Source organism: Pleurodeles waltl, chromosome 3_2 (genome assembly GCF_031143425.1).
Source record: "Pleurodeles waltl isolate 20211129_DDA chromosome 3_2, aPleWal1.hap1.20221129, whole genome shotgun sequence".
Lineage (NCBI taxonomy): Eukaryota > Metazoa > Chordata > Amphibia > Caudata > Salamandridae > Pleurodeles > Pleurodeles waltl.
Genome location: NC_090441.1, coordinates 143,194,888 through 143,483,245, shown reverse-complemented (window position 1 = coordinate 143,483,245; position 288,358 = coordinate 143,194,888).

Sequence of the window (288,358 nt, the reverse complement as noted above, 5' to 3'; positions counted from 1 at the left end):
AATTGCCCGAGTGGGAAGCTGGTTTACCAACATTTGGAATGGGGTACTTGCAAAAAATATGATGGGATTATTAATTGTTCTGTTTTGTTTATTGGGATTTTGGGGAATATGCAAAATTTATGACAAAGTGAAAAGAAATTGGACTAAAAGAACAGAAAGAAATGAAGAAAGTGAAAGAGAGAAAATGTTCAATGAAATATGGGAAAGCTCACATAAAGGGCAGGATGTTGAAATGCGTATTATGCGCAAGGTGAAAAATTAAGATCAAAAGATTGTGTGATGACGAGCGTCATCAGAGGAGGGACTGAGAGAGCGTAGTTTAAATATTACATATTATAGACGTGAAATGCTTATGTCTAACAATGCTTTATTTATAAAATATTCATTGAAGCGTATTCATAAATATGGAGAATTGTTCATATGTATAAACTAATGTCAACTGTAAGAAATAATTGTTTATAGTTTGCCTAACTGAGCACATTAACACGTATAAAACTGAATTAATTGGAACCATATATCCTAAGTTAGCGTGAGTCGAGAACTAGCTGTGTAACTCTCATATTAAAGCATATTTTTCTGTTTCTCCAGTGTGCTGACTTGCAAAAGACCATGACCCAGCGATTGTTCTTTTCCCTTATTAGTTTGCAACATCACCCAACTCTCCCATCCGCATGCTAGTAGCTTTCATATAGAACTATGCGCTTTGAAACATTATTGGACACTTCCAAGGACGATGGAGCGAGGAGAAGAGAACTTTTGACCTGACGAGTGCCAAGGAGATGAAGTAACCCCGGAGATGCCACCTACGAAATACGTCAATTAGAACATAATAAAGTATCCAAAATGACAAAATGCATTACTTAATGTATAATTTGATAGGTTGACAATGGTAGGGTGTTTTGACTGACCAATAGAATTTTGGGGGAATGAAATACGAAAAAGGGATAAAAACCCATGACACAGGAAATAGAGCAGCATTAGGTAGGGAATGATATCGATTGCATCTCGAAACTCTGTCACTCTATTTGGTGACCTGAGACTTAGAGAAAACCATCTTTGCCCATTAGACTGCCCCTACACTTTTCTCCTTATGAGAAGAGTGTCTTTGTCTTTTAAACTTAGATAGACTGACGGCGATCTAACTGATGTCCTGAAGACGAAGACTAATCCTGAATGCTGACCTAATCAGAGGAGGGTAATTATATGTTGCTAATGAAAAATTCTTTATTTGCCTTTTCTTTCTAGGTACCAACTGCTGTATGTTTTTGATTAGAGACCTTAGTTAGATGTTACCAAATTGGTGTTCAAAATTGTTTTGCATGACGCCCAACATGCTAATGCTAATTAGAGGTTAGACAAGATATTCATTTTGACTGACAAACTGACGTGACTGACATGATGCTATGCTGAACTTGTATCTTAGAACATTCAATGTATTGTGATCTGGTTATACTCATCTGATTATCTATGCTTCTGATTTCTGCACTATCGAAAGCTTACTGTGGCTGTCATCTTGTAATTGTGCTTATATGCTTCTTGACTTTGAGATTGATGCCTTTGCTACTAGATTGTAATCAATAGGGAATAAAACTCATAAAACTTCATTAAGGTGTGGTTATTCATGACTGAAAGGTCATGGTTGCGCCGAATGTTTATTAATGTCTAAAACAAGATATATTTTGGTGTTAAATATTGACAATGTTATTGATATATTGATTGGTGTTTTGATCAGTTATCTCGTCCTACGGTGTCTCACCACTGGGTCCAAAGATTCATTGGCCTAAAACGAGTCCTGATGTGTATAGATTAACATAGACGGACGCGTTAGCAGTTCTTTGGTGAAGGACCCCTGATCAGGATTTGCTGCAAAGTCATGCCAACCGGTAATGCACCTTTGGAGGACAGGCAAGCAGGTTGGTCCCGATCTCCTCTCCCTTCTCAGAGCAGTTTTCAGGCAAAGTCTTGGTTTTTAGCCATCTGAGCACATTTAACCCCGCCCCCAAGGGTCCGGAACTATATGGGCACTAGTTGGGAGAGTTATAACTCACTCAGGTTGGGTCCAGGTGTGGGTTCCAGATGGGTTGAGCCTTTTGTGTCACTGACAATCCAATCAGGAGGCTATCCAACTAGCCCTTGTAGCCACTCTGTTAGTCCTGAACTGAAGCAGTGGAACAGGGTTCAAACATCAGGGCAGGTATCTGACGGTTCAAGGCAGCAAAGTGGCCACCCAGGTACAGCAAACAGTCTTATGGAGTACACAGGAGGCCACAGCAGCAGGGAGTCCTCTGAGAGTGGTACTGCAGGTCCAGAAAGCAAACACAAGAGTGGGTCTGATGGTCCTATTGTTCTACCTGATGCCCTCTTTGAAGAAGAAGTTTCTAGAGAATTTCCTCCTTTGAAGTGCTTGAAGTTCCCTGCTTCCCCTGCCCTGGCTCCTGGCTACCTGCGTTATCAGTGCAGGGGGGGACACGTTATTTGCGTGAAGACAGGGCACAACCTTTTCAGCTGCAAGTGGAATTGTGCACAGCCCCCATGCCACCTCATCCTGCTGGCAATGGCAAAAACCAGGCACACCTAATCTCTCTTTTATGTCACTGACTGGGAGGAATAAACAAAGTGCAACAGACAGCTACACCAAGTCAGGTGAACCAGGAAGAAGCTGCTGGCACAAAATAACTAGAGCAGGAAAATGCCAACTTAATAAAGGTGCCATTTTCAAAATTGTAACTTAACATCTGACTTTTCCATCAAAAAGAGTTTTAAATTACAATTTCTCCAACACCAAACACAAAATGTTCAACTGTTCCAATCAAAAGTTAGCACATATTAAATGTAATAAGGTCACCAATTGTTATCTTATGGCAAAAGTAGGCCTTGGGGCTACCTAGGGCCTACCTTAAGAGTGACTTACATGTAATAAAAGGAAAGTTTAAGGCTAGGCAAGGGAGCTATATTGCCAAATCGGATTTAAAACTGCTCTGAAGCTGCAATGGAAGACCTGTTTTAAGGGGCTGCTTAAGTTGGTGGCGAAATAAGTGCTGCAGGCCCACTAGTACAGGCCTTGAGCATATGGCACACCACTTTATTTGGGATTTATAGGTAAATTATATATATCAACCAGGTGTAAGACCCATTTTAGGGAGTGAGCACAAACACTTTAGTTCTGGTTAGCAGAAGTAAAGTTCACAGAGACCTAAGGCTAATGTTTATTTAAAAAAACTGAAATTCACATGTTATAATTTACTGTATTAACTATAAATTGAATCCCTTTGAGGCGATGCTTATGAGCTCACACAGCACATCACATAAGACATCTCAAATTACCTCATTGATGACATTGCTGATGTCACCTAGAAGCTGTCATTGAGTACATCACTGGCGACATCAGGCAGCATGTTATAGGAAATCAGGCAGCATGTTGTAGATATTAGCCAGGCCCTCAGACCAACTCTCTGCATAAGGCCAAGCCCCCACTGCTAATGTTAAATATATTCCTACTATATAATACATTTATAGTGTATGAATAAAAACTATACATGATTCATGCATTTTTTTTAATTGACCAATAAACTTTCTTTAGCAAAAATCTATTCAAATTTTAAACTTTCTCAAAATTATTAAAATTTAAAATATGCTATGATAATTAATTATTGAGCTTTTATCAAAGATTACTAGATACTCAATAAAAATGGATGAGTATTTTTTTAAATAATGTGTCATCATTTTATTACTTCATAAATATATACATGGACTAGTTAATGAGGTGTTAACCTTTAATTTATAATTTTCAATGTAATAATGTAATGAATTTACCTTATATTATACATTGTTATTAATTTAAAGTATGATACACATTTGTTTTGTTTTTTAAGAATGATATATTTAGTAATTTTCCCTATACTTTCCCACCTACAGTAACTTTACACTTTTAAATTTTATTGTAGCAGAATTCGCCCCATAGTTTGAAGAGGTAGAGACAAATAGGTCTACACCTAGGTATAATCTCCTTTTGGATACAGGAGTAAATGTATACATGCATAAGTATACTGTAGAGGTGCATATGTTCCGCTGTGTAACAGGCACTAGAACGTCTGCAAGAAACCTGCACTCCTGAGATGTTGCAGATATCTTAAGGAAAAACATGGTGAAATGTGTGCAGTAGAGATGATAGGGGAAAGACTTGTAAATATAATGCAAAAAAACAATTTCTGTGGTTATTTCTTGTTCAGACCATTGAAACTGAGAATACAAAAGGAAAGAGCACCGTAGAGATGAAGGGCCTGATTTATGAAAAGTGTGCGCCGCCTTAGCGTAATTTTTTGTTGCAAAAGCAGCGCAAACGTACAAAATATAATTAGATTTTGTAAATTTGCACCACTTTTGCGTCAAAAAATTAGGCAAAGGCTGCGCAAACTTTTCATAAATCATGCCCTTAATGCTTGTAATTCTTTCCGACAGATTCGATTAAAAACTTGTATTGTTTCAAATATTCATTGGCGATTTAAGTAAGCAATCAAATGTATTAAATCTCACCCAAAATCTAAATGGTTGGCACAGCAGAAAAAACGAAGGGTCTGATTTATGAAAAGTATGCGCCACTTTTGCGTCATTTTTTTATGCAAAAGCAGCGAAAACCTACAAAATACGATTATATTTTGTACATTTGCACCGCTTTTGCGTAAAAAAATTATGCAAAGGCTACACAAACTTTTCATAAATCAAGCCCGAAGTTTTCTACCAAGGAGCCAGAGGCAATTTATAGCACTTGATTTATGCATCTCATATGCAAACAATTATTAGTTGAAAGCAAAGCATGTTTAGACTGGCGGAAATAGTAATGTAACAATATATATAGTTCTAACCGGTCAGTTGGCTGCTCTTGCTAGACCTTACACTGCATGGCGTCTATAGACAGTGCCAGGTAACTTCCTTTGATCCGAGAGCAGGAAGTGGAGTGGGAGAGAATGTGGTGTAACTGCCAGGGCTGTCAGCTTTGGAGCTGGGGAACCAGGTTCAGTCTCAGCATGGGGTCAACTTCCTGTGATTCTGGACAAATCACTTAGGGCCACATGTACAAAGCATTTTTCTAGTCACAAACAGGCCAATTTGCAGAATCAGCCCATTTGTGACTAGAAAAATGCTTTTTGTGATGTACAAAGAAAGCACAAACTGCGATTTTGTACCTTCTAACTGAATTGCAATTTGGGTTTTGCGATTCGGTATTAGGAAGGAGGATGCTGGGGGCATCCCTTCCTAATACCGAATCGGAAAGGCATGTACAAATATTTTGTGACCAAAATGCGGTCGCTAAACATTCGCAGTTTACCGTGAACAGAAAGTTGGTGGCAACCCATTCGCAAATGGGAAGGGGTCCCTAAGCAACCCCTGCCCTTTGAGAATGGCCGGAAAAATATTTTTGAAGAGCAGGCAGTGGTCTCACAGACCCACTGCCTGCTCTTAAAAAGTGAAACTTAAACATTTCATTTTTTTCCTTTTTAAATGCATTCCGTGTCCTTAAATAAAAGTTAGCCTTATTTAAACACAATCACAGACATGGTGGTCTGCAGAGCCCAGCAGGCCACCATCCCTGTGGTGGCTGCAATTCCTAATGGGTCGCAAATTGCGACCTACTTCATTAATACTCCTGAGGTAGGTCTATTTGCGGCCCACCACTAATCGTAAATTAAACTCTAAAGTGTTTCATACATTGGAAATCGACATTAGGAAATCACAAATTCAAATGCACGTACATGTGGCCCTTAATTTCCCTGTGCCTACCGAAAATGAATGTGTCCTTGTGTAAGCGAACTGCTGCTCATGTAAAACTCTCCCATAACTTCGGGCCGATTACGCACTGTATAAAGCAGCTAAGAAAGAGTATCAATTGATGGAGAACATAACAAAACCTGATCTGTGCTATTTGCTGATTCCTAGAATGAAGCAATGGCACATCAACAATTAGCCCTGCTAAAAAAAACATTTAATGAAAAGGCTTATATACTTTTTGTTTGGCAAATTCCCAGGCTGCTTGCCAAACTTGCCTAGCTCAAAATTCATCTTTTCAGTGGATGTGCATGTAAATGGGGGAACAAAATGAGTGTAAGGAAAGAAAGTTTAAATCTCTCCTTGCTTTTGAAAAGGGATGATAAGGAGTTTGTGGTCCTTTCTTTGTGAATATAATATTAGAGGAATAAGGGTGCGAACTAAAGAGAGCCTCTGTCAATACCTCTAGGGGAAACAGCTACTGATTTATTGAACTCCAAGCCATCTCAGAGGCTCCCATGTGCCTTTACACAACACAGCCTGCTATTATGACTGCACTGCAAATGCACTGAAATCTGGAGGGATTTCCTTAAGTGCTGACAGGGATGTGAATCAGGGTTATAAGTGAAAGGTAGCACAAAAGTGTCATTAAAAGGAAATTGTAAGCATATGCTGCCAGCCTGCCATAAGTAAGTCCTGAATGTGGATTTTGCGGATTTCTTTGTTATTTGTATTGACATCATGAAATGAAGTTGGACACCAATTACACCCCATGCTCCACTGACCACGGTCTCAAGCAAAGCCAATCAATACTGGTTCACTCTACCAGTTGTTTTATTGAGTATTAAACACACAACAAACAATACGTTCCCCTCAGACAATTCAGCAGCAGAATCTTGTACAATGAGCAATTACATGATATTAGTTCTCATGCAAAGGTCTTACATGCTAGCGTTTCGTTATCATGCTGGGTGAGCCATGGGTGTAGTGCAGCATCCCATCAGTACTCACCCCCGCAGTGAGCCTCTCACAACAAGAAACCTGTTCAACCAAAAGTGCACACATTTCTCCTTTTGGTGGTAAAGCAGCTAGGTCCACCATATGCATGCACAATGTAGGTGTCAACCGTGTTGATGTTAGTAGCAGGTCTGTCCCCCAAGTAAGATTAGGAGGGACCCAGATATCTTTTGGTCATGTTTTGACCACCATAAAGTTCCAATACTCTCCCAGCAGTTCCTTACAATAATATATGTCTATTAGCCAGCATTTCACCTGTAGATAGTCCTAGTGCCTCAGTGCATAGCATCTCGTCTCTTGGTCAAAGTACAGTAAGCTTGAGCATGCTAGCCAAGAGCTGCTTGACATAATGCTGCAGTGCCGGTAGCTAAACCCTAAGCAACATGTTCCCCATTACTTCTTCAACACTCTCAAAACCTGGGACCCAAAAGCAGGTGACCTCAGGGAAATGCTAAGCCAGGTGGAAAAAGTCTGTTTTATCCACACCACATCAGGGACAGTAGAAGCCTTGCTGCAAACACATTTTAAACAGTTGGAGAGGCGCAGGGTACAGTCTATGCAGAACATTAATGTGTATCTTGTGTAATCTATAGTTAGGTGGTAGCATTTTTGTGGTGTCACAGCAATAACTCCACTGGTCACCCGTAACCTCGATTTCAATTGAAGCTGGCCACTCATTCCTAGCTTTAGGCTCAATCACTTGGATTGTATCCTGCCTAGCTGAGTACAGTCTTGTGAACAACTGTTTAGAGGAAGCCATGTCAATGGCACAGTCCAGCTCTTGCAAGCTCATGTGTAACTGAGAGAAAGTGCTGTGTTTGTTTTATACATGTGCCATGTAGCCTATTATAAAGGAGCATGTTTAAAGGTGTGCACACCACAGCAGCCTGGAAATCATGTAGAGAAGCAAAGCTGTGATCAGGTTATAGCTCTCCAATTGCCATCAACTTCATATATTTCAAATGGCCTTGGACCCGCGCATCCTTAGTAAGGGGTAAAGCTGCATTCTGCTCCAGCTACAGAACAGGCAAGTACAAATACTCCCTCCAGCCCCTGTGGCACATGCAGTCCAATACACACAGTGTCAATGTCATGCTGCTCGTGTCCTGCTTGACTGCCTCGGTGAGTGGTGACAGAATTCTGTCAGCATAGGCGTGCCAGCGCTTCTCTCCCCTAACTTTAACTTGCAATTGGTTCACTGGTACGCACCTTGGTGGTGGTGTCCTAGGGTTTGGGGAGAGTAGGTAGACCACATGGGGCCATCTTGCCTGCTGGTCTTCAGCCCAATCCAAGATGACCACCAGCATTTTTGTTCCAAAGTTTTCTCAAAAAAAGAGTTTTTTGTGATTCTGTTTCCTCTTCTGATTCAGGGTCTATTTATGGGAGGATTTTCCAGACATCCTTTGCACCACACCACTTCATATGTCCTAGTTTGTGCTCTTTTGCCCCTGGATTCATCCTTGCAGCAGTTCTAGCTCCTGTCTTTATACTCTCAGCCCTTCTTCCACTTCAGTTCTTGCGCCAGTCTCTGTTGTCCTCAGGTTTGCAGCCCTTCTCCACATCTGTGCTAAGTATTTAAGCCGTACACAAACAGCAACACAGCCAAGGCACAACACAATAAAACCCCAAACCAATCTAGAAGAATAGAGAACATTTTAATAAATTATTCAACATCAAAACCATCAAAAGCCAATTAGTAGAAGCAGAGTTCTGATGTATTTTAAAGGTTGAAGGTTTAAGGTTCAAAATAGCAAGTCCTCAGTTTTAGAAAATGGCCACCTGGGCACCTTTAGCACCACAACCAAAGTTCCAGAAGTGGATGGAGAACTTCCCGTTACACCCAGTCATGTGTCCTAAGGCAGGATATAGGCACAGAGGGCTAAGGGCAGGAAAATGGCAACTTTCTAAAAGTGGCATTTTCTAAACTTGTGAAAAGAAATCTAAATTTACCATTAAAGAGGGTTTATTAGAGGAAGTTCATAGATACCAAACATGACATATCTACTGCCTCTGGTTTAGGAATTACAACTTATTAATTTTAATAAGGACTCCCCAATGTTACTCTACGGGAGTAGGCCTCTCAGTAGTGAGAAAACAAATTTAGGAGTTTTTCACTACTAGGACATGTAAAACTACAACGTATATGTCCTACCTTTTAATTACACAGCTCTCTGCCTTATGGGCTACCTAGAGTCTACCTTAAGGTTGGCTTTAATGTAACAAAAGGGGATTATAACGCTTGGCAAGGAGTTTTACATGCCAAGTCGACAGAGCAGTGGAACACTAGTTCAGGCTGCAATAGAAGGCCTGGGACAAGTTTTAAGGTGCTACTTATGTGGGTGGCACAATAAGTGCTGCAGGCCCACAGGTAGAATTTAGTTTACAAGCCCTGGGTATATGGCATACAACTATACAAGGGGCTTACATGTAATTTAGATATGCCAATCAGTTATATTCTGATCAAACCATGTTTAGGGGAGTGAACATATGCACTTTTGCACTGGTTAGAAGTGGTAAAGTGCACCAAGTCCTAAAGCCAATAAGCAAAACCCAACAAAAAGTAGGAGGAGGCAGGCACAATGTTTGGGGGTTGACCCTGTAGAAGGGCCATTTCCAACAGCACTCTCTACTGTTGGTGGCAACGTGGCTACCTGAAGGAGTCACCCTTATCTCTAGCAGACTAAGACTTGGACAACGAGACACTGAAACCGCCTGGAGCAGCTCGCCAGGTGTTATAGTCATGACGTCTGTGCTGGCTCAAAGCAGATCATTGTGGCCAGAGGGCTGTGGCTTGAGAAGTGAGGTTGATACAACATTAGGTGGAACCATTGATGAACATACTGTTCTTGCACCTACTAGTAATATAGTTCCAGGTTTGATGTGCAAATCCCACCCTGTCAGAAGGGCAAGGTCAGCACTTCTCATGCCATCCTCAACTGCTTCACTACCCATGTCAACCTGGTCATAAGACAGTAAAAAAATGATTTCATCAATGAGCCGGGGTTATTCACAAAGAGATAAAGTAACTTAGGCAAAACTACCATTTTAGTGCTCAGAATACTTTCCACCATGGATAGGGGAAGATTAATCCACTTTGAGACCCTCTCTTGGAGCCATGAAACAGCTCTCCCATACTTCTCCCAACAGATCACCTCAATACTTCTGCTAAACCAGATCCCCGAGTATTTAACCTCATCTCCCACCAGCTTCAGAGGAAATTGTTTATCAAAACTGAGTGTAGCAGAAGTGAGAGGAAAGATCATTGCCTTGGACCAGTTTGCAGTGATGCAATTTAGGCCACCAAATTCTATGAATTCTTGCAAGGCAGGCATGAGGATAGACCTAGGTTTTTTAATATAGACAGTCACGTCATCTTCATATATCAGCACCACAATTCTCCGTGCCATGTAATTTAGCTCTCACTAGTGCAAGTGGTTCTATAGATAGGGCACAGAAAATTTGGGACAACAGACGGGCCTGTCCGAGGTCTCAGCTGATCAAGAATGAGGGTGTGACAGTGCCGTTCACCCATATTCTCATAGTAGGGGGTGCACAGAGCAGTCTGATCCACGGGATAAAGCTATGACTGAAGCAGATCCTGCCAGGTATGTCTATTCAAGTGAATCAAATGTCTTTGTACTGTTCATGTACACTGTCACAGTTCATAGTTCCAGATCAATTGAATGAATCTGGGTGAATAGAGTTTGTAGATTATGGGCAGTATATCATCTCAGCATGAACCCAAACTGGTTAGCTCAAACAACAGGAAAAGAGAGGGTGAAATCTACATGCCACCAATTTGGCCAGTATTTTATTGTTAATATCAATAATAGAGAATGACCTGTACAAATCACATGAGGTAGCAAGTTTATCAAGTTTTCATATTACTAAAACCAGCTCCAGTAATTCTAGCCTTGCAATATATCACTAGCAGATGGGGAGGACGCTCCTCCATGTATTCCTTGTGAAACTGGGCTGTCAACCCGTCTATGCCAGGGGTCTTATCTCCATGAATAACATCCTCCTTATCAAATGGGCATCCAGATACTGTCTATGCACAACCTTCCGTCACAGCACCTTTATTAAATCAACATATTCCAAAATTATGGCCAGATCCACACAAGATGTTGACTGATCTAGGTCCGAATAGCACTGAAGCATCTTCTCTGGGATATCCTTAGTAGCATAACAAGCCTTACTTAACTTTGAGACCAGGGTCTTGCCAGCTCTGTTACTCTCCCTTACTGCCTGGCTGTGGCTTCTTTGTGCAAATAATGCATTTCCTTGTTGGTAGTATCTTCATATTCTAAGAGTTTGACACAGAACAGATACACACCCTGCATGCCACAGGACCCAAAGTACTGGCTCACAAGTGCATGTAACTCTTTCACAATCTGAGTTAAAGCTTGTGTCTAGGGACTGAAGTACTCCTAGCTGTTCCGACCTACCTTTTTTGTGTGGACCTGGAAGGTCTCCCAAAACATGCAGGAGGATTAGTCATAGCAGTTATTGAGTTAAAAACATTCTACAAAATCGGATTTTGTTTTGATTTTAAAAATGAGATCCCTGAGGGCATTTGAAAGGGAGCCTCCAAATAAACAGCTGTCTTTCTTCACCAGTGAGTACCAGCATCAGCACCTCTGCCATGTGATCTGAGAGCATCTGGACAGATGCTCTACATGCTTATTCCCCATTCAGATGTCACTGGTAACCAACTAGTAAGCCATTTGTGACCATGCATTACACAAAGAGGTGAACACGTACCAAGAGCTGTCTATCATGCCAGATATTCCTCAGTTCATTATCTGTCATAATGGACTGCAGCTAGGAAGCTGGGAAGGGTGAATACAACTTATCAACATTTGAATTTAATGCAACATTGTTTTGCTCATGATATTTCAAAGTAAGGTGACTTATCCCCATCCACATCACATATGAACTCAAGTGTATGCCACTGTACCCCATTTCTTATCACAATAGAAGCTCCTCTTGCATAGGTGTAGAATGTAGAAACATGTGCCTTCCCATTCCTACCCACAAGTAACCACCTGTTAGTGCATTCTGTGAAATACAACTCTTGCAACCGAAAAAAAAAAACTTTTTTGTTTTAAAATTGGTGAAAATCTGTCTCATTTAAAACTATAATATTCCAAGTCATCAAGGTCACCTCCAACATCTTCAAGTTCACCTCAGTGCACTTACTTTTCTTTCCCCAGACGAGAATGTGTCATAGCAAAGCAAGCATAATCAATATGGATCTCAGCTTTTAATCAAGGAGAAATGCACACTGTGGGAGGGTGGTTTTGACTATTTGATTCTCCCAGATTGTTTGTTTTCAGATCACCTGTTTTTTAACTTTTACTGTGAGGGAGACTCATAGTTTGGGACTCCTCCACAGTAAACTCATGTTAAAATGGACTGCACATGGTTACTGCCTGTGCAGCCTTGTTACGCTATGGCTGCTGCAACGCTGCCAGGGTAGGAAGCCCAGGGCTGGTTTACCGTGCAGTAGGTTGCAAAAGCACATCCGTACAGCCTATGGGTCATCCAGGAATGTCATCTTTCTCTGACTCATCTCAGGATCAGGGTCCACACCTATGTGATCCTGCTGGGCTGGATTTATTTCTGTTCTCTCCAGCTGCGGGAACAGGGCCCTGCATCAATCAGCCATCTGTCACCCCATGACAGGAACCGGGCCTGCCCTAGGCCCCTTAGCGAGGAGGGGCTTCTTGGAGGAATTGCTGGGAGAGGCCCTGGCAAAAAGGTAATGGAGGAGGAGAGCTGAGACCCTCAGAGCACATGTGGCAACTGACTCCTGGGTGATGTCATTTTGAGCTATCCCAGAAGACCGTGCAGGAGGGCTGGAACAGGGGCAGAGAGGTGATGTGGCACATCAGAATAGGCTAGAGGCAAAGACCTGATGGATCCGTCTGCCAACACTTAAAAAGCTTTGCACAGGAGAAAGAGCTCTGTTGGATGTGCTTTTGTGCGGAGCACTGGTACTGAAGATGGGTATCATGGACAACTGGAAAGAAGAACACCCAGCTTGGCCCATGGGGTCCCAAGATATCCCTGAGGGAAGGGACATGACCATTGACCCACAGGGACGACAGTGACAAAGCGCGTGGGGCTCTGCCGCCAATTTCATTGCTGCTCCAGGGTGGACCATGACCTGGGGGCTGCCCTCAAGAGGCTGTGATGCCTCTCGGTGACAATGGCCAATGAGAGGAAGCACCATTGATCCTCCTTGATTCTGGAGGGGAGGGTCCCAGGACCCCATTCCTGGGCCCCAAACTAGCAGAAATAAATTTGGGGAGTGTCGTCATGCTCCCCATGAAGATGTTGGAGGGGCCAACAGCTGAAGTGAATGTCAGAGAGTGCTGTTGCACTCCCCGTGAAGACTGACAGTGCTAGGGACCCAGGACCCCAACCCTGCACCCCACCAAGATACCCAGGGTGGGGGAGCACCATTGCGTTCCCCCCTGCTGAAGGAGAAAGGGCCAAGGACCCCATTCCTGGGCCCGAGCAGGACGACCAGTATCCAAGAAGGTGTCTGTCTACAAGAGCAGGCAGACAGAAGCTGAGTGCCAACTTCCACTGTAGCATTCAAGTGTCCTGGCCTGGTGGGCTGCCAGCGGGAGTGGAAGGGGGTGAGCTTTCTGCACTGCTCCCCAACAAAACCTACTGCAAGTGGTGTGTCCAGATGGGACTGGACATCACGAAGAGAGAATCCAGCCTGGCACAGGGCCACCAGTGAAGGGGGAAACACATCAGCTCTCCCTGGCACAGCAGGAGAGCCATTCATTGTTTATACATGAAAGACAGATAAAAAAAAAAAAATTGCTCATTTTTGTCGCTGTGTTAACCCCAGAAGAGCGGAGTCAGCACCAAATTGATTCCAAGGTGCAGGGGGGCACTTCAGAAGGAGCGCAGCCTCCCCCCAGGAAAGTTTCAAATCTCACCACCCTCAATTTCACAGGACTTCAAAAGGATCACCCCTCAAGGGTCCCAATGTGTTTTCAAGTTTAGTCCCAGCTGGAACATTTGCTTATTGTGGTGTAACTGCACCCTCTAGGGGTGAAGATCATGGCTGCAGTCCTTGTGGCCTCCATGTGAATACTAATAGATTTTAATAATCGTAAACACCCTCTAGTGGTGAAAGGCCGTGATTACATGTGTTTTTACAGAAATTGAGTCCTATAGGGACTGTGGTTGAAGTGAAGCATGTTATGCTTAATGCGATTAAAAATGTATGGCTGCAGCATTGTGGCCAGTGATGAGACATGTATGGTCATATGAAAAGGCTCCCTCCTGGGGTGAAAGATGGTATTGCGTGACAGAGATCAACCAAGTGATAACCTTTAGGGACTTGGTCAATGGTACATCAATTTTATGTTGAATGTTTCAATGTGGAATATGAGGAAACTTTGCCAGCACCCTTTAGGGCTGTGGTTAGACTGCGTAGCTCATGCTGACAGTAATCGTAACAGCACAAATGATTCCAACGTGCATATACATGTTCCTGTTAATGCTTTATTTGAGTAATGAGACTGACAGTCACTAGTGATCAAAATAGATGCACTTTATTGCCAGCATAAGGTGCTTTCACTCCAAGTTACAGTCAGAAATTGCATTGGAATACAAGTGAATGTTTTGCCATGTGGTTTGTTGGTTTACATCTCCCTTTGTGAGGGATAAGAATGATTATGCAATGTCACCCAAAAGTAATTCCATCAGCTTGTCTATATTTGTAAACTGTTGCATAGTAATGAGTACTGTGTGTGTGTAATACATGTACTTTTTGTTATCAAAACAAAAAGCACAGATTGGACAATCATTTATTCTTGTGTGCTGGTGAATGGTGATTACTAGCCCACGCCACCTCCCTTGAGTAAGCCTTGGACTGCTCTGCAATGCTTCTCTATGAGAGTCATGGGCTACAATGGGGTGTTTGGTTCACAGTGGTGATCGAGTGAGGGCCCATTACTTGTGCAGGCCACACAACTAATGAACCACCCTGCAACCCATACAAAGTAAACAATCCCTCACTTTAATATCCCCAACCTGTTGAAGAAACGTCTCCCTCATACCCTAACCAGCACGGTCAGATTTTTCAGAACCATGGGCCAATCAAAAGCCAAGTGGGAGCAAACCCTAGGTGGCACAGACAGCCAGGCCTATACCTCATCCAGCTAAAGGATAGACGGTCAGACCTCTGATTACATACAGTTATTATATATCATCCCAAAGGACTGACTCCAAGTAAATGACATTCAATGCAATATCAATTCTGTACTATTGACACACATGCAATTATGGCATGTTCTTCTTATGAGAACTAGCTGAAAAAGATACCAGTGTTCTGACAGTTAATAAACCGTAATGGACTTCTGGAGTCTCTATCAGCCTTAGGCCTTTCTTCAGTGGCCTTTTGTGCAGATTTATGCAAGAGTCTGATGGCTAGTCTGCAATCAGTAAAAAGATTAACTCTGCCCGAACAGTGACTCACAGCTTAGTCGGGTAAATTAGAGTGTATGGTATTGGAGCCTTTATCAATTGTTGTTTGACAGGAACACGTTTCCTACAAGCAGCCACAACCATAGTGGAATCCAGATATATGGAAATGTTGTTCCCTTAATAGTGCACAGCTCCCTTCTCTTTGGCATGTTGAAGTATGTGATCCCAATATCTGATTGCAGTAAGCAAGCTAGGATAGGTTGAACAATTTTGGGCACAGTCACCAGTGCACATGTTAAACTGAGAAACATGTTTGTCAAGAAATCACCAAAAAGTGATTTGAGTAAGTCTTTCACACTATTCTATGGGGAAGATTTAAGAGCCCCCAGCACATCCTTGCGCTACATTAGCGTAATTTTGTTTTTATGATCATGTGGTCCAACGGGCCCAAAACGCAACACCAAATTTACAAAGTGGCGCAATAAATGTATTGCACAATTTTACAACCCTTTGTGCTACATTATTCCTGTGCCATGCATAATGTATGTAAAGGGGACAATCCCCCATTGAGGGGGTGAAAAAACTGGAGCAAAGAAATCTAAGTGATTTCTTTGCATAATATTTTTCAACACTTTTAACACCTGCTCAGAGTAGGTACACCATTGTTTGCAATGGGCCTCAATGGGCTTTGCAGGATTAGGGTACAAAAAAATTACGCTAATCCTGCAAAGCTCCGAACTAGCATCCAAAATTCTGATGCTAATTCCCTAACTACCACCATGGTGCGTCATATCTTAGCTGTGGCGCACACATGGTGAAATTAGGGGTGTTCTACAGGGTGCAAGAAAAGTGGAGCAGCACCACCACTTTTCTCAAATCTGACCCTCTTCATCATTACGACCTCGGCTGTCTTTCTAAAAGACCGCCAAAGCCGTGGGCGCCACTATACCGCCAGTGCTGGCAGTATTGGTGGCTCCCTATTATGACTTTTCCGCTGCGCAGTGGACGGAAACATCGTTTCTGTCTGCTGGCCCAGCTGAAAAGTCACATCAACATTGCAGCCGGCTCATAATAGGGCTGGCAGCAATGTTGAAGCGCAGCAGGTGCAGCAGTACCCGTCGTGCAGTTTCACTGCCCAAAATTTGGGCGGTGAAATGCGCGATGGGGCTGTGCCTGGGGCCCCTGCACTACCCATGCCAAGTGCATGGACAGTGCAGGGCCCCCCTAGGGCACCCTGAGTCCCCCTTACCACCAGCGTTTCCATGGCGGTAAACACAGGCTGGCGGTTAGGGATTATGACCGCTTAGCGGAAACCTGGCAGTCAAGTGGAGGGGCCGGCAGTATGGCCGTGGCTACTGCGCCACGGTCATAATACCCTGGTGTAACACTGCCAGCCTGTTGGCGGTGTTACCGCTAGTGTACCGCCGGCCGCCAGGGTCATAATGAGGACCACTATGTCTTATGCATGGAGGTGGACTCAGGTAGACCCAGGTTCTGAGATTGCTTCTCTTAGAGTGTGCCTTCAGATCCTCATGTTTGTCCTTGACAATATCAAGAACCCTCTCATTTCTCAAGAGCTGCTAAGCATGTGATGTGGCACCATCCTCAAAGTCAGAGTCCTGCTTTCTTGTTGGTGCAGCCACTCGTCAGTTTTATTAAGTTTATCACCCATATGATCCAGATAGGTAGAAAAAGTGTCAATCTTTGAATCAATGAGTTGCAGATTGTGCCTCATTTCTGTGAGGGTTTTTTTATGTCAAAGGCAGCACTGTTTTTGCCCAGATCTCTATTTGAAGAATGCACCCTGCTGGAATCTGCACTGGCCAGCTGCGGGAGTCTTTTCCTTCCAAAGGTCTGAGAGCACTTGTGCTTCCCGATTTCAGGAGGAGGGCCTGGGATTCTGTGAATCAATGTTCTTCACCTGCTCAGCTATCAATATTATCTTCCGCAGCAGATGAATGGGTCCCACCTCGGCCGGAGGCCAATGAGTGGGTCATGAGCAGACCCAGACCGGCCTAGCTCCACAAACAATCTGTTTGTCCACAGGCTTCTCTGATCCCAGTCAACTCAACAAAGATAGATATCTTATAAGGCAGATAATGTAGGGCACCTTCATCAGACAGCGCCAGCACCACAGTAAGAGATGGAACTATATGGTTTAGCAACTAGGAGGAAAGAAACAAGGAAGGCAGAATCTCATTGTAGAAGAAAATGTTTGACTACAGCCAACCCACTCTTATTCCATACCACTTCTCACCACACAGCCATCTGTGGATCTCCTAGGGGGTCACAGAGCTCCTATTACACAGAGGTATGCCACCTGGACAGTCAGAGTGCTCCAGGGCCAAAGTATCTCTCCAGTTGTAGCTGGTATTCCTTCTTCCAGACTTCTGTGGCACCAATTCAGTCACCTGTCCTGCTGCCATGGCAGCCTTTCCCAGTCTCACTGCTGCAAACCAGCCCATCACACTCACTAATCCCAACTCCGCTCCAGCGGTAGCTCCCCCAGGCCCCTCCACAGATGCAGCAGGTCACTATACCTAGGCTGGCTGCACTGTAGCTTGGTAAATGTTGATTCACTCAATTAGGTATATATTTGTTTGCTTTAAGGTGGATTTTATAAATGAAATACATCCTTGTGAACTGTCCTGAGGAGGCCCAGAGTAAGGAGGCCAAAAAGCATTGACCAATTTAAACAGGTTAAGTTAAAAAAATTGCGAATACATTTAATGCTTGTGGATTGTTTACAGAGGTCCAAAGGACAATATATATGCCCATAAACTGTCAAGTGGGGCAAGATTGACCTTTTGGGAACTACCATAAAATGGACTCTGTTTGATAAATTGAAATCAATCACATAAATGAAACACAGGGATCACAAGATTTAAATAAGCACTGTATTTATGTTTGTGTTGTCAATATTTATGTACAATGTGTAATATTTGACTAATATTTGTTTATAGTGCAGCAATTCGGTATTAAAGCAAGGCAAATTCAAGTTCCATGAACGCATGAAAAGTCCAATAGGTAATTATGTCTCTATTGAATATTTGAGAATGAGAGCATGATTAATCCCTATAGGGAACCATTTTCTCCTAGAACATTGAAATTATGCTGACCCATATTTAGGGCCTCATTTACAAGAATGTGACGCATCGGCTCCGATGCGTCAGATTTCTTGTGCTGCCCTGTGCCCCCTAATGACGCCATGGGTGTGCTGTATTTATAATACCAAACTCCATGCTTCACGTTTTCACAGATGCGTCAGAAATTCTGACGCATCTGTGGCACTAAAGTCACTCATTGCTGGATGAGCATCGAAAAAATTATGCTTCTCTAGCAGTGCATGGAAGGCTCCCTTTCTAAAAAGCTTTGCTTCAGTTTAGAGCAGAGGTCTTCAAACTTTTTGATGCTGGTACCCCCCTCTTAAATTGTTTTAGGTGTACGGACCCCCTCTGACAAAATGTTCTACAACCTGGTACTCCTCATCATTGACAATCATAAACATCTCCAATTCCCACAGCAAATCATTTTTACGGAGAGGAAATATTAAGCAGTGGTTAGCAAACCAAAGGTCAGTAGTGTGGGGGCGTGGTTAAAGGTGTGGCTAAAAACCAAGGTGCGAATATATGAGGAATTGGCGTAGGGCAGTGGCGCAAGTCTTCTTGCTACACTGCCCTACGGCAATATAAAAGGGCAGGAATGGACCATATTTATGAAATACAGCGCATTCCTGTCCTTTCCGCCTGTGCTGGTGCACATATTGCTGCTTTCCTGCACAAAAATAATCCCAAGAGGCATTTTCCTCTTTCTATATGTGCGGTAGATAGCAACACAGATGGAAAGAGGAAAAAACAAGGAGAAATTAAAACATTTACCCTCATTACGCCTGCTCTGGGGAGGCGTGCGTTTTTGGCACTGATCCAGGTTACGTGATTTTGTAAATCTAGGGCAGCATCAAAAGCCATGGTGTTGCGTGGGAACACCCACCACACTGCCCATGGATTGCCTCCTTGATGCAAATTAAGGCGACACAGTGGCTTGCACTGCTTTACCTTACTCCATATCTGTGACGCCATGCAAAGCCGTGCAGAGTTTTTGTGTCGCCTCATAGGTATGAATGAGAGGCTTGTGCCGCTGGAGCGTCAAATATGTGATGCTCTGGCTATGCAAGCCTCTCATAAATAAGCCCCAAAATATTCTGTATGTATTTTTAAAGTCTTTCACCTTCAGGTAGCTACATACTGTATAAAATAACAGTCAGTTTAAATGTAGTGCCTTATGAAACCTCTCTTAGTTTGTTCACTGCAGATGTCTGTATATAAAGGAAAACCAAAAGAATTAAATCTTGGTTGGCGCAGTGAAGAAAAGTGACGTGAGTAATATTAGTGCCACGAGGTCACAGCCTGTGACAGAAAGTACTGTGAATATGTGAGGCATTATTTTATACTTGCATTTCACACAGTATAAGATAGGCCACTACAAAAAGGTTTAAAATAAAACAGTGGTTCCAAAATGTAGATTTAAGTAATATCAGAGCCATATTTAATAGCTGTCCCTTCAACACCTCCAGGTGAATGAAGTAAGTGCTATGTAAATAAAATTAGAATTAAAATCACACACTTCACAGTACAGTTAACTCTGTACTAATACTCATAAAGAATAAATGTTTGTCAAAATAAAGCTTTGAGTGACTCGATCATTCAAAGCCAAGAACCGGCTCCCAAGCATCCTTTATAGTTGCAGATTATCCTTTACATTTGCAGAGCAACTTGTAGGGCATATTTGCATTTCATTAAGAAAACAAGCACCCTGGCATGAAAGCGTTTTTAGCTGTCTGTGTGGCATTATTTCCCAGCACAGGAGACTCAGTAAATCAAAGTTCAGCTAAGGCATTTTAATGATGGGAGAAGTGAGGCTGGGGGAATGCAGACCCCCTGCCCATGTCTCAATGGCCCCCCTGGGGGTCGCGACCTCCAGATTGAAGACTCTGAGCAGGCATCACATTTTTGACACAGTGAAGGTACAGAATGATGCATTGAAATCTTGTAATTTTCACTGTACCAGTTCTATGTGGCTCTTAATGGGGGAACATAGAAATGCAGAGATGTGCCATATTTATGAAAATACAGCGCACCCATGCGTTTCCCCTACACTGGTGCTAACATTAGCTGCCTAGCGCCAAAGCATCCACCCTTGTACAAAAGTGCAATGGTGGTTCCATTGCAGGGAATAATTGTTTATGTCCTGGAAAATGTCTCTTCCTGCACATAAACAATCAATAATGGCGATTTGTTACTTCGTTGTGTGCTGCAGAAAGCAAAAATGTGGAAAAAAAAAGTATTTCTCCTTTTTGCACCATGCTAACGCCACCCCTTGTGGGCATATTCATACTCTGTTTGCGCTGAAATAGTGTTTTCTTGTGTTACGCTATTTCAGCGCAAACTTAACTCCATATTTATATTTTGACGCTAGACCCGTCTAGCATCAAAATATTAGAGTTAAAGTCATTTTTTGCCTGCGGAAAACTACCTTGCGTCAATGAGATGCAAGGTAGGCCTTCCTGGACAAAAAATGACTATAAGACCTGTGCGCCTTATTTATCCTCCTGTGCAAAAATTGTTCACAGGGGAGGCGGGCCTAAATAATGGCGCTAGGCTTGTTTAGCGCCATTATTTAACACCTGGGTCAAGGCAGGCATAAGGGGACCTGTAGGATCCTTTCCATGGTGGAACACCATGGAATTAGTCCACAGGTGCCCTCCCCAGGCCCCAGGGACAACCCCACCCACACCAGAGGGACAGCGGAGGATGGGGGACCCCATCCCAGGTAAGTAGGTAGTATTTACCTGTTTTTAAAAAATGCCATAGGGGGCTCAGCAATGGGCCCCCATACATGGCACAGGGTGCAATGGCCATGCCAAGGGGACCCTTGTCCCCTGTGCTGGCCATTGTGGTGGGGGGCATGACTCCTGCCTTTTCTAAGTCATGCAGACATTTGGCTCTTCTCCGTATATGAATGGTCCAGTTGCTTGTTGTGCTCATAGGAGTCTCTTTATTTGGTATACATTCAGGACAGGGTAAAGAACACTTTTGTAGTCATGAACAAGACAACAAGTGTGATGACTCCCTTAGGATGCTGCTTGGGAGTAATGAAGATGCTGAATAGCACCAATTTGTAAGTTAGTGCTGAGTAAACCACAGTCCTATACCAGACTGCTTCTGTGGTCAGCCCCAGGTGTCTTTTTTGGAGTTGTCTCTTCCTTCTATTGGTTTCTCCATCCCAGATAATACACTGCTCCGCGTATCTGAGGCGCACATGAATTGGTAAAGATCTGCTATTGTTTAGCCAAAATCCATGACTGCAGTGTAAGTCACTGTTTCATAGGTCACATCATGGATGTTGATTAACCAAAATGCCACTGAACTAGAAGTTACATCACATAACCTTTGACACCAAAGACGACATAGGAAGTCACATCATATGATCTTTCAGGGAAATGTGTCTAAGATGTGATGTCACCTGAAAATTGAACTCTGAAGGCATCACAGGAGGTGCACAGTAGTTATAATAGCAGCTAAATTAATCATTTTACTTACATTTAAATTTTGACTATGATTCCATCATAATATGTCAGGGGGACAGGTGCCACCATAGCAATCCCACAGATATCATATGCAAATACAGCCTAAAATACAACTATTGGGTGCTCATCTGTTCATCAACATAACTCTCTTCTCCATCTCAATGTATTCTTTCATCCTCTTCAGCTGTGTAACTCACATCTCTCCTGACCTGTCCTCATTCTTTTCTTTCTTGGTGACCTCTCATCTCACTCCTCTGTCTTCTCTTGCTAGTTTTTTCACCCATCCTGTCCGTCTCCTCCATCTAGTCATCTTTTATCTTTTTCTTCCCTACCCTTGCTATATCAACTGTGTCTGTGTCACCTGTCTCCATCTTTCCCTGTCTATCTGGTATCCCTTTCTCCCAGTCTCTCAATCTGTCATCTTTATCACATCTCATTTCTATTTCTCTCGCAATTTCTCTCTTGGTTCTCGCTAGTTTTTTTCACATATGTTAGACCTGACAGCCTTAGGGTGGTTATCCCCCAACTTTTTGCCTGCCTCCCTCCACTTTTCTGACACTGTTTTGCTGGGTTTAGCACTCTGCGCACTTTACCACTGCTAACCAGTGCTAAAGTGCATATGCTCTCTTCCTTAAATATGGTAACATTGGTTCTTCGCCAATTGGCATATTTGATTTACTAGTAAAGTGCACTACATGTGCCCAGGGCCTGTAAATTCAATGCTACTAGTGGGTCTGCAGCACTGATTGTGCCACCCAAAAAAGTAGCCTCTTAACCATGTCTGGATGTGCAGCTTCACTGCCACTTCAACATGGCATTAAAAAGTACTCGCCAAGCCTTAGAGTCCCCTTTTTCTACTTATGTCACCCCTAAGGTAGGCACTAGGTATCCCACAGAGCAGGGTGCAATGTAGTTAAAAGGCAGGACATGTACATATGTGTTTTATATGTCACGGTAGTGAAAAACTCCTAAATTCTTTCTCCACTACTGTGAGGCCTGCTCCTTTCATAGACTAGCATTAGGACCGCCCTAATATACTTTTTAAGTGGTAGATTCTGATCAGAAAGGGGTAACCAGGTCATATTTAGTATGGCCAGAATGGTAATAGAAAATCCTGCTTATTGGTGAGGTTGGATTTTTTATTAGTATTTTAGAAATGCCACCTTTAGAAAGGGAGCATTTCTATTCACTTAAAAACCATCTGTGCCTTACAGCCTGTCTCCAAACAACGTATGGGCTGGGCTGGTTGACAGCTCCCTTGTGCATTCCACCCAGACAACCACAAACACAGTACACTCAGTCACACCTGCACTCATCTGCATACTGAATGGATCTTCCTGGGCTGGAAGGGCGGTGGGCCTGACACTTACATTTCAAAGGCTAAAGGCCTGCCCTCACACAATGGACTGCCAAACCCCCTACTGGGACCCTGGCAGACACGACTGTATTGAAAGGTGAACTTGTACACTTCAAAACCACTCTTTGAAGTCTCCCCGACTTCAAAGGCATTTTTGGGTTTATATAAACTGTGTCTCTGATCTTACCAAATCAGACACTTCTAGACCAGCAACGTTTCACGAGGAACTGCCTGGCTGTCCAAACGACTCACCTGGACTGCCTTGCTGAGAAGGACTGCTGCCCGGCTGGCCTTTGACTTTGCTGAGAAGGACTCTGCCTTCCCCAAAAGTGCGGGCCAAAAAGACTTCTTCTCTTCAGGAAACTCCTTGTGTGTTGAAAATCGACGCACCGCCTGCTGGAGTCAAAGCAATGCCTGCATTGCAACTGAGAAGTCACTGTACAGCTGACTGGAATGACGCAGCCCGACTTCCCGAGTGTAAATTTGTTGCAGCGCCTTCCTTACTACGGAAAATTCTGCGCTTCGCCTACTGGAACGATGCAGCACCCATGTCTTCTTCCAACGCGTCAAGGCTTTTTCCCTGCATCGTCCCTGGGTGTCAAAAAATACCCCGCATCACAGTGAGGAAGCAAGACCGTGTGCCGAAAAATGACACAAACCACTTGCAGCGTGGAAAAGAATGACGCATCGTCTCTGCCGCGCTGGAAAATCCGAAGCACTCCTTATTTTTCCACGCATCTCCTCCTCTGCAACCTCTGTGCGTTGTTATATTTTACATATACCAGGTCCTGTGTGTAACAAAGAGCCAACTGTTGACTTCTAAGGATTAAGATTCTTTTAAAGCTTGCAAAAGTGATATTGCAACTTGTGCTTATTGAACCTTTGTCGCTTTGACCTTATTTTATTCAGATAAATACTATCTGTTTTCCTAATCCTGTGTGGTGTATTTTTGTGGTGTTTTCACTGTGTTCCTGTATGATTTATTGCACAAATACCTTACACATTGCCTCCTAAGTCAAGCCTGGCTGCTCAGTGCCAAGTTACCAGAGGGTGGGCACAGGATAATTTGGACTGTATGTGACTTACCCTGACTAGGACTGTGGTCTCTACTTGGACAAAGGTGTATAACTCTGCCAACTAGAGACCCCATTTCCAACAACACATAGCTCTTTGTTAATTTTTCCTTGAAATACAACATGGAGGCATGGCTAATACACTTGTAGAACACGTATAATTGTATGAGAGGTCATGTACATACTATTATCCATAAACAGCTGCCCATTGTTTTAGTGTATCACATAGGCCCACAAGATATGCAGCTGGCATTCTTTCCACATTGTAGACAAACAAGACTAATTATAACACCTACCACAAGGCCACCATTAGGTCAGATCAATGTGCATGATTAGTTCTCCCTATGTTGTTACAACTCATATTTCTTTCCCACAATCTCATCCTCTGTTTCTAATCTTTTATTACCACTCTCTTACCTGCCTTTTTCCTCTGTCAGTTCCTCATTAGGCTCGTTTTCACATCTTTCATCCTTTTTTATCATCCCTCAATCTCCTTCCCACTTCCACGTCTTTACTAGATTTCACTTTTTACCTTCCTCTTCAGCATCATTATTTTATCTTTCTTTCTCTCTCTCTTAGCTGTACCTTTCTCATGTATCTCTCCTTTTACCAACTTTCTCAACTCTGCCTCAACCATCTTTTTATCAGTCCTCTCATATGTCCCCTTACTTTACAGTCTTTTTCACTAATCTTGGTTGCAGTCCTCTCTCTCATGTATTTCACTTGTGCCTCATTGTCATCCATCACTTTCTCATCAGTCTTTGCTTCTATGTGAGTTGTTTTTCTATCAAATGCACACTGTTCTTTCTTTCTAATTTGTCTATCTCTTTATTACTTCCTCATCTACCATTATCACACATGCTTTTACAATGGGGCCGTTACAATGCAGGTACTATCACCATGCATACCCTTTAGCACACAGGATTTTACGACGACTATGCCTTTACCACGCATGCCTTTACAATTAACGTCATTGTAAAAAGTTGAATGGTAAAGGCATATGCATGATAAAGATTTTGTAAGTAAATGTAAGTATTTTACAGGTAAGTATAAATAAACCTTCTTTATGTATAAATAAAGTGTTTATATTTTCTTGTAAAATACATTTTCGTGGTAAAGGCATGCATAGCAAAGGCATATGCTTGGTAAAAATGTACAGGTAGCTGCAAACACTTTATATTTAAAGACATGTGCTTCCCTCTCCCCTCACACAAGAACCTTCAGAGACATTCAGACATATTTTTGCAGAGGTCTTCTTCACCACCATCAACAATAGAGTATTCATGTTTCCTACTTTGAGTTTTAAGGTACCTAGTGAACCTGCTGTGGATTGTTTTAGAAGATCTTACACGGCCATGCTTCAAGGGCAGCTAAAGTGTACCTTGGAACACAGCCAGTAGGTCATGAATGGTGCCATTGAAAGGTTGAAAGGTCCCAATATTTGATGCCCATTTTATTGCTTTTTCACTGACGAGTTGATCATTTTAGGAAACAGCAACATGTCCTTCTTCCCTGCAGTCTACGGAAACTAATAAAAGGGTTCAGGAAAGCCCTGTTTAGTCTTTCTTCCTGGTTGCACCTTTGTGACTTCTTCGGTCAGGTTAATGTAAAGGACACCAAGAGGCAAGCCAGGGGTAGCAGAGCCTTACCTCCCCTGTGGACTCCAAATTATATTTGGAATGCAATGATATTGTGTTTTAACTTATTGAAAGGCTTTCGACAAGGCTGGTGGGAGAAACATAATTGGCCTCTGTCCCTGCTCTCACACTGGAAGTCTTCAAACATATCTCTCGCTCCTTGTGACCAAATGAGGAAAGTTGAGACCTCACTATAGCGCTCCCCATCTAAACTTAAATTGACTAGGACTCACATTTGGCCAGAGTATAAAGGCCCTTACTGCTCGGAAGGCACCTGACAACTTTTAGAGAACGAGTAATGCCAGGTTAATCTGGTTGCTCTCTAACAACAAGGGCAAGCTAGCTCCTGAAAGTCTGCATGCAGGACAACCATGCATGTACTCGGAGGGCCTAAGTGGAAATGGTACAAGTGTGAAGCAAAAGCTCCGAGGTTATGTGCTGTGATATCTTGTTCACTTGTGCCATGGCTTCTGCTCCAGTGGAAACTAAGAAAGACTAGTGAGCTGCATCAGTGGCAGTCAACAGTTTGCGAAGTTCATGAAGAGGAACCTGAAAGGTCGACATCCTGCCATGAAGAGTAACCTGGAAACAACCTTGATGGAAGAAGGAGACTGCTGAAGGCATCCTTGCATGTAAGAAAGGCTGCCTAGGAGCTGAGAACCATGGGAAGATGTACAGGACTGAATAAAGTTGACCTGCTGCAGCCCAGAAAATAAAGTACTTTACCAGGTCTTATCACTATGTGACGAGCCCTGTAGAAAGGTGGCTTAATCCCTGAATCTTTGCTTGTACTGAGGACTTGAGTTTGGATGACTTGAGGGAAAAGAGCTGGTGAGGGCACCACAACAATGGGCATATTTACAAGCCCCAATCGCTTTCCTGTGTAACATTAGCGTCTTTAATTTTTTACACCAATGTGGGGTGAGGAAGGTTTTTTTTGCCACGCCGTATTTACAAAGTGGCGCAATGCTCGCATTGTGCCAGTTTGCACTCCCTTTAGCTACATTATGCCTGTGCCAGACATAATGAATGCAATGTTGACATTCTGGCGCTAAGAGGCCCGCAAAACTGACACAGTGAAATCTACAAGATTTCACTGCACCATTTTTGGCAGAATTGTTTAATGCCTGCTCAGATCAGGCGTTACAATGATGCACCCATAGAAACCTATGGGTCTCCTTCCACTTTGCTGCAAAGCGCAAAAATAGCATAAACAATTCTGACGGTATTGTCCTAATGACTGCCATGGTGCCCTGTATTGTAAACCCATGGTGTTGTTAGGTGGGGCAGGGGTGATGCAAGAAAACTGGCATATCAGCACTGATGTGCCACTTTCTTGTAAATATACCACCAAGACTGAAGAATTGCATTAAGAATCAAAACTGCATCCAGTGATTTTCACCTAAACAAAATCAATGCTGTGGCCTGAAGTCGGCTGTCTATTTTTTTGGGTGCTGGGCTATTTGAACTCCAGGAAGTTGCAAGGGAGAAGATCTCCCTCCCTCTAGCAGGCATGAATGCAGCCTCTGTTCACCTGTGCCCACTCTACCCTTCCTTTTTTTATTCAAGATGCATGAATGCTCAACCAAATTACCAGTTGTTGTTGCCAGTTAGGCCAGGGCAGATTCAAGCACTGCCCCTCCCCAGAGAACCTGTGCAAGCATGTACTTGAGTGGTACCACACCAGTTGACAATGCATTGACTAAGCATTGCCCTTAAACATATAGGGCCTCATTAACAAGGCCTTTGTGCCACTGTTGTGTAATGTTTTTTGATACACCGGTGGTGCTTTACACTGCTCCAGATTTACAAACTGACGCATTGGGCCCAATGTATCAGCTTGTAAAGTCTTGCATCACAACATGCCTGCGTCAGATATAATATATGCAAGGTAGGCGTTCCCGGGCAAAAAAAACACAGAACTGACGCAGTGAAATTTAAATTTCACTGTGTCAAAATGTTAATGCCTGCTCAGGCATTAAAATGACACAGAGCTTTTGTCTGTGGGAGCCCTCCTTGCATTCCTGGAGTAGCATCATTTTTTGTGACTCTAGTCCAGCAATGCTTCAGTTTAGCACAACAGATGCATCAGAATTTCTGAACATTATCCACAGCATGAGAGCAGCATCTGGATTGGTGTGGAAGTAACTCTTTCCCCTCTTTGTGAGCACCACCAGTGATGGCATTACCCACAGAGAGGGAGTTTTAGAAACTACAGTAAGTCCTCTCCTTGCTCGCATTGAATCTCCTAAAGAAAGGTAGCACTCAGACTGGAATTGGTTTAAAGAAGAAGAGGTAGTGAGTTGTAGGCAGTGCTCTTTGCTTCTATCCATTATGCCAATAAGCGTTATGCCTGGTATATTTTTCTCCGTTCAGAGGGTCCTATTCACAACGTCCTCAATTAAATATTAACATATGGGGCCTGATTTAAGAAAAGTGGTGCTGCACCTAGTGCAGTGCCACTTTTCTTGAACCCCTTAGCATTCCCCTAACGCAACCATGTGTGTGCCATATCTAAGATATGGCACACCATAGCGGTAGTTAGGGAACTAGCGTCAACAATTTTGAAGCTAGTTCAGAGCTTTGCAGGATTATAGTTACAAATGTTGACGCCAATCCTGCAAAGCCCATTGCGGCCCATTGTAAACAATGGTGTACCTTCTTTTAAAGCCTGCTCTGAGCAGGCTTTAAAAGTGCTGAAAGAAATGCTGCAAAGAAATCTCTTTTATTTCTTTGCTCTATTTTTTGGCACCCCTAATGGGGGAATTCACCCTTTGCATACATTGTGCCTGGTGCAGGCATAATGGAGCACAAAGTGATACAAAGTTGTGCAATGCAATACTGTGCCACTTTGTACATTTGTTGTGGCGATTTTGGCCTCGTTGGGTCACATTAGCATAACAAATGTTGCTAATGTGGCACAAGTAGGCGCTAGAGGCTATTAAATCTGCCCCATGATCTTGAGGGGATACTCCTATGTTTACAGTAGACTTAAAACCGTTTGAGAACTCGAGCACTTATAGGAAAACCCAAGAAATCCTCCCCAGGGTGTGCTGCCTTCCGTAAGTGTGGTGACCTGTGCTTGTGCCCGCTCTCCAATGTTGATGTATACACAACAGCAGAGGTTCAATGGTTAAACAGAGGAGCAGTTGTCTCATTGATTTTTGTTGCCTGATTCCCCAATTCTTGGACTCTTGGACTCTTGATTGGACTCTTGATTCTCGAGCTCAGGCCTAATGTTTCCAGAATGTTCATGCACAAGCTGTGCCGAGGGGCTGATGTACAAGCCACTGCCAAAGAAAGTTGTGAACATGTGCTCTTCTTCGAGGTGCACAGTGCCCACTCTTTTTTTCAAAATGTTCTTGAGGGAAGAACCCCTCAAACCACCCTTATGATGGTCAGGCTTTCATCCACAACTTTTAAGCGCCACCACTTTCAAATGTCACCATCACCACTGCGGAGCTCTGAGCTTATACCAGCCATAACAAGCACAAAACTACCCAATGGAGCTATCAACATTCCAATATTCTAATTTATTTTAAGTTTAAGAAGGCTTGCGGCTCAAATGATTGCCTACAATGTTCACCCACTAACCTTAAGGTCACATATTCAGAAGGTCTGAGTGACTTTTCCAAAAGGAGGGGGAAAACCTGGGAGGATTGAGAGTTTTATTTCCCATTCGGGGTGACATTATTAGAAAATCCTTTCTAAAATGCGCTTGCAAAAAGTGAAATGACTGTAATCCTGTAGAGACCATGTTTAATGTAGGGACGGAGGTAAAATTGTCACTACGGAGGAAAATGTAGCAAAGCGCAATATAGCTCCAGTGCATTGGTTTGGTTGCTTAATATTGCTGCTGCAGATATCTATGTGCACTTTCCCTGCTAATTCCTCTAAAATAGCATCATGAGATAGGAACTCAGCTTCAGAGACCTTTCTATATGTAATCGACCCACAATCACAGCTCTCAGTTTCTCCTAGGTCACTCATTAATAGCCCTGCTTCCCTTCTAAAACTTTCAGCCATGTTCCACCTGCCACAATTCTTTGTGAACCACTTGTGCTGTTTGGCAAACTGTGCAACGCAGAATCTTAAGGTTGTTAGAGGTCTGTCACAACTAATTGTCCGAGACTTCTAAAAGAAGATTTGAGTTTGACAGTTACACACGGTAAGTAGGGTTGAGTGATGGAAAAACACATATCTAGGTAGGGTTTCGCAGTAATGGAATTTCGCACCTCTCAAAAATGTATAAAGTTTCCCAGTTTCACCCTGGTTCTTTCTTGCCGGACCCCATTGACTCAGCCTGATGTGTCACTCAATATGGACGGGTCATCATACAGCGAGGAGTGTGCCCCCATTCTACGGCGACTTGGGCTGGGACAGCTTTGAAACCCGAGAGTCACTACTCTGCACAGTCACCTTCTTTCCCTTCTGCTGGACATCGTGTCCTTGGTCATCTGCCAGCGGAAAAAGAAAAGGGGTGCACTGCTGTTCAATACAACCGCAAATGGCTGCTAATTGGTACTCCCGCGATGCTTCGTGGTGGGATGCAGGCACCTGCTGCCAAACAGGGTGCGTTTTAGACCCTTTGTTTAGAACCTAACAGCGTTGTGATTCACAGTGCTGACATATATCATAAATAAAATTTGCAAAGGTGTGAGATCCTGGGCTTGGGAACTTTGCTCCTCCTCCTCCCCAACACCTATGTTTTACAGCACGGAAACTTCTTAGAAGCGGGCAATTCTGGTGTAACTCTTTAGAAATGCCGTTGAAGAAATATGGCATAAAAATGCAAAGAAGAAACAATTTGTAATTTGCTAATAGGGACTCTCCTGATCTCACTCCATTTCACCTACCCAAATCGCACTGTTTTGGACACTTTTGTGTAGTTATAATAAAACCTAAGTACTCTCTTCTATAAATAAATGTATTTCCAAAGCTCTCTTAGCGCTTTGCTTCATGTGTAAAATGGCGCCGAAGCGGTCCCTCGTCCTGGAACGCTCATAAAAATTTACAAAAATGCAGATTATGCTTCTAGGCTCTTTTTAGTGCAGACTAAGGCTGCACCATGACCCATGTATTGGTCCTTTAACAATAGACAGCAAATACATTTTCATCAACATCAGACCTCCATTCAGTGCTAAAGTGTGACTCTTTCATCTGGAACTTTCTAGAAACAGGAACGGAGAAATAAAAATAGCATCAAGGCTTAAAGAGGTATTGCTTTCATGAAGATAAATGAAAATAAATTAGAGGGTCTTCCTGTGATCTCCAATTTATGCAAGACCCTAATTAAGTATATTTGAATATGTAGCATCACGATAGTATGATAAAAAAACATTATCTTGACGAGTTTGGTGCGCCACTAGTACAAAGTACACGAACATTTACATCACAAAGAGAGATCATACAACACCCATGAATGTTTAATTAATAAGAAGCAGAATAGGTTTTTGTAATGCAGATGGCAGATGAGCAGTGAGTTGAACGAACGCATAATGCAGAAAGGTGACCTTCACGAAATCCATTGTCACATTGACTTCTTGTGATAAGAGACCTCAAACTTCCATTCTTGCATCAGATACTTGATGTCTTTGGATGTTTCCAAGAAAAGAGAGAATAAAGACAAACAAACTCCATTTAGAGGTTGCCACAAAGAGTTATAAAAATGAATGCCAAATTTTGCACATTGATTCCAGTGCTTCATTTGTAAATAAAAACGTTCCTGGGCCGAAAGCCCTCCTCTTAAACAAGCAGCCGCTGCAATTTAATGTGTGAACAAGGAAGACTGAGGCAGCGTAATCCTGAAGCCACCTCGGGCCTCTTCAATTCATTTACAGCCAGCCCCTTCCCCTTTAGCTCACTCTTGCAGCTTTCTGGCTTCTCCCATTGTGATGCTTTTCGTTTTTCTCTTCCTTCGTCATTCCCATATGTGTCGTTTTCTCGCAGTAAATGCTTGAGGCAAAAAAAAAGAAGTGGCAGCCCACAAAAAATAAGTGCCAGCCCACAAAAAATAAGTGCCGGCCCTCAAAAAATAAGTGCTGGTGCCCCACACTGGAAACAACTACAAATAAGCCATGGTTGCTCCTTTTCTGACACTTGCCAGATAAGCACAAACTATGGTTGCTCTTTTTTTTAAATTATTGACAGCTAGTTTCAGGTCCTGAGCTCGCCCCCCACGACCGCAGCACCAACCTGCTGCCTTCTGCCTCTGTCCCACGAGCACGCTGCCGTTTGCGTGTTCGAGGCCCTCCTCCACCCGCAGGCATCCTCCTGCGCCTCATCCCTGGTGGCTAGTGGGCTCACTTGACCCGTGTGCCGCTTCCGCCGTCCTGTAAGTGTTTTTTGGCTTTTTCGTTTTTTCAGCGCCTCGCCGCCAGCGCTTCTGCCCCCTGTGCCCCCCTGATTGCTGTCTCCCCGATCGTGTATTGTGCCATTATTGTATTTCTGATTGTATTTCTGATTGTATTTTCTCATTGTAACTGCTTGTAGTTTTGCTCGTTTTCAGTGTTTTTTGCCCCTTGTGCGCTCCCCGTTCCCTGCCGCTGCCTCCCTGCGGCCCCGCCCCCCTCGCGCCCTCATTTGCCGCTCCCTCCCGCCTCCCAGCTGCTCCTCCCTCCCCCCTCCCTTCTTAATGGCTGGCGCTGCGCGTCGCGAGTGAGCGAACTCTGACCTGTTTCAGGTCCTGAGCTCGCCCCCCACGACCGCAGCACCAACCTGCTGCCTTCTGCCTCTGTCCCACGAGCACGCTGCCGTTTGCGTGTTCGAGGCCCTCCTCCACCCGCAGGCATCCTCCTGCGCCTCATCCCTGGTGGCTAGTGGGCTCACTTGACCCGTGTGCCGCTTCCGCCGTCCTGTAAGTGTTTTTTGGCTTTTTCGTTTTTTCAGCACCTCGCCGCCGGCGCTTCTGCCCCCTGTGCCCCCCTGATTGCTGTCTCCCCGATCGTGTATTGTGCCATTATTGTATTTCTGATTGTATTTCTGATTGTATTTTCTCATTGTAACTGCTTGTAGTTTTGCTCGTTTTCAGTGTTTTTTGCCCCTTGTGCGCTCCCCGTTCCCTGCCGCTGCCTCCCTGCGGCCCGCCCCCCTCGTGCCCCCATTTGCCGCTCCCTCCCGCCTCCCGCCTCCCAGCTGCTCCTCCCTCCCCCCTACCTTCTTAATGGCTGGCGCTGCGCGTCGCGAGTGAGCGAACTCTGACCTGTTCAGGTCCTGAGCTCGCCCCCCACGACCGCAGCACAAACCTGCTGCCTTCTGCCTCTGTCCCACGAGCACGCTGCCGTTTGCGTGTTCGAGGCCCTCCTCCACCCGCAGGCATCCTCCTGCGCCTCATCCCTGGTGGCTAGTGGGCTCACTTGACCCGTGTGCCGCTTCCGCCGTCCTGTAAGTGTTTTTTGGCTTTTTCGTTTTTTCAGCGCCTCGCCGCCGGCGCTTCTGCCCCCTGTGCCCCCCTGATTGCTGTCTCCCCGATTGTGTATTGTGCCATTATTGTATTTCTGATTGTATTTCTGATTGTATTTTCTCATTGTAACTGCTTGTAGTTTTGCTCGTTTTCAGTGTTTTTTGCCCCTTGTGCGCTCCCCGTTCCCTGCCGCTGCCTCCCTGCGGCCCCGCCCCCCTCGCGCCCCCATTTGCCGCTCCCTCCCGCCTCCCAGCTGCTCCTCCCTCCCCCCTCCCTTCTTAATGGCTGGCGCTGCGCGTCCGCGCCGCTGGCGCACCAGAGGCGCGCCAGAGGCAAGCCCGTCTGCGCCCGTCCGCGCCTGGACCGCGCCCAGCGCCACACCCCCTGGCCCCCCGCATCCGCTACTCGATCAACGAACTCCGCGCCTTCAACCCCGGCCCCTCCACTGAATGCTGCCGGGCATCCCCGAAGCACACTAAAGGACCTTTTTCCTGCCGTACCTGCAACTTCTCCTGCATCAGAACGACCAATCCAACTACTGAAACATTCAACCCCAACCACCTGAACTGCATCCTCATCAACACCCGCTCCGCACGAAAACACGCCATCGAGCTCTGGGATTTGCTCGACACCACTGCTCCTGACGTGGCTTTCCTGACCGAAACCTGGTGGAACGACTCCTCGTCTCCGGACATCGCCATCGCCATACCGGACGGCTACAAAATCACCAGAAGAGATCGAACCAACGGAATCGGCGGCGGAATAGCCATCGCTCACAAAGCTACCCTCAAAATCCACACCCACTCGGACGACACCCTCAGGACAGCCGAACACCTCCACTTCCAGATCCACACGGACCCCAACACGACCCTCAGAGGAACCCTCATATACCGCCCTCCAGGACCAAGAGCCCCCTTCAGCGACACCATCGCCGACCTTGCAAGCACCCACGCCCTCGCTTCCCCGGATTACATCCTCCTGGGAGATCTGAACTACCATCTGGAAAATGCCAACGACGTCAACACCGCATCACTGACCTCCAACCTCCTCAACCTCGGACTCCGCCAGCTAGTCAACACGCCCACCCACATCGCCGGACACACCCTTGACCCCCCCTTCACCTCAAGCAACCACATTTCCTTCAGCCACACCTCCGAACTCCACTGGACCGACCATCATTGCGTCCATTTCACCTATAAGAAAACCACAGAGCAACACCGCATCCAGCTACCTCCCCACCGCCGCTGGGGCAAAGTCACCCAAGACCAACTGACCAGCACCCTCATCAACAACCTTCCACCCGACGCAACCGACCCAAGCACAGCCGCCATCAACCTCCATCAATGGATCCTCGACTGCGCCAACACCCTTGCCCCTCTCAAGAAACCCACCGCCATCCAAGGAAAGAAAAAACCAGCCTGGTTCACAGACGATCTAACCACCTCCAAAAGCATCTGCCAGAAGCTCAAAAAAGAAATGGATCCAAGAACGCACACCCGACAACCTCGCCGCCCTCAAAAACGCCAACCGCGAACACCACCAACGGAGCCGCATCGCCAAGCGCGCCCACTTCACCGAACGCATCAACAACAACGCCCACGACTGCAAAGAACTCTTCGGCATCGTGAAGGAACTCTCCAATCCAAAAGCCAACTCCAACGACATCCCGCCCTCCCAGAAACTCTGCGACGACCTCTCCACCTTCTTCCACCAGAAAATCGCCACCATCCACAACAGCTTCAACACCGGTCCACCGCCAGACCCCACCCCCGACGTCTCCTCCCGCGACTGCCGCCTCACCGCCTGGACCCACGTGGACGAGGCAGAAACCATAACAACCATGAACACCATCCACTCAGGCTCCCCCACGGACCCCTGCCCCCATCATGTTTTCAACTCAGCCAACGCCACCATCGCCCCCGAACTCCGCAAGATCATCAACCTCTCCTTCACTTCTGCCACCTTCCCGGACAGCTGGAAACACGCAGAAATCCAACCCCTCCTCAAAAAACCCAAGGCCGACCCCAACGATCTCAAAAACTTCCGTCCGATCTCTCTCCTCCCTTTTCCAGCGAAAGTCATCGAGAAGATCGTCAACACTCAGCTCACCCACTTCCTCGAAGACAATTCCATCCTGGACCCCTCACAATCCGGATTCAGACGAAACCACAGCACTGAGACTGCTCTCCTCGCCGCCACAGATGACATCAGACATCAAATGGACAACGGCGAAACCTCAGCCCTCATCCTCCTCGACCTATCAGCCGCCTTTGACACCGTCTGCCACCGCACCCTACTGACCCGCCTCCAGGAAGCCGGCATCCAAGATAAAGCCCTCCACTGGATCTCATCCTTCCTCTCCGACAGAACGCAGAGAGTCCGTCTCTCCCCTTTCCGCTCCAAAGCCACCAACCTCATCTGCGGCGTCCCCCAAGGATCCTCCCTCAGCCCTACGTTGTTCAACGTCTACATGGCCCCCCTCGCTCAACTGGCCCGCCAACATCATCTCAGCATCATCTCCTACGCCGACGACACCCAGCTCGTCCTCTCCCTGACCAAAGACCCGCTCACCGCCAAAACAAACCTCCACGAGGGACTAAAATCCATCGCCGATTGGATGAACAACAGTCGCCTGAAACTCAACTCCGACAAGACGGAAGTCCTCATCCTCGGGCGCACTCCCTCGGCCTGGAACGACTCATGGTGGCCCTCCGTCCTCGGACCCCCGCCCACCCCTGCCAGCCACGCAAGAAACCTCGGCTTCATCCTGGACTCCGCCCTCACCATGTCCAAACAGGTCAGCGCCGTCTCCTCCTCCTGTTTCAACACCCTTCGAATGCTCCGCAGAATCTTCAAGTGGATTCCAACAGAAACCAGAAAGACGGTGACCCAGGCCCTCGTCAGCAGCAGACTTGACTACGGCAACGCACTCTACACAGGCATCCCAACCAAAGACATCAAACGACTCCAACGTATCCAAAATGCCTCCGCCCGACTGATCCTCGACATACCCCGCCGAAGTCACATCTCCCCTCACCTAAAGGAACTCCACTGGCTCCCGGTAGACAAGAGGATCACCTTTAAACTCCTGACCCACGCTCACAAGGCACTTCACAACACCGGACCGTCCTACCTCAACTCCAGACTTAACTTCTACACTCCAACACGTCAACTCCGATCCGCCAACCTCGCCCTCGCCATCGTACCCCGAATCCAGCGCAAGACATCCGGCGGCAGATCCTTCTCCTTCCTCGCCGCCAAGACCTGGAACTCTCTCCCCACATCTCTTCGCCAGACCCAGGACCTCCTCGCATTCAGAAGGCTCCTCAAGACCTGGCTCTTCGACCGCTAAATCAGCAGCGCTCCCCCCCACCCCCCCTCAGCGCCTCGAAACCCTGACGGGTACATAACGCGCTTTATAAATACTATGATTGATTGGTTTTAGACCATTGCCATTACAAATATCCCATCAGTCCCTGTGGTGCGGGGGGCCCCTGTGCTCCAGGGGGCCCCCTCACTACAGTACACTGAGCATGGGGGGCAGACCCTTACTGGGTTCGGTGGAGGCCCTCGAGGAACTTTGCAGGAGGGCCCTCCTCAAGTTTAGTTACACCACTGCCCTAGACTCCCTGCAACATTTGTCAATGCAGGTGGCTGTGGCAGGTCACCACAGCTTGCTTTGAGAAAGTTGCTGCTCGAGTAGGAAATCTACTCGAGTAGCAGAAAGAAGCAGCACCCTCCGGAACCCTGTATGGTGCAGTTCACACTGATTTTATAACGTGGGAGAGCTCCCGGCTCGAAATATCTGTGCAAGCAGTGTGACCAATCAGCATTCCACCACTTGCAGAACTCCGCGGAATCTTGCAAAGTTTTTAGGTGACTTGGAGTAAAACTCCACGAGCTCCACTCACCCTTATTGCCAACATCTATAGGGTGGCAGTTAAACAATGCGCACAATGGTTGCGATAACAAATGCTTTGATTGGTTCCTCTTTTTCATTTGGAACCTTAATTGTGGTGCTAAATCCCAGTGCAAATCTGTAGCAAACGCTAATAAGGTGGAAATAGTTTTCCAGTTAATTTATTGAAATATTGACCGATACAATTATAGACTATACCGCAAAAGTATTTTGCAATGGCATTGCAAGTTCTAAATGAATTAATCAAGTAAACTTATAAGAGGCATCACGTCATTTCCACTAAAAGTTAATAAAACTTGAAAATGACTTGCAGGAGCCTCTCTTTTGATATGGTAATGAGAAATATATTTCTTATTATACATAGTCACAAAACACTAGCAGTCTCCTTCATAACTTTAGTCCAGATTTACTAATATTTTGTGTTTGGTTTACATTACTTTGTCAGCACAGACCTGACTCCAAATCTTAGCTTGTATTTAGAACCACCACAAATGTCAATTTGTATTGGTTTGTGACCAAAAGCAACGCAACACAGACCAATGCTTTGTCTTGCTTTATTTTGCACCAAGGAGGCATTCTATAGGTGTTGCATGGGTGTTCCCATGCATCCCCTCCTTGGATTTTAGAGCAAATCCATATAAAAAAAGACTTGAGAACATGGATTTGCTCCAAATTCTTGTGCCTCCCTGAGGCTGCCATAGGAGAAATATTTTTCTAATATACAAGATTTCACAAATCCTATATTAAAAGTCTCTCACTAATTTCTTTATAATCAGTAAGTTCTGACACATCCACTCACTGACAATAAATAAATTACATCACAACTTAACTTTAATAACTTATCACATTTGAGTTATGATGTCACAATACCCGCTAACAGAATCAGCAGCCGAGAGGCGAACGCAGGTCACGCAGTGCCTAATGCAGTGGTCTCCAAACTTTTTGATGCCGCGCCCCCTCCGATTGAAAAATAAAAAACATTGCCCCCCTCCCCAATTTCCTCACAATTATTTTATGAAGATGGCAATGTTTAAATATTTCTAGACCTATTTAAACATTGAGTTAAGTACTGTTACCTTTTTAAAAATACAATAACATGCTTCTACTTAAAACAAAGGCCTGTTATCTGTATAATGCTTCTTTGAGTCTGGCACCCCCCCTGGGATCAAATGAGGCCCCCCTTAAGGGGGCCCAACCCCCAGTTTGAAGACCTCTGCCCTAATGTGTAAAAGAAAGAGTGACAGGGAGAGCTGCTCAGAAGCTTGATACCGAAGCAATTAAACTGTGGTGGCCCAATACTAAAGCTGGTACTATCAAATCTATGTGCGGCCTCTCTAATCCACTACCAGATGCTCATGACCCTTTATCTCACTTTTGCAACTCAGGGGCATATTTATACTTCAATTGCTCTGAATTTGTGTCATTTTTTTACGCAAATTCGGTGCAAATCTACCTCCATATTTATATTCTGACCTTAGACACGTCTAGCATCAAAATATAGGAGTTTCCACCATTTTTTGTATGCGTTCACATACCTTGCGTCACTGAGATGCAGGGTAGGCGTTCCCATCTAAAAAATGGTGTTATTCCCAGAGCCCCATATTTATCTCTGTGCTAAAATGATACACAGGTGGAAGGAGGTGAAAAGCTTGCTTTGCACCTTTATTTAATGCTCAGGTCAGACCAGGCGTTAGGGGACCTGTGGACCCATTTCCATGGTTGTACACCATGGAATGGGTCCAAAGGTACCTTCCCCAAGCCCCAGGAACACTCCCACCCACACCAGAGGGGCACCAGAGCAAGGTGAGTAAGGTAAGTATAGGTAAGTATGTTTTAAATTCTTTTTACAGTGCCATCGGTTTCCCTAACTTGGGGACCCCTGCATGGCACAGGGTGCGATGGCCATGCCCATAGGACACTTGTCCCCTGTGCTGACCATTGGAGTGGTGGCCATTACCACTGTCTTTCCTAAGAAAGGAGTCATGTTTTTTGGTGGTTGTGCGCCAGGAAATGGCACTAGTCTGGTTAGAGGCATTTTTGTTTGGTTCTAACCAGGCTAGTGTCATTTTTTGACACACAACCCCCTCCTTTCATACCGCCACCCCCACCTGGCTAGCGTCTTTTTTTTAAGAAGCTAACCCAAGTTTAGCATCGGCTTGTGCCATTCCTTTAATATGCTGCGCATCTGGCACTGTGGAATGACACAAGCTGGGGCTACACTTTTTGCCACAAAACTGCATTTGCGCAGTTTTGCAGCAAAAAGTATAAATTTGGGCCTCAGTGCATTCTACTTTTGAGACAGTTGTGCCTTCATTCTCAACCTTTCCCTTCCATATCTGTGCATTTTTCCCAGGTTCTGAAAAATAAATGCTGGTTCCCAAAAATAAGTGCCAGTGTCCCCCACCAACAGCCAATTGCTCAGATTAAGCACTGAGGTTAGATCACAGAGAATTATTAAAGCCTCTGTTTAAAGCAAGGAAGTCAAAGCATTGGTTTTATTTCTTCTGTTCTGTTTTTCTACCTGTATCATGACAAGCACAAAGGAGACATTTTACATCCTTTTTTACACTCCAAAGGTAGGTATAGAAAAATTAGAGTCTTTACATTTTTACTTTGCCTTTTAAAAAAAAAAAAAAAAAACCTGACTTGTATTATTCTGATTCTATTATCTATTTTCCAACAAAATATCTAAGCAATTTTTTGATGTGCTTCATTTTTGCATGAGAAGTTCAGTTTTTATTCTTCATGTTTACTCTTTCATAGCTGTACACCGAGGAAGGGATTAGTAAGTGATTTATAAGTGATTTGTGGGTAAGGTGGTGGTGTAACCATATCTTATAAGGAATAAAGAACAGATAAGGATATTGCAAGCTACCTCACTGTTTCATAACATTATAAAGGATTAAGTAATGGTTTTACTCTGTGGCTTTCAATATCATTATAATGTATGGCGGGGGTATTTTCTCATACTATATATCTGTATGTATGTATGTGTACATATATATACACACATACACACAATAGTGTGTGGGTGTCTGCGTTGGTGGCGCATGGCTACACTAAGCATGTCAGTGCAGAGAGAAAGCAGAACTGTGCCACTTCTTTTTAGATACAACTCTGTTCTTCTTTCTCTAGGTGGCTGAACAACAGTGCAGCAACTTGCTTGCTGCTATGCATTGCATCAGAGCGTTGTAATTCTGGGTCTTGGTTTCTTTCTTCTAATGCAACTGATCACTTGCAATAATTCCCCCACGGTGCACTTCTGAAAAATAAATGTATCTTTACTCTTACGATGCTCTTATTACTCTGGTGCATTCTTCTTAATGTAGTTTACTCTAGTCCTGGTTTGGATCCTGCCCGGAAAAAGATGCCAACAGATAAGCAGCAATTCCACTGAAGCACATCATGAGGCCAATGTAACTGTTTAGGATAATTTTAGCCAGTGAACAGACACTCAGTACTCCCTTGCAGACTTTCCCTAGAGGATAGCATAATGTCCCTCACCAATTGAAAATTTACAGACCTTTTCTGACATTAGGAATTTCATCTCCCTGCATCTTGATTACTTCCAGTTAGCATGAAGAAGGTGATACATCATAAGTGTGCTTCCATGATTCCTGGAGTCAGCACTTGTCTTGTGTTGCCGCGACAGATCAGGCAAAGCATGAGGCCGAATCCTCTGCACCTGGGCTCATAGATGGCTTTGGCTGAATAACATAATTTGTCACTGTGAAAAATCCATCTCAAGCAACAACTACAATCCTTGTTAGGGTGTACCAAAAAGTCAAGAAGCTAACCTGTGCTTAACCCTTTGGTAATTTAGTGCAAAACGCAGTCAGGCATAATTTACAGGCAATGTGTAAAGTATTTATGCAGCACTTAAACAGTAATAAAATACAAACATACCACAGGAAAACCCCATACCAATTTAGGATCAGAGTAACATTAAATTGTATGACTCTAAAATGACAAAGATCTTATAATTAGAATCAGAATTATGACATTCTAAAGTTTTTAGTAAAAACTAGTGCCTAAAAGATCAGAGCACCATCTGCAGACATCTTGTCGTACGAGACCAAGACAAAGTTGAAAGTCATGGCCAACCACTACAGAGCACAGTTCGGATACACAAACTGGACTTTATTATTATTATTATTATTATTATTATTATTATTATTATTATTATTATTTATTACAAATTTACAAGAAACATTTCTGAGAAGGTGAAGGTCAGCAGGGCAAGGCAGCCAGTGATGTCCAAGAACGAGGCATTGTCATTGGGTAGCTGCTTGATGAAGTTGCGGTGAAGATTTCTACGTTTGGACTTTGTCACTTTTTTGGAAGTCAAAATCTCCAGCGGGATGAAGGACTTATAGCAGATGAGGGCTCCACAAGGCTGGTTATGCCTTCTGCATGGAGTCACAGAACATGATTTGCTGCTGTGGAGAAGAATGCAGTAGAAGACACTGCAAAGTCAGGCTGACTAGCGATGCACCTTGGGTGGATCACCAAGCAGATAGATCCCGGTCTCCTCTTGATTCTCAGAGCACTTTTTGGCTAAAAATGTTTGGTTTTAGGCTGTTTGGGCACTACTTACCACTCCTAAGGGTTCAGAACTGGATGGGCACCACTTGGAGGTTAGGGCTCACTTCTGGCAGGGTCGAGTTGTTTTGTGTCATTGTAGCTTAAAATAGGAGGGCATCCATCTAGCATTTGAAGTCACTCTGGTAGGCCTGGGTTCAATCAGCGAGGCAGTCTTCCAGCAGCAGGGCAGTCCTCTTACAGTTCAAGGTAGGCTTTGAGCAGATGGGCAGTCCTCTGAGAGCAGCAAAGCAGTCCTTTGAGGTACAATGCAAGCCTCAAGCAGCAGGGCAGTGCTCTGAAGTACAAGGCAGTCCTTCTTAGTGTCCTCCACAGGTCCAGGAATGAAGTGAAGAGTGGGTCTGAAGGTCCTATTTTAATACCTGTTGTGATGTTTGAAGTGAACGAAACTTCTGGAACCCCCCTCGCCAACAGATGGTTCTGGGAATGTCCTCCTCCATATCCAGGATCCAGATGTCAAAGGCCAACTGTCATGTGACCCAGACACAGGCAACAGGAAGCAGCCATCAAATGGTTAGGACAAGAAAAATGCCACATTCTAAAGGTTATACGGCTTCTGCAATTGTAGTTCTCATAAAATGTATTCTAGCTTTTTTCTTTCTTTTTTTTTATCAAGCTGTGGGGGTCATAAACGTTTTTACATCATTCCTGGAGATGACTAATCAATGCATGCCCTGGAATTTGACATCACTTTGGAATTATCACACAAGACTGAGGTTCACAAAAATGCTCATTAGGTGTTTAATTTTCAGAAGATTTCTTATATTATTTTTTGATTTTTCTATTTATGGTTTGTTAAGTTTACTAACTTTTCCCCATTCTATTTACTAGCCTCACCATTATACTGTTTTTGCTAGAGGAGCAGCACCATGGTAACATCTTTTGAACTGTCTTGTTAACTACACTAACTAGTGGACCTAGACCACATTTTTTGATGGTGATTTGTTTCTTGTGTTTCATAGGAATCATCACCTGATGAAGGGCAATTTATGCCCAGAATGCATTGGGGATAATTTACACTTGTCACAATATGGAATGGACATATCCAATAAAATATTACGGTGTAACAAATAACAAAGAAGTTGTATCATCATTATTGTTTGGATCAATCCTAAAAAATAATCATGATAAAAAGTATATTTTGAGGAGACCATTGTATACCCAATACAGCAGTGCTGTAGGAGTAAACACAATCCTAGGGCAGGAGAGTGATGAAATACCAAACTTTTTAAATATAGTATTTTCAGAATTGTGACTTAAAATCGGACTTCTCATTAAAGAGGATTTTAAATTAGAATTCTTTAGAGACTAAACATGACATTTCTATCTGGTCCCAAACAAAAGTTATCACTTATTAAATGTAATAAGATAACTCAATGTTATCCTGTAGGAGAGGTAGGCCTCCCAGTATCGAAAACACATTTTGGGTGTTTTTCACCACCAGGACATGAAAAACTCTAAGGCACATGTCCATTTTTAAAAAATACACTGCACCTTGCTCCTTGGGTTGTTTTGAGCCTACCTTAGGGGTAACATTCTGGCCCAATTGAAGTTGGACACCTATAGTTTGTGAAAAACAGAAAGACCAATCAAATATGACATTACTCCCTGTTTTACAGTTCCTGTCTCCAGAGTACATATAATTAGTTCAATCATTATGCCTGCAGTCATTGCATTGCAACACAGTCGTTGTACTTTTGCAAGGCTCATTACCCCAAGAAGTTCTTTCCTGTTTATTTCTTTTTCTTCTGTAATTAGCCTAAACCTTTAGTTCCTCTGAAGTCCTCCTTGTAGGCTGTTTTCAGTTCTGGCTAACAATGTTAGCCACCTTGCCTTGGAGACTGTATTTCTGCCACACATTCAGCCACCTGAGGTTTTTAAGCTGTTAAGCTTTTTTCTTCCACTATTTGTACCTTTTCACTGAGACACTTACTTTTCACATGTATTCTCAACTTCTGAGGATAGTGTGGCTAGTGGAAGGATTTTCCTAGACCTTGGATTAGCCAGAGACAATCCAAAGAAGAGTTGACAGCATCTGGCCTCTGACAGTACAGGTATAAAGTAGCGGACTCAGTACTGATCCTTGAGAGACTCAATCAGATTGGGGTGTGGGCCACCAGGCAACATTTTAAGAGTTATTATACAGGTGAGAAGTTAATTACTTTTGGGTGGTACTAGCAATGCTTTAGGCCAGATTTATACTTTTTGACGCAAAACTGCGCTAATGCAGATTTGCGTCAAAAGGTTTAATGCTATCTAGCGCCATTTCTTAACGCCACCCGTGGATCATATTTATACTATAACCCTGGGTGGCGCTAAGAATAGGTTAGAGTCATTTTTCATGACACTAACCATTGAGCCTTGTCGTAAGCAAAATGACGTTAACGCAGGAAGAATTACTCTAATCTGGTTTACGACATGTAAACATGTCGCAAAACGGAAATGCGCCATTTTTGCCCACAATAAATGACACAAACAGAGCAAACAGTGCAAAGGAGAGGCAAGATGGATCCACAAAGCCAGGAGAGACCCCCAGGGAGACCCCAGACAACCAGGAACCAGTCAGGAGGACATTGACAAGACCCAGGGGAGAGACAAGAAAAAGAGGAAGTGTTGCTTTAGTGCATTGGAGCATGAATGTTAGAAATTGGGTTTTTGGTTGGCAGTCAGGTTACCCCCTGTCCAAGCAAGAACCCTCACTCTATTCAGGGTAAGTCACACACAATCCAAATTATCCTGGGCCCACCCTCTGGTAGCTTGGCACTGAGCAGTCAGGCTTAACTTAGAAGGCAATGTGTAAAGTATTTGTGCAATAAATCATACAATAACACAATATAGCACCACAAAAATACACCACACAGTGTTTAGAAAAATATAAAATATTTATCTGGATATTTTCAGGTCAAAACGATAAAAGATGCAATATGAATTTGTAAAGATATCACTGAAAAGTGATATAAAGTGGTTTAAGTCTTTAAAAAGCAAACAAAGTCTCTTTCAAGCACAAAGTACCTGGTTTGGAGTGGAAAAATCTCTGCAGAGGGCCGCAGAGGACTTCAGAGGAGGAGATGCGTGGAAAAATGGTGTGTGCGTCGGTTACGCCCCTTCACACACGGACTTGCGTCGTTATTTTTCACGCAGGGAGACGTGCGTCGTTCTACGGGAAGAAAAATGGTGTGTGCATTGGTTTCGCCCCTTCACACACAGTCTTGCGTCGTTATTTTTCACTCGGGGAAGACGTGCGTCGTTTTTCAGCACGCGGACCGTCTCCTTCTGTGGGTCACGGGATTACCAGATGTCCCAGGGTCTGTGCGTGGAATCCTAGGCTTGTTACCCGGCTGTGTATCGTTCCAGTGGGCTGTGCGTGGAATTTTCTTCCTCACGGCAGGCGTCGCGTCGATTTCCTCTCTGGACGTCGGGCGGCGTTGTCCAGGCGGGCCGTGCGCCGAAGTTCCGGTCGCACCGCAGGCGTCGCATTGAGCGGCGTCTTTCCGGATCGGCGTGCAGTGAATTTTTCACCGCGGAGCAAGCTGTGCGTCAAATTTTTCGGTGCACAAGGAGTTCAGTTGAAAAAGAGAAGTCTTTTTGGCCCTGAGACTTCAGGGAACAGGAGGCAAGCTCTATCCAAGCCCTTGGAGAGCACTTTTGCAGCCAGACAAGAGTTCAGCAAGGCAGCAGGCAAACAGCAAGGCAGCAGTCAGTCCTTTGTAGAAAGCAGTCAGGTGAGTCCTTTGAGCAGCCAGGCAGTTCTTCTTGGCAGGATGTAGGTTCTGGTTCAGGTTTCTTCTCCAGCAAGTGTCTGAGGTGGTAGGGCAGAGGCCATGTTTTATACTAAAATGTGCCTTTGACGTGGGGGAGACTACAAAGAGTGGCTAAGAAGTGCACCAGGTCCCCTTGCAGTTCAATCCTGTCTGCCAGGGTCCCAGTAGGGGGTGTGACAGTCCTTTGTGTGAGGGCAGGCCCTCCACCCTCCCAGCCCAGGAAGACCCATTCACAATGCAGATGTATGCAAGTGAGGCTGAGTACCCTGTGTTTGGGGTGTGTCTGAGTGAATGCACAAGGAGCTGTCAACTAAACCTAGCCAGACGTGGATTGTAAGGCACAGAAAGATTTAAGTGCAGAGAAATGCTCACTTTCTAAAAGTGGCATTTCTAAAATAGTAATATTAAATCCAACTTCACCAGTCAGCAGGATTTTGTATTACCATTCTAGTCATACTAAATATGACCTTCCTACTCCTTTCAGATCAGCAGCTACCACTTCAACAATGTATGAGGGCAGCCCCAATGTTAGCCTATGAAGGGAGCAGGCCTCACAGTAGAGTAAAAACTAATTTAGGAGTTTTACACTACCAGGACATATAAACTACACAGGTACATGTCCTGCCTTTTACCCACACAGCACCCTGCTCTAGGGGTTACCTAGGGCACACATTAGGGGTGACATATGTAGAAAAAGAGGAGTTTTAGGCTTGGCAAGTACTTTTAAATGCCAAGTCGAAGTGGCAGTGAAACTGCACACACAGGCCTTGCAATGGCAGGCCTGAGACAAGGATGAGGGGCTACTTAAGTGGGTGGCACAACCAGTGCTGCAGGCCCACTAGTAGCATTTAATCTACAGGCCCTAGGCACATATAGTGCACTCTACTAGGGTCTTACAAGTAAATCAAATAGCCAATCATGGATAAACCAATCAACAGTACAATTTACACAGAGAGCATATGCACTTTAGCACTGGTTAGCAGTGGTAAAGTGCCCAGAGTTCAAAAGCCAACCACAACAGGTCAGAAAAAATAGGAGGAAGGAGGCAAAAAGCTTGGGGATGACCCTGTAAAAAGGCCAGGTCCAACAATGAAGTACTGGTGAGAGAGGTGACGGAGCACCAGCATCAACTCTTCATCACCTCTAAATTGCCAATTAGAAGGAGAGAGGCAATTTGGCAGCAGATTGTGGACAAGATTAATAGCGTGGCAGAGGTCAGGAGAACCGTCACTGAGTGCAAGAAAGGCTGGCATGACTGCAAATGGAGGACAAAGGAGAAAATAGCAAGGAACAGGAAGGCAGCACTGCAGACTGGAGGTGGAAGTCCAGCACCACAAGAGGACCTGGACGAGATGGAGGAGATGGTTGCAGCCATCATCCCGGAGGAAATCGTCACTGGTATTGCAGGACAGGTCAGAGCAAACTACCAGAAACAACACATATGTGAACACATATGTAAACAACACGTAAGTTGCATGGGGGATAAAAATGCCAAAATGTCAAGTGCAACACAATGCATGTTAGCCCTGCAAATCAGGCAGTGGAAAGCGCAAAAAGGCAAGGCATCGGACCCCCTGCACTGCCCATGTCTGCCCATGTCAGGTGCATGGGCTGTGCAGGGGCATCCAGGGGCACAGCACAACAAAATTCCAACAAGGCTGGTGGAAATGCTGAAGCAGACCAGGAGGGTGGGGTAGAACGTAAAACTGGTCTGGTGTCACAGGACAGCTGGAATTGTCAGAATGTAAACTATAGGAAAATGCCCAGTCTCAGGCCATTGGCTCAAGCGGCATTCCCCATTGACAACAGCTGCCACAACTACCTGTGCTGTTTGCACTGGTCAATTAGGAAATGGCAGTTAGGTGCCCAGGGAACAAACACACTCAAAATGAGGTTTCAGTATGACTACGTGATCAGTTCCCATCAATCCCTATCCAAGTGCAACTCCTGTCAACTGGTCATGTCCATAGACTCAATAACCATCAGGCACTGTCACATACATAATGATGTACACAGCAGTAATCTCATACCCATGCTGGCCATCCCTGGGTTTATCCCTGTGCCTGTGTCACAATAGCTGCAATGCCACCATGCAATATCTCAGGTATCATAGTGCAAAACAACTGCATTGATGGGGAGGACATATGTGTGTAGGAAGGCGAACACACCCACACAGTCACAAGAGGAAACTGAACTCTGCCAGGTCCATCAGTGCAATGCAATGTAGCACCCATATGGAAACATCAACATGAGAAACTACCAATGGTAGCACGTGCATTGTCTCATGGAGATGCCACGCATGGTGTGGTGCCAGGTCTCTGCACCGCATAGGTGTTTATGAAAAATGAAAGACTGGGACAGGGCCATATTGTCATGTGTGGTGCTGTGGCATGAGCACACCAACATTCATTGCAAGGCCTCACCACGCAAATGGAAGCAGAGGGAGAGTTGATGAGGACAAGAAGGTGGCAATCCACAATTTAGACAGAACCCACACCTAGAAGAAGTGACGCAGGCAATAGCACAAATTGCCCTTCACTACATGTGAGATGCAGGTGGGGCACAGGGCTGACAGACTGCAAACATTAATGATAGGAACAATGCATGGGAACCAAGATGACAATGTATCACCAGTAGGAAGTCAGTGACATCACATCACAAATGGCATAACACAGACACACTAATTGTACAATATCTCATTGCAGAGGGCGATGGCTCTCCTGTGGATGTGTCTGTCCTGCACTAGCCTGATGACCTGGATGACCAGCTGACAGCCATCAGCCAGGAAACCCACCAAGATGTCCTGGGAACCCTCCAGCACCACCTCCAGTCGCAAGGAGGAGCATTCATGTAGCAGCCATCTCAGAGGACCCACCCACCACCCCAATAGTGCAACCTGCCAGCTCAAACACAGCTGAGGACTCTGTTGACACAGGGTCCACCTTTGAGAGGAAAGTAGTGGGAGTCCAGTGGGAGCTGGCCAAGGAGGTGCAGGTGGGGATGCAAACTATGGCAGCCAGCCTTGAGGGTATGCACATGTGCATGATAACGCCCACTGAACAGACAGCAGCCAAACAAGGCACACAATCCCCACTGCATGGAGTCCAACAGTGTGTGAGGGACCTAGCCACTGCCGTGAGGGAGTTGCCACAACACCTGCCATCCCAATCTTGCTGCTGCATGCATGACAACAAGCAGGACTCCATGCACCAGGAACTGGCCTCCCTCAGGGCAGACATGGCTGCCTACCACAGGGATGTTGCTGCCATCCTCAATAATCAGCAGCTCCTCCTTGCTGCAGTGATGCCATATGTAGTTCCACAGATGTCAGCTGCCAGGAATTTGGTGTCCACTTCTCCAACCACGGAGTGTGTGTGGCCCCCTCAAACCCACCACCACTACCATCAAGGGCAGAGGAGACAACACACATACCAGAGGATGAAGATGTGGAACAGATCATCTTCACCCGTAGGAGTACCCGATAGCACCTGCCCATGCCACATGGGCAGTGATTTCCCTTTGTCCTGTGCTTGACAACATGCCAGTGTTGCTACAGTTGGTGACATGCACTCTTCACTGACACACTGTTAACCTCTCCACTATGGACTGCAATTGTCTCTCACTATTCCATTGGCAATTCATGTTCCCCTGCACTGAAGGACCCTTCACCTCAGCATGTCCAATGGCATGTCCCTCAACCTTTCACTTGTGTTGTGTCACAATAGAATGGTTTACACTAATGGGGTTACAGACCTGGACAATGTAAATATTGTACTACAGCACTTTAAAATAAACAGCACCTACACAGCCACTTTGTCTCTGTGTAATGTGACATAACTACTTTGCTGGAGATTTGTGATGTGTGTATCATGTCTATGGTCACAGAGTGTCAGTACAAGAGTGCAGAAATAATGTGGGCAGATATCTACACAGAAGGTATCTACATGATGAACAACAATGCTGGCCACATCCCCTAAAAGCAAGTCACTGTGTATGTGATATTTGTTTTAAAACGTACATGCCTCACCCACTACATGCAGCAGGAATGGCTGTGTAAGAGTGCTCAGTCAATAATGTCAGTTGGGATTACAAGTGAAACACATTGGTGTGAACTTTTTATACTTGACCTCATCTGAAATTGGCACTACTCAGTTTAGCAGTGTTGACATGAACTTCAGGCAGCAGGCAGATGTCCCACAATGCCCAACATCCCGACGCAGGATCGAAACAATTACAGCTTAAAAAGCACACCTACCTGTCCAATACACGGGAACCATAGTCACCTTGAGGGGTGGGTACAATGGATGGCAGATGCATTGAGAATTAGATTTGTTGTAGCTGCCAATGTGACAGCACAGTTGGAAGTGGGAATTAACATGTCAAGAGAGGGATGTGGATGCAGGACGGAATCCCCAGGCCAACAGACAATTGGCACTGTACACTCATGCAAAGACCCTGAGCTCCAAGTATATGACACATGCAGTAAGGGAGTATTCACATTTCTATTATCCATGTATGGAACTGAACTTAAAACTATGTAAAACACCTATACTAACATAATCTATTCTAACTATACATTACCCACAACTGGCCCTAACTACCCTATGCTAAGCTTACTTAACACATTTAACAACACACTCTAAACCTTGGCCCCCCCACCCCTCTTATATGACGAGACACATGCAGGACAACATATGATAACCTAAACATATACTACCTAATCCTAAACAAATATATATTTGTTAATTTTCTTTTATTTTTTTATTTTTTATATACACAAAAGTCCCAACATTAACCCCCACCCACCCACAAACTAACATGTAATATATGAAAAACCACCCCGCAAACCTACTTATCCGATCCAAACAACTATCCTACTCCAACCTATCACTAACCCCCTTAAACCCACTACAAAACATGATGAGGAATGAGGAGGGAGGGGACTGAACTAGGGGTGTGGAGGGGCTGGCCCTCCTGAGTGTCCTCTTGATAGCCTTCAGTCTCTTTGTATTCCAGTCAACATCCTTCTGCAGGATGTCCAGCTGTTTTAGGACCTGTTTCATGTCCCTCTGGAGCTCCCTTATTGCTGACATGTCCATTGCAGCAGGCATGGTGGGCTGTGGTGCTGATGATGATGGTGCAGCAGGTAGGGCAGATATGAGGGTGGGAGCTGGGGTCCCCTGTGTCAGAGTGGTTCTGGGTCCACTCTTTGTGTCCAATGCGGGTCCCCCTTGGCTGAATGCCCACCATTCCCCTGTGGCTCACTCTTTTCTATAGCATCGTGCCATATTGCAGTACTCAGACTCAACATCCAATATGTGGCGATTTTGCACTGCCCGCTTTTGGAATGCCCTGGGTTCTGCAACATCCATGTTGGCAGCTGTAAAAATGAGACAGGCAACCATCAGTGTCATCAATGTAAGATGCATGTACAGATGATAATCTAACACTCTGCCTCGATTTGCACATGCAGTCCGAATCACAGTCCAGATAATACAATGTCCCTGATTAATGTAATGGCAACGCTGCCTACCCAGCATGTCATTTACACCAAAGCAAAGCACAACAAGAGTTGGACCAAATAAAGTGATCTGTGTATTGATTTAGTGTGATGTCTCACAATGCAAAGGCAGCAGCTACTTCCCATGGGCCAGGCCCACTAACCTTTATCATCTGAGTCAACTTCAAAGCACACAAGACCAGTGACTAGTAGATGTAATTGGCAGTATAGCATGCAGTTGCTAATCATAAGGGGTCACAGTGTGTAACATTTTACGTAAGTGAGCTGGTGATCCTGCATGAAGACAGTACAACAGACATACCACTGCAAACTCACATTGACACTGCCACTCCGGTGAGTGATAGCCTCACATCTGCACACATGCACTGGGCCTAACAATCATGTGGTGCTAAACCCTACAGCAACCATATGTGGCTAATCCATTTCAGATGGTACTCCATGGCATGATTTGTATTTGGGTGAAAATTTCCATGGCACTTCTCTGGTGCACTGCAATACAAGTGACTCAGGTATTGTGGCTTGTGCTTCAAGGGACACTGAGTTACTGTGTGACGAACATGTGGCTAAATTTTCAGTCTGCAATTATCATGCCTTCAGTGGTCCGTGACAGATGTGGCACAGTTGTATGTAGGTAACAAATGCTCCATTGGCAGCGTCCCCTAAGCCGGGTATGCCCCCTTTGCCAACATGATGTCATGGATCATGTGTGTGTAATGATGACAATGTAGCGCTAAACAGGGATTGTCACTTTGCTATGCGGATCCATTGAAATGTGATATGCTGACAGTGCCTTACCTGATCATCATTGACAGAATGCATGGGCACAGGTGTTGCCATAGCACCTGAAATGTGTGACTAAGGGCCACATGTACAAAGATCAGGCTTTGTGAGTCGCAAAATGCGAGACTTAGCAACTCGCAATTTGCGATTAGGAAAATCTGATGTACAACACTGTCAATTACACTGTTTGCAATTCACAAATGGGGTAGCAAATGACCTAACTCATGAATATTCATGAGGTAGGTCTCAATTTGCAAACCCATTGGGAATGGTGGCACTCACAAGGATGGTGGCCTGCTGGGCTCAGTAGACCACCATGTCTGTGACTGCTTTTAAATAAAACTGTATTTTCTTTTTTGAAATGCAGCCTGTTTTTATTAAGGTTAAACAGAATGCATGTCAAAATTAAAAATTACAACTTAAATTTTAATTTTTTTAAAGAAGGCAGTGGTCCGTGAGACCACTGCCTGCTCCGAAACAATGTTTTTGAATGCATTCACAAAGGGGAAGGGGTCCCATAGGAACCCCTTCCCTTTAGCAAATGGGTTAGCACCAACTTGAAACTGGTGGTATCTGCAATTGTTTTGTGACGGCATTCATGTTCACAAAACAATCATACATCGGACTGCAACTCGCAAATAGGAAGGGAATGCCCCTTCCTAAATGTGACTAGCAAACCCTGTTTTGTGATTAGGCAATGTGATTGCGGAATGGCAAAATTGGGTTTGTGTATTGGAAAAAGCATTTTTTCTCAATACAAACTCACCAATTCAGCAAAATGGGCCGGTTGCAACGATAAAAAAGAGCTTCATACATGTGGCCCTGAATTAGAGTTGTACATGACTCAATAAACCTCAGGCCTGCATTGTTAACATGTATAGAAATGTGGACTCCATCTCAATACAGGGACACTAACACTTTGTCCTGCTTGCATTCAACCTGGCCACAAACATTGCATGCAGCATGTCAACACATCTGCTACTGTCACTCAGGAGCATTCTACTGTACACATTTGTCAATGTGATACTCATCAACAGGGCCACCGATCACCACAACCAGGTGGTCCAGCAGATCCTGCTCTCTGGTCACCAGGTCAGGCCAGTGATGCTTTACCTGGTGCTCATTCTGGCTGGGATGGTACACCCTCTTCAGGTGGTAGATCACCTTGCCCCACTGCAGCCGCCTCGCTTCTGTGTGATACTCCTGTATCACCCACCTACCCGTCTCGAGCATCATGGGTAGGAAGTGGCCCCCTAGCCACACAAAGCCCCCAAGCTCCTCCTTCCCCATGCGTGTCAGCCTCACCCTTCCTGACATGTCCCTCAACCACAAATTCGAACACTAAATGTTGAAAAAAAGAGGAAAATAAATGAAAATAAAGGAAACTTACAGCTCAAACCTAAGAACCGCAACTAACCCAGCTAATCTAAACCCAGACAGACACCCGACAGTACAAATACAATATGAAAGACACGAAACTACACAAAATCACATACACTGGTACAAGAAACAAACAGATTTCACGACAGACACAACAAGAGAGACACCACAAGATACAATAAACGCAATCAACACACCAGCAACACCGAGACACAGCCACACAGTCAACAAATTGCACAGACTGTAAAGTGAAAGTACACCCACTGTACCATGCCTGTAAACAGGATTTCCTATTACATCACTTCCTGTCCCCTTGCAGCAGGTTTTTTTGATGGATACGATGTTTGCGTGAATATTTTCAATGCATCACCTACATGTGTGGCAAAATACGACGCATTACATGTATACTTCAGTTTCAATGCATATACGCATGAGTGTGGTGCGCGGGTGGAATACACGCTAAAGACCCATATATGGTTAGTTTGCGTTTGAGGGAGTTTTCAACGCATTTGCATCAACATTTTTTACTCTATCTGTGATTGCGTGATTTTCTAATATTTAACATGGATGCACCCTGTATCAACATGAGGATACAATAGTATGGCCTGCAGTGTATAATATAGTGTATGGCTACATGTGGTAGAGCATGCTACTTTGTGATTTGGGTGTGATTGATCTGTAACAACGATGTGTGTGTTTCTTAAGGAATGGCATGCAATACTTTGGACGTCATGCAAATGCATGAATGTGTGCCAAATATGTATCTACATCTGATGGCAATCAGTGATCTACAACAGTCATGGTATGTGTTTTTAACATGTGTTGACTAATGTGATGTGAGTAGTTGTTTGACTTAGGGGACATCACATTTCAGACGACAAACAAAACTCAGGTATCATTGAGGATGGCTGATGAGTGCTATGCAGTATATGTTACCCCCTCATATGTCATTAATTGTTGGTTACGAGTTCATGGTGACTTGTGTGTGGACTACACAAATGTCTGACATGTGTACATGTTTGGTACATACTGTGTTTGAGACACTGGTGGTCATTCTGACCCTGGCGGTCTTTGACCGCCAGGGCGGAGGACCGCGGGAGCACCGCCGACAGGCCGGCGGTGCTCCAATGGGGATTCCGACCGCGGCGGTAAAGCCGCGGTCGGACCGGCACCACTGGCGGGGTCCCGCCAGTGTACCGCGGCCCCATTGAATCCTCCGCGGCGGCGCAGCTTGCTGCACCGCCGCGGGGATTCCGACCCCCCCTACCGCCATCCAGATCCCGGCGGTCGGACCGCCGAGATCCGGATGGCGGTAGGGGGGGTCGCGGGGCCCCTGGGGGCCCCTGCAGTGCCCATGCCACTGGCATGGGCATTGCAGGGGCCCCCGTAAGAGGGCCCCTAAATGTATTTCACTGTCTTCTGCGCAGACAGTGAAATACGCGACGGGTGCAACTGCACCCGTCGCACAGCTTCCACTCCGCCGGCTCGATTCCGAGCCGGCTTCATCGTGGAAGCCTCTTTCCCGCTGGGCTGGCTGGCGGTCTGAAGGCGACCGCCCGCCAGCCCAGCGGGAAAGTCAGAATTACCGCCGCGGTCTTTCGACCGCGGAACGGTAACCTGACGGTGGGACTTTGGCGGTCGGCCTCCGCCGCCCGCCAAGGTCAGAATGAGGGCCACTGTGCCTAAATTCCACCCATAAAATGTTTGGTATACGTCAGTTTTACTCTTTACAATTACCTATGTTACATGTGTTGCTGTAGTGGACCTGCTGCCCTGGCTGCATGTGTTCACATTTTTTCAGATGTGCATTCCACAGAAGTGTCCAGTTCAAGTGTGTGGGCATGTGTACCCTGTTTCAGGATTGGGCTCCATGGTGTCACGGTTTCAGACGGATCTAGTCAGGACTCTGGTGGGGGCACCCCTTCAGTTATGTTATGTTATGTTAAGTTATAATACTTATATAGAGCATGGCTACCCGAAGGGCTCCCAGCGCTCGAGTACAACTCGAGTTCACAGAGTATCTCGCAAGGAGGTAGTGTACCGAAGCAGGAGAGCAGCTTAAGGCATACAAGGGGAAAGAACAGCTATGGTAAGGCAGAGAAAACAGGAAAGTGAAGGCAGAGCTACCTTAGTGTGAACAAACATAGAACAGATCAGTAATGGACAAACACACTGGTGTTATCACTAAGGTTGTGCACAGAGTAGGGCTCAGACCTTCCCACAGCAACAGGGAACGTCAATGCCTCTGTGCAGATTACTCTTACAGATAGTCACCACGCAAGCACCATAGAAAGGAGGCAGCAGATGTGATTCTGTCTCTGGACCCTTAGGGCACAAACAAGGATTGTACTTACATACACAAGACTAGCCCTTGTGGGTCCAGCTGGAGACACAGTGGCAATTCCTGGAAAACAGCAATAGCACAATGTCACTGTTAGGCACTAAAGACTACATGCAACACTAGACAAAGGATGGGGGCTGGAATTGCCTCCTGGAAACCAGGGGCCAACCTAAGAAAAAACACTTATACACAGGTGAGGACTGATAGTACACTTACCAGACACGATAACCCAAGAGGAAACAGAAACAGAAGGAACAAACTAGGAGGCAAAGCCAGGAACAGGGAACAGGCTTACTGCTGATGCAAAGGCAGGAACAGGTCTGGGAAAACAGAGAGCAGATTCAGGCTGAAGCAGGACTGGAACACAATCCAACAAGGGGTCTGGAACACAAAGGAATTGAGCTCCAATGAACGAGGAGGAGCTTTAGGGAATGGCAGCTTATAAGCAGTTCCAGGCAGGAGCAGGGGGGCATGGTTGGGCTGCACAAGAGAGGTCACAGGTGTGTGTAGCTTCAGTCTCTCACAAGTCCTGGAAGAGAGAATCTAGTATAAATGAACAACCAGACTTTTCCAATAGGAAGCAATGGAAAGAAGATTACAGGTCTTACTGATTACCAGGCAGTGCATTATGGGACCTAAAGTCCATGGGAGCTAATGTAGTTCTTCTATAGCATGCCATATCGAAAATGGAAGCAAACAGGAGTCAGAAAGTGACTCTGGGTGAGTGTGAATGATGATTTGCGGGCTGCAGATAGTCCGTTTACAACGCCCCCTAGAGATGGTATGGCAGAGACAGGACTGATTTCCAGGGATGGACTGCGTAGGGCATTTGTTGTGAACATTGCTTGTCATACCTGGGACAATCATGCTATCCATTATCACAAATGATGCCGCCCCCCCTTGTCACACAAGATCCTTGCAGACATTGCAAGTGTCACACTAGTAATGTCAGGGGTCTGTTCATACATTCCTGTCCTTCTGATATTTCACACCCACTTCTTCATGTATGGGGCCCTTACTTTCCTTATGATTGTGAATGTCATGGTTGTGTGTTATGTGCTAGAGTAGACCATGTTGGCAACATGGATGTGACTCACATGTTGTGGTCTATTGACTGTGTCCTTCAAATGTGACATTCAAGAGATGAGTATTTTTTATGTGTGTGATGTTTGCTCTACAATCATACAGATCACATGTGATGTTGCATCAGAAGTAGTCAGGTTTGTATTTTTAACATGCTCCCTGAGGTAATACTCACATTCCTAAGAATGGAGAATGAAGACACCAGAGCAGGATTGTGTGATCAAGTAAGGTGTTTATTTACATATCTTAACAAGGTGTGTAGAGTGAGTATTAAGTGAAAAGGTTGTGCATAATTTGTTTTCTGTGGCGCATTCCTGCAGCTGTGCTCTGCTGTTCCCCCTCATTTCCCCTGCCACCATCCTCCTCCTCCTTAGGCAGTTCTTGGTCCAGCTCATATAATGGGATGTTGATCCTCACACAAATGTTGTGCAGGATAGCACAGGTCAGTATTATTTTACACACAATGTGTGGGGCACACAGAAGGCTGCCTCCTGTGATGTCCAGGCACCTGTGTCTGGACTTCAAGATGCCAAAAGTCCTTTCCACAATGGTGCGTGTTCTCCAATGTGCCTCATTATAGGCACGCTCTGCTGCTGTGCTTGAGTTGGGGAATGGGGTCATGATCCATGGCTGGATCCCGTGACCCTGATCCGCTGCAAAAGATAATAGGAGTGAGTATTTTGTTTGTGCTTGCAATAGGAATGTCATGTAGCATGGCAGTTGATATCTTGTGTCGTCTGTGACTCATCTGTGTTTTGTACTGTGTGAAATCCTGGGCGTCTGTGAGGTTTTCTCTGCACTGGGTTGTTTGACATGATAACTTGTGTTTGGCTCATTGACCTGGGATCTATGATTTGGTTTCCGAACTGTTAGTTAGTATGCATGTACCTTGCGTTGTGTAGTGTCCCACATGTTTTAGTGTACTTTCACTGGAGGGGACATTATACATCCACACACACAATGGATTCAGATGTGGTGGTAACATTGTTGCACTACATGGCCTAGACATCCCATCCATTTAGACATATGTCATTGCAGATGAAATGCGACACTGAGGCCCTTTGAATTGGCTAGGTGACAATGTACAACATGTCTCCATAAGTTAGCAGCACTGAGCTGTTCAGTATTGACAATGCACAATTGTCCCATGTATGACTTGTTTCTAGGCAAGCCTTTGTTGATCCCTCTGCCAGTAGCTCTGTGCAACCGTGTACCTACACTACCAAATGTGTTCCAGGGAACCTGGCTAACTGCCTTTTGTAGGTGGATGTATCTGTGCAAGAATGGCCATCTCCATGTACATATGCTATTTTGATGGACAATTGGCTTTTTCAGTGTGTGCAGCAGTGTGCAGTGTGTATTAGTGGCACATCAATATGTGTTCATAGCACAGTCCACTTCCTTATTGCAACCTGAAAACAGCACAGCAGGAGTGATCTATTGTCGCTTAGGCTCTCATTATTCTAATGAGACTATTGGATTTGAGTGGCAGACTTGCCTGCTGTTTGGGAGACTGAGTCTGAACCAACTACAGGTGACACCTGTCGCCCTACTCCAGGTCTTTCTCTGGCTAACTAGCAGTGCCTCATCTCTACCCAAGGTTAAGGATGATTGGGCGGCCGAGCGCATGACATAATTGACTCCTCAAGGAAATCGTGGTTACTCAGGTCTCATCCGTTTCTCTCAGTTTCATTGGTCTCACATACACAATGACAAACAGAGGCAGTATATGTTTCAATAAAGTTTTAATGAAGCGACTACATCTTAGATAACAAAGCGTGTGCCGCAATAACCAGGACGACACAACATGACAGAATTAGAATTGTGACAAGGAGAGTGAAGCACAGAAATAACGCTACCATATTTTCACTAAAGTCAGTGGACTAATTCCTACCTCGGCTATAATAGAGCACAGAATCTTAAGCTCTAGTTCTGCCCTTCAGGTTCCCCTGGGAAGACATCATCCCCCATACCTGAGCAAAGGCCTGAAAGTCTGTACAAGCAGCTGTAGCGAAGCATTCAGGAATCAGCATACAGTCATGGTCCTATGGCAGGAATCTCCCTCTAATGTGTAAGGGACAAGGAAGTGTTTTTATAATAAAACAGCTGATGTTCTGAGAAAAAGTCTGTTAGAAATGAGGTCTTTGGTTGGCAGTCAGGTTACCCCCTGTCCAAGCAAGGACCCTCACTCTGGTCAGGGTAAAAGAGAATCACCCTCAGCTAACCCCTGCTTACCCCCTTGGTAACTTGGCACGAGCAGTAGGCTTAACTTCAGAGTGCTAGGTGTAAAGTATTTGTACCAACACACACAGTAACTTAATGAAAATACTACAAAATGACTCAACACAGGTTTAGAAAAATAGAGAATATTTTTCTAAACAAAACAAGACCAAAACAACAAAAATCCACAATACACAAGTCAAGTTATCAATTAAAAAGCAAAAAGAGTCTTTATGTAGTTTAAAACACACACTAACACTGTTAGCGTGAAAATGTACCTTGGGTGCATCAAAAATAACCCCACCTCCGTCAGCGATGCTGAGCGTCATTTCTCCAGCTCCGTGCATCACTTCTTCTGTCGTGTTACAGGCGAACGTCGATCTTCAGCCGTGAAGCCGTTGGCGCATCGATTTTTCAGCCGCAGATCGGAGTCGCATCGATCTTTTCCCCTCACGGCGCTCTGTGCGTAGATTTCTCACTCTTAGGCTGCCAGCTTCTCCTTTCAGGGTCCCAAGAACTGGATGGGCACCACAGGACAGAGTAGGAGTCTCTCCAGAGATTCCAGGTGCTGGCAGAGAGAAGTCTTTGCTGTCCCTGAGACTTCAAACAGCAGGAGGCAAGCTCTAAATCAAGCCCTTGGAGAGTTCTTCTCAAGATGGAAGGCACACAAAGTCCAGTCTTTGCCCTCTTACTCTGGCAGCAGCAGCAACTGCCGGATAGCTCCACACAGCACAGGCAGGGCAGCTTTTCTTCCTCAGCTCTTCAGCTCTTCTCCAGGCAGAAGTTCCTCTTGGTTTCCAGAAGTGTTCTAAAGTCTGTGGTTTTGGGTGCCCTTCTTATACCCAATTTCTCCTCTGAAGTAGGCCTACTTCAAAGTAAAGTCTCTCTTGATTGTGAAATCCTGCCTTGCCCAGGCCAGGCCCCAGACACTCACCAGGGGGTTGGAGACTGCATTGTGTGAGGGCAGGCACAGCCCTTTCAGGTGTGAATGACCACTCCTCCCGTCCCTCCGAGCACAGATGGCTCATCCGGAAATGCAGACTACATCCCAGCTCCCTTTATGTCACTGTCTAGTGTGAGGTGCAACCAGCCCAACTGTCAAACTGACCCAGACAGTGAATCCACAAACAGGCAGAGTCATAGAAATGGTATAAGCAAGAAAATGCTCACTTTCTAAAAGTGCCATTTTCAAACACACAATCTTAAAATCAACTTTACTAAAAGATGCATTTTTAAATGGTGAGCTCAGAGACCCCAAACACCACATGTCTCTCCCCTCCCAAATGGAATCTACACTTTAATCATATATAAAGTTGGCCCACGTTAACCTATGAGACGCACAGGCCTTGCAACAGTGAAAAACTAATGTAGCAATATTTCACTGTCAGGACATATAAAACACATTACCATATGTCCTACCTTAACCATACAGTGCACCCTGCCCTTGGGGCTACTTAGGGTCTACCTTAGGGGTGTCTTACATGTAAGAAAAGGGACGGTTTAGGCCTGGCAAGTGAGTACCCTTGCCAAGTTGAATTTACAGTTAAAACCGCACACACAGACACTGCAGTGGCAGGTCTGAGACATGATTACAGAGCTACAAATGTGGGTGGCACAACTAGTGCTGCAGGCCCACTAGTGGCATTTGATTTACAGGCCCTGGCACCTCTAGTGCACTTTACTAGGGACTTATTAGTAAATCAAATATGCCAATCATGGATAAACAAATCAACAATACAGTTTACACGGAGAGCATATGCACTTTAGCACTGGTTAGCAGTGGTAAAGTGCTCTGAGTTCAAAAGCCAACAGCAACAGGTCAAAAAAATAGGAGGCAAAAAGACTGGCGATGACCCTGCAAAAAGAGCCAAGCCCAAAAAGTACTGAATGGGAGGAAGTGATTACATAGTTTGCAGTAAGGGTAAGGAAGGCGTTTATCAGAAACTTGCAGTGGCATAATAAAACTTGAGGGGGCCCCCTGCCACCTGAACCCAGTCAGAAGCTTGCCGCCCTTGCACAGAGTACTGTGCTGAGGAGGTTTTCAAGAGCTCTCCCACACAGCACAGGGGCTGCAGGGCCCTTCTTACTGGGAGCCCACGTTGCTATCTGGTATCTGGTAGTCAGTGAGGTAACAGTGAGATGGTAATTCATTGCATATGTAGCCAGAAAGAATGTGATTCAGTCATTGGTTTAAACTAACTTTTGAGGTAAGGTGAGAGCACTTGAGGGCAGACGAAAGGGAGCTGAAGAAGACTGTAAAAACGGATAATACATATTATGAGTGAAGATGTTATTTATTGAAGGCAATTGGCAAATACTACTTTTTATCATGCAAGACAGGGAATTTGGAAGATAGGAAATAAATAAAGCGTCCCCTGGGAAGATACACTGAAAGCGAAAGGAGCTTGTTGTGAATTCCAAAATGGAAATCAATAAAATATGGCACTGAATATTTAGTGAAAGATTTAAGTGTGGTTGAAAAGTGGAATACTTTGAACTTATATACATTGTCACCAAAATGATAATTTTTAGATTCATTTCGGGGCCAAAATCCGAGCTTCACGTTTAATTTTCAGTGGTATTTAGAACCTGCACCCAGAGGGCTGAATAGGTGTTCCCCACTTTTCAGTCTTAAAAGTTCAGTACATTCACTCATGCAAAAAATACACTTTGCTGTAATAAGAGAAAACGTATTGTTCATTTAAAATATAGTGGGATTAAAAGCATTTCTAATACTGCAGTTACCACGGAACTTTTTAAAACCCGAATAAAAAGGAATGTAAAATTATCTGCACACAGACCAGACGAGGATTTATTATTTGGGTTGCATCTATATAATATGTACACTACAAATGTTTTTGGGCACGAAAAGTATTGTGTTCATGCGTATGTCTCAATGTTCCTTACAAATATTAATTGCAGATTATTTGATGCATTTTGGAGTTATGCCTTTATTAGACTCAATGAGCCCTGAGCTGGCATAAACTTCTCAATATGCAAAATCGAGGCTATGTTGCATAAACTATTGGAATGTCTATACTTTAAGAAAGTCAAGGCTGCATCTTTGGGTAAATATATGAAATTACGAGCTTCTGAACTGAATAATGAAATGGTGACAAAGCTATTAGTTGTTTTTTCAAGATGTGATTTAAGAAACGTATAATATTTGGTATGATTTTAATTGCTATTAGAATTAATCTTTGATTTGTGTAAATTAGAATGCCATTCACGCCTGCCTTATGTTGATATGGTTTTATTAATCCTACATATACATTATCGATTAAATGATTAGAGAGGGAGGTAAGAGAGCTATGGGGCGAGTAAAGAGAGGTGAATGTAGAGGTAACATGGGGGGGGGCAGAGGTGGGGGGGATGAAAGTAGAAATGGAGGAGTGGAGGATATTGAGATGCAGGTGAGGCTGGGTATAACTGAAGTAGGGTGAGAGGATTAAATATGAAGCAAGAGAGCAGTGGTTAATTTGAGCCAGTGGTTTCCACTTCAGTTATTTTTAGGACGGCACTTATTTTTCTGCTTTAAGCATTTACTGCGAGCAAAAGACTCATATGGAAAAGACAAAGCAAGGGTAAAATGAAAAAGCCTCACAAAGGGAAAAAGCAAAAAGCTGCACGAGTGAGCTAAAGGGACAAGGAGTGGCTGTAAATGGATGAAAGAGGCCCAAGGTGGCTTCAGGAGTATGCTTCCTCAGAATTCTTTGCTTGCATATTTAATTGCAACAACCGCATGTTTCAGAAGAGAGCTTTTGGCACCGGCACGGTTTTATTTACAAATTTAGCACTGCAAGGGAGTATTAGGGCAGTATTGATAGGGTCTAGGAAGTTTAAGAAGGAGGAAGGGGGAGAGGGGTAATAAGGGGACCGAGATGTAGTGATGATGATGGGACTAGAGGAACCCAGTTAATATATTAACAACGTATGAGCAATATAATTAACCTTAATTTGTTTGAGCTAAGTTAAATGAAGTCTGGGCCCAATTTATAGGGCAATGGTCGTATTATTTGCAAATAAATGAGGAGATATGCCCACGTTCTCCCATTGTGACCAATAAAAGCAGCAACATGTGAATGAGATTACCCATTGTTTTACAAGGTTCACTAACAGAAGGGTTCAATACCATTCATTAAAGTTCAGAATCTTCATGGCCTCATACTTATTTGGACATCCAACCACCTGCTGGTGATGCCTGGTAGAAATTCCAACAAGTAACAAATTCGTAGGGAGAACATAAAGGAAATGTTTTCAATGATTATTCACATTTTATATCAAAATTAACTAAAACTTTAAGGTCCATGAAGAATACTTTGCCCTATATTAAGAAACATTCATCTATTATTCTGACACTGTAAAAACACAATATCATTGTTAGTAGATACTGAATATGACTAGTTTCAAGCATATGGATAATAACATTCACACATTTTAATCCAAAAGATTCCTGCCAACGTGTTTCGCGGCCAGTACTGCCACTTCTATCAGGCTGAAAATACAAAAAATACAACATAATATTGGAAAACAGTTCAACCACAAAGATATACCATGATACAACATAATGTTAGAAAACAGAAAACAGTTCACCCATATTGAATTGATTTACAAACAAAAACCTGTCCTCATCTTATAAATAGAAAGGTATTCTAACACTTTTCATTTCCCCAGGAACATCTACAGTTAGGTTGATTCAATTATCTAGTTCTTTACAAAGCATGTCTCCAGTGCCACAGAAATATAACTTGCTACATGTTAACATCCCCAACTCCAATTTCTCCAAGTTGCTTTGCTACATTATTAATACTCAGTCCCTTAACCGTGCGTGTATCAAATTAATTATGGCGGCCCACCTTTCGACACTACATGTACATTTTTCAAGTTTAAACTTTATTGCACAATTAATGAAATAAAAAAAGCCTACAGGTACCACCCCATACTCCAATCTTTGAGCATCGTCACTTTTCTAATCACCATTCCATGAGTATCGTCGAAGAAAGTCGTGTTGCGCTCTCACATATTCAATGTCAAGTATCGCCCCTACATTTTACATTAAAGGTACCTGAGCAGTCCAAATTCACCTGTAAGAGGTGGGGTGAGCTAGAATCTCAGAACTCAACAAGCACAAAACGTCAACAATTCATAGTTCAGCAAATGTTTCATCTTTGAAAAAGTACTTACTTCCCTTTTCAGCCCTCTTAAATACTGGTATTAATTAAGACCCGTCCACCAATACCAACCTGATTGGCCGAATTCAAACCAAACTGGTATCTCCAAAATCCCGAAACTGAATCGCATTAACATTAAGGTCTGCTTCAAGAACCCTCCGCATCCTTTAAACTTAAGCCTACAATAATGACACCCTCCAAAGAAATATCCTCCGATTGAAAATAAACACATACGAATTTGTTACTTGTTTGTACTTATCGACTTGGGTGGGCACCAGTCCAGTACGTGAGCCTGCGGGGAGCTGCAGTTATCCTTGCCCAGGATTTGTGGTAGAACATTTAAGTGATGAATGAAAAAAGGTTTCTATGAAAATCACCTGTAAAATTATAGAAGAGTAGACGTGCATCTTGCAATTGGGTTGTAATAGTGTCTATTGTGTCAGCCCACATTTTGATTGATTTATTATTATTTTCATATTTTTCCATTGGGTATTTGTGGCCCAAATAGGTCAGCAATGCGTTTGAGTCTGAGAGCATTTGGCAAGCACAAGATGAGGTTTGCCAAATAGAATCACACCCTTTTAGCTGGTATGTAATAATCATGTCAACAGCGAGGAGACAAACATAACAGAAATACATATAAAGGAATAGTGCCCCAAATCACATCCACCAAAACACCTTTCAGTAGACACCAAAAATTGCACACGTTAGCCATGCATCCTTTCTATAGGATAGAACTAAAATATGTTCCTTTGCCATTAGTCATTTTCCTGGTCAATAAATTATTGACTTCTAGAATACAAGACCTCACATGTAAATAATTCCATCCTACACATAATTTACTGCATTTCTCAACACCTAATGTGATGGAAAAGTGACCACAACCAAAACCTTGACATTCGCCAATACCTCAACCTCTGTATCGCTTATCTTGCAGTGGCTTAGGCCATGACTAATGACACATATGAACGTAATTCTAAATCGGCCAACATTCCTTCTTTCAAGGTTAGGGCCATGCACACCCACTAGTCGGAAAGGCACATTACTAAACCAGTTAATTTAGTAGCAATTCCATACACCACCACGACAAATTTGCAAACTCCATTGCGCCTGTCTTCTTAAAGTAATGAAACTCACACTGGTAACCCCCCACAGTTAATTAATTCAAGCTATAGGCAGGATACAGGCACAGTATTGCTTCTGACAGCCCCTCCACATTGAAGAAACAGTGGAGGATCTGACAAAAAAACAAACTTCATAACTCTAGGGTGTATTTTTACTAATATGTCTCACATTGCAGTGCAGCAGCCAATCTTTCTGTGTTGGCTTTGTGAAAGGGAGAGAGCAGAAAAGTGCCATATCTTCTGATATAGAACTTTCCTATTCTCTCCTCTGTGCTACACACAATCAGGTTGCCAGCGCCACACACTATAATGCAAAGATGTCTGCATCAAGTATCCCATAGGTTTTGTACTGCAAGTGTACCATTCCAGTTTACATTATGGGGGTCATTACGACTGTGGTGGACGGTGGTATTTTGAGGAAAAGTACTGCCAACAGGCTGGCGGTACCTTCCCCCAAAATATCACATTGGCGGTTTGGCTCAAGCCAAACCGCCAATGTACTACTCCATCCGCCAGGGCGGTAACAGCCACCGGGCTGGAGACTTCGGTCTCCAGCCAGGAGGCCGTCACAATCCCGACCTCGGGATCATGACTCCGCCTACCACCATGGTTTTCATGGCAATATTACCACCATGAAACCCATGGCAGAATTCTTTCCCTGGCACTGATAGGGGTCTCCGGAGTCCCTCCCCCCCTCGCCAGAGTCTTCTCCCGCCCTCTACCTCCCCCTCCCAACCCCCCATTCACACACCTACACGTGCAAACATACACACTCATTCACACATGCATACCCACATCCACCCACCCACGCATGCATACATACATACACACACACCGCAACATACACTACCATACATTATAGCACACATGCATCCACAAGACACAACATACATGAACACTCACACCCATTCATTCACACATGCCTCACACCCGCATGCACACATACAAAAACAGACGCACACACCCCCCCACACACACACAACACCCCACCCCTCCTCTGTTGGAGAACTCAACTTACCTTCTTGCAGGGGGTCCTCCAGCAGAAGTCAGGACGCGGCGCTGCTGCCAGCAGCAGCGTCCTCCAGCGGAACACCGCCAGGGCGTATCATGTGTCATGATACGGTTGGCGGCGTTCTCCTGGTGTGGCGCTGCTGCTGGAAGAAGCTCCACCTTACCGCCGTCCGCCGCCATGACCATAGGGGGGAATTCCACCAGCCTTCTGGCGGTATTCCGGCTACAGTCATATTATGGTGGACGGTAGGTAGTCACGGCGACGGTCTTTTGGAGTCCGTCGCCATGGCGGTAGGCGGAATTTTCCACCAATGTTAAACTGAGGGCCTATATCTTTAAACCAACTTTTAAAATGTCTCAGTTTGGCTGTGAGTAATACATTGCCCACACAACCAAAGTCTGCAATGATTGGGGAAATAAAATCATTTATATTCAATAACACCAATGTCAAAACAACAATATTGTATGATGCAAAACCCTGTATACATTACTATAGAGTGAAAATTGGCATGCCCCCAAAAATGGATGTGAGAAACTTTAGATTGTAAAGTCCCACACCATTAAAAGTTATTGGTCCCCAAGTATGAATGATTTCTTTAACTTCTAGTGTCTGTGGCCTCTTTATACAATCAACGACTACCTTTTAACATTTTACAATAAAGGTAGCTAAGCAGAGCAGTCCAAATCCAATTTAAAGAGGTGGAGTGGGCTAGAAACTCAGAACTTAACAAGCACAAAATAACACTCAACAATTCACAGTTCAGAAAATGTTTTATCTTTGAAAAAGTACTTTAATGCACACAGCTAAATCCTTTGCAAACAATTGCACATATCTTCAAGATTGCAGCAACAATTACAAATTGCAGCCCTATCTAAAGAGATGTTACAGCATAACCTATGGCAGATCACATGCACTACAGAAATGCCACAGCAGCAACTAAACTCCTGTGTTAATGTCCATTGGATGTAATTCACTTGTAATAAGACAGACCGGGCATGTGTTGTTTATGATGGATCTTGCCATCCACTAAATCAAGCCCTCACAGTGTTCTCATTATCTCGAAGTGTTAGACTTTTTCATCCTTGGCGTGGTCTCCCTTAACTTTTTGCCTCTGTTCCCCAGGTTGTTGATCTGTGCTGGACTCTGAGTTTGTTGGTTTGGTTACTCTGGGCACTTTACCACTGCTAACCAGTGCTAAAGTGCACGTGCTCCTTTACAAAATGTGCATGTAATTGGTTTATCCATGATTGGCATATTTTATTTTCTAGTAAGTCCCTAGTAAAGTGTACTAGAGCTGCCAGGGCCTGTAAACCAAATGCTACTAGTGGGAATGCAGCACTGGGTGTGCGACCCACATAAGTAGCTCTGTAATCATGTCTCAGACCTGCCACTGCAGTGTCTGTGTGTGCAGTTTTTAACTGTAAATTCGACTTGGCAAGTGTACCGATTGGCAGGCCTAAATCTTCCCTTTTCTTACATGTAAGACGCCCCTAAGGTAGGCCCTAGGTAGCCCCAAGGACAGGGTGCAGTGTATGGTTAAGGTAGGACATATAGGCGATCATTCTGACCGCAGCGGTCGGCGGTCACCGCCCGCCAAGCGGTTCCCGCCGAAAGATCGCACTGCGGTCAAAAGACCGCGGCGGTCATTCCGGCTTTCCCGCTGGGCCGGCGGGCGACCGCCAGAAGACCGCCAGCCGGCCCAGCGGGACAGCCCCTTCAACGATGAAGCCGGCTCGGAATGGAGCCGGCGGAGTTGAAGGGGTGCGACGGGTGCAGTGGCACCCGTCGCGATTTTCACTGTCTGCTAAGCAGACAGTGAAAATCTTTGTGGGGCCCTGTTAGGGGGCCCCTGCACTGCCCATGCCAGTGGCATGGGGAGTGCAGGGGCCCCCAGGGTCCCCACGGCACCCGTTCCCGCCATCCTGGTTCCGGCGGTGGACACCGCCAGAAACAGGCTGGCGGTAAGGGGGTCGGAATCCCCATGGCGGTGCTGCAAGCAGCGCCGCCATGGCGGGTTCCACGGGCCAGCGGGAAACCGGCGGGAAACTGCCGGTTCCCCTTTTCCGACCACGGCTTTACCGCCGCGGTCAGAATCGCCCAGGAAGCACCGCCAGCCTGTTGGCGGTGCTTCCGCCGCACTCCGCCATGGCGGTCATGGACCGCCAAGGTCAGAATGACCCCCATAGTAATGTGTTTTATATGTCCTGACAGTGAAATATTGCTAAATTCGTTTTTCACTTTTGCTAGGCCTGACCCTCTGATAGGTTAACATGGGGGCTGCCTTTAAATCTGATTAAAGTGTAGATTCCCCTTGGGAGTGGATGGACATGTGGAGTTTGGGGTCTCTGAGCTCACAATTTGAAAATACATCTTTTAGTAAAGTTGGTTTCAAGATTGTGTGTTTGAAAATGGCACTTTTAGAAAGTGAGCATTTTCTTGCTTATACCATTTCTGTGACTCTGTCTGTTTGTGGATTCCCTGTCTGGGTCAGTTTGACAGTTTGGCTGGTTGCACCGCACACTAGACAGTGACACAAAGGGAGCTGGGGTGTAGTCTGCATTTCCTGAAGAGCCATCTGTGCTCGGAGGGAGGGGAGGAGTGGTCACTTACACCTGAAAGGGCTGTGTCTGTCCTCACACAATGCAGTCTCTGACCCCCTGGTGAGTGTCTGGGGCCTGGCCTGGGCAAGGCAGGATTTCAGATTCAAAAGAGACTTTACTTTGAAGAAGGCCACCTTCAAAGGAGAAATTGGGTATAAGAAGGGCACCCAAAATCACAGACTTTAGAACACTTCTGGAAACAAGAGGAACCTCTGCCTGGAGAAGAGCTGAAGAGCTGAGGAAGAAAAGCTGCTCTGCCTGTGACTGTGCTTTGTGGAGCTATCCTGCAATTGCTGCTTCTGCCAGAGTAAGAGGGCAAAGACTGGACTTTGGGTGCCTTCCATCTTGTTAAGAAATCTCCAAGGGCTTGATTTAGAGCTTACCTCCTGTTGTTTGAAGTCTCAGGGACAACAAAGACTTCTCTCTGCCAGCACCTGGAATCTCTGGAGAGACTCCTGCTCTGACAAGTGGCGCCCTATCCAGTCCCTGGGACCTTGAAAGTAAAACTGGTGGAAATTCAAGGAAATCAACTTTGGGCGACTCCGGACCGACGCCGCTGCTGAATCTAGTGACGCTGCCTGCAACTGACTCTGTGATCTTCGCTGGAACGTGATGACCTTCGCAGGCCCGACATCACTGTAGCCCCGCCGAAGTTCGTGACCCTGTGGAAGTCGCTGCACCATGTTGTGACTGACGGCGCTCGAAGTGCGCGGATTCAATGTTTCATACAGACGCCACGATCCCCGACTTCGCGCATCGGCATGTTTTCACTCTTCACCAAAGGTACTGTACCTGGGGCTCTACGCGACTTCGTGTCTGATGCCGCTGGTGTCGGATTGTTGGGAATGACTCCGTTACAACACCGTGCTAACACCTCATCAAAGCATTTTGTGTTTCTAAGCGCTATTTTTGAGTTTAATCTTTACAAATTCATAACTTGACTTGTGTATGTCAGAGTTTTGTCATTTTGGTCTTGTTTTGTTTAGATAAATATTTCCTAGTGTTCTAAACTGGTGTTGTGTAATTTTGTAGTGTTTTCATTAAGTTACTGTGTGTGTTGGTACAAATACTTTACACCTAGCACTTTGAAGTTAAGCCTACTGCTCTGCCAAGCTACCAAGGGTGTAAGCAGGGGTTAGCTGAGGGTGATTCTCTTTTACCCTGACTAGAGTGGGGGTCCTTGCTTGAACAGGGAGTAACCTGACTGTCAATCAAAGTCCACATTTCTAACACTAAGGTAATAAAGGGCATATTTATACTTGTTTTGAGCCGAATTTGCATCATTTGTTTTTACGCAAATTCGGTGCAAAACTAACTCCATATATATACTTTGGCACTAGACCTGTCTAACGCCAAAGTTATGGAGTTAAATTCATTTAATTTACGTGGAAATCTACCTCGCGTCAATGAAATGCAAGGTAGGCGTTCCTGTGCAAAAAATGACTCTGTCGCCTTAGCGCCATATTTATCCCCGTTCTAAAATCACGCATGTGGGGGAGGAGGGGTCAAATAATGGTGCAAAGCTTGCTTTGCACCATTATTTAATGTCTGGGTTTGGGGACCTGTGGGACTATTTCCATGGTGGAACATCATGGAATAAGCCCACAGGTGCCCTCCCCAGGTCCCAGGGACACTCCCACCCACACCAGAGGCATCGCGAGGATGGGTAATTATAAGTAAGTACGGTATTTTCTTTTGAACTGCCAGGGCACACTGTCATGGTGGGCCCTGAAATGGGCCCCCCTACATGGTACTGGGTGCAGACCCTCGTCTCCTGTGGTGGCCATTGGGTGGTTGGACATGACTCTTGTCATTTGCAAGACAGGAGTCATGTGTTATGACGCTAGGCTGGTTAGAGTCACTTTTTTTTACTTTAACTTGCCTAGCATCATTTTTTGGTGCAAAAGCCCCTTCTGCCATACTGCCATCCCCACCCGACTAACATCACTTTTTTTACACTAGCCTACCCTTTGCACCGGCTTGCACCACTCCATAAATATGGTACCTGGCTGGTGCTCAGAAAGGGTGCAAGCCAGTGCTAAACTTTATGGTGCAAAAAGTATAAATATTCCCCTCAGTAAACATTTGCACAGTAGCAGGCCTTACCCTGAGAGCAGAATAATTCCTAAATGTGCCGATTCCTGAAAGCAAATATGGATTTATCACTCTATTACACTATCCATATTCCAGGATTATAAATACCTTGTCAATACATGTTTAATCCATAACAGCAAGCTTTTTGGCTGCAGCATGACATGAACAATATTCACTTTTCACCATATATATATATCAAACCAATTTGGGTTAACATCAGCATTTTAATGTATACAAATAATATGTACAGCTGTTGACATGAACATTGTTTTTTTCATATCAGTAAACCTATCACCACTTCCAAACATGCCTCTGTGACTACCAACATTTATCTTATAGCAGATCTGGTACTGATTCTTTCCCTCCATGGGATCATTTCTGGGTGTGCTGGTGCACCAGGAAGCTTAAGCAAATTTCTAATGCTGTTTAGTTGCCAAGAAGCTTAAGAGCATCCTATGGAAAAAATAAAATCCATCCATCCCAGCACTGGGGGCCTGTGAGGTGTGCTCCTGCTACTGCAATCTCCCTTGTCTGTTTTTTCCCTTTCTGTCTTTGTCTTGCCCCTGCAGAAGGTACATTGTCTTATCAATGTGACACCCTTCATTTGGCTCCACCTCTTTTCATGTGACATGCCCTCCTTCATATGGGTAGGGAAACAACAACATTCACCCTTCCCATCCACTTATTATTTCTCCTTTCACTAACATGGGTGGCTGGGTGTCACAGGGGGAGAGATGATCTTGTAGCGGTATGCCACAGTCAGAGCAGAGAGGTCTGCTCAGAGTCTGCTCTGAGTTAAATCATATGCCATGGCTTCTCCTTCCTAACACAAGGCAGCATTGTCCTCTAGGCCATTTTCCCTGCAGCAAGAGGAAAATGGAAACACAGCCTCACACTTGGTCCCAAAGGGGAACAAAATTCCTGACCCAAGTTTGGAAGTGAGTGATGTAAAGCAAATTATAGCACCACAGTCCCCTTCCAGAGGGTTATTCTTTCATACTATCCTCATGCACATTTTTAGGCAAGGTTCATATAGAAATCTATCTATCTATCTATCTATCTATCTATCTATCTATCTATCTATCTATCTATCTATCTATCTATCTATCTATCTAGCTAGAATGGGCTTCTTGTTTTACTGTGGTGTGAGCCCTGGTCAAGAACAACCACAATCCCTTGCAGAAAAAGCAATCAGGCATAACATAGAGGCAATGTGCAATACATAAACAATAATAAAGTTAAAACACAATACAAGAAAAATCCTAAAATAGTTTAGAAAACTAGAGTACATTTTAATAAATTATTTGACACAAAACAACAAAAATCCAACCATGAGAACCAGAGTTATGATTTTTCACCTAAAAGATCAGATTCTCAACCGCGGACAGCTAGTTGTGCAAGACGGGGCCAAAGTTGAAGAATATGGCCGACTACTATTAAGCGTGGTTTGGATGCACGAAGTGGAGTTGGCCTGCTCAGCACTTACCTTTGGAGCTAGAAGAACTGTGAGGAAAGTGTCTGAGAAGGTAAAATTCAGCAGGTAAGGTTGTAAGCGTTGTCCGAGAAAGGAGATTCATCATCAGATAGCAGTAAGTCAAAGCCAAGGTAAAGAATTCTACGTTCGGGCTCAGGGCCTAATTATGACTGTGGCAGTCTGACTGTCGGTTTGCCACTACAACGGCTGAGAGGCCATCGCAAAGCCTGCAGCTGCTTGACCACTGTATTGTGTGTTGTCCCCCAGGCTTCCCCGAGAAAGCCGAAGCCAATGGCGCCACATTGTGGGTGCCAGCAGCACACTCGGAATGCACACTGTCTGCCATGGTAGATAGCATGCATTTTAAGTGTGCTGACTGGGCGGACCCTGCATTGCCCACGACATGGTCATAGGCAGTGAAGGGCCTCCCAGTGGCCCCATTCCAGCCTTTCTGCCAGCTTTTTCATGTCCATGACTATGCCATTAAAAAGCTGGTGGAAAGGCAACTTGTGATCAGCTCGGTTGTACTAACATCGGCACCTTTGTGCTTGACCATGACTTGCACTGCCGCCAACCCATTGGAATCCAAGATGCTGATGGTGGTGGAGGTCTCCTGACTGTCTGACCACCAGGATCATAATCTGATGTCCGATCTGCCAAGATTTCGGAAATCGGACAACCACCACTAGTGCGGTCTTATTACTGTCAGACTCATGACGAGGCCCTTATTCAATTAAATAGAAGTTCAAAAATCTCCAGCAACAAGAGGCAGAGGGCTGTAGCTGAAGACAGTTCCACGAGGCTAGATACCTCTTTGATAAAGCACTGCTGAAATGGATTTGTTGCTGCAAACAAGAACATATTGGGAGAAAGTGTGAAGACAATCTGGCCAGCGATGCACCTCAGGCAGGTAGGGGAGCAGGTTCGTCCCAGTCTCCTCCTGGTTCTCAGATCATTTTTTGTGATCTGGTCATCTGGCCACTTTAGTACTGCAATCAAGGATCCAGGACTAGTGGGGCACCTCTTGGGGGTTCAGTACTTACTCAGGCTGGGTCAAGGTGAGGGTTCAAGATGGTGGGGGCCTCTTGTGTCCCTGTGTCTCTGAGCAGGAGGCCAGTAAACTAGTCCTTGGAGTCACCCTGGTAGCCCTGAGTGCTGGTGAAGATGTAGGGCTCAACATCAGAGCTGGCCTTCCACATACAGCAGCAGTCTCGCAGAGTGCACAGCAGGTGACAACTGAAAGCAGTCCACTGAAAATCCTTCTGTAAGCCCATTAGTGAACTGAAGAATAGGTCAGAAGGTTATATATTTTTTTAACCCTGGTGCCCTACTTCTTGAGGGTGGGGTAATAATCTGGAAAGTTTCTTTGAAGTCCATGGAATTTCCTTACTTCCCTGGCTCCAAGCTGGCAGCAGTGACAATGTGGAGTCATTAGGCCCTTTGTGTGAAGGCAGAGCACAGGCTATTCAGTTAGAAGTAGGGCTATGCTCAGCTCCGCCCCATGATCCTGCCAGCAGAAGGCCTAATGAGGCACACCTAAACCTCGATTGTGTGACTGTCTGGGAGGAGTCTAATTGTCAGCTTCACCCAGTCATGTAACCCAAGACAGGCTGAAGGCACAAATGCCCAGGTGCAGGAAAATGCCACCTTTCTAAATGTGTCACTTTCAAAATTGTAATGAAAAATCAGACTTTACCATTAAAGAGGGTTTATCATTAACATTAAAGAGGGCTTATCTTACTAGCTTTTAAGAAAGCCATGAAAACTGGGCTTTTTAAGGTGTCCATGGATCTAGCTCGCCCCTAGGCTTCTCTGTTACACAAGACCTCTCTGAACTCTCTCAGCCAGCACCTAGACACCCTTGTATATTACCAGAGCTCTACAAAAACTCTTACCATAACATAACATTACAATTTCAGAGATACCAAACATGACCTAGCTATTTGCCACCAATTATAAAATACAGCTTATTAAATGTAATAAGGAATCCCCATTGTTATCCTATGGGAAGGCTAGGCTTTACAGAAGTGAAAAACACATTTAGGAGTTTTTCACTACCAGGGCAAGTACAACTTTAAAGTACATGTCCAACCTTTTAATTACAAAGCACCCTTCCCTACAAGCTGCCTAGGGCCTAACATAGGGTTATGTATATGTAATAAAAGGGAAGTTTAAGGCTTGGCTAGGAGGTTTTCATGCAAAGGCAACATGGCAATTTAGAACTGAATTCAGGCTGCAAGGGCAGGCCTGGGATACATTTTAAAAGGCTACCTAAGAGGGCAATAAGTGCTGCAGGCCCACTGGTAGCATTTAGTTTACAGGTCCTGAGTATGTGGTATACCACTCTGGAAGAGGCTTACATGTAAATGAAATATGCTAATTACATGTATTCCAATCAAACCATGTTCATGGGAGTGAGCACAGGCACTTTAGCACTGGTTAGCAGTATTAAAGTCGAAAGAGTCTTAAGGCCAACAAAATCAGATTTCTGGAACAATTAGAGGTCAGTAGGCAAGAATAAAAAAATATATTAATCATGTTTCCTCAAACCAAAACACTTAACTAATAACAAATGCTCTTGAATATCTATCTATCTATCTATCTATCTATCTATCTATCTATCTATCTATCTATCTATCTATCTATCTATCTATCTATCTATCTATCTAGCTAGCCATCTAACCAAAGCTCACCCACTTGTCCATCTGTCTGTCTGTCTGTCAGTCTCTCTCAGTCAATCTAAACGTTTTCACTGAAAAAATGTTAGAAAGTTAGAAATGAGCTATGGTCCTCCAGTAGACTTCCAGGGCTCTCTACAAATGTAACTTAAACTTGTGAGTAAGTTGCATGTGTACGTTTCCTTTCACATTTTCAAGTAACTTTACTACTTTTGGCTATTCATCATGTAATAGTGTAAAGTTACTAGGCCTTGGCGGAGCTCACAGAGTTTCACTCTGGCAAAATCCGGAGTTACCAAAAACTCCACCAAATTCCACGGAGTTCCGTGAGTGGGCAGAGTAATTTTATATGGATGGCTCCTGTGCATTTGTCCTCAAACAGGAGTTGCTGTTGTCAATGTTTGCAGCTTGTTTTTCCCTCTGAACCCCAGGAGTTTCAGTGGTGGGTACGGGAGTAACATGTTAGCCTCTACCGGGCTATTTAACAGGACTCACCTTATTCCAGTGCACGGCCAAGGTGCGTCGTCTGTCCATCAGTTGCCTCGTGGGATGGTGCTGTATCCTTTGCTCTGCAGCTGCGTATACTTTATACCAGTAGCCTGTGAACCGTTGCTGGGTTGCTTGGTAGGAGGACTTTTGAACGTTTCTAGATCTCCCGGGTGTGCAACAGCTGAGAGACATAGCCTGAGAGCGGACATAGCATACATTCCTCCATGTGTATCTGTGCACACAGCAAAGAACATCCCTTCCACTCACTGACCCTTTCCTCAATAAACGTCTGCATTACAATCATAATAATTTTAAACCAAGCATCTCACCCATTAACAAATATTGTCCCCAAACAGCTCAAAGTCACAGCTTAGTTCCTGCTCATTCTGACCCGGAGTGAAAACAAGTACAGCCAGTGTACCAGCATCTCAGGAAACCAGCCCATGAACATGGTTATCCAAACACTTGAAGCATGTCCTTCAAGAATAAACATACAGACAACACTGGAATGCAGTGCTGACATTCACTTTTCTTCACTGTGCAGTACACAATATACTGCTGTATTTATCTCTCTTCATAATCATAGCCCAGTGCCAAGTTTACCCAGCACTATGCTCCTACTTACTCTGCACATGTGTGTTGTGCACAAAAAACTTATTTTTTAAAATATATACTGTAGGAATCACGCGGTAATCCAAGTTCGTTTTCTTCGTCTTTATTCCGATGTTGATGGTACAACAGCATACATAACCCCCACCAACGGATCAAGCCTCCATCTCTGCTCAGCTCCTTACTCCTTCTCCCACACACCACTTCTGGAATCCCCAGATCCTAAGATTCCACCTTCTCAACATTCCCTCACTATGAGGCATGAGCCTACACATACCTTTGATCCTTTTCTGGGGGCACTCTGACCAGACTCAGGATATCACTGCCCTTCCCAGAACGAGGCTTGAATGAAGGGCCCAGCATGAAGGTGAGGTTTGAGATGCAGGTGCTCCTCTAATACTGTGTCTACCAGAGCGAGGCATCACTTTGGAACAGAGGCCAACCGTGGACACATGGGGAGGAGACCATGAAGCCCTTCAGCGAGGTTCACCAGATTTCACACATCCAACAATAGGTGCAATTAAATCCCAGAGCATGTGCTCCTCCACTCGTGACCTGCTGCGGAACGCATGCACCTCACCTTTCACCCGGCTGCGAGAGCATTCACTTTTCACAGGAGGATTAGCCAGAGCAGGACGGGGTCTGAGCTGTGGTGAGAAAGGCTCTGACACTCATGCAGAAATAGGAGGAGGGCCTTGAGCACCCTCCCTATAACACTGTTTTTCACCTCACCAGAACAAAAACATCCGTATGTGCAGCACGTTGTGTGCCTTGGACTGAGTAGTGAGTACCAGTGCTGCACAGGTACAACATGCCCCACTACAGGCATACATTTATTTACACATTTAACTGTAGCAGCACACCCAACCTGTAAACTGTACTGCTGGTGGTTGGCAGTGTTTTTTGCTGACTTCTGCTCTCAAAGCGGAGTGCGGCCACGAAGTGGAGTTTACCACCCACCCCTAAAAGTTACTAGAAAGTGTAGACTTAAATGCCTGCATCACCTGAAACAGGAAGCAGAGCCAAATTGATGAGTGTAAGTTACTAACGTCAGAAAGGAGCTTTAATACATCCAGCACCATACATGGACATCCACTGATACTGTATCACTCTCCCATATAAAATATAGGGCTGGGTGGTGAGCTCTGCTCTGCTGGCGAAGGCACTCCTTGCTCCGCTTGCCCGGCAGCAGAGCTTAGCTCACCGGCATGCGCACTGTAGCCCAGTTATGGGCCACACACCGCAAGTGCAGACAGTCTGCACTTGCACTGTGTGGCATGTAACTGGCCTGCACTTTACACTCAGCCCAAAATGAAGACATCGGCAGCGTTGCACTGCAGCAAGCTGCTGCTGAGGGGCTGCACCAGCTCCTGATCCAGGCCTCCCTCATTTCACTGTCCTCGGCAACCTAGCAGCAGGGGGCAGAGGGAGGCAGAGAGCCAGGTCTCTGGCAACAGGGACCCTCCTGTACCCAGGTCAGACCATTGTTATGCTTTTTCTTCGATGTGCATACGGGGACCGGCACTGGGTATGGACAAGATTTGCATATGAGGAGGGTCTGTGCTTTGAAAAAAGGAAACTTGCTTTCAGAGCACGACTTGAAAAGAACCTCTGTCTCCCCAGAGTCCCTAGGAAAGGAAGTGGTGTTATAGGGTATGGTGCTGAGGCCAGCAGGGAGAGCTGGAAACCAGAGGATCATCAGCTGCTGAGTGGTAGTCTGCAGCTCCCGCCAGATATGTGTGGCCTGAGAGAGTGCCTTAGAGCCCAGTGGCAAGCAAGGCTAGGCACTTTGTGAAAATACCAGGCTGCTGGTGGTGAGCTGGTTTGCTGCTGCTAGTGCTGGACCCTAAAGAAAAGTTAGTCTGAAGCTGTGTGAATGTGCAGAGGAAACGATTGCAAGACTGGTGCAAGAGAAGGGGTGTGCTTGGTCCTCTGTAGCAAGTTTGTGAAGGAGGGCAGTTGGTGAAGGGAAGTGTGCAGGTGTGGAGAGCAACAGGCTCCAGGCCGGTGGGCTGACTCTGCACAAGAAGCCTGAAACTGCAGCTTTCGCTGCCTACAGCATACCACCCTGGCCTGAATGCACCCAATCTCAGAAGCGATAAGAAGGGTCAGGCCTGGTTAGTACTACTACTACTAACAAACCTGACCCTGCTTAGCGCGTCAGAGATTGGATGCATTCAGGCCAGGGTTGTGGTAAGGCAGGAGGCACTCCGCTGTATGTGGAACTCTGCAGAACTCCTCAGAGTTTTTAGCCAACTCCACGGAATTCTACAGAGTAGAACTCTGTAAGCTCCGCCCACCCTTAATAAAATAAGATTGTAATTATTTTTTTCAATTTTAAATATCTATAACATTAATTTCATGTTAAACAATTTAAAAAAAATATTGTATACTAGAAACAAATGAATAACATTTTTTAATTTAAGAAAGAAATGTAAGTTTAGGTTCTTAAAAAATCATTAAATGATTTTAACTTCCTTTTATAGATTTTATTTGTAATGTTTAATATACATTAAATACATGTAATCATTTTACTTTAGGTGGGATTTTTTAAATAAATCTTTAAAGAAATTGTGATTATTTAATTTAATATATTTAAATTGATGGAATATTTAATTCAAAATTAAGTTAATAGTGATGTAGCATTTTATTTTGTTCTACATTTAAAATAAATATATACCATTAATTCACATTGATATTTAACGTAAACATATTTTACTTTTTTATGCTATATAAATGTTTTCCCCTATATTTTACCATGGGAGGATCTCCTCCCCAATGGTGGAGGTTTTCGAATTGTATTTTGTAGTGGAATCATGGCGCTTACATGATTGCAGAGCCAGAAATTCCATTACCCTTCCAGTAGCCCTTGAACTCCTGGTTTTGGGTGCCGCTCCCCCTGCTGCTGCTGCCTCAGCCACCTAGCTTATTGAGACTGTGCTGCACTCACAGCCCTCAAGGCCCTCCTTTTCGGATGACCTCCTGATTGCTTGGTACTCTGATACATTGGAAATTGCATATTGTTCACTGCTACACTGGTATTGGTCCAATTTATTGCTATTTTGGTTCAATTTGTTATTTGCATCTTGTTTTAGTTTGCATCTATGTTTTTGGAAGTTGTGCTATTGTCCCTGTTTTGGCTTGTAGCCCCGCCCTAGACTGCTCCCACCATTTTCCCTCTGCTGCAGCTTCCTGTTCCCCGCCCTCCCTTTCCCCTGCCAGTCCTTCCCACCTCCCAGGACTACTTCTTGAGGCCGCTGCATGGCCACGCAGTAGACGCACTCAGTCAGCACACTGCTGGCACACCAAAGGCAAGCCTGTCTGTGCCCATCTGCGCCCAGTGCCAGGAACCCTGGTTCTCCTGCCATTTACTGCTACTTTAGAACAGAACTGACCACCCTCAATGCCAGACTGCTCAATAAGAACTGCTACCCCTCCTCTCCTACTCCACAGTTGATTCCTTCACCTGCTGCCAGTGCCTGTTAACCTGCAACACTGACCCTCCAGCGCACCCTACCATTGCCAAACCACTGACAACCAATACTCCCGCCATCTCGACTGCATCCTGCTCAATGTTTGCTCCCTCTACAAGCATATGACAGAGATATGGGACACCACCCACGCTCCAACATTGTCTTCCTTGCAAACACCTAGCTCAATGCCAACTCTGCACCTTACATCTCGGCAGCCATGCCTGATGGATACAAGATTGTCCACCATGACCACATCGACAAACTAGGAGGTGGAATCCTATAATCTACAAGGAACCCATCCATTGCACCACCACAATGGACAATTACACACCGATCAGGGAACGCCTCAACTTCCAGTTCAAGACAGATGGCAGAACCATCATCAAAAGCATCCTTGCCTGCAGAACCTCAGGACCCTACCCCAGCTCTTGCGAAGTCATCCCAGAAGTCATCACCGCCGCAAGCCATCAACACCAAACACTACATCTTCCTCTGGCCAGCAACAGAGACAAATTCAGCCACACCACCAAGCTCACCAGGCCAGACCACACCATCATCCACGTCACCTGCACTACCCCACCCAGCCAGACATAAAGCCTAGGATGCTTTTCCACTATCACCAGTGGGTCAACACAAGGGTTCTTCAAAGTGTCCAGGCAGGGCAATGCAGGTGGCTTCTGGCATTCTTTCTCTTGAACAATCTCTCTATTCCTAAGCCATTGGTTGAGAAACATCCATGATGCCACTCAGACTACATAGAGCTTCCAGCCTAAACTTTCAGACACAGTCCTTCCAATCTCATTTTCACAATCTCAATGGTGCACTAACATTGACATTTCAGTTCAAGGTGTGTACAATGCCAATGCACACTTCCCTGGCAGTCCCAGACTTCCAGGGGAGGACATAGATAACGTCAAAGGTGATACACTGTGCCATGCAAGCATGTGCCCCATACAAGTCTCCTGACCCATGTCTCTGTGACAGCACAGGCAACACCTCCAGTGCAGAACTAACCGAACCAGTTACAGTCTTTGGGTTCTCTCCTGTCAAAGCAGGTAACCCCTAATCCACTGGTCCTTCCACTGAAGGTGGCACCTGCCTCCAACACCTTACTTGTTTCTTGTGTATCTGTACCCTAAAGTCAGGGATCTTACCCTCAGACCTGTGGCAATGTTGGGGTTTTCAAACACTGGTAACCATTTTCACCAGTGGATCCAATCTATGGAAAGATAGGGACACAGTCACCTCCAGCCTAATCCACTACCACTCTAAGCAGACCATGGCAATAGGACAGTTAACACCCTACCCTATGGGCATTTCTTACCTCACAATGTTTACTTGCAGATGTTGTTTGTGTGACCCATCTGTTTTATCACCAGAGTCAGGCTGGCATTGGTATAAAGCATGCCACTAATAATAGACCCTGTTTATTTTGACCCTCTGAAAGTACATCCAACTAAAGGTCATTAGGGCATGCTCTACCCTCTCCTTCCACCTGGGATGCCACCCCACCCTAGCACTACACTAGCAACTGCTGCACATTGCCCACTTCTTGGGACATGAGAAAAATCCTTTTTTGTACACTGACTGATGACAGTCAAAGTACCTACCTCCCTCAAATGTCTTCTTCCTGCCATGCTCCCACCTTCCTGACTCCCTGAATTGTGTTGATTCTCTTTACCTGGTCAGAAATATTGGGCTTTAAGTAATTCTTATTTACAACATTCTCCTGGGCACCTGACCCACCCTGTTTGTGGACACTTCTCGGTACCATCTCAGACATTCTAGTGATAAGCAAGAGGTCATTATTTCTAACCTCGAAATTTACATAATTAGCTTTCACGTTATTCAGGGAAATTTCAACAAACTTGCACAAAATGCAAATCAATCATTTAACACTGTATTTTAGCATGTGATACTATCTTGCATTATATTTTTTCTTCACACAAGAATACATTTTGCATTAAAAAATTACAAGAAACAAAAGCACCGCAAACAACAGCAGCTCACATTCTGTTTTACTTTTGGATTACATGTTTGCTGTAAATTGTTACTGCAAAAAGTATATAATTATGCAATTATGCAAAGTAGGGTAGTTTCAGGAATTTTGTAAAAGAGGTATATAATGAAATTACCAACATTTCGCAAATTACTCCGGCTTAATTTAAATTGTGCTCCCTCCTTTTGGAGGTGGTACCTACTCTGACACATTAGGTGTCAGGAATGTTGACCCAATGATAAAGCATGCCACTAGTGAATGCTAGTTGGTGAGGGACTTCAACTTCACGCTGGTTTGTCTGGGTTTCACTGGACTGTGATTAGCGGTCTTGTTCTCTTCTGCAGCTAAGAGAAGCTTTCTTCTTCTCAGCAGCAACAACATTTATTCTTTAGCATGTAGGACCCCTTTTTGTCATCTGTGGCATAAGTGGTCAATTTCAATTTCAAGCCACTCTCAGCCTTTTTTGTCTGCCAGCTCCAGCTTGCGAACCTCCAACTCTGTTGGAGTCAAACTACAAGAAGATACTACTCCAAACCCTGCTGCTCTGGGGAAATCCTCTCCTTTCACTGATGTGTCCTTAATTTCATTCTCATGGTCCGCAATAATTGACGTGGCTTCTCCATGATACCAAGGTTTTTCATGTACTCCCACTTCCTGGCATTTGGACCCACACTCATCTTCCTTGTTCTGCACATGGCTTTCATCTGCACTACGGTAAGGCCAAACAGCGTACATAGATTCACATCTACAGAGTATGGGTCATTGGAGGAAGGACATTACGCCACTTTGCCTGTTGTACACTGTCATTCTCTTCTGTCCATCACTGCCAGGAACAACCTGGTGGTGAGGGACAGAAAAAAATAAAAATGACCATCGCTAACAGAAAAACAATTGGAAAAACTCCATGGGTGCATGGCTTGTTAGTCCCACTTTGGGAGGTTATTTTTGAAAAACAAAAAATAAATTATTCTTAACAGAGGTATCAACAATCGGTTCCTGCAAAGTTACAGAGATGCCAGCAATAATATCTAAACTTGGCAGACTGTAGTTCATCAGGGTGGCAGACATAGGGCCTGATTCTAACTTTGGAGGACGGTGTTAAACCGTCCCAAAAGTGGCGGATATACCACCTACCGTATTACGAGTTCCATAGGATATAATGGACTCGTAATACAGTAGGTGGTATATCCGCCACTTTTGGGACGGTTTAACACCGTCCTCCAAAGTTAGAATCAGGGCCATAGTATTCTCCAACTCTCCGATGGACTAAACAGCACCCATCAAACTTTATTACTGGCCCTTAATCAAACTGAATCAACAATGTTCTTTCCAATTAAAAATCAAAAACAGATTTTTGCCTCTTGAACTAGAATGATATTATTAATCAAACCTTAACCTTTAAAACAGAGTAACTGGTGACCAATGTCTGTCCTAACCACTGAACATCAATGTGAGGATTGGGGTTTTTAATTTAGGGGGAATATCCTACCAACTCAATACGACCAATTTGGTCAGGTCAAGACCGAATTCTTAGAAGATCTCTGCTTAAAAACTATTAGCTAAATCAAAAGCAGCAGATAATCCTCAGAGATATTCGTGTTACCTTCATGCAGTACCAGCAATTTCAAACAAGATAGCAGAATACAATTCACCATCCAATTCCAAAACGACACACAGCTAATGAGCAAAAATACACCAAGAATATTAAACTAGGTTTGGATGAACTGGAGATATGAATTTAAAAAAAGTTAGAATTAGTGAAGTGGCAACAAAAAATAGCACTTGACTAGGACTAGATGTAATTTCAGGAAACTGCTATAAGGTGAATGTTGGATACACTAAGTGGGCCATCTCAGTGAAAGCTTTTCAACTTTGGACTTAGTTTTTCAAATGGGCAAGTTCGAAGGTTGTGGCTGATGACGTCACTCAAAGTCAAATACACCATTGTAGAGCTCTAAACAGACCAAACCTGGATTTCATAGCCACTGAAGACACTTTGTAGGTTGGTTAGATTTACTTGCTTGCCCCAGTCCGCAGTTTTACCTTCCAACTTACCCACATTTTTGGAAGTCAGAATCCTTCAGTAGGGCAGTTTCGAAACAAAAGCCTGGGAAGGCTGCGTGAGGCCAGATACGTTGCTCTTAAGTTTTACTAAAACAGTTTTCAGGGCAGGAAAACTCTCTAAAAGGAACAAACCTAGAAACTATTTTCTTGAAGACCCACACCTCCTTTTACTTCACTTCCTCTTTGACCTACTGTTAAACTGGCCATAAACCTCTGTTTAAAGATGACAGAATACAGCTGACTCCAAGGAGGCCTGTCTTCAGCTCCGTAGTGACTCTCCTGTTTATGTGAGCTCTCCTCACATCTCGCAGTGTCAAAACTGGTTCACTTTTGTACTGTGTCTGGAACCTGGCTGTCTTGAAGAGTCCTAGGAATGAATAGGAGAAGCTATCCCTCTCCAAGTTAGAGGAGGTAGTGCTAAAACTACCTTTTGTTGTAATAATTGTTACCATCCGCTCCTAGACAAGTAATCCCTTCTAAGTGGTCAGCAGTTAATGTCAATTTGTACCCCTGCCATGCACAGTCTTGTCACCAATGAAGATATTTCAGATGTTACAATCATGTTATCAATGATGTTATTCAACATGTCATGAGTGATGTAATATGTGAGGTCATAAGCAGTGCATGGCGAGAGTGTGAGTTATGGTTACTTCAGTGCTCAAGATATAGTTACTTGAAATAACTATAGCTGGCGAATGTAAGTGGTTTTATTAGTTTTAAAACTGTAGGTGTGAACTGACATTTTCACCTAACTATAACTTCCTTTTAATCTTAGGATTTTTCAGTGAATTTCTAAGGTATTTCATAAACATAGATATCTTCTAGTCCCTTTGTCTGCCTTGTGATAAACATAAATATGTACTTCAGTTTGCTTCAGGGGCATAGATCCTGAAAATGTCAGCCAGCTAATAGGTCACTAGGCAACGCACATCTTCATCTGGATGCTTAAGGAAAATATCAGATGCAAAGCAAGATTTAGTGAGAGCTCCTTTCCATGAATGTTTTACCAACCATCTTCAATCGTCATACCATCTTTTCTTTTGAAATTTGATCTGAGATCTATTAGACTCCCAGTTGTTAAGCGATTCTTCTATCATTGTTTTTTTAAATTTTGAATAGAAGATGATTGCAGTGTATGTGGTTCAATCTGTTCCTGTAGCGACACCTGGAGGAGGTGCATGCCCTGGATTTGGGTTGCAGAAGCAATAGAGCCTCCCTGCAGATGGGAGATGCTTAAATTGGCCTAAGCCCTGCTTACACAATGGGCACTCTGCAGCTCGATTGGATATGTATGTATCTCAAACCTCCAGTCCGTTTGCCACTGTGTAGTTATATGATCTGACTTAAAATTAGATGGATGGGTGTTTACTCTGTCAGGGTGATGGAGTAAACTAATCTGTCACCCTTGTGGAACCCCCGTCTGCCAAATCTTGAGATGTCTGCTAACCTAGTGGACATCTCTAGCATTTGCAGGGACTTCCATCACTGCGATTACTGTCAATGCATTGTATGTTTGATGGACAGCTTCATCAACATGATAGAGCTGCGCTCCAAACATACCATTTTTTTTTATTTTCCAAAATAAATTGGATTTTGATTTGGAAAATTAAAATTTAAATTAAAAAAACAATGGCTCCTTTGCCAAAGGGGTATTCTCGCATGAAGAGGGGGCATTTTTCAGTTTTCACTGCCCTTCATCCCCAGGAAAACTGGCATTGATGGACAGTGGAAGCTTGCCATGTGTTCAGCCACTCTAATGCATGGTTCCAATCAATTGTGACGTCAGAGGTTTATGTCGTTGATGGAGAAGGAGTCATCTCGGCAGTCGACCTAATGATCTGTAAATCAGGTGGGCAGACCTTCAGTTTGATGAAGTGGGTATTCCATGGCCAGTGTGGCACTGTGCCCTCTATGTCAAACTCTAAATCAGCCACATAGTTAGGTCTCTGTTTCCAAATAGATTTTTAGGTTTGCTTTTAACTTTGCCATTATTTGTTGAATCTTAACAAATTTTTCTGAAAAAAGCATTGTCCACTTGAGCTCCTTCCTAGAAATAGTTGGAGTGATCCGCCAAGTGGGAACTGAGGAAAAGGAGGGTCCCAAAACACGTTTTCCTGATTCAAATTTCCCACTGAAAAATTTAACAATGAAACAGAAAAGAGAGCCGAAAGGAAGTGCACCAAATTTGGTTGATAGCTACATCTTGGTACATCAGGTTTGCTTTTTTGTCATTTTGTGTAAATCCACATAGCAGTTTTTGAGAAATTAATGTTCAAATTTATGTACATATAGATCTAAAGATAAGATCTGTCTGGCTGCTACTGCATCTACAATCCCATTAAATAGGATTTCACACTCTGAGTATCTACATGTGTAGCATATCTATTTATCACATGCATTTATAACATGATGTTTTGTCTTGTGCACTAGTAATAAGCAATGGTACAAAAACATATCCAGAGCAGAGGGTTTACATTCATTTGGTAATTTAGAATCACAAATACTAATCATTGTGTCTATGGCATTGTAAGAAAGTTATTTATTAATTGGGGTGGATGGTAGTACACACCAAGCAATATAGAGCCTGATGTATGAATTTATCAATTGCAAAAAGTTGTCAAAAAGTTCACAGAAACTTTTGGCAAATTCAAACAAAATTCGTGAACCTAACTATCTACTAGTGGATCAGTTCATAAAATTCTGACTCGTAGTGGATTACAACCTAGCTACGAAAGAGGCAGGTCGCAAATTGCGTACCACTACTATGAGTTAGATTCACAGGCATGGAAGCCTGCTGGGGTAAGCAGGCCACAATGTCTGTGATTGCTTTTAAATAAATCAATATTTTTTAATTAATGCAGCCCTTTGTCTTAAGGGGGAAACAAGCTGTATTTAAAAGAAAAAAAGTTAACCTAACCTTTTTTTAGGAGATGGCAGTCATAATACTACTCTTTTTACATCTTTATTGCGTTTTAACAAATCAGTGGCATTGCAGGTGCTTACCCACACCAAGAACAACATTGGCATAGCTGTATATTAACTTTTATATCCAAACAGTGAGACTGGTTTTATCCATGGACCTTTACAAACATGGACTCGATTTAGGAGAGCCTAGCGCCTCCTTATCTCTTCCTTAGCATAATGTTTTTGATGCTAAGGCGGCACAAAGTTGGTCTTTTCCCTGTGTCAAATTTACAAAGTGGTGCAATGCATGCATTGTGCCACTTTGTAACCCTTTGAGCTACATCATGCATGCGCCATGCACTATGTATGCAAAGGGAGCGCTCCTCCGTTAGGGGGGATGAAAGAATTGCACAAAGAAATCTAAGAGATTTACTTGTGTCCTTTTTTTGGCACTTTTAGTGCCTGCTCAGAGCAGACATTAGAAGGAGGCACACCATTATTCAAAATGGGCCTCAATGGGCTTTGCAGGATTAGATTCAAAAAAATGTACGCTAATCCTGCCAAACTCCGAACTAGCGTCAGTAATTTTGATGCTAGTTCCCTAACTACCATGGTCCACCGCATATTACATACGGTGCACACATGGTCATGTTAGGGGGGCACTAAGGGGTGCCACTTTTCTGAAATCTGGCCCATGGATTTTAAACTTTGTATGAATGTGGAACCTTTTGTTGTTTAGACACACTAAAGGCCTCATTATGAGGCTGGCAGTCTTGAGACCACCAGCCTTGCGGTGGCGGTGGGGCCGATGCACTTTTGGCAGTCTGACCGCCACATTACGACGCTGACAGTCACACCACAGGAGGACTGCTGTTCCCACCAGGAACATGGTCACTCATTGGTTGATGGCGGTCAGACTCGTGGTCAGCCACGGCGGTGCTGAGTTCAGAACCTCTGTACTGATCATGAGTCCCCTTTCTGCAAGCATTTTCATGGCAATTTAACTGCCAAGATAAGTCTAGTGGAAAGAAAGTGCTGGGGGGGGCACTGCACTGCCCAAGAACATGTCATGGACGGTGCAGGGGCCCTCCTGCCCATCAACCTCGGAATGCGCACTGTCTGCTTTGCAGATTCTGAGGTTGCTGTTGTGCTACGGTATTAGCCTCGTCTCCGTTAAGAAAGCTGAGACCAACAACATAGCACTGGTCCCACCGGGCTGACTGGTGGGAATGCCATAATATGATGTTCCCGTCGGTCACCCTGGTGGGAACATCGCAATGCGACAGGGGGTGAGGCCACCAGGTTGACGGCAGTTTCATCCCCAAGAGTCGATCGTAATCAGTCCCTTACTATTGCCGGGGTATTCCATCCTGTTCCAAGTGATGCAAGCTACATTGAAACATGAGGTAAATACAAATGTAGTTTTGTGCAACAATATATTCATCGTCTCTAGTAGTGTGTCGTCCCTCAGGTGAAGGTGAAGTAATGCCTTTGCTGTTGCAGGTTGTTTTTGCCAACATTCTCAAAGGGGAATGGGTTCTCTGAGAATCCCTTCCTGTTTGAGAATTGGTTTACAATCAGTTTTAAATTGGTGGTAAAACATTTATATTTTGCAACTGGATTTCAATTAAAAAACATTAATACATACTTTAAGGAATCAGTATTTGGAAGTGACGTCCTTAACAAGCCCCATCGAGGTAGTCATTCCTTAATGTTTACTTAACACATTTAATAATTGGGAGCACCTATTGTTATCATTAATTGGGTTTATCACATTACAGAAAGTGATGTAGCCTCACCAAACATGCAGTGCATTATAGTTTGCAGTGGTTTTGTGCAAAGGTTGTTTACTAATTTAAGTGTTTTTTTTCTTTTCAATTCACTGGCAGAACTTAACAAGTGAATTTCAATGGGTTTTTAAACACAAATTAAGATGATATCAGCAAAGCAGAGCTAGCCATAGGTTTAATATAACCTGTGTGTTTGCATGTGTGTATGTGCATATATTTATGTGTTTATATGTGTGTGTCTATGTGTGCGTATATGTACAAAATATTATCTGTAATGGCATCCCATAGGTGTTTGGACAAAATATTGTCATACCAAAATATTGTGTCAAGAATATAGGGATGTTTAAAATATCATGGGCAGGAATATTGAAGTTAAGAAAATTGGGCCTCATTAGGAAGCTGGTGGTCTTAAGACTGCCAGCCTCATGGTGGCGATCAGGACAGGAAGACCCTGGTGGTGATCCCAATGGGTTGACGGCGGGTGGGGTGCAGATCGGAATCAGCCAGGTCCGCGCTGCATACAGCGCCGCCGTGCTGATTATGACCTGGTTCTCCTCCAGCATTTTCATGGCGGTATCACCGCCATGAAAAGGCTGGCAGAGAACAGGTACAGGGGCCTCAAGGGGTCCCCTGCACTGCCCATGCAGATGTGCACATTGTTAGGGTGCTGGTGCACCCTGAAGGTGACAACATTGCTGCTGGCTCGATTACGAGCCGGAGTCAATGTTGCCACCACTTTTCAGCTAGGCTGACTAGTGGAAACCTTCCCCCAAAAAACTTTAGATGGGGATGGAATTGTAATTGTCACCCCTTTGTGTACAACCTCTTCCCCAAAATGGTTAAGATTGAAGTGGCAATAGTAAATGTCACCCCTCTAGTGTCCAACGACATCTTGTTCAAATTGTTTAATATCAGAGTTGAAATCATAAATGTCACCCATTTAGGCCCTCATTATGAGTTTAGTGGTTGGACCGCCAGACCGACATGTTGGCGGTCCTCAAAGACCACTATGTTGGCGGTCTTGCAGATCGCCCTATTACAAGTCAAACAGGCAGACCACTAACCAAAAAAGACAGACCGGAAGTGGTGTGGAGGTCCGGAAATAGGCGGTCCGACCTCCTGCTCCAACAGCACTGTGACCAACTACTAACCATATTACAAACCCAAAGTCACAGTGGGGGACACGAATATCGGTCAGCCAATGGCGATCAGAACCACAGCAGTTCACGTAACATACAGCGACACATTGGATGGATTTGAAAACAACACATTGACACAGTGGACACACCTGCAAAGGATACCTCTTCATACACCACAATTCTCTGCATTACCAATGCAACACACAGAAGCCAGAGCGATTTCTTACCACAGCAGCACAGATGCTAGGCACCACTTTTTCTCACACCCAGCACACACTTTTCTCCAGTCACACTCTTTTGCACTTTCCCTCATTAGTAAGTCACTGTCACATTAGTATTCTTTCTCTTCTCCCCCATGTCACGTTCTAAAAATCTATGTTTTTCTGAGGATGAGTTGAGAGTCATGGTGGAAGAAATCATAAAGGTAGAGTCACAGTTGTTTGGAGCACAATTACAGCAGACTACTCTCAGTAGGAAAATAGAAAGGTGGGATGAGATAGTGAATGATGTATGCACCAACCTGTACACAAAGGAGGACATCAGGAAAAAAACGACCTCCGGGGCTAGGTCTGTTCCCTGGTCTGCAGGTACCACCTGTAGGCCAAGAAGACTGGTGGTGGCCCTTCCAGTGCCCCATTACATATTTTTCCCTGGGAGTAGAAGGTAATGGCCATCCTGCATCCTGAGGGCTTAACAGAACTACCTGGGGGATTGGAGCCAGGTAAGTCACAACACAAAAAATATCACCAAAATGCAGTCATGCATGTTCACTGCTCCCCTTTGGCCACTTTAATTGTCACTCCACTTACCAGCCCAGCGTTCATTTGTCCAAAGACACCTGTTTTGCAACTCACAATTGAATTGTACTCACCTGAAGCGATAACATTTCTCAAGTGTGTAGTACAGGGACTGACATGACTACAACTCCTATCTGGCACTGTTACTGTTACTCAAACAATCAGCCCAGTGTTTCCTTCTCCAAATACCCTTGTTTGGTAACTCCCAATTGAAGTGTACTCACCTGGGAGGATATAATTTTTCAAGTGTGTGTAATACAGACATGCTTACAACTCCCAGGATCCAGGCACTGTTATAATGACCACAACCACCAACACAGTGTCCTCACATCCAAATACCCGTGTTTGTGAACTTCCAATTGGAGTGTATTCACCTGGCAGGATATCATGGGCTAACTTTTGGGAAGTAGAGGGAGTGACATGATTGTAAACTCCTATAGCTTCTATATCTGTAAAACCAAACACCAGCCCAGTATTCACTTGCCTAAATACACCTGTTAGTGAACTCTCAAATTAAGTTTACTCACCTGGAATTATACCATTCATCAAGTGTGTGTAGTAGAGAGAGTGACATGACTGCAAAACCCACAAAGGTCTGTTTCCAATTAACTCCAAACACCAGCATAGTGTTATCTTCTCCAAATACCCCTGTTTGTCAACTCACAAATGAATTTACTCTCCTGGGGCGATAGTATTTTTCAAGTATTGAGAAGTAGTGAGAGTGACAGAACTGCAAATCCCAGGAGGCCCTGTTTCTATAACTCCAAACATCAGCACAGTGTCCCCTTGTCCAAGACCCCTGTTTGTCAACTCAAAAATGATGTTTACTCTCCTGGGGGATACATGTTCTCAGATTTTGGGGAGTAGTGAGAGTTACCTGATTGCAACTCCCAGGAGGTACTGTTTCTCTAACTCCAAACACCAGGTCAGTGTTCTCTCCTTCAAGGACCCCTGTGTCTTAACTCTCTATTATAGCGTACTCACCTGGAAGTATGACATTTGTATAGTGTGTGTAGTGCAGGAAGTCTGATAAGGCCAGGAGGCACTGTTTCACTAACTCAAAACACCAGTCCAGTTTTCAGTTCTCCAAATACCCTTTTTTCTAAAATCACAAATGAAGTGTACTTCCCTGTGGGGATGACATTATCAAGTGGATGAAGTAGATGGAATGTGGGATGCGTGCAAAACCATAAAAGTCAATCTTCATATGAGATATATCCTGACGTCAGGGAAACTGGATGTAGCTATCCAGGTGTTTCAACATTGCTAAGAGGAAATCCTTAAACACGAGACTCAACATAGGTTGGGAAATGCCAGCTGATAGGGCCACTGTATGTTGGAAGGACCCTGCGGCTAGGAAGTGCAATACTGACATGACTTGTACAATGTGTGGTATGCTAGTTGGATAACTAATAGCTGGCATCATATCTGGTTCCAAATGATGACGTAAGTCCACTATTGTTTGCCTATCCAAACTTTGCAGAAGGTTGATGTGTTGTTCTTTCATGGTCTGAAGGTCTTACAGTGGACGGTAGACAAGAGGTTGTCACATCCTCCCTCTCCCTGGCGACCTATGTATGACAAGACAGGATTTCTAATAGTAGTCAGTGTGTCCACAGCAACATATATGATGAATTACTGAATGGATAGACATGGCAACCAGTACACATCACAGCTACAAAGAACACAAGGGTCACATGGGACTCCCATGGTTTTCCACACATGTGTTCACAATATGTATATCTACCAAACTCATAGATGTGCAACACAATAGCTCCTCGAAATGTGACTGGATATCCCTACCGCCAAAATGACCGTCAGTGGGGGTGGACTGTGCCCCACGGCTAAATGCTATCTGTGCCCTGCCACATACTACAATGGTGGTTTAGTAGTAGGACCTACATGACAAGACATGATAAGCATCTCGCTGAGGTTTAAAATACATTTTTGGAGGTGTGACACACTTTATAAAGCTCAATACAGCATTTAAGGCAGCCGAGTGACCTACTTCACTGGAAATTAGGAACCACCTAGGACCTGCCAGCAGGACCTCCACGACCTGAGTTGCTGTGTATCACCTCTGGGAGCAATCATGCCACGTCCAGTAGGTGATAGGGCCCCTGCCTTCTCTCCAGAGGAGCTAGAGAGCCTTGTGACTGAGGTTCTACCCCTGTATGAACAGCTCTATGGTTCACCAGAGGAGCAGGTTAGTACATCATGTGCACAATTTTCTCAGTACTGCACCACCCTTTTCCTCCTCACAGGCTAGAATGTGCCCATGTGTTCCAGTTTGACTACTCATGTGCCTGTTGTTGCAGTCTGTGTGTGATCAATGGGAGGGACAATGTGCAGGTATTGGTGGCCAATGCCATATGTTAAGTTCAGTCACATTGTGTTGGGTGAGGTTTTTGGGGTCCTAGATCCTATTTGTGTTAGATGCACATAACTAGGTAAGGAGACTTAACTGCCATTCACTGACATCTCTATCCTCATGCGTGTGGTAAATGTCAGACAACATGTATGTGCATGACAGCATGAGCTGAGTATGCATCTACTATGAGTCAGTTGAGAGTAATTGAGTGTCATGTAGGTTCTGTGAGGCAGCCTGCAGTGACCAGGACTGTCAAATGTATTTCCCAGTATGGGATCAAGGGCCAGATGTAAGTAGATTCTGAATTGCGACTCGCAAATTGTGAGTCAGAGAGACTCGCAATTTGCGAGTCGCAATTCAGAATGTAGGATGGTGTCCCTGACACCATCTGTGACTAGCAAGGGGGACGCAAAGGCCCACCTCATTAATATTAATGAGGTGGGTCATGATTTGCAGCCCCCTTGAGACTCGCTGCACTCACAGGGATGGTGGCCTGCTGGAGACATCAGACCACCATGTCTGTGACTGCTTTTAAATAAAGCAATTTTTTTTTTGTAATGCAGCCCGTTTTCCTTAAAGGAAAATGAGATGCATTACAAAACAAAAAAATGAAACGTTTTTGTTTCATTTTTTCAGAGCAGGAAAAATTGAAAAATGTTTTTAATGCCATTCACAAATGAAAATTGAAATGGGTGCTAACAGCGATTGTTTTGCGACCGTGTTCCCGGTCACAAAACAATACAACATCACACTGTGACTCGCAATTAGGAAGGGGAACACCCCTTCCTAATTGTGACTCGCAGTACCATTTTGCGAATCGGTAACCAGGTTACCGAATCGCAAAACGGGGATTGGGCATTGCGATGTGCTTTTTGCACGTCGCAAACAGCAAAATTTGCTGTTTGCGTCGTGCAAAACGTTTTGTACATCTGCCACCTAGTGTAGGTTGTGGGAGAGTCACTGTGGCTATGCAACTGAGGCATTGTGCCCATCCCTGTACCCAAGAACATTCTGTCATGTGGCCAATATGAGGATGTGGTGGCAAGTCGTTAATCTAAGCCATATGTGCATTTAGCATCATTGTCAATGTGTGTGACTCATGACAGGTCCCTTACTCCCACAGCTTTGATGTCACCTTTCCACAGGTCAAATTTGTCCTGTACAGGCTTATTGCACAAATGATATTCCCACAGTGCATGCAGTGAGTTGATTCCTGGAAGGCCATGATATGCAAGTCAGTAGCTTGGTCACATAGCAGAAACTGTACAACACATGCCTTTGTTTGTTGGATGCTGTAGGAAGTTGGCTCTGTATGTGCTATTTCAAAGTAAGGAATAGCATGCACAGAGTCCAAGGGTTCCCCTTAGAGGTAAAATAGTGGTAAAAAGAGATAATACTAATGCTCTATTTTGTGGTAGTGTGGTCGAGCAGTAGGCTTATCCAAGGAGTAGTGTTAAGCATTTGTTGTACATACACATAGACAATAAATGAGGTACACACACTCAGAGACAAATCCAGCCAATAGGTTTTGTTATAGAACAATATCTTTTCTTAGTTTATTTTAAGAACCACAGGTTCAAATTTAACATGTAATATCTTGTTCGAAAGGTATTGCAGGTAAGTACATTAGGAACTTTGAATCATGTCAATTGCATGTATACTTTTCAAGTTATTCACAAATAGCTATTTTAAAAGTGGACACAGTGCAATTTTCACAGTTCCTGGGGGAGGTAAGTTGTTGTTAGTTTTACCAGGTAAGTAAGACACTTACAGGGTTCAGTTCTTGGTCCAAGGTAGCCCACCGCTGGGGGTTCAGAGCAACCCCAAAGTTACCACACCAGCAGCTCAGGGCCGGTCAGGTGCAGAGTTCAAAGTGGTGCCCAAAACGCATAGGCTTCAATGGAGAGAAGGGGGTGCCCCGGTTCCAGTCTGCCAGCAGGTAAGTACCCGCGTCTTCGGGGGGCAGACCAGGGGGGTTTTGTAGGGCACCGGGGGGGACACAAGCCCACACAGAAATTTCACCCTCAGCGGCGCGGGGGCGGCCGGGTGCAGTGTTAGAACAAGCGTCGGGTTCGCAATGGAAGTCAATGAGAGATCAAGGGATCTCTTCAGCGCTGCAGGCAGGCAAGGGGGGGCTTCCTCTGGGAAACCTCCACTTGGGCAAGGGAGAGGGACTCCTGGGGGTCACTTCTGCAGTGAAAGTCCGGTCCTTCAGGTCCTGGGAGCTGCGGGTGCAGGGTCTTTTCCAGGCGTCGGGACTTAGGTTTCAGAGAGTCGCGGTCAGGGGAAGCCTCGGGATTCCCTCTGCAGGCGGCGCTGTGGAGGCTCAGGGGGGACAGGTTTTGGTACTCACAGTCGTAGAGTAGTCCGGGGGTCCTCCCTGAGGTGTTGGTTCTCCACCAGCCGAGTCGGGGTCGCCGGGTGCAGTGTTGGAAGTCTCACGCTTCTTGCGGGAGATTGCAGGGTTCTTTAAAGCTGCTCCTTTGGATAAAGTTGCAGTCTTTTTGGAGCAGGTCCGCTGTCCTCGGGAGTTTCTTGTCGTCGTCGAAGCAGGGCAGTCCTCAGAGGATTCAGAGGTCGCTGGTCCCTTTGGAAGGCGTCGCTGGAGCAGAGTTCTTTGGAAGGCAGGAGACAGGCCGGTGAGTTTCTGGAGCCAAGGCAGTTGTTGTCTTCTGGTCTTCCTCTGCAGGGGTTTTCAGCTAGGCAGTCCTTCTTCTTGTAGTTGCAGGAATCTAAAATCTTAGGTTCAGGGAAGCCCTTAAGTACTAAATTTAAGGGCGTGTTTAGGTCTGGGGGGTTAGTAGCCAATGGCTACTAGCCCTGAGGGTGGGTACACCCTCTTTGTGCCTCCTCCCAAGGGGAGGGGGTCACATCCCTAATCCTATTGGGGGAATCCTCCATCTGCAAGATGGAGGATTTCTAAAAGTTAGAGTCACCTCAGCTCAGGACACCTTAGGGGCTGTCCTGACTGGCCAGTGACTCCTCCTTGTTATTCTCATTATTTCTCCTGGACTTGCCGCCAAAAGTGGGGGCTGGGTCCAGGAGGCGGGCATCTCCACTAGCTGGAGTGCCCTGGGGCATTGTAACACGAAGCTTGAGCATTTGAAGCTCACTGCTAGGTGTTACAGTTCCTGCAGGGGGGAGGTGTGAAGCACCTCCACCCAGGGCAGGCTTTGTTTCTATCCTCAGAGAGCACAAAGGCTCTCACCGCATGAGGTCAGACACTCGTCTCTCAGCAGCAGGCTGGCACAGACCAGTCAGTCCTGCACTGAACAATTGGGTAAAATACAGGGGGTATCTCTAAGATGCCCTCTGTGTGCATTTTTTAATAAATCCAACACTGGCATCAGTGTGGGTTTATTATTCTGAGAAGTTTGATACTAAACTTCCCAGTATTCAGTGTAGCCATTATGGAGCTGTGGAGTTCGTTTTTGACAGACTCCCAGCCCATATACTCTTATGGCTACCCTGCACTTACAATGTCTAAGGTTTTGCTTAGACACTGTAGGGGCATAGTGCTCATGCACATATGCCCTCACCTGTGGTATAGTGCACCCTGCCTTAGGGCTGTAAGGCCTACTAGAGGGGTGACTTACCTATGCCACAGGCAGTGGGAGGTTGGCATGGCACCCTGAGGGGAGTGCCATGTCGACTTAGTCATTTTCTCCCCATCAGCACACACAAGCTGGCAAGCAGTGTGTCTGTGCTGAGTGAGGGGTCCCTAGGGTGGCATAAGACATGCTGCAGCCCTTAGAGACCTTCCCTGGCATCAGGGCCCTTGGTACCAGGGGTACCAGTTACAAGGGACTTACCTAGGTGCCAGGGTTGTGCCAATTGTGGAAACAATGGTACATTTTAGGTGAAAGAACACTGGGGCTGGGGCCTGGTTAGCAGGGTCCCAGCACACTTCTCAGTCAAGTCAGCATCAGTATCAGGCAAAAAGTGGGGGGTAATTGCAACAGGGAGACATTTCTTTACAGATGCCATCTCTGTAGGATGGACACATATGTCCAAAGGAATGTTCTGTGGTACAGGTATAAAGCACGGGACCCCACTCCCTGAAGTGGCATGAGTCTGCATTTGTTATTGCCCACATGGGCAGCGAAGACACGTTTTGTACCCACCATGCCAGTCCATTCATTGGTACTCATGTGTAATGTTGGAGTTTGTACTCTAGCAGTTGCCTGTTGGAACTGTATGCAGTGAGTCATTCTCACAGAGTGTGAATGTGCTGGCCCATTCATGCCTAAGGAATTTACCATTCAGAAGCCACATATGTGTGTAGTGTATCATAATGGCTCACATCACAGTACAGTTTGCTAGAGCATTGTCTACATGATGTCAGTAAGCTTGCTTAGTGATTGTAGGCCATAAGCTGGATTGTGGATTAGTCTGCAGATGGAAATGTATATGTGTGTAGTCATGTGCTTGTACCTATTGGCTTGTATGTGTCACAGTTGGGGAGTATTGACAAATAGAAAAGCCCTAGCTTAATGTTACTGACATGTATGTGACTCAACCATGTGTGATGGAACTTAGGACTTTTCTTCTACATCCATGCAGGACAATGGCCATCAAAAGAAGGGACTATGGAGATCCATCAACTCGAAGATGCAGACCCTGCGGGTCCACAGCCGGCAGAGCGCACACTGCAGGAAAAGGTGGGAGGACCTGAGACACTGGGCCGGGAAGGTCCCTGAGGTCTAGCTGGGGATGTCCTCCCAACATGAGATGTGGGGCCCGTCAGATCATGACCCTCCAATAGCCCGCATTCTGGTGCTGGCTTATCAGAGCTTGATGGGCGTTTGAGGGCAGCATAGCAGCCACAAGGGGGTGATTACAGGGCATATTCCTGCCCGTCAAATTGTCAAGTGAAAGTGTTTGGTTCTGACGGCTACCCCTGACAATTAGGGATGAGCCATGTGTCATAAAGAAGATGAGTGATTGATTTTGTAGACCTGTCATGTGTTATATACTGATTTGCCCTAAATAGTGGCCCAGGGACCTAGGACACAACTGTGTACAAGCCACAAACCACTTGCTCTCCAAGGGAAACATAAGGCTGTGTACAGTGATCAATCAGGTACTATTTGTTGTTGTAGTGTGTAAGTTATACTCCTCAATGTTACAGGCCAAAGGTAAGGAAGTGATGGATCAGTGTCCTCAGCCATGTGTCTAGGTAAATGAGTATATTGTCATCTGTCACACAGAGGCTAGTTGTCTTCAGCCTATGATGGGTGCCGGTGCCTCACTGTAATGTGAAAATGGTCATCACACATGTGACAGAGCCTACATTGTACTTTGGGTGCAACAATAGATCAATATTTTCCATTGGTAAGTGGGGAATGTCCATTGATATAATTTATGTGCCATCACTGTTTCCAACATTTCTTGTGCCTACATGTTAGCATGTGTCCCTTTCTCTTTTTGTAAGCTTCTGTTTCATGCCTTATCTACCTATTTTGAAGGGATGATGTCTGTATTCCCACACATATGTGTGCATGACAAACTGTGTGTGAAATGGGACATTTACAATGGTAGTACAATTCATGTTGTGCCACAGACAACAGTGTCTCACCATTGTTTATTGGCTAACACATTCCCTCATGCGTCATAGCATGTCATTTGACATGTACACTGCAATATCAATGAGGGACATGGCAGGTAAGCCTAGAGTTTTGAGCCACAATGTGAAAATCTATGCCCTTGAAGTGGTATCATGTGGAAATGTGAACTGCACATGTGTAATGGGTAAGGTTTGTGACCTGACTGTTGGCCAGCATCATGGAGTGACTTCCAGTTATGTTGGAATCACATGTGTTTAGGTACAGGCATTCATCGACAGACCTGAGTCTGCATGACCGTAATGGAGGCAATGATGTAGCTTCCAAAAGGCAACATGTTGAGGGCCTTCACCAAGTACTTGAAAATCTCAGGGCCTCTCCAGCATCCAAGGGAGTAATGGTGCCTACTGATGCACTCAAAGTATGTCATTGTAAGGGGTGCCAGACATTAGTGGTGATTATCCTGGGTCTTGCTGATTCATTGTGATGTGGATTTTGGGGACATTCCTCTCCGACATATTACACATTGGGGGTCATTCTGACCCTGACGGGCGGCGGAGGCCGCCCGCCAGAGTTCCCCCCTCCAGAACACCGCTCCGCGGTCATAAGACCGCTGCGGTGATTCTGGCTTTTGCACTGGGCTGGCGGGCGGCCGCCAAAAGGCCGCCCGCCAGCCCAGTGCAAAAGAGCCTTCCCACGAGGACGCCGGCTCAGAATTGAGCCGTCGGAGTGGGAAGGTGCGACGGGTGCAGTGGCACCCGTCGCGTATTTCAGTGTCTGCAATGCAGACACTGAAATACAATGTGGGGCCCTCTTACAGGGGCCCCACGACAACCCATACCGCCATCCTGTTCCTGGCGGGAGATCCGCCAGGAACAGGATGGTGGTATGGGCTGTCAGAATCCCCCATGGCGGCGCAGCAAGCTGCGCCGCCATGGGGGATCCCCAGGGCAGCGGAAAACCGGCGGGAGACCGCCGGTTTTCCCTTTCTGACCGCGGCCAAACCGCCGCGGTCAGAATGCCCTGCGGGGCACCGCCAGCCTGTTGGCGGTGCTCCCGCCGACCCTGGCCCCGGCGGTAGTGAACCGCCGGGGTCAGAATCACCCCCATAATGTCTTCAGTGTCTATTTCCATGACACATGTGTGGCCTATCTGAATAACATTGATACTACCTCCATGACTCTATTGAGACAAATATCACTTGGTGAAGTTTGCATAGTAGAACTGGTTCCAGTGTGACAAGAGTATTTCCATGTCACCTTCTCTGGGCTATTGTACTTTTGTCAGCAACATGGCAGGATTTTAGAGCATAATTTCTTATTGTTGGGTCATAATGTATGTGACAATTAGATGTGAGCATGACCTTTTGTGGGATCTGTGGGAATGCATTTGGCATTGGCCTACTTTTTTATTACAACAGAAAACTGAGGTCTGCTCCATGGGGCAGGGCTTTAAGGATGAAGGGGGCTCCTACTTGATGAATGGTGATTGTGATTTCACAACTTCAGACACACAATTATAGTTGTCTGAGATCCTAACTTTCCTGTGGGCAACTGTTGAAAGTTCAGATGACATGCGTTCATATGGTATGGCACATGTATGGGTGACTTAGGTGGAGTTTGTTGCTGGGGCCTACCTGATATCATGGTAATGTTTGCTAATCAGAGCTGTTCAAGTGTGATGATGGGCATGTGATTACCCTATTTTTCTCTTTGTATTTGCAGCATCAGCACTGACTAGCAAGGAGATGGGGCACAACTGAGTGGGGAAGCATCTGGCCATGGAGCCTCAGGTCAAGACACCACCGACACAGAGAGACCCAGTGGCCTAGAGGGGGGTGCCACAGTTGAGACCAGAACATCCTCTTCATCATTGGATTCTTCCTCCAGTGGAAAATCACTAGTGGTGGTGGACCCATCGGGCACCCCGTACCATCTTTGTTAGCCACCCCTGTTCTGTCACCACCCTCCATGTTGCTCCCCACCCAGATGGATGTGCCTGCTCACCCAAGAGGGTGAGAGTCTCGTTTGCTGCTGGCACCTCCGCTCTGGCTCCTGTTACCCTTGCTGCCCTCAGTGAGAAGGCTACTGACCTCCTGAAAAGTACCTCTGTGGGTCTGTCAGCCATTGTGAATGCCATCTAGGGATTGGCAACCCAACTCCAAGAAACAAATGCATTCCTGTTGGGCATTCATGGTGCGATGGCTGGCCTATAGAGATCTTTTCAGGCTCTGGCCTCCTCACTGATGACAGTCACCTCCCACCTTCCGTCCCCCATACACCTCCCTCTTCCCAATCCAAATCCCCCCTTTCCCCACCTACCCAAAGCACACAGACCAATCTACACACATCCAACTCAATACACAACAGCAGTGGACACAGACACAAGCACCACAAAACATAGTGGCATGCAAGCAAACAACGGACACTCACAGACAGAACACCAGTCACCACTTTCACAGACACCCTTATCACCCTCAGCCTTACACACACAACATCAAGCATATCTGCAAGCACCACCACAACAGACATCTACCGCATCCAGCATACCCACAGTCACCACCCCAACAGACACACATCCACTACTCCATCCCCCAGCACCTCCAACTCCCATGCCCCCAGACACACAAACGCACTCACTCACTAACCCAACAGACACCAGCCAAACACAAGCATACCTTCCAGAAGCACATACCCATAACATCCACACCAACATAGCAGACAACCACTCTCTCAACCTCCAAATCCCCAACCCCTTCTGCTGACTGTCCCCATGTCCCTAAGAATGTTTTTTGTTTGACTTTGACTATTCCCCTGTTCCCTTCACCCTTGTCCCAAGCCTAAGAGGCCATCACCCTCCTCCCAGTCCCTTCTTTCCACCTCCAAGACCTCCCCTGCAAGCACCCATACCTCTCCCCCTCAAGAAGAAGCACATCCCTCCCAAAAAGCAGACCACCCACATCCCTCCCAAATCCGAATCCCCAAAGATGATCGGTGAGGAGACTTCCTGCCTACTTGATGCCCCTTCCTGTTGAGGTTCCCTGGCAGTTAGGAGTCAAGTGTTAGGACAGTGATGTGCATTTCTTATTGAGTATGGACTGGCCTATGGCCGTGGATGTTTTGGCTTAGAAGTTACTTTTTTGGGGTACACATTTGTCCTGCAATTCCTTTTCAACCTTTATGTTGTTCCTGAGTAACTTGTGTTGTCTGCCTACAGTTGTGTGTTTCAGCTGCCTGCTGATCCATTTGCTGCTGTTTGCAGTATCTGACTTTTTGGGCAGTGCTGGTGTCCCTCAAGACAAGAGTATATGTTGAGTGTATTGATATGTGGGTGTGAATGCAAAGGTGGTGTCATAGCATTGTGTAGTGTATGGTGAGTATTTCATATCGTGTTGTCCAATGCAAGCATGTGTGGTTTTAGAATTATCCCCCTGATAAGTGGACATGTGTTTTTGTGTAGTTTACTGAATGACCTGCCCAAAGGGGGCATATTGTGACTGCTAATGTGTCCTTATTTGTGTCTGATTCTGACCCGGGACTTAATGACAAGGGTGTTTTATGTCCGTAGGATGACGCCCATATGATGTGGATGACGGCGGTACAATCTTTTGTTGAAGGTAATGACACAGGTAGGTGTGTGTACTTAAAATTGTTTGAGCCCACAGCAGCATGGATTTTGTGCACCTTCCATGATCAGCAGTATGAGCAGGTTGAGTGCAATGGGCTCCAAAGCGGCACCCAACATGTAATGTATCTCCCATTTTAGTCACTGTTTCCGCCTGCTGGTATGTGGTTGCTGGACCACCACGGTCACATTGGCAGTGTGCAACCTCACATTGTGTCCAGAGGAAACACAGGCTCCACCTGCCTATTTGTGAAGCCTCTTGATGATGACAGTCTGTACTGCTTACCGATGTCGGCAGGACCACTGCGGTCTATGCTCCATATGCCAGCATGACTTGTAATCTGGCGCTCCAACCGCCAACTTGATGTTGTTCCGATGATTGCCACCACCATGGCAGGCCATGGGCAATTAAACTCATAATGAGGCCCTTAGGGCCAGATTTACAAGGCCCTATCGCCACTGGAGCATCACTTTTTGTTATGCTCCGGTGGCGCTAACCACTGCTCCATATTGACAAAGAGGTGTAACGCCACTTTCTGTGGCTTTACGCCTCCTTGTAAATATGGGCCCCTGCAATACAGTTCTCTACGGCAGAGGAACGTGCAATGGGTGTTGCAGTGGATGTTCCATCACAACACCCATTGCTTTTGATGCTGCCCCAGATTTACGAGAAATCGCAAATCTGTGGCAGCGCCAAAAACTAATGCCACTCCAGGGATGGCATTAGCATGCATTCTGCAGCACACGTAGAAGAAGCAAAATACCAGGAATGATTGTTTATGTTAAGGAAGGTGTCCCTTCCTGCACAGAAATAATCACTCCCCTCAACGCAGACACCATTGCACTATGGTGCAAGAATGACTGCGTTGGTGCAGACAGCTAAATTTAGCACCGGCGCAGGGGGAAACGCAGGGCTGCGCTGTATTCTTGTGAGCTTCAAAACTGGCGCAAGGTGGCGCTGCTGATTTTGGCGCAGCACTGCACTGCACCAGTTTCTTGTAAATCTGTCCCTTAGTGTACGACTCTTTCTCCAAAATGATTTATGTTGTAGTGGGAATATTTAATTTAACCCTTTTAGTGTTAAATGTATTTGGTTAAATGTATTACTATGTAATAGAAGTAGTTTATGTCATTTAATTAGAGCGGTTGATATTTATTTAGAAAGATAATTGACTTAGTAGCTGTATATTTTTGTAATAACAACATCATTATTTGCATATGTTCATTGAATAAAGATACTTAACACATTTTTCAACTTTTCTTTATTTTTCCCAATATCAATCAATGAATATTTTCCATTTTTTAACAAATGCAGTTCTAGTTACAAAAAAAAGCATTTAAATATTGATAAGTACAAAAATGATACATGTATTATTCAATAAAGAATGCAAATCATATTAAAAAGCAATATATGCTGTACATTTTTTCGGGTTTATTTCCTTTTGTTTATTATTTCTTAACATTAATTCAGTTGTTTCACATATCTATCTTTCTATCTGTCTATATATATATATATATATATATATATATATATATTTATATATCTGTTTAACAATTTGTACATATTTTGTTCATTTTATATTAAACAATTGTACATTTTTATACTATTATTTAATTTACAATGTACATTTTTTTACATATTTTAACAAGTACTTTTCATCACCTTTTACATATATATTTCTTTCACAGACCGTTTTTAAGCATGTGTAACTTATATTTCCATTTCTTTCTATGGGGAGATTGTCTTTTTTTAGTTTCATTTAGCAGCCATTTTTTTTATTTACTGCTTCCTTCTACTTTAAGGGCCTTAATGTGAGTTTGGAGGCCGGCTCGTCAACCGAGCGGCCTCACCCTCAATCGTATTATAATGTTCCCACTGGGCTGACCGACGGGAACATCGTATTACTACATTCCCGCCGGTCAACCAGGTGGGAAAAGTGCTACGGTATTGTTCTCAGCGCCATTAAAAGGCTGGTGGAAAGGAGGTGCTGGGGGCCACAGGGAAGCCCCTGCACTGCCCCTGACCATGTCATGGCACTGCAATGCCCCCCTTGCCAAGCACCCTCAGAATGTGAATGTTTGCTTTGCTGGGAGTGCACATTCCGAGGGTGCTGCTATGCTACGGTACTGGCCTCGGCTCCCTTAAGGTAGCCCAGACCAATACCTCAGCACTGTCCCTGTCAGGCTGACTGGAGGGAACATCGTAATCCAATGTTCTTGCCGGTCAGCCCGGTGGAACATAGTAATATGACTGGGAGTGAAGCCTCCAGATTGATGGCAGCCTCATCCCTGCAAGTTTTCAGTCGGCTCGTTCGACTGACAAACTAGTAATTTGGTCCTAAATCCAAATGTTCGTAGGACAAATTCATAAAGAAAAACCAGCAAAGTAAAACAGAATACTCACCCATAAAAAAAGCAGTACAATCAAAAATGGCATATGCATTACACATAGTCATAAAAAGCAACAAACAAAGCCCAACATAACATATTGATACATTATTAAAACACTGTATGAAAACCTTCACCAACACACTAGCGAAAAAACTACAGTTACTACAAATAAATGCACTAACAACCCACACTGGTCTGACCAGTGGAAACGTCTAATACATGGTCCCGCCAGTCAGCCCGGCCCTGCCTAAGGGCCTTATTACGATGCTGGCAGTCTTGAGACCACCGGCCTTGCGGGAGCTGCTCCCTCTCTGTGAGAACAATTTTTTCCTCTGTTTTTCAGCCTGACTCTCCATAGACAGGGAGAGAGGAAACCTTTGCTCGCAGCGAGGAAGAGCTGTTTAACAGCCCTCCCTCACTGCGAGCAGAATGTCTGCTGTGACTTGGCAGCAGCTGTCAAAGCTACCACCAAGCCACAGCAAACAGACACCCAGGGGCATGGCAGATGCTGGTCCTGGGGAGTGGCGGTCCCCAGGGCCAACCGTGTCTCCAGCGAGCATGGCTTCAAGGAGGTTGTGGTCCTTGGGACTCAGGGGTCTGAAACAGACCCTCTTTACTCTTCTATTTCAGCTGCGGAGAGGTGGCGGTCTCTGGGGCTAGGGAGTGGGCCCTCATATATTACAACTAAAGCCCCAGAGCGGTGGCAGTCTCTGGGGATTTGGCGGGGGCTGGGTGGCCCCGCATCCAAAGGCCCTGGGTAGGTAGCAGTCCCCGGGACAGCAGGAAGACTCCGGCGGCCTCCCCTGCATTCAGATTGTAATTAGCCCCAAGAGGTGGCGGTCCCTGGGGCTGCAGGGTGGCCGGGTGATCCCCCCCGTATCCATTAAATCTAAAACCCCGGGATGGCGATGGTCCCCCGAACAGTGGGCGGGGCCGGGCTCCCTCCCACATTTAGACTGTGTTTATCCCCAGGGAGGTGATGGTCCCTGGGTGTGTGGGGAGCCAGGTGGCCCTCCTGCATCCATTAAAACTAAAGCCTTGGGGAGCTTGCAATTTTTTTTTTTTTACTTTTTGCCTGATCCACTGCAAACCATTGGTGGAGGGGGTCCCTCTGGGACCCCAGTACCAGTGCTAAGGGGTCAGGGTGAATCTAACCTGGTCCTTTTTATTATTTTGTTTACTTTTTTCCTGGGAATCGGCTGCAGCCGAACCCCCTGATGGCTGCAAACACTTCCTTGTTGAAGTGTTGGCAGCCAGTCAGATCTCAGCACAAGATCAGGAGGGTTTGCAGAGCCTTTGGGTCCCTATATATACAGATTTACATCAAGTAATAAAAAGGTCACTCTCTGGACCAAAAACTACCTTTCTTCCGAATTTGGTGTAAATCTGTCCAGTGTTTCAGGGTGCTCTTGCTGTTCAAAACCCATATGGAAAAATTAATGGGGAAAAAGCGTTTTGGGACCCCCCTTTTTCTCAGCCCCATCTTGATGGATCACCCTTAAACTTTCCAGACAGACGCTGAAGTGAACTTCATATTTTAATGGAATCTTTATTGAAGGTTCATCAAATGGTGCCAAAGTTATTAGAAAAACAAAACACACATTTTCTATAAAAACTAGATCCTAACTATAACTACCCAGTAAGAAATAGAATTAAAACATTCATAGAAATTCACTTAAAAAAACTAAAGGTTACAGGGACTTTATAGTAGGCTCACAATTTAAATGTACAATTTAAATGTACAAGACCATAGAAATTCACCTGTTATAGTTATCTCAAGTAACTCAGCTTTCATTGTAACAGGGTCTAGGACAAAAACCTTTAGGCTATAGGTGACTCCCTACTGTGATGCTTAAAGACATACCTGCGACAGTGAAGCCATGCATGTAATTAGAAAGGAATGTGAATGTTCCATCACTAGGAAGGTTTACCAGTCAAAACACTAGTAAATAAGCCATGCATGTGATTGGAAAAAAGAAATGTGAATGTTCCATCACTAGTAATGTTTAACAGTCAAAACACTAGTAAATAAACAAACACACTGCCAAGTGATACTAGGATTTGAACCTTAAGCCTACTGAGTGAGAGCACAAGACCCTGACCATTAGGCCAGAAGTGACTTGGTGGTTTGACTTTGTAAAGTCATTGCATTAAGAGATGGAAGAAAGGGAGAGAGAGAGACAGTTTTGGGGGAAGCCTCAAAGCTCCCAGCCTGTGTGAGCAATGTTTTTGACTATTTCCCTGCACGCATATTTGGGTGCAGGGAAACAGATGAAAACTCAGATTTGCAAGATGTTTGACAGCTGCCGCTGACATAAAGCAGACTTTGCTTGCTTTTGCTTGATGGGAGCCGTTAGCTCCCACCAAGCAAAATCAAACAGCTATGTCCAGAGGGTGGGCACCCTGGGACATAGCAGGAGCCGTCCCTGGGGCATGGCAGTCTCCAGGCCATCAATGGCTCCTTGAGGGGGGCTGCAATCTAGTCCTCAGGAGGTGGTAGTCCCTGGGGCTTGGGGGTCTGCAACAGACCATCCTTCATTCTTTTTTTGTAGCCCTGCACTGTATTTCTTTAAAGCCCCGGGGAGATGGCAGTCCTTGGGCCCGCCCGCATTAAATTTAATTATAGTCTCGGGAGGTGGAAGTTCCCTGGGCTGTGGGGAGGGCAAGCGTCCCTCTGGCATTCAGAATATCAATGCCCCCAGGACCTGGCCCACCCGGGGACTTCTTAAAACCAGCACAGCATACCATACTTTTTCAAAATGTATCCTCTGAATTTGTGGCAATTTTTTTATTTAAAAAAGTGTTTTTTAGCCTGAGAGGGCTCCTGCACCAGAGCTAAGGGGTCAGGGAGCTTCTACTCTGGTCCCTTGTCTTATTTTGTAATCTTTTTTTTCTGGGACTCGGCTGAAGCCGAGTCCCAAGTTGGCTTCCAACACTTCCTAGTTAAAGTGTTGGAAGCCAATCAGAGCTGTACATTTCCCTGCACAAGTTTGTCATTATTCTCAAAGTCTAAGCTGCCACACATATACAAATTTGGATTTCCTCAAATTTCTCGAAAACTACTGACCGGATTTACACTAAATAACCAAAAGCGTAAACTGCATAACGAAAACTAGCTTCTATCGAAATTAACATGGAAAACACATGTTTTTTTTACCCCACCCCCCCTTTCTCGGACCCTGCTTGATGGATCACCCTGAAACTTTATGTGGGCAACAAGAATTACCTTGGTACTTTATTGGGAAATTTTGTGAAGATTAATCAAACAGTGCTAAAGATGTAGGAAGTCAAAAAATGACTTTTCTATGGAAACATGGTTCTAACTATGAGTACCTACTGGCAACTACAGGGCAAGGGGCTGCAACCACGAACTGCTGCGGTATGGGTCCTTGTAGCCTCAAAAATTGCAAATGGAGTGAGGCTCGGCAGAAAATAAAAAATAATGATATTATTAAGTTATCAAACCGCAAGAGAATTACACCACCGGCTGTAGGGGTGCAGTGTATGTTTAAGGTAGGACATATACTAATGTGTTTTATATGTCCTGACAGTGAAATACTGCAAAATTTGTTTTTCACTGTTGCAAGACATATCTCTCTCAAAGGTTGACACTGCTGAGTCCTATCTCTCTCATAGGTTAACACTGTTGCAAGGCCTATCTCTCTCATAGGTTAACATGGGGGCTGCCTTTAAATATGATTAAAGCATAGATTCCCTTTGAGAGCAGATAGACATTTAGAGTTTGGGGTGTCTGAGCTCACAATTTAAAAAAAACTGATTTTAGTAAAGTTGATTTTAAGATTGTGTGTTTGGAAATGCCACTTTTAGTAAGAGGGCATTTTCTTACTTAAACCATTCTGTGACTCTGCCTGTTTGTGGATTCCCTGTCTGGGTTAGTTTGACAGTTAGGCTGTATGCACCTCTCTCTAGACAGTGACACAAAGGGAGCTGGGGTGTAGCCTTGATATCCTGATGAGCAATTTGTGCTTGGAGGGAGAGGAGGAGTGGTCACTTACACCTGAAAGGGCTGTGCCTGCCCTCACACAATGCAGTCTCCAACCCCCTGGTGTGTGTCTGGGGCCTGGCCTGGGCAAGGCAGGATTTCAAAAACAAGAGAGACTTTCCTTTGAAGTAGGCCTACTTCAAAGGCAGAACTGGGTAAAAGAAGAGCACCAAAACCCCTGAAAATTAGATCACTTCTGGACATCAAGAGGAACCTCTGCCAGGAGAAGAGCTGAGAAGTGCTGCCCTGCCTGTGCTTTGTGAAGCTATCCTGCAGCTGCTGCTTCTGCCTGTGCAAGGGGACAAACACTGGACTTTGTTGTGCATTCCTGCTTGTGAAGAAATCTCCAAGAGTTTGTCCTGAGCTTGCTTCCTGTTGTTGAAGTCTCAGGGCCATCAAAGACTTCTCCTGCCAGCACCTGGACACTCTGCTGAGACCCCTGCCCTGCAAAGTGATGCCCTATTCAGTTAATGGGGCCTTGGAAGGTGAAGTTGGCAAACTAAGACTGAAAATCCACACACAGACCCCCGTGCAGGGAAAATTTAGATGCACCTTCCGAGACGTGGCTGAAAAACGATGCACCGCCGGCTTCGTGACTGAAATCGATGCTCCACCTGTATCGCAGCTGGAAAATCGACGCACGCAGCTGGAGAAACAACGCAAAACACCCACTCACGGAGGCTGATAGTGTTGCAACCCACACAGCATGGTTTTCTTGATACCATGCGGATGGATTTTCTACACAATATCGCTGGGTGAGGAAAAACGGCGCATCGCTCTACTGCAGAGAGAAGAAACAACGCATGCCAACGTGACCGGAGGAGGAGAAACAACGCTCGGTCTCATTTGTGGGTGAGCAATTGACGCATTGCTAGCCTTTTCCGATGCACATTCACCTGTGCATGTTATTTTGACGCTACCCAGGTACTTTTCAACGCTAACAGTGTTTTTACTGTTTTCTCAAGAATTTAAGACTCTTTTTGCTTATTTCCTAACTTGACTTGTGTATGTTGCATTTTTGTTGTTCTGGTCTTGTTTTGTTCAGATAAATATTACCTATTTTTTGTAAACTTGTTTTGTGTCATTTTGTAGTGTTTTCACTTAGTTACTGTGTGTGTTGGTACAAATACTTTACAGACTCTGAAGTTAAGCCTTCCTGCTTGCGCCAAGCTACCAAGGGGTGAGAGGGGGTTAACAGAGGGTGATTCTCCTTTACCCTGACTAGAGTGAGGGTGCTTGCTTGGATAGGGGTAACCCGACTGCCAATCAAAGACCATGTTTCTAACAGTCTCTATTTAGAGTTTGATTGCTATTAGTATCACCTGTGACCAAGGTTGCTTATACCGAAATACATCAAGACTGCTGATGAAATATACTGCATACTCGTGAGTGTGTCTCTTTCCTCTTTGTGAGGAGAAGTTAGAGATATTTAGTGGCTTAGTCCTGTTGCACAACACGCATCACCAGTGAAGAGCACCGTAATAGCCCACATGGGCCACTTTGGAGGTAGCATGAAAAACTATCAGGGCAAGGGGCTGCTGCCGCGGACTGTTGTGGTATGTGTCCATGCAGCCTCAAAAATAGGACTGCAAATGAGGCGAGACTTTGCAGAAGATGAAAACTTATAATATTATTAAGCTATCAAACAGAAAGAGAATGGCACTCCCACTGGAGGACTGTAATGAACTATGTGGCAAACTGCAAATTCCAGCATGCATTGAAGAACCCACTTGGGTCTCCACTAGAGGGTTACTATAAATTGTTGCAGTTGCATTGTGGTCGCCATTAGAGCTGGATTGCCATTAGTACCAACTGTGATCAAGGTTGATTAGAAGAAAATGCACCAGGACTGCTGATGCTGTGGAGAAAAGAGATATACTGTATACATATATATATATAGGTTAATATTTTTTTAACTCAAGTTGTTATGCATAGCAGTGGTTCCCAATTGTTTGACTTCTGTAGACCCCACATTATCATTATTGAAGTTTGGGCTCCCACTTAATCATTATTGGAATTTGGGGACCCCCCCACTGAGCCTTTACTGAATGCTGGGGACCTAATATTAAATATTATTTTCATTTCGAAGCAGTAGCGGACCTCCTCAGGAGGCTTCGTGGACTCCCACGTACCATTGATTTATAGAGTTATATTTTTATTTGGTGTAATTTACATTTATTGTGGTGACATTTTATATATATATATATATATATATATATATATATAGTTTACAAATTAACTATTGTTATGGTTATTAATGATGATGCAATTATTTTGACAACATTATAGTAGTAGATATTGTGTGAGCTGATATGTTTGATTATTTATATTTGTATTTAAAGTTAGCAATATTTTTGGTTCCCATATTTTTCTTTTTGAGATTAGTAAAAAACAATATTTTCAACAGCAATTTTGTGTTCTCGATATTGTTGGTTATATTAGTTAAGTAAAGAAAGGCACTATTTCTGTTGAAGGTGTTTCATTTCCAATATTTTTGTATATCGATGCTGTGTGCATCAATATTGTGTCATTGAACCATCACATATGATTTAGGGGGTCATTCTGACCCTGGCGGTCCAAGACCGGCAGGGCCACGAATGACGGAAGCGCCGCCAACAGGCTGGCGGTGCTTCAATCCACATTCCGACAGCGGTGGTAAAGCCGCGGTCGGATTGCCGGGGCCGGCGGTCATCTGCCGTTTTTGCCCCGGCTTGGGAATCCGCCAGGGCAGCGCTGCCCTGGGGATTCTGACCCCCGTACCGCCAGCCTGTTTCTGGCGGTTTTCACCGCCAGGAAGAGGCTGGCGGTAAGGGGTGTCCTGGGGCCCCTGGGGGCCCCTGCACTGCCCATGCCACTGGCATGGGCAGTGCAGGGGCCCCCTAACAGGGCCCCATGAAGCGTTTCACTGTCTGCCTAGCAGACAGTGAAAAGCGCGACGGGTGCAACTGCACCCGTCGCACCGCCGCAACACCGCCGGCTCCATTCGGAGCCGGCTCCTGTGTTGCGGCCCCCATTCCCGCTGGGCCGGCGGGCGCTAACATGGTTCGCGACCCACCGGCCCAGCGGGAATGTTGGAATGGGGGCAGCGGTATTTTGTCCGCATGGCGGCCAAATGCCGGTTCCCAACTGGCGGGCGGCGGTGTTGTCCAATCTGACTATAATAAAAATGATCTGCAAAAGTGTATCTCAGTAGCAGTGCAGCAATTATCCTTCAATATAGTTCTCTCTATGTTGTAGACTAGATGTAGTGGGGTGGCACAGTTCTGCAAGTGTATGTTAAAGTGAAGGTACCCTTTAGAGTTGTTTTAGATTAAGGGACATCTTTGCATCAATGTGATAGAAATCTGTGTGCAGTCAGTGTTCTGAAAGGTGATGGTGGAGTGACAAATGTAGAATTTCTGAAGTGTATTTGCTGTGTTATCCGAGGGACAATCCCATCACAAGCCAATGGGGTTTCACCACAGATGGATCTTGCCATTGAGCTTTTCATAAAGGGTTGTGATATGATAACTGTAATAGAGAAAATCAAATCATGAATATCGATGGGACAGAATATTGTTACCTTATCAGGGGACAAAATATTGAAAATTAAATGCACAGAGGGAGGTAAGGATTTACTATTCTAAACTCTATAACTACTTACCTTGAAGTTAAATAAATATACAAACCATCTAGGGAGGTATAGGTTGAGTTAGTTATAAATAAATGTACAGAAAGTTTCCTTTCGATATTTTGGGCATCATTACAAGGCTGGCAGTTGGACTGCCATACTCCAGGTGGTCCGACCACCACATTACCAACCTGGCAGCTGGACTGACAGGAGACATGGTGGTTGCATTGCCATGAAGAGGCTGGTGGAAAGCCAGTGCTTGTGGCCACGGGGGGGCCCTGTACTGCATGCGATCATGTTGTGGGCAGTGCAGGGGCCCCCCTGCCCAACAGCCTTGGAATGCTCATTGTCTGCTTTGCAGGAAGTGTGAATTCCGAGGGCGCTGTTTTGCTTTGATATTGGCCTTGGCTCTCTCAAGGGAGTCGAGACCTACACCATAGGACTGTTCCCGCCAGGTTGACCGATGGGAACATTGTAATACAATGTTCCCACCGGTCAGCCCGGTGGGAACATTGTAACATGATGGGGGGTGAGGCCGCCAGGTTAACAACGGTCTCATTCCATGGACGACCTCCAAACTCGTAATCTGAGCCTTTGTCTTTTGATATTCAATATTCCCAGTTTACAACCGATATGACAATGGTGTATATGGTGATTATCTGAAAGGACAAAGTGGGTTGGCATTATACAGGGAGTGCAGAATTATTAGGCAAGTTGTATTTTTGAGGATTAATTTTATTATTGAACAACAACCATGTTCTCAATGAACCCAAAAAACTCATTAATATCAAAGCTGAATATTTTTGGAAGTAGTTTTTAGTTTGTTTTTAGTTTTAGCTATGTTAGGGGGATATCTGTGTGTGCAGGTGACTATTACTGTGCATAATTATTAGGCAACTTAACAAAAAAATATATATACCCATTTCAATTATTTATTATTACCAGTGAAACCAATATAACATCTCAACATTCACAAATATACATTTCTGACATTCAAAAACAAAACAAAAACAAATCAGTGACCAATATAGCCACCTTTCTTTGCAAGGACACTCAAAAGCCTGCCATCCATGGATTCTGTCAGTGTTTTGATCTGTTCACCATCAACATTGCGTGCAGCAGCAACCACAGCCTCCCAGACACTGTTCAGAGAGGTGTACTGTTTTCCCTCCTTGTAAATCTCACATTTGATGATGGACCACAGGTTCTCAATGGGGTTCAGATCAGGTGAACAAGGAGGCCATGTCATTAGATTTCCTTCTTTTATACCCTTTCTTGCCAGCCACGCTGTGGAGTACTTGGACGCGTGTGATGGAGCATTGTCCTGCATGAAAATCATGTTTTTCTTGAAGGATGCAGACTTCTTCCTGTACCACTGCTTGAAGAAGGTGTCTTCCAGGAACTGGCAGTAGGACTGGGAGTTGAGCTTGACTCCATCCTCAACCCGAAAAGGCCCCACAAGCTCATCTTTGATGATACCAGCCCAAACCAGTACTCCACCTCCACCTTGCTGGCGTCTGAGTCGGACTGGAGCTCTCTGCCCTTTACCAATCCAGCCACGGGCCCATCCATCTGGCCCATCAAGACTCACTCTCATTTCATCAGTCCATAAAACCTTAGAAAAATCAGTCTTGAGATATTTCTTGGCCCAGTCTTGAAGTTTCAGCTTGTGTGTCTTGTTCAGTGGTGGTCGTCTTTCAGCCTTTCTTACCTTGGCCATGTCTCTGAGTATTGCACACCTTGTGCGTTTGGGCACTCCAGTGATGTTGCAGCTCTGAAATATGGCCAAACTGGTGGCAAGTGGCATTGTGGCAGCTGCACGCTTGACTTTTCTCAGTTCATGGGCAGTTATTTTGCGCCTTGGTTTTTCCACACGCTTCTTGCGACCCTGTTGACTATTTTGAATGAAACGCTTGATTGTTCGATGATCACGCTTCAGAAGCTTTGCAATTTTAAGAGTGCTGCATCCCTCTGCAAGATATCTCACTATTTTTGACTTTTCTGAGCCTGTCAAGTCCTTCTTTTGACCCATTTTGCCAAAGGAAAGGAAGTTGCCTAATAATTATGCACACCTGATATAGGGTGTTGATGTCATTAGACCACACCCCTTCTCATTACAGAGATGCACATCACCTAATATGCTTAATTGGTAGTAGGCTTTCGAGCCTATACAGCTTGGAGTAAGACAACATGCATAAAGAGGATGATGTGGTCAAAATACTCATTTGCCTAATAATTCTGCACTCCCTGTATGATCACAGCAGCTTTCTTCCTGCTGATATAGTAATAGTTATTTGCGGGTGCTGATGAGAAAGTTCTTGTATTCCTACAAAACTTTCTTCCATATTGGGATCTCCACTTAGACCAGAGCCCTCACAAGATCATGTAACGCAATAGGAGCTGCACATACCAGAGATTTGCTATATTTGCATGTTCTCAGAAAAGGCATTGCTGATTGCATTCTGCTTTAATTAGTGTTTGGGAGGCATTCGGTCTTGATGGTTTCTTGTACTTGTTTAGGATAGGCTTGTGTTTTACTAGGTGAGAGCTGCAATGTCTCTCAATAGGCACTAATTTTGACGTGAAGGCGTGTTCATTTACTGGTGTGCACTCCCTCAATTTACACTCTTCCCTGCCTCTTCTATAGTACGCTATACCTTTCATTGCTTTTAGCATGTTTCTATGTGTATTATCTGTTTAAGAGTGCTTATTCTTTATTCAGGGTGGCTTAGTTAGCAATTCAAGCTTCTGGTGCAGTTTTTTCTTTTAAAGACAGATGCCTCTGGTTAAGTGCCCTATTTTTATTACTTTATTGTAACCTTTTGCTTCAGTTGCCACTCACTTCAGCTTCTGTCTTGAAAGTTTTGGGGACAGTTTTTCTATCAATGAGTTCTCTCTTGCATTGACCATTATGTATAGGGCATAATATTTTGGAATTACATTTGGTGCTCTGAAAAAGAACATAAAGTGCCACTGTATGTGGTAGAAACCATTAGCAACTGATCAAATGTAATTTCCACCAGGAGCGGCAGACGGCAAGATAATTTCACTAAAGTCTGGTTTAAAATACAGTATGACACGTGGCAAATCATATTCTGCTCTGCCATCTAGGCCCTGCTTTACATTTCTTTTTACTCCTTCACAAACGGCATCTGCCTTATTCCAGGTGCATTATATATCCTATTAATCTTGAAGTAAAGCGGGCTTCTTATCTGTCAGGTTTGCAACGAAGTAGCTCGCCCCCGAAACTCTTCAGGCCCTGGATTTTTGCAATATTTCTGGAGCCCATACCCCATGTGATGCTGGGCCTGGCCCGGCAACAGGCCCAGCATCACTCGTTGGTCACGTACACGATTGTCTTTGGCATCAGAGAAAGCATTTTTCGATTGCTTAAACTCGTGATAACGTGCTCCACATACGAAGCCACTCACCTTCCTCAGAAAACATTTTACGACCATTTATGATGGTAATGTATATTTTAGTAATGTTGCAGGATGCAGAATTTTGCGTTTAATAACGTAGGCAACCATGTTCAAAAGTTTAAGGCGCCCAAGGAGGGAGCTAGGGAATGATGCAGTTTCCTCTTCACATAAAAGACAGCCTGACATGCTGTCGGGGGATACGTGACCGACATATCAGTTTTTGAGTCACCCGGCTTCGAACATAATTGGAAATACAAGCTGGAGCGCTTTTCCTTGGCACTGAGTGCTGGTGACAGGGGAGCCTTATTAAACGATAAGAGTTCCATGTCTTGTATGCACATGTCAGATGGCATGAAACACAAAATCGACTAATAAGCACCCAGGGACTTTTTTTTGCTAGAAACTAGAAAGAGGGATGTTGATTTTGCAACGCGGCGTTTAGTGCAGATGTATTAATGGTTTCTCGAAGCATACCCTCTGGATTGGCTGTTTTCACTCTTTTGTCTCGATGCTTTTGAGTTGTTGAATTGTCAGACTTTCGCTAAACTTCCAAACAACATGGGATATTCATTTTACGTGCTCGGTTTCAGATTTACCTGACTAGAAATCGTGAGTGCTCCATGGACGTTTGGCCTGAATTCCATTAATTAAAAAGACATTCATTCCTGATATTTTCACCTTCATTGGCAATACTTTGACAGTAGTTGTCTAAAGACCTTGGGCCATTCTGACAGTCTGCAGTAAAGCATTGTTTTAATAGAATTAAAACTCTGGAAAATGTTTCTCGGGGATCTGGGTGACCGGAAACATGCACAAATTAAGCACAGGTAGAAACTAAGAGGAGGGGGGCGTTGGCAGAAGACAGGAGCTTGGCTATCTATGTATGATATAAATCCAGTGGAATTGTAAACTAGTTGAAACGCAAAAACAAGTGCAAAAATTGAAACTCTTGGGTCACGTGTAATCTCATTAGAGAGTGAGCTGCAAAACCCATGATTGTAGGAAACTGATTTTGACTGACATCTGTTAGATTATACACAGAAAAGTCCGTGTCCACATGTAATGAATTTTCAGGTACAAAGGCACTCATTTACTATTGAATTGTGTCATTTGCCTTTCCCTACAGCCTCCTTCACTTCCTGTTTAGGAACAACGTACCTCGTTTTTGCCTGCCATGATGTCCGTTAACAAGAAGGATGGGATTATTGGAAGGGATTGCTCTTGGACAATCACGACTTGACTCTTAATGATAGGTTAAGGCCACTCTTGTTTGAATAAAGATTGGCTAAGCCAATATGTTGAGCTCCACCTTGGTTATTTCCAAAAAAGCTTTCTTCCCCAGGTGCAGAACACGGGTAGATCCAGTACAGGGAGGCGCGGTTTTTGTGCTGGCTTTGGGTAATGTGTAACCTATGGCATATAATTTATTGCACCAAAGTCTTGGTACTTTTAAGCAAAGAGCAAGCAAAGGATGATAATGTTTAAAAACCTAATTGAAAGCGTTTGATCCCCCAGTCCTAATAGAGAGAGCAGGATGAGATCAGGGCTGAGGAACCAAATGAACCCTGGCTTAAATGTTCAAGACAAACCTCCTTTCCTTCCCTTGCTCTGTCTCGTCATCCATCCATCCTCTCTAACTAATCCCACTTTCTCTCTCCATCCCTCTATCCCCCGCTTTTTCTCTCTCCCTTAAGGCCGCCAGCAATTAATCTAGGGAAAGTAACAAAGGCACCAGCAGAACCCTGGCCCCCAGAGGTTGGATGTCACCAGGGAAATGCTCGGTGGAATAAAAGGACAGTATGACCCTTGTGAATCTCAACAATTCATCAATCATGTGATTTTTGCAAGGTTGTCCTCTTTTTCTCAGCCATCTCTTTTGTGAAGGACGTTTGAAAACAATGTTCCATTCACTTGTTGTAAATGTGACAATTTAGGGGCCTATTCATTAGTCCCTAGCACCACCTTGTGCCACATTTGTGGCATTTATTTTGACGCAAATGTGGCGATAAGGTGGCATTTCCCACACGTCATATTTACAAAGTGGTGCAATGCTTGCATTGCGCCACTTTGTAAACCCTTGTGCAACATTATGCCTGTGGCAGGCATAATGTATGCAAGGGGGGGGGTTCCCCCGTTAGGGGTGCTGAAGAAATGGCGCAAGAAAATCTAAGAGATTTCCTTGAGCCATTTTTCTTGTCACTTTTAACGCCTGCTCAGAGCAGGCATTAAAAGGGGGCATACCATTATTTATGATGGGCCACTGTGTACTCCAGCAGAAGTAGCACCAACATTTTAGTGCTACTCCTGTAGAGTACATCAATAGCGTCACAAAAAATGACACTATTGCCCCCTACCCTGAACCATGGAGAGCCGTATTTTAAATATGGTGGTAGGGGGGCGCTAAGGGGTGCAAGGATAGTGGCCCTGCACCACAGGGTGCAGGGCCACTTTCCTTAAATCTGCCCCTTTATGTCTGAAACAGTTATTCTTTTCTATTTTCCATCTTGTCTATTGCCTCACTACGTGTCTTTTTTTCAATTTAATCTGTAACAAGAACTGAAACAGAGATGTTCGAGTAATCCAAATTAATAGGGAACAGGATGTTTCATTGTAGTATAGCTCAATTTTGTGACCAGAAATGACAATCAGCAGACCAAGCTTCTCTTGAAATATTTTGGATTTCTTAAAAAAATGTAATCTATATTTTTACACTCATTAAATTATTTTTCATCTTTTTTTAGAAATCTTGCCTCTTTTTGAGTTTCATTTTTAGCCAACTAAGGGACTGATTTAGATTTTGGCAGACGGGTTACTCCGTCACAATGAAGTAGCCGAAAGGCAGACAATTATGCACTGTACATGGAAAAAGTGAAGCATAAAGTCAACAAATAAAAGGAGTGGTAGGTGGTGGCATACTGTTTATTAAAAATATGAGTCTTCAACCTTTTCCTAAACTCAAGCTGAGTTGTAATGATCCTACTGCATACAGGAATGTTGTTCCTGATCTTGGGAGCTGAAAAGGCCTGCAATCTTATATTTTTTCTTTTTTTCACTTCTTAGGCCCTCATTCTGACCCTGGCGGTCGGCGGAGAGACGGCGGTCGGACCGCGAACAGACCGGCGGTATTAAAAATGGCATTCTGACCGCGGCGGTCCCCGCCGCGACCGACCGCTACTTCTCCACTCCGACCGCCGCGGCGGTCATGACCGCGGGGCTGGAGTTTGCGCACTCCGGCCCGGCGGTCGTCCCAAGACCGCCAAGGGTATTATGACCCTGCCTACCGCCGCGGTTTCTTGCGGGCGGGAACCGCCGTGCGAACCATGGCGGTAAGCACTATCGGGGCCAGGGAATTCCTTCCCTGGCACTGATAGGGGTCTCCCCCACCCCCCACTACCCACCCGAGTCCTCCCCCCACACCCTCCACCCCCCTGCCACCCCCCAGAGGTGGTACGAACCCCCTCCCCACCCCCACCCCGACATGCACATACATGTACCCCGACATGCACACACCCCCAACATGCACATATACACACCCCCTACACACACATACACAACGGGGACACATACCCGCACACATACATGCCGACATGCGCACCTGCCGAACAGCACACATTACCCATAGACACAGCAGCACCCCCCGCCCGCATACACGCACTCACACACCCACTCTACACACTCACACGCACACCCCCATGCACGCCCACATCACACAACACCCCCCCACCCCCTCCCCTCACGGACGATCAACTTACCTTGTGCGTTGGTCCTCCGGGAGGCGACGGGAGCCATAGGGACGTGACCGCCAACAGAAGACCGCCACACAGAAATGTGGGTCGTAATTCTGTGGGCGGTGTTCTGCTGGCGTGGCGGTGGAGGTTGACCAGTCTCCACTTTCCCGCCGACCGCCAGTGTGGCTGCTGGCGGTTTTCCGGCGGAACGCTCCCAGCGGTCAGAATGCGCACAGCGGCACACCGCCGCGGTCGGCGGTCTTCACCGCGGCGGTAACTCAGCGGTCTTGCGAAAAGACCGCCAAGGTCAGAATGAGGGCCTTAGTCTGCAGTCTGATGGGGTCCTGGCTGCAGGTGTGCCGAGAGCCACCAGAGATAATGAGCTTGTCTACAAGGTAAGCTGGGGGATTGTGATCATGTCTGCAGGATAAACAAGGGTGTCGATCATGAATAATGACTTTGTTAATAAGGTTTTGAAGATGGAGTGTGCAGCCCAGGGGAGGGAATGGAGTTGATCAAAATGAGAGTGATATGATGATATTCCTTCAGGCCTTGGATGAGAAATGCTGAAGCTTGTAGGATGCTCCAAAGCGATGCCAGTTGCGAATCTGGGAGTCCATGAATCAGTGTATTACTGCTACCCTTATGCAAGAGTGTGAGGGCTTGCCGCTTCGCTTTCTTTAGAATAGGGAGATGGTATCAGGCCGTCTTTGTATTTTTAACAATGTTTTTCTTGAGGGTAAGGCTGGTGTTCAAGGTGAGTCCAAGGGGCATATTTAAGAGCCCCTGGAGCCTCAATGTGCCACATTAGCATAATGTTTTACACTAATGTGGCCCAATAAAGCCAAAATCACCATGCCATATTTACAAAGTGGCACAATGTATGCATTGTGCTATTTTTTAACCCTTTGCAGCACATGATACCTGCACCAGGCTTAATGTATGCAAGGGTGGCATTCCCCAGCTAGGGGGTCTGAAAAAATGGCACAAAGAAAACTAAGAGATTTGTTTGCACCCTTCTTTCGGCATTTTAAATGCCTGCACAGCGCAGCCTTTAAAATGAGGCTCCCATTGTTTTCAATGGGCCTTAAGGTGCTTTGGAGAATTGGCGTCAACATTTTTGATGCTAATCCGGCAAAGCACCAAACTAGTGTTGGAATGTAATTTTTAGAATTAACATTAATATGAAAAGCTTTCAATATAATGTCTAATGAAACCGCATATTAATGTAATACTAATGCACGCGTTTGAAATGTGCCCACAGGGAGTGGCCACCAATGTATACGAGGATTAATGAAACTGACTAATAATGAATTAACTGTGTACTAATGTATGATTTTGTATTAGCATTAAGAGTTATGTATTAGGGTTATGTTCAATTACTCGCTAGGCCTTAGTTAGCAATGGTCTGGGCCTAGCTGCCTGGTCTCATATTGACTGTGTTTTTCTAACGTGCAATGTGCTGCCTTCCTGAAGAACACGAAGCTGTACTTTTCCAGAAGCTAGAGATATGTGTGTAGCTGTGGTAAATTATTTTCTCATGAGACCCGACTTGCTCAAGGAGACATTCTTTCCGAAAGCAACAGTGTAATTCGCAACAGGTGCAAGGTTGCCTGGACTAAGATAAGACGATGGAACTACTGACTGGAGCAACAAGTGTAACTTTTCTTACCTGACATTCCACCCGTTGAAGACTTCAATCACAGGAACCAATAGACTGCATGAGAACTGTTTTAAGTGAAGATTCTAGTAAGGTGTGTGATGGATTATTGGATAGAGATAACGATGCACCAAATATTGCCCAATGAGAAATTAGAGACTTGTTCGACAACTTTGCTATAACGGCGTGACCCGAGGCAAAATCAGGCATTACGGAGCTATTCTTCGCCATTCTTCATCACCCTTTGCCATTCTGAGATACTTTGTCTTTAGCTATCTTACACTTTAAACCATCCTCATCTCACCTCTTGCCTGATATGTACTTCTCCTCCTTATGAGGGAAGAGTTTTCTTGCTATGCCCTACTGAGAATTACCTGCCTGCCCTGGCTGATGGTGAATCGACCAATGTCCTGAGGACGAAGACTGATCCTGCATGCTGACTCATTCGGAGAGGTAACTATCTGATGATAAACTGTAATTGTCTGTTTGCCTTTTCTTTCTAGGTACCAACTGCACTTTTGATAGAGGCCATAGTTAGATGTTTTCCAAATTCATGTTGCTAAATTGTTTTGCAAGAAGCCCAACATGCTGATGCAGGTTAGTTAAGGAGTTCACTAATATCGGATGCAAATAGACAAATTACCGACTTATTGCTTTGTTGAATAATGTACTAATGATACTCTGCTAAAGTTGACTCATGTTAACGTCGTGCTTTGCTCTAATGTTCATGACCTATTCTTTGATAAAGTCTTATTCGAGTTGCCAAGTTATAGTGGTATTGATGTGCTTATTGACATTGCGACTAATGAATATGATACTAGAGTGTAACTAATAGGGAATAAATATCCTAACTCTTACTAGATTTTGTGTGGTTATTCATGGCTGAATGGTCATGGTGTGTTTATCCTTGTTAAATGTAATTGATTAGTTTGGTTGATTAGCTATTGTGAATATTGATGAGGTTATTGATCTATTGATTGAAATGCTGAACGGATATCTCGTTCTGGGAAGTCCCCAAACGTGGTCAAAAGATTCATTGGCCTAAAACAAGTCCCCTTGTAAGTTAATTAACAAGGTTTGGACGCGTTAGCACTAGCGTCAAAAAGTTTGATGCTACTTCCCTAACTACCACCATTGTGCACCCTATGTTAAACATGGTGCGCATATGGTGGCATTGGGGGGGCGCTACGGTTGCAAGGAAAGTGGCGCTGCACTGGGTGCAGCACCACTTTTCTTAAATATGCCCCTAAGTGTCTTGGCACTCAGTGAGAATTGGAATTCACAGCCCTCAAAGTTCATGTATTTTAGCCAGGTTTTGGATTTGGTTGGGTTGAGCTTCAGGTATGTGCTGAACATCCAGTTCTGAGTGATGAGTGGGTAATGTTTGAGGCAGTGGAGGTCAGAAGCAGAGGAACATTCAGATAGCAATGTGTATTTTCATCATACTGTTGAATCGTGATGCTTTTATCTGAGAGGAGAGCACTAAACAGCTCCGTGTGGAGGCCGAAGATGACAGAAGACGGAATAGCAGCTTGAGGAACTGGAGATATCCATTTAAACAAAGTGGTAACAGTTGGTAAGGGAGGAGAAGAATTCTTGAAGGACAATGAGATTGAATCCTATTTGAGACTACAGGGTACATATGAGGGTGGAATAGTTTAATGTGCCAAAATCAGCTTAGAGGTACAGAAACATGAGGAGGTAAGGATCATATTAATTTGTGATAAGGGAGGAGGATCCATGCTGCAACAGGATTTGAACAAAGACTGATAGTCGTACAGGAGAAGGTTAATGTTAACGTGATCTTAGAGTTGAAAAGGCTGGGTTTTTTCAAGGTTTTGCCAATGAATAGTGGGTACGTGATGGAGCGGTTATTGGCAAGGTCATTAGGGACCTTGTAGATTTCTGTAGGAATGGGAATAACTCTTTTTGTCTGTGCATTTTAGGAAATAGTGAGTGGGCTACATTGTCCTCTATTTGCAATTTACAGCTAGTAGTAGTCAAAGTGCCTCCCCGTACTTGAACCTCTGTGCCGAGCACTTGTCCAGATTTGAGCAAGGAAAGCACTTGTCCACAGGAACCTGTAGACTGAGAAGATGTCGGGCTCCAGGAGTCACAGGAGTACCGATCAAAGGAAACCTGCACAGCGAGGTTTGGTTAATTAGAGACAGTTGAGAAGATTTGCTAGAGAATTGGGTTCTAATAAATTGCCCTTGTACCTTTTACATTTTGTGAATCAATGACAACATTTTCTTTGAGATGAGGATGCATTATAATCACCTGTACTGCACCTTTAGGATATTTCTTTTGAGTCGTAAAAGGTTTTCTTATAAAGCTGTTCCAGCAGCCTTGACACCTTTCATACAACAAATTGATATTTCCACATTGATTCCCAGTCACAGTGAACAACTTAACTAACATCTAGATTTGAAATGACCTTGACAAGTGGCACACCCTCATTTGACTCAAAAGACTCATCACTTTATCTCATTCCTGATGAGTTGCCTGACTTCTCGAGCATGAAACTTAAGATGCAACTGTTTTCAATTCTAGGTCACTGCCAATTCAGTGACATACATCCTTGTCTGGTCTCATACTTTGGTTTGTTACTTTGATTACAGTTCAAATTGGAAAATACCACAGAACAAAACCCCAGGGGATTGTGTTCTATCTGAGAATTTTACTGACTTGCACCTATTCATGGACCATTACTGGCCCGTCAGGTTTTATTGAAGTTTTCACTTTGTTTTATTTTTATAATTTTAAATCCCTTTGGAAACTGTGTAATCTCATACATGTATTTTTGTCTTTTCAAACTTTTGCATGTTATGGAGATGTATGTACTTAATTTCTTAATAGTATTTTTATTTAATTAGGGCTGTATACATAGTACCGCATGCGTTTTTTTTTTTGTTGTCATGATGCTCTGGCTTAGCTTATAAAACTAAGCAAAAGACCCCTTAATCCAACACCTTATAATTTTTTTAATGTAGGATGGTATATACTCCAACAGGCTGTTTTTTCACAACATGTACATAATTTAACTTTTTGATTATATAACTCACAGGACAGAGTTTAAATTGCTTTTCTTTCATGATCTACAGTAGTTATTCAAAATTGTTTGCACAGGTCAAGAGCTGATTCCAAGTATGAACTAGAATGACTTTTATTCTTTATCCAGGTATTGTCAAAGAACCAACCAACTGTGACATATCAGAGTTCAGCACAAAAAACAAGAAACACCAATAAAAAAGTGAAAGTAACTAACACAGTGAAAAGGCAAACATGACAGTCATGAGAGACAGGGAGGGAGTTAAATAGAGGAGAGCTGAACATGAAAACATGAGGTCAGATGAACTAAGCATTTTAACTATCTCATGTGCTTCAATTCAGAACAGTTTTCTAGTCTCCTCAAAGCAAATTTCAAATGGATACAAATTTGATATCTGTAAGGGACATGTTGTAGGCATCCCTTTCAAATAATGAATCAGTAATCATGTCAGTGTTTTGTGACCTAAATCGAGTTGCGAAACATTAAAATCTTACTGACACCGCAAAGGAAGTGGGGACCTTTTCCCATTTAGGAATGTAAGAAAATTGCTGAAGACTAGGCAGTGCCACAAGTCACCACTGCCAACTCTTAAAATAAAAAATAAATAAAGCTTCTTAAAATGCAGCACCGTTTCCTTAACATAAAAATGGGATGCATTTAAAAGAAAAACAAAAAGCGTGATTTATTTGAAAGCAATTGACCTCAGCAGGCCACCATATCTATGTTGGCCTCCAATAGTAGTGAGTCACAATTTGTCACCATCCTCTTTAATATTCACGGATTAGGTTAAATTATGACAGAGTATGATTCAGCAACTTAAGAATCGATCTATTAGTTCTTAACTCAGCTCTTAAAATGTTGTACTGCTCACAAAAATACTGGTCATAAATTATGATAGTAGTCCTGGCCTTGGTTGGTAAGACCAAATGGAGAACTAATTGGATGCCATAGAAAAGTAGAGAATAAACAAGTGCATTGTCAGGATCTTTCTGAGAGTCATGAACGAGGTGAAGAGTCAAATCTTTTCTTGGAAGCAAGAATGCATTTCTAGGGACAGCAAAGGTTTATGTGAATGCTTTTTATGGGTATCTCAAGGTTATTAGCTCATTTTAAGACAACTAACCTGCCCACTGTTCAGGTATAGCTTATTGACAAACATAAATAGGGCTACATTCCAAGCGTGAATAGGTAATTTTGCACATGATATTGCACATGCTGTTTGCTGCTGTAATTAGAATTACTGCAAATATTTCAAATTTTCTCCCATGTACCTCCATGAAGGTTTTATGCTGGTAAAATAATTGACAAGTGATCAACTTGAAATCTGGTTTTCCAACAGAAATAGTAATTCTAATTCAAACAGAAACAGCTGATACCAGCAAAATTAGGTTTACCTCCTTATTCATATCTGACACATAAAGATAACACAAATCCAAGGTGTTGCTTATTATGGCTTTTCAAACAGATCCTAGTGCTGTTTAAGGTCTGGTTACGGGTAGCCTTAGCCGTGTACCAGAGCTCAGGTCCTCAATATACAGAGAGAGGGCCTTTGGGTCAGACCCCTTCAGCAATTTATTTTATCTTTTCAGCCATGGCTTAAACAATGTGCCAACCAAACTTCGGATAAGGCTAGAGTAGTATTTCTGACTCATCTTTACGATGTTTAAATTTAAGGGTATTAACCCAACCGCTAGAGAGTGCTTCCATTGCAATGCATGACATGCTTTGTTCACATTCTGAGGAGCAGTAGCTGCCAGAAAGAAAAAATTACTTGAATACAGATGCCATCTTTTACCTCCAGAAACTGTCCACCATTGCAGTGGCGTTAAAGTGGCACAACGGGGAGAAACAACATTATTTCTCCCCATTTGTTCCTCTTTCTATGTGTGTTACACTTAGCAGCACACATAGAAAGAGGAAACGCCATAAATTATTGTTTATGTGCAGGAAGGTGTCCCTTCCTGCATGTAAACAATCAACCCTGCAATACAGGGACCCTTGTTCAATGGAGCAAGGATGCCTGCATTGTCACTAGTCAGCATTTTGTGCGCAGTGCTACATTGTATTTCTGTAAATACAATGCATCCCTGCAATTTCAAAAAAAGGCAGTGCTTTCAGTGCCACGCTATGTCATTTCCTCGTAAATGAGGCCCACGGTGTTTATGAATCTTCGATTGTGCAGTGCATGTCATACAAGGATATTTTAACACAGATCTTTTACAACTACACATTATTATACAAAGTCATTCGTTTAGGCTAGTGCATACTTGTGGTAGAGGGTTCTAGAATTTCCTTTGACTTTGTCCATTAAGTCATGCATTGGTACATAATCCGTATTTTAAGAGGGGTACAACGTTGTCATTCACAATTTGCCAAAAGGGCATTCATAGTAATTTGGAGCAAATGTAAAATTACTAATTAAACATGCACAGGCCATGGTTTGATTCAGTTTTTTTTGTGACAGTAGTTTTTACACTTGGGGCCTTTTGTACATTCGTGAGCTGCCTGATTCATAGAATCGGGCTATTTGTGAACGCCAAAAGGCAGTTTTAAATGTACAAAGGCCAAACCTGTTCCCAAATCACAATTTGGGCTGTGATTCGGTATTAGTGGTCCAGCAGATCAATGCCTACTTTACATTTTTTTAAAGAAAACAGTTTTTCTAAACACATCCCATTGTCCTTTAATGAAAACGGGCTGCATTTGTTTTTTTTAAGATTGCTTTATTTAAAAGCCATCACAGACATAGTGGTCTGCTGAACCCAAGCAGGCCACCATCCCTGCGATTTTTGCAATTCCCAATGGATCATAAACCAAGACCTACCTCATTAACATTCATGAGGTAGGTCTATTTGCGACCCATTGGGAATCACAAAATGTGGTCAAAGAAACATTTCTAAATTGGTGTTAGTGATTACCAAATAGCGAATTGCAAAAATTTGCTGTTTGATAATTGCAGAAGATTACCAACATGCATCTGGCCCTTGGTTTTATATGTACACTGGTTAAATTGATTTAATTGTTTGTAAATTGTTAGAATTCTTGACATAGCAGTGCTCAGCCTGTTTTTATGTGTGCACTCACATAATATTGTTCATTCTTGCCATCCCCACAATAATAATACTAACGTGCCTGAATTTGAAAAAATGTTTTAAATTGACTATTCATCTATGCACTCACTCACACATTCATCCTGTAATGCACCCAACTATTCATCCAGTCACACATCCATATGCTCACTAGTTCAACAATTCATTTTTGCACTCACCCATGAATCCATCCTCCGATACATTAGCTCATCCATTTATTTACCCACTGAGGTAATTACTTATTCATCCATCAGTGAACTAATTTATCTGTTCAACCATTGACTTATTCCCACACTCACCATCAACGTAACTACATTCCCAAATTTGCCAATTAACGAAGGCGCATTTTCGCAAACACAGTAGATAATGCTTTTTTTAATAGAATATTCCGCAGGAAAATTCAAACAGTGTTGCTCGGACAAGATTTCAGCTTCATATGAACTATTTCTCGATTTGTATAATAATCATTCGTAAAGGGTCTTGTGTTATCACCTCCATGTATTCTAAAGAAAACTCGCATACATTGTCATTTATGTTAACCTTCAATACAGCATCTATTCAGCACACTGCTATTGAACAGTAAGGACATTTGTAATAGGCACGGCTGAAAATATCTTATTGTTCCCAATATATTCTGCACTCTTCCTGCACTGAAAGGGCCGGTTGACACGCCTGGAGATGCTGTTGGGAGTCTTTTGATTGAACTATCTGTTTTTGATGAGCTTCCCTTTGAACATAATTGGAAATGGAAGCTATGTGCATTTCCTGGGCACTGGTGTGCTGCTGGCACGAGATGCTCTTCTAAATGTCCGGAGTTCACTGTCTTGTGGGGATAAGTCAAATGACAGAAAACAGAAAATCAATTAATAGGTAGCCAGGGATTTATTCTAGACCGGGAGGGACGAGGTTTATCAAGAACGACTTTTAGTGAAGTGTTGATAGGATTAGATTTGCTCAAAGCATACCCTGGGGATGCTGCTTATGCCTCACTTATTCTCTTTTTTTTTTTTATAAGTTATGCTTTCCTCGAATGCATCTAACTTCAAGACCTCTCCAAAGTCACTTTCAACAAAAGCCAAAGAAATGCAGCTCCTCAGAAACTTTGCACTCCGTGCTTGTCAAGGAGCTGCCACTGCTGTTCGGGATGCATTCAATAAAGTGCTTACTGACCCATATTTCAGTATGTCTACATATGAAATTCTTCGCATTTCTGCAGATTCCGAACTAATTGAGTATGTGTTTCTGCCATCATATGTTTCTTACATTTCCACATTTACTTTTCTTTATTTTGTATTCATTTTTTATTAGACTTCTATATGTTTCAACCATCTTACATTGTATTGTTTGTGCACAGTTATGTGAGGCTGTTTGTAAAAGAAGCAATCAAAAGGTCTAACTAAAATTAAATCTAGTAGCATATTTACAAGAAAGTGGTGCATCATAGAAAATGTGTTCACCATATTTACAATACTGCACACCATGGCACACGTTAGGCCAACAGCATCAAAAAAAGTATGATGCTAATCAACCAAAGATAATCAATCAATAAATCAATCAACCAGTGCTTGTAAAGTGCAACTAATCACTCCTTAGGGTCTCAAGGCGCTGGCGGGGGAGTGTAGCATATACCAGTGAGGTGGTTCTTAAAAAAATCCATGTCTTCAGTTCCTCCAGGAAGCTGAGGAGGGAGGTGGTTTGTCTGATGTGGAGAGGAAGGGCGTTCCAGGCGGTGGCTGTGAGGTAGGAGAAGGAGCGTCCTCTTGTTCTGGTTTTCCTGATGCAGGGTACTTCTGCGAGAGAGAGCTGGGCTGAGCATAGGGTCCTGTGGGGTACGTGGAAGCTGAGTCGATGGTTCAGGTAGGCTGGTCCGGTATTGTGCAGGGCTTTGTGTGCATAGGTAAGGATCTTGAAAGTGATTTTTTTCTCTATGGGAAATCAGTACAGTGTAAGCAGGTGTTGCAAGATGTGGCAGTGTTGAGGTAGGTCGAGGACCAGTATGGCTGGGGAGTTCTGGATGTTTTGTAGTTTGCGGGTGAGTTTCTTGTTGATTCCGGCATAGAGTGTGATGCCGTAGTCCAGTCTGCCGGTGGTGAGTGCATGTGTGGCGGTCTTTCTATGTTTGAGGGGGATCCACTTGAAGGACTTGCGTAGGAGGCAGAGGGTGCAAAAGCAGGTGGAGGTGACTCAGTTAATTTGATGGTTCATGCTGAGGTCGGAGTCCAGGATGATTCTGAGGTTGCAGGCTTGGCTGGAGGGGGTGGGCGGATTTCCGAGGGTGGGTGGCCACCAGGAGTCGTTCCATGCATTGGGTTGAGGGCCCATGATAAGTACTTCTGTCTTGTTTCCGTTGAGTTGAAGGCAGCTGTTTCTCTTCCAGTTGTCGACTGCTTCCATGCCTTTGTAGAAGTTGCATCTGGCTTTGTTGGGTTCATTTCAGAGGGAGAGGATGAGTTGGGTGTTGTCGGTGTAGGAGATGATGTTTATTCCGTAGCTTCTGACGAGGGTGACTAGCAGGTCCATGTAGACGTTAAACAACTTGGGGCTGAGGGAGGATCCCTGGGGCACTCTGCAGGTGGTAGATGTGGGGTCTGCGAGGAAGGGGGAGAGTTTCACTCGTTGAGTTTTGCCCGAGAGGTAGGATTGTATCCAGTCGAGTACTTTGTCTCTGATGCCGGCTTTGTGGAGTTTCTTATCAGGGTGTGATGGGAGACTGTGTCGAAAGCCGCTGAGAGGTCTAATAGGATGAGCGCCGCCATCTCTCCCTTGTCCAGCAGGGAGCGGAAGTTGTCTGTTGCGGCCAGGAGAGCTGTTTCGGTGCTATGGTTTTTCCTGAATCAAGATTGGGAGATGTCGGGGATATTGTTGTCTCCAATAAACATGGCGAGTTGGCTGTTGACTTCTTTTTCAATGACATTCGCAGGAAATGGAAGTAGGGAGATCTGCCTGAAGTTTTTGAGGTCGGTGGGGTCTGCCGAGGGTTCCTTGAGGAGGGGGTTGATGTTGGCGTGTTTCCAGTCGTCGGAGAAGGTGGCGGCAGCCAGTGAGCGGTTGATGGTGAGGCTGAGCTTAGGGGGGATGATGTCTGCAGCTCTGTTGAAAATGTGGTAGGGGCATGGGTCCGTGGGGGTCCCAGAGTATATGGACTTCATTGTTCTCAATGTATTTTCAGAGGTGAGAGGGGTCCAGGTGGTGATTGTTGGCTTGTTGGTGTCAGAATTTGGTAGAGGGGGTTCTGCGCGTAGGTTGTACTTGCTGAAACTGTCGTAGATGGTCTCGATTTTGTGGTGGAAGTAGGTGTTGAGTCTGTCACAGAGGTCCTGTGAGGATGGGATGTCCGTTGTTAAGGGATGCCCATTGAATGCAATGGGAGCATCAATTTAATGCCTGCCTAAGATAGGTGTTAAAAATGATGCAAAAAATGTCACAGTGAAATCTTCTAGATTTCACTGCACTGTTTTATGGGCCTCCTAACAGGGGAACACCCCCCTTGCATACATTATGCCTGGAGCAGGCATAATGTGGCGCAAGGGGTTGCAGAGTGGCACAATGCTTGCATTGTACCACTTTGTAAATATGGCACAGGGGAATGGCCACCTTAACATCACATTGGTGTAAAAAAAATGTTTCTAAATTGGCGCAAGAAGGCGCTAGGGGCTTGTAAATATGCCCCTTATTGTGGTGTCACAATAGGGTTTTTATAACATGTATTCCATATGAAGGTGCATGAGTACAGAAGAGATAAATCTTCTGGCACGGGTTTGCAGTGGAGAGGAACAATGGAAAGGGTAGGGTCAGTCAGGAGAGTGAAAGAAATGCAGGTGGTAGAGGGAGTGGCATGGGAAAGAGTGTGAATTAGAACTCATCTCACATGGTCTGACAAATGGATAATTACTGTTTGAGAAATAGTTGATTGAAGAGAGGGGGTTTCATTTCCTTGTTTAGGCTAATTGAAACGTTACTTGGAGAAAGTTTCATCTGCAGAAGATTGGTTTGAGTGACAAATGTTTTGTGGGAATGTTAAAAAAATTATCTACTGCAGTTGAGAGACACTTCCTGCTTGAACCATTCTCAAGCTGCTATTCTTTATCACATGGCCGCTGTGATGGAGCAAACCATCCACTGAGTTCTAAATCAGGCCTTAGGCCTCCAAAAGTAAATCACACCCCACTATAGAGACAAACTGAGACAAAATTTACAGATAGAAGGGTAAAATGATGAAATGTTATCACACCTAGGCTTCTACTACCCAAAAATAACAATTATTCAAAATCTCACATGGGCCTGTCTGCACCCTCCCTAACTTAAACTCTAGGACATTAAAAGCAAAAAAAAACAAAAAAAAAAACACTAAAGTTGCAAAAACAGTAAAGCGTGCCAACATAAACATTTTGGAAAACATGCACTCGACTTACTTGAATGTCTAAAAAAATAGAGATTCCAAATTCCAAGGGTGGGTAATGCATCAGAGAGTTCAGTAAAAAAAAATAGTGATGATTTCCCTCCAAGATCCAAATCCAAAATGACAAGAGGGCTAGACAAAACACAGAAAGGGGTATTCAGGACACAAAGAGGAAGTTCATATTGTCTACACAGTATGCGTACTATCTATGGTACTTCCCCTCTGTAATCCAAGTATCAATAATAGCATTTTGTACGGAGAATTTACCTGAATGGTCCGCTAAGGTATTAATGATAACATAAAAGGCTTTTTCAAATTGTTTTATTAATCCCTGTTTCTCATTTATGTGAGGTGGTGTAATGATGTAGGTTTGTGCATTACATATAATGTTCACAACATGAAATGCCCAAGATAATGCCAAACTACGTTGGTATAATGAAAAATATGTCCAGGTTGAGCTACTTTGGAGCTGCTTTCCAGAGGTCAACATGTTTTGTGCTGAAAAGTAAATCCCATTGTCAACACTTTTGTGATGCAAACCCTTCACACAGTTTTGATAAACTTGTCCCTTGGTTTACACGTGGTTGTATTATTGTTATGATGATGACTTCCATTGCAAAGACAGGAATGGCCAAGCCCATCTTCCTTATTTGTGTTTTGCCTGCAGGTGGGTAAAACTGAGATTGATGAAGCGAAGTCTGTGAACTAGCCGGCACTGGAGTCAAAAGAGCTCTAAGCTAACTGCTCATGCTGTTGGACAACAAGAAGTGAAGAAGATGGCACCCAAGAAAGAGGCTCTTGCAAAGAAAGCGGTCAGTGAGAAGTCTACTGCCACTGCTGGCATCAAGCCCTCATCATTTTTCGACCAAGGTGTGCAATGCCGCAGTAAGAAATTGACGGAAGGCTCAACCTTGGATAAACAATGGTATGATCACCACCAATAGAAAAGCAGATGTTTTGCAGTGATGCAGTAATACAGTAACTGCAATCATGACTGAGACCAGGGAATTTGAAATTTGTAGTGCTGAAATTGAATTTTCACAGCATATTGAATCTTCCCAAAAAACTCAACAGCTGCAAGAATGTGTGACACTTGATATTCTATTTTGGTTAACACTTCCTTTGAAGTGTTGGTAAAATTGCAATGCTTTGTAACCAGATGTATGTCACCAAACTTTGATACGTACCTTATCAAATTGCTATTTATAAGGGATGGCCTAATCATGCCCCCTTCCAAATAAAAATTTGTTATAAGTTTCTAAATCCTTTTTGTGATGTGAATCAGAAAATGCGATTAGTGCATAACAAAAAGCCATTTTGTGGTTGCAACCCTGTGATTTTGCAAATTGCAGGCTTTGCGACTGCAAAATGACTTTGTACATCAGGCCCTTAGTCTCTTTCAAAGATGTTAAGCAAATGTTAGCTGCCAGTGCTACCATTGCTGATGCTTTTAAAGCATTTGTTGGCATTTAGGAGTTGCAATACTCTCCACAGAAAATGACACACAGCTGCCAGCATCTTGTAAGGTTTAATACCAAAGTCTATGAATTGCTTCAACTGCTTATAACAATGGTATTAATATTTATAAAGCCAGGACTTATGGATGATCCTTCAGAGGGTTTTGGCTCATTGTCTTAACCTAATTACACAGTAGTCCACAACATACTGGTCACCTGTCACAGGATTTGCACACATTTCAGCTATTCCTTAAACGTTTGTGAATGACATTGGGGTGTTTTTTTACATTTTTGGTGTCTGTGGAGGTCCGATTATACAAATGCAGATTTTGTTGACATCTGGAGTGGACAGAGACAGGGTGATGGGCCTCATGTGCTTGCTGTCTCCCTGAATTATAAAATCAGGGCTTGGTGAATAACATCTGAACAAACACCAAAAGTGCCCATCTAAACATGGCTGTTTCTCCAGTGAATATGTTAATGTGTGGGACTTTATGTTTGTAAACAGATGGCCCCTGTGTCCCGATGAGACCTGCTGATGATGCATTCCCCTAATGTCTAAAAATTGACAGTACGACATTACGCTATTTAAAACTGTTCTGCCCAAATAATATAACATGTAATGGTTTCAAAATTAATGTTATTGTGCAACCTTATGTTCCGCCACGATGTATCTTCTATAGGTGGATATATTGTATGTATCACAGAGCACTGTGCAATTTGTAATTCATTTCCAAGACATTTGAAATACTGGAATGTCAATACAATGTGAGTTGATTGTCAAACACCAATGTGTTCCCTAAAACATTTTTCTTTTCCTTAAATTATTTTCTTTTAAATGGCCATGAGGACAGCTGTGGAGTTTTTTGAAACAGTATCCACTAAACAAACCCTTCAAACCATTAGTTCTGAACCCAGGTGTGGCTGGAAATAATAGTCTGTCCTAGTTAGAGTACAAATACAGTAATGTGAGCCTTAATTTTTTATCACCCCAACTGCTCTAATTCTGCTCTAATTTTCTATAATTGTGACTCCTTAAGAAATCAATTTAATGATTGAAATTAATCCAGAACCTTGCAGCAAGAGTATTGATTGGTTTGCTCCCACAGAGATTTAACTTGTCCAAGCTTAAAACCCTACACTGGCTGCCCATACAGCAGCAACTGATCTGCTAAACTCTATGGGCCTCATTATGAGGTTGGCAGTCTATGGATGCCATGGTGGTGTCGTTGGTCCGACTGTCATTCGGCTGGCAGTTGGAGCGCAGTATTATGAGTCATGTTGGCCTATGAAGCAAAAACCGCCATGGTCCAGCCGGCACCCCCAGGCAGCACAGACCACCACGGTCATGAGGCTGCAGAAACAGGTCATCAGAGCCTGTGTTTCCACCGGACATATTATGAGGCTGCACACTGCAAATGTGACCTTGCGGTCCAACCACCATGTCTCAGCAGGCAGAAAGGGAGAGTATAAAGGAAGACCCTCACCTGTAGGTAGTCTCACACATCCTGTCCCACCATGGAGCCTATCACACATGTCCTGCTGGTGTTTTTGATCAGCGATGGAGCACAAACTCCTCGCCGGTGTGGGTGCAACTGACCATAAGTACACACATACCTGTATTATTAACCGTAACAACAGACTGTCGTGCATTCAGCCACATCCTATGGGGACCACACTACAGACGGCAAGTACACTTTTCATTGTGTAAACAGTCGGAATCAGACACAAAGAAGGACAAATGCACAGTCACAATAGGCGCTCTTTAGGCAGGTCACTCACTCTGCACTGCAACATTACACAAAAACACACTTCTGCTCACCTCAGGCACATGGACAGTAAAGTGCATACAACATTGTCTCACACAACACCAGCAACACACCCACATCACCTCTACAAATACAACTCATACACTCACATTCCTCACATTCCATGGGCTGTCTTCATATTCAACACACATATTTTTGCACGGGAACTAGTCCTTCAGGTATATCTGGGACAAACAATACTATACCCAAATGACATGCCTATCTGCACAATGTGGAAGTGCAAGTCAGCAAAGCATATACAACTCCAACTGCATGGGCGATACCTCTACATGAAGTAGCCACATGGTACACACATGTAAAGGGACACATGCACAGTCAAATGCAAAGGAAGCTAGCACAAATTAACACCCTCCATGTCTGCACAAACAAAACACAAGCTGCCACATAATAGATTAATCCACAATCCATATTGGGTGGCAAGTCTAACACCATACATGCTCACATTAGACAACACAAGATTAAATACATACCATACCAAACAGTATAGAATGCCATGACACCACCATTGTATTTACACTCACACATCAACACAGTCAACATATACCCTTGTCTTGGGGGACACCAGCACTGCCCACAAAGTCAGATACTACAAACAACAGCAAACAGATCAGCAAGCAGGTTTAAACACACACAACTGTAGGCAGGTAGCACAAGTCAATCAGGAACAACATAAAAGTAGAAAAGGAATTGCAAGACAAATGTATACCCAAAAAAAACAACTGTTTGGGTTTCTGAACTGTAAATTTTATAAAGTTCATGGCCATTGGCTAGTCCATATGCTTTGGCACAGGCACATCATGGTGCCATCACTTGACTATTAATTGCCAGGGAACCTCCAAAGGAAGGGGCATCAAGTAGGCAGGCAGGCACCTCAGGGATCATCTTTGGAGGTGGGGGAGTGGGATTTGAGAGGGGTGTGATTGGGAGGGACGGACTGTTTCTTGTGAGGGATGGGATTCTTCTTGGGGGGGTGTATGGGTACTTGCAGAGGGCAGGGGAGGACTTGGAGTTGGAAGGGAGGGGTTGGGAGGTGGGTCGGTGCATCTTGGGTTTGGGACGGGGTGGAGAGAACAGGGAAAGGTCAAGGTCAAACACAAAAACTTTGTTATGGACACTGGGACAGTCAGCAGAAGGGGTGGGTATTTGGCGGTCGAGCTAGTGGTTGTCTGCTGTGTCAGTGTGATTGTCATGGGTGCCTGCATGTGGAGGGTGTGCTTGTGTTTGGGTGGTGTCTGTTGTGGGGTGAGTGAGTGCATTTGTGTGTCTTTGAGGCTGGGAGGTGGAGGTGCTAGGTGATTGACTGGTGGATGTGTGTGTGTCTGTTGGGCTGGTGTCTGTGGCATGCCAACAGCAACACCTGTTTTACACCCCTTCCACGCAAAGGGCTGAGTTGAACTGTATTTACAAGGTGGCTTTAACCTTGTAAATACAGCACAGGACATTGCACGAACAGAGCATCGCTAAAAGTGATGGTATGGTGGTGCTAGGGCCTCTTAAATATGCCTCTTATTATTTATTTTTTGCCGCAGAAGCTCCTACTTTTATTTTTGCTTTTAGCAAGAGTTTGAGGAGCCCCTAATTCCCACAGCTCTATCTCCGCACCCTTTCAAGTGCCTGAAAAACATATGACCCAATCAGGTTCATCCTAAAGGAAATTCAGTGGCTTATACTGACGTCGCACATGTTCTTCTAAACCAACCGCACATGTACAAAGACACAAAACGACAGATTTAGGAAAAGTGGCGCTGCTCCTAGTGCAGCTCCACTTTGCTTGAGCCCCTTAGCGCCCCCCATTGCCACCATGGTAGAGCCATATTTAAAAATATGGCACACCATGGCAGTAGTTAGGGTGACCGCATCATTATGTTTTAGTCTGGCGCTTTGCAGGATTAGGGTAAACAATTATGATGCTAATCCTGCAAAGCTCCCAGAAGCCCACTGTAATCAATGGGAGCCTCTGTTTAACATCTGTATTTAGCAGGTGTTAAAAAAAGCTGATAAAAATTGACGCAATGGAATCTCATGTATTCCTTTGTGCCATTTATACATCCCCTCCCCCTAGTGCCAGAATGCCACCCTTGCATACATTATGCCTGGCGCAGGCATAATGTGGCGCAAGGGGTTACAAATTGGCGCAATGCAAGCATTGCGCCACTTTGTAAATATGGCACAGCATTTTTCCCATTCCAACGCCACATTAGCATAAAAAAAATGCTTCTATTCTGGCGTTGGAATGGTGCAAGACCAGCATAAATCTGGCCCAAAGAACGGCACCCCATGTATCTGAATAATAAGCTAAACACCTCCACTGCACAGCCAGAGCATCGTCATGCTGCAGATGAGAAAAAGCAGAAGAGGAGAAAAAAGGCAACAAAACTTCTCCAGTTACTCACCCGGATATAGCTCAACTTCCCTGTATCCCAGAGGATCACCCAAACCTTGCCCTAGTGACTGAAAAAGCTGAAGATCAATCTCTCTTTTTAAATAGAAATTTGTATTACTTTTCACATAGAGCAGCACACCAAACCATGGTATGGGGAAATAATTAAACTTTCAGAAGTTCACAAGATAAGACAATAAAACCTCTCCTGTTTCCTTCCACAGTGATGTATGGAGATGAGTTAAAACTATAGCAATGGCTTTGTTTGTTTTCACCCCCACCCGCTCACACATTTCAGGAATAATGCATAAGGAATCTATTCTCACAGTTGCTTCAGCAAAACCCTTAAAATGGCACTGCATTCAGATTTTGCCATCTAGGTATGTCTTAAAAGAACATTACATCATAGAGAAGTAAGAACCCCACTTCCGTTTGCAGAGACCAGCTACTTTTCCAAGAAGTAGCTGACGGTATCCTTGCTGTTGACCCTGTGCAGTGCTCTGCCGCCATTCGGGTACCTTTGCACTACACTAACGCAGCATACATGCATAGATTCATGCATACAACTAGAGACACTCAAAGTGCAGTTTTATTCTCTTCCATGTATTATCTAGGCGAGCCATGCGAGGTGAGGAGGCTAATGGTCTCCCATCCCTATTCTTAAGGGGATAGGCCCATTAACCTACTCAGATTAACACCCGACTGGTTGCAGCTGTTTAGTTATGATTGTGGTGTTTATGGACACCGAGGGGAGGGAGTTACAATTCTTTCCACGTAAACAGTGGTTCAGTGGCATTGGCCAATGGGGACCTTGTCATGTTTTTAATGTTTGCAGATATTGCACAGAGCCATCACTGGCAAAACCTTTCCTAAGTACAGGTATGATGAAGTAACTTTAAGTGCTTAGAGAACATGATTGTGCACCTTTGTTTAGGATTATCATAACGATAATAATTACTGTAGGGATAACAATGACATAGGATGAGTACATCATGCAGAGGATAATTCCATCTTCCACTTCTTCTCTCTGCTCGCCTTTTGTTTTGGCTCCAATGGCTGGAATACACACAGCTTCTAGCTAGAGGAGTTCCTAGTAAAGCATCTGCAAGTAGGCAAAAGCTATTCCTTTCCCAAACTCCTCTCTGAGGATGGGACATTTGACACAAAGAGACTTGCTGGAGGTTTACAAATGTAATGATCAACTGGACCACCCAGCTACCAATGCTTTGTATATAAACTTTGAGCTGCAGCTCAAGAATCATCTTTTGACCCTGAACCGGTGTTTTTATTGTGGCTTGTAGGTGTCTGCAGGCATGCTGTTAACTTCTTCCTAGCCAGGACTGATACTGGGGTCTTCCTGCACCTCACCTTGCTTGCCTGGCTGCTAACCTTCCCCTTCATGGAAACCCCCAGCCAGCCCAATGAATTGTTGAAGAGAACCTGTGACTGCTGTAGCCCTCACCGTGGGAAGGAAGTGGCTTGCTGATGAAGTGTCCCCAGCCACAACTGATGTTTGTGAACATCTTCTGAGCGCCTTGAACCCTGGACAACAGGGACAGGCTGTCTCGCTGAACGTGCTGAACGTGCAGATGAACCATCATATCTTTTTGGTGTTCAAAACTGGACAAACCAAATCTAGGCGCACTTTGCTTAGGCAACTATTGCTACTGTTAATTGCCATCGTGATTTCATTTGTTTTTATTGTTTTAAATGTTTGCAAATAATGAAGGGTCGTAGACCTAAACAATTACCAGAGAGGCAAGTGATTAATTTATGCATGAAGATTGAGATCGTCCACCATCAGCAGTGTCCATTTTAGACTTTGTAAACAGTGACTGTTTGAAAACCATGTTGTTTCTGTACCTTTACTGTGTTCGGAGCTACTCGTTCATTTGACACACGACAACCTATATCAAACATTGTATCGAGGGATCTGGTTACATAACTCAATACTGCTTTTACAACTGCTTTAAAACATGAGATATTATAAGCGTGTTTTGAACACATTACCTTGGCTTGGAGCTATCCTTTATTGTTACTTAGACAGCTGCACTCTGAATAGATTCACCCAAAACCCTTCTCTTGAGTGAAGCCAAGTCCACACAGAAAGTTAAGGATAATTAACTGATCCCCACTTTCTGTTCCAGACTGAGGGGCACATTTAAAAGAAAGTGGCACATCAGTCCCAGTGCATCACTTTTCTTGAATGCCCTCACCACCAGCTAACCACATCAAGGTTGCTTCATATTTACAATATGGCACACCATGGCCATGCTGCAAAGCCGAGAGAGACCCACTAAAAACAATGGGAGCGTCATCTTAACTCCCGCTTTCAGCAGGCGTTAAAAATGATGCTAAAAGTGGCACAGTGAATGCTTGTAAAATTCAGGCCCATATTTATACTTTTTGACGCTAAACTGCGCTAACGCAGTTTAGCGTCAAAAAGTTTTGCGCCGTCTAACGCCATTCTGAAGCGCCATGCGGGCGCCGTATTTATGGAATGGCGTTAGACGGCGCAATCAGACCGGCGCTGCCTGGTTTGCGTGGGAAGAAACCACGTAGACCAGACAGCGCCGGCGTAGGGGGAAAATGGCGCATGGGCGTCTTAAAATGGGGCAAGTCAGGTTACGTCGAAAAAATCGTCTTAACCCGACTTGCGCCATTTTTTAACGACGCCCATCCCCCATCAACATGACTCCTATCATTGTAAAGATAGGAGTCATGCCCCCTTGCCCAATGGCCATGCCCAGGGGACTTCTGTCCCCTGGGCATGGTCATTGGGCATAGTGGCATGTAGGGGGGCACAAATAAGGCCCCCCTATGCCACCAAAATAAAATATAAAAAATAAAAAATAAAGGGCCATATTTATACTCCGTTTGCGCCGAAATTGCGTCGTTTTTTTTGACGCAATTTCGACGCAAAACTAACGCCAACTAACGCCATATTTATACTATGGCGTTAGAGGCGAATAGCGCCAAAGTTCCCGGAATGTGCGTCATTTTTTAGCGTGAACCCCTTCCTTGCGTTAATGATATGCAAGGGAGGCGTTCCCGTCTAAAAAATGACTCCCAGGCCTTTACGTGGTATTTATACTCCCGGGCAAAAGAGACGCCCGGGAGTTGGCGTGGCTAAAAACAGCGCATTTGCGCCACTTTTTAACGCCTGCTCAGGGCAGGCGTTAAGGGGCCTGTGGGCTCAAAATGAGCCCACAGGTGCCCTCCCATGCCCCCAGGGACCCCCCCTGCCACCCTTGCCCACCCCAGGAGGACCCCCAAGGATGGAGGGACCCACCCCAGGGACATTCAGGTAAGTTCAGGTAAGTTAAATTTTTTTTTTTTTTAATAATATTTTGTGGCATAGGGGGGCCTGATTTGTGCCCCCCTACATGCCACTATGCCCAATGACCATGCCCAGGGGACAGAAGTCCCCTGGGCATGGCCATTGGGCAAGGGGGCATGACTCCTATCTTTACAATGATAGGAGTCATGTTGATGGGGGATGGGCGTCGTTAAAAAATGGCGCAAGTCGGGTTAAGACGATTTTTTCGACGTAACCTGACTTGCCCCATTTTAAGACGCCCATGCGCCATTTTCCCCCTACGCCGGCGCTGTCTGGTCTACGTGGTTTTTTCCCACGCGAACCAGGCAGCGCCGGTCTGATTGCGCCGTCTAACGCCATTCCATAAATACGGCGCCCGCATGGCGCTTCAGAATGGCGTTAGACGGCGCAAAACTTTTTGACGCTAAACTGCGTTAGCGCAGTTTAGCGTCAAAAAGTATAAATATGGGCCAAAACTTACCTGAACTTACCTGAATGTCCCTGGGGTGGGTCCCTCCATCCTTGGGGGTCCTCCTGGGGTGGGCAATGGTGGCAGGGGGGGTCCCTGGGGGCATGGGAGGGCACCTGTGGGCTCATTTTGAGCCCACAGGCCCCTTAACGCCTGCCCTGAGCAGGCGTTAAAAAGTGGCGCAAATGCGCCGTTTTTTGCCACGCCAACTCCCGGGCGTCTCTTTTGCCCGGGAGTATAAATACCACGTAAAGGCCTGGGAGTCATTTTTTAGACGGGAACGCCTCCCTTGCATATCATTAACGCAAGGAAGGGGTTCACGCTAAAAAATGACGCACATTCCGGGAACTTTGGCGCTATTCGCCTCTAACGCCATAGTATAAATATGGCGTTAGTTGGCGTTAGTTTTGCGTCGAAATTGCGTCAAAAAAAACGACGCAATTTCGGCGCAAACGGAGTATAAATATGGCCCTCACTGCGCAGTTTTTGTGGACCTCCTTACGTGGGAACACTCCAGTTGCATACATTATGCCTGGCGCAGGCATAGGGTGGCACTAGGGGTTACAAAGTGGCATAATGCACGCATTGCGCAACTTTGTAACTATGGTGCAACGAAAAGGCCACCTTAACGCCACATTAGTGTAAACAAAATTCCACTAATGTGACGTAAGGTGGTGCAAGCAGCTTGTAAATATGCCCCTGACTACTGAGATCACTTACTGCCAAGGAACCTGAGTTTTTCGCACACTGTGAGAGTCTTGTGGCCTCTGTAATTGCACTGTCTCCGGATCCAAGCCTGACAATCAGCATGGAGTGACACGTTTCTGCGGGATACTGCGTAATATTTCAGTCTTTTAAACTCTTCAGTTGTCATGAATGTTAATGCAATAATTGTAATATGGACATTGCGTAGAAAATAAAGCTGATTTCTCTGTAAACACTGGAAAAAAATGGTTCCTCACAAGACTTCATGACAGTATCATCAAAGAGTCTGGTTGTCTCAGGCACCTTGTCTCATCCACTTCACTTTACTGTTATAGGGACTCATTTAAGTATACTAAAACTATGTGACCTTTCCAGCGCAGACGAGCAACTTCATTTGGCCTCGTCCCAACCAACTGCCCTGTTAGATTTTCAATGAATGCAGACCTGCAGGTCCCTGAAAGGTAATGTGGCTGAGGAAAGCACCCTGGATGCGGACAGCCACACACCCCGTGCCGACCATAGCTCATCCTTTTGCACAGCGAGTCAGGAATACTGCTGGGAAGATTTAAGCTTGTGTCTGTGTTCATGATGTGTTGCTATGCTGAACCCTCATCAATTAAACATCCACCCTCACGATCTCACCTATCTACTATTCCTATCCTGCAGCTAGCATCTGCTGTATGTTGTGGTCAAAGTGTCGTCTTGTGTTTGCAGTCATTTTCAGAGATATTCCTTATACAAGCTGTATAATGACAAAATAAATTATGTTTAAGTCAACAATGAGTCAGAATTCTACTGGAGCTTGCACAGGATTGATGGTGTTTTCTTTTCCTTTCAAAGTATAATAACTTCTTATTTTCATCTTGACATGTCATGGTCATTGAACTATACTACAATGTTACATTTTTCACCTTCTTCAGTACTAACTATAGATATGAAATGGAAATTGTTAGACTTTTCATCATTGGCGTGGTCTCCCTGAACTTTTTGCCTCTGTTCCCCAGGTTGTTGATGTGTGCTGGACTCTGATTTTACTGTTTTTGTTACTCTGGGCACTTTACCACTGCTAACCAGTGATAAATTGGAAATGCTCCTTTGCAAAATGTGTATGCAATTGGCTTATCCATGATTGGCATATTTGATTTATTAGTAATTCCCTAGTACAGTGCACTAGAGGTGCCCAGGGCCTGTAAATCAAATGCTACTAGTGGGCCTGCAGCACTGGTTGTGCCACCCACATAAGTAGCTCTGTAATCATTTCTCAGACCTGCCACTGCAGTGTCTGTGTGTGCAGTTTTAACTGTAAATTCGACTTGGCAAGTGTACCCACTTGCCAGGCCTAAACCTTCCCTTTTCTTACATGTCAGACACCCCTAAGGTAGGCCCTAGGTAGCCCCAAGGGCAGGGTGCAGTGTATGGTTAAGGTAGGACATATAGGGGGTCATTGCAACTCTGGCGGACGGTGTTAAAGGTGCAGTAATACCGCAAACAGGCCAGCGGACAAAAAAGGGAATCATGACCGTGGCGGAAACCGCCAACATAGACAGCCACTTTAACACTCCGACCGCCACGGCGGTACAGACAAGCAGCGCGGCGGTCACCGCCTCGAGACAGGCGGAAGACAATGTACCGCCCACAGTATCACAACCCGCCAATCCGCCACCTTTTCCGGGGCGGATTCACCGTGGATAAAAACACAGCGGAAACAGCTTTTGCAATGGGAAAACTCTCACCTCACACTCCACGAGGAAGGAGGACACCATGGAGCCGGAATTACAAATCCTACCTGCCCTTGTCTTCCTGCTCATTTATGAACACCAGCAACGGCGGCGGCGAAGACAACGGTGAGTACTGCACCTACAACATAGGGGAGGGGGGAGGCAAAAGTCAGGGACACACACACACAAAACCCCCACCCTCGCACATTATAACACACACAGCTATGCATGTCAAAACATCACAGTAACAAACCACAACCCCCCCCGGAAGAATGCAAAGACCAAAGGAAATCAGTTGAAAAATTGTAATGTATCAAAATACAGTTACCAAATATATACAGTGCAGGTATGCACATATCAATGTCCGTGCACCACTGGTCCAAAAATGCATGGGCGAGGCCCACAATAGATACCTGTCCACAAACGGAGAGAACACTGCTGGGGCATCAGAAAGAAATACAACAGGCACCTCAGGGGGAAAGGAAGGGGGGGGGCACCTCAGCCGGATTACAGCACCACGCCAGATCCACGACAGGGCTCCATGCCCATTGATGTATCCTGGGGAGTGCAAAGCCACAGTCTCTCAAGTCTCTCCAGTGGGTGGTTTGCCCACTGAACAATCCTGGGGAGTGCAAAGCCACAGTCTCTCAAGTCTATACAGTGGTTGGTTTGCCCACTGAACAATCCTGGGGAGTGCAAAGCCACAGTCTCTCAAGTCACTACAGTGGTTGGTTTGCCCACTGAACAATCCTGGGGAGTGCAAAGCCACAGTCTCTCAAGTCTATACAGTGGGTGGTTTGCCCACTGAACAATCCTGGGGAGTGCAAAGCCACAGTCTCTCAAGTCTATACAGTGGTTGGTTTGCCCACTGAACAATCCTGGGGAGTGCAAAGCCACAGTCTCTCAAGTCTATACAGTGGTTGGTTTGCCCACTGAACAATCCTGGGGAGTGCAAAGCCACAGTCTCTCAAGTGGATAACAGTCTCCAACAGTTCTGGAGGGGGAATGGTGCCCACGCTGCACTTAGCTCCCCATGATGGTTCCTGTACTGTCACAGTCCCAGCTGTACATGGGATAACGATGCTTGATGTGGCGGTGTTTCCTTGTTCAGCGGTGCTTTGCCATGGCGGTCTCTGATCTGTTCAGCGGTTCTCTGCCCTGTTCAGCGGTCCTCACCATGGCGGTGATTCCCTTGTTCAGCGGTGCTTTGCCATGGCGGTCTCTGATCTGTTCAGCGGTTCTCTGCCCTATTCAGCGGTGCTCTGCCCTGTTCAGCGGTCTTCACCATGGCGGTGATTCCCTTGTTCAGTGGTGATTTGCCTTGGCGGTCTCTGACCTGTGCATTGGTGTGTGGCATGACGGTCCCTCATTTTCCAGCGGGGCTGTGGCAGCCGGGGCCCTCCTGGGCACTGACTCCGGCGGTGGTCTCCTGACCAGTGACGATACTCGTGCCCTCCTGGGCAATGACTCTGACGGTGGTCTCCTGACCAGTGACGATACTCGTGCCCTCCTGGGCAATGACTCTGGCGGTGGTCTCCTGACCAGTGACGACGGTGCTGGCGGTGGCGTCCCGGCCGCCGGGGAGGATGGCGCCCTTCTCCGCCGTGCTGCTCTCAACAGACTGTGAAGACTTCCTCTGGCCCTTCACCACCTTTGGAGGAGTCACAGCTGACTCTGCAATCCCCCTGGGACCCTTGTGAGCAGTTTTGGCGCCCGGAGTCTTCACCCTGTCCCGTCGGCCACTTTCCAACTTGAGATGCTTTACAGGGGGTGGACTGGCAGTGCTTTGGCTCCGTGTCACACTGCCTGCCCTGGTGGCCGGTGCACTCCACACACCTGTAACACGCACCACTGGTACTGGAGTCTTTTTGGCTGAGGTGCTACTACAGGACTTATGAATTGGAGGGGTGGGGATGGGGGCAAAGAGGTCAACGTTGCTGAGTGAGAGTTTATGACGAACACTGGGATGGGTAGCTGGTGGGGGTCTGGGAGTGGAGGAAGCGGAGGTGGTTGTAGGAGGTGTCACTTTAGGTGTTTTGGGTGCAGGTACTGGAAGCTGTCGTGAGGTGGATGGATGTTGGGTGTGTGGGTGCCCACGTTTGTGTACTTTGGGAGGGGGCGTCACAGACACACTGGGAGAGGACACAGGGGACGTGTAAATGGGAGTGGGGGTGGTGAGTGCAGGTGAGCGGGGTGTGGTGCTGGGTGTTCCGGTGCGAGTCCTAGTGCCTGTAGAAGTAGAGCATGCAGGTGAGAGTGTAGACGACACTGGGAGGGAGGAGGGAGACGATGAGGAGGGGGACACAGTGGAGGCAGTGGATGTTGCTGTGTCTGTATGTGTGTGATGCTTGTGTGAGTGCCTGTGGCATGTGTGGTGCCTATGTTTGCTTGAGCTACTTTTGTATGTTGAGGTGTGTGCATGCTTGTCTGTTGGTGTGCTTGGGATAGGCTGGGGTACAGGGGATTGGGTCTGGGTGGAGGAAGTTGGAGGGGGGAGGCTGCCATCAATGCAGTGGCCAAAGATTGCAGGGTTCGATAAAGGGCAGCCTGACCAGAATGAATGCCCTCCAGGAATGCATTACTGTGTTGCAACTCCCTTTCTACACCCTGAATGGCATTCACAATGGTAGACTGCCCAACAGTGAGTGACCTGAGGAGGTCAATGGCCTCCTCACTGAGGGCAGCAGGGGTGACAGGGGCAGGGGCTGAGGTGCCTGGGGCGAAGGTGATGCCCACCCTCCTGGGTGAGCGGGCACGTGGCGAACGCTGAGGCGCTGCTGGGAGGGCGGTGCTGGTAGGGGAGGTGGCAGCTGTACCTGTAGAAGTGTGGGGCACAGATGGTGCCGCCACAACAAGGGAGCTCCCATCGGCGGATGAGTCCGTGTCGCTGGTTGGTTATCCGGTGCCCGACGTGAAGCTCCCCTCGCCCTCCGTCCCACTGGTGCATTCTGAGTCCGTGGTGTGGCCCTCCATGGCCATGTGGGATGCAGCTCCCTCGTGCTCCGGTGCCACTGTACCTCCACCTGATGATGCTGATGCACAAAAGAACATGGAGAGCAGAAAAAGGGGGCCGGTACGACTGAAGAAAGACAGGTTGAGTGCATGGCATACCGCTACCGTTGGCGGACAATTCAGACACAGCAGCCCCCTGCACTACGCCGTGCTCCTGGCCTCTACAGATGCAATTCCTGGGATATGGCCTACATCGCTATCGTGGACATCTGCACACATGGATGCCACAGGGGCATGTATACCTGTACTTGGCACTCTACTCAGGTGGGGTGGAGTGCCACATGGCCTGCATTACGGAGGGGCCTATCCTATGGAAGTCGCCCTGGCCTAGGGAAACCCACAGCCCTCCTCCCACACCTAGACCCCTCAACTGCGCGCAAAGTCCCCAGAATGATGTTGTACTCACCCCCTTGTGTCTGCTGTGATGCCATCAAGCGCCCATCCAACTCAGGGTAGGCCACCGCCAGGATCTGGAACATCAGGGGGGCCATGGGGCGACGGGCACCCCTCCCACGTTGGGAGGCCATCCCCAGCTGAGCCTCCGCCGTCTTCTTGCTCCAGCGGCGAATGTCCTCCCATCTTTTACGGCAGTGGTTGCCCCGTCTCTGGAGGCCAAATGTCCTTCTTCTGGTGGGCGCTGACCTTCATGACATGCACAGGGGAAGAAGAGAAGTCATTAGCAAGAGCACCGTCGAAGTGAGTGGCCCCCATCCCTGCCCTTGCCATGTGGCACATGCATTCACAGTCCTTCATGTTCACTGCCCCCTTCCCTCTTACAACCAGCCCTCTCCACCCAGGCATAGCCCATGCAACGTGCTCCCTGTGTACTTACCTGTTGGTCTGGAGGACCGTAGAGTAGCGTGTACTGGGGGAGGACCCCGTCCACAAGCTTCTCCAACTCCTGAGCAGTGAAGGCAGGGGCCCTTTCCCCAGACGCAGCAGCCATTGTCTCTTCCAGACCGAGGTCACAGCAGCACTTGCAGTGTAGGTCCTCTCCTGTCGAAGATCAGGTATCAAGTGATTGAACAGATCGAAAATGGCAGTCACGTCCGCGGCGGTGACGTCCGCGGCGGTGCGTATCATCACCGCCAGCGCACTTCATCATTCGCTCCTGGGACCCATAGGGTCCAATGTTAACCAATGCAGCTTTGCGCTGCGGTCTTTGACCGCCTACTGTGACGGTGTACAACGCCAGGGCAGTTACCTCACATCCCACTGTCCCAGTTTAGAGGTCAGGCAGCCGCCATTTCAGGGGCCCACATGGCTTAATTTGCAACAGCGTCACACATACTGGGCCTACACTCGACAGACATACAGGAAGATTTTTGCCTTTGGTGTCGTGTTCTGTGTATCTGTGGGTACATACCTGGGATTTTGGTGACTCTGTGGTCGCTGTTGTCCTTCCTAGGCACCATCAGCTTGGACATTTGAGAAGATGGCGGAATCCTCCGGTGTACCGACCGCTGGTGGACCTGTTGACAATGGAGGAGCGACATTTACTCATCACCTACAGGTTTGACCGTGCCACAATCCAGGAATTGTGTACCCAGTTGGAGCCAGACCTGATGTCACCAATCCGCCATCCCACAGGAATCCCCCCTCAAGTGCAGGTGCTGTCAGTGCTCCATGTCCTTGCAAGTGGATCGTTTCAGACAACAGTGGCCATGGCATCAGGGATGTCCAAGCCTATGTTTTCCAACGTGTTGTCCAGAGTGTTGTCTGCCCTGCTGAAACACGTAAGGAGCTACATCGTTTTCCCTCAGGTGGAGGATTTGCCAACAGTGAAAGGTGACGTCTATGCCCTTGGACATATCCCCAACATCATAGGTAGCTCTGGTCCCCCCCCCACAGGAGTGAACAGGTGTACAGGAACTGGAAGAGTTATCATTCCATGAATGTACAGATGGTATGTTTGGCAGACCAGTACATCTCGCAGGTAAATGCTATGTTCACTGGCTCAGTGCATGACGCCTACATCCTGCACAATAGCAGCATCCCTTATATGATGGGTCAACGCCAGAGGCACCGGGTGTGGCTATTGGGGGACTCTGGTTACCCCAACCTGTCCTGGCTATTGACCCCAGTGAGGAATCCCAGGACCAGGGCAGAGGAACGCGACAATGAGGCCCATGGGCGGACTAGGAGGGTGATCGAACGCACCTTCGGCCTCCTGAAGGCCAGGTTCAGGTGCCTGCATATGACAGGTGGTTCCCTATTCTACTCACCAAGGAAGGTGTGCCAGATCATCATCGCCTGCTCAATGCTTCACAATCTTGCCTTGCGACGCCAGGTGCCTTTTCTGCAGGAGGATGGTCCAGATGGCGGTGTTGTGGCAGCTGTGGAGCTGTGGAGCCTGTGGACAGTGATGAGGAGGACGCTGAGGAAGAAGACATAGACAACAGGGAGTCAGTCATACGGCAATATTTCCAGTGACACACAGGTGAGTACAGTTTTCTTTTTACCATCACATTCACTTTCACACTTCTACCTCTAACCTGTCTGTCATTTCATAGCAGTATTTGGTCACTGAGTTGTACCTTTCCATTACGGTTTCACAGGTGTGGTTAGCAATGTGTGTCATCTGCTTGCATCCTTCAAGGACTTGTGATGTGTCACATAGGTATGTTGGCTATAAAAATGGAAAGCATGTTGACACTGTCATTGATTATACATATTTACCAAATCACAGACTGACTCCAGATTGTTTTGTGGTTCAAGGGTGTTTATTTCAGTGCTCAAAAATGGAGGGGGGTAGTGATATGGTGATGGGGGACGGTGGAGGAATGTCCATGGCAGAGTCCAGTCCATTAGTCACACAGGTGCACTGACCATATGGGCATAGGAAGTGGAGATGGGGCAGTTCCAATCGGGACAGGGTAACAAAGTGAGACAGGGGGAGGACAATCAGGGTGGTCTCATTTCCTGGCGGGGGTCTTGCCATCTTGCTCTGTCCTGTTCCTGGATCTCAGGGACTGCTTGCGGGGTGGTTGTCCGTCTGCAGGGGGTGAGGTGCTGGTGTGGCGGTCCTGTGGCGGGGCGTCCTGTCCACTAGCGCCGGCGGAGGTGGTGGGCAGTTCATCGTCCATGCTAGTGTCAGGGGCCCCTTGGAGTGCCACAGTGTCCCTCATGGTTTTTTGTATGTCCTTCAGCACCCCTACGATGGTGCCCAGGGCGGAGCTGATGGTTCTGAGCTCCTCCCTGAACCCCAAATACAGTTCGTCCTGCAGGCGCTGGGTCTCCTGAAACTTGGCCAGTACCGTCGCCATCGTCTCCTGGGAGTGGTGGTATGCTCCCATGATGGAGGAGAGGGCCTCGTGGAGGGTGGGTTCCCTTGGCCTGTCCGCCCCCTGTCGCACAGCAGCCCTCCCAGTTCCCCTGTGTTCCTGTGCCTCCGTCCCCTGGACCGTGTGCCCACTACCACTGCCCCCAGGTCCCTGTTGTTGTTGGGGTGGTGGGTTATCCTGGGTTCCCTGTAGTGGTGGACACACCGCTGATTGACGTGTCCTGGGTACGGAGGTATGGGCCCGCTGGGTGGGTGCTGTGCTGGTGTTACCAGAGGGTGGAAGGTCAGTGTTGGGCTGTGCCTGTGTGAGGGGAACCGACTGTCCCGAGGCCCCCGATGGTCCGGGCTGGTCATCAGGATCCAGTAGGGCAGAGCTGCTGTCGTCACTGTGGGCCTCTTCTGTGGGTGGAGTGGAGTTGTCTGGACCCTCCGGTGTGGTGACGTTCCGTAGTGGTCCTCCAGGGATATAAGAGCATGATTAGTGCATGTGTGTGAGTAATGGTGTGCAATGGGTGGGTGTTTGTGTACCCCAGTGCAAGCATTCCTGTGTGTGGGTTTGTGTGATGATGGTTAGGGGGTTGTTATGGGTATGTGCAGTGAGCATGCTTTGGTGAGGGCTGACCATGCTTTGTTTTTCCATGCGGGGCTTGGTGTTGGGATGTGTGGTTTGTGTTATGAGTACATTAGTGAGGAGTTGGAGTGATAGGGAAGGGGGTGAGGGTGAGGGTGTGTGATGGCATGTAGGTAGGGTGGGGGGTATAATAGTTGAGATTTAACTTACCAGTGTCCATTCCTCCACCGACTCCTCCGAGGCCCTCTGGATGCATGATGGTCAAGACTTGCTCCTCCCATGTTGTTAGTTGTGGGGGAGGAGGTGGGGGTCCGCCGCCAGTCCGCTGTACCACGATGTTGTGCCTGGATACTACTGAATGCACCTTCCCCTGTAGGTTGTTCAACCTCTTCCTGATGTCCTCCCGATTTCTTGGATGCTGTCCCACTGCGTTGACCCTGTCCACGATTCTTTGCCATAGCTCCATCTTCCTGGCTATGGATGTGTGCTGCACCTGTCAGCCAAATATCTGTGGCTCTACCCGTAGGATTTCCTCCACCATGACCCTGAGCTCCTCCTCGGAAAACCTGGGGTGTCTTTGGCGTGACATGAGGTGGTGTGGGTGATGTGTGGGGTGGTGTAAGTGTTGATGTGTGTGGTGATGTGTAGTGGTGTGTGGTGTATTGTGCGTGTAATGTTGTGTGGGTGATGTTGTGGTGCGCCTCTGTGTTGGGGATGTCTATTGCTGTGCTCTCTCTGTCACCTTCATCTCTAATTGTTGGTCGTAGGGGTTTGTGGGTGATGTGGGTGTGTGTTTTATATAGTGTTGGGTGTGTGGGAGTGGTGTGTGTATGTGTATCAGGTGTGTGTATTTGGAATTGTCCAATGTGGCGGTGTTTTGGAGATGTGTGTGTATTTTGAGCGCAGCGGTGTGTACCGCCAATGGAATCCCGCGGTTGAAAGACCGCCGCGTGGATTCGTGTGTCGTGATAGCATGGGCATGTTTCTGTTGGCGTGACGGTGGAGGTTTTGTTTTCGCCAGTTTATCACTGACCTTTGGTGTGGCGGTCTTGTGTGGGTGTCTGAATTTCGGCGGATTCCGAGATGTGGGTCATTATAGCTGTGGCGGAATTCCGCGGCCGCAGCAGTGTTTTGGCGGTCGTCTGCACAGCGGTAAGTGGCTTTTACCGCCAATGTTGTAATGAGGGCCATAGTAATGTGTTTTATATGTCCTGACAGTGAAATATTGCTCAATTCGTTTTTCACTGTTGCAAGGCCTGTCCCTCTCATAGGTTAACATGGGGGCTACCTTTAAATCTGATTAAAGTGTAGATTCCCTTTGGGAGCGGATGGACATGTGGAGTTTGGGGTCTCTGAGCTCACAATTTAAAAATACATCTTTTAGTAAAGTTGATTTTAAGATTGTGCGTTTGAAAATGCCACTTTTAGAAAGTGAGCATTTTCTTGCTTATACCATTTCTGTGACTCTGCCTGTTTGTGGATTCCCTGTCTGGGTCAGTTTGACAGTTGGGCTGGTTGCACCTCACACTTGACAGTGACACAAAAGGAGCTGGGGTGTAGTCTGCATTTCCTGATGAGCCATCTGTGCTAGGAGGGAGGGGAGGAGTGGTCACTTACACCTGAAAGGGCTGTGCCTGTCCTCACACAATGCAGTCTCCGACCCCCTGGTGAGTGTCTGGGGCCTGGCCTGGGCAAGGCAGGATTTCACATTCAAAAGAGACTTTACTTTGAAGTAGGACTACTTCAAAGGAGAAATTGGGTATAAGAAGGGCACCCAAAAACACAGACTTTAGAAACACTTCTGGAACCAAGAGGAACATCTGCCTGGAGAAGAGCTGAATAGCTGAGGAAGAAGTGCTGCCCTGCCTGTAACTGTGCTTTGTGGAGCTTTCCTGCAGTGCTGCTTCTGCCAGAGTAAGAGGGCAAAGACTGGACTTTGTGTGCCTTCCATCTTGTGAAGAAATCTCCAAGGGCTTGAATTAGAGCTTGCCTCCTGTAGTTTGAAGTCTCAGGGACAGCAAAGACTTCTCTCTGCCAGCACCTGGAGTCTCAGGAGAGACTCCTGCTCTGACAAGTGGTACCCTATCCAGTCCTTAGGCCCTTGAAAGGAAAGCTGGTGGAAATCCAAGGAAATCGACTTCGGACGACTTCCGACCGACGCCGCTGCTGAATCCGGTGACACCGCCTGCACCCGATGCCGTGACCTTCGCTGGAACGCAACGCTCTTCGCAGGCCCGACGCCGCTGCAGCCTCGCTGAAGTCCGTGACTCCGTGGGAGTCGCCGCACCACGTCGTGATCGATGCCGCTCGAAGTGCGCGGATTCAACGTTTTGCACAGACACCGCGATCCCCGACTTCGCGCATCAGCTTGTTTTCACTCTTCACCAAAGGTACTGTTCTTGGGGGTCTACGTGACTCCGTGTCCGGCGCCGCTGGTGTCGGCTTGTTGGGAACGACTCCGTCACGACGCTGTGTTAACACCTCATCGAGGCATTTTTGTTTCTAAGTGCTATTTTTGAGTTTAATCTTTAAAAATTAATAACTTGACTTGTCTATGTTGGATTTTTGTCGTTTTGGTCTTGTTTTGTTTAGATAAATATTTCCTATTTTTCTAAACTGGTGTTGTGTCATTTTGTAGTGTTTTCATTAAGTTACTGTGTGTGTTGGTACAAATACTTTACACCTAGCACTCTGAAGTTAAGCCTACTGCTCTGCCAAGCTACCAAGGGGGTATGCAGGGGTTAGCTGAGGGTGTTTCTCTTTTACCCTGACTAGAGTGAGGGTCCTTGCTTGAACAGGGGGTAACCTGACTGTCAACCAAAGACCCCATTTCTAACAGAAATGTAATCAGTTCTTTATTGAGCATTGTAAGTGTTGGAGCTGTCCCTCGCTGCAGGGTCACCTCAGATTTTTGCCTTCCTTTACTTTCCTTTGCTGAACCCATTTATGTCGGCTTTAAGGACGTTTTCCCCTGCTAATCAGTGGTGAAGTGCTTGAGGTCTCCCTTGAAAACATCGTATAATTGGGCTACACCTGAATGGTGCATTCAGCGATTGGTACATTTAATTTACTTTAATTTACTTGCAAGTCCTTATTATATGGTACTATATGTTCCCAGGGCTGCTCAACTATATGTTGAGTGCTACCCGTGGGCTGCATCATTCCTTGCGCTGCTCACTTATGCCTTTTAAACATGTCTCAGGCCTACCACTGCAGCCTGTAGTGCAGATTTAAAATACCTTTTGGTAGGCCTAAACCTTCCTTTTAAATACCGTAATTCACTTTTAAGGTATGCCCTGGCCACCCATAGAGCAGGGTGCGTGGTATTTAAAAAGTAGGATATGTGGGTTTAAGTTTGACATGTCCTGGCAGGGAAAACTCCTAAAGTCATTTTCTTTCCCATAGACTAACAACGGGTTGCCTAATTAAACTGAATAGGTGCTAACCTTTGATTAGGAACAGATAGAAAAATTATGTGTACAGTCAAATGGATTGTACTTTAAAGTCCTCCATAACGGTAAAGTTGGATTTTAAGTTACAGTTTAAAAAAAAAAAAAAAACAGCTTTGGAAAATTGTTTTTTTCCTGCCTAAACCAACTGTGCTGTGCTGCCTGTGTCCAAGTTTGCATTACTGTGAATGTCTCTCCCGTGGTGTTTTGTGTATAACTTCCAAACAGTGAAGACATTTTGGTCTTGGATTACATGTTTTTTGACCTTTTATTGTGAGGAAGCATCATAGTCTGGGACTGACCCGCAGTAAACATGGTAAAATGGACTGCACATGTTTACCTCCAGTGCCGCCTTTTAAGACAAGTCTGCTGAGATGCAGCAAGAGCAAGATGCCCATAGCTGGTTACATGTGACCACGTGTGCACACACCTGCACACCCGTGTAAGGGCTGCATGGGGAAGACTCTAATGCGCAGCCCAAGAACTGTGCACAGGTAGCCTGGCGCAGAAGGACTATGCAGAGTGGGTGGTGACCTAGAAGAGGCCTTATGATGGGGGTGTACACATATAAGGGATAGTCAGTGTGCTTTTCTGACTTGGCTGTAGTGACTCTCCATTATATTGCAATTAGAAAGGCTGCCCTAGGGTGCAAATCCAGTTCCCTAGGGTCGACAGACTCCAAAGTTGCACCAATGTACACTGTAAGCTGTATGAAAAGAAGACTGCTGTGGAGTACAAAAGCATATCTATACAGCTGATAGGTCATTCAGAAATTTCATCTTTCTCTGACCCAGCTGCAGGAACAGGGCCTGGCATCAATCAGCCAGCTGTCATCCTGTACCAGGAATCGGGCCTGCCTCAGGCCACTCAATAATGGAGGGAGCCTAGACCTCTAGAGCCAAGCAATAGGTGGGGCTCCTTTGAAGATTTGCTGGGGGAGGCCCTGGCAGGGATATTATGGAGGGGTGGATCTGTGACCCCTAGAGCACATGTGGCAACTGAATGCTGGGTGATGCCATTGTGAGCTATCCCAGAAGACTGTGCATGGAGGTTGGGACAGGGCAGAGAGGTGATGAAGCACATCAGCATTGGTCAGAGGCCTGGTCCTGCTAGAACTTCTGCCCTCACTTAAAAGGTATTTCAAAGGGGAGAGAGCTCTCTTGGATGAGCTTATACACCGTCCACTGGGACTGGAGGCTGGCGCCATGGACAATTGGAACGAAGAATCCCCTGACTGCCCACTGGACCAAAGACTCTGCTTCTAATTGACCAGATGGGGAGAAAGACTAGGTCCTGTGCAAGAAGGAGGGGCCAGAAGAGGACCAAGGGAAATGCTGGTGCATGGCACCATTAAAACCCTTCCCCCTGCAAAGATTGGCAACATTGAGGCCAGGAAGCCTGAATACAGTGTTCCAGATGGCAAGGGCTTGCCCCAGAAGCAAAATGGCACCAAGAATCAGTCCGGTAAAACTTTTGTGACCTTTGACCTAATTTCGGTAGTGAAGCGTGTGGGGCTCCTCTGCCGTATTTGACCTTTTGCTTCCAGAGTGGGCCAGGGCCCACAGGCTTCCCCCCAAAAAGAAAAAACTGCATGGGTAAGCACTGTCACTTTTCCCTGTGATAATGGAAAGGGGGCCCAGGACCCCATCTCTGGGCCCCCTGACATTTGGAGATGAGGGGGCACCGTCATGCTCCCCACGTGGTGGTGCAGAAGGGGAGCACAGAACCCCATCCCTAGGCCCTGAAGATGAGGAGAGAGAGTGACCACTGTCACATTCCCCCCATTGCTTGTGAGGGGCCCAGAACTCCATCCCTGGCCCCCGGGAATGCTGCTGGGATGGGGAGCACCACTGTGCACCCCGGCAAAGATTAAAGAGGGCTCAGGACCCCATCCCTGGGCCCTGAAGCTGGAGAAGGATGGGAGAGTGCTGCAGCACTCCCCATGCAGTGCTGCACAAGCAGCCCACCATGCCCGCTGGAGTGGGCATGCCAGGAAGTACTGCTGGCTCCCGTGGCTCCACAAGGGGGTTGCAGACCGCATCAAAGCTGGGCCAGGGTAGCCCGGGGTGGGTTTCTGAGGCTGTCCCATGATGAGGGATCACCACAGGTTGCCCGGGTGGGACCGAGAACCCGCAACCAAAGAGGAGTTGCGCGAGGCTGCATGGAAGTAACTGGTGTGAGGGCTCCTTGACCCACTCTCCAATGAAGATCTGCACGCAGGTGTCTGAATGGGACCGGATACCCCAAAAAGGAAATAAAACAGTGACATGAGGCCATGCAAGTCTGCAAAGAAGAAAACGAAGAAGAAAACAAGGAAGCAGCTCTCCCCAAAGCTGCAGAAGAGCCGCTCATTTCATATGCACACTCCCGGAGGAGCGACCCATAATGCCTTGTGGGAGCAGCCCCTATTCTTGAGCAAAACCTCACCTGTTTGGTTTTGTGGTGGCCCCGAGAGAACGGGTCACCCTTAAAAGGAAACTAAAGGACAGTGGAGGTACAGGAGGAGCACAGCCACTCACTAAAGGAACACAACAGTCACCACCCTCAGTCCCAGAGGATTCAAAAAGTTTAACACCTCAAGAGTTACCAGTGAAAACTAAGTACTCCTCAGGCTAGAACTTTTCCTCTACAGCCAGGATTGTTGCTTCCTCTAGGGAGAGAGAGTTGGGCTACAGTGTTCGTGGCCTAAAGGGGTCCAATGAAAGTTTCCATGCTGGCAAACACCCTTTAGGGGTGAAAGGTGGTAACTGCACATATGTGTAGTTACAAAAATTATGTTATTTAGGGACTATGTTAAAAAGTTAGGGCCAGATTTTCAAGGCCCTAGCTCCTCCTTGTGCCACATTAGGATAATTTTTGTTTATGGTAATGTGTCTCAACGAGGCAAGAATACGCCTGCACCAGGCATAATGTATGCAAGGGTGGCGTTCTGGCGTTATGAGGCCCACAAAAATGGCGCAATGAATTCTACAAGATTTAATTGGACCATTTTTTGTGTCATTTTTAATGCCTGTTCAAAGCAGGCTTTAAAAGGGCGCAACCATTGAAATCAATGGGCCTCCTTGCACTTTGCTGTACTAGCGTCAACATTTTTGATGGTAGTGTAGCAAACCCCCACAATAGCATCAAACATTCTGATTCTATTGGCCTAACGTGCACCAGGGTGCACCGTATTGTAAAAACAGCGCACCCATGGTGTCGTTAGCTGGTGGTGGGGGGGATCCAAGAATCTGGGGCATGTCTTTGGCCCACCTCACGGGGGAATGCCCCTCTTGTATACTGGCGCAGGCGTAAAGTGGCGCAAGTGGTTACAAAGTGGCCCAATGCATGCATTGCACCACTTTGTAAATCTGGTGCAGCGATTTTTGAAGCCTAACAACACATTAGGGTATAAAAGTGATGCTAATGTGGCACTACAGCGTCTTAAATCTGGACCCTACTCTTGCTAATGCTTTATTTACATAATGAGAATGACAGCCACACCTGATCAAAGTAGATAGCTTTATTGCCAGTATTAAGTGCTCTTACTTCAAGTTATGCTCAAATATTGCATTTGTAAAATAAGTGAATGTTTTTGACGTGATTGGTTGGTCTAAAGCTGCCTTTGGGAGAGACAAGTGTAATTCCACAATGTCTCACAGAAGTATTTCCACCAGTTTGTGTATATTTGTGAATTGATGCATAATATTGAGTAGTGTCTGGGTGTTATAAATGTACTTTTTCCATTTTCAAAAGAAAAAACACAGACTGGACAATCAGTTATCGAGTGTTATTATTGTGTACTTGTGAATGGGGATTACTAGCCCTCACCACCTCCCCTGAGTAGGCCTTGGGCTGCTTTGTTTCACTAACCTCTGAGAATCAAGCGCTACAATGGTTCCCAGCAGAGGACAAATGCGGACCCATTACTTGTGCAGGCCACACAACTAATGACCCATTTTCTAAAAGTACTAATAAGAGCTTTGAAATGGGGTTGGGCATTACCTGTCACAATCAAGATGTCATCAGTGTATACTGCTACTTTTATTATGACATAGTTGAAGTTAACACCGGTGACTTAATTATTATTTTGGATATTGTAGAGAAATGGCTCTAGGGCAATACATAGAAGAAACAGGGAAGGGGGGAGAGGATGTCTCTGTCTAGTACCCTTCTCTAATTTAAAGAATGTGGATATAAGACCGCCTGCTCTAACCCTGGCACTGGGGTTGCTGTAAAGGGCCATAATCATTTCAATGACGTCTTAGCCAAGATTGAATTTGGACAGTGTTTCCCTAAGAAGGATCCACGAAACTTTATCAAATGCCTTTTTGGTGTCTAATATGATGGCTACAGTATCAAAGGCTGTATGTTTTGCTCTTTGTAAAACATGGCATAATAATCAAGTGTTGTCATTGGACATGCAACCTTTCATGAAGCCTACTTGAGATCCACTGATTAGTTTGGATAGATGGTGTTCTAAACATTTCGATAAGATCTTGGCATAAATCCTGACATCTAAATTAATGAGGGATATAGGTCCCACACTGAGCAGCTGGACCCAGCACCTGGATGTCCTCACGGTGATTAGTGCGCTATAAAAATCCATGAATCCATGTACTTTTTGGCTAGGGTTAGTTCTTTACAGTCTTAGGGAATAATTACTATGGTGGCTTCACTTGTTTTTCTGGTGACTCGCCCAGTTTCTGCAAAGTGATGAAACAGATCAACCATTGTAGGGATTAGTGATGTGCAAATGTGTTATAAATAGTTGCGGTAAAGCCATCCAAACCTGGGGCTTTTGCAACTTGAGGGATTTAATTGTTAGCTGCATTTCTTCTACGCAAATGCCAAAGTTACGTTTTTGGTCTCCTCTTGGTGTAACTAAGGAAGAATTAGATTATCTAAGTAGGTTTTGCAGGACTCGGATGAGGTTTGATATTCATCCTGGTATAGTCACTCATAGAACTCTCAACATTTCTAAAATCATTTGGGGATTTGTTTGTATATTGTTCGGTTTGTATTTAATGGAATTAATCTTTTTTGATTTTGTTTCTGTTATAGATAGAAGGCAATCATTTTCCCTGCTTTATTCACCTCACATAGGTTTTTTTTTTATTTGTTGATCCAGACCCCTGCCTTTTAACTTAGTAGTTTGTTATATTCATATTTTTGTTTGTTTAAAGTATGAGGGTGGTGGAGTCGAGACTCAAGATGTGAAGGGCCTTGATATGTTTAATCTCAGTTTCTAAAGCTTATATCTTATTATTATGTTCTTGGTTTAGTTTTGCTTGAATATCTATTAATGTGCCTCTACTGTTGCTTTTAATGCATCCCAAAATGTGGGTACTGAGATATCAGGAGTCTTATTTTCTCTAATTTAATTAAGGAATGTGATTCCATGTGAGATCTGGATGTGTTTTCTCTTATTGTTTTCATCATTAAAACACCGTATGTTATTTTTGGGTCTAGTACTAGATGCTACTAATTGCAGGGATATGCATGAAATGCTAGATATTACTCAAGGAAGTATGTCTGTTTGATCAATAAGGTGGGCAAAACTGCTGGATATGTGCTGGATATGAGCAAATAATCAATTCTCGAGTATGAGGAGTGTGGAAATGAGAAAAAGTATAATTTTTGATGTCAAGGTGTTGTAATCTGCAACAATCCTTAAGGTTAAATCTGTTTCAGATGTTTAACAGGGTCTTGTGATATTTTGTTTAATGGATAGGGATTTCGATTGTCTGCCAAGGATTAAGTTGAGAGGTAGTTTAAAGTTTCCTTCCACTATTGTTAATCCATTGTCAGTGATATTTTCCAGGGTAACACTCAGGGACTCCCAAACGTTGGGGGCATCGGTGTCTGTGACTGGGGGTGAGTGTTTGCATTGCTCAGCACTCCGTCCATCATCCTTTTGTGTTGCTAAAGTTGCCCCAAGTGGGAAGGGCATGCCCAGACGTGGGTCCCTTGCATACTGTGCCACTGGATTCAAGCTAGCCTGGCTGATGAAGGGTGAAACCCTGAAACCGGTCCCAGGATGCTTGTTTCCGGTCCAGTGAGGACTTGGCTTGGCAGTTCGGGCTGGACTGTTCCCATGAGGCACAGGGTCAGGGCTGATTTGCATAAGGCTGGGTCCAAACTGGGGTGGCATGGGGAGCAAAAGAACGATGGATTAAACCCAGATCTGTGATTGGGGGTGAGTGTTTGCATTGTTCAGCACTCCGTCCATCATCCTTTTGTGTGGCATCGGTGTTTAGACCATAGAGATTACTGAGGTGAATATATTTTCTATCCTAGGTGAGCTTTGTGGATGCTAACCTACCCCCATCATCAATTGAATGAGACGTTAAAGTGTTATTGGATTTCTTCGTAATTATTGTTATGACTCTGTTCTTTTTATTCACAGTGGGGGAACAGACAGCTTCATTTGTCCATTTATTGTTAAACAAGATAACTTCTTTCTGACCTATTTTAGTGTCTTGAAATAGTATGAGATTAGCCGCGAGTATTAAGGCGGTCATTCTGACCGCGGCGTTCGGCGCCCGCCAAGCAGTTCCCGCTGAAAGACCGCACCGCGTTCAAAAGACCGCGGCGGCCATTCCGGCTTTTCCGCTGGGCCGGCGGGCGACCGCCAGAAGACCGCCGGCCGGCCCAGCGGGACATCCCCTTCAACAATGAAGCCGGCTCGGAATGGAGCCGGTGGAGTTGAAGGGGTGCGACGGGTGCAGTGGCACCTGTCGCGATTTTCACTCTCTGCTAAGCAGAGAGTGAAAATCTTTGTGGGGCCCTGTTGGGGGGCCCCACGGCACCCATTCCCGCCATCCTGGTTCCGGCGGTGGACACCGCCAGAAACAGGCTGGCGGTAAGGGGGTCGAAATCCCCATGGCGGTGCTGCAAGCAGCGCCGCCATGGCGGGTTCCCTGGGCCAGCGGGAAACCGTTGGGAAACCGCCGGCTCCCCTTTTACGACTGTGGCTTTACCGCCGCGGGCAGAATCGCCCAGGAAGCACCGCCAGCCTGTTGGCGGTACTTCCGCCGCACTCCGCCATGGCGGTCATGGACCGCCAAGGTCAGAATGACCCCCTAAGTCCTTTAACATTCAGACTATTTTCAGATTGTCACCTGGAAGTGTATTAGCCATCATTGCAAGAGTTTGTGATTAGTCAGGACTAACGTGTTGGAGTTCCCAAATTGTGGTGAGAAGGAAGCACAGTGTGTCACTAATAGTAAGAGAAAAACTCCCTGTGCCCCATGATCTGTAGGGATTTTGAGACTTCTTATACAGAGCTTGAGCGGGGTACATTGAGTGATATGTGGGCTTCAAATGAGCCATAATTCACTTTTCAAACAATCCGTGGCACAGTAAATGTGGTGTAAGCAACTAGTGTAAAAGCTAAACACAAAGAAACAGAAAAGTTAAAACCCATCCCGAAAAACCCTTGCCCTCCCCATTCCCGCCCCATTACCCATCCCACCCATAACAAGTAACTCAGGGGAGACAACAGAGAGACGTCAGTCAACAGCTATGAGACTAATAATTAAGTAGTAATTTGTAAGAAACTCAAACTGACAACCTTAGATCACAAGTGACATAGATATAAACCAAAGACATGAAGATAGTTACAAGGCACTGCGGTTCACATAAAGCACATGTTTACGGTTATAATTGACCTGTATAACAAAAAAGGTAGAATTCTTGGGCCACCATTACCACACTTGTGAAACTTTGTGTGAAGTCTAAAAGTGCTTATTAATATGCCTTAATAACATAGTAAAGTAAGTGTAAATAGGTATAGGTAACAGGGGCATAGAAAGCTTGATGCTAGTATGCACAGCTTGCAACAAAGGATACCAGTGAAGATATTCCTAAGTTTTCATTCAGACCAAATAGTAGGTAGCAGTATAGGGTATAGGCATATAGATTTGGTAATTGCCATCACAAAAAAACAGTCAGACAGTGACTACCAGTATGAATCAATCAAACATTTTGCAAAACTAGGTATAGCAAACAGATGTGAATCTGAACTGTGGACGAACAGGGAATAATTTCCAGGTGGAGCTGGACCTACTGCCATTTGAGTGATATCTGTTTGCTGGAATCATCAAGACAATTAGAGCTTTCTTTTATTAGAATTGTCAGAATGGACTTCCATTTTGTGATCTTCACGCTCATTTAGGAAAGTAATAAGGTCTTCTGCCTCTACAAAGATATGATGTTTGTCTTCCACAAGAACTCTGAATCTTGCAGGACCAGCAAATAAAAATTGGAGGTTCAATTTTTAGAGGTGAGGACATAGAGCCAGGAAACCTTTCCGCGTTTCAACTTTTGTTTTTGAGTAGTTGTGCAAGATATATATTTTTTGGGTATTCCAGGGTAAATGATTGTGCTTGCGCATGTAGTTAAGGGTCAACTCCATGTGCTGAAAATGGAGCAGTTTTCAGGCAATTTGTCTCATTATTGACTTGTTGGTAGGCTTGATGAGGGTACATGATGTGCACATTCAAGCTCTAAGTCTTTGGTGCAGGCTATTCTGGTGACTTGTGGAAGCCACTTTTTCAAGAAGTTGATGTATGAACCTGCAGAGTTTTCTGATCATTCCAGGATGCCAAATATTCACCGATTGCTGATGCAGTTCCTGTTTTCTAATCTGGATAACTCTTTGTGAAGAATTTTTATGGATGATCTGAATGTTTTGAGATCTTCTCTGTTTTGGATGCAAGGTCCTCTTGGCATTGATCCATTGCTCACTATATCACTAAGAACACCCCCTGGTCTATGAAAACACTGACCTGAGAGACAAAAAGACAAAAGAGAAAAAAGACAGAACAATAAAAAAAAACTGATGTAGCCTAGCTTCAATGAAAGCATCCTTTTTATAGGACAAAGTCTCTCACGCACCTGTAGCTGGCATGCTTCAACATAGGGAACCTCCTCACACCGTGATGTCTAATCATGGTGTGGGCTACTACCCCTTCCTCTGAGAGGGGGGAGCTATTGTGGATGTTTTAGAAGTATGATCAACCTATGATTGGGAGCTCGGTGGAGTGAGGGGTCAGAGCATGTGGCAATGTGAAGTGGATTAAATCTAACTCCAGGGTATGCTTGTAACTTTATTCATGCATCCCTGGGTCAGGATTACAAACCAAGACAGACTATGGACCTCAATACAACATTGGCGGTAAATGCCGCCTACCGCCGTACTGATGGCCGCCAACATACCGTGACCGCGGCGGTATACCTCTACGGGTATTATGACCCACACAGAGAAATCAGCCACTATACAGACACACACACAAGTCCGCCAGTCCAAAGGTCAGTGATAAACTGGTGGTACCAAAACCCACACCGTTACGCCAACAGAAATACGCCCACAGTATCAGGACCCACAAATCACAGCGGCGGTCTTTCAACCACGGTAAACCATTGGCGGTACACACCGCCGCGCTCAAAATACACACACACTTACAAAACTACACCACATTGGACTATTCAAACTACACAACCCTGACACACATACACACACCACACCCACACACCCACACCACTATAAAACACCCACCCACATTACCCACAACCCTTTCAACTAAAAAAAAGATTGCTAACAGAGAGAGAGACAAGCAAGCAGCACCCACTCAATCTGAGCCACAGAACACCATCACCCATACACCATCTACGCACCACACAGCACACACCACAACAAATCACCCCACACATCCTCACATATACCACTCACGCCACATCCATGGCACCTCAAAGACACCCCAGGTTTTCAGAGGAGAAGCTAAGGGTCACGGTGGAGGAAATCATCCTGGTAGAGTCACAGCTATTTGGATCACAGGTGCAGCAGACGTCCATTGCTAGGAAGATGGAGCTATGGCAGAGAGTCGTGGACAGGGTCAACGTCGTGGGACAGCACCCCAGAACAAGGGATGACATCAGGAAGAGGTGGAACGACTAACGGGGGAAGGTGCGTTCCGTGGTTGCAAGACACCAGGTAGCCGTACAGATGACTGGCGGTGGACCCCCACCTTCTCCCCCACAACTAACAACATGGGAGGAGCAAGTCTTGACGATCATGCATCCTGAGGGCCTCGCAGGAATAGCAGGAGGACTGGACTCTGGTAAGTCAAATCTTTACTACTATATCCCCCACCCTACCTGCATGCCATCACAAACTCCTACCCCTAACCTCACCCCCATCACTCCACCACCTCACATATACCCCACTATCACAACCCACCCATCCCAATACCAAGCCCTGCATGCAACAACGATGCATGGACACCCATCACAGACCTGCATGGACACCCATCACTAAAGCATGCCCAGTAGAGAGTATCACCTAGCCCACAAAATCACCCCGCACATAAGGCAAAGCTGACAGGGCAGTCACAACCATACAGGAAAACACACCCATGCACAAGATGGCACACACAGATACAAAAACATTGCATTTACATCGGAGAGGAGGTGCCACCAACATCCAGTCTCCCCACAGAAGAGGCCCACAGTGATGACAGCAGCTCTGCATGCATGGATTACGATGACCAACCTGGCCCATCAGGGACCTCTGGACAGTCGGTTACCTGCCACAGTCCCATATCACGACAGACCCTCCCCCTTCAGGAAACACCAGCACAGCACCCACCCAGCGGGCCCATACCACTGTCCCCAGGACACGTCAATCAGCAGTGTGTCCACCACTACAGGGACCCCAGGCAACACCACAAACCCAAGACAATCAGGGACCTGGGGTCAGTGGCAGTGGGCACACAGTTCAGGGGACAGAGACACAGGACAACAGCGAAGCTGGGAGGACTGCTGTGCGACAGGTGGAGGACAGGCCCAGGGAACCCACTCTCCACGAGGCACTTGCAGTGATCCTGGGAGCATACCACCATTCCCAGGAGACCTTGGGCCAGATACTGGCCTGTTTTCCCCTTTAGCATGAGTCTAGAGAAGGGGGTTCAGCCTTGGAGCATTTGAATGATGTTTTCGGGTCTTTTTCTGCCATGGTCCAGGAAGTAATAGCTCTAGGAATGGAAGTGCATCTTAGGGCGACGAGTCACAGGTTCGAGGGCCAGTCAATGATATCAGGAAACCAGTAGTGTGCAGAGAGCTGTCTAGCCTCAGGGGGATTGAGGTGGCACCGGTGATATTTTAGTGTTGTTATTTCATCTGTAGTTGTTCAACACTGCGAATTAGGTTGCGAGAGAGAGTGTTCAGATTATAAGTTGTGCATTCATTTACCCGCAGGTTGATAGCCATTGATAGGACGTGGAGGTAGGTTATTGTTGGTATTAGAAAATCTCTATGGTAGTAGTGTGACACAATCACCTAGGACCAGACTTAAGAAGATCATTTTTACATTAATGTGCCATTAGCCTTCAAAAATCATGGTGCCAGATTTACAAAGTGGCACAATGCATGCATTGTGCCACTTTGTAACATCATGAACCACACACAGTATGCCTGCAACAGGCATAATGTAGGCAAGGGGGCTGCAAAAATGGCGCAAAAAATCTAAAATATTTCTTTGAGCCATTTTTTTTGCGGCCTTTTTCAATGCCTGCTCCGAGCAGGTGCTAAAAAGAGGCACATCCTTTATTAAAATGGGCCTCTATGTACTTTGCAGGACTAGCATCAACATATTTGATGCTAATCCTGCAAATCACCAAACTAGCGTCAACTAACTACTGCCATGGTGCACTGCATCTTAAATATGGCTCAGACATGGTGGCGTTAGAGGGGAGCTCAGGGGTGCAAGAAAAGTGGCGCTGCGTTGGATGTACCATCACTTTTCTTAAATGTGCCCCTTAGTGTGCACGTGCGGTACAGGGGTCTAATGGGCAAAGAGAGGGGCTCAGGGTGTGTACCTGTAGACCCCCAGATCTATAATTAACTTCGTCCAAGCCAAAGACGGCCAGGAGCCATCCTCCATCACAGTGCTCATATGCAGAAGATGGCTCACGGCCATCCTCGCATAGGAGTCAGGAAATTCCTCTAGTGCAGGCACCAGAGGGATTCCCTGCTTCAAAAACAAGACTCAGGAGGTTGGGAACTGCTTCCCTATCTCCCTAGGCTGTTTATGGTTTTCATTGAAATGATGATAAGTATGTGCAGTGCACTGATGTCATTTCAATGAAAACAAAAGTGAACTGAGCCGATCAGCTCATTTCACATTCCGTGTCTCAGTGCTCTGGTGGCTATCTCAAGCACTGAGGCAGGTGGGAGGGGTATCATTGGAAAAGAAACAATCTCCCCTGTCCAATGGTACCTTTCCAAGTGGATACCTGCTTGGAGATCCCCTAAAAAAGGCAATCCACGAGCAGGGATCCACCCACTAAGCACCAAGGAGATGGGAGCGGCACATTGGGCAAGGGCTTTTGCTCCCCCTGATAATTTTGGGCATATTCAGTCTTTCTGCCCCCTGGTGGGCAGATGGGGGCAATAGCCTTTGATCTGCCCCCCCCCATAAAGCCCACTAGGGAGCCAGGGATTTTTTTGTCTGGCTAGTGTAGGGGTGGGCAATGATGGGCTTATCAATGCCTCCAGCCAAAAAAGATTCATGCAGAAAGCCACTAGCACACCAGGGAATATGTTTTTATTCTTATTAGTGTAGGGATGTGAGCTGGCCATGATGGCCTTGTCAATGTCCCCACCCTAATAAAAGTGGACGCAGTCTTTTTGCCCTCCCTTTGGGGTCTGTTGGGAAAAATAGCATCTGATCTGCACCCTGGGGGCACCCACTAGGCACCAGGTATTATTTTTTTTATTAGTGTAGGGGTTTGGGCTCCCTTGTATGGGCATGGTAATGTCCCACCAAAAAAAAAAAAATGGGCACAGTCTTTCCACCCCCCTGGCAGGGCAGATGGTGGCATGAGCCCCTGATCTGCCCCTTGGGGGCAGAAAGCCTACTAGGCACCAGAGACTGTTAGAGGTGGGGTCTGCCCAGACAAGGGCACAGTCCTTCTACCCATCCTGCTGACTAAAGCATTTCATCCCAATGGCAAGAAAAAGGAGATTTGACACTTTTGGGTGTTGATTTCACATATTGGCCAGCAGATCTTGGCTAACTCACAATATCGTCCCACTTGCAATGGTGAGCGGCTGCACTTTTTGGGCTTGGGAAGACTGTCACCTGGAAGAACCTACCAGACCCAGTCACTTCTGAAAAGTAGACATCTGACAAAGTCCAGGGTGGTGTGCTTCAAATGTGCACCACACCATTTTCTAACTCACAATGCCCTGCAAAACTCCAACTTTGCCCGAAGTCACGCATTTTGCTTCCATTTCTCTGATGGAAACTTCCAGAATCTGCAGGAATTCACAAAATTCCTACCACGCAGCATTTTCCCACCTGTGCTGTTAAAAAATCTGCCTCACTTACATGGTTGGGCCTAGGGCTAGAGACAGGAAAAGATCCAACTGAGGTTAGTTGGTGTCTCCATGCAAGCGCTCCCATTGCCCTCGGTTTGATCCGTTCCTGTTGCTGCACTAGGCCTAGCCACACAGGTGGGGCAGTGTTTTTTTTGCTACTGGTGGGCATGTTTTTACATTGTGTGAATTGTGTTCTTCAGTTTCTTGCATAGATCACTTTTTCTATATTACATCCCACTGTGTTTTCTGATGGCTGTTAGATCTACTCTAAGAGTTATCAGGCATTCTGCTCGTCCTACTGCCCATATTCGATATTCCTAATTTAGCCTAAAGAATTTTGCTAATATAAAAGCCTCTTGACTTCCTTTTAATCTTGAAGTACTTTGAAAGCTCAGCACTGTGCCAATATTGCTGTCTCTAGCTTCAATGTATTTTGCTTTCAACTTGCATTACCATTCATATTTCCGAGTACCTTGTGCTCTTGATTTTAAAAATTATTCCTGGAATTTTAAAGAAAAGCTGTCCAGCTGGATTTTTACTCTGCTTCTTTCTGAGAAATGTTTTTGAAATTCCCTTTTTCTAAGAGAACGTTCCAATTAACCCAGTGACAACAGTGTTCATTAGTACCTTGTGGCCCATTTATTAAAAAGTATGTCGATGCAGCGCAGCACCTAAACCTGCTGCTCGGTGTTACACTCGGGGGAGAGAGCATGAAGAACCCTATACACTAAGATATTGCACTGCTGCATTCGTCCCCTGTGCTGGTGCCCAGTGCCACACACATACCTATGCACCATGGTGCAAGTGTGTGCATGACGTCTAACATAGGTTGTGTACATCAAGGATGCCATTACACTACAACATACAGGGGGTGATTCTTACCTTGGCGGGCGGCGGAGGCCGCCCGCCAAAGTACCCCCGCCAGAACACCGCACCGCGGTCGTCAGACCGCTGCGGTGATTCTGGGTTTTCCACTGGGCTGGCGGGCGACCGCCAAAAGGCCGCCTGCCAGCCCAGTGGAAAACAACCTTCCCACGAGGACGCCGGCTCTGAATGGAGCCGGCGGAGTGGGAAGGTGCGACGGGTTTAGTTGCACCCGTCGCGAATTTCACTGTCTGCAATGCAGACAGTGAAATTCAAAGTGGGGCCCTCTTACGGGGACCCCTGCAGTGCCCATGCCATTGGCATGGGCACTGCAGGGGCCCCCAGGGGCCCCACGACACCCCATACCACCATCCTGTCCGCCAGGAACAGGATGGCGGTATGGGGTGTCAGAATCCCCATGGCGGCGCAGCGAGCTGCGCCGCCATGGAGGATTCTTTTGGGCAGCGGAAAACCGGCGGGAGACCGCCGGTTTTCCACTTCTGACCGCGGCCAAACAGCCGCGGTCAGAATGCCCTGCGGGGCACCGCCAGCCTGTTGGCGGTGCTCCCGCCAACCCTGGGGTCAGAATGACCCCCACAATTCTTAGACTAACTTTAAAATGTTTCACACACTGTATCTGTGCTCTGCAGTTATGCACACATGCAAGGTGAGTAAGAAAAGTTAGGAGAAATGAAAGCTTTTCTACTAAATAGCCCCTGTTGCAAGGAAGCAGTGTTTTTAAGAGTAAAGCCCCTTTTTATCAGATAGGACTTTGCAAGAAACATGGGGAGTAGCACGGGAACACCCATGTACCAACCATGGAACATTCTCTTGACACAAAGCATGATGAAGCAGCACAACGCACTGCTTCGCATTACTTTTAGTCAACTTTCCAGCACAAAATGTTGTGCATTACAAAGTAAATAAATCAACACTTTGCACCATTTTGCATCGCCTTTGAATCACTGAACAGATGTAAAAGGTTGCTAAATCTGCCCACGAATTATTATGAGGCAAGTTAGTGGTTCGTGATTTATCAATCTTTTAAGAATAAGGGGCTAAAACTGCCTAGCTTGCGTTCAAGCTTGTCATATGCAGATCACAGGAGACAGTCGTGGTGGCTGTCTATTTCAAGGAGTCACCTTTGAGTATGACTTGCTTCTACCAATTTCTCTTCCAAGATGTCCAGCTGTGCTATCTGCACGTGTCTGCAGAATACAAGAGGTGGCTACTAATAACAATGAAAATATCTGCCTTCTGTAAGAAACTCCTAGAGCTGCTAGACATAGAGCCCAGTCTGGTTTGTGAATCTCTCTTCTAATTGAGCAGGGTTTTAGCCTTGTCTATTTAAAGTAGGGTGTTTACACCTAGCCTTTTCAGACCTGGACGCCAAGTTCATAACATATAAGACTCTAAGGAGATGGTCTTGTTACACAGGAGCTGCCCCTAATCTGATCTGTTCTGAGTCAGGTTATTTTTGGGATGTATATGTATAACTTCGCAAGACGAATGTTTGGTCTTCTCAGAGAAAGATTTATCAACACTTTTCTCTGGTACAAAGTCACATAAGGTGACACAAACTGGTGAAAAACAGTATAGTGCTTCAAACTTGACTAAAAGTAACACAAAGTGGTACTTTGCTCTCCTTTGCATTACTTTGGATCAAGGCAGCGTCCGTGAGTGGTACTTCTCAGGCAGGTGCTAACTTGGAGATATGTTTTACTTTGTCCAATGTTTGCATGTGTTCTGTGCTATAGAGCACAAGATTGCGTTTTATAATCTTTAAAGTATGTCTTAGCATATTTTGTCTAGTAGAAGAAACCCATTACAAGATAAAAGCTATTTTAGGCATCACTCAAACACCTATCATGCAAAGGTGTGTATGGTGCTACTGAAGTGCTAAGTAGCCTGTTTCAGCTCCAGCAAAGGGGTTGAAACCATTTGTACATCTGTACTTATGGTTGTGGTCTAGATTTCCCCCCTTGCCCAACTCAGCGCATGAGCTTTGGTTTCTACACTGCGTTGTATAGCTTTCTAATAAGTGTGCCACTTGTGCAAATTAAGTGTGTTTTCTAAGGGTGGGCACTGGCACGTGTCTTCAATTTATTTATTAATTATCTGGCAGCCCACATTTCGTTTGTGCCATCTCACATCCATAACCTTAATAATGTACCCAGTTTTTCTGTATTAAACTCAGGTGATGCCATTATAATTGCAAGGCTCGAGAAATTGCTTCAAAACCTTCTCCTGCCTTCCACGTGTTATTGCACAGTACAGAACGTAAGATTAGTGCTGGAAGTGCAAGATCTTGTCTATAGATCAGAAACATGTACAGCATTAGCAATTCTTTCCAGTGGATTAAAAAGTAGATTCTGTTTAAAATTGCAAAAACGTGATCTTGTGCTTTTCCAGTACAAAGGATTTGTCTGAGAAGCCCACAGGAGCATATTAGTACTTATAAACAGGACCACACTCTTTTTATCCTCTTCAAATGGGTGGCTGCTCCCAGGGGCATAGACAAGCCCTTTTGTCCCTGGCAGAGGGTTGGAGGGAGCCACTGTGCACGGGGTCCCCATTCAGTCTCAGATTTATGAACATTTGTATGGAAGATAATTGTCAGACAATCCTCACCCACTTCTGCATGAGGGACTTCACCTTTGTGCCTTAGTCCATCAGCTGACCTTTGTCTAATTCAATCAAACTTATCAAGCTAAAATCAAATCAGGTCCAGAGCTTTAGGGAATTCACACTCACCTGCCTTAAAGCTACAACCTTTTATTTGGGGACTTGCCGCAGTCCTCATGAAAAAATATGGCCATGGATCCAAATGTCATTGCTAAAGTAAACTGTATGAATGCAGACCCAGCTGCACAAATATACTGTAGTGGTCATATGTCCGAGATCTCGATATATCTGTACACTGACGGATGGCCTTGCTCCCCACTCCTATTTTTACTAACACTAGAACCTTTACTAGCTGCTTTAAGACAAGCTGACCAATTGAGAGGCCTAGATACCATCTCTGGGCCAACAAAAGTGTTTTTTTATTTTATTTATCATTGTGGAACATGCCAAAGAACAAACAAACAGCAATGCACTTCAGGCATGGGAATGAAATCACAGAAAGGAAAAAAAATATGTTATTACAGATAGTAAATATCAATGTAATATACAATTCACTATTTGTGTCACAATATGTGAAACAGGCCAGCCAAGAATGTGTGTTGGGCATGTTTGTGGATCCCCATCACATCGCTATCTCTCGTTTAGCCAACAGGAGTGAGATTGCAGTGAGGCATCTAATGGTCCTAGATAATTCGCCTGTGTATCCAAGAAGAGCCACAAGCGGGTCAGGTCGCAAAGGCCAATCGACAATGGCCGACAATTTCTCATACACTTCACATTAAAAAAAACTGATCCCCGGACAGGTCCAGGCCATGTGGAGAAAATCAGCATTCGGAGCACTGCATTTGGGGTAAGCAGAGAAACAACTCGAGTCAATACGGGCAATGTCTTTGGGCGTGACATATGTTCTCCTAAGGAATTTAAAGTGACTAATTTATGGCGCTGGTTGGGTGAGACAAATCTGGATTCCGCACAGCATACGTCCCAGACTTTGTGCGATAATTGACGACCAAGATCCCTCTCCCAGGATACCCTGAGTCAAGTATCCAGAATCAGAAGAGCTTTAACACAAGTTAGATAGAGTCTGAATACCAAGCGTGTCGCTGTGGCTGCAGTAGCCACCAAGGTAAGTGGAGCGAACGTGGCAGGAGCTAATGGATATGTAGTATAGTGTGCCCGCAGATGGCAAAGTACAAAGGCCCATACTTTTTTAGCGGCATATTTGCATCGATTTTTTACGCAAAAGCAGCACAAACTTCCAAAATACAATTTTATTTTGGAAGTTTGCGTTGATTTTGCATAAAAAAACAACGTAAATGAGGCGCAGAAAAAGTATAAATATGGGCCAAAGTGTTCTAAATGCATGGCATCTGTGAATTGAGTATCTGTGGTGCATGAAAATATGTGGTCATCCGGGAAAACATCCCCGAAGGTGTGTAGTTGAAAAGTGCGTAATGTGCACTGGACCAGAGCCTCTTGAGTGGTAGGTATAAATGGATTATTGATCAGTGTCAAAGCTGGAGAGGACAGCGTGTCACAGTGAAGCACACAAGCCAGTTTGCACCATGCCCAGCTGGTAGTGGAAAGAGTTTGAATATCTCTGCTATGTAGTGGACACCCTCAGGCAAGAGGGCATTCAGCAGGACAGGGGCAAAAGGTCTCTCTCCGGGATGGTGTAGGGGAGGCGAGCATCAGGCTGATACCAGTAATATGTGTAATGGCACTGCGCCATAAGATAGTAGAGCTGGAAGTGTGGGACACCAAATCCACCCAGCTCATACAGGAGAGTCAAGACTTCCCAATACCAGACGGTTAATCAGGCTGAGAAGCATTACAAAAAAAGAATCTGTAAGCTGGATCAAAATGTGTAATAATAGATATAAAATTTTAGAGAGAACCACCATTTTAAGGAGTGATATCTGGCCCGCCACGGAGAGCAGTAGTTTTACCCATCTGTCTACCTGGGCTGTAAATCTCTCCACTGCAGATCTGTGATTGAGCCGCAGCACCTGCTCCCTGTCTCTGTGTATGTGAATACCAAGATATTTCACTGAGATGGGGCACCAACGCAATGGGAACCCTGTCTCAGGTGGCAAGGGTAACATCAACCAGCGGGAAAAGCTCTGATGTAGTCCAATTGATACAGAGCCCTGAGAATGCGCCAAAACGAGTCACTTCTTCAAATATTGGTGCAGGTTGATTTCCGGGTGACAAATGAACATGAAGATATCCTCCACATATAGCAATGCCAACAGCAGTCCTGTGGTCCATCGCAGCCCTCTATGTACATGACTTTCACACAAGTGGTGCACTAATGGATCCATGGCCAGAATGAACAGCAAAGGGGATAGAGGACATCCCTGCTGTGTGCCTCGTGTTATGTGGAAGAATGAAGAAAGCTCACCATTAAGCCATATGGCTGCTGTGGGCTGCGAATACAACAAGGAAATCAGCTTGGTGTAGCCCAATGGGAACCCGAGCTTTCGAAGGACAGAGTGCAAAAAGGGCCATTCAAAGCTAGTTGAAAGCTTTTTCATGTCTAATAATGTAACCACTGCCGGAACCTCTGGGGACAATCTATTTAGCACGGCGAATACAGTGCATAGATGAGAGGAACGTGCAGAATAAAGCCAGTCTGAGTGGGGAAATGATCGTCTCTAACAAGAGGGATAGGCGTGTGGCTATCATCTTGGCTAAAATTTTATTGTCAAAATTAATCAGGGAAAGAGGGCGGTAAGACCTACAATTTAGAGGGTCTTTACCTGGTTTCAGTCATGGAAATATGACCGCCTCTCTCTTTGATTCAGGGAAGGCCCCAGCCTCAAGGGCCTCGGCATAACCAAGAGGAGGTCGGGGCTAAGAACATCCTTAAATTGCTTTTAGAATGCTCCAGTAAACCCATCCAACCCTGGGGCACGCATCCCAGCCAAGGAATCTATCGCTTGTAATATCTCTTTGACAGAAAAAGGATCACTAAGGAATTGCTGTTGGGCAGATGTCAACTAGACCATAGCAATATCGTCAAGGTAGTCCTGTAGTGCCAGACCCAACGGCCCTACATTTGCAGTGTAGAGTCTGAAATAGTATTTTAAAAACTCTGCCAGAACCTCTGCGGTGCCAGCAGCAAAACTGCTGTCAGGAATTTCGAGTACATGGGATACAGGGTAAGTTGGTCGAATCAATCTGGCAAGCATACAGCAATACAAATAATGATGATGCACCTCAATAAACTATATCAGAAAGTCCAATTTTTTAGTTTAGATCAATTAGAATCTTCTCTTTATTCTTTTTTACTTCTTGGAGCAGCACATATTCATAGCAAAGCAAACAGCCAACGTGTTTCGTCCTTTAGAAGAGAACTTCTTCTTGGCTGTAATACAACAAATATAAATCCCTTAAAATATACACAAATACAATATATTAACAAATATATCTTTAAAGACAACATATAATTTGAAAAAAAACAACAAAAAGAGGCAAGGGAAAAGTGCAAAAATCTAATTAAAATGAAATCGCAAAATGAAAAAGAAAAAAGAATAAGGGGGGAGGAAAGAAAGGGTATGTTACAAACATCAATACACAAAGGTCCATCACACCAACAATCTTCATTAAAAAAACACCATAAAAACACATAATAAAGCTGTACACCAGGCTAATTAATAATTTTAATGAAGGTGTTAATAACAAATGTTCTTTAGAGAACCAAGGGTCCCTCATTGATTAAACATGCTGAAAAGAAAGTCGGCAAGCTGCAAGCTGAGATAGAGAGGATGAAAAAGGATATTGAGACTATGACCCCTAAATAAGAACTATGAAATATTGGACAAGGTCATCAAACGAGATGACATGGATTACAAGGAAGGGAGAATCTATACCTTTCCACGTAAATATGATAGTGTTAGAACATCTGCAATGGGTAAAAGGACACGAGAGGAAACATTGGAGTCTGATTCTGCCAGTGGTAGTTCTATGACATCACTAGAGAGTGTCACATTGAACGATGGGGCTACACCTGTCTGCACACCACAAGGCTCATCATCTTTTTTAGTAGAGATGGAAAGACTATGTTTGGGGACAAAATTAATGTGAAAAGGACAAAGATCAGAAGGGGTGGGAAGCAATGAAAACAAAAACAAGGTATCAGATGTCCAGGGGGTTCAAACTCGTTCCAAGAAAAATTAGATGGAGAGGGACCTGGGAGTACAAAGATGCCAACTGTACATGATAACTTATATCAACCAGTGTACGATAATCAATTGATTATTGTTAACCTGTCCAGTCGGTCCATTAATAACGTTGAATGTGACTTATTGAGCAAAGGTTTGGGCTTTCTTCCCACACAAATAAATGATCCGGTTGATCTTTTTGTGTATTTGTTTAAATTTACACGCCTGCTCAAATTAAAAGATAATTACAACTCTTTATATATAACACCTGCTCAACCCATGGCAGATGTATTGGTACCAACGAAGTCTGTATCTGATTTACATGATTTACAATTGATGATGTCACTGTCTGATAATGAATTAGTGGATATTGATGTTCTAAGAACTGATTAAGGCATTGAAAAGAATATGTATGTGAATAGTAGTGTAAAATACACCTCTAAGTCTATACCATCAAGGGCAAATCCTAACATTGAATCTTTTCGCACTAAGGACACCAGGGATATTCATAAATGGATAGATAAATTAGCTAACCCTCTGCACAAGGGTGGCAACTTGACTATTGCTGAGAGGACAGCTCTACAGACCTTGAAATCAGATCCAACAATAGTAATTAGGGAAGCTGATAAGGGGGGGAATGTGGTCATAATGATTAAGTGTGATTATCTTAAGGAGATCAATAGGCAACTTATGGACTCTAACTGTTATGCACACATCTTCTCTAACCCCATGAAGTCACTGAGTGAATATATCAATAAGCAGTTGGTTGATTGGCGTGAAACTGGACTCCCAACTGATGAGGAATATAATTATCTTTTTGTGAAGGACCCACGATATCCTTGTATATACATCCTTCCTAAAATACATAAGGGGGGGTGATTTCCCTCTAGGGAGGCCTATTATCTCCGACGTTTCACCCCCCACGTAGAGATTGTCGGAATATGTAGATTTATTCCTGCAACATTTTGTTCGCAATTTACCTGCGTATATACAGGACAGCAAAGATATATAAATAAATTTGATGACTTTACATGTTCTGAAGATCTGATGTTTGTTACCATGGATGTGACCAGTTTATATACTTGCATACAGAAACAGTTTGGCATTAGAGCGATTGAATCTTTTCTACGTGCTAGAACTGCTGACCATCTGGAACATAATGAGATGATCATTGAAATGATTAAGATTATACTCTCTAAAAACTATTTTCTTCATGATGGTCAGTGGTTCCATCAGATACATGGTGCTGCGATGGGCTCGAGGTTTGCCCCATCTTATGCCTACCTATTCATGGGCTGGCATGAGAGGGAGCACGCCTGGGGCAGGCATGCTGCTTTGTGGACAGATTCAATTGTCTTTTGGGGGTGGTGTATAGATGACATCATTGTGCTGTGGAAGGGAAAAGTAGAACAGCTGTTGGTAAATCATGCTTTTCTTAATGATAACCCTTATAATGTCAAACTGAGTATACAACACAGTAAGGAACAAATATATTTTTTGGACATTCAGTTTTATGTGGAGGACAAGAGAATTCAAAACACAATGTTCAGAAAAGTCGCAGCATGCAATAGTATTCTGCATGCAACAAGTGGCCACCCAAAGGCGGTCATTGATAACATTCCTTTTGGTGAGATGGTACGTTTAAGACACAACAGTAGAACTAGGGACACATTTGTTGCACATATCAATAGTGCTAAACAGAGGTTCAGAAATCGGGATATAATGACCTAGTGAGTTCAGAAAAACGTATTGAATGTATGACTAGAGGTGACACACTTCAATTGAAGCCCTAGAGAAATAGACAAAATCCCACACAAATGTCTTTTGTGACAGAGTACTTCATGTTGAGTGATGACATTCATTAAATTCTTAAACGACTTTGGCATTTGCTTACGGAGGTGCCTAGGATTAAGAACTATATATCTGATGAAACTAAAGTCACCAATCGCAGGGGTAGGACCCTGAGGGACATGTTATATCCCAGTTATGTTACTACGGTTAGGAAACGTATGTGGTTATCTTCAACAGTGAAGGGATTTTTTACCTGTCAAGAGTATAATGTGTGCAGTCTAGGATTGGCTAAGACTAAGAGTTTTTGTTACCATACTCAGAAGAGATATGACATCAGACATTTTATTAATTGTAAGACCAAATTTGTTGTGTAATTGATGAGAAATAAATGGTGAAAATATGAGAAATAAGCATCATATATTGCTAACTAAGTACAATATATCTGGTGATAGTTCCAGTATTCTAGTGACATTGGTGATGGGGTTATACTGGCTGTTGCTTGATTGGAGTACAAGTGACGTAGGAGATCGAGTCGGTGAACTGGGATTTGCAATATTCTTCACCGTTAATGATAGGGAAGTTTGCTATTGTGCTGGTTGTTTTGGGTTTTTGATAATACTAGCGGAATACTCCATCTTAAGATGGCCGCCAAATACCCACTCCATGATTTATGGATAATAAATTGTTTTCAAAAATTTATTGCTAGTAGGAAATACCAATTAATCTGCAAGAGCGAGTTGGAGATTTTTGCAATCACAATATCTATTAATATTTCAGAATAAAAACGACAGTGAGATCTTGCTATACAAAAGTGAAATGCTCCAATTCAAGATGGCCGCCACTATCTATCATGACACCGAGCAAGAATGTGTATCCAGTTGCTTGTGTTGTAAAAGGGGTGTGACGTCTTGGATATTGCATCATGGGTAATTGGCAAGGTGAAGGCTTTAAAAATCCGGTATTTCCAGCATCCCAGTTTTTCATTATGTCCTGCTGATGATTGTAGCGTTTGTCACTTTTACCATGCCGGGTGCTAATGAAGGGAGGATATAAATAGACTCTTATATCCTGTAGAGGTTACTTTAAAAGTTAGGAGTATATTGGTGGTACTGCTTCTGGAAAAAATTGTGTTCTAGTGCAATATGGCCGCCATCATTTACAGCATTTCGACGTGATGATTTTGATGAATCCACATTTATTATTGGTCAGGTTGGGATAACGGGGGTTGGGATAACGGGGGTTCTTAAAATGTGTTTTTTCCTGACTCTTTGGGTCTCTCTGTGCTTTTTGTTGGCGTTGTAGTGATGTTTGGCACCTGTGTCTTTCGGTGTCTTGGGAATGTTGTATCTTAAATTAAAGTACAATAACACACTATAAGGTGGTCGCCACCTGTTTTTGAGGAAATAACAACATACTTGTTTTTTTGTGTTTGTTCGTCATTGTTCCGAATACCATTAATTTGGTTGTAATGAGATGTAGCCTAGTGTTGTTTTTCATCTCATAATAGGTGCTGACATTGACAAGATTATGATATTATTGCAAGATGGATTACATTTTCTGAATATGGCAAACTGAAATTGAAAGGACTGAATAGGTATGTGTAGTAATTTACATTTGGTGGTGATTAGACCACATTCTTATTAAAATAAAATATCATATTATAAGATGGTCGCCATTTGGCATTAGGTAGTGAATATGTTGTAGATTTTCTGCTTCACTGTTGCAAATATTATTAGTTCATTTGTGACGGGATGCAGGCTAGTAATTCAGTTTTTTATGTTTGTAACTGGCGATAATATTGCATATATATGATACTTTATCTATCAATTAAAATCTATTTGAACATGCTGGTTTGATTCAGAAGAATAGAAATGTGGAGCATTTCATATTTGGCAACAGTGAGATGACTTAACACAGCGTATTTGTAAAAATAATGCCTAAATATTATAGTATTAGTCATATTCCTCCCTTCATATAAATATATAGACATTACGCAATTATTTATTATGTATTAAAATCTATGACAAACAAGGGATTTATGTGTTATTAAAGAATACTGTTATGAACACATCTTCTATGTAAAAATAATGTGAAAAGATGATGGTTTTAGATACATTCCTCGCATAGTATATGATGAAATTATGAAGTACTTATTTTGCATTACAAACCATGATAAATGCGGGACCCTTGGTTATCTAAAGAACATTTGTTATTAACACCTTCATTGAAATTGTTAATTAGCTTGGTGTACAGCTTTATTATGTGTTTTTATGGTGTTTTTTTATAAACCGGTTAGGGCCGAGGATGTAATGGTTACGTCCTGCGACACAGTGCTGCTGTGCCCAGGACGTAACCATTACGTCCTGGGCACCCAGTCCAGAGGGAGCGCTAGCGCTCCCTCTGTGGGGTTCCTCCTCCCCACCCCCCCAAGTCAGGGATGGAAGGGGAAGCCCTTCCCCTTCCACCCCCGACCGCCCCCCCACCCCCCTGTGAAGTCAGCGCTCGAGCGCGCGCTGACAATCACAATGCCTCCTCCTTCGCGTTGGAAGCTCAGCTTCCAGCGTGATGATCGGAAGAGAAATGCTTTGCATTTCTCTTCCGATCACGTGGAGGAGGCAGAGAGGCTTCAAAGGGAAGGAAAGTTATTTCCTTCCCTTTGAAGTCTCTCTCTACGTTTTAGCAGCCGGATTGTAAAGCAATCCGGCTGTCAAAACGCCCACTAGACACCAGGGATTTATTTTTTATTTGTGAAACTGGCATAAGGGAGCGACCCCTTGGGCAAGGGTCGCTCCCAGGGGGGGCATTTTTTTTAAGGCCTTTTCTGCCCGCTTTGGGGGCAGATCGGCCGATTTTAGGTCAATCTGCCCCCAAGGGGGGGAGAAACCACTAGGCACCAGGGATCTTTTCTTTTTGTTTTTGTTTACTTCTTTGGTTTTTGAGGTGGGGAGTGACCCCTTAGGCAAGGGTCGCTCCCCTAGGGGGCAAATTATATTTAGGCCATTTCTGCCCCCCTTGGGGGCAGATTGGCCTATTTTTATGAGGCCAATCTGCCCCCAAGGGGGGCAGAAACCACTAGACACCAGGGAGTTTTTTTTTTTTTTTTTTCACGTAAGGGGAGCGACCCCTTAGGCAAGGGTCGTTCCCCTGGGGGGCAAATTTATTTTAGGCCATTTCATCAGCCTATTTTAATTAGGCCGATCTGCCCCCACGGGGGGCAGAAACCACTAGGCGCCAGGGCAATTTTTATTTTTTATTTTTTTTTCGAGATTGGGAGCGACCCCTTAGGCAAGGGTCGCTCCCCTGGAGGGGCAAATTGTATTTAGGCCATTTCTGCCCGCTTTGGGGGCAGATCGGCCGATTTAAGGTCAATCTGCCCCCAAGGGGGGCAGAAACCACTAGGCACCAGGGATCTTTCTTTTGCGCCGTCACGAAAGGGGAGCGACATTGTAGGCAAGGGTCGCTCCCCGGGGGGGTTGGGCGGCAAATTTATTTTAGGCCATTTCTGCCCCCCCTGGGGGCAGATCGGCCTATTGTTATTAGGCTGATCTGCCCCCAGGGGGTCAGAAACCTCTAGGCGCCAGGGCAATTTTTTTTTGTGTGTTTTTCTTTGTTTGTTTGTTTTTTTAGAGATGGGTATCGACCCCTTAGGCAAGGGTCATTCCCCTGGGGGGAAAATTTATTTTAGGTCATTTCATCAGCCTATTTTAATTAGGCCGATCTGCCCCCACGGGGGGCAGAAACCACTAGGCGCCAGGGCAAATTTTTTTTTTGTTTGTTTGTTTTTTTAGAGATGGGGCAAATTTATTTTAGCCCATTTCTGCCCCCCCCGGGGGCAGATCGGCCTATTGTTATTAGGCCGATCTGCCCCCAGGGGGGGCAGAAACCTCTAGGCGCCAGGGCAAATTGTTTTTGTTTGTTTGTTTTTTTTAGAGATGGGGAGCGACCCATTAGGCAAGGGTCGCTCCCCTGGGGGGCAAATTGTATTTAGACTATTTCTGCCCCCCTTGGCCACTAGGCACCGGGGATTTTTTTTTGGGCGCCAATGTCACGCAGGGGAGCAACCCCGTAGGCAAGGGTCGCTCCGGGGGGGGGTTGCGGCGGCGGAGGACAAATTTATTTTAGCCCATTTCACAGGTAGGCACTGTTTTCTATGAAAAAATTTGATGTGTCCACGTTGTGTTTTGGGCCATTTCCTGTCGCGGGCGCTAGGCCTACCCACACAAGTGAGGTATCATTTTTATCGGGAGACTTGGGGGAACGCTGGGTGGAAGGAAATTTGTGGCTCCCCTCAGATTCCAGAACTTTCTGTCACCGAAATGTGAGGAAAATGTGTTTTTTTAGCCAAATTTTGAGGTTTGCAAAGGATTCTGGGTAGCAGAACCTGGTCAGAGCCCCACAAGTCACCCCATCTTTGATTCCCCTAGGTCTCTAGTTTTCAAAAATGCACAGGTTTGGTAGGTTTCCCTAGGTGCCGGCTGAGCTAGAGGCCAAAATCTACAGGTAGGCACTTTGCAAAAAACACCTCTGTTTTCTTTCAAAAAATGTGATGTGTCCACGTTGCGTTTTGGGGCATTTTCTGTCGCGGGCGCTAGGCCTACCCACACAAGTGAGGTATCATTTTTATCGGGAGACTTGGGGGAACATAGATTAGCAAAACAAGTGTTATTGCCCCTTGTCTTTCTCTACATTTTTCCTTCCAAATATACTGTAAGAGAGTGTGTAAAAAAGACATCTATTTGAGAAATGCCCTGTATTTCACATGCTAGTATGGTCACCCCGGAATTCAGAGATGTGCAAATAACCAGTGCTCCTCAACACCTTATCTTGTGCCCTTTTTGGAAATACAAAGGTTTTCTTGATAGCTATTTTTCACTCTTTATATTTCAGCAAATGAATTGCTGTATACCCAGTATAGAATGAAAACGCACTGCAGGGTGCAACTCATTTATTGGCTCTGGGTACCTAGGGTTCTTGATGGACCTACAAGCCCTATATATCCCCGCAACCAGAGGAGTCCAGCAGACGTAACGGTATATTGCTTTCGAAAATCTGACATTGCAGGAAAAAGTTACAGAGTAAAACGTAGAGAAAAATTTATGTTTTTTTCACCTCAATTTCAATATTTTTCTTTTTCAGATGTTATTTTCTGTAGGAAACCCTTGTAGGATCTACACAAATTACCCCTTGCTCAATTCAGAATTTTATCTACTTTTCAGAAATGTGGAGGTTTCTGGGATCCAGCATTGGTTTCATGCCCATTTCTGTCACTGACTGGAAGGAGGCTGAAAGCACAAAAAATCGTAAAAATTGGATATGTCCCAGTAAAATGCCAAAATTGTGTTGAAAAATTGGGTTTTCTGATTCAAGTCTGCCTGTTCCTGAAAGCTGGGAAGATGGTGATTTTTCGCACCGCAAACCCTTTGTTTATGCCATTTTCAGGGAAAAAACCACAAGCCTTCTTCTGCAGCCCCTTTTTCAATTTTTTTTTTTTTTAAACGAAATTTTCACTGTATTTTGGCCAATTTTTTGGCCTCCTTCTGGGGAACCCACAAAGTCTGGGTACCTCTAGAATCCCTAGGATGTTGGAAAAAAAGGGCGCAAATTTGGCGTGGGTAGCTTATGTGAACAAAACGTTATGAGGGCCTAAGCCAAAAAAAGGCTCGGCACAGGAGGGGGAAAAGGCCTGGCAGCGAAGCGGTTAAAGATGAATGTTGGTGTAATTTACCTTTCTGTATTGATGTTTGTAACAAACCCTCTCCTTCCCTCCCCCCACTTATTCTTTTTTCTATTTCTTTTTTGCTATTTCATTTTCATTTGATTTTTGGGCTTTTCCCTTGCCTCTTTTTGCATTGTTTTTGAAATGATGTTGTCTTTAAAGATATATTTGTTAATATATTGTTTTTGTGTATATTTTAAGGGATTTATATTTGTGTTATTACAGCCCTGAAAAAGTCCTCTTCTAAAGGACGAAACGCATTGGCTGTTTGCTTTGCTATGAATATGTGCTGCTCTAAGAAATAAAAATGAATAAAGAGAAGATTCTAATGGATCTAAACTAAAGAATTGGACTTTCTGGTATAGTTCATTGTGGTGCATCATCATTATTTGTATTCCTGTATGTTTTTCCTTGATTCAAGGAATGCACCTTGGCAGCAGGTGTGGGTATGATTGCACCCAGTATAAGAATAATTATGTACAAAATATGATTTTATTTTTTATTTTTGAATTTCTAATATACAGGGAGAAATAGGGGTCAGGTGTATTAAGTAATAGCCCGCTGACACCCGCTGACATCTGTCTGGATATTACCAATCTGGCAAGCAGTCTCCCAGGTCTGTCTCCTTTCCCATATCTGTTGGCCTTAGTATACTTGCCCATGTATTGCACTTCTCCCTTCGCCAAGGCATTTAAACTCATCAAGCAGGAGCCTAGGATGATCCAGATAGTGGGCAGCGCCGACATCCATGGATTCATGATCAATGTCAGTGAGCTGAGCCTCGACCCGTGCAAAACCGTTACATATGTCACGCAAGACACCAGAGTGTGTTGAAATGCAAATACGTCTGATGTATGCCTTGAAGACATCCCACAACAATGCCCAGGTGTCCACTGAACCCTCAGTTAATTAAAAAAAGTTGAGCACTGATTCGCGCAAAGATTAGCAAAATGGAGCGTCCAACAATGCCATGTCCGGGAACCTCCAAAATTTCCTGCTGCTGCAGACTGCAAGTATAGAAAGAGTTAGTAACACCAGGGATATGTCAGATAGTGTCAGAGGGAGATGCTGAACCGCCATGACCCACTGTGCTGTAGTACCTGCGAGAAGCCAATAATCTATGCGGGACCATGTGCCATGGGGTGCAGAGTGGAAAGTATAAGCTAACGCACCAGAGCTGCACAGTCGTCAAAGGTCCTGAAAAGTGAAAGAGGTACAGAGATCCTTCAACACCCTAAGTGAACGGGGCTTCGATGATGGGACATGTGAAGTGGTATCGTACACTGGATCTATTGCCAAATTAAGTTCTCCGCCCATAAGGATATGATCTGTGTCGAAGCGCTCAATAGGTGAATGAATATCTTGGAAAATATCAGGAGCGTCAATATTGGGTGCAAACACATTGACTAGCAGGATTCTGCAATTATCCAACAGCCCCGCAACCATCACATATCTGTCAGCGCAATCTACCTGGTCAAAACAGCACAGATTTGTGAATCAGAATACAAACCTCACGGGAGTAGGTGCTATAAATTGTAAAGTAAGGGGATGGGCCCCAAGTGGTAGCAAATAGGGACACCACACCAGCTGAAATGTGTGTCTGCGGCAGGAATGCAACTTGCACCACATGCCTGCAAAGGTACTGTAGCACCATCCTGCATTTATGGGGACTGTTTAAGTTGCGTATGTTCCATGACAGGAATGCGAGTCCCAGAGCATTTTTGTGTAAGGAGGTATATCTCCTCTGTGTGAATCATGTGTAGCCATCTGCGCAGACTGTGGAAATGAGAATAAACTAAACTGCATTGGAAAACAAAACAACATTATATTGCGTAACTTGAGAACATAAAACACCCCTCCCACCTCCCACACCCGGGATACAAATGCCAGGCAAAACCCACAGAAACCTAAACAAAGTACATTAGGACTAAGAACAAGGATCGTGGTATTAACCATGGGAGCATGAAAATGCAACCACAGGGATCTCCAAAAACGCAAATAGAATTGATAGTGCAATATGGGTGAAAGCGGCCCAATCAGAAAATTGTAATGAACCAAAGTGAAGTCATCGGCAGTAGGGTGTCGAGACAGTCAATAGATAGACTTATGTACTCAAAACTGGCAGCAGTGAGGGCTCAAACAGTCTCATCTAGTCCAGAGGGAACAGCTCCATACTCAAGGTGGGACCAACATCCAGATCATTATTTCCATGTGGAGAGCCATGGGGCGAGCTAGTCAACCGTGGATGTTGTTTACAAAATGTCATGGCATCTTTGGGGTTGTCAAAGTACCGCGATTTGTCATTAACCTCAACCCTCAACCGAGCTGGATAGATCATGCCATAATGAACACCAGCAGTACGAAGCATAGCTTTGACATCGGTGAATTTTCACCTGGCTTCCTGCACCACAGGTGTAAAATTGGAAAAAAGGGACACATCAGCTCCCTAATACCGCAGAGGAGCTTTCTCTCTGGCAAGTCGGAGGGTGGAATCTCAGTCTCTGTAATTCAGCAAGCAAGCGATTATCAAGCGGGCAAGTGCCCCGTGGGAGGGTTTAGGGCCCAAGGTACAATGTGCTCATCCTACCACAAAGTTTGAGGTGAAGTCTTGGTGCCCTAATAGATCCGTAAGCAATTTCTCTACAAACAGGGCAAGCCAGCCAGTGTTGGCAGATTCCGCAATTCCGGCAATGCGCAAGTTATAGTGGCACCCCTTAGCTTCCAAATATTCGTACTTTATAACCACAGTTTTCAGCCTCCCCTCCACCTTCTCAAGGTGCTTACACAGTGTCGCTGTATCATCTTCAATGGCGGAAATTCGTCCCTCTGCACCCTCCAGACGCTATTGTTGTTTATCCAAACAACTGTTCATGCTGTCAAGTCTGGTGGTCAGTGAGTCAAATCTATTGTCAATGGCACGAAACCCAGCCTTCAAATCTGTCAATATGGCCCCCGCTCCTAATGATTGGTCGTGCATCTGACTACTCTGGGCCTCCTCCGAGTCCCTCTTTGGAGATGTGGCCATGTCTGCTTGTGGTATTTTCTCAAATGGGAGTTTCCGTTGTTTTAGGCCGCAACGGCCCTTGGCCACACGTGGCCACCACACAGGGTGCACCAAGTACTATCTGGCAGAATCTCCAATAGGCGATTGAAACAATCTTCTCACAAGCAACAGGTCACCACCAGATCAATGGATAAATGACTCAGTGAACCACATATATGGAGGTGACTCAGTATCTCAATGCGAGGAGCACGACACAGGCCGTCTGGTCATCTGGGATCTTAGTTAATGTGTCTTCCATCCGGTCAGCAAATATATCCAATAAGCCCCAGTGTGGAACAGGGCACAGCCCCCGCACAAGGCCAGCAAAGTGTAGGTGGAGAGGAGGGGGGAAGCCAGCCCCGGTAATCAAGTCAGAGTCGTAGAGGAGAGTAAATTAAGAGAGGCCGCAACAGGCCACACCATCATGCCGACCCTCTCAACTGAGGATCTGGAAAGCTGGAATCTCTCCACTGCTGCCGTGTTGTTTAAGGGGGGGAGAGGGGCCCACAACTGGTTGTCCCCTCGGATGTGTCGCACTGCCAGGCGACCCAGCCCTTCAGGATCACCTGAGGCCGCTGTCGCCTCGGGCCCTCTGAGGTGCGTAGGCCGACGGGGGCAGACCACAACAAACGCTGCGGCCGCACCTCTTGAATTTGCTGTCAAGGCCTCCTCTGAATACCTCCCCCACTCCTCACCGCATTGTGGACACCATCTGCCCAATTTCAGGTCCCGGACATCTTTAACCGCCAATATTAGAGGATCCTCTGTCAGAGCTTCAGAGCCATGTCGTCATTACGGTCAATGGCTTGGCCACGCCCCGAAAATAGAAGTTGATGACTTTCTCTTTGTTCTTACCTTAATAAATGCCTGTTCTGGGTTCTCTTTGTATAAGGTGAACTGGTGTAAAAGTGAGGTATTTGCTTTGATTAAACATCCGATTTGCCCTCGGAGCAACAGGTGCTGGGTCACGTAGAAGTCTTCAAAGGCAAGATACTTGGATATCCTTGTGAAAAGATAATGGAGAACATGGTCATAAACAAGTTACAGCCACTGATGACAGAAACTGAGGACAATATCTGTAGGTGGTCCTTTTTGCAGCTCTTGCTGTGTGGTAGAGTACAAGTGATGAAAATGATGATCCTCCAGTTCAACTACATGCTGAAGGTAGTAACACTTCCAATTCCTCAACAAATTTTACATACAACATATAAACGTTTTGTTTTGGGCTAGCAGGAGACCCAGACCTAAACCCCTCCATGTTACACGCTGATACAAGTGTGGTAGTGCTGAGACTGCTGGACAAGGATAGCCAAGATGGGAAGGGTGAGGATTACGAACACTGAAAGTCCTGGCGGAGGAACACATACTAAATTACTTCCAGAAAATATACACTGAATGTGGGCTACTGCCCTCACAAGGACGGAAGTGCAGGAAGCTATCACACTGCATGAGAAGTAGAGCCAGCCTATGCCCTATAATACTACAGACGTCACTAGTACATAAAAATCTGATGACGTTGGGGAATTATAAAGGTACCCTATCGGATGGGTGCCATACTCTTACCAATAATCTCTATTATGTCTCAATAAGATCCTCTGCAAAGACATATTGGCAGACTTATTTATCGACTGTGGATGAGGACTGGACAACCTCTTTGGAGGTCCATGAATGCCACTTGAGAGAAGCTAGACATAAATCATTATATTTTGTGGTACTTAGTAATTAGTACTAGACACCATGCAAACTGAAGAAGACCCATCTGACATCAGATGATACCTGTTGGAGATGCAAGGCCCCATGCTGCAACCTTATGTGCATATTGTGGTTATTCAGATAGCTGAGTAGGTATTGGTGAGATGTATGGCAACCATTATGTGATGCTTGTGCCTGTTTATTCAGGAGAGAGCCAAGCTAGCCATACAACATGACACTTAAGACACAGTTGACACCATTTTGCACTGGTGACAATGGGTTTCACAGGCCCTGGTGGTGGGCAAAATATATATTCTACGACACTGGCGAACATCAGATATCCCTACACACCAAGTATAGTCAGCTGAACTTTTCAGGCTAGCCACATTTGAGAGAAACATGTATACGGTCAAGGACCACACTCTGAAGTTTGCTTAATTTTGTCTGTGCCTTTTTTTGCACTCTTGTGACCCAGCAGATAGGTTTCACTAAATATTACGACAAGAAGAAATTTGAGTTGGTATACTCTTCAATGCACATGGCGCTACTCTTTGTGGAGGAAAGGAGCAAACTGTCCCTTACTCCATATGTAGGGGTTTTACTTATCTATGGACAGTGGTATGTCATGTGAGTATATATGATAGAACCGTTTTGGATCTTGAAGGGCTCTGTAGCATGATGACTTAGGTGTTAGAAGGTTGATGAAGTGAATTCAGGGTTAGACTGTTGATTTTGCTGTTATACGCTAAAGAATAAAGACATATAATACATAGGTGGTTATTGCAACCCTGGCGGTCGGTGTTAAAGCGGCGGTAAGACCGCCAACAGGCTGGCGGTAAAAAAATTGCAATTACGACCGTGGCGGAAACCGCCAACAAAGACAGCCACTTTAACACTCTGACCGCCACTGCGGTACAGACAAACACCGCGGCGGTCACCGCCAACAGACAGGCGGGAGACAATGTACTGCCCACACTATTATGACAGGCCAATCCGCCACCTTTTCTGGGGCGGATTCACCGCGGATAAAAAAACAGCAGAAACAGGAATCCCGAAGGGAAAACGCTCACCTCTACACACCCCATGAGGACGCCATGGCCCCGGAACTCCAAATTCTCCCTGTGATAGTCTTCCTGCTACTCTACCAGGAGCACGAACGCCGGCGGCGAAGACAACGGTGAGTACTGCACCTACGACACAGGGGTGGGGGGAAGGAAAAAACAGGGACACATACACGCAACACGCAACACCCCCACCCTCACCCACTACAACACACACACTAATGCATATCAATACATCACAGTTACACCCCCCAAACCACCAAGAAGAATGCAAAGACAATAGAAAATGAGTGTAACCATTGTAATATATTAAAAGCAAGTAGGCAGAAATATATATATACACCATGTACATAATATATACCAAGCATAGTAGTCCAGGTAGTGCTCTAAGAGAGTCTGTGGAACACTGGGACCACACGGTATGGGCGAGGCCCACACAAGATCCCCGACCATGACGGAGAGAACACTGCAGGGGCATCAGACAGCAACTAAACAGGCACCTTAGGGGGAGGGAAAGGGGGGTCACCTCAGCCGCTTGAGTGCATGATGCAAAATCCACGAGGGGGCCACATGCCCACTGTTCCATCCTGGGGAGTGCAAACCCACAGTCTCTCAAGTCTCTACAGTGGGTGGTGTACCCACTGTTCAATCCTGAGGAGTGCAAAGCCACAGTCTCTCAAGTCTCCACAGTGGGTGGTTTGCCCACTGTTCAATCCTGAGGAGTGCAAAGCCACAGTCTCTAAAGTCTCTACAGTGGGTGGGTTGCCCACTGTTCAATCCTGGGGAGTGCAAAGCCACAGTATCACAAGTGGATGACAGTCTCCATTGGTTCTGGAGGGGGCATGGTGCCCAGAGTGCTTCATCCTGCCAAGGACTGAGGAAGTGGATGTCAATCTCCACTGGTTCTGGGGGGGGCATGGTGCCCAGAGTGCTTCATCCTGCCAAGGACTGAGGTAGTGGATGTCAATCTCCACTGGTTCTGGAGGGGACATGGTGCCCAGAGTGCATCATCCTGCCAAGGACTGAGGTAGTGGATGTCAATCTCCACTGGTTCTGGAGGGGGCATGGTGCCCAGAGTGCATCATTCACCCCGTGACGGACTCAGTTGCGTCAGTGCCCTTGCCGCTCATGGGCCAGCGGTGCTTGAGATGGCGGTGCCCTGTTCAGCGGTGATTGAGATGGCGGTGCCCTGTTCAGCGGTGCTTGAGACGACGGTGCCCTGTGCAGCGGTGCTTGAGACGGCCGTGCCCTGTTCAGCGGTGATTGAGATGGCGGTGCCCTGTTCAGCGGTGAATAAGGCGGCGGTGCCTTGTTCAGCGTTGCTTGAGACGGCGGTGCCCTGTTCAGCGGTGCTTGAGACGGTGGTGCCCTGTGCAGCGGTGCTTGAGATGGCGGTGCCTGTTCAACGGTGATTGAGATGGCGGTGCCCTGTTCAGCGGTGCTTGAGACGGCGGTGCCCTGTTCAGCTGTGATTGAGATGGCGGTGCCCTGTTCAGCGGTGCTTGAGATGGTGCTTGAGATGGCGGTGCCCTGTTCAGCGGTGCTTGAGATGGCGGTGCCCTGTTCAGCGGTGCTTGAGATGGCGGTGCCCTGTGCAGCGGTGCTTGAGACGGTGGTGCCCTGCTCAGCGGTGCTTGAGATGGCGGTCTCCATTGCAGGGTCTCTGCTGCTGGCGGTCCTTCATGGCCCAGCGGGGCTTTTGCTGGCGGTCCTTCATGACCCAGCGGGGCTTTTGCTGGCGGTCCTTCATGGCCCAGCGGGGCTTTTGCTGGCGGTCCTTCATGACCCAGCGGGGCTAGTGCTGGCGGTGGCCTCCTGAGCAGGTGGGCTGGTGCTGGCGGTGGCCTCCTGGGCAGGTGGGCTGGTGCTGGCGGTGGCCTCCTGGGCAGCTGGGCTGGTGCTGGCGGTGGCCTCCTGGGCAGCTGGGCCAGTGCTGGCGGTGTCCTCCTGGGCAGGTGGGCTGGTGCTGGCGGTGGCCTCCTGGGCAGGTGGGCTGGTGCTGGTGCTGGCGGTGGCCTCCTGGGCAGCGGGGCTGGTGCTGGCGGTGGCCTCCTGGGCAGCTGGGCTGGTGCTGGCGGTGGCCTCCTGGGTAGCTGGGCCGGTGCTGGCGGTCCTGTCCTGGGCAGCTGGGCTTGTGCTGGCGGTGGGCTCCGGGGCATCGGGGATGATGGCGGTCTTCTCTGCCGTGCTGCTCTTCCTAGACTTGCAGGGTTTCTTGTGGCCCTTCCCCACCTTGGAAGGTGTCACAGCTGACTCCACAGTCCCACCGGGACCCCTGGGAGTGGCTTTGGTGGCTGGAGTCTTCCCCCTCTCCCGCCGGGCACTGGCCAACTTCTGATGCTTCACAGGTGGGGAACTGTCTGTGCTGTGGCTCTGTGCCACACTGGCTGCCCTGGTGGCCGGTGCACTCCAGATTCGGGTGACTACAGGCACCACTGGTCCCGGAGATGTTGTGGCTGAGGTGCTACTTCGGGACCTATGAGACGGACAGGGTGGGGGAGGTGTGGGAAAGAGGTCAAGGGTGGACAGGAAATGTTTTTTGGACACACTGGGACGGGTAGCTGGAGGGGGTTTGGGAGTGGAGGAAGAGGTGGTGGTTGTAGGAGGTGTACGTTTGGTGACTTTGGGTGAAGGTGCATGCGCTGGAGGCTGTCGTGAGGTGGATGACTGTTGGGTGGGTGTGTGCCTGCGTTTGTGTATCTTGGGAGGGGGCGTCACAGACACACTGGGAGAGGACACAGGGGACATGTGAATGGTAGTGGGGGTGGTGACTGCACGTGAGCGGGGTGTGGTGGTGGGTGTGCTGGAGAGGGACGTAGTGGCTGTAGAGGTAGTGCATGCAGGTGTAAGTGTAGATGAGACTGGGAGGGAGGAGGGAGACGAGGAGGAGGGGGACACAGTGGAGGCATTGGATGTTGGTGTGTCTGTATGTGTGTGATGCTTGTGTGAGTGCCTGAGGGATGTGTGGTGCTTATGTTTGCCAGAGCTTCCCTTGTGTGTTGACGTGTGTGCATGCTGGTCTGTAGGTGTGCTTGGGATAGGCTGAGGTACAGGGGATTTGGTTGGGGTGGAAGAAGTTGGAGGGGGGAGGCTAGAGACGGGGACAATGGCTGCCATCAGTTCTGAGGCCAGAGTCTGAAAAGCTCGCTGAAGGGCCGCCTGACCAGAATGAATGCCCTCCAGGAATGCATTGGTTTGTTGCAACTGCCTCTCTACACCCTGGATGGATGCTTTTTCCTGGTTGCAAACAGTCTGATGCGCAGAATCAGGCCATTTGCGGACAGCAAAAAGCACTTGTTTATCCACAGACCCCATTTTGTGATTCGGTAATCCATTACCAAATCGCAAAATGTTTTTGCGAATCGCTATTAGGAAGGGGTGTGCCAAGGGCATCCCTTCCTAATAGCGAGTCGCAGGGTTAGGTACGATTGTTTTGCGACTGTGAATGTGATAGCAAAACAATCACAGTTACCACCAACTTCAAGTTGTTGGTAACTCATTTGCAAACGGGAAGGGGTCCACAAGGGACTCCTTCCCCTTTGTGAATGCAAGCAAAAATATTATTTCAGAGCAGGTCTTGGTCCCACAGACCACTGCCTACTCTGAAAAATTGAAAAGAAAACGTTTCATTTTTTGGTTTGAAATGCATCCCGTTTTCATTTAAGGAGAATGGGATGCATTTAAAAAACAAACCCTGATTTATTTAAAAAGCAGTCAAAGACATGGTGGTCTGTTGTCCCCAGCAGATCACCATCCCTGTGAGTGCGGCCATCCCCAGTGAGGTCGCAAATTGTGACCTACCTCATGAATATTAATGAAGTAGGTCATTTGTGACCCCATTGGGAATCGCTAAATGTATCTGAGACACATAAGTGCATTTTATTTTGCGAGTCTGTACTTGTGATTCACAATGAATCACAATTAGAGACTCGCAAAATGCTATAGTAGTACATTTGGCCCTCAGAGAGTTGAGCGCGTGAGAAATTTCTAAAATGCACTCTAACCTTAAGGCATTGTGGTCATGATCCTGCAGGTGTTCTACAAAAGATGAAAATAATGACCCAAAAAATAGAACAAATAAATCTTGAAGATGTTCTGAAATGTGGATTGATGCTCAATCTGAAAGAGAGGTGGGCAAATGATTCAAAATTTGTGCTGCCATCACACAAAGTGCTCCTATCTCTATGAACGTCTGCTTTAAAAATGAATCATGACCCCGAGCAAGTGCACTCTGAGTGCAATGATCTAAAAGGAGTATACCACTAAATCCTGGCATGAACAAGCTGTGAGCCTGATCCATTGAAAGAACAATGAAGTATGCACATAGATGGGTGTTATTTCGGCATCACAGCTCTAGGTCCAGTGTCTTCTCATGTGTCTTTCCCATGAGCAAGGGTTTTTAATTGAAGGTGAAATGTTCTGGAAGCTGGACACCTTTGTCCAACCTGTTAGTGCACCATCACTCTACCCTTGCTTCAACCGTATTGCACAGACTTCTGGGACATTCCACAAATTTGGCTCTCAAATGGCTCTATGGTGTGGGGAAGCCTGTCCTCCTCCTGCTGGTCAGGAGAGTAATTACCTTGGCCCAGTAGGGGTGACAAACCTATGAATCTGATTATGGCTGAGCCAGGGAAATATAAAAAAATTCTAGATGCCATAAGGAGTACAGATATCACAAAAGTGACGGTGGACCCAGACTTGTTGTACATTTGTTACTAAAATTGATACCTGACTAGTATTTCTAGGTTTCAGTATGGCAAAAGTATGATGTAGTGCAGATTCTGCCCAAATGGTATAATGCAGTCAGCATACATTCCTACACTATGAATGCCCACTCACATTATAAGGCCTACACCAGGTCAGCACAAAAGCCTGAAGGGTCCCTTCTATGCCAGGCTACATGTGCGCAGATCCCTGGCAGTGTTCATGGGAAACCACAATGCTCATTGCAGGCTCTCAAAACCTTAAAAAAGATCACAATGTGCTGAATAATACATGGCAAATCTGGAGACACCCTTTTAGGGTTGGCCTAGCATTTGTGGGTTATTTTTAAATATGCATGTTTGGATCTAATAGTCTTTTCCAGCCAGTCCCAAGCATGTTTATTATTGATTTGAAACACATGAGACCAAAATGTATGATTGCGTGACATACATTGAATAAAGTCACACAATGCAAAATACCTTGGACAAGATTTACTAAAAGTTCACAAAATGGAGTGCAGCAAGTCAGGATAGTTTTTTTGTGCAGGAAGAAAGGCTTATTCCTTTTTGTATATGTGCTGCAGAATGCAGCACACATGCAAGGGGGAAGTAACACAGGGAAAATACATATTTTCCAGGGTTATGCCAGCGTCACATAGGAACACTACAATAGCCTTATAGCCCACCATAGCGGGCTATGCTGACTAATAAAGGCCCACTCCAGTGCCCAAGCCGAAGTGGGACTTTCATGCTTGTATAGCCCAGCTATGGTGAGCTATCAGGCTATTAGAACATTATGCCACTAGAGGGCAGAATGTTCTGATAGATAAAGCAAAGGCCTCAGAGCCCGAGGGAATTGAAGCTTCCTTGGGTTCCATTAGGCCTCTGTTACAGCTGTGAATAAAAACATTGGAATGTTTGCCTTCCAGGCTTCTACTATCCATTAGAATCTCAGAGCACTCCATTGTTTTCAATGAAGCTACTAACATTCTGATGTTCTAATTTAGCACAAAATCTAATTTACAAGTATTTAGTAAATACAGATGTGTGTCAAAATACATGGGTGGGTGCATGGGCATGCCCATGCTCCACCCATGTAAAGCCAATCTGACACAAGGGCACACAAGACAGGGCTATGCACTGTATTGTGTTAATTTTTTCACATTGAACTTTGCTTAGCTTAGTATATACTTAAATAAATTTAGCGTTGGGGGCTGGATCAAACAAGCGACTAAACCCTGTCACAAAATCTTAGTAAATCGGGCCCATGGGTTTAAGGTTTAGCCCAGCAGAGGCAAAGTAAGATTCACTAGCAAAACCATCACTGTCAGACTAATAATTGTAATGGTGTTTGTGAAGAGTATTATGCCATGTTTGAGGCAAAGAACCTTGTATGCTGAAGTCCAAATAAGGACCTGTGTCCATGATACCCAGATTTTTTGTTGGTGCAAGAGCGCCTGCGTTGTGGGGATGATTGTTTTGTGCAGGAAGGGACACGGGGAAAGGTTAAGATAAAAAAAGACTTCCTTAGGGGCACAGGGACAGTCAGCAGAAGGGGTGGGGATTTAGAGGTTGAGGGAGTGGTTGTTTGCTATGTAGGTGTGAATCTCATTGGTGTGTGCTTTTGGGAGCTATGCTTGTGTTTGGTAGGTGTCTATTGGGTCGGTGAGTGAGTGTGTCTGTGTGTCTTGGAGTGTCTGGGAGGTGGAGGTGCTGGGGGATGGAGTGGTGGATTTGTGTGTGTCTTTTGGGGTGGTGACTTCAGGTATGCTGGATGTGGTAAATATTTGTGTGTCCGTCTCGGTGGTGTCTGCAGATATGCTGGGTGTGGTGGGTCTCATTGACTGTTGTGGTAGTGCCTGTGGGTATGCTAGATGTTGTGTGTGTAATGCTTGGGGTGGTGGGGGTGTCTGAGGAAATTATGACTGTTGTTTTGTCTGTGGGTGTCTGTTGTTTGCTTGCATGCCAGTGTGTTTTGTGGTGATTGTTTCAGTGTGTGCTGCCCTTGTGTGTTGAGTTGGATGCATGCAGATTGGTCTGTGTGCTCTGGGTAGGCAGGGGTAGGAGGGATATGGATTCGGAAGAGGGAAGTGGGGGGGTGTAAGGTGGAGGTGAATGGCTACCATCAGTGAGGAGGCCAGAGCCTGAAAAGAGCTCTTTAGGCCAGCCACTGCACATGAATTCCTTCCAGGAATGCATTTTTTTAGTTGGAGTTGAGCTGCCATTCCCTGGATGGCATTCACAATGGCTGACTGACCCACAGAGATACTTCTCAGGTGGTCAATAGCATCCTCACTAAGGACAGCAGGGATAACAGGCGCTGGGGCGGAGGTGCCTGTGGCAAAGAAGGCACCCACCCACCTGGAGGAGCAGTCACGGCCAACTGGGTAGGGAGGAACAGGGAGGGCAGTGTTAGTAATGGGGTGGTGGATAAAGATGGTACAGGGGGATTCCATAATGGGTATGCTACCATTAGGGAGTATCCACTGGAGGAAGAATTTGATAATGAAGAGGAAGATCCGGTCTCCTCTGTGGCACTTCCCTCGCTCTACAGGCCAATGGGTCCCTCTTTGTTGGTGGTGTCTTGACCCGAGATCCTGTGGCCAGATGTTTTCCCACTTGGCTGTGCCCTGTCTCTTTTGCTTGCTGGTTCTGATGTTTCAAATACAAAGAGAACTAGGGTCATCACATGTCCATTATCAAACTTGATTGACAGCTCTGATTAGCAAACATCACCATGATATCAAGTAGGCCCCAGCAACAAACTCCACCTAGGAAGCCCATAGATGTGCCATACCATGTGCATGCATGTCATTTGAATTGTAAACAGTTGCCTGCAGGAAAATCTGGATCTCAGACAACTACCATTGCTTGACTGAAGTTGTACAGTCACAATAACCATTCAACAAGTAGGAGACCCCCTCTTCCTCAAAGCTTTGCCCCAGGGAGCAGACCTCAGTTACCTGTTGTCATACAATAGTAGGCCATGGTCAAATGCATTCACCACAGATCCCACACAAGGTCATGTACACATCTAGATGTCACATGCATAATGACTCAACAATAAGAAATTACACTCCATATCACTGCCATGTTGAGGACAAAAATTTAATAGCCTGGAGAAGGCAACCTGGAAATAATCATGTCACAATGGAAGCAGTTCCACTATGCACACTGCACCAAGTGATAGTTGTCCCAATAGAGTCATGGAGGTAGTATAAATTTTGCTCAGATATGCCAAACATGTGACATGGAAATGAACACTGTACATATCATGTGCAATATGTCAGGAAGAGATGTCTCCAAATTCCACATCACAATTAATCAAAAAGCCCAAGGGTAATCACCACTAATGTCTGACACCCATTACAATGACATACTCTGAGCACATCAGTAGACGCCTTTGGTCCCCTGGATGTTGGAGGAGCCCAGAGATTTGCAAGTACTTGTTGAAGGCCCTTAACATGTTGTCCAGTTGGAAGCTAAATCATTGTTTCCATCATGGTCATGCAGAACCAGATGTCTGTCTGTGGATGAATTCTTGTACCCAAACACATGTGATTTCAACATAACTGTTAGTCACTCCATGATGCTGGTCAACAGTCAAGTCACAAACCTTACACTTTAAACATGTGCAGTGCACTTTTCTACCATGCCACATCAAGGGCATAGATTGTCATATTGTGGCTCCAAACTCTAGGTCTACCTGTCACGTTCTTCATTGCTTTTGCTCAAAAGAAAAAGAGACACATGGTGAAACAGAGGAACAAGGAATGTTGGAAACAGTGATGGCACATAATTCATGTCAATGGACATTCCACAGGTACCAAGGGAAATTATAGATCTACAGCTAACCCTAAGAACAATGTAACCTCTATCACATGTATGTTGGCCATCTTCACATTCCAGACTGCAGTGAGGCACCAGCACCCGTCATACGCCAAACCTCTAGCCTCTGGATGGCAGATGCCTTTATACTCATTAACCCAGACACATGGCTGAGGACAGTGATCCATCACTTACTTACCTTTTACCTATAACATTGAAGAGCAGTGGTCTGACACATAGAATTTACAACCACTACAACAACAAACAGTAGTTGATTGATCAATGAATCCTGCCATATGCCATCACAGGATAGCAAGTGGTTTGTGGAGTCTACCCACTTGTGTCTCAGGTCCCTGGGCCAATAAGCAAGACACTGCAGTATGCACCATCATGCACTACATGACATGTCTACACAAACAGCCACTCATCTACCATGTGACACATGGCTCATCCCCAATTGTCAGGGGGAGCTGTCAGAAACTAACTCATTCACTTGGTAATGTGACAGGCAGGAATATGCCCTGTACTCACCCCCTTGTGCTGCCCTCAAAAGCTGATCAAGTTCAGGACAGGCCACTGCCAGAATGCAGGCTATTAGAGGGGCCGTGGTCCGATGGACTCTTCACCCACATTGGAAGGACATCCTCAGCTGGACCTCTTTCAGGCCCAACATCTCAGGTCTTCCCATCTTTTCCTGCAATGTGTGCTCTGCCAGCTGTAGACCCTTAGTGCCCACACCTTCAGAGCGATGGCTCTCTATAATCTCTTCTTTGATGGGTAATGACCTGCATGGATGCAAAAGACAACTCAAGAGATCATGATCACAAGTTTCATCACAAATGTTTGATTCACATACATATCAGTAACTTCAAGTTAGGACTTTCCTATTTGTGAGTACTCCTCAAGTGTGACACATACAAGTCACTAAGTACAGGGACATGAATACAGACATAAATGTTTCCATCTGCAGACTGACCTGCTCATGGCCTACAATGACTAAGCAAGCTTACTGACATCATGTAGCAAATGCTCTATGAAACCCATCACACATATGTGGTTTCTGAAGGGTAAACTCCTTGGGAATGAATGGACCAAAACATTCACACTCTGTGAGAATGACTCACAGCATACAGTCTCTAGAGGCAATTGCTAGAGTACAAATTCATACATTGCACATGAGTAAAAATGAGGGGACAGGCATGGTGGTTACAAAAAGTATCTTCCCTGTCCATGTGTGGACATGTGCAATAACAAGTGCAGACTCATGGCACTTCAGGGGGTGGGGTTCTATGCCGTATACCTGTACCTCAGAAAACTCTTTTGGACATATGTGCCCGTCCTGCAGAGATGGCATCTGTTGGACCTGGCTTTTTGACAGGGACATCCCCAAACTTTTTGCCTCCTTCCTCCTATTTTTTCTGACCTGTTGTTGTTGGCTTTTGACCTCTGAGCACTTTACCACTGCTAACCAGTGCTAAAGTGCATATGCTCTCTGTGTAAATTGTACTATTGATTGGTTTATCCATGATTGACTATTTAATTTACCTGTAAGTCCCTATTAGAGTGCACTACATGTGCCTAGGGCACGTAGATTAAATGCTACTAGTGGGCCTGCAGCACTGGTTGTGCCACCCACCTCAGTAGCCCCTTAACCTTGTCTCAGTCCTGCCATTGCAAGGCCTGTGTGTGCAGTTTCACTGCCACTTCGACTTGGCATTTAAAAGTACTCGCCAAGCCTAGAACTCCCCTTTTTCTACATATAAGTCATCCCTAATGTGTGCCCTAGGTATCCCCTAGAGCAGGGTGCTGTGTAGGTAAAAGGCAGGACATGTACCTGTGTAGTTATATGTCCTGGTAGTGTAAAACTCCTAAATTCGTTTTTACACTACTGTGAGGCCTGCTCCCTTCATAGGCTAACATTGGGGCTGCCCTCCTACACTGTTGAAGTGGCAGCTGCTGATCTGAAAGGAGCAGGGAGGTCATATTTAGTATGGCCAGAATGGTAATACAAAATCCTGCTGACTGGTGAAGTCGGATTTAATATTACTATTCTAGAAATGCCACTTTTAGAAAGTGAGCATTTCTTTGCCCTAAAATCTTGTTGTGCCCTTCAATCCACGTCTGGCTAGGTTTAGTTGACAGCTCCTTGTGCATTCACTCAGACACACCCCAAACACAGGGTACTCAGCCTCACTTGCATACATCTGCATTTTGAATGGGTCTTCCTGGGTTGGGAGGGTGGAGGGCCTGCCCTCACACAAAGGACTGCCACACCCCCTACTGGGACTCTGGCAGACAGGATTGAGCTGAAAGGGAACTTGGTGCATTTCTTAGAGACTCTTTGAAGTCACCCCCACTTCAAAGGCACAACTTAGTATAAAACAGGGCCTCTGCCCTACCTCATCAGACACTTGCTGGAGAAGAAACCGGAACCAGAAACTACATCCTGCCAAGAAGAACTGCCTGGCTGCTCAAAGGACTCACCTGTCTGCTTTCTACAAAGGACTGCTGTCTTGCTGTTGCCCTGCTGCCTTGCTGAACTCTTGTCTGGCTGTGAAAGTGCTCTCCAAGGGCTTGGATAGAGCTTGCCTCCTGTTCCTTGAAGTCTCAGGACCAAAAAGACTTCTTCCTTTCACTTGGACGCTCCGTGCGCCGAAAATTTCGACGCACAGCTTGTTTCGCGGCGAGAAAAACGCCGCACACCGACGCTGATCGACGCGACGCCCTCGGGACGATCGAGACTTCGACGCACAACCTCGCAAGGACAAAGCTGCTCGACTTTCCAGGAGAAATCGACGCGACGCCCACCGTGAGTGCGAAACTTTGACGCACGGCCTCGCAAGGACAACGCCGCCCGACTTCCAAGGAGAAATCGACGCAACGCCTGCCGTGAGACCAAACTTTCGACGCACGGCCTCGCAAGGACAACGCCGCCCGACTTCCAAGGAGAAATCGACGCGACGCCTACCGTGAGATCGAAACTTCGACGCGCAGCCCCGCAGAACGACGCGCAGCCGGAAAACAAGCAGGAGAATCCACGCACAGACCCGGGACATCTGGTAATCCTCGCGATCCACAAAAAGAGACTGTCTGCGCGCCGGAAAACGACGCCCGACTTCCCCGCGTGGAAAAGAACGACGCAAGTCTGTGTGTGCTGAGCGGAAAACGACGCACACACCCCTTTTTCCACGCATCTCTTCTCCTGTGGCCCTCTGAGGAGATTTCCCACCTGAAACCAGGTACTCTGTGCTTGAAAGACACTTTATTGCTTTTTAAAGACTTAAAGACTCTTAATATCACTTTTCAGTGATATCTTTACAAATTCGTATTGCAACTTTGATCGTTTTGACCTACAATTATCCAGATAAATATTCTATATTTTTCTAAACACTGTGTGGTGTATTTTTGTGGTGTTATACTATGGTGTTGTATGATTTATTGCACAAATGCTTTACACATTGCCTTCTAAGTTAAGCCTGACTGCTCGTGCCAAGCTACCGGAGGGTGAGCACAGGCTGATTTTGGATTGTGTGTGACTTACCCTGACTAGAGTGAGGGTTCTTGCTTGGACAGAGGGCAACCTATCTGCCAACCAAAAACCTCATTTCTAACATTGGTGATCAGCGGTGAGGATAGGACTTGTGTTTGTGCAGTGACATACAGTAGCTAAGTATTTCACTACCTACCCACAGTTGAAGGTCAACTTGATTTTTCATCTTTTTTGGCTTTTTGTTCTCTGATGTCCTCCTGGATATACTAGTGATATTTTGGACTTTGGATTTTGGTTTTTGCTGATAAGATCTTATCAGAATGGGATTGCTTACCAACTCATGCTTTGTTCGTACTGACCACCTCACTAAGGCTGACCTAAGGAAGCTTTGCAGACAATGGGGCCTTCCTGTAGCAAGGAGATCTACTAAAGCGGAGATGCTCCATCACTACATAGTCTGGGGGGAGGAAAGATGGGCAGAGAGAGAGGCAGCAAGAAACCAAATGACTAAGTACCCCTCAGATGAGGAGGAAGACTACTCAGATGAGGAGGAGGGCTACTCAGAGTTGGACAGTGACCCAGAAATAGATGAATGGCTCCGAAGTCAAAGGCGACAGGAGCAACAATTAGAGGAGTATCTTGCAGAGGTTGAGGCAAAAAGACTTTTAGCCCTGGAAGAAGAAAAGATTGCAGCTCAAGAGCTGAGCGGTAAAGAGCTGAAACTGGAGGCCGGAAGGGCTGAGTCCAGTTCAGATGGTGGCAGCAAAAATCTTGCATCTAGTACTGCTGAAGAAGGGCACAAGCCCAGAGATGTGGTGCCCAACTTGAAGAAGGGAGTTGACACACCCCAGGTAGTTCAAGGGTATGAGGTAGTTCCCGTTATGCACAGGGTCCCTGAGAAGGATTGGGGAACTGGCACAGGGAGTCATATTCCTACTGGGGGGAGGGACACTTTACTGACTCTAGCAGAGAGTGACAGAGAAAAGGGTTCCCCCCTGGTGGACGTCCTGGATATAGAGTGTAGAGACATCCCAGAAGAGTATGGTTTGAGTGTCAGGGACAGGCAGATACTGTCTCACCAGTCTCAAGAGGGTGACATAGAGTGCTTTTCCAAGGCTGAGTTACTGGGTGGTTGGGTGAAGGGTACTGTGGTTAATACATGTGAAGGGCAGAGTGATGTAATTGCTGGAGAGCATATGTCTAGTCCTTATTTTCCAGAGCTACGCCAACACCAGGTGGAGTGTGAGTTCTCTGACCCAAGGGAACTTACAGTGGAGGCAGACTTTTGGGTGAGTACCAGAGAGTCTGAAGAGGCATTTGGGGGTGCTCCTGAAGGGAGTGGTCTAGGTGGTTCCCGACCAAGTGAGGTGGGAGAGGATTGTAGTGTCCCAGGTAGGTCTCAGAGCCTAACCTGTACCGTAGGGCCACCTTTTGAGGGAAGCCCCGCAGTGTCAGAAGAACTTGGGGGGATGACTGTAGACAGCATCCCAACAGTTCTGGTGTCTGGCAGTACCACTCCTAGTGAGGGGGTGCAGAAGTCCAGACATAGGGTTGAGAGGGGGTGGCAGACCCCAGTGGAGGATCTTGAAAGTCAGGGGTCAGCTCTGAGAGCAGAGCCCCCCAGGAATGACCCAGGTGAGACCGTTTCTGGTTTGGGGGAAACCCAGACTCTGCCGGATGGGCAGAGGTCGGGAGACCTGCGCCAACCAGACTCTTGTGTGGCCCTTGGGGACGGCGTGTCCCTTGTGGGGGGTGAGAGTGCCCCCCAGGAAGTCCTGGCATGCCAGGCAAAGATTCAACCTCAGGGTGGTGACTCTGGGTTGGATAACCGGGTTCAGAGGTTAAACTTTGACCTGGTGGGGGGTAGATGTGCCCCCCAGAAAGTCCTGGAATGCCAGGCAATGGCTCAACCTCAGGGTGGTGACTCTGGGTTGGCTTACCAGGTGAAGAGGTCAAACTCTGACCTGGTGGGGGGTAGGTGTGCCCCCCAGAAAGTCGTGGCGTGCCAGGCAGTTGTCCAACCTCAGGGTGTCGACTCTGGGTTGGATGGCCAGGTTCAGAGGTTAAACTCTGACCTGGTGGGAGGTAGGTGTGCCTCCCAGAAAGTCCTGGGATGCCAGGCAATTGCCCAACCTCAGGGTGGTGACTCTGGGTTGGCTAACCCGGTTCAGAGGTCAAACTCTGACCTGGTGGGGGGTAGGTTTGCCCCCCAGAAAGTCCTGGTATACCAGGCAATGGTTCAACCTCAGGGTGGTGACCCTGGGTTGGAGAACCAGGCTCAGAGGTTAAACTCTGACCTGGTGGGAGGTAGGTGTGCCTCCCTGAAAGTCCTGGCCTGCCAGGCAATGGTTCAACCTCAGGGTGGTGACTCTGGGTTGGATATCCAGGTTCAGAGGTTAAACTCTGACCTGGTGGGGGGTAGGTGTGCCCCCCAGAAAGTCCTGGCGTGCCAGGCAATTGTTCAACCTCAGGGTGGTGACTCTGGGTTGGATGACCAGGTTCAGAGGTTAAACTCTGACCTGGTGGGGGGTAGGTGTGCCCCCCAGAAAGTCCTGGCGTGCCAGGCAATTGCCCAACCTCAGGGTGGTGACCCTGGGTTGGAGAACCAGGCTCAGAGGTTAAACTCTGACCTGGTGGGAGGTAGGTGTGCCTCCCAGAAAGCCCTGGTGCGCCAGGCAATTGTTCAACTTCAGGGTGGTGACTCTGAGTTGAATGGCCCAGTTCAGAGGTTAAACTCTGACCTGGTGGAGGGTCAGTGTGCCCTCCAGGAAGTCCTGGCGTGCCAGGCAATTGTTCAACTTCAGGGTGGCGACTCTGAGTTGAATGGTCAGGTGCAGAGGTTAAACTCTGACCTGGTGGGGGGTAGGTGTGCCCCCCAGAAAGTCCTGGTTTGCCAGGCAGTGATCCAGTCTGAGGGTACAGACCCTGGGCTGGAAGACCAGGTTCAGGGTGTCCCCCCGGACCTGGAGAGAGGGGCTACTGATAACAGTGCCCCTACCCTATTGTCTTCTGAGGAGGCCACTCCTAGTTGGAGAGTGCTGGACCCCAGAAGGGAGGGCAGGGGGAGGGAAGCCTCACCCCGGGCCCTAGTCCAACCTGAAGGTACAGACCCCAGGTTGGAGGGCCAGTTGCAGGTTAACAGCCCTGCACTGGTGGAGGAATGGTACAGGGCGACTTCTATAAGCACCCTGACCATGGTAGACTCTGGGGGTACCGCTCCAGGAGGGAGGGTACAGAGCCCCAGAGGGGAGGACCAGGTTCAGGCTGTCATCCCTGACCTGGTGGAAGGGAGAGTGGTTAAAGGGTGCCCAGCACCTGGGGCTACCGCCCCCCACTCTCCACAGCCACAGTGGTGGGAGAGCTTTGAGAGGCCTGGGGCCTGGCTCTCATCCCTGACAACTGTCAGTAACCACAGTGGCTTGCTGTCCGGGTGGACAGAGTTATCCCTGGGGAGGGGACAAGTGTCACACCCCGGGGATAGAATGAGTAACACCACTGTGTTGGTCCTGGTGGTACTATCCTGCTCCTGGGATACATCTGTGAGCAATGTCAGGTTAGGTGCGGCACAGATGGGATCCGCAGGAAAGGAGAAAGGTTCCCCATGGATGGGCTTAGTGGGCCCTGAGAGTATGGACAGAGGGATCCAATTGGAGTCAGGAAGGCGAAGAACTGGAGCATGCCCCTGCTGTTGTGGGCCTGGGTCCTTGTTCTGTCGCCTCAAACAGGGAAGTACATCAGGATAGTGATTGTTCTCCCCTGGCTTTAGGCTGGTGGGGGGTCATGTTGGACCTGGCTTTTTGACAGGGACATCCCCAAACTTTTTGCCTCCTTCCTCCTATTTTTTCTGACCTGTTGTTGTTGGCTTTTGACCTCTGAGCACTTTACCACTGCTAACCAGTGCTAAAGTGCATATGCTCTCTGTGTAAATTGTACTATTGATTGGTTTATCCATGATTGACTATTTAATTTACCTGTAAGTCCCTATTAGAGTGCACTACATGTGCCTAGGGCACGTAGATTAAATGCTACTAGTGGGCCTGCAGCACTGGTTGTGCCACCCACCTCAGTAGCCCCTTAACCTTGTCTCAGGCCTGCCATTGCAAGGCCTGTGTGTACAGTTTCACTGCCACTTCGACTTGGCATTTAAAAGTACTCGCCAAGCCTAGAACTCCCCTTTTTCTACATATAAGTCATCCCTAATGTGTGCCCTAGGTATCCCCTAGAGCAGGGTGCTGTGTAGGTAAAAGGCAGGACATGTACCTGTGTAGTTATATGTCCTGGTAGTGTAAAACTCCTAAATTCGTTTTTACACTACTGTGAGGCCTGCTCCCTTCATAGGCTAACATTGGGGCTGCCCTCCTACACTGTTGAAGTGGCAGCTGCTGATCTGAAAGGAGCAGGGAGGTCATATTTAGTATGGCCAGAATGGTAATACAAAATCCTGCTGACTGGTGAAGTCGGATTTAATATTACTATTCTAGAAATGCCACTTTTAGAAAGTGAGCATTTCTTTGCCCTAAAATCTTGTTGTGCCCTTCAATCCACGTCTGGCTAGGTTTAGTTGACAGCTCCTTGTGCATTCACTCAGACACACCCCAAACACAGGGTACTCAGCCTCACTTGCATACATCTGCATTTTGAATGGGTCTTCCTGGGCTGGGAGGGTGGAGGGCCTGCCCTCACACAAAGGACTGCCACACCCCCTACTGGGACTCTGGCAGACAGGATTGAGCTGAAAGGGAACTTGGTGCATTTCTTAGAGACTCTTTGAAGTCACCCCCACTTCAAAGGCACAACTTAGTATAAAACAGGGCCTCTGCCCTACCTCATCAGACACTTGCTGGAGAAGAAACCGGAACCAGAAACTACATCCTGCCAAGAAGAACTGCCTGGCTGCTCAAAGGACTCACCTGTCTGCTTTCTACAAAGGACTGCTGTCTTGCTGTTGCCCTGCTGCCTTGCTGAACTCTTGTCTGGCTGTGAAAGTGCTCTCCAAGGGCTTGGATAGAGCTTGCCTCCTGTTCCTTGAAGTCTCAGGACCAAAAAGACTTCTTCCTTTCACTTGGACGCTCCGTGCGCCGAAAATTTCGACGCACAGCTTGTTTCGCGGCGAGAAAAACGCCGCACACCGACGCTGATCGACGCGACGCCCTCGGGACGATCGAGACTTCGACGCACAACCTCGCAAGGACAAAGCCGCTCGACTTTCCAGGAGAAATCGACGCGACGCCCACCGTGAGTGCGAAACTTTGACGCACGGCCTCGCAAGGACAACGCCGCCCGACTTCCAAGGAGAAATCGACGCGACGCCTGCCGTGAGACCAAACTTTCGACGCACGGCCTCGCAAGGACAACGCCGCCCGACTTCCAAGGAGAAATCGACGCGACGCCTACCGTGAGATCGAAACTTCGACGCGCAGCCCCGCAGAACGACGCGCAGCCGGAAAACAAGCAGGAGAATCCACGCACAGACCCGGGACATTTGGTAATCCTCGCGATCCACAAAAAGAGACTGTCTGCGCGCCGGAAAACGACGCCCGACTTCCCCGCGTGGAAAAGAACGACGCAAGTCTGTGTGTGCTGAGCGGAAAACGACGCACACACCCCTTTTTCCACGCATCTCTTCTCCTGTGGCCCTCTGAGGAGATTTCCCACCAGAAACCAGGTACTCTGTGCTTGAAAGACACTTTATTGCTTTTTAAAGACTTAAAGACTCTTAATATCACTTTTCAGTGATATCTTTACAAATTCGTATTGCAACTTTGATCGTTTTGACCTACAATTATCCAGATAAATATTCTATATTTTTCTAAACACTGTGTGGTGTATTTTTGTGGTGTTATACTATGGTGTTGTATGATTTATTGCACAAATGCTTTACACATTGCCTTCTAAGTTAAGCCTGACTGCTCGTGCCAAGCTACCGGAGGGTGAGCACAGGCTGATTTTGGATTGTGTGTGACTTACCCTGACTAGAGTGAGGGTTCTTGCTTGGACAGAGGGCAACCTATCTGCCAACCAAAAACCCCATTTCTAACAGCATCCAACTAACAAAGGCATGTGTTGTACAGTTTCTACTATGTAACCAAGCTGCTGAGTCACATATCGTGGCTTCCCAGGAATCAATGCACTGTCTGCACTGTGGGACTGTCATTTGTGCAATAAGCCTATACAGGTCATATTTGTCTGTGGGAGTAAGGGACCTGTCATGAGTCAAACACACACATTGACAATGATCATAAGTGCAAATACGGCTTAGATTAATGACTCACCTCTGTACTCGTTCCTAATCTAAGGAATGAGGCATTCCGGGCAGGATTTGCCACCAAGGCCTCATATGTGACACATGACAGGACCTGCATGGTGCCACAGTAGCATAGCCATATTGACTCTCCCACAGAATAGACCAGGTCCCATACTGTGAGATACATATGACAGGCCCTGGTCTCTGAAGGCTGAGATGACAGAACCTACATGACACTCCATTTCCATCACTTCCATGCATGACAGTACATCATGTAGCAAATAGAAATTTGGCATGTGTTGTGTGTGGCAACCTGAAGGACAGGGTGACTCATGACATGCCTTCCACACAACAGTTTTTCAAGGGTATATGTGTTCAGAAATCTGTGCCACCATACACATTGCTCACATTACTCTAAACTGAATCATACAGCATGCATACTCAGCTCGTGCTGTCCTGCACATACATGTTGTCTGACATTTACAACAATCATGAGGAAAGGGATGTCAGTGGATGGCAATAATGTCTCCTCACCTAGTTATGTGCATCCAACACAAGGAGGATCTAGGAGACCAAAAACTTCACACAACACAATGTGACTGAATTTAACATGTTGCACTGGCCAACAATGCCTGCACATTGTCCTTCCCATTGTTGCCACACAGACTGCAATAACAGGCTCATGAGTAGTCAGACTGTCACACATGAGGAGGGAAGGGATGGGAAGGGATGATTAAGTACAGAGAACATTGTGCACACTGAGGTACTTACCTGCTCCTCTGGTGAAACATAGAACTGTTCATACAGTGGTAGGACCTCACTCACTAGCCTCTGAAGAGAAGAAAGGGGCCCTGTTACCTGATGGACATGGCATGAAAGTTCTCAGAGGCGGTACACAGCAGCTCAGGTCATGGAGGTCTTGCTGGCAGAAGTGTCAAGAGTAAAGTGAATGAATCTGTAGAACATGGCAGTCAAGACCACTACATACATGGTCGTCACCTCCAACGGACACAGCCATTGGCCCGCAACCGACACTAGCAACAACGTTAGCCTACAACTGTGTCAACTGTGCTTGCAGCTGCCTACCGTCATGATGACTTCTGTCAGCGGTTGCGAGAGGTTCCTAATGTGCAGTGGAGTAGGTCAGGCAGCTGCAATTTTGGCAGCCTGAAATGCTATTTTGGGCTTCATAAACTCTGTGTCACATCTGAAAATGTATTTTTGACCACATGGGCACGCTTATCCTGTCTTGTCATGTAGGTCCTACTACTCAAACATCATTGTTGTATGTTGCAGGACATTTAACAGTGGGTCACAGTCCACCCTCACCAACAGTCATTTTGTTGGTAGGGATATCAAGTCACATTTGAGGGGCAATTATATTACAAATCTTTGAGTTTGGTCTATCTACATGTTGTGGCCACATGTGTGGAAAACCATGGGGGTCACATGTGATCCTTGTGTTATTTTCAGCTATGATGTGTACTGGCTACAATGTCTATACATTCATAAATGCCTTGTCACATGATATCATTAACAAGCATATTTTATATTGATGTGGATACACTGACTAATGTTAGAAATCATGTCTTGTCATAAAAAGGTACTCAGGGAGAGGGAGGAAGCAACAGCCCCCTGTCTACCATCTACTGCCAGACCTTTAGAATGAATAGGCAAACAATAGTGGACTTATGTTGTCAGTTGGAGCCTAATCTGAAGCCAGCTATTAGTTATCCAACCAGCATACCACCCATTGTGCAAGTCATGCCAGTTTTGCAGTTCCTGGCCGCAGGGCCACAGTGGCCCTAGTTGCTGGCATGTCCATACCTATGTTTAGTCTAGTGAAGAAGGATGTCCTCTCAGCAATGTTGAAACATCTGGGCATCTATCTCCAGCTTCCCAGATGTGAGGATTTAGCCCATGTGAAGGCTGACTTTTATGGTACACACATCCCACATGTGGTGGGGGGCATTGATGGTGCACATGTTGGCCTGGTCCCACCACAGGCCAATGAATAAGAATACTGCAACATAAAGATCTTCCATTCCATCAATGTGCAAGTTGTATGTTTGGTGGATCTCTACATTTCTCAGGTCTGTGCCTCTTATCATGGTTCAGCCCACAATTCCTTCCTAATGCCGAACAGAATCATACCCCAGCTGATGTCACAACCTAACCCAGAGAGAGCACGGCTGGTTGATAAGTCACATCTGTCCTGAGTGTGTGTGTTCAATGTATGGTGCTACAATATTGAAGTGAGTGACTCATTGTAGCACATATGTCCCATTTCTTAACAGGAGACTCTACGTATCCAAACTGTCCTTGGTTGTTGACTACACTAAGGAATCCAACTACACCAGGGAAAGTCTGCTTTAATGAGGCCCATGCAAGAGCAAGGCTGATACTGGAGAAAGCAGATTCAACTGTCTTGCCTGGATTGGTGAAGGACTCCTCCTCCCATCTGGAAAAGTGTGTCAGATCATTGTGGCATGCTGCATACTCCACAACATCACCCTGCAGAGGAATATCCCATACATCCCAGAGGAGGGGCAATCTGTAGTGCCACTAGCTGAGAATCCTGAAATGCCAAGTGAGGATAACAGTGGTGAAGAGGAAGGAGATGACTTGCCAGAAAATCATCTACTTTTCATGAGTGTAAGTATGTCATGTGATGTCATGACTGTGACTGTACAATGTACTTTAATGTCTGAGATGGTGTGGAGTTGAGTGTTTTGGCAACAACTAGGGACCTGATATTCTGCATTATGCAGCCGAATGGTGCTTGATGAGTTAACCTTTGACATATCCCCACCTTGATGTTGTTGCTTTGTTTGCACTGCTTTTCCATTACCAGATGCTTGCCATGTGATTTGTGTAATAGGTATGTTTATAAGTCCATACTCCTTTTTTTGTCTTTGTACAGGTACCTTCACCATGACATCCTCATGTGGGCATTTCAGAGTTTTGACATTGGCAGGTACCTAATGCTGTTCTGATATAGGAAGTAGACATGGATTGTCCCAGGTAATGTAGGTCACATATTTGGAGTGTATAAGATCTTTGCCAAGGCAGTTTTAACAGTGTTTTAGTGGAAGGTCTGAAGTGCACATTGTACTTGTTTAGTGTGCTGTGTTGGGCCAATTGCATCATGTGTGTCATCATGTGGGCATAAAATATGTAGTCATTAATTGCGAGAAAGGCATTCACCCTTCACATTGACTAAACTCTCTTCTTGTATGACCTGTATGTAGCGGTGAATGTGTTTCATCATTGCAGGACACAGTACCTGTGCCATAGCATTGACATAAGTTTGCGTCATACCACCAGGTGCATGGTCATTGGATTATGATGGGTCTGTGGTCAAGGAATGTTGTACAGCCCTCTGCCTGTGCCTTGGTTTATGTGATGTTGGATTGCTCTGGTGTGGTATGTGATAAGACTCAAGCTGGTGACATCATCCACTTTTCTGTTTGCATATTCTACAGGACATTGTCCGACCGAGCCCTTCCTTTCATGGTCTGGGGGGTTGCACCTTGGTATGTGTACCTTGAGTCAATATGAGTCAGCCATTCTTGGTTCTGACAGTCCAGATATTTCAACAGCCTATGTGCTGTACAGCGAAATAAAATGTTTGGTGTGACTAGACACTTGTAGCAATGTGTTTGTGTGTGTTGGTAGTAATCCTTAGCAGGGCACCATGCCTGTAACATATCCCTCCTTGCATTAGTATCTTGTGTCTTCCTCATTTGCTTCACATGATCTTACACCTCTATATAGCAAAATGTGGAACAGAAACAAACAGACTATGACTTTGTGATAGGTGAATTTAGTATACATTTCTTCAAAATATAAATTTAGGCATGATGGAAAATAAAAGTGTAGAGGTCATTCATGGTGGTTGAAATCATTGGAGCAGATGCCACACCATTGGAAGTCCAAAGTCCAGTGTACTTTTCCCATTGGAAATGGGAGGTGGTTTAAGAACAGTCAACAGAGTGAATATGTGGCACACAAAGAAGGTCCTTTTGGAAGAGGCTACTTGCTGGCAGTGGTGATTGTCTTACTATCTGCACCTCCTGGGTTCTTAGCTGGAGATCCCCACTTGCGGGTGGGATCTGCTCCTACAGAGGCAGGGGTGTCTGGGGTGGGTTCTTCCCCTGACAGGGCCTCCCTTCCTGAGACTGGCATTGATAAAGGGCCTGGTGTAGATGTGTCAAAGGAAGGGGTAGTGTTGGATACCTCCTCGGGGTGGTGTTAATGTTGCTCAGAACTGCTTTTAGGGAGGCCATGTTGGTATTGTGAGCCTCCCATTGTTCATGCATTTCCCAATGAAAGTCCCTCTGCAGTTGCTTTATTTCCCGGAGTTAAAAAAGTACCTGGCCCATCACACCTTGAGACTCCTCATGACCCCTAAGACATGGCTGATGGTATCCTGGCCAAGTTCAGCCCCAGTGGCCTCACCCCACTGGCCCACAGCATACCTCCCACGCACCCTACCCCCATGGCCCCTTTCCAGGTGGCCAGGAGTGTCTTACTGATGACTTCATCCAGGGAGGTTGTGGCATTCTACTCAGTGGACTCTGTGTGGCCAGTGGCAGCTCAACCTGTAGATGTGAAGGATACAATGTTACTGGTTTTATTGTGACATTTCCAAAGACCTTGTCCATGTTTGATTTGAGGGTAATCCTATTGTGACAGGAACACATGGTATTGGTTGTATTGACGTGATTTGTGGAGCATGCAGATCTCCTTGCCTGAAGCAGATGCTGAGATGTACACAATATTGTCCCTTGGAGGGATAGCCTGAGAATGTCTTCTTGCCATAAATGCAGGCTAAACAGTGGCTAGGCAAACTAGGTCTTTGGCCCATTTTGAGGCCTAGTTGGAAATTATGCAGGCAAACCCAGGAGTTTATATAGGTGACAGGAGTCATCATGTGGTTACTGCAGTGTGAAAAAATATCTATCTATCTATCTATCTATCTATCTATCTATCTATCTATCTATCTATCTATAAGTCTATACATATGTAAGTATATATATATATATATATATATATATATATATATATATATATATATATATATATGTACAATAAAGAAATATAGTCATATATTTGTCTATTGTACAGATATTAAAATCCATTACCATTAGAAAATAAAAGATCCAACTTTTACAATATTTTAAAAACTCAAACCATGAGCACATACAAAACTTGAAAAACAATATTTCAGTTAAAAAACAAAACCAGGTCAACCATGACAGACAGTGCAATCAGCAATAGGGATCATAAAGACAACGACTGCAAGAGTTACTTGCTATCAATAATAGCGATATTCCAAAGATCGCTGATATGCAGGGCAGTTATGACCATGGTGGAACTATACGTCATTAGCAGCATAGAGTTCGCCTAAGCCTGATGGTACAACCCAGCTGTTGGTACAAACACGTAAAATATATTGCGCAGAGTATTTACAGAACACAACGGCGAGATAACCTAGAGTGTTAGCGTGCTTAATACAACAATGGCTGCAGTCAAAAAAGCAAACATTAATGTAAAGAAAGGGATCCAAGATGCATCTAGTGCAGGAGTCATTTGTTATTGCACTGTCATAAGAGAGCCATGGAGCAAGAGCAAAAAAAGGCTCATGCAAACAATCAGACATTGCTCACAGTGCTCCTAGTCTTAGGCCGAGCAAAACACAGGAGTAAACAAGCTGAGTTTCACAAATGCAGTAGACAAAGCCAGCTTCTGGGCCCCCAAAAATCTCAAACATAGCCTCTTATGTACCCCAGCTGAAATTAAACCTGTTTAAAGAAGTAATGGCACATGTGTCAACAAAACATTCAGCCTCATGTTATTGGGGCTTACGGACACAATTATAGCTTTTCGGCATGTGCAAACTGCCAGCTTGGTCCACTCTTCCCGCAGCCTGGATCTGTGTTCCTCCAGTAGTGCTGGAACGAAAGCACACCACATGTTGAACAGATTCCTCCCAGTCTCCACAACCCCTTAAACATAATCCGGACTTGGGCTATTGCCAGCTAGGTAGGTGTTTCAAAACAGCCCAGTCTCCTAGCCTCAGGGCCATGGATTTTTCCTTCAGGTAAATGTTCTAAGTGCACACGAGGTAGCTGGCTGGGGTGGCTGGCTGATATGTGTTAAGTACTGCCCGGGCCTGCTAACGCTTAGTAAGGAGGGCTCTGTCTGAATGGAATGACCATGCCTGAACACTTTTCTTGATGCCTGTTTTCACCGTTAAATGGCTCAGAGTACTGGACCAAAGATCTTTCCTGTTCAATAACATCTAGCAAACTTCAAGGAACCGATAATGTGATTGCTGCATCCCACTACAACTGATTTTGGATCATGGTAGAGACACCAAGCTTTCTACCTTTGCCCTCCGTAGCTTATGCCACAGCTTGGATAAATACCAGCACCTGCTGCCAACTGGTCTGGGAGACCAAATTCAAGTCTGATCTGAGCAGGTCAAGAAAATTTCAGCAACCGGAAAACCCTCTTATAGATTTTGGAGACTAAATTATTCAACATACAACTATATCTACCCATCTGGATTTCCTGACCGTAGGTCAGCGAGGGAGCAATCATGACCCTCATGACTTCCAGCAGAGGAAAAATGCTTTTTCTCCGGAGGAATTGAGATATTTTCGATAAAGACACCCTCTTTTCGTTGCTTCACAAAGCAGGCCTTGGCATCAACATGGACCTCTAAATATTTGAAAGATCATTCTGAGGTGATTTTATTACTGTTATAGTACCAGCCGCTTCCCATGTACGTTTTCCTCCTGAAAGTGACAACTTTTGTTTTCTTCAAGTTCACCTCCAAGTTGTTGGAGGCCGTATCAGAGAATACCTGGTTGAGAAGCCGCTGAAACCTACCGTAGCATGGCTGAACATTGCCATGTCATTGGCATATAGCAAATTGATAATACGTGAACCAGTTGGTGGCATTGAGCAGCATTGACAAATCCGAAATAAACAAATTGGAAAGCAGGGGAACTAGCATGCATACCTGCTTCACACCACAGGATTTGGGGATTTTTCTGGAAGGGGAAACACTGTCTCCCAATTTAATGTGAACCCAGGTGTCAGTATGCAGCTCATTACTGCTTCCAAAAGCTTGGGGGTTATCCCTCATTTTAGTAATTTGGCCCACAGAATTCCCCTTGGGACCCGATCAAATGCCGCCTTAAAATCCACAAACTAGCAATGCAGCACAGAGCACGATGTTTTTGCCTTGTCCATCAGAATTGATAACTCCATTAAATTGGTTAGTGTTCCAGACTCAGCCGTGAACCCAGTTTGGTGCATTGGAATTAGCCCCTTCAGCTCAGCTAACGACTGAAAATCCTCAAAAAGTAAAGTAGCATAATGTTTGGCCTCATTGTCAAGAAGCGCTATTAACCTATAGATATTTGGGTCTGACCTTGAGCCTCCTTTATGGAGCAGATGGATTATAGCGCAATGCCATGATTTGGGGATTCTAGAGCTCCCCATGCAGTAATTGAAAAGATTTGTGAGCTGGCCCGTCCAAAATGTTACATCATGTTTAAACAGCGCCTGAAGCAAAGCACTGGGGCCTGGTGCCACATCTGTTTTTGCCTTAGATATAATGCACTGTAGGCAGTGCAAGAGCGGTGACGTTGACCCAACCAGAAAATACGGATAACCTGGAACTGAGGATGAAGAATTAATTGAGAATGCAGATGAGCTCTGCGCTCCCTTATGTGGGGGATTGTCTTCTAGCTCACTTGCAAAAAATGGTCAGCCAGGTAAAGCACCCACTCCCCTTCTCTAATGTTTTCACAGCCCAGTCCCGCCAACCCATTCACTTGTTTCCTGATTAGAACCCAAAAATTCCTCAAGTTGGAATCCTTACTAGAACATATAAGCATTGTCCAAAAAAAGTTTGAACACTTGCACTTTTCTTCATAATTAGCCTGTGTTGGACTTTTTTCCTTATGCAGGGTCATCCCTAATCTTTTTGCCCCATGCCTCCTATTCTTTCTGACCTGTTGCTGTTGGCTTTGGAACTCTGAGCACTTTACCACTGCTGACCAGTGCTAAAGTCCATATGCTCTCTGTGCAAATTGTATTGTTGATTGGTCTCTCCACGATTGGCATATTTGATTTACTAGTAAGTCCCTAGTAAAGTGCGCTAGAGGTGCCCAGGGCCTGTAAATCAAATGCTAATCATGTCTCACACCTGCCACTGCAGTGTCTGTCTGTGCAGTTTTAAACTGTAAATTCGACTTGGCAAGTGTACCCACTTGCCAGGCCTAAACCTTCCTTTTTATTAAATGTAAGGCACCCCTAAGGTAGGTCCTAGGTAGCCCCAAGGGCAGGCTGCAGTGTATGGTTAAGGTAGGACATATAGTAAGGCGTTGTACAGTATATATGTCCTGACAGTGAAATACTGCTAAAAAAAAAATTCACTGTTGCAAGGCCTGTCCCTCTCATAGGTTAGGTTGAATATGATTAAAGTGCAGATTCCCATTTAGATATGTGGAGTTTGGGGTCTCTGAGCTCACAATTTAAAAATACATATTTTAGTAAAGTTGATTTTAAGATTGTGTGTTTGAAAATGCCACTTTTAGAAAGTGAGCATTTTCTTGCTTAAACCATTCCTGTGACTCTGCCTGTTTGTGGATTCCATGGTTGGGTCAGGTTGACAGTTGGGCTGGTTACACCTCTCACTAGACAGTGACACAAAGGGAGCTGTGGTGTAGTCTGCATTTCCTGATGAGCAATCTGTGCTAGGAGGAAGGGGAAGAGTGGTCTGCCCTCACACAATGCAGTTTTCAACCCCCTAGTGTATGTCTGGGGCCTGACCTGGGCAAGGCAGGATTTCACAAACAAGAGAGACTTTCCTTTGAAGTAAGCTTACTTCAAAGGTCAAAATGGGTGTACGAAGGGAACCCAAAACCACAGACTTTAGAACACTTCTGGAAACCAAGAGGAACCTCTGCCTGGAGAAGAGCTGAAGAGCTGAGGAAAGAGAGCTGCCCTGCCTGTGACTGTGCTTTGTGGAGCTATCCTCCAGTTGATGCTTCGGCCTGTGCTAGAGGACAAAGACTGGACTTTGTGCTGCCTTCCTTCTTGTGAAGATCTCCGAGGGCTTAATTTAGAGCTTGCCTCCTGTTGTTTGAAGCCTTAGGGACTGCAAGAACTTCTCTCTGCCAGCACCTGGAGCCTCTGGAGTCTCCTACTCTGCCAAGTGGTGCCCATCCAGTTCCTGGGGCCCTGAGAAGAGAAGCTGGCAGCCCAAGAGTGAGGAATCTACGCACAGACCGCCGAGCGGGGAAAAGATTGACACAACTCTGATCTGCAGCTGAAAAATCGACGTTCCGCCGGCTTCGCGGCTGAAAATTGACACTCGCCTGCAAGGCGACCAGAAGATCGATGCCCATGGCTGGAGAAAAGAGCTGGTGAGATCGCAACCCGTTCTGCCTGGTTTTCGGATCATCGTGCGGCTGAATTTCTGATGCAAACACTGCTGGGCGTGTAAAAACGATGCCAGGCCTGCCCGGACCCGAGAGTGCTGACTGGATCGACGCATCGCTCTCCTGCAGAGAAAAGAAATGACGCACGCCGACCCGACTGAATGAAAAACGACGCAAGGTCTCGATCGTGAGTGAAATCAACGTATCGCAAGCCCTTTTTGATGCACACTTTTGCCTTTGCGGGGTTATTTTTGACGCACCCAAGGTACATTATGCTAACAGCTTTAGCATTGTGTTTCAAACTACATGAAGATTCTTTTTGATTTTTAATTGATAACTTGACTTGTGTATTGTGGATTTTTGTCATTTTGGTCCTGTTTTGTTAAGATAAATATTTTCTATTTTTCTAAACTTGTGTTGTGTCATTTTGTAGTGTTTATCATTAAGTTACTGTGTGTGTTGGTACAAATACTTTACACCTAGCACTCTGAAGTTAAGCCTACTGCTTGTGCCAAGCTACCAAGGAGGTAAGCAGGGGTTAGCTGAGGGTGATTTGCTTTTACCGTGACTGGAGTGAGGGTCTTTGCTTGACAGGGGGTAACCTGACTGCCAACCAAAGATGCCATTTCTAACAGCCTGCCTATAGGCTTTCTTTACTTGCTTGAATGTAAAAAGTAAGGGCCAGATTTACTAGTCCCTAGCACCTCCTTGCGCCACACTAGCCTCATTTATTTTACACTAATGTGGCAGAAGGAGGTATTTTTCACAACACCATATTTACAAAGTGGCACAATGCATGCATTGTGCCACTTTGCGATCCCTTGTGTCACATTATGCCTGCGTCATACATATTGTATGCAAGAGGGGTGTTCTGGCATTAGGAGGCCTGCAAAAATGGCATGGTGAAGTCTACAAGATTTCACAGCGCCATTTTTGGCATCATTTATAATGCCTGTTCAAAGCAGGTGTTAAAGTACACACCCATTTTAATCAATGCGCCTCCTTGCACTTTGCTGCATCAACATAAATCACGATGGAGGACACATTACTGACTCCAACAGTATTTAGATGTTCCACACATTCTGTCATTACTGTATTGCATGTGAAGGAACTCCATTTGACATGCTTTAAGGTCTCAATGCATGCTTCTCCACCTACAGCCCTAACCGCTGTATAGTATTGTAGGCTGGACCTTATAATAGTGATCTGAGGGCAGTGATCACTCTGCCCATGGGACTATAAAGAATTTTGTTTATGAAAAGGAACAATTCAACATTACAAATTGTGTAATCCAGAAAAAAGCAGGTTTGCCCATCATATCTTGTCCAATTCGGCAGTGTATCTTGCGGCCGGTGGCCATTCAATACTTTGTAACCCATGCTATTTAACGTAAAACCATGTGTGCACCCAACAGACTACAGGGACTATCTCGGCTAAGATTGTTCAGGGACAAGCTGATGATTACATAGGTCGGGCCCTTCAAGGACCTCAGATGAGACTTGAAAGAGATTTGTATTGAAGTCCCCCGTTATTAGACAAACAGCCTGAGGGTGGCCACTAGCTAAATCACCCACGATTTGTATCAGACGGTTCAGCTTTCCTCTCTTTTACCTTTGCACTTGGATTGATGTAAATATTTATGAAAAAGAGAGTTTGCCTTGAACTTTCTGATCTAAATGCCTTGCAGCCCATTCTCTGACAGAATTATTGGGGTAATGCACCCTCTTAGTTTAACTGAAACATATAATGATAGCCCACCCCTGGGTCTGACATTTTTGTGCTCCCTGAAGGCAGGTTTCCAGAACTCTATATAGGCTGACATTGCACGGTTCATCTTAGCCCAGGTTTCCTGTAGAGCTATGATTTAATGATGATTTCGAAAGGAGATTAAATCCAAAGATTGTGTTTTATGAGCTATGCCATTGATATTACAGGAGCATAGAGATAACAGCTCATGAATGGACTGCGATGGCACCCCAGGATTGGTTCACTCCCAGTTTGTCCCCATGAAGTCAAAAACTTCGACCCTCCACGTGCTGTAGTTTGTAATGGAGCTGCCCTGAGTGCTTTTCAAAACTGAATAGGGTTTCTTCCTGTGGGGTACTTTTAAGGCTGATGGTTGAGCCAACAGCATTGGATACTACGGTGCTAATGTGTCTGCTGTCAATATCTTTCTGGTGATGCATCTTGAGGCCTTTGGGCTCAATGTTTTGCACACTGTGTGAGGTGTCTTTCCTGTACTCAATAGTTACAGCTTGGGTTAGCAGGTCAAAATGGAGCTAGGTAGGCAGAGACATCTCAAAGTTGGGCATGATCTTTATCCTAGTCACTCCCAGATGAGTAAACCTCAAATGTGACTTAGCAGGTACGGGTATTTGATCATCCTCCTAGGTGTGTGGAGTTCATTTGGGAGTTATTTATTAGATGGCTTTGGGCAAGTGAAACAGACTTTGTTGATGGAGTTAGGTAAACAGGGCCAATTGGGAATTGGGATTTTAATTCTGACCACTCCCTCTACTTCCCACCATTTTCCATATGGTGTCCTCCCAGAGGAGTGAACTTCAATTGGTATTTCACAGACTTGGCTATTTGGGCATATGGACCATAGGCTTGTGGCTGGATTGGGGGATGCTGAGCCTTCTGGCCTTAGCAGTCATTGCAGTCCCTCTACAACACACACTTTACAAATGATATCCTCACATCTGATTAAACTTAATGTTGCCATATGCCAAACTGGGCACTTTGAACAAATGTACACTGTTCTGGTGTTTGGAGTCAGAGAAACAGTGCCTCCTGTGAGTTTCTTTAAGGTTATTCTATCTACTTCACACACTTGAGCAACGTCATCCCCCCAGGTGAGTAAACACCATTTGTGAGTTAGAAACTGGGGTATTTGGACAAGGGAATGCTATGCTGGTGTTTGGGGTTATGGAAACAGTGCCCCCTAGGATTTGCAGTCCTGTCACTCTCTCTACTACACACACCATACACATGTTATGCCCCCAGATGAGTACACTTCATTTGTGAGTTACCAAGCCAGGGTATTTGGAGATGAGGACTTTGTGCTGATGGCTGGGGTGACAGAGTCAGAGCCTCCTGTGGTTTGCATTCATGTCACTCCTGTTACAATACACACCATCCATATGCTGTGCCCCCAGGTGAGTGCACTTCATTTGTGAGTTGACAAACAAGGGCAAGTGAATACTGGTCTGTTGCTTGGAGTTACAGAAACAGTGTGTATTGGGGTTGGCAGTCATGTCATTCTCTCTACTATACACATGTGACAAATGGTATCCTCCCAGGTGAGTAAACGTCATTTGAGAGTTCACTAACAGATGTATTTGGGCAAGCAAACACTGGACTGGTGTTTGGTTTTGGTTTTGGAGAAACAGGGGCTATTGGGTGTAACAGCCAATTCACTTGCTCTACTTCCTAACAGTTCACCCATGGTATCATCCCAGGTGAGTACACCTGAACTGGGAGTTCACAAACAGGAGTATTTGGAGAAGAGAACACTGTGCTTGTGGTTGGACTCATTATGACAGTGGTTGCTGGGAGTTGTAGTCATGTCAGTCCCCGTACTACACAGACTTGACAAATGGTATCCTCCCAGGTGAGACACTTTGATTGGGAATTAACACTCATGGATATATGGAGAAGGAAACACTGGGCTTGTGGTATGGGTAACAGTAACAGTGCCTGCTGGAAGTTGTAGTCATGTCAGTCACTGTACTACACACACTATACAAATGTTATCCCCCAGGTGAGTACACCTCAATTGTGAGTTGCTATACAGGGGTCTTTGGACAAGTGAACACTGGGCTGGTGAGTGGAGTGACAGTAAAGGTGGCAGAAGGTGAACAGTGAGCTTGCAAGACATAGCATTTGGTTGACATTTTTATTGTTGTGACTTACCAGACTCCACTCCCCCAGGTTTCCTGTCAAATCCTCAGGATGCAGGATGGCCAATTCCTTCTCCTCCCAGGGAAAGAGTATTAATGGGGCACCGAGAGAGCCACCACCAGTCTTCTTGGCCTGCAACTGGTACCTGGACACCAGTGAATGGACCTTGCCCACGAGGTCGTTCCACCTCTTCCTGATGTCCTCTTTTGTGCACAGGCTGGTGTCTACTGCATTCACTCTGTTGACTATCCTGTCCCACATTTCCATTTTCTTACTGAGAGGAGTGTGCTGGACTTGAGCTCCAAACAATTGTGCCTCTACTCTTAAGATTTCATCCACTATGATGCTCAACTCATCCTCAGAAAAATGTGGATTTTTAGAATGTGACATGGTAGAAAGGGAAACAAAAATTGAGAGTTACTTACTAAAGAGGGGAGGTGCAAAAGGGTGTGATTGGACAAAAGTGTGTGCTGGGTGTGAAAAGAGATGGTGGGAAAAAAGTGTTGCCTAGTATTTGTGCTGTCTAGTAATAGATTTGCTCCAGCTTCAGTGTTTTTCAATGTAAATGCAAAGGATTGTGTTGTGTGAAGGGGTGTGTTTTATAGTGCCCTTTGCAGGTGTGTCCAGCGTGGCAATGTGTGCCAACTGTGATATTTTCAATTAATCCAATTTGCCGCTTATTATTTTGGTGACTGTGGATCACCCTGGTTCAGACCACCATTGGTGTCTGCATCAGCGACTTTGTAATTGTAATATGGTCAGTGGTTGGTCGTAGTGATGTCGGTGCTGGAAGTTAGACCACCTATTTCCGTACCTCTGCAATGCTGCCGGTCTGCCTTTTTGGTTAGTGGTCGGCAGTCCCGCCTGTTTGACTTGTAATAGGGCAGTCTGGAAGACCACCAAGATAGTGGTCTTGTTAGGACCGCCAACATGGTGGTCTGGCGATCCGACTGACAAACTCATAATGAAGCTCTTTGTCTTTATTCCCATCCCATCCTTCCCTTTGAGGGGCTTTTTGGCCTCTTTCTTTTGGTCTCCCCCACCAGTGGTTGTTTTGGAGACCCTTGTCTTGACCCATTTGGGCATGAATATATGGGTTGTATGAAAAAATTGTAATTATTGGGACTTGTAAATATGAATAATTTAAAAGTGTATTTTATTATTGAAAATATTATTTGGGCACTTTCACTCAGGAAATTGGATTTAATATGTTGTTTGAATTCACGGTTTCCACATGAAGAGCATGCGATGTGAAATATTCACGGAAGGGAGATTGGAAAGTTAATGTAGCTATTATGTATAAATATTAATGTCTATTTTATGTAAATACCATTTAGGAAGTCCTGAGGAAGTCAATGGGCACTTCCATGACGAAACACGTGTTGGCTTGGCTTAATGGATGGCGTGATTAATTGAATATTAATGAAGGATTTGAACGAATGAAAATTTGGAAAGACTTGAGGATGAACTTATATTGTGAATTGGAACATTATAAAAGAATGTTGATGGAATTGGAACCCAACGCAATGAAATATTAAAAATTGCAATTGCTAACGGAACTGCTTGGAAGAGGATTTTTACGTACAATATCAACAATTTATGTTGTATATTAGTGTTTTAGAAGATTAATGTAGGCTGCTATGATCAAATATATTTAACTCTGTATTCTTCAGCTGTACGCCAAAACCCTCAATCAGGTTAGCCTTCATGAGATCATAGGACCTGGTATCTACCTCATTGAACGTCAGGAGTCTATCCTTGCATTTTCCTGCAAACAGTTCCCACAACAGAGAGCCCCAATGTCTTCTGTCTAAGTCCCTGGCTATGCAGGCTCTCTCATAGGCAAAAAATCTACTTGGTAATATTATCACCCTCTGTCTAAGGTGGGACAACTCTTTTGGGGAGTTTTAGGTTGAAATACTTTTTCTCCTCCCTAGTTATTTGAATGCTGTCACCATAGATGGGTCCTAGGTCAAACTATCTTGTTTTAACTTTGTATCTCTAAAAGCTGGGCTTCCAAAGACACTCTTTTGGTTATCCTTTCCAGTGCCAAATTTTCCTCTGAGGGGGCTCCTACTTCTGAGATCCCACCTCATCATCCTGAGCTTCATTGTTCTTGATGTTCTGGTTCTGAGGGTTCCCCCTCATTCACTTGGTGTGCAGTGTCATATTATGCCACAAGCTGCCTAACCTTTTCTGTGATAGCATTAGCACCAGTGTGAATTGGGGAACCTTTGCAGAGAGCCCTTAGTTGGGGGTATCTCAATCCAATCCAATAGGCCAAGTTGAGCTATTTAGCCTGGCTCTCTGCATCAATTTTATGACAAAAGTTGAGACCTTTTTAACTTTTGGAGAAAAAAAATCAAGCTTTAAACAAATTGGCAAACTTTTGAAACTTTTTGTAAGGCCTAACTATAGTAAAGACTTTTAGTTTCTAATCACTGTTTTAGAGACCTAACCAGGGCCCTAGCAATTAATTTTAAGATTTAGAAACAATAGTCCAATTGAAAATACAGCTAGGCTCCAGTCAATTTTTAGAATTATTCTTGTGATCACTTAGTGACAAAGTGGTATCAGCAAATGCAAAGTCTTGTATCCTACCGCTGATCCACCAAATGTAGGATGCTGACTCTCTATATAGTGTACACAAAAGACATGCACTGTGCAGAAAGTCCAAGCAACCCCACTTTGGTATCCAAAGATAAAAAGCAGACAACCTAATGCTCTGTATTTGTGGTAGTGTGGGGGAACAGTTAGGCTTATCTTGGAGATGTTCTATGCATTTGCTGCACTCACAGTACCAACAAACGTGGACACACATTCAGAAAAATAACTCAAGACCAATTTACAAAAATCATTTACAAGATCATCAATATGCAGTAAGTACCTCTTTTCTTGTGATTTTTCAAAATTTTTAAAATATATCCTTTTTGTGCGTATTTACGCACCATAGAAATGAATGGGAATTTTTTTTTAAATGATTATAAAATCAGACAATGCTCTCACAAGTGTCACCTTCTACTTTTAGGTTGAGGTCATTGAGATGTCCTGTGGGCCAGTGGAGAATTTTGAGAATTCAGGTTCAAGCTAGATCAGCAGCTGAAAGTCTTGGAGCTGGTGCACAATGGAGAATGGGACCACTTGGAAACTCTCTGCACAGATGGACTTAAAGGTAAGTCCGGTGGGTCCCCTCGGAGGGTAGAGGTTGCAAGGAGTTAGGTACCCCTGGAGCACAGCTGGCTTGACATTACACTGGCCAGAGAGAATGGGAGCAGTGCAGATAGGTAAGCCAAGAGTTGTGCGTCACGGAGTCCTTGGAGCCAGGAGCAGGTTACTTGGAGGGTAGATTGCAGGTTAGCAGGGCCACTCTGGGGGGTGGTTCTTTGGTGTCCTAAAGTCCCTCAACTGGTACTTGCTTCTGGAGTTTTGAGGGTCTGGAGTGGACTTTCCTTCTTGTTGTCCGACGTTGAGGGTCCAGTACCACATGCAATGGAACATCTCAGGCCTTGAAAGTCACAGAGCCATCAAACTTCGTGCACTGATAGATTTTGTCCTTTGGCTTTGTTAAGTAGATTTTGGTCAGCCTGCTTGTCTGGTTCGTTGGTCACCGGCCAGTCAGTGAACTGGACTTCACTGGTTCCTTGCTTGCAGGTTGCGGGAGGGTGTTACCTTCACTCTAAGGGAGGTTCTTGGTGATTTTCAGAAGGCTGGAGGTGCTCTGGGGTTTGGTAGAGTTTTTCATGTTCCCAGGCGATACCTCAACAGGGATGTTTAAGTTCTTGGGGTTGCAGGCAGGGTTTGGCACCTTTTTATTTGTTCATCAGGACCTCTTTTCTCATGCCTCGGCTCTTCTTTGCTCCTGGTTTCCTCATGCACACAAATACCCTCACATTCATTATATTGCACCCTGCCTTAGGGCTGTAAGGCCTACCAGAGGGATGACGTACCTATATTGCATGCAGTGTTAGTGGACGTGGCATACTTAGTGAGTGTCATGTTGTGTTTGTAACTTTTAAATACACTTTGCTATGGTGGATGAGGATCTGAGTGGGTCTGTGAGTGGGTTCCAAAGGGTCTGAGTGGGAGTGTGAGGGTCTGAGTGGGTCTGTGAGTGGGTGCCTGGGGTTCTGAGTGGGTCTGTGAGTAGATGTGTAAGTGTCTGAGTGGATCTGTGAGTACATTGTGAGTTTTCGAGCGGGTCTGTGAGTGTGTGAGTGAGGGTGTGAGTGGGTCTGTGAGTGGGTGCATGAGGGTCTGAGTGGGTCTATAAGTGGGTGCATGAGGATCAGAGTGGGTCTGTGAGTGAGTGCTTGAGTATCTGAGGTGGTCTGTGAGTGGGTGCATGAGTCTCTCAGTAGCTATGGGAGTGAGTTTGTCAGTGTCTGAGTGAATCTTTGAATGCGTGCCTGAGGGTCTAAGTGGGTTTGTGAGTGTGCATGAGGGGCTGAGTAGGTCTATGGGTGGGTCTGTGAGTTTCTGAGCGGGTCTGTGAGTGGGTGTGTAAGTGTCTGAGTGGGTCTGTGAGCAGGGGTTACTATCATTTTATTTTTCAGCTGCTGGCTCAGCCAGCAACATGTGCAGGGGGCGGGCTGGGCCATGGGAGGGGGAGAGTGGAGGGGGAGTGGAGTGCACTTGATTGGGCATGTGTGTTTGGGTGGCCGTCTTAAGCCAGCCAAACACACATATGTACTTAGGTTTCTCCTACCTGGCTTTGTTACACAACAGGGTAGGAGAAACTGCACATGTAGTGTCTGAGTTTCAGACCAAGCCGTTCAGACCAATCCTGGTGCTGCTATCTTGTTAGACTTAGCATGAGAGCACCACCAGGATTGCATGGGGAGCCTGTGCTTGTGTCCCAGGGACTGCTAGGACACCAGAAGAGCAGAAAAGTGAATCAGCAGGTGGCATCAGGAATGGTAAGTTTTTTTAATTAATTGTTTTTATTTTATTATTGGTCTTGCATTAGCGCTGGGAGGCCTCCGGGTAGCCATGCACTCTACAAATATCTAATAATAATAATAATAATAATATTTCACCCCCCACTTGACCTCTCCCCTTGAGATTTGCTGTGGCTGCCGCTGTCTATGAGCTGGTGCATGACGGTCTGACTGCATCTGTGAGTGTGTGCTTGCCTGCCTGAGTAGGTCTGGGAGTGGGTGCATCCATGCCTGAGTGGATCTGGGAGTGGGTGTGTGAGAGTCTGAGTGAGGCTGGGAGTGGGTACGTAAGTGTATGAGTGGGTTTGTGAGTGGATGCGTGATGGTCTGAGTGGGACTGAGAGTGGGTGCACGAGTGTCTGAGTTGGTCTGTGAGTGGGTGTGTGAATATCTAAGTGAGTCTGTGAGTGGGTATGTGAAAGTCTGACAGACCTGTGAGTGGGTGCATGAGTGCATGAGTGGATCTGGGAGTGGGTGTGTGAGAGTCTGAGTGAGGCTGGGAGTGGGTACGTAAGTGTATGAGTGGGTTTGTGAGTGGATGCGTGATGGTCTGAGTGGGACTGAGAGTGGGTGCACGAGTGTCTGAGTTGGTCTGTGAGTGGGTGTGTGAATATCTAAGTGAGTCTGTGAGTGGGTATGTGAAAGTCTGACAGACCTGTGAGTGGGTGCATGAGTGGGTCTGTAAGTGGGTGTATGACTCTCTGAGTGGGCCTGTGAGTGGATGCTTGAGTGCCTGAGTGTTTCGATGAGTGAATGATTTAATGAATGAACTGATGTGTGAATGTTTTTTTTTAAACAAATTCACCAATATTCACGAATTCGCAACTTTATATGGGGGACCATGCTGAGCTTCGTGACATATCCGTGACTATTACGCAGTGTGGAAAAAGAATATTTTTAAGGAGCTAATTTCACCCTCAAAGACCAGTATATCACAGTGAAGGTACCAAGTCCTGTTACCTAAAATGATGGCTTCAACTTTCTGGTCTGGTTGCAGCCAGTCAATCACAGCCTTCCTAATGGCGTGCTCATTTGTGATTACACTGCGATCACCGCAAAACCTTCATGACGGATCGGTTGCCCTAGATACACAAATGTATTTCCCCTTTAATATCTCAAATACTTCTGAATCAATTTACACCAAATATCCAAAAGAGTAATCTGTGTACTGAAACCTACCTTTCTGCCAAGTTAGGTTAATTTCGTTCAGCAGTTTCGGCTGCAGTTGTGTTCAAAGCTCCTATGCGGAGTTGACATGGTAAACGTAAATTTTTTTACCCACCCCCCTTTTTCTCAGCCCCCGCTAGATGGATTATCCCAAAACTTCCCATAACAGCAAGCATCACTAGCACACTTTTTTGGGAAAATTTCATGAATATTTGTTAAACAGTGCCAAAGATATAGGCAAGTCAAAAACACTTTTTCCATGGAAACATGGAGCAGGATCCTAACTATAAGTATCTACTGGTGACTGCCAGTAATTAATATATATATATGTCAAATTAGGAATAGAAAATCTATACTTACTTACCTTTCCATATTTCAGATTCAACATTTTGGGGATCATTATGATCCTAGACTAGACCGCCAGGGTCAGGGTCGGATAGCCGCCAAAGTGGCGGTCCAACTGCGACTTTATGACTGTGGCAGAGCCACCACGGTCAAACCGCCGACACCGCCAGGGGGGCCCCTGCACTGCCCATGCACTTGGCATGGGCAGTGCAGGGGCCCCGATGCACAGCCCTATCACGCATTCCACTTTCCCATTTGATTTCGACCCAAATCAGAAGGGGGGCATAAGTAATCACACTGTAATCAAGAGAGTGGCTGTTCTTTATAAGTTATTTTTCAATATTATTTGTCCATCAATTAAGTCAATTTAGAAATATCCAAACATGAGTGTGCACATTTCTGCTTTGAACAGCTTTTACACAGTTTGGATACATTCTAGATGATTGATGACTTTTGTTTATGCCTTTCCCTTTAAAAAATGCACCCAGTAGTCAATTATGTTAGCATTCTCACCACATAAACCATGCAACATGTAACACATCTGTGCAATCCATGCAGAATGTGAAAAAGACAGTTGGCTTCCAAGGCAGGGTGTAAAACTACAACACACCTTGAAGCATTTGGAAATGTTGGAATGTTTCAAGCAGAAACCATACTAGCACCTTAACAAGAGGACATGATAATATCAAATCGGAAGGTACAATCTCAAAGGGATGCCTAAAAATATTTTTAACAATCTATAACTTGTAGTGTGATTTGGGTCCAGATGTACTGATAGACTGGTCGCAAAAACTGGTTGCAAATTGTGCATCAGCTTTCCATGACTATATTTCACCCTCTGCTGCTCAAAGGTGGCATCTTCCCAGCAGACGGTTACCATGTGGGAACTGCAGTGTCAACAGTTTCCTATGTGAACGAATCTGGTAGCATTTGGAACAAACACTTACCTTCAGCCCAGGGCATTACATCCTGCTCATCTTCCGTGGTCCTGGTGAAAATTCGATCTTGGAACCCAGTCTCTCTTGAAGGAAGAAAAGGCAGGGCCAGCAGTCTCATGTCCTAGTTTGAGGAGGAGAGCTATCATCTTCTTGAAGGCCTGCAAAAGCTTTTTATGCACTTAGATTCAGTCCAGAGATTGATGGTAGGCCTCGAACTTCCAGGATGGACCTCCTCTGTCCATGTACTACTTTACTCCCAATCTGTTACAGTGAAACTTAGGTGATCTTTTGTGTCAATTTTCTATTGGCACATTATTTAAGGATGTTCTTTTCTCCTCCTCCTCTTTGTGTCACACACAGCTGTAGTATTTTTAGGTGGATACAACACACCGTAAATCTTATATTTTTTACCACTAATTTTCCCTTGACAAATCTGATCAATCTTCATTCTGGTCTTCAATCTGAATGATTCTTCACTGACTTTGACATTCATTTCACCTGTCTTTTGCCCCTCCAATGTTCTGGAGGTTTTTGTTTCAATGACTTTTCCTCTAGACTTTTCCTGAGTACATCTGTCTTTAACTTATAATATATATTGTGGAAAACAACTGTGGCTTCAAGTAGAAAGCATCCTTTCGTTGTATAGACCAGAACCTGAAATTCAAACCTTCATCAGTGTCAAAAACTTTATGGGTACTTTCAATGCCAGAACATTCAGGTTTCCAGTGAAGAAATGGAGCTACATTTGGATGTAGCCATGATTGTACAGCACCAAAGTCAGGAACTGAATCAGTTATGGGCTGAGTGTGCTGTACTTTGCCAAACCTGACATGCAGGTTCATAGATGTTCTGACACTAACTCTAATTACACTAAACTCCAAATCTACAAAGTGAAGCTAGAGGCCTTTAGTGCCACTTTTCATCCCTGGGCACCAGCTACCGGGAATGATATGCAAGGTAGGCGTTCCTGGGCAAAAAGACATGCAGAACTGTCTCAGTAAAATTTACAACATTTCTCTGCGTTGTTCTGCAACTTCATTGCATCAAAAATGTAACACCTGCTCAGAGCAGGCGTTAAACTGATGCAGGGCTTTTTCCTATGAAAGCCTTCCTCGCATTACTGAAGTAACATCATTTTTTTAACAGTAGTCCAGCAATGCGTCAGGTTAGCACCAATGGATGCATCAGTAGTTGTGACGCATCTGTAATAAAAGTGCACCCTGGAGCTCTGTATTGTAAATTCAGCGTATCCTCAGGCAGCGCAAGAAATCTGATGCATCGAAACCGATGCGTCCATTTCTTGTAAATGAGGCCCTATGTTTTTCTGGCAATCCATCTAATTTTCAGATATTCCTGAGTGGTCGCACTGTCTATTGGATGTGACCCTGTTTGCAAGCTCCCTCACCCCCCAAAAATGTTTTTGCCTTCAACTCTCAGATTTTGTTCAATTCAAAATTGTTGGCCATAGGAATCTTTGCACTTTACTACAACTAACCAGGGTGAACATATTTGTTCTCATTCCTTAAAATACGGTAACATTTTCTTATTTTTCCTACACCTGATTTGCATATTTAATAATTCTTCTGTAAAGTGGTATACCACCTACCCAGTGCTAGTAAATTCAATACTGCACTTCAAAGACCCTGACTCAGCTCACACACAAAGAACTTCACACTAGCCAACTGTGGCCCCATAAAAGGCCGAAAGGCTGGAAATTCTTTAGGGAGGTAAACTCCAGATGTTTGTTCCACTTTAAAGCTGGCATCAAATATAAAAATAGGACCCTCAGACCCACTCTTCGGTACACTCCTGATACCACAAAAGAAATACTGTTCTGCTGCCAGAGGACTAGCCTTCTGCCTGAGGCCTATCCTGCTGTCTGAGACGGAAGACTGGGCCTGCTCCCTTCATCTCAGACTGAGTCACTCCAAGGGACAAAGCTGACTGACATCCTTTTTTGTGCAACAGAGACACAGCATGCCCCATCGGCCTCCCTACAACTGCCCAGATGACCTTATGCACTGGACCTGACTAGATCTGTAACTAGACCTGCCTGAGTTGCTGGTCTCTGCTGGAGTGAGTGCCTGATCTCTGAGTGGTGCCTCCCCAGGCCTTGGGCCCTTAGGTGGCATTAGAGAGAGTAAATCCTGGGCTAACTGAAGGTTCCACCAAATCAGGTGCAAAGTGGCATGAAGCCCTGCTGCCAAGATGATAGCTTTATCAAAGCCTCACCACACAGCTGCCAGCTTCTTCAGGACTGACACAGAGTGACACAAAGCCCTGCAAAGCCTCGCTGCACAGCTCATCGGAACCGATGGAGAGTGATACAAACCCTACAAAGCCTTGATGCATAACTTGATCGGAATCAACCCTGGATGATGCAAAGCCTCACAAAGCAACACCGTGCAAACTGCACACCAAGGATATAAGGTACAATCTTGACGGCCAAATTTGGTCCTGTGCCCGGTTTGTGCTCCATCACGGTCAGCATGAACTTATGATTATTTCCAAGTCCGCTGCGAACAGATACCCTCCTTTGGCGCTTTGTGCCTTTTGGTGCTATACAGTTTTAAAAATAATATATCTCAAGATGTTCATTGCAGCCACTTTCAGCACCTTTGTACTTGCCACTTTACCTGGGGTGGGACTTCATCCCTTAGGAACCAGTTCACTTTGGATGTGGGGCGCTGACACTTGCCTTCTGCATAAAGCAGCATCCCCCCTCTTGGTCTCTAACTAAGCCTTCTGCACCTTAACGTAGGATTATTTATGTTTGTCTTTTTGTCAGTTTGTCAGTTTTTCATCATAGGGAAGAATAGGAAAGAACAAATCTGCCCCCTCTCCTCACTCGAAATCAAAAGGAGCAACTGTGTCCCCCTCAATCAGTTCACATCTTTCTACTGCTCTGGGTGCAATTTCAACAGAACTGGAACTAGACGAAACCCACATCAATGAGGTTCAAAAGCTTATATTGTTTCCTTGATTCCCTCAGCGCCTGCACTGGTGGAGGCTAATACTGCTTCCTTGCTAAATTCTAGGCAGGTTTTACAGCAGGCTATCTCTGGGGTACCTGTTCCTGTCTCATAGCCCTTGTTGTATTTGAAGCGGTTGATGAGATTTCTACTGCTTGCTCCACTTCATCACCCTCAAACGCTAATAGGTCACCTCCACTCAAGAGGAAACATAATGATGATAAAACAAAGAAGGGTGTGGCCAAGAGCAGTAAATCGAATCCTAAATTTGTGTCTCAACCTGCTCCCTTAGTTTTGAACGGTGTTTCCGACATTGACCATGGCTCTTTAATACCGAACATTTGTAAACCCCTATTTGAAAATGTGGAACATATCTTGAAAGACTTCCAACAAGGGGTATCTCTTTTAAATCTTATGTGAAAAATTACAAAACTTGTGTGACTTTCAGCGAAATCAGCAGTCCTGTCTCCAACAGCCCCCTCAAGGTGGTTTGCCCATGACGTCCACCTCTAGAGCTTCAGTCCCCACATCAGTACCTAGTGACACCCGTCCATCTGTACTAACTCATGTCAGTCAGTCTGCGACACATTCCAAGAAAGTTAGCACTACGCAATGTTCTAACAGTAGGCCTCAGCATGAGAATTCTGGAGGTCCAACTTCTTTTTGACTGCCTACAATTACCACGCCGTATGTCATCATTCGCACACGTGTCCTGGGAATAGACTGTGGAAGATTGGCAAACGTTAAAGCGAAGAGTCATTCATTGGTTTGTCTCTAAAGCTGGTGAGGTAGGTGACTTGATAAATGACATTCTTATAGTAGGAAGAGTTGGTTGGGTTGGCATAGCTCCTCAATCAATTCAAGGAGACTGTTTAGTGGTAAATTTCCAAAGTCCTTGGCTGGTGCGTTTTCTACGTCATCGCCTGAACTATTTAATTCCATGGCACGCTATGATTTCTGCAGTACCACTTGGTTATTTTTACCGACCATCATTTCTGGAAGGTAAAGCGAGTTGACTATTGAGGCAAGAGGCTATGACATGTTCCAAACTCATAGCCCCTTTTGTGCACGAAAACCGTTTTGCTCCACTCTCTGATCTCACTGACAAAGACTGACTTGTCCCATTGCCTTTCACGACGGTTCACAGTGATTCTTATACATTTTTGTCTAAACTGACTCCCTCAAAAGATCCCATGACTTCTGATACCATCCTTCCTGACAAGTTAACTGGGGTAGGGAGAATTTGCTTTCGTTCTTGAGTGTCGTTGGTATTGACAAGAAATTGGATAATGTGGACTGGCTTGAAAATATAAACCAATATGATGTGGAGTGTTGCCAAAAGACATGGGTGGTCATTCTGACCCTGGCGGTCTTTGACCGCCAGGGCGGAGGACCGCGGGAGCACCGCCGACAGGCCGGCGGTGCTCCAATGGGGATTCCGACCGCGGCGGTAAAGCCGCGGTCGGACCGGCACCACTGGCGGGGTCCCGCCAGTGTACCGCCGCCCCATTGAATCCTCCGCGGCGGCGCAGCTTGCTGCACCGCCGCGGGGATTCCGACCCCCCCTACCGCCATCCAGATCCCGGCGGTCGGACCGCTGGGATCCGGATGGCGGTAGGGGGGGTCGCGGGGCCCCTGGGGGCCCCTGCAGTGCCCATGCCACTGGCATGGGCATTGCAGGGGCCCCCGTAAGAGGGCCCCTACATGTATTTCACTGTCTGCTGCGCAGACAGTGAAATACGCGACGGGTGCAACTGCACCCGTCGCACAGCTTCCACTCCGCCGGCTCGATTCCGAGCCGGCTTCATCGTGGAAGCCTCTTTCCCGCTGGGCTGGCGGGCGGTCTGAAGGGGACCGCCCGCCAGCCCAGCGGGAAAGTCAGAATTACCGCCGCGGTCTTTCGACCGCGGAACGGTAATCTGACGGCGGGACTTTGGCGGGCGGCCTCCGCCGCCCGCCAAGGTCAGAATGAGGGCCATGGTCTAAAATTGCTTTTCACGTAAATGGCTATCAATCATATTGTTTTTCTGCCATGCCTTCCTTGTCTGGCTGTGCAAAAGGCGGGTTAGGGGTACTCATCTCTCTAAAATTAAGGAACCTTAAAATAGTTAAATTACAGGCAATACCTTGGTATCAAATTATGTTATTGCGTTTTTCAGATTTTTTAAAACTATTTTATTAATTACTTTTTGTTTTAACTTTTTCACCAATTATCTTATTGATTTGATGTGGGAATTGGAGAGTGTTATTTTTAAGTTTCTAGGGAATCATTTGGATGCGGTTTCCATCATATGGTTGGGTGACTTTAACATCATGAAATGTTCTCTGTCTGGAGATAGCGCCTGTGGCGTAATGGCCTGCAAGATGAAGATCTTTCTCATAGTTTACACAGCCTGTATGAATGAATGAAATCCCTGATGAAATCAGGCATGCTAGGGGGGCTTACAAGTTGACTCTCAAATTTATAAGGAGAGAAATTAGAGAGAGGGCATGGGAGCCTTTACTCTTAGCTGATAAAGCCAGAAATTCTAAGGCTTTCTGGGACATGGTTAATCATCCCTGTTTTACGGATGATAGTAATTCAGAAATTACCTGCCACATCTCCTCATAAAATTGGCTGCTTCATTTTTCAGCCATTTTTCATGATTAGCCTCTTAATCCTCCCAACCTTAGTTTTGCAAATATTCCCTTAGGACCTGATAATCCTCTTGTTGCTGTGCAGAGGGTTTGCAACCCATGTTATCGCTACCCTGGCAAGGCCCCCAGACCAGATGGGGTCCCGATTGACATCTTGAGAGACAATGTACCATCTCGTCCCCTTTTTCTGGCAATTTTTTGGGGGCTACACTGAAGTCTAAAATACTATAAGGGCCATATGTACGAACACATTTTCCCATTGACACAGAATGGGAAAAACCCTTAGCTACATCTGGCCCTAAGTCCTGGAGGCGTTCCACCATTTTTCCCATCTTCTAGAAGCGTGACAGAGGAAAACCAACATGTTACCGTTCAATCTCACTGCTTGATTCCTCTGTCAATATCCTATGTTGGGTGATCCTTCAGAAGCTGGAGGACTGAGCATGGGACAGAGTTTTTTTTTTTTTTAATCAGAGGTGCAGTTTGGTTTTGGAATAGGAATTGGCACGCTCCTGATCAAGGGAAAGTATGCTAAGACCAAGGGAGGTTCTTAGCACTTGGCCTTAATGAACCTCTTTAGTTAATTAGACCTCATGGACAGGGGCAGGTTGCAGACTTTAATGACAAAGGCGGGGGTAGATATAAGTCTGATTGAACTTTTAAAATGTTTGCATTGGGACATACTGGATCAGGTGCGAGACAGTCCTGCTGGGGAGTGTACACTTACCATTAAGGTTAATGGTGGAGCTAGACAGGGGTACATTTCATCCCCCTTTTTTATTTTTTATAATAACTCCTTGGACCATACCTTGCAGATTAAAGGAAATGACTTGCCCAGGATTGGTCACAGTCGGTGCCAGTACTCTTTTATGCTGAGGACGCAGTGTTGTTGTCGTGTACTGCAAATGGGTTGTGACTTTTATTGACAGCTTTATGACTGATTTGAAGTTGAAGGGCAAACACAAAAATTGTTTATTATGACCTGCAGCCCCAGGAGTACTAGCACATGCAGGTTGACCATCGATGAAACGTCTATCATGGACGTTTTAAATTTTAATTTGCTAGTATTTTTACTGGATGATAATTTTAACTGGGACAAGTTATTGTCTCAGTGTCTCAAAATGCATTTAATGCAATTTTTCTGCTTGCCAGGAAACATACACAAATCAATAAGCGATCTAGGGGCATATTTATACTCCGTTTGCGCCGAATTTGCGTCGTTTTTTTCGACGCAAATTCGACGCAAAACTAACTCCATATTTATACTTTGGCGTTAGACGCGTCTAGCGCCAAAGTTCATGGAGTTAGCGTCATTTTTTTGCGTGAACACCTTCCTTGCGTTAAAGAGATGCAAGGTAGGCGTTCCCGTCTTAAAAAATGACTCCCAGGCATGTGCGTGGTATTTATACTCCCGGGCAAAAATCACGCCCGGGAGTGGGCGGGGCAAAAAACCCTGCATTTACGCCTCTTTTTAACACCTGGGTCAGGGCAGGCGTTAAGGGACCTGTGGGCTCAGAATGAGCCCAGAGGTGCCCTCCCCTTCCCCCAGGGACACCCCCTGCCACCCTTGCCCACCCCAGGAGGACACCCAAGGATGGAGGGACCCATCCCAGGGAAGAAAAGGTAAGTTGTGGTAAGTATATATATATATTTTTTTGTGGCATAGGGGGGCCTGATTTGTGCCCCCCTACATGCCACTATGCCCAATGACCATGCCCAGGGGACACAAGTCACCTGGGCATGGCCATTGGGCAAGGGGGCATGACTCCTGTCTTTGCTAAGACAGGAGTCATGTTAATGGCGCCTGGGCGCCCCAAAAAAATGGCGCAAATCGGGTTAAGACGATTTTTTTGCCTCAGCCTGACTTGCCCCATTTTGGGACGCCCAAACGCCATTTTTACCTATGCTGGCGCTGCCTGGTGTACGTCGTTTTTTTTCACGCACAGCTGGCAGCGCCGGTCGGCTAACGCCGGCTAATGCCATTCAATAAATACGGCGCCCGCATGGCGCTTCAGAATGGCGTTAGCCGGCGCAAATTTTTTGGGCGCAAAACTGCGTTAGCGCAGTTTTGCATCAAAAAGTATAAATATGGCCCCTAATCTCTCTTTATAACGCAAAGGGCCATATTTATACTTTTTTGATTCTTACTAAATGTTATTGATTGGGTTGCTACTTAGTCATTGAAATTATTGATTGGTTTATTGATCTATTGATCTGTGATGCCAAAAAGACATCCCGAACGTGGTCCAAAGGTTTGTCGACCTAAACGCGTCTCCTTGAAAGTTTACTTATTAAGGCTCTGACGCGCTAACAACTGCACACACAGGCCCTGAAGCAGCAGGCCTCAGACATGTTTGAAAGACTACTGTAGTCAGTGGCACAATCGGTGCTGCAGGCCCTCAAGAAGCATTTAATTTACAAGCCCTAGGCACATTTAAGAGGAGGAGGAGGACTATCCCTTGCCTAGAGGCCTGTAGAAATCTTTTAAAGACTTAAATCCAATCAAGGTTATCATGTTCCACTATGTAATTCCAAGATGGAGAGGCACTGTTATTTTATTTGTTTTATCACAATCTGTTATGGTCAGGCAGATGGTATTTGTTGTGCTGTTTCCTTTTTCTGTCTGTAAACTATTAAATGAAGCCCTTTCTTCCTTTTCACTGTAGTGCAACACCATAGTATTTTTCAGTGGATTCAATGCTTATTCATGCCTGTATTTTTGTCCTTAATTCTTCCCTGAAGAATTGGATTAACTTTCAGTCTGGCCTTCAATATTCAAAAATCTTGCAGACTTCAATGGTGCTTTCTCCAGTATCTGGCCCTTCCAGTGTCCTGAATGTTTTTGTACTGCTGACATTTACTCCAGTGTGCGTTCCTTCCTGTGAACACCTGTGTTTTGAATGTAATATACACTGTGGAATATGGCTTCAAGAAGAAAATATCCTTACCTGTGACCTAGAACCAGAACTCAGAACCTTTGTCTGCATCCAGCCCTTGACAGACCAGTCTTTTATTTTGTTATGAAACCTCTGTACGCTCTCCTCTATGTCTTAAAGGTCCTAAAACACGTTTTTTTTTACAAAACACTGGGCCTCATTTACAAGAAACTGTTGCATCATGATCGATGCACCAGTTTTCTTGTGCAACCCTGAGTCCCCCTAATAATGCCATGGGAGAGGTGTACAGTACAGTGCTCCATGGTGCACAGTGTCCACACATGCATCAGAAATTCTGACGCAGTTGTGGCACTAAACCGTAGCATTTCTGGGCTAGCGTCAACATTTTTATGCTAGTTCAGCAATGCTGGGGGCTGGTGGGCATTCAAAACAGCACAATGTCACTTTAACGCCTGCCCTGAGCAGGCATTAAAAAAATTATGCTGTGGCAACACAGAATGGCACAGTTAAATCTTGTTGATTTCACTGCGCCATTTCTGTGAACTTTTTTGCGGTGGAACACCCACCTGGCATACATTATACCTGGCGCAGTCATAATGTGGAGCAAGGCTTTACAAACTGGTGCAATGGTACCGTTGCCCCAGTGTGTAAATGCAGCACTGTGTGGGGGACTGTTTGCTTCACCGTAGCATAAAAAAACATGAGGCTATGGCAGCACAAAGAGCTTGTAAGTGAATCCTGCTTTATTTTAAGTACTGCTCACAACCCGCACTCCTTTCTGCTGGCCTTTAAACCCCACTCATGTGCTGTTTCCCATATAATGATTAACAAGATATGCAAGTGTGATTATCAGAAAATCTGAGCATCCCCCAGTCTTACTGACCAAGCTATGCCCTTGCTTCTAAAGCAACTTTGTAAAGGCCAAATGACATCTTCGATTGAGGAATAGTGCAGACAACAAAACTACGTAATCATTCACTCCACAGATTTTCACGAAATGGCACAAATTCGAAGTGATGAATTATCAAAACTCATCCTAGTTCTGACATCTTTTAGGGTCTCCCATTTCTGATAGACTTGTGATGAGCATCTTGGCCTGGCAGTTTCCAATGTAGGGGATGTTTTAGGGATCCACAAAACAGGAGGTGTTTCCAGCATTGCAGTCATCAGTTCCAGAAATTGAGTGGTACATCTGTACCTTCTGCCATCAAAGAGCGTCTGGAATGAATTCACATAGGAGATAATCTACACATTACATAATGCGACCAGTACTGACAATAGTATACCAAGACAGGGAATCGTAGAAAAATCCCTGTGCTCTATAGAGAGGGTTTGTGAGTGCCTCAGAGTTGTGAGAAATGTACTAGTATGAAGATTAGAGTAGCAACACCGGCCACAGCTTTGTACAATTTAAAGATCATTCCATATTGAGGTCTAGGGGGCACATGTACAAGCCCCATGCGCTGCCGGTGCATCACTTTTTGTGAAACACCGGCAGTGCATAGTACAAGGCCATGCAAAGCCACTTTGCATGGTTTTCATGGCCTTGTCCATATGGTGTAAGTCAACTCAGCGCAAGTTGCTGCGTTACCTTACACTGTGTCAGGAAGACGTTCCATAGGTGTTGCAGTGGGCTTTCCCACGCAACATCCATGGGTTTTGATGCATTTCCAGATTTAGAAGAAAAAAAATCTATAAACCTAGGAATGTGTCAGAACTGTATGCCTCCCCAGCACAGGCGCAGCAAGGAGAAATTGCTTCTTGGTGTTTCCCACTCACTAAGTGTGCTGCAGAATGCAGCACTCAAAGAAAGAGGAATATGCCTTCCAGGATTGTTTTTGTGCAGGAAGGTGTTCCCTCTTGCACAAAAACAATATTGCGAAAGAAGCAGACATACCAATACACTGTAACTTGAAAGTAGGGCAAATTTCTCCTCTTTCCATTTGGCACAGGGCAGCGCAGCACAGCTGAAAGGATTGCTGCTGCCCCACGACAATTCCTGGTTAAAACGCCTCTAAGCGTCTTCCCCAAGAGTTTTCTGATAGCTATAATGGTAAGTGCTGCATTTGCAGGAACTATACGTCTGTAACAATGCCTAAAATGCAGTTGTAATTAGAGTTTGAAAGACAGTTTGTGTTCTTCCCCAGCAGTTAAATGGAATGTTTACCTGGAAACTGTTTCATTTTGTAGTGTTCGGTTTGTAAGATTAAATGACCACGTTAATGGGGGGTGCAATTATCCCTAGGCTTTTTTAATTGATTCCAAACGTAGACAACATACACACAGTGTATTAATGCTCAATAGGACGCCCGCCGATGGCTCTGATTCTGTTCCGACTCGGACATTCATCTTCACAAAGGTTCCTGAAGGTGGGATTTCTGTTCTGGGATGCTTAAACAGCATAATTAACAGCAGGCAGTAATCAATTCCGCAAACTGTGTGGTACATCTGTACCTCCTGCCAGGGAATTCACGTAGTGGCAACGGAGACATCATATAATTCTACAAGCACTGACAAACCCAACAGGTCCTTTTTAAAATATGCACTGACAAAGCTAGTAGGTCTGCATTTATGTTAACCGAAGTGCTCGGTAATAGCTTGGCATCCTTGCGCTGGTACCAGCTGTCTTTGAAAGAAGATACTATAAGGAAGCAACATACAAATGTGGGATCTGGGATTAGGGCGTCTCTGTAGAGTAGATTACATTAGAATAATAACACCATATCCTCAGAGAAAATTGTTACAAAAGAGTCTGAAGATCATGTATGAGACGTAGATGGTACATTTAAATGTCGCAAACAGACAAATATTGCATAGTAGATATATAGTTCTAAATACAGCCTGAGAAGCAAGATGCACTAGCTAAACCAAAAAACTCGTGAAGCATCAATTAAAATATCATTAAAATAAGAGATCCCAGAACACACACTGATTGTGAATTGAAAGCTATTGTGCTGATAACAAAAGGACTTTTGGAGCCCTTCGTCAAATCCTAATGAGAACACAAATGGTACAAAATAACTATCCATGAGACGTCATTGCCTTAATATGCTGCACATTCAAGCCATGGCAAATGTTCAAAAACTCATGAAGGACAGTGACTGAAATGGGCTGACCCAAAGCCTGTTCTCTTTTTTACTGCTTCTTACAAATACTAATTGTTAGAAATGGGGGTCTTTGGTTGACAGTCAGGTTACCCCCTGTTCAAGCAAGGACCCTCACTCTAGTCAGGGTAAAAGAGAATCACCCTCAGCTAACCCCTGCTTCCCCCTTGGTAGCTTGGCAGAGCAGTAGGATTAACCTCAGAGTGCTAGTTGTAAAGTATTTGTACCAACACAAACAGTAACTTAATGAAAAACACTACAAAATGACACAACACCAGTTTAGAAAAATAGGAAATATTTATCTAAACAAAACAAGACCAAAACGACAAAAATCCGACATACACAAGTCAAGTTATGAATTTTTAGAGATTAAACTCAAAAATAGCACTTAGAAACAAAAGAAATGCTTCGATGAGATGTTAACACGGCGTCGTGACGGAGTCGTTCCCAACAAGCCAACACCAACGGCGCCGGACACGGAGTCGTGTAGACCCCCAAGTACAGTACCTTTGGTGAAGAGTTAAAACAAGCCGATGCGCGAAGTCGGGAATCACAGCGTCTGTGCGAAACGTTGAATCCGTGCACTTCGAGCGGCGTCGGTCACGACGTGGTGCGGCGACTTCCACGGAGTCGCGGACTTCAGCGGTGCTGCTGCGGTGTCGGGCCTGCGAAGAGCGTCGCGTTCCAACAAAGGTCACGGCGTCAGGTGCAGGCGCCGTTACCGGATTCAGCAGCGGCGTCGGTCCGAAGTCGTCCGAAGTCGATTTCCTTAGATTTCCACCAGCTTTCCTTTCAAGGGCCCAGGAACTGGATAGGGCACCACTTGTCAGAGCAGGAGTCTCTCCAGAGACTCCAGGTGCTGGCAGAGAGAAGTCTTTGCTGTCCCTGAGACTTCAAACAACAGGAGGCAAGCTCTAACTCAAGCCCTTGGAGATTTCTTCACAAGATGGAAGGCACACAAAGTCCAGTCTTTGCCCTCTTACCCTGGCAGAAGCAGCACTGCAGGAAAGCTCCATAAAGCACAGACACAGGCAGGGCAGCACTTCTTCCTCAGCTATCAGCTCTTCTCCAGGCAGAGGTTCCTCTTGGTTCCAGAAGTGTTTCTAAAGTCTGTAGATTTGGGTGCCCTTCTTATACCCATTTTAGTCTTTGAAGTCACCTTTCTTCAAAGGGGACTCACACCTACTTGTGAAATCCTGCCTTGCCCAGGCAAGGCCTCAGACACACAGCAGGGGGTTGGAGCCGGCATTGTCAGAGGCAGGCACAGTCCTTTCAGATGAGAGTGACCACTCCACCCCTCCCTCCTAGCAGAGATGGCTAATCAGGAAATGCAGGTTACACCCCAGCCCCCTTTGTGTCACTGTCTAGTGCGAGGTGAAAAACAACCCAACTGTCAAACTGACCCAGACAGGGAATCCACAAACAAGGCAGCGTCACAAAATGGTTTAAGCAAGAAACTGCTCACTTTCTAAAAGTGGCATTTTCAAACGCACAATCTCAAAATCAACTTTACTAAAAGATGTATTTTTAAATTGTGAGTTTAGGGACCCCAAACTCCACATGTCCATCTACTCTCTAGGGGAATCTACACTTTAATCATATTTAAAGGTAGCCCCCATGTTATCCTATGAGAGAGACAGGTCTTGCAACAGTGAAAAAATGAAGTTGGCAGTATTTCACTGTCAGGACATATAAACCACATTACTATATGTCCTACCTTATCCATACACTGCACCCTGCCCTTGGGGCTACCTAGGGCTTACCTTAGGGGTGCCTTACATGTAAGACAAGGGAAGGTTCAGGCCTGGCAAGTGGGTACACTTGCCAAATCGAATTTACAGTGTAAAAATACACACACAGACACTGCAGTGGCAGTTCTGGGACATGATTACAGAGCTACTTATGTGGGTGGCACAACCAGTGCTGCAGGCCCACTGGTAGCATGATTTACAGGCCCTGGCACCTCTAGTGCACCTTACTAGGGACTTACTAGTAAATCAAAAAGGCCAAACATGGATAAACCAATTACATACAATTTACACGGAGAGCATTTGGACTTTAGCACTGGTTAGCAGTGGTAAAGTGCTCAGAGTTCAAAAGCCAACAGCGACAGGTCAAAAAAAATAGGAGGCAGGAGGCAAAAAGATTCGGGATGACCCTGCATAAGCAAAAGTCCAACACTAATCAAAAGTATTCATAATGTGAGGTCTACCAGACAACTAAACCTGTCTGTAGCAAGACTTAAAAATTACTATAAGTGATGTTTATGAACCATATATACTTTAGCTATAAATTCCCACCGATAGGTTCTATTAGTAAAACATTGCAGGATGGTTGCACCGCGTTTTAAGGTTTTCTGAGTTTTGTTTAACATGAAGCAAACATTAAGTCCTGAGCTGAACATAAGCTAATTGCTGCAGTCCTGTAGTAACAGCAGGCACAAAAATAACACCTTTTTCTTCATTTTGCAACAGCGACCTCAGTGTTAGAGAATCTGGGCCTCACTTATGAGGCCGTGGGGCAGGTGGGTGCAGCAAGTGCTTTGCTGCACTGCCCTTAGCCACCAGGAAAGTGCAGAAATGCACCATATCTGCAAGATATGACACATTTCTGTCCGCTCCCCCTGCGCTGGTGCACAAATTGCTGCCTAACACCAATGCAGGCACCCTTGTACCATGGTGTATGGATGTCTGCATTGCGTGGGGTGATTGTTTTTGTGCAGAAAGGGGCACTTTCTTGCACAAAAACAATCACAAGAGGTGTTTTTCTGTTTCAGTGTATGCAGCACACATAGAGAGAGAAACCTGATGTGAGAAATAAAGATATTGTGTAGGAAAATGACACATTCCCAGACTTGTAAATTTGGGAATGCATCAGATTCCTTCCGGTTCCATGGGTCTTGCGTGGGAACACCCACAACAACACCCAGGGAATGCCCCTTTTACGTAGTGTCATGCATGAAAGGGGTGCATATTTACAAGGCCATCAAAAGTCACGCAAGGTGGCTTTGCATGGCCTTGTAAATATGGGCTGGCACACTGCGCCACCGAAGCGAAAATAAATGCCACTCCGGTGGCTTAGTGTGTCACTAGGGCCTCTTAAATGAGGCCCTCTATGTCTTAAAATAATGCTAGGGTCTTCTAACCCTGGCAGAGCTGTTATTATTCTACTTACTATCAATAAAGCTTCAGTGCACACAAAAACACTTATAGCAGGTTACAACCTCTAATCAAATGGATAGCCAGGCTCTACTGTGCTGAGACAGACATATTATTTGCAATGAATGTATGCTTGGAAGAGCTTTGTTGAGTACACCTTACTGCGGTAGTAACAGATTAGTGCAATTTTACAAACATTGGCCTTGCTGTATCTCAGAATAAACTTCTTCATTATAGAGGTGTTAAATTGATGTTAATAATCTTACAAGAGGCATTATGCACAAGTCTTTTGCAAGGGGCCATTCGAAGATCTTTTTTGTTACAAGGCCTTTGCGCCACTGTCATTTTGTTTACGCAATGGTGGGGCAAGCAGTGCCCTACACTGCTTCACATTTACCTGCACCAGGTATAATGTATGCAAGGTAGGTGTTCCCACAGGAAAAGCCACACAGAACTGATGCAGTGAAATTTACAACATTTCACTGCGTCATTCTGCGACTTCACTATCCAAGAATTTTACCACTTTCTTAGATCTGACGTAAAGCTGACACAGGGCTTTTCTCAATAGGGGCCTCCTGGCATTGCTTGAGTAGTGTCATTTTTTTAGGCTATTCTAGCAAAGCATGGGTTAATCGCTGCAGATGCGTCAGAATTTCTGACGCATCTTTAAAAACGTGCATCATGGACCTTTATATTGTAAATATAATGCATCCATGGCACCTTTAGGGGGTCATAGGGCAGTGCAAGAAATCTGACACATCGGAGCCGATGCATCAGATTCTTGTAAATGAGGCCCTGAGTATGGTATTTTTGCTGCAATCATATTCTGCAAATCTTGTTGCTCCAGTCAGTCAGTTCAAATATTGGTATAAAAGTGCATAACAGGGGGGCTTGTTTGCTAATATATCATGCAACACAGAGTAGCAGCCAGAGTGAGACAGTGCTGTGTGAGACAGAGAGATGTTGCTCTCTTCCCAATCACTGGTGCACAATTAGGCTGCCTAGCACCTAACCTATGTCAAGAATAAGTGTTGCATTTGAAGGGTACCCTTCCAGGACGAGATATTATGTTCAGACATTCTTTAAAATACATATGATTTTTTTTTTACATACCGACGATATTGGAAATATGCTACAATACACCATACAATCTTCAGCAGGTTTACCCAGCAACACATTTATGCATACTAGGTTTCCCTGTAACATTAGTTTACATTTGTCCTACATCTCATTTTAGTAGCTATTCATAATACGTTTAACAGGTAAAACGCAACTGTGCATTACTAGTGATCTAAAGTAGGATTTGACTCTTCACTAATATGAGTGATGAAGAGTTTTCTTATATCCCAGAGCTCCAATGGGCCACAACAATTCTGCTGGAATTCATTCAAATGACGATTTGCATTTGTTTGTACTCAAAAGTAAGGCAACACAGTCTGTCTCACATTACTTTGCCTCAAGGGGGCGTTCCACGAGTGGTGAGTGGGCCTTCTGGTGCATCCACCTATGGCTTTTGATACAAATCTAAAGAATAGTAGGCATGGCTTTGAGCCAGAATCCTGTGCTTCCCTGAGGCTGGAGTAAGGATTAAAAATGTTTCAATTTTCCATTGTTTTTTCAGCACAGATATAGTTGCACTATGGCACAATCGTGCCTGCGTTGGCTCATGACTACTGAGATTACACCAGAGAAGGGATAGAGTAGAACTTCACCAGTTCTTTTTAGATACCATTCTGTTCTCTTCAGTTCATGCAATGCAACTTAGCAACTTTGCTTGCTACTCTGCATTGTATCAACTCTTTGTAAATCTGGGCCCTAGTATGTGAGTCTCAGGCCTTTTCTGGATATTTGTAGCTATGTTAGATGTGTCAGCCGCCTGTCATCATATCCATGTAAACGCTAGCACTCCCAGACCATATGATATAAATATGGCCGTATGATAAAATTCTGAACCACCTTCACTGCACCTGGGGCGTTTCCCTTTACAATGGGTGGAGTTCATTGATTCTGTTCAGGGTGATCTATACTCTATGGGACATATTTACAAACCGTGCACGCCGCCAGCACGGCACTTTTTTTATGCTCCGGCAGTGCACACTGCAGTGCAGACCGATATCAATAAGGCCACGCAAAGCCAATTTGTGTGGCTTTTAATGGTCTCATAGATATAGAGTAACGCAAAGCAGTGCAAGTTGCTACATTGCCTTACTCTGCGTCAGGAGAGGGCACTGCATGGGCATTGCATTGGATTTTCCATTGCAACACCTGTAGGTTTGACCCATTTCCAGAATTACAAGGGTGTGTGAAGCAAGGAATGTGTAAAAATCTTACGCTTCCCCAGCGCAGGTGTAAGAAGGCGAAAGGACATTAAAGTTGGATAAAAGAATTTGAAAAAACATAGAAATTCACAGAAAAAAACAAAGGTTACAGAGAAGTTAGAGTTCTGAATTTATTCTCACAAAACCACAAAAGTTAAGCAGTTATAGTTCGAGTTATTTCTAGTAACTATAACTTGCGCCCTAGGGTAACTATAACTCACATATGTTACGGTTTGTTGAGATTGGATTGATTAATGATGATGTGCATGACAACAAAACATTTTTATACATGAACAACACAATTCCATTCATGAACAAAATCGCATCCCCAATGTTAGATTACTCCATCGTGAACTACCTGTCAACCATCGCACATAAGTATGTGGTCAAGCAGGCTCTGAGACCCAAGCTGCCAACCTGTGACTGACAGGTCACAGGTGGGGGTAACACTTAGTTTGTAGCCAAACGCACAAACAGGAAAACTTAGATCGCTTGCCCACATTGTGTCCACACCAGGTCGAGGTCATCCTGCATTCCCTATCTGGATTTTTTTCTATGACTCTGTTTGCATATTTATGATTTAATTACACCCAGAGAAATGTATAAAACTTGCTTCGATCGGATGTACCAAGTGAGAGAGTCCTCAGACCCCGGTTCGGTAACTGCTCTCCCAGCCCTAATTTTCTATTAAATTAACCGTTTCCTGTTTTGCCAGATGCCTCTTGTCGTTTTATTTTTTAGGGTAAATTCTCATTTAAGCAACATTTTGGCGAGCCAGAGAGGAGCTGACTGCTGTTTTGGACCCAACTGCAACAAAAATGAAGAGGACCTTTTCTCGATGGATTCACATGTATGTGAGCAGACCAATTGATTGGAAGTTTTGCTGAATACACGGGGCGGTGGTCCGTTCTGAAGCCGCGATCACATTGGTAAGAGAATACATCAGAGCCTAAATCCTAACATTTGGCGTGTGGCAAACTAGGAAAAAACCTAATCCAGGGAAGTCACTTTCTTGATTGTCAGTGTCGTAAAGGGTGATCTCTTGGACCACTGGGCATAAAACTGATGGTATTGGCTTGATCCCTGGGTGTGATACAGGGTTTTTTGGGTTGCTGGCCGCTCGCACCACTGGACATGACACGGATAGTACGCATAAGGCTGTGGGTGTGACATAGTACTATCTCTCTGTTTTAAAGGTTGCCTTTGCTTGGATCGCTGTTTATGATGCAGATGGTATGCATAGGCTCTGGATATGATATAGGCCCTGCATCCCAATCTTATTAGGCTATCCTGGTGTTCTCTGTTCCAATGGCTTCTTAATGCTGGTGGTATTTGAAAGAAGTGAGAGGTGTACTTCACTTGGACCGCTGGGCATGACAGAAATTGTACACAGAACTCCTGGGTCTGACATATGGGGAATTCGGACATTAGGGTACTAGAACAATTTAGATCCAGGAGATTAGGCATAGCTTGTGTTTTTGCCAACAAGGGTCTATGGTAATTGAAGTAAGTCCTTGCTTCCTCTGCATAACATGGTGCAATATTTTCCTCTGAGCTGGCATTGACAAGATCATCAGACTCCCCTAGTCCTGCACAGCACAGAGCTTCCCTTGGTCACAGGATAACATGCGCTAGGAGTGGACAGGGCTGAGGTGTTGCGGGCAGGCTGTTCCCCTTATTCCTAGGGGCTTAGTCAGCTCTTCCCTGCCAGTTGAAACTGTGTCATTTGATAATATGATACTGGTAGAACAATGTGACTGTGTTTGTCTTAACAGGTGAATGTTTGAGGCCAAAGTAAGGCTCACTATTTTGTCACCAAATTTCAAACTGCTGTCAACAATCACACTTTTTCCTAGGATTGTGATTCTTCATGCATTTGTTTGTTAAATGTTTATTTTGATGCACCTTTGAATAACACCAAACTCATTGGATCCAGGAAACCCCATGTGCATATCCTCCCACCCCAGGTTTGATTCCATAATCCCCTTCTGTATATATTTCTGACTACCTGAGTAGATCTAGTAATATCCATATACATATTTCCCTGTAACCAGAGGGCAATTGAGAAATCTATAAAAACAGAAAAGTTAGCAATTTAGAAAAGAAAATCTTATAAAAATAGAAAGTTAGAACGTGCATAATTAAAAAATCCTCCAACTTTGAGAAAGTACAGGCCAATACCATTAACCCACCACTGACAGGCAAGGCCTGCACACCTCCTCTGCCATATGTGGAAATGGAGGTTCTCGCCCCAATGCCTGCAATTCCTTCATTATGATAGACTAACCTGTCAGTTGATAGATCTCAAGGGGTCCTTACTGAACAGCAGGCAGTTAGGTCTAGGCATGGCAGACCAATAGGCCAAAAGGCCCACCACTACCTGTACCACCCCAGTCCAGCACTAGAACACCCCCAAGCTTAACCCCCTTTCTGTCGCAGTCAGCAGACCGAAACTCAGCTGTACGGAGAACAACCAATCCCGCTGGTCCTGGAGAGCAAACCAAAGTGAAAAAGAGATTCTTGGCAGTCTTAGACAGAGAGACTGCTAGCGAGAGTGAAGGAAGAGGCCCTAGTCCTCCAAGATCTGGGAGTGAGGAGGGAGTCACTCAGGTAGCCGAGGAAACCATGGAGAGTGAGCACAAGAGCAGGTCCTGGCTTAGAAGGACAGAGCAAAGCTCAGAGTGAAGGAAGCAATCTAGATGGGAGTCAGAGGAAAGGCATACACTAGAGAGATTTCATTCTGGGAGTCCAGTGAGAGAGTAGAATAGTGCGTTCTCTACCTGGGGAGAGCTGGGGTAGGTAAAGAGCCCCAGTCACAGAGGAATCGGAGATAGAATTAGAAGGAAAGCTTTTGATTGGGGTCCATGCCTTACCCGAGCACTAGCGAAGGAGAGGGGCTGACAAGGAAAGTAGGGTCTAAGGCATTCTGGTGCAAACCCAGCTTGAACACAGAAGGACCAAGCTGGCACCTCTGTGTACACACAAGAAGAGTAGCGACAAAGATGTCCACTACTCCCCCCGAACTCACAGGATGGGTAAACCAATCCCAAGGGACATAGCATCTCGTCGGCCATCCTTTTTGCCACCTGTTAGCTGCTGGACCAAGAGAAGTGATCACTATAATGGGCCCTGGCCAGAGGAGGGATTTTTTTAATTGGAGGACATAGCAATTGCAGAAGACTGTATCCGGAACAGAAGGGGAGATCCCAAGTGTCTGAGGAGATGGGAATGCTATGTAGAGGGAAATCAATGGAGATGTCGAAAGCGAGGACATGTCTGATACTAGAGAAGGGCATGTCAGGGACCTTCTATGTGGGGCTAGGAGCCAACCTGCCACCATTGCTGGATGGGCCAGGAAATGTATTCCATGCTTTAAGAAGAACACCACAGGGTCCACCCTTGCGATATGAGATGTTAAGAGTCTGCTAAGAAGCATTATTGGTGAGCAGGCCAACACGGTGTTCGCCTGCGTTCCTATCCCAGCGATCAGGCTGACAAACTCGGAGCACAATGGGGCTCCATTTAATTCATACAGGCACCAGATATGGCCGGCCCTGAGAGAAATGTTCCCGACTGCCCAGATGTAGGCAGGTTGATGGTGGAAACTGTGAAGCCTGGGGAGACCATAGCAGATTTCCTAGCCAGGATGAGAGAACGGTGTGACAGGAGACAGGACAGCCATGGACAGATACAGGCCCCCAAGTCGTCTTCTTTCACAAAACCCACAAGAAGGAGCTACCCACTGAAATACAAAGCGGTTTTGGCAGCGTAGCGGGGCTAGACACTAATCCTGGTGGGAGATACAAACACACATACTGCATTTCTACAAAAGAAAACAGGAAAAGAAGAAGGAGAAACAAGAGCAGGCCCAGAGGGACAATCCTAAGTTGATCCAACATAAACTGAGGAAAACTGCCCTTGAGGGGGACACTTTGGCTGCAAGTGCAAATGTCACCAGTTATGAAGGGAAATCCACTGCAGGACCCCTGAAGGGTTCCAAAGTGGTTAAAGTGATGGAAACCAGGGTGGTTGTCAGCAGCTAAACTCCATACAATGCTGCTATTGCCATAGAACAGGCCACATGGCTGACAGGTGCTGACTAAAGGCACACCACACACAGAAGTCAATGAGCTGAGGCCAGGTCCTGCAGAACCTCCATCCACAAAATTAAGGTCAGGGAACCCTAACCGCACCTTATATTCAGCTGAATGGAAGTCAGTCCACTGCCGTACTACTGCAGCAGGAGTCAGGTAGTTGGACCAGCGCATGGCATCAGCAGCTGCAAACAGGGAACCTGGTGTAACAAGTACTGGGGCAACAGCCATGGCAGGGAGGGGTAGCTGTTTGGAGAAGCAATGCTCTCACTTAGATGCAGAGCCCAAATGTGCAGTAAGCCTTAATGTCCCCAATACAAAAGCTACATTTCGCAAACACCTTAAAAGTCACTGCAGTAAAACTCAAAGAAAAAACAAGGTAATATCATGGATTCAAAAACTTTACTTGCATTTGAGAAAAACTCAGAGTTCTTAGTGGCTGTCGACTAGGTGTCCTCACTAGAGTCCGCCATATAGGGTTACTGTGTGGCGGTTGATTGGGTATCCTCACCGAAGTTCACCATTTAGGGTGCCTGCACTGGTCCCCCAGAGGCGAGACATTCTCTCTCCAGGTGAGGGAAGTATAATGAAGAGGGGCAGGGTGGCTCCCAAACCCAGGCCGACACCCCAGGTCCTTGAACCCACAAACAAATGGGATGGTTTCCAATTATCAAATCAAAAGGTCCCCATTCTCATGCCTCCAGATGGGACTAAAGTGTCTTTTAGTCACAACAGCAATAGTGTCTCCAGCAGAACCCCCAGTCAAATGGGAACCCCCATTTTTGTTCCAAAACAAAGCTGTCCTCCAATGTTGGGAGCCAGGTTTCCCATGTGCTTCTGTTCACAAAGACCACATAACCCTCACAGCACACACATGAGTTCCAACGGAGCACCACATGACGTCGAGTCTGTAGAAAGGGGGTTCCTCAGGACGTGCAGCTTCACCAGTCCATTCCCATAACCTTGGCAAAGTTCGACAAGTTCCCGGCCTTGCTCCGGACTCTCCATACTGCAATGTTTTTTGCTCTCCTACTTACCCTTTGAGCTTCCTAAGAACAGCCAGGTACCATAGGGACAAAATGATATGGTCTGAGGGAGAAGGGGTGCCAGGGAAGAGAGTCCAAAACATCCATCACAGCTCTGAGTAGAGTAGAATGCAGGAGTATCCTTACCCCCACAGTAGGTCTAGTAATAGGGAGACACACAAACCCTCACACTATTTGAAGAAAGCAATAATGCCAATTTTGAATGGCACAAATCAGAGGCACATGGGGGCCACAGAAGAAGCCTCTGACCCTCTCTGGATTACAACAGTTAAAAGATCAGGGGTCCGGGAAAATGCCCAATAGCCAAAATGAAGAAGCCCAAAGCTAGCCCAAAGGAAGCCTCAAGAAAAGGGTGTACATAGGACACTTATTGCCACTTGGGATGGTCACATAGCTTGCCACTGCTGGGAACAGGGGGTGCACATGTGACCTCAGAGTACTTTGTGATCACTGACCAATGCTCAGTGCGACATGCCTCCTCTTTTACATCCCCAACACGTGTTGGCCAAAGCACCATTCCACACCAACAACACCTCCTTACATACACTGGGGCATTGAAGGGCTGGCAACACCATCAGAGCACCAGCTAAGATTAAAAACTACCCACATACACGAAGTACCACCTCATAAAGCATATCATTCAAACATACGCTTGGTCAAGCACAAAATGGGGGGAGACCCAATGACATATGATAACACAATGTTCATTAAAATAACCTATTTTTCCAGAACCAGGTATCCCGATTTGGGCCCCCCCTCTGGTGCTTCACCAAATTAATGGAAAACACAGAAATGCTTGAGGATTAATTGGTGAGATACAAAGATGCAATGTTCTTTTCTTTTACAACCAAACATAGCTCTTGCCCAACAGGTCTTCAATCAAGCAGCGAAGTGCACCACCACTATAGTGGACTAGTGTCTTCTCAGCAACCGCACTAGTACCCCAGCAGGATCAAGAACCACAGATCCCTCCAAAAACTCTTGCATCCAGCAAGATCAAGAGCCACAACACACCCCAAGCACTTTTCATATCCATATACTCAACAGGATCCCGACCACACCTTGCTACAAATACTTTTTCTGGAACTGTTTTGCAACTCAGAAATTCCTATCACATAGAGGACCACAGTCATCTCTGCCTGAATCACCTCAAGGCCCACAATGTTTCCTAAGTTATGAATTTTTATGGATGTATACATTCTCTGTTTGATAGAGATGCTACTTCATTCTTGCATTTCCACATAACTGTCTGGTCTGATAGAATAGAATCTCTTGCGTAGGGACGTCTCTCATGTCACCTTTAATTACACTGCACCAAAAACTAGCATCCCACACGCACTACACAGCGCGCTTTTACAGAACATGTGGTATCAACACATGACTGTCATTGCCTCCACGACAACAGCCGGGTCATCTTATGTCTGTTTACTGATAACACAGGCAGGAGACGCAGATAGGCTTTACTTATCCCAAGAGGTAGCCCCTGAAAAAGGCAAAATGTCCTCTTCATCTGTACCTGTGTAGGATTAGAGACAAAATGCAACCTAATAGAGTACAGCTCTATAGGGTAGTAGTAAATCTGACCCTCTATGAGACCAATCCTACAGCACAGTACCTTCTTACCGAGCATAGCAATATCCAAACTGAGCTAGAAAAGATGCCCAGGAAAGAAGCTATGGGGAGGATACTGTTTGGCCCTGCAATTTTCTCGAGAGGAGATTCTTGGAGGTAGCTGAATCACCTAACCAGTGCACAAACCCATCTGCTTCTGCTTCCATCAGTGGCCCATAGGTGGCCCATCTCGTGTCTGGGGCTGACTTTGTTAATAAATGCAATTTCAGGGCCCATCCACCTTGATGACATGAAGGGAAATGGGTCTCATAGGGGAGGGTTAAACAACAGCATAGATACCATGTGTCAGGAGATCTAGGACACTGCGATAGACAGGTACACGTGGATAGAAGGGAAGAGGCAACTCCTAATTGTACCTAAACTCATGCTGAAACACTTATGTTTCAGAGGGAAAGGAATCATCCAGCTTGGCACGAATGTGAACTGTGGCACACTACTGGACATTCCGGACATGCAATGGGGCACCTCCATGATGATGGACACCTACTGGCAGTGCTTCAAGCTTGCCAGGATGATGTGGCCTCTGCTCCCTCATCACCATACACACCCAAACCCCGGTCACCCCTGGAGAGGATCTGTCTGAACTGTACCAACACCCGTTGAGGAAGTAAACAACACTGTTGCATCAGGCTCAAAGGAGCAGAGCTGCTTATCATTTTGGTTAGGCTCAGTACAAGTACATTCCTGATGAGTTTAGGCTGTTTACCGCTGCCCAAGTATTGGTGCCACTGTCCATACCCTTGTTCACCTGGCAGACAAAAGCAAATGGCCAAGTGCTGAAAATGAACAGTTCTGAGCTTGACCTCAATACATTCAAGGAAAAACTGTGAGCCATCCACTTCATGGTGATGAAATGTCAGTGCATTCTGCTGCACTTTCATACCTGACAGTGACATGGACAATGGAACTCTGCTACTTGCCTTTCAAGCATTGCACCGACTACAGAAGGACATGCATGAAGAGGGAGGTGCCCCTGAGCAGTCGTGGCTCATGAACTGGTTTTCCTGGCTCCCCCGGTGGTTGACTGATTTGTGCACATCATTGTTGTCCATTTTCATTGTGTTACTGTTTTTGAGGGACCACCTACAATTGGGGGTTTCCTGCTGTAAAAATGCAGTCTCCAAATTGGGTAGAGTAAAAGTAGCGTGGGAAGTGGGACAACCATGTACACACAATGTGACTGTCATTTCCATGATTGGCATACTTGATTTACTAGTACATCCCTAGTAACGCGCACTAGAGGTGCTCAGGGCCTGTAAATCAAATGTTACTAGTGGGTCGGCAGCACTGTGCCATCCACATGAGTAGCCCTGTGAACATGTCTCAGACATGCCACTGCAGTGCCTGGGTGTGCAGTTGTAAACTGCCAATTCGACCTGGCAAGTGTACACACTTGCCAGGCCCAAACATTCCCTTTTTGTAAATGTAAGGCATCCCTTACGGTAGGCCCTAGGTAGTCCCATGGCAGGGGTGAAGTGTATGTTAAAGGTAGGAAATGTACTGATGTGTTTTGCATGTCCTGATAGTAAAATGCTGCCAAATTCAGTTTTCACTTGTGCAAGGCCTATCTCTCTCATAGGTTAACACGAGGACTGCCCTTTAATATCTTTTAAGTGCAGTTTCTCATTAGGAACACATAGAGATGTGGAGTCTGGGGTCTTTGAACTCACAATTTAAAAATACATCATTTGGTTAAGTTGGTTTTTAGATTGTCAGTTTGAAAATACCACTTTTAGAAAGTGGCTGTTTTCTTTCTTAACCATTCAGTGCCTCCGCCTGCCTATGGAATCCACATCTGGGTCAGACTGACGGTTGGGCTATTTGTGAATTCCCTCTAGACAGTGACACAAAGGGAGCTGGATATGGCCTGCATACCCTGATGAGTCTCCTTGGCTAGAGTAGGGAGGGAGGAGCTCACACTTACACATGAAAGGGCTATGCCTGTCCTCACACAATGCCGTCTCCAAACCCCTGGTGTGTGTCTGGGGCCAGACATTGCCAAGGCAGGTCCTTGTACACAACAGGGACTTTCCTTTGACGTTTGCTTATTTCAAATGCTAAGCTGGGTACTAGTAGTGGACCCAAAACCCCAGACGTACTACCCCTTTGCTGTGTGTGCTTTGCTGGGTTGGCCTTCAGTTGCTGCTTCTGCCTTACAGGGGGCAAAGACTGCACTTTGCTGTGTATACTGCTTGGGGTATCCAAGGGCTTGGACTGACTTTGCCTCCTGTTAAGAAGACTCAGGGACAGCAAAGACTTCACCTACCAGCCTCTGGGTTCACTTGCTGTGGACTCTAACTCACCAGGTGGTGACTACTCTAGTTTCTGGGCCCTTGGGAGTGAAGGGTGGTGAAAAACCAAGAAAAACCAAGTGCACTGACTTTGGACGACGCCCGCACTGACACCGCTGCCTGAACCCTTGAGACCACGTGCAACTGAAGCCGTGGTCCCCACTGGAGTGCATCGACCCCGACCGACATCGCAGGCCTGGCGCCACTGGCGTCTTCTGACTTTGTGAGTCCCAAGTGCTGTGTCACCGATGTCTGTGACATTCAACTCTGCTGTGCCACCTGCAGCCCTGTGGCATGACCGCAACCCCATGAGGTCATCCCACCTCGTCTTGAATGCCGGACATCGTCCCCGCCGGAGCGTGAGGAACTGACACTTCGTACTGACGCACATCATCTCCACTGCCCCGCAGCAAGGACCTGAAGCCTTGCACCAATGCCTCGCTCCTCTGCTCCGCAGCACCAGGACCGACGCCGCACCGGTTCCAAAGATGCCATGATCCACAACTCTGTGCACCGGCTTGTTTCCTCACTTTCACAAGGTACTGTACCTTGGGGTCTGTACTACTCTGTGGCTGGCGCCATTGGCGTCGGAATGTTGGGAGGTCTGTCATGGCACCGTCAGAACCCTAATTTTAAGCATTTGTGCTTCTAAGCACTATATTGAAGTTTAATCTTTGAGAATTCATCACTTTGCTTGTGTATGTTGGGTTTTTGTTGTTCCTGTCTTGTTTTACTCAGATAAGTATTGGCTATGTTTCTAAACTGGTGTGGTGTGCTTTTGTGGTGTTTTCACTGTGTTACCTTGTGTGTTACTACAAATACCTTACACATTGGCTGTGAGATAAGCCTGACTGATTGTGCCAAGCTACCAAGGGTGTGAGCAGGGGTTATCTGAGCTGTGTATCTCCCTTACCCTGACTAGAGTGAGGGTCCCTGCTTGGACAGAGTGCAAACTGACTGCCAACTGGAGGCCCCCATTTCCAACACTATCTTTTTTGTATAATCCTGAACATGGAAATGTAACCCAAATGACCCCTTGACTGGTGTGTCAAACATGAAACGTGTTACATTACATTTGTATGCTACTGATATACATCAACAGAACCCAGTCGGTATTGCTGTCAGCAATAAGCAATGCCGTCACTCCTCTTAGCCTGTCCAGTTCATGCCTATTGTTTCATCTTTGTCTGTAGTACAAGTTTATGTTGTTCCGACTTCAGTCTTTCAGTGATCATGTCACGATTAATACAAGGGATCCATTGCGCTATAGGTCAATTTGGACATTTTCATATTGTTCTCTGAGCTGCTTGTGTGTTCCAAATCAATGTTTTCCTCATCTTCTAATGACTGTTCAAAGATCACTGGATGATGGTTCTCCCTGTGGTTTGCCATTGCTGCCACTGCTTTGCCACATTCAAGTCTTGCAGGTTGGCAAGTACGCTGAGTGCTGCTAGATCCGTTCTCTCATTGTCTCTTGGACCACCACAGTTTGGGCATGTTGTCTGTGTGCAGATTGCTATCTCCCAATCTTTTTTGTCTCATTCCAAACTTCACATGGGTCTGTGAAAAGGTGAGTTTACCCATGGGCCATGACCTTGAGTTTTACTCGGAAAAACAATGTATATTTGAGTCCTATTTTGCATAGTCTCCACTTTTTTCCTTTACAGGAAGCTCCGGATGTTGCATGTTTGCTGTAGTATGTAATCACTGTCCTTAAAATGCAACAGCCTGGCTATGACAGGGCTAAGTGGTGCCCCAGGTGGTTAAAGTGACCTGCTTGCTGAGACCACAATGTAGAACTGTCAGTCCCTCAGGAAACACTGCTTGTTGCATCCTGGTCTCTATGTAAGAGTTTCTGATGTTTCCCTCTATTTTTCTTAGACAGGACTACCAGGCTGGTGTTATTCCTACTGGTTCTCTCTTCAGAGTCCTCTGCCTTGTACTCCAAGAAGCTGTCTCCTTCAGGCAGGTCTTGCACCTGTGCCTGAAGCCCCTTTGGAGCCAGTTTCAATTCTGTTATGGTCTTCTCATCTCTATGACTATGCCCGTTTTTCTGTGATCATTTCTGAGTAAGCTTAAGTCTGAAATGAATGCATTAATATTGTTTTCCATTGAGTCTCTCATACACACCATGGGAATGACATCTAATTTATCAAACAATAAAACTTCCCACTTTAATTGTGTGCCGTACAGTGGGGCACAAATGCAAAGATTGAACAGTTTGGAGAAAAGCAATTCTTCTACTTTGCGCCTGCCTCAAGGAGGTGTATGTTTTTTGGAGCAGGTTCTGTCTACAAATGTTATTAGACAGGGATTGGCAACAAAAACCAAGGATTGTGGCATGGGAACACCCATGAGGTAACCAAGTGATGTCCTCTTGATTTGAAGTTATGAAAAGTAACACAAGGCACTATATAAACAGCTCTTCAGTGCAAATAAAAGTTTGCAAATAAAAGTTTGCACTTAAAAGTAAATACAGCAGATTTTGTAATTGCACAACCACAAAGCCTTCATAAATTAGCCCCCAGTCAATATTGTCTCCCATGAGTGCAAGTTGCATAATTTAGTCCCAGATGGTGAATTCATGTATTGGATTAAAAGTTTTACAACAGTTGTAAAATGGTTATGCTCTAAAGTCACACTGAATCCTTGTCTGCTAGGACAGCACAGAGGTAGCCTAAAATATCCTACTATACACCAATCTACTGCTACTGCTCATTTGGTCTTTAAAGCAGGTGTGAATTTGTGAAAGCAGCCTTTGCGTATATCTTGTGCAATGTATGTTAACAAAAGCAATTCTTGCAGAATCGCTTGTCATCTCATGTACAGTCCTGAATCAAAGGACACAAGGGTGAACAATTAATTTACTTAAAAAGATTCCATGTTTGGTTCTGTTCCATGGGGATGATGTAAAATCAAGGAGTCAAAGTTTGATTGAAAAAGAGTCACTTTTAGGCTACTTTAGGCCGAATAGTAGGATGATGCTGTCAGTGCAAGAATCAGGTACTCTGGTGTAAGGGTGACTGTGTTGGGGCTAGGTAGCAAGCACACAGTGCACCAGCACAAGGAGAGAGCAGAAATGCTCCACATCCTTGTAAATATGGAATATGTCTGTTGTCTCCCTTGCACGCAATGCATCGCAGCAACTTTGCTTAGAAATTTTTATGAAGAAAATGTGGTCATCAACGAGTAATTGCCAGGGCTGGCTCCGAAGTGGGTTTCTGAAGAGTTAGATCCCGGTATGGTTATCATTGAAGGCAGGAACACTCCAAAAGGGCAAGTCCAAAATCTGCACCCAAGAAGAAACAAATGTTGATCGTGTGCAGCCCGGCATCAATTCTAGTAGAGCTCTTTACATTCTGACTTAAACCTTTTACATGACCTGGGACTGTACCATTGACTGCAGGGGTTTACCTATTGCCTCAGGGAAAAGGAACTTTCAAGCGTGTTTTCCTTTCTGAATTTATCTGGAGGTGAGGTGCTCTGATGTGTAGCAGGGCACAAGGATCTGTATATATGTATTGAGGAACAAACCCCAGACTCAGCATTCAGCAAATATTATCCTCTTGGGAGTGGGGGGTGAGCAGTCTATCTGGGAGACTCAACGCCACCTACCCATCAATCCCTGCAAGCTGGACAAACACAAAACAGAAGGGAAGCGTGTTCCAAGATGGCCACCAAAGTACCTGTGGATAGTCCTCTTTTTAATGTCATTGACAGGGGTCCACACAGTATGTTTCAGTATGTGCCAGTGCCTGCTCTGCATGGTACACAAGGGATCACCTTGACAGGGTAAGAGAGATCTACTCCATCAGGCTCACTCCTGCAGTGCTGGAGTTGTTCTTGTTGCCCGGGTTGCCCTTCACAACCTCTGCTCCTCCTGTCAGGGAGGGTCTCAGGGAGTGACGACCCTCTCCCATGTAGCCAAGTTAAAAAAGTGCCCAGAAGCCTGTATGTATGTTGCAGGAACCCACAGTGCTTGTTCTGGTCAGTCATCACAGCACTCAGCACAAGCCTCCACCTGTCAGACTGGCATTTAATTGGGTGAGTATAGAATTAAAATGCAGCAATTTGTCTTCCGCTCATGCCCCCTTTCTCAGATCACCCATCTGAAGCTCCATGCTCAACATCATCCATAAGTGTTCTATGGCTCAGGGCATTTGGCTACCTTTAGGATCTTCACAGAGTTGACACCATACTTGTTGCTCCCAAATCCCACGTCTGCTTTTTGGGATTAGGTGTAAATCTGTTGAGTACTTTTTGAGAAAATAAGGTCCAAAATATATAGATATATGGACAGTTGGGTTTGTGGAACTCCCATTGGAGTATTTCTGGATGCAACTTTAAAAAATAGAGCAATCTGATTGGCAGAGGGTTTTGTTACCCCTTCAGCCATTGCCCACCCATGGGAGTGAGAGGTTCTGGAGGGAACTGTGGGAGCTTGTGTTCTGATTAGCTGGCAGCAACCTGAACAAAAATGTGGTGGCAGCATTACAAGACTTGGGCACTCAAAAAAAATCAAGGTACCAGAGGGACAGTGGTTTTATTTTATTCAGGAGGATGGCATCGGGCCCCTATCCCTGAGCCAAATTGAAGCTCTGGGGACCCCATCCCATGTGCTGATAAATTAATGTTTGTGGAGGGTGCATGCAGCCCTACCTCACCAAGCCTTATTGAGACCCAAAGTACCCCATTCTCTGAGACTGATGGTAATTTTAGGGGGGTGTGGCCCACCTCGCTGAGCCTTCTTGAGGTCCCGGGAACCCCATCCCCATGGCCAATATGCCTAATTAGGGGAAAGGAGGGCATATGACTCCTCTCACCTATTCTATTAGAGGTCCTGGGCCAAATGTTACATGTTATATTTTGGGAAGTGGGTGTGTGGTCCCACCACAGAGCAGTAAACCGTCCCTGGGGACCTCATCCCCCAGGGCAGATCAAAGCAGTTTAGCAGAGGGTATCCCTTTGGCTGATAAGATAGTGTTGGGGAAGGTGGCATGCAACCCCCTCCTCAAATCTTCTTGACACCCTAGGGACCCCATTCCGAGGCAAATGTTAATTTTAGTCAAGAGAGCATGTTGTCAATCTCCCTGAACCCTCATGAGGCCAACTCCAACCTTTAGGCCAAAATGCTTAATTAGGGAAAGGGAGAATGCAGCCCCACTCCCCTAGCCCCTTAGTGGTCCTAGGGCTGAAATTATGTAACATTTTGGGGAGTGGGGTGTAAGATCACCCTGAACCGTAGACCAGCCTGGGGACCCCACCCCCTGGGACATGAACCAAGCAGATTTCCAGGGACTCATCCCGCTGGAATGCTGTTTCCTGCCTAGGGGGGTGTGAGCATTCCCTGCCACACTCTTTTGGGCAGGAAACACAACTTTGCTTTCACCCATGCAGGAGCAGAGAAAAGAGCTGCTTCCTCCTGGGCAGCAGCAAAGAAATGGGCTGACTTCTGCCAGCATCACGGGGTGCTGGATGGACTCCCCCACACCTTTCAACAATTTTAGTGATATAGGGGCACGTGAGCACCAGAGCACCCACTTTGAAACAAAAAAACGGGCTCTCATCTGCACCCAGTATGGGTGCGGGCTGGGGAGTTGGCTCGGGCTGCAGGGGACTTGGGGCTCCCTCATAGGCCCCAATAGGTTTGGTGATGTGGGTTCCCTGGGTGGGCACCGGGGAACCCACTTTGCACAAAAAAATCCAGCTACCATCAGCACTCGGTACGGGTGCTGGCTTGGGAATCAGCCAGGACCATGGGGAACTTGGTGCTCCTCCTGCAGTCCCAAAAGGGGAATATGTTGTGGGTGCCCCTGGTGGGCATGGAGCTGCTCACTTAAAATATACAAAAAAGAGTGACAAATGAACAGCAGGAGCCGCTCATTTATTAGTCACTGCTCCTTGCACGGAGTGGCCCATAATGCCCTATGGGATTTTTTAATATTCCTGGTTGTACCTCTATAGAGGGCAAGGGCACCACCAACCATTTTTTTTAAATACTGTGGGGGTTGAAGGCAGTGCAGCACCCCCCACCATCCACACCTACCAACATCATTACAAAAACACAGTAAGTTTCCTAGGTCATTAAATCCATGATTCCAGGGGAATGCACCATGCTTTTTCAAAAGCACTCAGAGTTGAATATGTATGCTTTTCAGGTGGAATGTAGTCCCCCTTCCCTTTGTAACTGATTCTTTGGCTGCAGTTTGTGGCTTGGAATGTGATAAGAAAATATTCAAATAAATATTTAGTGTATTTTTATTGCTCTGCTAAAAATAATTTAAGGCAATTGCTATTGTTAAACATTACAGATTGTCAGTTTATGAAATATACATGCATCACTATTGGTGACTTTTTGACAAAGCCAATAAGTATTTGTTATATATGTTGATTTGCTGACCCCTTGACAAAGACAGTGGGCCCAGCGCTTTTTATATTTTGCTATTTGAACTTTGACAAAGTCAGTAAGACTGCCTCACTTAAATTGGCATCCTTTATTTTGTTACATGACATAGTCAGCCGTGTACAGCTCCACACATGGCTGAAGGGCGGTTACAGTAGGGGGTTGGGAGTCTGTGAGGTAGTTTCGTGCAGGGCCTGACCTCAGGCCATGTGCCAAATTGCATGCCATGCATGGTGATGTATATCTTACTGTATGTTAAAGAACCCATAGAAAGTCGCTGAAAAAAATAAGTGAGCTTATAACTAGGAATTATAATAATATGTTAACATTATAATAATATATTAACATTAAAAAACTATAGAAAGTCAATGAAAAAGCAAAGGTTAAATGGCCGTTATAGTTAGGTGAAAATATCAGTTAAAATATACTAGAAATTCATCAGGTATGTTTACCTCAAGTAAGTATAACTTGTGCCCTAGACTGCTAAGTACTCACTTATGACATGTTTTATGACATCTTTGATAACATCACTGCAATATTTGAAAATACTTCATTGATTACAACCCTTGGCATGGCCGGGGAGTAAACTTCTTTGAATGACAGTTTACAGGAAGCAGAAATGCAACATAAGCACGTTCAGTTGTAGAAACAGTGACAGAAGCTGATGGCTTTAAGTGATTCAACAGACATTGAGTCAAGAATAGACTACCTATAGAAAACAACATTCCTTCAACTGTTGACTGATTCTCAGGTCTATCTTCAAATACCAGTAACTATAGAGTAAACATCCTATCTAGGGCCCCAAGCTTTCTAATGCACCAGGATACGTCTGACTGGAGCTTCTACTCCTTTTGGGATGTCTTAGGACATTAAGGGGCATATTTACAAGCCCCTTGTGCTTCCTTGTGCCGCCCTAGCATTATTTTTTTTACGTTGTGCCAGGTATAATGTATGCAAGGAGGATGTTCCCCCACAGGCAGGCCCAAAAATGGCACAGTGAAATTTCCAAGATTTCACTGCACCATTTTTTCCGTCATTTTTAACACCTGCTCAGGGCAGACATTAAGCTGACGCTCCAATATTAACCTATGGGCCTCCCTGTGCTTTTTCTGGACTAGTGCCATATTTTATGACTCTAATCCAGCAACCGGCCCTAATATTATCATAAATTATGATGCTATTGTGCTAACAGACACCATGGGCCATCATAAATACAGCGCAGAGCGACGCAAGAAAAGTGCTGCATTAGAGCTCATGTGCCACTCTCTTGTAAGTATGCCCCTAAGAGGCAGAATTTACACACCCCTTGCACTGCCCTAGCATCATTTTTTTTAATGCTAAGGAGGCATTACGGATGCCTCCACAGTGTGCCATATTTACAAAGTGGCGCTTTGCATGAATTGTGCCACTTTGTAACCCCTTGTGCCACATTATGCCAGCACAAGGTATAATTTATGCAAGGGGGGCATTCCCCCCGCAGGGAGGCCAAATAAAATGGAGCAGTGAAATGGATTTCACTGTGCCATATTTCAGTAATTTTTAATCCCTACTCAGGGCAGGTGTTCAACTGATGGTCCCATAATAAGTTATGGGCCTCCCTTGCTTTGCTGCACTAGCGCCATAATTTATAGCTCTAATCCAGCAAGGCGCCGCAATTGTATAAAAAATTATGACTCTGTTGTGCTAACAGGCACCATGGTGCGTTGTGTAGTAAATACAGCGCTACCATGGTGCACGTTAGGGAGGCGCACAGCAATGCAAGAAAAGTGGGGCCAATTTTTTGCATATATGCCCCTACATCCAATGCTAACCACTACTATAACCAAGGATAGCAATCCTGCATCCATAAACCTGAAAAGATCACAGGGAATGTGCATCGTATAGGCTGATATCTCACTTTGATGTGAATGTGAAAGTGCTGACTTCGATTCTAGCGGCTAAGATACAGGGAACAATTCATTTTCTCATAGGCTTCATAACTGGAAGCACACAGGAAACAGTATCAACAAGACTATACACCTATTGGATAAAGGAAATAGAGGGGGAAGGAGTTTGATATTCCTGCGCTTTAATGCCTAAAATGTATTTGATATGTTGAATTAGGCTTCCAAGTAGGGCAGCTTGATTGGAATGGGGATACACAGCACTTTGTTGACTGAGCTTTGTCAAGCGGAAAATATCTTGGGGCATATTTACAATTTATTGGCGCAGGGCAGTGCAGCATACGACCTTGATGTGTTGCCATGCACAACAAGGAAAGGGCAAAAATACACCGTATTTACAAAATACGATGCATTTCTGTCCTCTCCCTCTGCACTGGTGCCCTTTTAGCTGCATAGCACCAACGCAGGCACTCTTGCACCATGGTGCAAGGGTGCCTGCATTGCATGCAGGATTGTTTTTGTGCAGGAATGGACAACTTCTTCCACACAAACAATCCATGGAGGCATTTTCCCTCTTTCTATGTGAGCAGCACACATAGAAAGAGGAAAAAACTAGGAGAAATAGAGATATATCTCCTTGTTACGTCTCCCCTGGGGAGGCATACAGTTTGACACATGTCCAGGTTTACAAAGCCTTGTAAATCTGAAAATTTGTTAAAACCCAAGCAAAGCCTATGGAATGCCCCCGATGCAGACTAAAGCAACGCAGCAACTTGAGCAGCCTTGCCTTACTCCAAATGTACGAGGCATTGAAAAGCCATGCAAAGTGGCTTTGCATGGCCTCATAGATATAGGTCTGCACTCTTTGCTGCCAGAGCATCAACAAAAGTGATGGTCCTGCAGCCCATGGGGCTTGTTAATAAGCCCCCTAGTGCCCAGAAGCTAGTAAATAACTAATACTATTGCCCAGATGCTAGTCAATAGCCAATACTCAGATGGATTTACTATAAGGAAGTCACCACTTCACAGAGCTGCCCCCTGTACAACGTTCGCCATTGCACTGGAGCGAATGGCCATTCTCACATGGTTAAAGAAGAGAATCAAATGAATTATCCTAGGGGTGATGCCATTAACTTGGGTAGAGTCTCTGGCAATGTCCTTTTAACACTCACTGACCTTGAGTTATTGCTACCAGTGACTTAGTATCGAAGAGCTAAATAGCAAGAGCACCAAATATTCTTGGACTTTAAAATGCAACTCAACAAGTTAATTGGGCTCATTGCAACATTTAATCAAACTGCATTCACTTCACCAGCTCCAACGCTCAGCACACTATCAACAAGCACACCACCACCAAGCATCACAGCTACCCACACAGCCGCTAGGGCAAGGTGACAGAGACACAATGGACCCAGGCCCTTACTGCCACCCAACCTGAGGCTTCGTCAGATCTCAGCCAGGCCATCCAGAACTTCTTAGTATGGATCACTAAATTCACCGACAGACTCACCCCGATGAAACCAACAAAAACTAACAATGGCTCAAAACAAGCCAGCTGGTACAACCCAGAGCTCAAAATCATCAAACACAACTGTTCCCGACTCAAGAAACAATGACACACCACAAGGAACCCCTCCAACAGAACTGTTTACAAAGCAGCCCTCAGCACCTACCAATGGTGCTTTTAGGAAGCCAATAGAACAGCCTACATTGACACAGCAGCCAACCAGACAATAGAACACTTCAAAATAGTCAAGGAATTCTCTAACCTAGCAGTCATGGAGAACACCTTCTACCCTTCTCAAGAACTCTGTGACACCTCTCAGAGTACTTCCACAACAAGATTGCCACAGTCTACAACAACTTTGAACCTACACCAACTGCTCTCAGGAAACCCCCTGAACAAGGAGGTGTGAACCACGAGTTGCCTGAACAACGACCTCTAAACAATTAATAAGTCTCTACCATGAAGTACAGAACAACTACTGCTTAAAGAACGATTTTGCCTCAACAATTTTTTTTTATGGTTTATTAGTTGTTTAGAATTTATTTTAAGGTAAGTATATATATATATATATATACATATCTATATATATATATATATATATATATATACTGATATTTAAAAAAAGTTAATGCACTTTCTTGTATGGACGGGATGTTAGGGATACAGCAGTAACGTTTTTTTGTTTCTGGGAACAGCATTATTACTAGGGATATGATTTTTGGGGGGTTTGAAAATTTTGAAGATTATATTACAATGCAGCTGAATAAAGAGTGGGATATATCCGATGCAGGGGTTATGGGTGGGGAAGTGTATTAACACTCAGGTATTAATTTAAAATCCTGTGTAATTTTTTTGTAATTTTTTTAAACATGCAGCGGAATAAGGAGTGAGATATATGAGATGATGGTGTTATGGGTGGGGAAGTGTATTAATACTCAGGTAGTAATTTTAACGGGTGAGTATTTGTTTGTATTTTTTTTTAAACGTATGGATTTTATTTGTGAAGAATAATTTTCTTTTCATTTTTTTGTTTCTGGGAGCAGCATTATTACTAGGGTTTTTTTTTGGGTAGGTTTTAATTTTTTTTTAGGTTACAAAATTTCAAAGATTGTAATAAAATGTACCAGAATAAGGGGCGTGATATATGGGATGCAGGGGTTATGGGTGAGGATGTGTAATAAATGCACCGGAATAAGGAGCGGTATTTATGGGATGCAGGGTTTATGGGTGGGGATGTGTATTAATACTCAGGTATTAAATTACAAACTTGAGTAATTTTTTGTTATTTTTTTAAACATGCAGCGGAATATATGGGATGTAGGATATGTGGGATGCAGGGGTTATGGGTGGGGAAGTGTATTAATACTCAGGTATTAATTCCAATGGATGAGTATTTTTTTGTAATTAGTATTAAAACCTCAGGACTTTATTTTGTAAGAATATTTCTTTTTTTCTTTTTTGTTTTTGGGAGCAGTGATATTACTAGGGTTAAATTTTTTTTTTTTATGTTTTGAAACTTAGAAGATTTGACTAAAATGTACTGGAATAAGGGGTGGGATATATGGGATGCAGGGGTTATGGGTGGGGAAGTGTATTAATATGCATCGGAATATGGAGCATGATCTATGGGATGCAGGGGTTATGGGCGGGTAAGTGTATTAATACTCAGATATTAATTTCAGTGGGTGAGTATTTTTTTTACTCGTTGTAGATTTTATTCTTTAAGAATATAGATTATTTTGTTTTTGTTTCCTGGAGCAGCATTATTATTAGGGATTTTTTGTTGGGGGGGTTAATTTTTTTTACCTCACGGTTTTTATTTTTTATAAAATAATAATTTTTTTATTTAATATTTATTTTTGGTTTGATTAATCACTATTTTTACTAGTTGTATTATTCTTGTTGGGGGTTTAAACATTTTTTAGGGAGTTCCAAAATTTTTAAGATTATACTAAAATGATGTCTAATAAGGGGTGGGATATGTGGGTTGTAGGCGTTGGGGAGGTGGGAAGTGTATTGATACCCAGGTATTAATGTAAAAATTTGAAGAATTTTTTTGTAATTTTTTTTAAACATGCAGTGGAATACTTTTTTAGAAAATTCTGTTTTGAAATTAGTTTTTTTTAAATAAAATATGTAGAACAGGAATTTTCAAATCTGAGTTTATAGTTTTGTTTTGAGGGTGTGTTATGTAATGTAATTAAATACGAGTTCCAGCACTTTTCTTTAGGGACGGGATAGTGTGGATTCAGGGGTAATGGGTGGGGAGTGTATCAATATTTAAGTTAAACATTCCTTTGAAAAAAAGTTTCTTGTTTTTTTAATCCAAAATGGTTATGTATTAATATAATATTTCAATATTTATTGGACATGAATTCTGGACACTAATATATATATATACAGGTAATATGTAAAATGTGTATTATTTTCAAATAAATAGTTTTTTTAAATGTAATTGTTTTTAAAACTTATAAAATGGAATAATATTCCTAATTTTTGTTGAAAATAATTTCTTTTTATATTTTCATTTAAATTTCTACATCATTTTTTTCTTAATTTTTAATTTTTAATAATTGTAAATAGTTTTTTGATGAATTTGAATACTTATTAATTTTGTTTTCATTAGTTTGGAAATGATAAAAAAAATTGGTAATAAAAATATTTATATGTATTTATTATGTGTTTTATAATTATATTTTTAGATATATAATTACAATAACAGATTTTATTTAAATATTAACGTCTTTTTTCAATTTTATTACTATATTTAAACATCTCAGAAATTACATTTTGCTATTTTTTCCTATAATTCATTTAAATTTCAGAAATGTTTTTGCACCAATAATAAAAATAAATTATGCAAACATGCTTTTTAAAAATTAAAAACATATTTTTCAGATTTTTTGTAAATGTTTATTTTTTATTTAAAATAGTTTACAAAATGCGAAACAAATATTGACATATTTTTACTTTTTTTTTTACAAATGTATTTACATTTTTTAAACCCTTTTGAGTGGTATTTCCCTCTCCATACTATTATTTCCTATGAGAGAAATAGTCTGTTTTCTATTTTTACTCTTTTTCTCCATTTACATGGTTTAACGTCCATTCTTTAGTCAGTGAAGTGTCACGGTCAAGACTGGATGGAAGCAGAGGCCTCGGTCGGGTAAGTTAAATAAAAAATCTTTTTTAGAGTATGTTTATGGATAATTTTATTGCAGAGATAGAGATCGAAGGTAGTTGTAAGGTAGGGAGTAACTTTTGGAAGTTTTAATTGTTTTTAATGTTTAATTTTTGTTCCGGTACAGGTTAGCTTTGGATATGGTATCGGTTTAAAAAAAAAAAATGTGTAGCAGTGTTTGCGTTTTTAAACATTTGCACTCATTTAAAAAAAAAAATGTAATGTAGTATTTTCAACTGCAATTATAGTCTTTTTGGGGTTGACGGATTAGGCAACTGTACGGTTTAAAAAAAAATGATTTACCGTATCCTAAAAGTCTTCGTATTTACTTATGTTTTTATTAATATTCTCTTTTATTTCGTTTTCATGTCTTTTTGCTGTTTTTTTTTTAATGTTGTAGAATTGGCCATTATGTGAATCACGTTTTTACCTTTCTTAGGGATAAAACGTTCATTTGTCCTAAATAATATTGGGTATTTTACAAAATGTGTTGTTTGGTAAAATGTTATTCTTTTTTTGTAAAGTTTTTATCGTATATACATATATTTTTTTCATCATCTATTTTGTATGACCAATTTTAATTATTTTTATGATAAATATATATACATTTTTTTTTAATGTTGCAGTGTAAAATGCTTGTTCTACATCAATTTGGAAGAAGAACTCTACAGTGACAGATGTAGAAATGCTGTGATTATTGCATGAAGACATGAAAACTGCTAAAGGTAGGAATTTTTTGGGGGGGAATAATTTCAAAAATTCTATTTAATTCATGTTCTTTTTAAAACTGGCAAGTAATGGTGATATAGGTTAGTAGTTGTTAGAAATTTAGTTTATATGCTAGACTGTCAAGGTAGTCTGAAGCCACCATTAAAGGAAATTCTTGTATTTTAGCCAAAAAAAGTTCTGACATTTCCTTGCTTTTTTGGGTTGTGCGTGGGTTCAGGCTACCTGACAGTGACTGAGCAAACCTCATTTCTTGGAAACTTTGCTCCTTCTTCAAAATTTCCATGAAATGTATGGGGTTTTCCAATTGCTTTGTTGAAGGAGTTGTGCCATCCCTCAATGGCATTTTTAGTCTTTGCACCACCTTCTAAGCAGGTCATGTAGCAATTCCACCACTCAATTGGAAATATTGGCTTTCTTCTGTGACATGATCTGCTTAGGTGTCCAATCCAGGTTTCTTCGAAGTAATTTAGTAATGGTGCCATTTTGTCTTCATTTGCTGTAAAATAGTTAGAATCTGTGATACATGTGTAATATTCATCTTCTTTTACAAAGCATAACACAGTAAGTTTCCTTAATTCAAATTGTAGTATGCAGTCTGAAAAATATTCTCTACTCAAGGATGACTTTTGAATTCTATGCCAATATGCCTGTGAAACGTGGAAAAAGCATCCTTGTATTTGTGTTTCTGGATATATTTTTATTATTGTGTTTATCATTGGCAATTCAACATCTATTATCACTTTTCTAGGTCTTTTAGTCATTCTTTTGGTTCTGATTACTGATAAAAATTCAGTATAAGTAGAGGAATGTTCATCAGGTAACAAAGCATACACTAGGGGGACTGTAGTGTTATTTTTCATTGCACGAACAGTGTACATTTGGGTGGATGGATGGGGTGTAGATTTAAATGTTCCATCCATCATCCAAATTTCACTATTCTCTAGGATTAGTAAGTTGAGGGTTGTTCTAAATATTAAAATTCTCTTCTGAGGGTTTTCAATGTCATGCATGAGAAAAGTTTCATTCGAGAAGGTAAGTTTTAGTTCTGGGGGATGTTAATATCTTCATAGGATTGCGCAGTTACATGTTGGGGGTTACTTGCCAGTTTTTCCCGTTGAAACATTTGTCTAAGATTCGGTATTGAAGGCATACTACCTGCAACCTGTACTGGAATACCTCGCACTCCTTCCCTTAGTACCTGACCGCAGGAATCATTGGAGGTGTGTGCAAAATGTTTTACTTTCTGTACATTTTCTCTCACTTCTATTTCCATTGCAAAGGCAAAGTGGTTACGCTCTGTTGTCCTAACCACGGAAACTTTCAGAGTAACAGCTCTGCCTCTGTAATGTGAAGATAAGTATTGTGCACACATCCAATGGCTCCTGAGTTCAACAACTCTATCTCTGCAATAAAGATACCCTTCGAATTTCAGAAGTTGGTGTCCTGTGTGTGAGGTGACGTAATTTGCTTCATTCTGTGACGCCATTCTTTCAAAATCTGTAAATAATACAAAAAGAACATTTTTAAATGCTTGTAGAGTTTTAATTGTAATTATCTGGTGGAGTTGCTTAGTAAATTTGCCACTTAGTCAATGTGCAGCACATGCCCTGTGTAAGTGCCCAATGGATTTGGATTAGTAAATTTGTTCTCAGGAACTGTGTAGAACCTGCTCTGAGGTAAGTACATGGTGTAGTTGGAGTAGTAAATATGACCCTAATAAATCTCCAATATCTACTCTAACGTAATTTCCCAGCTAAGTTTGAATATTAATTTTGCCCTTAGTCACTGTTTATCACCAGATCTGAGGTAAGTACTTAGTGGTGTTGGAATAGTAAATTTGCCCATAATTACCATCCAGCACCTATTCTAATGTAAGTACCCAGTGAAGTGGAATAGTAATTCAGCCGCTAGTCACTGTCCATTATATACCCTGAGGTAAGTATTTGGTGAAGTTGGAATAGTAATTTTGCCTCTAATCAGTGTACAGCACATACACTGATGTAAGTATCCGGTGCAGTTAGAATAGTAATTTTGCCCCCAGTATCTGTCCATCACCTACTCTGAGATAGTATCCCGCCAATTTGGAATACTAAATTTGTCTTTTACTCACTATCCAGCACCTGCTCTAAGGTAAGTTCCTACTTGATAGAGTAGTAAGCTTGTCTGCAGTAACTGTCCATCACCTGTCCTGATGTAAGTACTTGGTGGAGTTGGAATAGTAAATTTGCCTATAATCACTGTCCCACATCCACCCTAACGTAAGTACCCGGTGGAGTTGGATTAGTAATATTTCCCCAGACACTGTCCATCACTTGCTCTGAAGTAAGTACTTGGTGGAGGTGGAATAGTAAATTTGCCTATAATCACTGTCCAGCACCTACCCTAACGTAAGTACCCAGTGGAGTTGGATTAGTAATTTTTCCCTTGACACTGTACATCACCTGCCCAGAGCTAATTTCCTAGTCGAGTTGTAATAGTAATTTTGTCTTTAATCACTGTTTAGCACCTTCCCTGAGGTAAGTACTTGGTGGAAATGGATTAGTAAATTTTGCCTTAATCACTATCCAGCACCTGTTGTGAAGTAAGTACTTGGTAGAGTTGGAACAGTAATTTTGTATTTTATGACTGTCTATCACCTGCTTTGAGGTAAGTAGTTGGTGGAGTTGGAATAGTAATTTTGCCTTTCATCACTGTACAGCACCTACCCTGACTTAAGTACTCTGGGGAGTTGGAATAGTGAATTTGCCCTTTAGTGACGGTCCATCACCTGCCCTGAGGTGAGTTCTCGGTGGAGTTTGAATAGTAAATATGGCCTTCTTCACTGTCCTGCACCTGCCATAAGGTAAGTACTTGGTGGAGTTGGTTGAGGAAAATTTGCTCCTAAACACTGTCCAGTACCTACCCTACTGTAAGTATCCGGTGGAGTAGGAATATAAAGTTTGCCCATAGACACTCTTCATCATCTGCCCTGAGGTAAGTACCCGGTGGAGTTGGAATAGTAATTTTGTCTTTAATCATTGTCCACCCCCTGCCCTGACGTAACTACCCGGTGAAGTTGGATTAGTAATTTTCCCCTAGACACTGTCCATCACCTGCCTTAAGGCAAGCACTTGGTGGTGTTGGAATAGTACATTTGGCGCTACACACTGTCCATCACCTGCCACGAGGTAAGTACTTGGTGGAGTTGGAATAGTAATTTTTTCTTTAATGACTGTCCATTACCTGCTCTGAGGTAAGTACCCGGTGGAGTTGGAATAGTAATTTTGTCTTTAATCACTGTCCATCACCTGCCCTGACGTAACTACCCGGTGGAGTTGGATCAGTAATTTTCCCCTAGTCACTGTCCATCACCCGTCCTGAGGTAAGTACTTGGTGGAGTTGGTATAGTAAATTTGTCCCTAATCACTGTCCAGCACCTAACCTAACCTAAGTATCCGGTGGAGTTGGAATAGTAATTTTGCCCCTAGACACACTTCATCACCTTCCCTGAGGTAAGTACCCAGAGGAGTAGGAATAGTATTTTTGATTCTAATCGCTGTCCACTACCTGCCCTGACGTAACTACCCAGTGGAGTTGAATTACTACTTTTCCTCTAGACACTGTCCATTACCTGCCCTGAGGTAAGTATTTGATGGAGTTAGAATAGTAAATTTGACTCTACACACTGTCCATCACCTGCCCTGAGTTAAGTACTTGGTGGAGTTGAAATAGTAATTCTGCCTTTAATGACTTTCCATCACCTGAGGTAAGTACTTGGGGGAGTTGGAATGGTAAATTTACTTTTAGTCACTGGCCAGCACCTGCCACGAGGTAAGCACCTGGTGGAGTTAGAATAGTAATTTATAAATTAATCACTATCCAGCACCAACCATGATATAAGTACTCAGTGGATTTGGAATAGTAAATTTACCCTTTAGTCACTGTTTAGCACCTGCCCTGAGGTAAGTACCTGGGGGAGTTCTAATAGTAAATTTGCCCTTGTATGTACTGTCCACACCTGCCCTGCGGTAAATTGTTCAACTATGTATACATTACAGTTACCATTGAAATTTGTTTTCTTTAATATTATACTTAGCTTTTTTTTTTTGGTGAGCTCCTTTATTTTCAAGATGTTGTTTTTGAGATTTTTTACATCCTCCTGTGTTTATTTTCTTATATGAAATCTAAAACAAAATAGTAAAGAGTCTAGTATTTAATCCTTTATTTTTTATTAATAGTTTGGTTACTTTCCAGCACATGTCATCAGGTAAGTACCCAGTGGAGTTAGAGTACTGTATTTATTTCCTCTTTATAGTTCTACACCTTCCCTGATGTTTGTTCCCTGTTGAGTTACAATAGTCATTGTGTTGTCTGTTTACTGTCCAGGATGTAATATGTGGTAACTACCTTGTGGAGTTAGATTAGTATTTTTGGTTCTTGCATAGCGTCCTCCACCTATCTGAGGTAAGTACCCAGTGGTGCTACACTAGTATTTTTGTCCCATGGTCACTGTTTTGCACCTGCTCTCAGGTAAGTACTCAGGTGAGTTACATTTGTTATTCTGTCTCATGGTTGTTATCATGTACCTGCCCTGAGGTAACTACTCACTGAAGTAGGAATAGTAATTTTGCCTCCTAGTTGCTATCTTGCAGCTGCTCCAAGGTAAGTATGCAGAGGAGGTAGAATTGTAATTTTTCCTATAGTTATTGTGAAGCACCCGTTCTGTCAAAAGTGCTCAGTGGTCTTCTCTAGCACCTGCTCTCTCACAAGTACCTAATGGAGTTACAATATTTATTTTGCCATCTTACTACTGTCCAGCACTTGCCCTCACATAGGTTCCTAATAGAGTTAGAATACCATTTTTTTCTGGTAGCTCCTGTTCTGCTTGTTAGAAAAATAATTTTATCAGATGATCACTGTCCAGCTGTTTCCTTTAGCATTTTGTACATTAGAAATTGCGTTTTTTTTTTTCTTTTTGGAGATTATACTTACTTTTCTCTTTTTTTAGGTGGATGGTTTTAATTGATTTTTGCAAGACGTTTTTCACACTCTTGATGCCCTTCTCTGTTTTTTTTGTATTTGGAATGTATATAAATAAACAGAAAACAGTGTAGTAATTTGTTTTCATGTTTTATTTATTGTTTGGTTGCTCTGCACTATCCACTCTGAGGTATGTATGCAGTAGAATTTTTATTTTTATTTTACCTGCTGATTACTGTCCAATACCTTGTATGAGGTAAGTACCTAGTGTAGTTTAAAGACTAATGTTACCCTCAGTTGCTATTCTACACATGCAGTGAGGTAACTACTCAGTAGAGTTTCAGTAGTAATTTCCCCTCGTTGCTATCCCGCACATGCTGTGAGGTAAGTACCCAGTGGAATTAGAGTAGTAATATTTCCTCAGTTCCTATTTTGTACCTGTTTCAGGTATGTGCCCAGTATCATATCTAAACAATTTTTTTCCTATGTTTTCTCTCTAGCACCCAATTTTGAGGAATTTTATTTGGTAGGTGAAGTAAATTTTATTTGTATTTTTCTACACTTGAATTTAATCGCATTGCAATTCTAATACTAATATATATATATATATATATATATATATATATATATATATATATATATATATATACATTTTTTAACACATTTTTCAACGTTATATTCAAACTTTTTAATAAAAAAAAAATAATGTACCTTTTATTCTAAAGATGGTCTATTTTGTATTGTTAACTCCCTTCAAATGGATCTCGGTAATTTTAAAGAGATAAAATGTAATTTATTTCTTCGGCTTTTTTAGCTGCTGTACTGTAATTTATAAACTATATACATACATTTTATATATATTCTACCTTTTTTAGTCAATAGATTGTGCTGTTATCCAAGATATCAATCGGTCTCTTTCCGTACTGCTACACACGTCTTCACTGTAAGGTGTTCTGTGTGACACTAAACACAAAATGTGTGTTTTTAAGTGTAATATTATATTTTAAGATAAAATATGTTTTGGACATGTATTTCTCTTCTAAATCTATCTCTGACTGAACTTATGTTTATTTTTGAAGTTTACCATGTGTGCACTTTTCATATGTTTTTCCTTGTTGACGTAGCTTCATGAAGGGAAGAAATACTTCCTTGGTGATGTAGAAAGTGTTGTAGGCCTAAGTGTATATGGACTATCGATTTTGTTCTTGTTCTCTGTTTTTGTTTCATTGTTTATAAATGCTTTATTTAAAAATTGTATTTACTCAAGTTGTTTTAAATTTGTGCTGATATTTTCAATGTTTTTTTTAACCTAAATTTTTAGTTTTTTTTTTTTTGGTCATTTTTTGTACTTACTAATGTAGTGATTTCGGTATACATGGTAAATGATGTTGTTGTTCAGGTATATTCTTCTTTAATAGTATTTTTCATTGTTTAGACGTCGTTGTTCGAAAAGTCATTGTTTAGGTTTTTTCGTTGTTCAGCTATTGTGATGTAGGCTGTCGTTGTTTAGGAGCTAGTTGTTCCGTTACATATTCCTGCTCTCAACCTCAGCAACAACCACTTGGTCCCAGATCACCTTTCATACCACAGCGGCCATCATGTCATCAATCCACTCAATGGCACCCACTGACTCCTCCTCCTCCAACTGGCTTTTCAACCTCAGAACCATCCCTATCAGCATGCAAAGCACCAGCATCATGAATACCTCCATCACCACAGCAGCCTACCCGGACAGCTGGAAACACACAGAGGTCGGTTGACTCCTAAAGAAACCCCCCGTCACCCTCCAGCAAACTAAAAAATTATCGACCGATCTCACTGCTCCCCTACCCAGCCAAAGTACCTGAGACGACCATCAATAAACAGCTTACCAAATACCTGGAAAAAAATCACCTACTTGATGCCTGCAAATCAGGATACTGTGCCAACCAAAGCACTGAAGCACTGCCTTGACTGCTGCCACAGATGACATCAGAACCCTTTTCAACCGTGGGGAGATGGTAACCCTGATCCTGCACTACCGCTCTGCTGATTTGAACACCGTTTCCCACCACACTCTCATCAATAGACTCTACAACATCAGCATTCAGCAAAACATCCTTAAGTGGATTATCTCCTTGCTATCAAGACACACACAGAGCATCTAGCTGCCACCACTCACCTCCGAACCCAAGTACATCTTATGCGATGTACCCCAAGGATCATCCCTCATCCCCACCCTGTTCAACACTTACATGACCCCTCCTCGCAGACATTGTCAGATCACGCAGCCTCAACATAATTTCTTCCACAGATGATACTCAACTCATCCTCTTGCTCACTATACACCCTTCCACCAACAGAATTGACTTCTGCAACACCATGACCAACTTAGCCAACCAGATGAGAGACAACTGCCTTAAACTCAACTCCAACAAGACAGAAGTTCTGATCTTTGGGCAGAACACCTTCAGATGGGGCCACAGCTGGTAACTAGCAGAACTCAGCACAAACATCCACACCCACAGACCATGACACAACCTAGGCATCATCCTCAACAATGAACTGACCATGAAATGACAAATCAAAGCGGTTGCCTCCTCCTGCTTTCATTTCCTTTGCATTCTCCACAGAATCTTCACATTGATCCCAGTTAACTCCAGAAAGACTATCACTCAGGAACTCAGGCGTTGTTACCAGCCGCCTCAACTACAGAACCACTCTCTATGCTGGTATCTCCATGCAGCTCCTCAAAAGACTCCAGCCCATATAGAATGCGACAGCCAGACTCATCCTGGACCTCCCCAAATGGATCCACATCACCCCCACCTCAGAAACCTCCAGTGACTCTCCATCCACAAAATATGCCAATTCAAGATCCTCACACATGCCTTCAAAACTCTGCATGATCAAGGACAAGACTACATCAACCATTCAACTTCCACCTACCCTCAAGACACCTGCGGCCCACCTCACTAGCCCATGCACCCCCCCGCATCTGTCACAACCGCAATGGGGGTTGCTCTTTCTCCTACATTGCTGCCAAGACCTGGAACAACCTACCCCTTCATCTTCCTACAGCAAGCCCCTGGAGGATTTAAGGAAGAAACGCAAGACCTGGCTTTTTGACAGAGACATCGGACGACTGTGCTGAAATACCGTTAGGGGTGACAATGCCACGTTATACAAATACACATTGAATTAATTGAATGTTGAACAAACTATCAGATTTCACCCAATTTCTGTGAGCCAAATATATTCTAACATATGAAGGAATAAAACTACATCCATAAAAAAGAAGATTAAAACTTCAAATTGCAAGATTTTAGAGACCATCATAAAGAAAGACCTACCTAGCTGGAACCATCTTGTGACTAGGGAGGGCAGAGCGCAATGGTCAAGAGGATGGTGCTGCCTGAGATAATATGAGTCCTACAAGTGACAAAGTAACATGGCAAGAAAGAAATGTAGGTCAAATCTTTGACAATCTGCCCCACTGCCTCATATGGCAATACCTGGTATACCAGACCTGATAAAATACCAGTAAGTGCCTCTCCTCAGATACCTCTATGAGTAGATTTGAACTGAGACGAGAGTGGAAAACTACTATGTGAAGTCCCATGGCTGCCAAAAAATAAATGAGATGGGAAATGTTAGACATGACAGCCTTAGGGTAGTCTTCCCCTAACTTTTTGCCTTCCTCCCTCTACTTTTCTGACACTGTTTTTGCTGATTTTAGGCCTCTGCGCACTTTACCACTGCTAACCAGTGCTAAAGTGCATATGCTCTCTCTCTTAAAACATGGTAACATTGGTTCATACCCAATTGGCATATTTTTATATACTTGTAAGTCCCTAGTAAAGTGCATCACATGTGCCCAGGACATTAGATTGAATGCTATAAGTGGGCCTGCAAAACTAGTTGTGTCACCCACATAATTAGCCCCTTAACCACATCTCAGTCCTGACACTGCAAGACCTGTGTGTACAGTTTCACTCCCACTTTGATTTGGCATTAAAAGTACATGCCAAGTCTTAAACTCCCCTTTTTCTACATATAGGTCTACCCCTAAGGTAGGCCCTAGGTAACCCGTAGGGCAGGGTGCGGTGTAGGTAAAAGGCAGAATATATACCTGTGTGTTTTATATGTCCTGGTAGTGGAAAACTCCTAAATGTGTTTTCCACTGCTGTGAGGCATGCTCCTTTCATAGGCTAACAATAGGGCTACCCTCATTTACTGTTTGAGTGGTAGGTTCTGATCAGAAAGGGGTTAACAGGATCTACTTAGTATGGCCGGAATGGTAATACACAATCCTGCTCATTTGTGAGGTTGGATTGTATATTACTATTTTAGAAATACCACTTTTAGGAAGTGAGCATTTCTCTGCACTTAAAATCCATCTGTGCCTTACAGCCTGTCTCCAATCCATGTCTGGGCTGGGCTGGTTGACAGCTCCCTTGTGCATTTTACCCAGACAACCACAAACACAGGATGCTCAGTCACACCTGCACTCATCTGCATACTGAATGGGTCCTCCTGGGCTGGAAGGGTGGAGGGCCTGACATTTAAATTTCAAAGGCTAGTGTCCAGCCCTCACACAATGGACTCCCAAACCCCCTACTGGGACCCTGGCAGACGGACCTGTACTAAAAGGGGGCCTTGTGTCCTTCAAAAAACACTCTTTGAAGTCTCCCCCTCTTCAAAGGCACTTTTAGGTATATAAACTTGGTCTCTGACCCCACCAACTCAGACACTTCCTGGGCCAGACACTCTGAACCAGACCCTGCAACCTGCCAAGAGGAGCTACCTGGCTGCCCAAAGGACTCAGTTAGACTGCCTTGCTGTGAAGGATGGCTGCTTTGCTGTTGCCTGCTGTCTTGCTTGCCTCTGGTTCTGCTGAGAAGGGCTTGGATTGAGCTTGCCTCCTGTTTCCTGAAGTCTCAGGGTGAAAAAGACTTCTTCTTTTCAAAGGAACTCCTAGTGCCGCGAACATCGATGCACAGCTTGCAGGAATCAACGCACAGCCTGCCTAGCAGTGAAAGAATCACTACATCACCGCTCCAGAATGACACAGCCCAGCTCTCCGGGTGGAGATTGACGCAACGCCAGCGTTGTGACTGGAACTTCGATGCACAGACCACCGGATCAATGCAGTGCCAAGCCAGAAGGACGCAACCTGACTTCCTGTGTGAAGAATCGATGCAGCTCCTGCTGTGCGACAGAAACTTCAATGCATCGCCCACTGGATGGACGCAGCACCTGTGACTTCGCCCTACACGCCCATAATTTCCACGCATCATCCCCGGGGCCTCCATCGTAAAGAGGATTCAAGCATGCTATTGTATCCTGCTCGCGCCTATACATATATATGCAAGCGCAGTGTTACTGTGAGGTAATGGAATGGGAATGTGGGAGATCGTTCGGGACTTTGGCAGTTGCTGTTTCGGTGGCTGCCCTGTTGGATGCTTCACTTTGAAGCTCACCAGAATAAAGGAGTATTAAGTTTTACTTGGAGGACCCTCATCTTATTTCAGTGGCGATGAGGGGAGTTCAAACTAGGCAGTCGAGGTTCTAACAGGGGGGGGGGCGACAGTGGAGATGTGGAGGGCGGTGGTGCACGTTTTCAGTGTGATGCCAGTGGGCTCCTGTGTTTGAGGACATCCATTGGCGGTTTCATGTTTCACGGCGAAGTGGTGACCTGAAATTGGTGATAATCGGGTCCTTGTACTTGTTACTCGTGGCAGCAGGGAAGAGTGTGCGTGCAATGTCAGTGGAGCCTCGTGCGACGGCTCGCATCAGCTACGCACCTGACGTTGTTTGTTTCCTTTGCAATATGTCCATTTTCCCGTCATGACGCAGACGTGTGTATTCTGTGCAAGGCCACAGAGGAAGGAAGGAGTTTCCTAGGCAACGCGTCTGACGTGCATCTTGACTACACGTCTGTGATCTGTGTTGTGATTTCTTAATCACGTGTACCAACAGAGGGAAGTATACCATCCAGACGATGGAAACTGATTATTTAAGGAATATTCGCAGAGAAATTGGCGGCTTCGCAAGGAACGTTTTGGGGCCAATGTTTCAACGTGTGGATTTCAAAGGACACAGGTTCTGTGAATTGTTTAACTGTTGAAGCATACTCTGGCAATTCAAAACATTTGTTTTTCTTTTCTTTCTCTTAACTTCTGTTTTTCTTCACTGCATGTTTTGTGTGGGACATGGTGTGTGTGTTGATTGTGGAGTGAAGATTCAATTTGAAGTTAAGTTTGAATTCCATTTATTAGGCAGGTTTTTAAAAAAAATATATATATCTATAGTACTAAATTGGAGCAGGCAGTGCTACCTCCAATTCCATTTTTGGCTTCACCAGGATTGCCACCTGTAGACTGGGAGCAATGGACTGAAGGATTCAAAGCGTATTTGGATGCCATTGTTGGAGACATTTTCACCCAGAAGAAGAAACTTGCTGTGTTGAAACATTCTTTGGGAATTGAGGGTAGGAAAATTTTGAAACACTTACCAATTGTGCCGGTTGCAGGAGAAGGAGATGAGATTGACGGGTATGGGGTGGCTATAAAAGCTTTAGATCCTCATTTTAAAAGGAAGAAAAATGTCAAAAGGGAGCATCATAAATTTTACAGGAGGCAACAAATGCCAAATTAATCTATAAAGAGTTTTGTGGGGGATTTAAGAGTTTTAGCAGCAACATGTGAGTTCAAGTCTTTTGAAGAGGAGGTAATTCATTATCAAATAGTCGAACAATCTAATAGCACAAAGGTCCAGGTAAAATTGGAGAACCTCACTTTAGACAAAGCTATAGAGATTTCCAGTAGTATTGAGTCCACTACTAAGTACATGGAACAAATTAATTTGAAGAGTGATGTGCAAAGTGTTCAGACGAAACGTTTTTCTAAGCAAAAAGGGAAATTCCAGTTGGCAGGTGATGGTAATAGTAAGTTTGGTGAATGTTATTGTTGTGGGAGCAAAAAACACTTGCGTAACTCTCAGTCTTGTCCTGCTACTGACAAAATTTTTACTAAGTGCAAGAAGGAAGGGCATTTTATGAGGGTATGCAAAGGGGACTGGGTGAAGGATTCCAGGGGTGCAAAGTCGGTGAACATGGTGGAATCTTACCCAGTGGAAGAAAATCAAAGTGATTCCAGTGAGGAGAATGTGGTGCTGTTGGATGAAGAGGATGCATATGTGGTGTCTCAAATACAAAATAGGTGACCTATTTGTTTGATTAAAATCCATGGTTGTGAGTATCAGATGATGGCGGACTCTGGGTCGTTCTACACCTTGATCAATTTAGCGGATTATAACAGGTTACAAAATGTCCAATTGTTACAATCTAATGTAACTCCTGTTGCGTATGGTGGGAAACCTATAGATGTAGTGGGGGAATTTGGAGCTACAGTAGAGTTTAAAGGTAATCAGACCCAAACTACAGTTTATGTGACATGGACGGGTAGTAATCTGTTGGGGTGGATGGATCAGAATAAATTGGAAATTGTGCTGAGTCCAAACAGTGAAGAACAGGTGATGATATGCCTGGATGTGATAAATTCAATTTCAGAGGGGTGCTGTGTGTGGGAGAAGGAGTGGCAAATTGGGGAGAATAAACAGTTTTGTAAATCAGATACAATTGAAGACGGGGTGGTACCTGTGGTTCACAAACCAAGACATGTTCCCGTTGCTATGAGGGACGAACTGACAAAATAATTTGAAAGATTGTGTGTTAATGATGTCATAGAACCCATTGAAAGTTCTGAGTGGTTATTTCCAATTGTTTTAGCTAAGAAACCCAATGGAGCTCCAACGATGTGTATTGATTTGAGGGATTTGAATGCGAGGGTTGATCGGCATCCACTACCCAACATTACTGAAATGTTGACCATGGTTAAAGGTACAAAGGTGTTTGCGACCTTTGATTTATCTTCGGCATATCACCAAGTTGTATTGCACAAAAATTCTCGGCATTTGACATCTTTCGTCACTCCGAACGGAGCCTATTGTTATAAACGTATGCCGTTTGGTTTGGCTTCTGCTTCCTCAGTGTTTCAGAGGATAATGAAGGCAATGTTCAGAGGTCTGGAGAATGTTAAGTGTTTCCAAGATTATATTTTGGTTTGGTGAGCAAATAGAGAAGATCTGTATGGTAGATTGAGAGTCGTATTGGGAATTTTGAAGGAAAAAGGGGTCACGTTGGAAATGAACAAGTGAAAAATTGGGGTGAGTACTGTGAATTATTTGGGACATACCTTGTCTGAGCGAGGTGTTGAACCAAAGGGAAGTTTGGTACAAGCCATAAGGGAATTTCCTGCGCCAGTTGATAAGGACCAGCTGATCGCAGCATTATTGTTACAGACGCAAGTCAGGGCACCGACCTCTTTGGAGGTGAAGAAGTTTTTGAGGGAATTGTTCATGAGGGAAGGTGTTCCTATGGGAAATTTTCACCGACAATCGTGTGCAATTTGCATCTAAGGAATAAGTGAGACACGTAAGGACATCTTTATATCATCCCAGGAGCAATGGTCTGGTGGAGAGGTGTAATCGTGAGGTTAAAGATAACATACAGCTATCTTTGGTGAATGGTTTGGAATGCGTACACAGGGTTATCTCCTTTTGCTCTTCTCCAGGGTAGGGAGGCAATGAATAAATTGGTGCGTCCGTGGATGTGTGATAGAGTTGTTGAACGAGAAGAGGAAACATGTGTTGGAGAAGCGGAAGCAAGCTCAGAGTAAATATGTGGAGGAAGGAAAAAACAGGGAAAGGAATGTGTAAGTTGGTGATTCGGTGTGCATTAGATTACCGGCCATCATTGCCAAGAGTAGTTCCAGATTTTCTGTGCCAAAAAAAGTGGTGGAAGTGAAAAGGTGTGTTGTTAAATTGGAGGATGGCAAGTGGTGGAATAAAGAAAGGATAGCTGTTCAAAGGAATGGGGTTGGGGTTACAGCAAAGCTGGATAGAGAAGTGGAAGAATGTAAAGAGTGTGTGGAGAAAGAAAGAAGGCATGTGGATAAATCGGTGGAGGTGTGTAGAAGGTCAGAAAGGGAAAGAAGAAAACCCGTGTGGTTGCGTGATTATGTTGAATAGAGGGTTTGGAAAAGTACTGTAATTAGTTATAAAACGACTCTGTAGGTGTTCGGCTCTGTATAGACTTTATTTCCTTTTTCTTCTTCTTCGTTATTGTTATTATTATCATTATTTTTGTTATTGTTGTTTTCATTTCTATGTTCATTAAGTTTATGAAGGGGAAAGATGTGTTGTATCCTGCGCGTGTATATAAGCACGCACGGTGTTATTGTGAGGTAATGGAATGGGAATGTGGGAGATCGTTCAGGACTTTGGCAGTTACTGTTTCGGTGGCTGCCCTGTTGTATGCTTCACCCTGAAGCTTACCAGAATAAAGGAGTATTACGTTTTACCTGGAGGAGCCTCATCTATTTCACCTGCGTTCTGGAATTTGACGCAAAGCCCTTGCAACGTGGAAAAGAATTGACGCATCATCTGTGTGCACCCAGAAATCCGACGCACACCTTCCTTTTTCTATGCATCTTCTCCATGCGTGTAATTTTGACTCATCCCAGGTACTTTGTACACACAAGAGACATTTGTTGCTTTTAAAAACTTCAGCCTCTTCTTATCATTCCAAAGTGATGTTTCAACTTGTACTTATCAAATCTTGATCGTTTTTACCTTAATTCAGTCAGATAAATATCTTATATTTTTCTAATCCTGTGTGGTGTATTTTTAGGGTGCCTTCACTGTGTTATTGCATGATTTATTGCACAAATACTTTACACATCGCCTTCTAAGTTAAGCCTGACTGATCAGTGCCAAGCTACCAGAGGGTGGGCACAGGATAATTTGGATTGTGTGTGACTTATCCTGACTAGGACTGTGGTCCCTACTTGGACAAGGGTGCATACCTCTGCCAACTAGAGACTCCATTTCTAACAGGAAACTATGTATTGGTCCTTGACTAGGGGTATATATGAGGGAATGCGATACACTAAGTATACACAGTGGACTGACAATTTAGGTACCCTCTTTCACCACCTTGTGGGAAAATGCTGACTTTACACCAGCAGTTGAAAGATGTATTTTCATCCAGTGAAAATAAGTAGGGTGCAAGGTGCTGAGTGACAGTTTCCAGAATGGTAACCTCAGATCCTTGAACAGGTAAGAGAAGATTATGGAATTTGGGACAAATTAAAATACATCTACATGCAGCTGAGTTACAGGGTTCTTCATCAGCAAGTTAGGGGTGGTGTCAAAATGTGTAAGGAGCTACTCATATGCCGAGAGTGGAGAAAACACATTCTGTCAAAGTTTTATAACATCATCATCCCACAGAAGGCAGAAAAAAAAAATTCATGGCAGAAAACCTGGGAGAAGGCATTGGGAAATAGTAAGCTGGAGAAGAGGTACTGGATAGGGCTAATAAATTTGCTTCTAATGAAGTGGACAGGGAAACACTTTATAAAATGCTTTATATTTGGCACGATACCCCTAGCAGACAGCATCAACTGTATAAATCCAGGAGTGAGACTTTTGAAAAATGCCCAGTGAGAATTACATCTTTACTCAGATTTTGTAGTCCCTACTTGTGTATTTCTCCCTTCTGAGGCATGCTGTTGTTGATTATTAAAAAAGCCAAGGAATCACAGCTGGCACTGTACACTGTACACTGTTATACTACTGGATGCCCCCCCCCCACCTCCCTGCCAGAAGCAGCATACCTCGTACATAGTAGAAGAGGGAACATAATCCTACAAGTTATTGGTGGTGAAGCAGGAAATTCTTACCAAATGAGAGAGGAGAGACTTGCTTTCTTGGCGGCAATGGTGTTGTGGGTAAAATATTGGAAAATATTCAATTCATGGAAAATATTCAAATGTAGCACAACAGAGAAGGTTTTCCAGGAACAGCTACATATTTCTACTTACCTATCCTGGCATTACAAAGAACTTAGGGCAGATTTATTACTTGGTAGATGGAGTAATCTCCATTGGCCTGGCAGAGAAATTAATGTCAGCGAGGCCCAGAATACAATTGTCCGCAAAGTTGGCGGTCATTACTAAATCATTGGTAACCACTGATGTCACAGGGGTTCTTGTGAATGCTTATTTAAGTTTAAAGCACATGTCTGTCAAACATATTTTTTTTATCTTCAAAAAGAAAATAAAGAAAAAGGATATCTTTTTGAAAAAAAAAAATGCTTCTTCAGGGGTTTTGGAATTCCTATAGCTCACCTCCCAAGACAAATAGTTTTGGATCAAGGACAAATTTCCAGGTTCAATTTGTCTTTGGGACAAGTGACCCCACACCCCAGCAATACAAACACTTTGGTTGTCAGTTTACAGTACCATATTATGGATCAGGCAAGGGCACTGTCTGCTATTCAGGTTATATTTGTGCCTAAAGGGGGCATTTTGACCTCAGCTGTCTTTTTTGAAGACTACCGACGGACCGCCGTGCGGAAGACCGCCATTGGTGGCGGTTTGCCGCTCGGCCTATTATGACCGTTGGCAGCTCTCCATCCTTTTACGGACGGAGAGCCGCCAACAGCCATACTGGTGGGAGGCGGGGAAGTGGAGGTTGCTCCACCTCCACCGCCACGCCAACAGAACACCGCCCAGCGAATCACGTCCTGTGATTCGCCGTGGCGGTGTTCTGTTGGCGGTGTGGTGTCGGCGGAGCTGCCCCCATGGCTCCCGTCCCCTCCCGGAGGATCGTCGGACCAGGTAAGTCGATCGTCCATGAGGGGAGGGGGGTGTTGTGTGTTGTGTGGGTGCATGGGGGTGTGCGTGTGTGAATGTAGAGGGGGTGTGTGAGTGCGTGTATGCTTGCGGGGGTGTTGTGTGTATGGGAATGAGTGCGTGTATGTCTGTATGGATGTTTGCGTGTATGTTTGAATGTGGGTGTGCGTGCATGACTGTGTGTGTGGATGTAGGCATGTATGTTGGCGTGTGTGCGTATAAGTATGTAGGTGGTGCCTGCGTGCGTGTCGTGTGGGTATGGGTGAAGTGATGTTGGGGGTCGGGGTGGGGAGGGGGGCCCTGCCACCTTTGGGGGGTGGCAGGGGTGGTGGGGGGTGTAGGGGAGGGGAGGGAGTCAGGGTGGGGCGGGGGGTGGGGGAGACCCCTATCAGAAGGGATTCCCTGGCACTGATAGTGCTTACCGCCACGGAAATCCACGGCGCTAAGCCGGGTCCAAATACCGGTGGCGGTATAGTGACGACCGCCGGGCTAGAGACCCAGTTCTCCAGACCGGCGGCCGTCTCTGCCCTGCCGGGCGGAACAGAGAACCGGCGGATAACCATGGCGGTAACCGCCATGGTCATAATTCCACAGTGTTAGACCGCCAGCCTGTTGGCGGTCTTACCGCCGGTTCTCCGCCTTCCGCCAGGGTTGTAATGACCCCCCATATGTCAATGCTGTTCGAACTTGTATTCAGGGTTCATGAATGCCTTTATTATTAGGGTGAGGGCTCTAAGGAAATGATGTAAGCTTGGATAACACTGCTGACAGTGGTCCAAGTGTAAAAATGTGTACACACACATTTGCAAAGTTTAACAATATGAGGTTACATATAATGCTCCCTTAATGTTCGCTGATTAGATGCAAATATTTGCAGAACCTTGAAAGTAAGATTCACAAGTCTTTGCTTTAAAATTTAATGGCCACAAAAAATGTAACTAGAAAAAAAATATTTTGCTAAATGATAGAGCTGGCATCCTTGGCATGCTTTCTACTGTCTTTTTGCCTCTGCTTCCTGTGTTTTTGACATTGTGCTGGACTTTGATTTTACTATTTTTTGGCACTCCGGGCACTTTACCACTGCTGACTAGTGCTAAAGTTCAAGTGCTTCCTGTATACATTGTGATTATGATTGGTTATCCCTGTGGCAATCTTGATTTACTAGTAAATCCCTAGGAAAGTGCACTAGAGGTGCCCAGGGCCTCTAAATCAAATACTATTATTGGGCATGCAGCACTGATTGTGCCACCCACATGAGTAGCCTTATAAACATGCCTTAGACCTGCCACTACACTGCCAATGTGACCTGCCAATTGCATCCATGTGCCTGGCACAAACCTTCACTTTTACCACATGTAAGTCACTCCTACGGTAGGCCCTAGGTAGCCCCATGGGCAGAGTGCAGTGTATTTAAGAGGTAAGACATATACTGGTGTGTTTTATATGTCCTGATAGTGACATACTGCCAAATTCGGTTTTTACTACTGCAAGGCCCATCTCCCTCATAGGTGGGGTCTGCATTTACATATCTTTTAAGTTCAGCTTCATATTGGGAGCAGTTAGAGATGTGGAGTTTGGGGTCTTTGATATCACAATTTCAAATACATCTTCTGGTAAAGTTGTTATTTAGATTGTCTATTTGAAAGTGGTTATTTTCTTGCTTAGTCATTCTGTGCCTCTGCATGCCTGTGGAATCCACGTCTGGGTAAGAATAACAGTTGGGCTGTTTGTGAATTCACTCTAGACAGTGACACAAAGGGAGCTGAGGAGCATCCTGCATATGCTGATGAGTGTCTTGGGCAAGAGTGGGGGGGCTGACGCTTACACCTGAAAGAGCTGTGCTGTCCTCACACAATGCAGTCTCTAACCTCCTGATGCATGCCTGGGCCAGGCCTGGGCAACACAGGATCAATCCTTTGAAGTTTGTCTACTTCAAAGGCAGAAACGAGTATAAGCAGTGGATCCAAAACCCCAGACTTTCAGAATACTTCTGGATCAAGAGAAACTTCTACCAAGGAGAAGAGCTGAAGAGCTGGAGGAGCAGTACTGCCCCTTTGCTGTGTGTGGTTTGCTGGGTGGGCCTGCAGTTGCTGCTTCTGCTTTAAAGAAGACAAAGACTGGACTTTGCTGTGTAACCTGCTTTTGAAGATTCTTCAGGGGCTTGAACTGAGCTTGCCCTCTGTTCTGCTGTCTCAGGACCATCAAAGACTTCATTGGCCAGCACCTGGGATCATTTGCTGAGACCTATACCCTGCCAAGTGGCACCACCCTGGGCCTGGAAAGGAGAAGCTGGAAATCCAAGGAATAAATTCACACATCAGAGGCGAGTGGAAAAAAATGTATTCAGCGCCTTCACCGCGGCTGAAAAATCAACGCATGGCTGGTAAAATGGATGCATAGCCAGCTCAGCTCAGATTCATCACTGCTGTGCATCTGGATTTTCCACGCATCATCCATGAGAGTAAAAACCTGCAATATCACCACGCAGATTGAGGCTGCTTGTCCGGAAATCGATGCATCTTGCCCTTGAGAGAAAAGAATCAACGCATCACTTGCCCGGTGGAGAAAGAGTCGGCACATGGCCTAACTTGCGAGTAAGGAATCACACATCGCTTGCTTTTCCGATGCATGCTCACCCGTGCAGGATTATTTTTGATGCATACCAGGTAAGTTGTGCTAAAACAACGTATCCATTGATTTCTATGGGTTAAGACTCTTTTTTCTTTAAAAATTCATAACTTTGTTTGAGTATGTTGGATTTTTGTCATTTTGGTCTTGTTTGTTTAGATAAATATTGGCTATTTTTCTAAACTGGTGTGGAGTCCTTTTGTGGTGTTTTCACTGTGTTACTGTGTTTGTTGGCACAAATACTTTACAAGTTACTTCTGAGATATGCCTGACTGCTTGTACCAAGCTACCAAGCAGTTGAGCAGGGGTTATCCTAGGTGTGTATCTCCCTACCCTGACTAGAGTCAGGGTCCCTGCTTGGACAGAGTACAACCTGACTACCAAACAGAGACCCCAATTCTAACACTAAACTACTGTGAAATTTAAAGTACCATTTATTTGAAGCCTCATCCACTAAAATGTGCTGATGCATGCCAGTATGGCCAGAACAGTTCATAATGGAAATTCAGTGCAGCCAGTTTCAACAAGATTATGGGAAACATGAAAATAAACAATCATTGACAAAACCAATAGGTCTGACATTGGTCGTCAACCTATTGGTTTTGTCAATTGAGTGTCTAGTTTTGACATTTTTTTTGTTTGTAAAACATTATTGTTCTGGGAGCTGCCAGGCCCTCACCATTATAACAAACATTGGCAAAAAGCAATAATGCTTTTGCTCTCAAAAAGCAAACTTTGTCACAGAAGTCTCTGGCACTGAACAAAACTACTTTGTGTGCCTAAAAGTTCCTTGTGAAAGAGTGGAATGCTGCCACTCACAGTGAAGCCGGTCTATAGATAAAAAGATAGAGACAGAATTTAAAAAACAATCCCTCTGCCTGGTTAACCCAAGCCCTAATTAGGGGCCCAAATCATTAATAAAGTCACAAAAGGGCACCCATGATATATACCCTTGTATAAGTACATATTTACAACTTCCAGGTCTTCACAATAATTTACAGAAGTAGGCCAGGAAATCGTACTCCTAAAAATATTTGTGAACTGCATTTTAGCATGAGCAAATATGCAATGACTAATCTGGGACTGTATCCAACGCACACTCCATCATGATTGGCTTGAACTTTTGATTTTGGGCCATTCTAGAAGAACCAGATAACCTCTGCCTTTACGCACTATTCTACAGTTTATGCTTTAAAAAATTGAAAACATTTTGGTCTTGTTGTATTTGTTAAATTTTGTTCTGTTTCTAATCAGGTGTGGGATACTTTTTGAGAGTTGTTTTCACTGTTTCATTGTTTGAAGTGTTGCACAAATGATTTACAAATTGCCTCTACGTTATGTCTGACTGCTTTGTGCCAATCTACCAAGGGGCTTAGCAAAGGTTATTTTGGGATTTGTTTGAGCCTTACTCTGATCAGGATTGTGGCTGCTGCTTGATCAGTACCCACATCCTAATCAACCAGTAACACAATTTCTAATACTCCACTTACCATGAAAGTTGTCTCACATGGCGAGGTGAGCACTGAGCTGTCTCTTAATGCCAGTTAAATGTGACGTATATGTCCACCCCTATAAATTAGGCCAAGAGTTGTAACCAAGACAGAAGTAAAGTAGTCTCTGCCACTGTTACACCAATGGGCTACTAACATATACATCTGGTGGGAGGTCCATTATATTGGCTGTCAGGAAACTCCTTCTTTATTGCAATGAAGCATTTTTAATGCCAAGATTTAAATTGGGCCCTTAGTTGCCTCACAAGTGTGTGAGTCTTGGGCATACTGAAGCACTCTGAACTGAATATTGCAGGCCCATCTCGTGGCAAGGACTAGAACACATTATAGACTGCAGGACACATCTAGCTGAAACACGACTTAATTGGAGCGGGCCTGTAAGTGAAATCAGCCATGTGAAAGGGAAGGGGGAAGAATAAGAGTGGGTGGGAATAATGATAGTTCCATAGTTGAAAACTGAATACAAATTGAATGAAAAATAATTAATGAATGGAAAAGTCTTTAATCAAATGATTTGTATTGCACTTGCCTCAAGTGGCCCTTTACACTTCAATATTGTCCTTGATGTACTGTGAAAGAGTTAGAGATCTATGCACATAGGGGCCCAGATTTACTAACACTTTGCATTGGGTTTGCATTACTTTTGTAGCATAGCGCTGAGGCAACGTGTTATGTTGGGATTTACTATCCAATGATAAGATTGGCTTTGGATAGGTTGTCTATGTTCTGCTTTGGCTTATTTTGCATCAAGGGGGCAAATCATTGATAGTAGATGTGCGCTCCCATGCAGTCAGCCATAGGTTCTGATGCAAGTTCCCATCTACAAACATTTGCAGACAGCGATTTTCTACAAAATCACAGGCCTCCTTGAAGTAGGAGTAACAAGCAGAAATGTTTTAATTTC